At 35.7% G+C, this 282302-nt stretch overlaps 35 protein-coding genes and 1 pseudogene across 52 annotated transcripts in view; 15 read left to right on the plus strand and 21 right to left on the minus strand.

Moving 5' to 3' along the window:
- LOC113772189 (tyrosine aminotransferase-like) overlaps positions 1 to 3099 on the plus strand; it is a 5442-nt gene extending 2343 nt beyond the window's left edge. Inside the window, exons 2-7 of the mRNA XM_027316765.1 lie at positions 1 to 124; positions 223 to 441; positions 768 to 827; positions 1256 to 1411; positions 1492 to 1585; positions 2546 to 3099. The exon at positions 1 to 124 is cut by the window's left edge and continues 216 nt beyond it. Of these exons, the coding sequence (XP_027172566.1) occupies positions 1 to 124; positions 223 to 441; positions 768 to 827; positions 1256 to 1411; positions 1492 to 1585; positions 2546 to 2664 (772 nt within the window). The 3' untranslated portion in view covers positions 2665 to 3099. The remainder of the gene's footprint in view (positions 125 to 222; positions 442 to 767; positions 828 to 1255; positions 1412 to 1491; positions 1586 to 2545) is intronic.
- Positions 3100 to 5796: 2697 nt separating this feature from the next.
- LOC113772566 (tyrosine aminotransferase-like) lies at positions 5797 to 11097 on the plus strand. The gene is made up of 7 exons (XM_027317191.1): positions 5797 to 6187; positions 7891 to 8230; positions 8311 to 8529; positions 9252 to 9311; positions 9796 to 9951; positions 10038 to 10131; positions 10732 to 11097. The coding sequence occupies exons 1-7, from the start codon at positions 5916 to 5918 to the stop codon at positions 10848 to 10850; spliced, it is 1260 nt and encodes a 419-aa protein (XP_027172992.1). The 5' UTR covers positions 5797 to 5915; the 3' UTR covers positions 10851 to 11097.
- Positions 11098 to 14289: 3192 nt separating this feature from the next.
- Positions 14290 to 16772, plus strand: LOC113770477 (reticulon-like protein B17). Of its 2 annotated transcripts, none has more exons than XM_027314945.1 (8): positions 14290 to 14827; positions 15012 to 15165; positions 15259 to 15333; positions 15419 to 15560; positions 15653 to 15722; positions 15832 to 15897; positions 15984 to 16106; positions 16350 to 16772. In XM_027314945.1, exons 1-8 carry the CDS (start codon positions 14302 to 14304, stop codon positions 16499 to 16501), a joined length of 1308 nt encoding a protein of 435 aa, XP_027170746.1. In that variant the 5' UTR covers positions 14290 to 14301; the 3' UTR covers positions 16502 to 16772. The 2 variants fall into 2 exon arrangements, with proteins under 2 accessions (XP_027170746.1, XP_027170745.1); XM_027314944.1 differs by having other exon boundaries at positions 14292 to 14881.
- Positions 16773 to 18330: 1558 nt separating this feature from the next.
- Positions 18331 to 20283, plus strand: LOC113770532 (uncharacterized protein At4g28440-like; the record flags this gene model as incomplete). The annotated part of the gene is made up of 2 exons (XM_027315013.1): positions 18331 to 18493; positions 19882 to 20283. Coding segments are annotated over 2 exons (354 nt in total), but the record flags the coding sequence as incomplete, so codon positions are not given.
- A 1358-nt stretch (positions 20284 to 21641) lies between these two features.
- On the minus strand, positions 21642 to 25315 carry LOC113772193 (protein NUCLEAR FUSION DEFECTIVE 6, chloroplastic/mitochondrial). 8 transcript variants are annotated; one of them, XR_003468500.1, is made up of 4 exons: positions 25058 to 25315; positions 24820 to 24941; positions 23570 to 23630; positions 22483 to 22845 (listed from the first exon to the last, which is right to left on the minus strand). XR_003468500.1 is itself a non-coding variant. In XM_027316777.1 (3 exons), the coding sequence occupies exons 1-3, from the start codon at positions 25210 to 25212 to the stop codon at positions 21808 to 21810; spliced, it is 285 nt and encodes a 94-aa protein (XP_027172578.1). In that variant the 5' UTR covers positions 25213 to 25314; the 3' UTR covers positions 21642 to 21807. The 8 variants fall into 8 exon arrangements, 5 of the variants coding, with proteins under 5 accessions (XP_027172578.1, XP_027172577.1, XP_027172576.1 ...); XR_003468498.1 differs by lacking the exon at positions 22483 to 22845 and adding an exon at positions 23010 to 23274; XR_003468499.1 differs by lacking the exon at positions 22483 to 22845 and adding an exon at positions 23010 to 23300.
- A 1649-nt stretch (positions 25316 to 26964) lies between these two features.
- On the minus strand, positions 26965 to 30772 carry LOC113772192 (protein NUCLEAR FUSION DEFECTIVE 6, chloroplastic/mitochondrial-like). 8 transcript variants are annotated; one of them, XR_003468496.1, is made up of 4 exons: positions 30499 to 30771; positions 30259 to 30380; positions 29254 to 29313; positions 26965 to 27322 (listed from the first exon to the last, which is right to left on the minus strand). XR_003468496.1 is itself a non-coding variant. In XM_027316769.1 (4 exons), exons 1-3 carry the CDS (start codon positions 30648 to 30650, stop codon positions 27416 to 27418), a joined length of 315 nt encoding a protein of 104 aa, XP_027172570.1. In that variant the 5' UTR covers positions 30651 to 30770; the 3' UTR covers positions 26965 to 27322; positions 27398 to 27415. The 8 variants fall into 8 exon arrangements, 5 of the variants coding, with proteins under 5 accessions (XP_027172570.1, XP_027172574.1, XP_027172572.1 ...); XM_027316769.1 differs by lacking the exon at positions 29254 to 29313 and adding an exon at positions 27398 to 27456 and having other exon boundaries at positions 30499 to 30770; XR_003468497.1 differs by lacking the exon at positions 26965 to 27322 and adding an exon at positions 28005 to 28361 and having other exon boundaries at positions 30499 to 30772.
- A 1427-nt stretch (positions 30773 to 32199) lies between these two features.
- Positions 32200 to 38215, minus strand: LOC113770729 (DDB1- and CUL4-associated factor 13). The gene is made up of 17 exons (XM_027315294.1): positions 38083 to 38215; positions 37886 to 37975; positions 37642 to 37753; positions 37379 to 37406; positions 36666 to 36764; positions 36504 to 36573; positions 36368 to 36402; positions 36199 to 36273; positions 36028 to 36123; positions 35128 to 35191; positions 34628 to 34681; positions 34117 to 34202; positions 33965 to 34025; positions 33790 to 33854; positions 33505 to 33610; positions 32753 to 32841; positions 32200 to 32377 (listed from the first exon to the last, which is right to left on the minus strand). The coding sequence occupies exons 1-17, from the start codon at positions 38146 to 38148 to the stop codon at positions 32215 to 32217; spliced, it is 1359 nt and encodes a 452-aa protein (XP_027171095.1). The 5' UTR covers positions 38149 to 38215; the 3' UTR covers positions 32200 to 32214.
- A 7715-nt stretch (positions 38216 to 45930) lies between these two features.
- LOC113770141 (GATA zinc finger domain-containing protein 14-like) lies at positions 45931 to 47384 on the minus strand. Its single transcript, XM_027314522.1, has one exon. The coding sequence runs from the start codon at positions 47324 to 47326 to the stop codon at positions 46313 to 46315; it is 1014 nt and encodes a 337-aa protein (XP_027170323.1). The 5' UTR covers positions 47327 to 47384; the 3' UTR covers positions 45931 to 46312.
- Positions 47385 to 48254: 870 nt separating this feature from the next.
- LOC113769958 (26S proteasome non-ATPase regulatory subunit 2 homolog A) lies at positions 48255 to 56129 on the minus strand. The gene is made up of 24 exons (XM_027314306.1): positions 55855 to 56129; positions 55346 to 55446; positions 54817 to 54937; positions 54669 to 54728; positions 54373 to 54440; positions 53711 to 53753; positions 52954 to 53019; positions 52753 to 52791; positions 52559 to 52641; positions 52265 to 52379; positions 52091 to 52165; positions 51479 to 51745; positions 51293 to 51397; positions 51070 to 51210; positions 50863 to 50967; positions 50452 to 50673; positions 50155 to 50268; positions 49847 to 50062; positions 49665 to 49724; positions 49447 to 49560; positions 49282 to 49367; positions 49079 to 49187; positions 48760 to 48938; positions 48255 to 48682 (listed from the first exon to the last, which is right to left on the minus strand). The coding sequence occupies exons 1-24, from the start codon at positions 55978 to 55980 to the stop codon at positions 48607 to 48609; spliced, it is 2691 nt and encodes an 896-aa protein (XP_027170107.1). The 5' UTR covers positions 55981 to 56129; the 3' UTR covers positions 48255 to 48606.
- Positions 56130 to 58008: 1879 nt separating this feature from the next.
- LOC113770628 (putative mediator of RNA polymerase II transcription subunit 26) lies at positions 58009 to 59071 on the minus strand. Its single transcript, XM_027315150.1, has one exon. It carries the CDS (start codon positions 59044 to 59046, stop codon positions 58300 to 58302), a length of 747 nt encoding a protein of 248 aa, XP_027170951.1. The 5' UTR covers positions 59047 to 59071; the 3' UTR covers positions 58009 to 58299.
- A 17310-nt stretch (positions 59072 to 76381) lies between these two features.
- On the minus strand, positions 76382 to 81436 carry LOC113770470 (transcription activator GLK1-like). The gene is made up of 6 exons (XM_027314936.1): positions 80629 to 81436; positions 80136 to 80276; positions 78828 to 79181; positions 78006 to 78062; positions 77581 to 77706; positions 76382 to 76762 (listed from the first exon to the last, which is right to left on the minus strand). Exons 1-6 carry the CDS (start codon positions 81100 to 81102, stop codon positions 76610 to 76612), a joined length of 1305 nt encoding a protein of 434 aa, XP_027170737.1. The 5' UTR covers positions 81103 to 81436; the 3' UTR covers positions 76382 to 76609.
- A 13742-nt stretch (positions 81437 to 95178) lies between these two features.
- On the plus strand, positions 95179 to 99106 carry LOC113770178 (dnaJ homolog subfamily B member 1-like). The gene is made up of 3 exons (XM_027314570.1): positions 95179 to 95690; positions 96272 to 96708; positions 98420 to 99106. The coding sequence occupies exons 1-3, from the start codon at positions 95526 to 95528 to the stop codon at positions 98856 to 98858; spliced, it is 1041 nt and encodes a 346-aa protein (XP_027170371.1). The 5' UTR covers positions 95179 to 95525; the 3' UTR covers positions 98859 to 99106.
- A 691-nt stretch (positions 99107 to 99797) lies between these two features.
- On the minus strand, positions 99798 to 102167 carry LOC113772105 (pentatricopeptide repeat-containing protein At5g66631). The gene has a single exon (XM_027316656.1). It carries the CDS (start codon positions 101902 to 101904, stop codon positions 99937 to 99939), a length of 1968 nt encoding a protein of 655 aa, XP_027172457.1. The 5' UTR covers positions 101905 to 102167; the 3' UTR covers positions 99798 to 99936.
- An 804-nt stretch (positions 102168 to 102971) lies between these two features.
- LOC113770552 (homeobox-DDT domain protein RLT2) lies at positions 102972 to 116817 on the minus strand. Of its 2 annotated transcripts, XM_027315048.1 has the most exons (19): positions 116008 to 116817; positions 115369 to 115860; positions 113719 to 113789; positions 111859 to 112054; positions 111629 to 111780; positions 111218 to 111307; positions 110929 to 111093; positions 110624 to 110846; positions 109879 to 109979; positions 109218 to 109304; positions 108966 to 109115; positions 108708 to 108863; positions 107791 to 108000; positions 107002 to 107700; positions 106327 to 106881; positions 105355 to 105942; positions 105140 to 105244; positions 103996 to 104259; positions 102972 to 103895 (listed from the first exon to the last, which is right to left on the minus strand). In XM_027315048.1, the coding sequence occupies exons 1-19, from the start codon at positions 116219 to 116221 to the stop codon at positions 103131 to 103133; spliced, it is 5283 nt and encodes a 1760-aa protein (XP_027170849.1). In that variant the 5' UTR covers positions 116222 to 116817; the 3' UTR covers positions 102972 to 103130. The 2 variants fall into 2 exon arrangements, with proteins under 2 accessions (XP_027170849.1, XP_027170848.1); XM_027315047.1 differs by having other exon boundaries at positions 111629 to 112054.
- Positions 116818 to 118699: 1882 nt separating this feature from the next.
- Positions 118700 to 119344, minus strand: LOC113771783 (protein DMP7-like). Its single transcript, XM_027316344.1, has 2 exons — positions 119173 to 119344; positions 118700 to 119037 (listed from the first exon to the last, which is right to left on the minus strand). The coding sequence occupies exons 1-2, from the start codon at positions 119342 to 119344 to the stop codon at positions 118700 to 118702; spliced, it is 510 nt and encodes a 169-aa protein (XP_027172145.1).
- An 8513-nt stretch (positions 119345 to 127857) lies between these two features.
- Positions 127858 to 132577, minus strand: LOC113772143 (annotated as a pseudogene).
- Positions 132578 to 133635: 1058 nt separating this feature from the next.
- LOC113772434 (receptor-like protein kinase HSL1) lies at positions 133636 to 138282 on the plus strand. Its single transcript, XM_027317027.1, has 3 exons — positions 133636 to 134151; positions 134297 to 136461; positions 136926 to 138282. Exons 1-3 carry the CDS (start codon positions 133679 to 133681, stop codon positions 137315 to 137317), a joined length of 3030 nt encoding a protein of 1009 aa, XP_027172828.1. The 5' UTR covers positions 133636 to 133678; the 3' UTR covers positions 137318 to 138282.
- Positions 138283 to 142637: 4355 nt separating this feature from the next.
- LOC113772177 (NAC domain-containing protein 73-like) lies at positions 142638 to 144628 on the plus strand. Its single transcript, XM_027316748.1, has 4 exons — positions 142638 to 143013; positions 143136 to 143325; positions 143952 to 144404; positions 144562 to 144628. Coding segments are annotated over exons 1-4 (804 nt in total). The 5' UTR covers positions 142638 to 142854; the 3' UTR covers positions 144564 to 144628.
- A 3179-nt stretch (positions 144629 to 147807) lies between these two features.
- On the minus strand, positions 147808 to 148824 carry LOC113772035 (EEF1A lysine methyltransferase 3-like). Its single transcript, XM_027316573.1, has one exon. The coding sequence runs from the start codon at positions 148731 to 148733 to the stop codon at positions 148035 to 148037; it is 699 nt and encodes a 232-aa protein (XP_027172374.1). The 5' UTR covers positions 148734 to 148824; the 3' UTR covers positions 147808 to 148034.
- A 2360-nt stretch (positions 148825 to 151184) lies between these two features.
- LOC113772175 (zinc finger protein MAGPIE-like) lies at positions 151185 to 154291 on the minus strand. The gene is made up of 4 exons (XM_027316746.1): positions 154180 to 154291; positions 153943 to 154083; positions 153381 to 153777; positions 151185 to 152569 (listed from the first exon to the last, which is right to left on the minus strand). The coding sequence occupies exons 2-4, from the start codon at positions 154040 to 154042 to the stop codon at positions 151654 to 151656; spliced, it is 1413 nt and encodes a 470-aa protein (XP_027172547.1). The 5' UTR covers positions 154043 to 154083; positions 154180 to 154291; the 3' UTR covers positions 151185 to 151653.
- A 9101-nt stretch (positions 154292 to 163392) lies between these two features.
- Positions 163393 to 169696, plus strand: LOC113770895. 2 transcript variants are annotated; one of them, XM_027315516.1, is made up of 5 exons: positions 163393 to 163473; positions 164613 to 165038; positions 166261 to 166370; positions 167240 to 167344; positions 168789 to 169696. In XM_027315516.1, the coding sequence occupies exons 2-5, from the start codon at positions 164657 to 164659 to the stop codon at positions 169464 to 169466; spliced, it is 1275 nt and encodes a 424-aa protein (XP_027171317.1). In that variant the 5' UTR covers positions 163393 to 163473; positions 164613 to 164656; the 3' UTR covers positions 169467 to 169696. The 2 variants fall into 2 exon arrangements, with proteins under 2 accessions (XP_027171317.1, XP_027171318.1); XM_027315517.1 differs by lacking the exon at positions 163393 to 163473 and adding an exon at positions 163883 to 163937.
- A 2251-nt stretch (positions 169697 to 171947) lies between these two features.
- LOC113770340 (glutaredoxin-C9-like) lies at positions 171948 to 172706 on the minus strand. Its single transcript, XM_027314760.1, has one exon. It carries the CDS (start codon positions 172559 to 172561, stop codon positions 172100 to 172102), a length of 462 nt encoding a protein of 153 aa, XP_027170561.1. The 5' UTR covers positions 172562 to 172706; the 3' UTR covers positions 171948 to 172099.
- Positions 172707 to 179220: 6514 nt separating this feature from the next.
- Positions 179221 to 184479, minus strand: LOC113770888 (prohibitin-1, mitochondrial-like). The gene is made up of 6 exons (XM_027315507.1): positions 184374 to 184479; positions 183224 to 183411; positions 181276 to 181392; positions 180419 to 180589; positions 179943 to 180155; positions 179221 to 179751 (listed from the first exon to the last, which is right to left on the minus strand). The coding sequence occupies exons 2-6, from the start codon at positions 183398 to 183400 to the stop codon at positions 179560 to 179562; spliced, it is 870 nt and encodes a 289-aa protein (XP_027171308.1). The 5' UTR covers positions 183401 to 183411; positions 184374 to 184479; the 3' UTR covers positions 179221 to 179559.
- Positions 184480 to 190681: 6202 nt separating this feature from the next.
- On the plus strand, positions 190682 to 191725 carry LOC113770502 (fasciclin-like arabinogalactan protein 13). The gene has a single exon (XM_027314973.1). It carries the CDS (start codon positions 190745 to 190747, stop codon positions 191492 to 191494), a length of 750 nt encoding a protein of 249 aa, XP_027170774.1. The 5' UTR covers positions 190682 to 190744; the 3' UTR covers positions 191495 to 191725.
- A 1678-nt stretch (positions 191726 to 193403) lies between these two features.
- On the plus strand, positions 193404 to 198193 carry LOC113770764 (basic salivary proline-rich protein 4). Its single transcript, XM_027315341.1, has 2 exons — positions 193404 to 194221; positions 197686 to 198193. The coding sequence occupies exon 1, from the start codon at positions 193536 to 193538 to the stop codon at positions 194217 to 194219; it is 684 nt and encodes a 227-aa protein (XP_027171142.1). The 5' UTR covers positions 193404 to 193535; the 3' UTR covers positions 194220 to 194221; positions 197686 to 198193.
- A 1867-nt stretch (positions 198194 to 200060) lies between these two features.
- On the minus strand, positions 200061 to 201457 carry LOC113771784 (tabersonine 16-O-methyltransferase-like). Its single transcript, XM_027316345.1, has 2 exons — positions 200714 to 201457; positions 200061 to 200345 (listed from the first exon to the last, which is right to left on the minus strand). Exons 1-2 carry the CDS (start codon positions 201455 to 201457, stop codon positions 200061 to 200063), a joined length of 1029 nt encoding a protein of 342 aa, XP_027172146.1.
- A 4204-nt stretch (positions 201458 to 205661) lies between these two features.
- Positions 205662 to 207143, plus strand: LOC113771785 (trans-resveratrol di-O-methyltransferase-like). The gene is made up of 2 exons (XM_027316346.1): positions 205662 to 206513; positions 206841 to 207143. The coding sequence occupies exons 1-2, from the start codon at positions 205662 to 205664 to the stop codon at positions 207141 to 207143; spliced, it is 1155 nt and encodes a 384-aa protein (XP_027172147.1).
- A 21221-nt stretch (positions 207144 to 228364) lies between these two features.
- On the minus strand, positions 228365 to 230460 carry LOC113771786 (trans-resveratrol di-O-methyltransferase-like). Its single transcript, XM_027316347.1, has 2 exons — positions 229717 to 230460; positions 228365 to 228676 (listed from the first exon to the last, which is right to left on the minus strand). The coding sequence occupies exons 1-2, from the start codon at positions 230458 to 230460 to the stop codon at positions 228365 to 228367; spliced, it is 1056 nt and encodes a 351-aa protein (XP_027172148.1).
- A 2137-nt stretch (positions 230461 to 232597) lies between these two features.
- LOC113771787 (myricetin O-methyltransferase-like) lies at positions 232598 to 237392 on the minus strand. The gene is made up of 4 exons (XM_027316348.1): positions 237312 to 237392; positions 234065 to 234277; positions 232768 to 232941; positions 232598 to 232729 (listed from the first exon to the last, which is right to left on the minus strand). Exons 1-4 carry the CDS (start codon positions 237390 to 237392, stop codon positions 232598 to 232600), a joined length of 600 nt encoding a protein of 199 aa, XP_027172149.1.
- Positions 237393 to 242085: 4693 nt separating this feature from the next.
- On the plus strand, positions 242086 to 248397 carry LOC113771789 (tabersonine 16-O-methyltransferase-like). Its single transcript, XM_027316349.1, has 4 exons — positions 242086 to 242829; positions 243200 to 243490; positions 244138 to 244220; positions 248334 to 248397. The coding sequence occupies exons 1-4, from the start codon at positions 242086 to 242088 to the stop codon at positions 248395 to 248397; spliced, it is 1182 nt and encodes a 393-aa protein (XP_027172150.1).
- Positions 248398 to 250834: 2437 nt separating this feature from the next.
- On the minus strand, positions 250835 to 252936 carry LOC113771790 (trans-resveratrol di-O-methyltransferase-like). The gene is made up of 2 exons (XM_027316350.1): positions 252193 to 252936; positions 250835 to 251146 (listed from the first exon to the last, which is right to left on the minus strand). The coding sequence occupies exons 1-2, from the start codon at positions 252934 to 252936 to the stop codon at positions 250835 to 250837; spliced, it is 1056 nt and encodes a 351-aa protein (XP_027172151.1).
- Positions 252937 to 256524: 3588 nt separating this feature from the next.
- LOC113771791 (tabersonine 16-O-methyltransferase-like) lies at positions 256525 to 261041 on the plus strand. The gene is made up of 4 exons (XM_027316351.1): positions 256525 to 257353; positions 257687 to 257977; positions 259532 to 259631; positions 260749 to 261041. The coding sequence occupies exons 1-4, from the start codon at positions 256610 to 256612 to the stop codon at positions 261039 to 261041; spliced, it is 1428 nt and encodes a 475-aa protein (XP_027172152.1). The 5' UTR covers positions 256525 to 256609.
- Positions 261042 to 261379: 338 nt separating this feature from the next.
- On the plus strand, positions 261380 to 261817 carry LOC113771792. The gene has a single exon (XM_027316353.1). The coding sequence runs from the start codon at positions 261380 to 261382 to the stop codon at positions 261815 to 261817; it is 438 nt and encodes a 145-aa protein (XP_027172154.1).
- A 492-nt stretch (positions 261818 to 262309) lies between these two features.
- On the minus strand, positions 262310 to 264639 carry LOC113771793 (myricetin O-methyltransferase-like). The gene is made up of 3 exons (XM_027316354.1): positions 264379 to 264639; positions 264115 to 264204; positions 262310 to 262456 (listed from the first exon to the last, which is right to left on the minus strand). Exons 1-3 carry the CDS (start codon positions 264637 to 264639, stop codon positions 262310 to 262312), a joined length of 498 nt encoding a protein of 165 aa, XP_027172155.1.
- A 2208-nt stretch (positions 264640 to 266847) lies between these two features.
- LOC113770847 (probable O-methyltransferase 3) lies at positions 266848 to 268466 on the plus strand. The gene is made up of 2 exons (XM_027315455.1): positions 266848 to 267591; positions 267861 to 268466. The coding sequence occupies exons 1-2, from the start codon at positions 266848 to 266850 to the stop codon at positions 268161 to 268163; spliced, it is 1047 nt and encodes a 348-aa protein (XP_027171256.1). The 3' UTR covers positions 268164 to 268466.
- Positions 268467 to 281238: 12772 nt separating this feature from the next.
- Positions 281239 to 282302, minus strand: part of LOC113771794 (trans-resveratrol di-O-methyltransferase-like) — a 1229-nt gene continuing 165 nt past the window's right edge. Inside the window, exons 1-2 of the mRNA XM_027316355.1 lie at positions 281724 to 282302; positions 281239 to 281544 (exon numbers count right to left, since the gene is read on the minus strand). The exon at positions 281724 to 282302 is cut by the window's right edge and continues 165 nt beyond it. Of these exons, the coding sequence (XP_027172156.1) occupies positions 281239 to 281544; positions 281724 to 282302 (885 nt within the window). The remainder of the gene's footprint in view (positions 281545 to 281723) is intronic.

Genomic DNA, 282302 nt, shown 5'->3' on the forward strand with positions numbered 1-282302 from the left:
GAAAGATTGGGAAGTCAATCTTCACACTGTCGAATTGCTTGCAGATGAAAATACAGTTGCCATAGTCATCATTAATCCTGGAAATCCTTGTGGAAATGTGTATAAATACGAACATTTAAAGAAGGTGTCTAAATTTTTTCTACCAGGATGAGAATGCTGCTTTTCATAATGGTTTAATTTACAATATCCATTATTCATGATTTGAAGTGCATGCTTTTCTAGGTTGCTGAAACTGCCAGAAAGCTTGGGATCTTAGTGATTTCTGATGAAGTTTATTATCATCTTGCATTTGGAAAGAATCCTTTCGTGCCAATGGGAGTCTTTGGATCAATTGCTCCTGTGATAACAGTCGGATCCATATCAAAAAGGTGGATTGTTCCTGGTTGGCGAATTGGGTGGCTTGTCACTAACGATCCCAACGGCATTCTCAAGAAACATGGGGTACTTTCATTCTGCATTATGGTTCCTTCCCCATTATACATGCTACCCTTCTTTGGAATATGGTTTCCTTCTACATTATACATGATGCACAGCTTGCACTTCGATGTGAAAATGATGAAATAAACTCACCAGCTGGAGTTGAAGGATGATAGACTTTCCAACTGCCCCAGAAGCATTATTTTACTGCTTGTGGATCAGAAAACTTGAATGCATGAATTCTATAAATAAAATCCATCTGCTTGATTATAGTTTCAGTAATCCAATAGCCATAACTATGTGCACAATCACCTTCTAATGTATCCAAAATCTGCCTTTTTTACTTACAGGTTGTTGATTCCATCATTGCATTTCTCAACATTTCCTCTGATCCTGCAACTATTGTTCAGGTTTGGGATTTTACGATTAATTCTTCCAACATGATAAAAGTTACTTTTCTTTTGGGGTCTTCTTGCTTTTTGACACCTCTTGGTAGACTAGTTTTTGAGCATTACCCATTGAATAGTATGTTCTGAGGTGAATAGACAGATGCGCTGAAGATTTTTAATCTTTTTATGCTGCACTAATACATATCAGTATTTTGCTTCTATAAATGTGGATTATAAAGCTACAATACCAGATTGTTCACCCAAGAGAAAAAATTTTTGAAGGTTGTACTGCAATTCTGAGGATATGGGGTGTTAATCTTACCAACTTGTATGTGCAGTCTAATTTTGTCTCTGGAATCAATTTTTCTACTTAAGTTCCTAAAAGCTTAATCATAATGAATGTGAAGCTGACTCCGTTTTTTCTTTCCTGACATTTTACTTTTCACCAGGGAGCAATAATTCAAGTCCTTGAGAAGACTAAAGAGGAATTCTTCTTGAAAATACTCAATCAACTTAGAGAAGCTGCAGAAACATGTTGCAGCAAAATAAAGGAAATCCCTTGCTTTGCTTGCCCAAGCAAGCCCGAAGGAGCTATGTTTGCCTTGGTAAAATGCTGATAAGTATAAATTTGTTTCGTTCTCTGCTGTATATTGGTTAAGAATCAAACAAAAGCTTTTGCTTCCAGGTAAAACTAGATTTGTCCCTCCTGGAAGAAATTGAAGATGATTTGGACTTCTGTCTCAAGCTTTCTAAGGAGGAATCTGTGATAGTTTTACCAGGTAAAAGGTCAAATGTGAAATTGAAGCAAGTTATCTCAGCATTCTACCATTTCGTTAGCATCATTTTTCTATTGACTCTTCCTTTTCCTTGCATCAGATCCTTCCTACTGTTAACTGTGATATCCAGCTGTTAATCTTATTTCTGTATAAATCTTTCATTGCAGCTATTTGATCTGCTGCAGTGCCACTACATCTAAATGGGGGATGTTTATGCCAATTTTGTATACTGTTTGTGAATGACATGGTGCTAACTGCTAGATATAAAGAACATAACTAACCTTATATTGTCTTGGTAATTGACTTCAAAAAACAGAGTAAGTAATGGACCCAAAACGTTTTAACTTAAATGGTGGTGCATATGAATTGGCTACCTTTGTGTTTGAAGCAGCATAACATCGTTTAATCTAACATATCTCTGTTCTTCTGAGTTCACCTTTCGATGGGCTATCTTAGATGAGTCTGAAGGATGATGTATCTATATATTTAGCAGGTTGGATATCTAATTGATTCTAAGTGGATTGAATCAGTAAGATGATGTGTCCATAGGCTAAGCACAAGTAGTAGATATAATAGTGTGAAAAATACTTACATATAGTGATATGATCTGGGGATGGAAATACCTTCATTTAGGCAGAACAGGAGATATATCACTGAGATGTGCAAGTCGTTCATCCCAAACCAAAAGTAGAATGCAAAAACAGACCATTTGTGTGCCGATTAGATATTCACTCAGGCAACATCAGCTCTTACTCAATTTGTTTGTTTTGACTCAAAATTTTATGAATACAGACAGTAATATATTTCCCCTTTTGTCCTGCTGCTGTTATTGCACTTCCAAGAAGTATTTTTTTTTTTCTTGTATAGTTGCTTAATCAATGAAGGCAAGAACAAGAAGTGGCATTCAGCTTCATCCTTGTGGATCACTAATGCCAGATTTTTTTTGTGGTATATTTCTTGTAGGGCTTGCTGTAGGACTCAAGAATTGGCTTCGCATAACTTACTCCGTTGAGCCATCAGCACTCGATGATGGACTCAACCGGATAAAAGCTTTCTGCCTGAGGCATGCAAAGAAACAATAGAAGTTGTTTCTCATGCCTTGAAACAATTAAATCATGATCCTAGCCTGGAACATGCGACAAGTAGCACTTCAGCGCAAGGTTTTCATTGGTGTGATCTTCAACTGCTCGTTGGATATCTTGCTACAGTTAGAGTTTTAATAAAAATGCCTAGTTTTCAGTAATTTCCTTCACCTGAAAGGAAAAGAATATGTTACTATGAACTTTTATTATGTCTTGTTTGTGAGTGCTGTTTGAAGGGTTGGCAGCTTTACTGTGGTTGTCTTCGATCCCCTTTTCTGTCTGTGTACAATGCCTTGAAGCTTAGTTAAATGTGTCAGATGTTGCATTGCTCTTTGCCCCCTCTTTTCTATGGTTGGAGGAGAGTGAACAAGGGAAGTCCCATGGCAGGACAAAGAAAGTTCCTACCTGAATTGAAGTGAAAGCTAAGCTTGAAGTAGCCAATGCAGGGTTAATCAGTGAAAGCTAACCTTAATTGGCTGTAATCTTGGTTTACCAGTATATATATATATATATATATAGGTCTTTCTTTACACTAAAACTATTTGGTCAAGAAATTTGGTCATACACGTACCTTCTAGCTTTTCTTTGCTGCCTTCTATGGATACTTTGGCCACCTCGGCTAGGAAATTGCATCGGTTAACCCGGCCTATTGGATACTTCGGCCTAACTGCCCTCGTCAAAGAGTTCATCTTGGAATGATCATCTAGTCGAGATATCAAAAGTCTCGACTCGTCATTATAATATGACTGGTGATTAATATAATTGATGTGACAGTCATCTATTCTATAAGTCAGGCCTATTACTAATACCGTCGCCATGTCTTATACTACGAGATTGAATTATCAATAGAACTCATCATTTAACTCCTTATCTTGCACCTTATTCATTTGAAAGGCATGCAACACAACCTACTTAATATAACTTTCCGACAACTTTTGATTTAAGCACCGGAATGAAATCGAGGAATTTAGTCCAGACCACTTTTTATTTTGCAAGTGAGCTTGTCCTGCGTTCGCTTGTCCTGCGTTTGGCCTTCGCTTGTCCTCACCCGTACACCTTCAAAATGGGGAAACAATTTGGCTATTGAAACTTATTTTGTCACGAGATGCAATACTCGTGACTAGTAAGAAAACCCATTCTGGAAGATCTTTCTTGAAAACTCAACTGGATGGTGATTTTTCTTGAAAACTAAACAGTAGTGAATATTTGGGAGTTTCCATTTCTGTAAAAGAAGTAAGAGGCAAGTAGTACGCTGGCCTTTATGATTCCGGCCTGGTCTTCGGCGCCTTTTGCGTCGCGTTCCGCTCTATGACCACCAATAACATGCTAAATTTTGAAACACGTGAAAACGGCTTGGCCTTGGGCCCCGTTACATCGGGTTCCGCTCTTTGACCACCAATAACACGCTAAATTTTGAAACGCGGGAAAAAGTATTCATAACTCGTACTCCTCCGTCCCACTTTGATAGTCCTGTTTCTTTTTTCATACAATTTAAGAAAAAATAGTTAATTTTGTTGGAAAAGTAAATTTAGATTGCTATTTTCTTAAAATACCCTCACATTAAATATGGTACAACTTTATGGGAACTTAAATTGATGGTAAAAAAAGAATCAACTCTCATTAAATGGGGTAGGTTTATAGTAACAACTACTTACATTGAATAAGGGTATTTTAGGAAAATTAAAATACAACTACATTCTTCAATTGGAAAGTAAACTACAAATTGAGACAGATGAAAAAAGAATACAGGACTATCAAAGTGGGACGGAGGGTCCGGAGGGAGTAGCACTTTTTAATTTTTTTTTTATTTTACGGCAATGACAATAATCTAATCTACTCTAATATAGGACTATCTTGTATAAGGGAGCCTATGAAACTGTGTATAAGAAAAATCTATCTTAATCTGTAAGAAGGAAAGTCTAAGAAGAGGGGAATTAAGAGGCTCTCAAGAAGAGAATGCGTATAGGAAAATTTATCTTAATTTAGAGGAAGGGAAACCTAAGAGGACTAGTAGGTATAAGAATTGGGATGCTCTGATATTTTTTTTGAATTTTTTTATTATGATTAAAATTCGAACCTCCAGCTCACAATTCAAAAAAGAGGACTAAATCTGTTTTTGATGACGCGGTTCATTGCTCATAGTACTTGGTCAAAAAGGACTCGGAGTCCATACGGTATCATTTTCACTTGTGAGAAAAGCCATCAGTCCCTGTTTTGGTTTTGCTACTAAAAATGTTTGTATAGTTACGACATTATTACACAGCAAGACAGAGAGGAGGACAAACAAATTTAATTAAGTTGATGGCGACAATAATATTCAAACTTATTTGTTTAGTTGGACGAGTATGGAATTGTATTCTACCTTGACTTGTGATGTGTATATTGAGTCAGAATTCAAATAAGATTTTGACGAATAGTTAGAAATTTTTATATGTAAGTTTTAATTGACTAAATTGTCTAGCCGCCCCTAAACTATTACTACTATTATACTATGATCCACTTTTGACCCCTTAATAATACATGTAACTTACTTTTTTTCCCTCAAATAATTTAGTGCATAATTTTTTGGCCCTTATTATGTCAATTTCTATAGTTTGAACTAACGAAACAGAGACAATAATAATTTGTCCAAAACAGAAAACAAATGAAGGAAGTAAACAAATTTGTCCCTCAAATAATAATGCTCTATTGAAATCTATGTAATATTATTGTTAATGGGTCAAAATTGGACCATGCTAATAGTTTGGAGGTTGACCGGACAATTGACTCATTCTAATTCTTTCCTAAACTGGAGTGGAATTTGAAAATCTGAATACAAAATGTTGTTCAAATTTTGAGTTGATGAACTAAACTCAAATGCGCTCTTATCAAATTGAATTTGATTCAAGTATGGAGGAGTTTGATTCGAGTTTGATTTGTATTTCACGTCTATATCGAATTTGATTTAAATACTAAGGAGTTTGATTCTTATTCCATGTCCAAAGAGAGACTCCAAAAATCCACAAGTCAGCATACAGTCACGGCAGCATGATAAATGCAGCAGGCAACTTACGCATCATTTACCGACTCCACACCTCCTTCATTTCGACATCGTTACGACATACTCAGAAAGGTCCACAATCAAGATATATTCCAGGTATCATCCGACATCGTTACGACATACTCAGAAAAGTCCACGACCAAGATATATTCCAGGATTTATCCGAGTTCCAAATTCCAGCCAGTGTTCCTACTAAGAAAAGAAGGAGAAAATGGAAAACGGGAAGACTGCAAATTGGAACTTCAAAGGGGACGAAACAGTGAAGAAAGCATCAGCCTGGACTATAAAGTTCGCTCTCAAGACTCTCAGGGAAAATCTGAATGCAAATGACAAGAGGGCTGTTATCCCTCTTGGATATGGTGATCCCAGTCAATTCCCAAGCTTCAAGCCTAGTAAAGTTGCAGAAGAAGCCGTTATTGATGCAATCCAATCTGGTAAATTCCATTGTTACGCCCCAGGTGATGGAACTCCTGAAGCAAAACGGTACAGTGAACTAACTGCAATTGCATAACCCCTTCTTTCTTCTGCTGCTTCTTTTTTAGAGGATGAGCAAGTAATGGTTATGTTCTCTTTTCCATGATTTTCTTGTTTTGAACCAATTTTCTTACCATACAAGCACAAGAAGGAAATAAGATTTATACAAGGACTGTCTTGCTAATCAGCAGTCAAATTAATCTGCTCAAACATTGGCACGACAGTATAAAATCAAATCAAATATGTATGTACTAGCATTGTAAGAAAATAAATTTATGCTAGCACTAAGAATATTGTAGTCTGCATTCTTTGCATCAAAAGGATTAGTGGGGTTTCTTCTTCTGTGGATAAATTTCACAAATCTTTCTTCATCTCGATTGAAAAGCCGGCCGTTTGTTTGCCCACTAATGTTTGCTATTATTTGCTTTTGCTTTCATTTGGCTGAAAAAAAATCAATGTCCCTCTTATCTTTTTTTTTTTTCTCTTCCTTAATATCACCGTTAGTTGAAAGCTACGTTTTGTTATCCCAAACAAAATGTTGGCGAGTATTACACTACCACGTATTCTGATTGGATGATTTGGATTAGGTAACATAGTAGTTGGAGTTTCAGAAATTATTTATCCTCGTCTGCCTTTGGAGTTTTGTGAGTGTGGGACATAGACACATAGTACACCATCAATGTCAGCCAAAGGGATTAAAGTATAAAGTGTTCTTCTTCCAAAATATTTTCGTAACGTACAACTCTACCATGCATATTTTATTAACCCTGTTTGGCCATTTCGGGTTCAATGATTATACTTCCGAGTCTTCTTCTTAAACTCTGAGGAAAAAATATCAAGATGGCATGATAATTGAATGGTAGTTTAACCCTTCAATTATGCTGTTTTTCTCATTGATATTGAGAAACGTAGGATTCTAACCAAAAAAAGAAAAATAGGACAAAGGGATAGTGATCCATGGACCATGTCTTCTGGTACCGCCTGGACCATGGTCCATGGCTTCCATTACTAATTTCTGATTTCTATGTACGGAGGCTATAAGAGCAGGACCAGGGCTGGGACTGGTACGGTAATGCCATTCAATATCCACGATGGTGTTCCTTGTCATTTGTCAAGTTAGTGCGGTAATAGTCATTTGTCATTGAATGTTGTCAGGACACCCTTAAACATGAAACCAGCTGTCCTTTTGTTTTTTTCTCGTGAAACGTTCTAAATGGGTGTAGTATATATGATTTTCCAGATATCTTCTCTAAACACTGAAGAGTTCTTGAGATGAAGGAGTAGTTGGAAATTGTTTTTAATATAACAGTGCATTGGTTTTCATGATGCGATATATGTGAAGTTTAAAAAGCTGTTAAAAGGATAAAAAGATTATTGGAAAAATATGTTGATAATGCTACCAACACTTTCTGTAAAGGGATACTAAAATTACTTAGCTTTTGATTTAGATTCTCTAAGGCGTAGAAAATGAATATGTGTAGGAGGAGATTGGACTTGGCCACTTTGAAGTTTCGAGTAATTGTCTTCCACTGTTTAGAAATGATTAGTGGGGATTGGAAGTTTGGAAAGAATTTTGGAATTCTGGAAGGACTTGCAGGTGTTCTAGTGTCTACATTTATTGTGTAGTTTCTATGTTGTCCAGTGCAATTGGAAGCTTAATCGTTGAGGGAATGATATAAGAACAAATGTCCAAACTTTTATTCCTGTACCAGGGCTATTGCTGATCATCTCTCTCGTGACCATGGGATGGAAATATCTCCAAAAGATGTTTTTTTAACTCTTGGTGGAAGACAAGCAATTGATATCATGTTAACAGTCCTTGCTCGACCTGGTGCCAACATACTGCTTCCTAAACCAGGATATTCGTTCTATGAAGCACGTTCCACTTTTAGCCAGCTTGAAATTCGTCATTATGATCTTTTACCAGAGCAGGGATGGGAGGTCGACTTGAGTCATGTAGAAGCACTTGCTGATGATAAAACAGTTGCTATTGCTATTATCAACCCTGGTAATCCATGTGGAAATGTGTATACATATGAGCATTTACAGAAGGTAAAAATAGAGTGCACCTATTTTCCATGATTTACATTTTGATCAAATGTTGGTGACTGACGAGGCTTTGCTTTACACAGGTGGCAGAGACTGCGAAAAAGCTTGGATTTCTTGTAATTGCTGATGAAGCTTATGCTCATCTTACTTTTGGGAAGAATCCATCTGTGCCAATGCGAGTTTTTAGTTCAATTGTACCAGTTCTTACACTTGGCTCTTTATCAAAGAGATGGATGCTTCCTGGTTGGCGACTTGGTTGGCTTGTGACGAGTGATCAAAATGGCATCCTCCAAAGACATGGGGTTCCTTCTCTCCCTCTCTCCTTTACTTTCTTTTTCTTTAGTAGTAAGATATCAGTCACTTTGTTGTTCTCAGAAAAAGTTACACGAAATTTGCTGAAAGATGACATTTGGTTGATAAGAATGTTTTCACTGACGTTCTGATAGAATAAAAGAGAATCTGGGGATTGCAGCCTACTCCCTATTTAAGAAGCAAATCTGGTAGATTACTTTTCTGTAAGGTTTCATTGTCAGGACTACTTCATTAGTCGTTCACTGAGAGGTTTCAAATTTTTTAAGATAGAAAAGTTGCAACCGTGAACTGCTAATTTGATCCTCACAGGAATTAGATTGTGTGTAAGCTTGAAACGCTAAAGAAGGTGAAGATTTCTAGTCCATGGTCTTGGTTTAGAGAACAACATGAATGAATGGTCCCCAATAATACTTGACGGAAGATGAAAATTTTTGTTCCAAAGTTCTTGAGTTGAATAGACATGAATGGTTTTGTTGGAGGAATCTGTTGATTAAATGTTGATGTCAGTAGACATGAATGGGAACACATAATCAAACAACATATGCACTGAGCAACAACATGGACTTCGTGCATATACAGAGTCTAGCTTTTTTGACTTGCAGTTATTTTCTCCATGCCAAACTTGATTTGTATTTACAGAATCAAGTATCTCAAGTTTGTGTAGAATGAAGGCACTGATGTATTAATTGTTGTATTCATCTTATGATGTCAGATTATTGATAGCATCAAGAGCTGTCTAGACATCACGCCAGAGCCAGTAAATTTCATTCAGGTATTTGATCCCAGATGCTCATCTTTTCTTGAAAGGATTTCTTTTGTAAGACCAGGTCCAGAAGTATCATCAGTTGAATACCACTTACATGGTTGTTTATTTTGAAATCAAGCAAATTAGCCATCTACATGATTTATTACTCTTTTTCGGTTTAAGAGCAATGAGAAGACTAGAAGGGTGACATAGAAATTGAACAAATTCTACAATTTTCTAATGTTATAGTCAACAGGAGTTCATGTACGTGCGAGGATCTTCAAGATGCATGCAATCTGCTTCTATTCATCTCTTTAGGTTATTGCTCTGTTTCATTTAGTTAAATACATCAATGTTCAAATGACAGCTGCTGCCCTACCAAGTTTTTGTTGCTGGTGTCTTACGTTGTCTATTAAACATCTAGCGTACCTCAATACGTAGTAGAAATAAAGGTTTCTTCGATCATCATCTTGGTTTATTGGGTATAAGAGCACCATTGTTTATTCTTCAGGCAGCTCTTCCAAAAATGCTGAAAGAAATACCAGAGGACTACCACTTAAGGACTCTAAATTTGCTAAGGGAAACAGCAGATGTTTGCTATGATAGACTCAAAGACATCCCGTGCTTTATATGCCCATACAAGCCTGAAGGATCCATGTTTGTTATGGTAAGATTAATACTGAAAATTTGGTGAACCTAATCATGCTTCAAGTTTGTGGACTCAATACTTTAACAGATGATGTTCCGTTCCAGGTGAAACTAAACTTATCACTACTGGAAGGCATAAACAATGATATGGAGTTCTGCCTCAAACTTGCCAATGAGGAATCTGTAGTTGTCCTGCCTGGTATGATTTTATAGAATAAGGAATCCTGACTTTTCCTGGATTCTTGATCTCATGAAGTATGCCTAGAGAGACTTTTAAGTTGGACATTTGGTGTTTATTCTCTGTATCATATGCCATATTACTCGGTCTATTGGTTATGCTAAAGTTTCTAATGTCTGTTCAAGAGTGTCACTAGCAGTAACAACACAGTATATCTCAAGGCTCAAAAGCATGATGCCTGAAATAGTTTTTCTCTAGCATCAACAGGGCTGTTTACAGTAAGCCCTTTTCAGGTCCTGAATGTTGGGATGGCACGTGGAGCGTTCTCTGCTGAAACTAGACTATCTGATACTTTCCATGCAGTTCCTTTTAACCATGAAACCTGAAACCTCAGCTTACTCCTGCTCCTGCTAAACAATTTTCTGATTTCTGAACTATGTAAATATCTGAGGTCGAAACTTTACATGCGTCTGAAATCCATCATCGCTTGCTGAGCGGTCCACCTGAATAAACTTTTTGATGCAAAAAATATCTCAAAGTAGCTCGTAATTGTTGCATCTATACATTTGAGGATGAAATTATTGTATTATCAGTTAATGTTGGTTTAGCATCTTTTTCCAGGGCATCCCATGGGGCTGAAGAACTGGCTGCGTGTAACTTTTGCTGTCGAATTATCTTTGCTTGAGGATGGTCTTGAGAGAATCCGAGCTTTCTGCGCAAGACATGCTAAAAAGCAGTGAAATAAACATCATGTTGATCAAACTACTGTGATCGACAGGTTAGCATTCAGCCTACTATGTCCACTTCCCTGAAGCTCGAAGTTGTTTTAGCTGCCTCTGTCCTCCCTGCAACTCAAAAACAGTTTGAAGATTGTTTCTTCCTTTCAATGACAATGGTTCAGTGTATAAACTATCAATCCTGTACTTCTTCTTTGCTTTTGACTCTTCTATCCAAATTTAGTTAAAATTTGGGTACTATTTGTAACGATCTCATCTCTCCCTAGGGTGTACCTAAGAGCTTGGCAGACAACCTGCCTAACTCTCGTCAGGATTCACTACATTCACTACAACAAATTTTCAAAATAATTGTTCACACCTCCAAATTAACATCAGAATTCAACAATTCAACCAATAATTCAAATTTAATTACAATTCAAAAGTGAAATATAAGATACACTATCAAAGATAAAAAATACAATATGTCTACCAAAAGTACATGTGCAAGAGGATCAATACACGTTAGTTCAATCTTATCTGCTCCGAACCTCAACTCTTGTAAGGAAAACAAACTAATGAGATGAACTTATACCCAATGAGGTTCCAAACAAGCATTCAAACAAAATACCAGTCAAATCACAAAAATATTGCATTTAATAATTTAACACACTTTGTACAATAATAAATAGTAATAAATAGTCTCAAGCCATTTAAGAAGCAATCATTCAATCATTTAAAAGATACGAGCTCACTTGGAACTATTCATGCATTCAATTATTCAGTCTCCTTCCATTTCTTCCTTATAACTTCTGATATTTGAAAACAAAAATCCCAACATTGATCATTTCATTCAGTCATTCAGTTAGTCATTTAGTTATTCATTCATTGCAATTCATTCACTAACTCGTACTCCACTTGACTTCATGGTTATATTCGAGTATACCAAAACAGTGGTTAGGGTTACTAACCTACTCGATCGATTCCGCTTCTAACTCGAATAGGCAAGTGATGAAGGGCAAATGCCCAATTCGACCAATGACTTACATTCATGCACAAGTAACATTCAATCATGTAATCATTGAAAATTCATATTTACTTAAGTTGAGTGCGATAAAGTACACACTCGCATGTCAATAGTAAAGTGATTTTTAAAATACATTTAATAGTCAAATAATAACCATACAATCAAGGCATTCAATTCATAAACACAAGGAACACTCACCACTTGATCTCAATGTTTCCACTTCAAACCCTGATTTGTCTTTTCAAGTCCTGTAGTCATATAAACTGTCAAGAGTCTATCCATTTAAAACCAAGATAAATGAGAAAATATGAGTTTGAAGTTTCACTTAATAAACACAAAATTATAGGTTTAACCCTAATATAACTTCTGAAAGAGCCATAATTTCTTATTCAAATCAAGTTCAAAGCAAGAAAAAATCACATGTCTGATAGATCCATGTTTCAAGTATAATATGGAGCAAAAACATGTCGATTATAGCCAAGAATTTGAAGACAACAGGACAAGGTTTTCGAGACACAAAACTGAAAATTTCGAGCAAGAAAAACATGTTGGAGAAAACTCATTTTCCTTCTCTTGTCCTCTTTGTTTTGACTCAAATCCAACATACAGGTGAAGATTTAGGTTTAATAAAGTATCTTGAGCACAACCTTGCCAAAATCACCACAAAATTCTGGAAATCAAAATTGGAAATGGCCATTTTCTAGCCAGTCAACTCTAATAAAAATTATAGCTTTCCAACAAAAATTCTAACTATCAACCTTATTTTCTTGGCGAAGTTACTATCAATCAAGATATCATGTCATGACATATATGAACCATCTTCTTAATAAACAAACCCATCAAAATTTCACATATTCAAAATTCTAAATTAAACTAACTAGATTGTGCAGCAAATTTGGAAATTGCACATAATTTTGACAAATCATGAAATCACATAATTTTGACAAATCATGAAATCTTTTATAAAATCATGCCTTTTATCTTATAGAGTATCATTCATCAAATAGACAAGTGAAGAAAAATAAGTTTGCTATTAACTTTACCTCTTAAATCCCACAAAACAAATTTGGAAATCCACAACATAATCTGAAAATCATGAAATCCACTATACAAGTCCTTCATTTAACTTCTATAACATCATATATCAAATAAATTCAAAGATAAGAGAAGATTTCTAACAAAATTCACCTCTTTAACTCCAAAACCTTAGATAGACAGTCAAGCAAGAAGTACCCAAGGGTTTCTTCTTTTAAAACTTCTCCAATAGCTTCCTTCCAAGTTTGATTCAAAATTTGTCGGAGTAGACTAGGGTTTTCTCTTGTTTTCACTAATCAGGCAAGAAATCAATACTTGAATTTAGAGTTGATTTTTCCCACTTTTCCCTTCAAGAATTTCGGCCAAGACAAGATAAAGAAGGAAGAAAGAGTGAAGAAAAAAAAGCTTATCTTGATCAAGGTCTTGGTCAAGTTTGGTTGGTTACTTGACAAATGGCAAGAAAAGAAGAGATATCTATCTCTTTGTCTCTCTATTTGTTTCTAATTCAGCCAAATATCTAGAGTTTTTTTAATTAACTCTTAACACCTCATATCACATAGTCCCTTTTGCGCAAAACTCCTTATAATCCTCCAAATTTATTATACGCACTTCACTAGTTGATCACACTAGTATACTGTACTATGAAACTTAACATGCACTAAGGTAAATAATAAAACAGGGGGAAAATCATGATACAACCATTAAAACAACTAAGAATTTAAGACAGATAAATTCAAATTAGAGCTATAAAAACAAGTAATATTTCAGGGTCTCACACCATTTATCTAAGGGGCACAAGAAATTAACTTTAATATTCAGACTTCGGCTGTTGACTATTCATGAAAATCCCATCTAAAGATTACAAATGCCCACTCTGGAAGGAAAATTTGTGGCCACTTATATTTGGGGCTGAAAAGATTCAAGAATAGGAATTGTCATACAAAATACAAGAAATTGGATTGCCGGTTTCCGTCGAAAAATTATTTCGTTTTCCGTGATCACATTTCCCTATTATCTTTTTCCCTCACATACATCAAATCGCTACAGTAAATTTTCCATAAAAAATTACGGAAAATGCAATCCAAACACAACTGTACATATTCTGCTAGAATCTCAAGTGTCAGTTTTAAAGTAACAAAAAAAAAACTACTTAAAGTACAAGAAAGTCCCAATGCTCAGTTGCTTTCTGAACCCCCGTTGGCATTGCCCATGCAGCCCATAAAAGTCAAGAACAATAACGGACTTGTCTCCGTTTTCTAATCGTTACAAAAGTAAAACCCCACAAACCCACTGCCGCCGTTAAATTTCAAATTATTGAAAAGATGTTGTCTCCCTAACGGCTATTCTTTCTTTCTTTTTTTTCCTTTTTTTTTTGCCCTTTTCTCTTTCTCCTCCTCACCTATTTCAGAATCAAGAATGCCATACTCAAAAAACCCATCAAAATTTCCAAAATCTTTGCCAAGGAATCCGAAATCCATGGATCCAACACCTCCTTATCATCGATCTGACCCCAAAAGCAGAACCAAATCGGCCTCAAGACTCTCAAAACTCCGCTACTACAACGAGCAAAACGAAGTAACAACCCCAAATCTTTCTCTTGAAATTGTCCCTTCTTCACCAACTATGGCCTCTCCTTCACCTTCAAAGTCTCCTTACGGGCTTCCTCTTCACGAACTCCTACTTCTTTCGCCTTCTCCTCTAAGAAGATCGAAAACCCGTCTCGCGGATAGGCTTGAAATGGCTGATGATGCAGCAGCTGCCGAGGGAAATGGGGCTCGGAAGAGATTCAAGAATAGGAATGCTTCTCTCGGATTGCTGGCTCATGCTTCTCCGAGGAATAATAGGCGGTCAAGGAGACGGTTGGAGCAAGATATGAGGGAAGAGAAGGATTTTGGTGGTGGAGAAGATATGGTGGTGAAGCCAAGGAAGAAAAGGCATAGTGGTGGTAGGTCTAAGAAGGATAAGCTCAGTTTGGTCCCTTCAATTCCGTCACCAAGTATGTTCAGATTGTGTTGAAAATCTTGATATTTTTAAGTTATTTGTTGCTTTATGAATTATTCCTGCTTTTAAAAATTTTTGTTGGTTTATTGATTTTGTGCTTGTTTGATGTTTGATTTTATGATTAGAAACAAATGATGAGTATGAGTGTAATCTGGATGGGGTTAGGCAAGTGATAAGTGACTTGATTATGTGGAAAGATGTTGCAAAATCGAGCCTTTGGTTTGGTTTTGGTTCACTTTGCTTCGTCTCTTCTTGCTTTACAAGTGGCATCAACGTTAGGTACGTTCAACTTCTGCTCCAATAGTCAGATTTGATTAAAGATATATTAATTTTAACATTAATATGTGACAAGTTTACACGGTATTGTTTCAGCATTTTCTCAGTCATGTCTCAGCTGGGGCTTTTGTTTTTGGGATTGTCATTCTTCACAAACTCAGTCCGTCAAAGGTAGGTGATTTTCGTCTTTAATGCCTTGAAGACTCGGATCAATTTCTTCTCCTTTTTGTTTTCTTAGTTTTTGGTAACTTCATAGGGATGGTATTGGAAATAACCGTGAATTTAAGCTAAAGGATGAAGACATCTTAAGAGTAGGGAGATTGATACTTCCAGCTGCGAATCTAGCAATTTCAAAGACAAGGGAGCTGTTTTCAGGCGAGCCAGCAATGACCCTAAAGGTATCTGTGTGGTCTCGAGGCCATTTTGATAGTTTCAGCAGTTTAGCATTGTTCAGAAGTGTTAAACAGCTACGTGTCATGCGCTGCATTAGGTAGTACCATTCCTACTTCTTGGAGCTGAGTACGGCCATCTTTTAACTCTACGGAGACTATGTGCACTTGGTAAGATCACTCCTTAATGATAATATTAGCATTATAGAATTCATCTGATTACAAATTATGAGAGATTTGTTGCCTGGAAATGTGATTACCATTTTTATGATTTTGACAGGCTTCTTTATCAGCTTTACTTGTCCGAAGCTATACTCCTCTTACTCGGTTCAGATATGCAGAAAAGGTAGTACAAGTTACCCAAATTCCTACCTTCAGTAACTATATTATTCCTTATTGATCACAGAGGATATTGTTCATTCGTAAAAACAGTTAATTATCTACAATCTTGGATGTTGGAGAGATGGAGAGCTTGCTCTCATAAGAAGGTTGTGGCAGCATCAGCGGTGACAGCTTTTTGGAATCTGACAAGCATCAGAATCCGAATCTTTGCAGGTAATCCTTTAACAGTTAACAAACTTCACCTCTCTAGGAGACTGAATGTTGTTATGTAGAATACTTCGTGGTTGCCCTGCTTACAAAATTGCTAAAGTGGCAATTAAATACTACAAATCATCTAACCTTTTTGTGGGAGGATGTTGGGGCATGCGTTGGTAATATGTACATAGAAGTGTCAGGAAAGCTTAAGCTGTAAAATTTGCACGTTGTTTTTAACATGTTTGTGATGATCTGTTGCAGCATTCATATGTCTAGTAATAGTTAGATACTCTAGGCAACATCAACATTTAGAAGCAAAGGTTGAAGAAGAGGTCGAAGCAGCCAAGGAACCTGAGCAGGAGGAGGAGCTACAGCGGGCGATGATTGTTGTAGAAAATGAGCCAAAGAAGTAATGGCTAAATCTGAGTACCTAAAGTCTTTGACTCTTTTCTACCCTTACTTTGCTTTCGAGCTGACCTGAAACTCTCTCCACCAGTCCCCTCTTGTCCAGAAAGCTGACTTGTGTAGCATTGCAGTAGAGATGCCAACAAGTATTTGTAAACTTGATCGTATAAATAAGATAGTCTTGGCACTTCTGTTGTGTTCTATTTACACAATTAGCAACATTGTAGCATCTTTTATTTCTGCAATATACATCTAGCTATAATCCTTAGTATTTTGAAATTCCACCTAGAGCAGTCTTTACTTTTAAATGTTATGGATTGCAATGAGATTTTTAAATGGTTCAAATAGGTTGCTTAAAAATTGAAGTGAAGTTATTACCCCTTGATACTTGGAACTTATCTTCCCTCTTCAAAGCAAACTTTATAGTTTAGATGCTTTCAATTGCTAAATGAAATTAGAGAAAATTTTGCATGGAATTTATTCAGGTGTGAAATGGTAATAGTTCTTCCAATAATCGACAATGTGCATTCATCCCCTTAATAATTTCTAGCTATGTTTATGAATGGTCATTAATACTAATTCCATCCAAAATCTGCAATAAATTACTAAGCATTTTGGCACATGACACATTGTATGAGCAAGGTAAGTTTGATAAATTTTAAATGTACTTTAAAAGGATATTAAACCATATCAAATGAGACAAGATGATGAGATTCAAAATGTGAGTTGAGACATAATATATTTTTGGGCCCTAAATTCAAAAGTTTTCAAAAGTGTTAAGGAACAAAATTTTGTAGAAGTTTGAAGGACTACAATAGCAATTATTCTGTCAAAGGGAGGCCCACCCTAAAACCCTACGATAAAGATTACTATTTTGGGATAATTTCAAAAATCTTTAACAATTTCACCTAATTCTCTTAAAGTTTCAAAGATTACACATACTTCCATGAGTTTACCATTTTGGTAACAAAAACCATTCAATGGTAAAAATTTTGAATGAATAATCCAAATATTCTCATGAAATTGTAAAGTTCATTTTACCTTCTTATAAAAATTCTTAAAAAAAAAAAAATCAAACATGCATAAAATTTTAGACCTACTTTCAACCATCATCTTTACTATTTTAAACATTTCATATTTCCACATCTCAAATTAGTACCATTATAATCATGATCACCACCACCTATCAGTCTTTAAATTCTAAAACCTTAATCTAAGTTAAAAAAGAAAAAAACAAATCAATATTATTAAACTCAAAACATTCTATAATATCTTATCCTTCAAATATTGGAATACCAACACTAACTCCATCCTTTTTAAAACTTCAGCTTATATCTTTTTCTATTCATCTCTAAATTTTTCAAGTAAAGCTAAAACTAATTTGTAATATATTAAAATTGTGTTTAGAACGGTTTTTTCATGAGTGAATCTTGTTTTTATTCCCATTAAATGTCTAATTGTGTGATACATTCATATGCACAAGATTAGGAGTGGGTTGTTTAATTGCATGAAAAATATTAACATATTAAGGTTATTATGGTCATTTTATAGGGTTAAGGGAGGTAAGTGTAATATTCAAAATATTAAGGGTATTTGGTAAAATTGTTAGAAATCTGGGAGAGGTTTCTGAAATTATCCCTACTATTTTTTCCCATTTTCTTATTTATTTATCCAAATCACCTTATATATCAATTGACCAATTGTGTCAAATTAGGGTTAGGGTTTTATCGTTTACATAATGGCTACGGCGGCGAAACCAAATTCAACGGGGCAACGACGACAAGAGGAAACCCGTATTTGTTAAGTGGAAGATCTCAAACCTGGGGGCACACCGTAAAGGTTGTTTAGCGCCCAGGCCATCGTGAACAAGGGCCCTAACGCAGGCGGAGGCGGCAGATCGTCGTCGGCGCCGCTCAGCTCTCGTCCCCGCCCACGCATAGCTGAATGCCTTGTTGGTGATGAGACCGGAACCATTATTTTCACTGCCCGTAATGAGCAAAGTATAAAATCTGTTCCCTCTTTCTTTCCCTTTTTTTTCCATTTTCATTTGTTTTTTGGGTATTAAAAAAAATGAAGAAAACTTGGATAAAAGATGGTCTTTTGGTTGTTTTTCGAAAGTAGAGGAAAAGCGTTAGCAGTCAGGCACTTTAGGAAGAAAAATATTGAGATAAGGATTCAAACTAGGAACCTGAATGTTAAAAAAATTGAATTGCGAAATTGGGCATGCTTTTGTTTGCTGCTTTGATATTTGAGATTAAAGAGTTTTGAGTTTGTTTTAGGACAACTAAGCTTTTGTTCTTCTCCTAAAAAAAGAGGCTGTTTGAATGTGCATAGAGCAAGTAAAAACTGGGACAGAAGCACATTTGGTTGTGCATCAGTTGTATACTAACGAAGCATGCCAATGTGATCTGATGTAAAATTGTGCTCGTAGCAATTGAGAAGAGCGAATGAGCTGTTTCATTGGCTATTCTGGTGGTAAAAATTGTAGTTAGGTCAACTGTGTCTACCTTTTTCATTTGCTGGAATTTATGGTAAACTTTTCTTATGCTTGTGCAACCTAATCGCATTTTTCTCCATCTTGAAGTCTTGAGAAGGTTATGTGTTGTAGTGTTCATCAAGGATCCATGATTTATGTGGACCTCATAGTAGCACTTTATGTAACTTGTGAAATGGTTTTGACACTTCTGTATCTACTATTGTTATAAAAAGTCTAGTTTGAAATTTTCTCCCTTGTTGTGACACTTAAAATAGGTGTGCTGAAGTTTTAAGACATTCGATCCCTGAAGAAGCTTGTGGACTAATCCATAGAAAGGAAACTTTGTGCTGATACATGCTGAAACTCCATCTTCAAGGAGGGCTAGCATCATTAACAATGTGGCTAGTTGTATATTAGATTCACGAAACCCTAATAATCCATGCCTTTCACATTGGACGCATGGTCTTATGCCCATTGTAGCAGGTGATGTGTATATGTATGGGCTAAAAGCATAACATTGTCTGTGGAGCACGAACTCTACTTAGCTTGTGCAATTCCAGGAGATACAGATCGGAAAACTTCCAGTTCTCTTCATAATAAGCAACTGATGCCCTCTTTTAAACATGGATGCATTGGTTTCTTAAGTGTTTAGGATATTACATTCTAAAAATTTGTCAGCATGTTCAGCCTGTGCTTCTGTTTCAGATTGATGTGTTTGTGTTTGCAAATCTCAAACTCTTGGTGACTCCACGATTCGTCAGAATGATTTTATGTTGGTTGTGTACTCAACTTGGAAGTAGGGGATGGGATGTTTGCAAGGCTTTGTTCTGTTATATGCACTGGCACATTTGTCTTGCCATTCTCATTTAGCTTCTAAATATTGATTTTTCCTATTTCACTTCTTGGGTGCAGTTGATATAATGATACCAGGCACCACTTTGATTCTTCGTAATGCAAAGATTGACATGTTCAAGGGGTCCATGCGGCTAGCAGTTGACAAATGGGGTCGTGTTGAAGTCACTGAACCAGCTAATTTTGTTGCCAAAGAAGACAACAATCTGTCTTTAGTTGAGTATGAATTAGTAAATGTTGTGGAAGAATAAGTTGTTTTCCGTGGAAGTGAATTGATTGAGGTAACTAGGAGGTTTTTGTCTTTTTCTTCATGTGAATTATGATCAGGGTGAACTATGAAAATTGTTTGCAAATTCAAATGTCTGTAATTTTTCGTTTAAATGGAATTATTTTGCATCATCACATGTGCCAGTACTTTGACTTCCTTCAAGGAGAAGTGAAGAGACTTTTCTTGTTGATATATCTTCCTGTTAACTCTCTGTCCTCATCTGTCTGGAAACTTTGGCATGTTGCTTAGTGTTTGGGGTGTACAAGTGATGGTCGTTCCTATCATGGCTTACGAAATCATAAGCCTTATTTGCTGATATCCTTGCCTGCATGAAGTGAAATTCCGTCTGAGCTCTGGATGGCTTTGGTTTTAGCTTCTTACAAGTAAACATTAAAAAAAAAAAAAGTTTGTAGAGTTCCTTGTTTTAAATTTGGGCATTTTAAGGATCCTGGTCCTTTGCTGAACGTCAAACCAAAGTTTCCATTGTGGCAGTTCTTTTCTGTACAGAGGTTCTTTTCTATCGGTAGAAACTAGGACTTCAATAACAATTGCGGGAAGCTCATGTATGTCTTCCAGAAATATTTAGCTGCTGAAAAGCGTTGGAATGAAAGAGAAAGTACACTACTTTCAACTCCATATTCTCCTAGACCCCTGCCCACCAGTTGACCCTGGGTAGCTGTGCTTCATACACATTGAGGTTTATTGCATTTCAGGATATACAATCATCTGCCTCTGGCCAGCTATGCTTCATAAATATAAGGGCCAATCACCTTGATCAGGGATCTGCAATCAGAGAGAATAGCAGCAAGTTCGGGAGAATCACATGCATCTTAGTTTTGTTGAGGCGACACATTGAAATAAAGCTAAGAATTTCGCGGTCAATAGTGCCACAAACATACTGAAACAAAACTAGCGCCATAATAACCGTCCGTCGTTGCCCTGGGAAGCAGCAAATCAAGCTGACAGTTTTTATATAATTTGTAAGATGAAATTTATGAAACAAAAATCTTCACAAATTCCAAAGAAGGGTCCTCAAGAAAAGTTATTGGATGTGGTAGCACGATGTCCGTATTTTGAGCTTTTTTTTTCTTTTTTTTTTAAATACATTTGTATAACCTATTCTATCCTAATCTAGGGGGAGGGGGAGCCTAAGGAGGCTGTGATAGGGGCTAGTGGGTATACAGACCCAACTAGACCAAAAGAGTACTATGACACAACCCTTAGATTTTTTTCGCTGCTGATGAGGTTTTGAACCCTCACCAACAGCCCAAGGAGGGACTTAAGTCCCTCTCTGGTGGCCACTGAGCCATTGAGCTTGGTTGAACGTTGAACCAGATCAGATGTTATTTCGCAGAATCTCCCATCCAAAAGTTTTTAGTTTTAAAAAGGTTATGCCAACTAATTAGGCTTAATTTGCCTTCCTAACCCTTCCACTCCTTTGGAACAGAAAACAATTAACTCACCTTTACTTTGCAAAGCCAAACTAAAATGTGAGATTCATCATCTAGATTAAACAGGGTAGACCTAATATTAGGTGATAGAATAAAATCAGACGGAACCTCACAATCGGTCTGCCAGAGCGTTTCCAATCGATGAATAATATTTAACAAATGCAGTCAGAGAGCCAAAGAAGAGTTCAAGGAACTCAAGAAAATCCATTCTAAAGTTTGTCATTTGATCCCTCAGAGTCTTGATATCATCCGAAGCTCCAAATCTGCCTAGTTATCTGAAATAATTGAAATATGAGTGAGCGACGACCCCGGTTATCAAAAGGAATATACTACTATATGCACATTTCTTGGTTGGGGGTGAACAGGCAGTAGACGACTGGAACGTCACCCCACAGAGCACTCAGTTCTGGATGCAAATTAAGAGGGACTATCTATTTCAAACGCCATATAGACATCAAAATTGACACCTATCAATCAAAACAAAGATTGTAGATTTTAGCATACTGATAATGATCTAAATCAACATATTATTGTGTCACTAGCCCAACAGTAGTCTATTTACCATCAAGACACTTAAAATTGTCCTGTCAGAGGTCAATAAAGCCTTCATATCAGACAAAAAGTGACCAAATTTTTTTACCATCACATAGCGGTACATAGTTAAAAACAATATGAACATGAGGCACCAATAGTGGAAAGCTTATTATATTAGTAAATCTTATAATGCAATCAAATACGCAATAATTAACCAAAAACCAGCGATGACTCCTCTTACTCCACCATCACTCCTACATTCTAAATGGAATAAGACCAGTATACTGAAGGGAAAGCACTGCAAGGAAAATGGCATATAGTTGGCATCTCATGGGGTCAATTACTCATATCACCCATTCACAAACCAAAGTCTGCAATGAAACAAAGCGGGCTTTAGTATCTTTGGAGGATGGTAGAAAATTGATCATACATTATAACTGCAAGCTGCTTGATACATGAGAAATCAGCATATTGCCTTGATAACTTCATACAATGATGATGCTTGAAATGAATTAGAAAAGATAGAACAATAAATACATCTCACATCCATGTCAATTGGTGACATTTAGCATCTAATGGCAGAAATTGGAAGTCTAATCTAGAAGTCACCAAAAAGAAGCAATCTGTAGTTTTGGAAGGAATGACATCCAAAACAACTTTTCCGCAGCTCGTTGAAACCTCTACTTAGTGCCATTGAATGAGAATGTTGAGACTTGTTCATTACAATTTGCTTGAGCACTCCAAATACTCATCACACATCATCATTGCAAGCTGATTGCATAAGAATTACTTGTAAGTTCCAAAGCAACCCCATTTCTACTTAGATTATCTCACATCTACTAATGACGCTTTCATCTAACAAAAGTGCACAAAAAAGACAATAAATCTGGTGTTTAAAACATCTGCAAATAGCTGCCATCTCAGACAAAAAGACATCAAAAACCAGCTATATTGAATTTCAGACCATAATATAGAAATATTACATCATTAAGCTTCTCAGGGGATACCACATGTAAGCAGGTAAACTACCATTGTCAATCTACACAATCAAAAACTATGGTTATTTTATTCCACAAGGAAGCCCAAAGGTCTAGTCTATTGAAGGAATGTTTTCTAATTGAACTGAACTGATGGCTTTCAACGTAGACATATCCAAGTAATCTTCTTTGCTTTGCCATCTTCATTTAGTCTCGTCACAGCCTACAAGAGGAAAATGGAAGAATACACTTCTATATCAAATTACAAAATTAGGTAAAACGACATTTTGACTAACCTTTAACAGACGACAAAAGGAACAAAATTATGGATTGAGTAGCATTCTATAGTACGAAAAATAGTCAATTCAATCAACTAGCCTATGACAAGGATTTCTTCTCTCTCTGAATGAAACTCATATCTTAAAATTTGAATAGTCTGATGTTTTCCCAGTTTCTGCATGATGAGTTTTTATGCGTTAGATAACTTCTAGACAGCATCCTGGAACACGCTAACTTACCACAGGCAGAAATGGAGGGAAAGGACATTGAAGGAGGTTCCTAGAAGATGTTGCTAGATACCTATATCAAGGAGAAAAAGCTGATGGTTAGGGAACCTATTCAAGCAGAGATTGAAATGACTAAAAATATAAAATTCATCTTTCTTATTAGGTGGAAGTCCTTTATAGGAAACGATGATTTGCTAAACAGAAGATCCTACTAAATAATATGGAATCATAATCCAGATAACAAGGCACCCTCCAGTGCTAATTGATCTTGGTTTTGCAAGAACAACAGCATAAACTAGTCCAATACACTTTAGGAGTAGAATGGAGAGTAATGAAGAATGAGTCCATCAACAGAATTAACCAAATTTTAATATATCAAAATCCTTTTTTGGGCGAGCAAGCTTTCACACTCATCAAAAGAATCTCAAGTTCAATTTTGTGCTTTCGAGATATTGAAGATTCCTTTCGGCATCAAAACAACGTGCAAGGTCTTTGAAGTTACAGAAAGTGATACCCACTAAAATGTTTTTAAAGATCCTTATTCCAAGATTCCCTAAGTTCATCACAAATGTGCTAGAGTGAGCATTTGATTAGTTTCCAATACAACTTGTAAGCCTATTTCCACTGAAGAAAACATAAGAAATATCAACCCAAAATTTTCAAAAGCAATTGCACTCGTCTCTCTTTCTTCCATCCTTCCCCTTGACAAGGAGGGAAAAAAAAGGAAATCCAGATCTATTTTTAAAAAATAAAAAATAAAGAATCCTAAAATCCCTTCAAGATTGTCCTTGCATTAAAAATGCGTTTACACCACATATCTTCCAAATCTACAAATTTACTCATAACATATACCTTGTGTATTGCTTATTATCCGCAAGAGCTTAGAGGTCAACCTTTAAACAAATAGATAAATACTGAAAGTTAAATTAATCGTCAACAGCAATACCATGTTAGTCATACAGAACACAGCACAATTAGAAAACTTACTCACTAGAACACCAAATAAACAAAACCATGGCGAATATATATGTGACAAAATCCAAACTAAATCTTCCACAAGAGCCCAAAAAAAAAATTCATACTTTGTCTAAGGCACGATAACAAAAAAAAATTTTGTACATGAACTTCTTAAACACAAACCTAGTATGCTTACCAACAAAAAAATCGATACATTCGCCAGAATAATGACAAAACACATAAAAATAAGAAAATTATTCGACGAAAGTAAAACTCAAGAATTGTAATATACATATAGTTTCTACCTTCGGGAAGCCAACCGTAACCACAGCGAGAGACAGTCAGGAGGGAGGTCATCAAAGCCGAGGCTGTGGCGGTGTGGTACGGCTGAATCGACTCTATGCAAGCGCTCATTTCCACCGGAGACCTTTAAAAAATTTAATTAATTAAGTAAGTGATTAATTAACAAAACATTGATAGACATATGCAGATTAAGATTGCAATTTTCCGACTGAAATCTGTATATATCTGAAGGTATAATACCTGGAAATGCGATTAGAGAGGATGTTGGCTCGTGAAGGAAAGGTGAAGGCGGAACGAGAGGGCTTGGCTTGGGAAGCAAGTCGGGCGGCGGCAGTGCGGCCAGGGGATGCTCGGAAAATGGATCTGGCTGCGGCACAAGTGGCGGAAATGGCCATTTTCTTTGTTTTTGCAAGTTTTTAGTGAGCAAGAGAAGTGACGAAGAATGGGGAGGAAGGCAAAGGGTTCAAGACTGTAGAGATGGCTTAAAACCCTATGGTATCTTTGGCTGTAGCGAAAATTATCGACCAATGCTAGATATTCTCCAATATTTGAGTTGGGATAATATATGGTAAGGAAAATGGTGTTTACATTTCATTTTTTATTATTTACACTCTTACTGTTTGTTTTGTTACACAGTTTAATAAATAATAACTATCTAATTAAAATGATAGTAAGAATGTAATTAATAAAAATGAGAGTACAAATAACTTTTTCCTATAACAAAGGTAAACTATAATATAATTACGAGTGTGCAAAATTGAAAAATTTTAATTTATCAATCAAATTCGAATTGAATTTGAAATTTTCGAAATCGGTAATTCGGGAATTCGAATGGAAATTGATTTTTTCCGATTTTGAATTATGCAAAATCAATTCAAATTCGGTAATGAAGTTTTTGAAATCAGAAATCAAAATTGGTATTCGATTTCCAATTCGTTTTATAATATTTATATATATAATATATTTTTTTAATAATATATGTAATATAAAATTTATATTATATAACATAATAACAATACATCTAACAAAACAGAACTCCAAAAAGGATAAAAAGAGCAAAACCTAATTCTGTCTGAATTCGGTGAGAAGTTGTTTTACCAAAAATAGTAAATTATGAGAAGTTGTTTTAAAAAAAAGGGAAAAAAAGAAAAAAAAGGCTTCCGAATTTGGTGAAATTGGAATTTACCAAATTCCAAATTTAATTCGAAATCAGAATTGGTGAATTTGAAATTGAATTCGGTTGGTAAATCTAATGCCAAAATTTCAAAAAATTCCAAATTCAAACTTCCGATTTACCGATTTCGAATTCGTTGCACACCCCTAAACATAACAACAACAACAACAAATAGTCAAATATTGATAATACTGATAATGATAATCGGCGTAGTTGAATATAATCTAGATTAAAGTTTGCTCAGTTTGCTCTAACACCTCAAAAACTCTTTTAATTTTTTCTTTGGTTGAAAAAACTCATTTAAGAATATTTTTCAAGTAAAATAGATTGAAATATTACGATTCTCTATATCCAACTAGTTAAAAACTCATTTTTTGTTTAGCTTAACAAATATTTAAGTCAAGTTTCACAGGGGAGGGGGGAAGGAATACAATTGTGTAAATGAAAAATTTTAATTTTAAATTCTCTCACTTACACTGAAAAAAAAAGGTTAGGTTTCTCAAGCAAAATTGATTAAAACTTTAAAAGTATTCATGGAAAGTGAAAAAAAAAAAAAAAAGAAAGAAAGAAAAGAGAAGGGAGGATTGGGGAAGGGAGCGGGTTTGGGGAAATTTTTTGTACGCAACTCATTAGAAACTCATGATAATAATCAGGTCAAATTGATCCATCACGATTAAAAGCTCATTGGCTCCTATAAGGCGAAGCTGTGATGATTGGAATTTTACTACTTGTATGTTTTGACCTAACTGAAAATCTCAAAATATGAATATTTCACCAATTGGTGTGATATAATCTAGTGTTATTGGATTTTGAAGACCAGATCTACCCAAGTTTTGACCTATTTCATTTGCTACAGGTAGAACTCAAATTACATTAGTAGCTCTATTTTGTTTTGATAGTCGCATTTTGAATATTGAATTACAATCATCTGTTTTGAGCACATTGTTACAATCTTCGATTGAGAAGTACAATGTAAGACCAACAAATTCAACATATAATTAGATATCGGAAAAAGTAAAAATTGAGCCGGTAGGAAGAACTACAACAACGAAAGAAGTTTGCAAGTCATATGCCACATTGCAACTGATAATTTTTAAGTTCAAAAACAGTCAATCATTCCTCTTAAATATGTAGCAACTTCGTGAACTGATGAATTCTAGCTGAGGAAATGCACAAGCACAGATCCAAGATGCTGCTTGGAAGAGAGATCACTCAACATCTTGAAAAATAGTGTTACAAAGTCAACAGGAATTCGAGGAAATTCATGCGACAGCTGGCCAAATGATCCCTCCAAGTCTTGTTTCATCAAAGCACCAAAACAGCCTACTTATCTGTAATAATCAACAATAAGTAAGACAAAAATCCCTGTTCCTGAAAGCATGTCTAATGGGATGTTTTGTGTGTACCAGATGAAGTACACTGTGCTAGGAGTTAACAGGAGAGTATGCAGCTACACAGAGCACCACTGCCATTGCAAAATAGTCAAGGCAGTAAGAAACCCCACCTCACCACAAGATGAAAACAGATGCGGAATTCGACCACCATTGGGGGGGGGGGGGGCACTAGGGAAGAATCAAGATTTCACCACATAGATTGTCATTTAATACCAAAACCAACCAAACTATATAAGAGACACTATTTATCATCATGAAACTTCTAATTGTCAATCCAAATGTCAATATATCCTCTGCCAGTCACATATGTAACAGCCACCTTGACCCTTGACCAATTTAAGGCATAACTCGTCAATAATCTATCGTAAAGCTCGCGTATGTTTAATACATGCTTATGTGCAAGAAACATATAATTACTCCTTTAACCAATGCTGCATCTAAATGGATAAAGGCCAGTAGAAGCAGAGGGAAAAAACACTAGATAACATATAACTGGCATCTCTCATTAGGTGATTTGCCATCACCCATCCAGAAGCCAGAGATTGTGATGAAGAAGCTTTTCTTGAATGCCTTGCAGGATAGAAGAACACTGATCATACATCATCGTTGCAAGCTGGTTGATACATGAAAATCAGTATATTGTCTTGATGAACTTGTTACAAAGATGACTACAGGAAAAAGCACTTATTAAAAAGCTGTTAAAGGAAAAAGTAATCGATATTAGCTGTCAAAACAATTTGTATTAGTGCCAATAGGAAGTGCTCATCTAGAAAGTCAGGAAATCAGACATATATCTCAAGTCACCATAGAAGAGTAGGAACTAGTAAGGTAATTGGAAGAAATAGGCATCAAGTGTGTCTCTTCAGCAGCTCAGCCCAACCTCTTTAACTTAATGCCATTGAAGGAGGATGCTGAAATTTGTTCATTACAATTTGCTCGACCTCTCCACTTATTTATCACATATCATCAGTGCAAGCTGATTGAATGAAAATTATTGTAAGTTCCAGGGCTAATTGATTTTCACTTTGATTATCTCACATCAATCACTATTACATCCATATAATAAAACTCTGAAAGCAACCTCCACAAGACATAAAAGAGAGAGACAAATAAATCATGGTATTGTGCAACACCCGCAAAATTTACGAGCTTGACAGAAGGGGATCAGCAGATCAGATATACATGAGTTTCACACTCAAGATCAAGCAACGCTATGATAAAATAGATAATTATGTTTTCCAATAAATCTCAAACTATCAATTAACACCCGTCAAAAGTATTGATGTTATTTCAATCCCTGAAAGGAAACCTAAAGGACTAGCATATTTAAGCAACTTGTTTTGTTGAAAACAAAATGTTGGCTTTTGAAATGTAAACCAAAATCCAAGTCATCCTCTTTGCTTCTCCATCTTCATCTAGTCTTGTCATAGCCTACAACAGGAAAAATGAAGGATGCACTTCTTTGTCAACTTACTAAAATTAGGTAAAGCTGATAACCGACTAACCTAGCATGCAACAAAAAGGAGCAGAAAACTGCAATTGGGAGCAAAACTACACAATGAATTGTTTAAGGGCATACTGGACAAGGAAGAGCTTTCAAGGCATTGGATCAATTATTGGCATCCATTTTTCTCTCTCACACACACAGGGATGGAGGAGGTGAAGTTGGACCGTTGATTGGTTAAACGTTGTCAAGTAGATAGGATATTCTAAACAAGTGTGATCAACCAAGAACCCCAGAATTTAAGTTACATGTGATTTCAAAAACCTTAGGTTCCCAAATCTTCAGGTGTATATATAACAAGGTCTAAATTATGCATAGGATATATTAAAGAAGAAAAAAGGGATCCAGCACCAAGCGAACTTACCAGAAATCAAAATCAAGGAAAAAGACATAAAGGAGGATCCTAGAAGATGTTGCTAGAAACCTAAATCAAGAAAGACAACCCGTTTGTTAGGAAATTTATGTAGAGATGATGAACTGAAGGAAAATGTAAATTTTAAATAGAAGGGAAACCAATCTCTAGGTGCACATCAGTGATGGGAAAAGAAGAATAGGTAAGCAGAAGAAAGAAATGACTAAGATGGAAAAAGAAATGGTATCGGTATGCGAAAGCAACAGGAAAACAGCTCTTAGAACCAGATTTAGGTATAGAATAGAGTATTACGATGATACACAGTTCATAGAAGGACACTGAACAAAAATATTCCAAATGCTTTTCAGGTGTATCCTAATAAAACATCTCTATAGTTATTCATGACACCATTGTCCAAATTCAACTCAAAGGGTTAAAGATATGGTCTAAAGATATTAGAGAGAGCCCTCTCACGACAAACCAACATCCAACATTGTAAGTTTTAGCACTTACAGAAAGGAGAATATTCTTAAGAGGCTTGTACCATCAAAGGTAGAAGCCTAATGTGAAACAAAATTCATACAAACAAAAACTAACTGATTAAACAGAAAAGTCGTCAGTAAGGGAGTATCTATTATCATTGCAGATATCATTCTTCTACCCACAAGCCAAAAGAAAAACAGTGGATCAGAACACAAAGGTGAGTCCTGAATTCAGAGTACACGCAGCCACTCACACCAAACACAAGTTTATCCCGCATATCTGTCAGATGCTATCGAAATTACTTAACTTACAATCACATACACCTTCTTGTACCAAAAATTATTCCACATTTTCACTCAAAAGCAGAAATCCACCTTGGTGTGAAGAACATATAATGATACATATCACAATTCAGCAATTATTTCACCAGAATAAACCAAGCAAAAATCGAAACTTGTTCTAAGATTGAAGTAATGCGAAAATCACATAAAATTAGCACAAACAGGAAATATAACAAAATGCATAAATATAGACCTTCAGGAAGCCAAGCGTAGCTGCAACGAGAGACGGTGAGCAGCGAAGTCATCAAAGCCGATGCAGTGGCGGTGTGGTATGGCTGAATCGACTCTACACAAGCACTCATTTCCACCGGTGACCTTCAATTTATTCAATTAAATCAATTAACTACGAACAAAACACACAAAAGCAAATTTAAAAATAAAAATAAAAGAAGCTTTTCCAACTGAAAATTGTGCATGTACTGAAAAGCAGTACCTGAAAACTCGATGAGACAGGGGGGTACGTGAAGGCGAAGAGAAGGGGGAACGAGATGGCTTGGCTTTGGAGGTAACACGAGCGGCGGCATTGCGGACTGAAGATGATCGGAAAATGGATCTGGCCGCTGCAGATGCGGCAGAGATTGCCATTTGTTCTTGGTCGGTTGAGAGTAAAATTTCAGAGAAGAAATGGAAAGCGGAGGGGGGTTTATCCTGCCGAGAGGGTTTCAGTGAATAATAGTTAAAGCCCGATAGGGTTTATCCGGGTCGTTAATGAGGTTTAGCAACAAACTACTAGGTCAACATTATTCTTATGTTTGCCAAACACTCCACAATGGTGAATTTTATGGAATACTTTCTCCGTCCCATTATTAATCTCATGCTTTTCACATATCTCATGATAAGAGTCATTTCAAATTTAATACTACATGTCTTTCAATCTCGTCATTTGAAAAAAAAACTTTTAAAATTTCAGTGCATATTTAATAAGAAAATATTTTTAATTCGAAATATATATATATATATATATGTAAACTTATTAATGTCACCTAGTTAAAAAAAAATTGATTTCTAAATCAAAACTCTAATGTTGAGGCAGAGGAAGTATGAGTTTATATTTTCATGTAGTTTTGAGTTGTAGCAAATAATATAGGTTACTGTTAATTCTAAATAAACAGTTCGATCATGTACAATAAATATCAACTTCTTGATTTAGATTTCAATCTTTTAGCTGTTAAATTGTATTACTTTCTTTTGAGCAATTTTAAAATGTATTAATCTTAAAGTTAAAATGTTATTCCTTACTATATTATGCAAATTGAAAAGGCAATACTCAAATGATAGTCAAAATGAAAAGGGTAAATACCCAATGGTTTGTTTAGATAGCGGCTTATTTGCAAAATTTTATTTACTTACATCATCAACACATTTTTTAACCACTTTTTTTCATATATATCATATTAAAAAAGTGCTCCAATATTTTTTTCAAAAAATCATCTCAAATAATTTACTATCCAACAGTATTTGCCATCCAAACACACTCGATTCGATTCATGCACATAATATAACGCAAGAGATGGATAATCTGAAGGCTAGAGATAACTAATAGTTTAACTGATGTGAAGACTGCCACATAGCCTTGTTCTTGCTTGGTTTAGATTTTACAAAATCTGATCATGAAAACTGATTATAAACAATCAGAATCAACAAAAGCTACTTTTTGGATAATTATGAATTTTAACATATTTTTATCATTAAAAAATCTATAATTAAAATACAAATCGAGAACATTACAAAAACTATCTATAATCAATTAAAATAATGAACTAAGTCCTATGTCTCACAGCTTTTTCCATTAAAATTATATTCAACTATCCTTGTACCATGCACAAAATGCATGATGCATAGTCAATTAGACAAATTACCAATGATGGTTAAGCTACAACCAATATTCCCTAAATTTGTTCTCATTCAAACAATAAAAAAATGTTTCCACAATTGTTAATACGAAAGGGCAATTAGACCAATGAAGGTGAATACACTGCAGACTACCAAAATTGGGGCGGCCACAAAACAGCCATTGCTTTGCCTTTGATGCGAATGACAAAAACAGTTGTAACATCAAAATCCTATTTCAATGCTTGACATTCAACTTATAAAGATAAACTTGAGACTCATAAATTCCGGCCGAGAGAGCACATGCATCAGATTGGGCTCATTCAACTTCCTGAAGAATTCTTTTCTTGCGGAAGGCCTCTTTGGGCCTGCTTCCGGGTGCACTGTGAGCTCTCCTCCTGTCTTCTTTCCTTCTTGCAGCGTCAGCCATAATACGTCTGAGAGAGGCTGCCTTATATATTGGTTTTGGCAAGTGCCTGTGCCTGTGATACCGTAACCAAGAAGAGCTGATTAATCATCTCCTGCCTTTTCGGAGTCTCGTCATTTTCTCGGAAAATAAGATTTAAACAAAGAAATGACTGGGTAAGAAACTAGGACATTTTGATTAGAGTATATTCGGTGAACGCTCTTTAGGAATGTTAGGCAACATAAAAAAGGACCTCAGCAGCATTAGTGTCCTCATTTTCAGAGATGGGGCATTTTCAGTTAAAGGATAGGACAAGAATACAAGAGTTATTTCAGAACCTTTTTGTGTTTAAAAGCCGGTTTTAGATTGTGCCCATAAGCTTTTAATGAAAGAAACCAGCAAAAGCACAATCAAGGGTAAATATCCTATTTCTAGTGTGTCTCTGACATACCTGACAATACGTTTAACTTCAGGAAGGTGCTTGTAACGATTCTTGACAGCCTCCAGATACTCGTGTTTCTTACGTTCTCTCGGTAAAAGCTGCATAACATGGAAGGATCTTCTCAGCATGAAGTCATAATTTTATAAAGATATATAAATTCGTTTGCACATAATGGATAGCACTGACAAACCAACAAAACCATCGAACTAGCATAGTGTAGATTTTAAGCAGAGAATGCATTTGTACAACCACCCTTTACATGATACGACAAGAAGAAGATAATAAAGCATACTTTTCCTTCTATTCATTCATTCCATGCTTTCCCCAGTTCCCCTTTGCTTCTCCAAGTACAATAAAAGGCCAACACTAAAATGACACTCGACCCAAATTATAATGAAGGTCGCCAAAATATCCGCCATCAGCAAAAGAAGTAGAGATCACAAGCTAACTTGACCGCTACCTTCTGTTGTGAGAGATAATTTCTTAAACGTTCATTAGTTATCCAGTTACACTAATTTTCATTTAAAACTCCAAAAACTTCTCCGGCAATAAAGAAACAGGACTGAGCAAGCAAAGAGTATGAGACAACAGAACGAAAGGTAGCTATGATCTTTCAGTCTGGAAATACTAGGGAAAAAGTCAAGGCCCTCAACACCACTAATGACTAGATGAAAAGCTACTTTCCAACGCAAAAGCATCTTTCAACAAATGAAATTATCAGCACAAAGTAAAAGATATTCATAGAAGAAGGAGGTTCATACAACTCCCAATTGCTCGGATGCCTTAGCTTTCCAAAGTCGAAGGTTGGTGTCATCACTGCCTGAAATAACATAGCTTGCATCACAACTGAACTTGACGCAAAATACCCTACATCATTGAGAGATTCAAGTTAGTAATGATTGAATCATCATCGAATACAACTCAAACAATATATAACTCCAACAGAAAACAGATAAGAGGTAAAAGGCACATTGATATGGACTCTCAGGTTAGATTAATCGAAAAAGCGAAAGAGAAATAGAGGGCCAAACGGGGAAGACAAAGACCTTTGCATTCTTTTAGTATGATAGATTTCCCTGCTGTGGCCACCATTATACTGGAATATTCTCACCTATAAAGTGAAACACAACTAAAACATCATACCTTGATCCACATTGGAATTATCACATATTCAAAATGATTAAGTGGAGCGTTTAATTCAATCAATGACGGACAACTCACTGTTCTATCATAAGATCCAGTAACAAATTCCCGACCAGTTGGTGAGTAATCAATATCCATACTGCAAAGAAGTCAAGAGGCACTCAGATAAAAGCCTCAGGCTAGATAATGTCATGTACCATTGTTTCTAGAATGACAAACTGCATTCTTACACTGCAGAAACATGATCTTGATGCACACACTTGGCCTCATCCAATTTTCTAGCATCATAGCTGTAGCAGTTGCAATCTTCATTTGCCTGAATCGGTGTCAGAAGTCAATCACAATATAACAATGCAAAAGGCAGAAAACATGTATCTGTGGAAAGACCCGGATATTAAAAAATGGTGCTACACTATAATTAAAAATCAGACTGTTTAACCACTGAACAAGTTTTGAAGCTCATCAAACCAGAAAAGTTTTTAATAACTCCAAAATCTGAATTACAATATATGTCTCAGGTTGGGTATTCTTTTTTTTTTTTTTCTACTCAGGGGGTATTCAAAGAGTCAAGTTTCTAACTTAAGTAGATTCAGACCACAAAATCAAAACAAGATTCACTGTCCACACTAGATAATCAATTGAAAATGCTATGTCGAGATACCACTAACCAGACAACTTGCATGTTGTAACAATAAATTAGAAACCAAATAAGAAAGGAACAGCTTAATTGCTTGTCCTTACAGCTGTGAAATTCATTGGCTCCATGGGATTCCATGATATAGAATTAGTTTTTGTCTGTAGCAACAACAAAAAACAAATGAGCCTTTAGAAAGAAGTCACAAGATTTCAATAAGGATAAACAGAAACTTTGAAAAATAATCATAATAAAATCTAAAGAAGCAAAACTCTAGTTCAACACTCCAGAGAGATGTTGGCAAATTAGTGCAAGGGCAAGAGGGTAGTAATTCACCCACAGCATCAACAGTTCAACAACAGTAAATATTGAGGCAGAATTTCTTTTACCAGGATATGATCCACCTAGCCAAACCACAATAGGATAACCAATAAAACCGAAAAGGCATGAAATGTTGGGGAGTCATCTTAATATTTAGAGTTTGGATGGCTGAGGAATGACCAATTAATGGTTCCGAAAGGGAATAATAATTAGGAAAGACAGCTATAAAATGGTTCTTCTGTACATTATAAATCTCAAAGCACTGAAATTTAATAGAATACTTTACCCTCATTACAACCCTTCTTGCCGGGGATGACATCCGTAGATCGTATATTGTTATGCTTCGGTCACTGCAGATCAAGTAAACAGATTTCTTTTCTTTCAAGAAGGTAGTTCCAAATAAAGAGCTAAATGCAGCAAACAATCTGAATCAATTATAACAACCATCAAATTCAAAATGGTTATCAAAATAAGACAAAAAAATGGTAGTGCTACAAGCTCCCATGGAAGTATAAGCTATTCAGTGGTAGACTTTAGCGCCTAAACAATTTCAAAGTATAATCTTCTTCGGTTTTACCAGGAAGGCTGTGAATCTTCACATAATAATCAATTACTGGGGAAACAAAGTAATAATAGACAGGACAGGTTTTTCTTGCAGCAGCCCATCAAAACCAAACCTTTCAGAATTATTTTTCACTTAGAAGATGACACTTCATCTGATTGAACTAAAATTTCAAAACTGGCAGGGTGCTAGTGCAAATTTCAACTATCAAGACAACATGACAAGTTTACCAACAGTCAGCATGAACGCACTCCAACACGACAAGAAAACTATATCAGAATGGGCAGGATATGAACAAGAATTGGCACCATCTTTTCTGATAAACAACTTTAATTCTAGAATTGCATCAAAAGAAAAGGACTCACTAACATAACAAAAGAAAAAGAAAAATGACACAAGAAGTTTTACAGCAGTCAGCATGAAAAAATTTCCACACCAAAAAGGATACAACAGTGGAAGGGGCAGGTGCTACGATGAACAAGAATCAGTATCGTATATGCTAATAAACAACCTTAATTCTACAACTCAACCAAAAGAAAAAAACTGACAAACATAAGAGAAAAATTATATAGTAATACAATTCCTTAAAACTAAATATGATTCAACAGTAATTTTAGTGCAAACCTGGCTGATGTTGCAAGTACATTAGGTTCTCCAGGATTAAACCGAGCAGATACAACTGTATCTTTTCCCCATTCAAAACTGTTCACTGGCTGGGACCTGTTTGAACGTACTCATGAATTTAGCTTTCATTAAATAGAGTGGGCAAACAGAAGAATGAATTTCACAGCTTGCCTGTCATGGTCCCAAATATCAACCTGAGCACCAGCTGTGGCAAAGAGGTTACCATCCCATTGATGATCAACAGCCCTGAAATGTGGCACCAATAACAAAGTTCTACTAAATCATCATAGGACGAGAAATGTCAGAATGCATCTGTAAGGCAGTAACAAAGCAAATTTACCAGAATGCATTCTTCCACACGTAAACTGCTAGAGGCTGGAAAGAACGAAAAGGGCCACTTGTTAAGATTTAAAACCAAACACAACAACATCAAATAGTAGTGAGGCACAGAAAAACAAGAATTGAGAAGCACTGACCTCGGATGAGTTATGAGATGATTCTTCTGACTCCATAACAGTAGCAACAGGCACTCTCCAAAGCCGCACCCTGAAGAAAAGTTTAAACCAGAAATAATATGTTAATTAACCTATTGTACAATCAGATTTTGAATATAACTCGTACAAAGAACAATGTCTTACGTGCAATCAGTTCCACATGATACCAGAACACGACCATCAGTAGATGCTGTTAAACCACGTACTGCCCCTTGGTGTCCAGAAAATTGGGAAACAGTTCGTCTGTTACCCCATGAAAGAGAACAAAAATGCTAAGTAATATTTCAATAGACATTCTGCAGGTCATGAAGAAGAAAAATTCCAACAGACACCCAGAGAGACCTCCACACCAATATGGAAAACTTGAGAACAAGCGAGGACAACATAATTATTTCCAGGAAAAATGAAAAGAGCTGCTCAATGAAGCTCTTAATTCAGCCAACATAATTGTACAATTGACAGATGGCTGACAACTATGGGAATAATACATGCAGAATGAGCAAAAGAAAGCAAGTTAACATTTCCCTTTCCCCATATAAGCCCCAAAATCGCCACACACTGTATGAAGTCTAGATAACTATATTAAGCCTGTTGTAATAAACCATGATAGATAATAGCTGGAAACAATAGAGGTGGTAAATGAAAGAAAGAACACGCTGTAAAGCCAAAACTAGCTCCTCTTGCACAAACCCAACAGACATGCATGCATACATCAACAAACATTAATGTAAAAAATGCAAGAAAAGACGAGACATGCTTCTCGAGTTGTAAAGCGTCAACAGAACTAAAGTAAGAACAGAGAATCATCCTAAATAACAAAAGCAACCTTACCCAGTCTAGTCAGTCAGAAATATTACCTCGTAGCCAAATCCCAAAGGCGTATATCTGCAGAGGCATAACAAAGAACCATATATCAACAATCACTCAATCCAACAGCTTATCAGCTAACTTAATTTTTGTTTCCCTCAACAAAATCTTTTGTTAATTAACAATTACACCCCATCCAGGAAAACACTTCTGCACCAATGGCACATCCCATTTTGTATTTAATGCATTTTAATTGCCACGATATTTGAAATGAAGAAAAGGGGTGGCCACGAGAAAAACTACATAATTATACCTCCATCCATAGAACCCGAAAAAATCCCTTTTAAGTGATTCGGGTTTTTCGCCATACATGACACTGTATCAATATGCCCATCCATTGCTCCAATAAAGGGCCTCGCAAATATCTTTCAACGGAAAATGATCAGCCAAAAACAAAAAATGAAATTGAGAAAGCCAACAAACTAGCTGAAAAAATCAAATTTGAAAAAAAAACACAAACTTGAAACCAAAAACCAGAAAATTGAGCTACTTTATACCTTTTCAAGTTTAGCTGCATTGAGGGCACGGACATACTCAGTTGCTTTCTCTTGGGTTCGAAGATTGGGATCAAAATTCCGGAAAACCCTCTAATCAGAATCAATACATACACAAATTTAAGAAAACCAGCTGAAACAGCATCCTCATTCTCTCCAGTGAGATAAATAAAGTTTGGGATTGGGATCCTGGTGATTACCTGGAGGTCCTGGCTTCTTTCGCGGGTGAATTCATCTGTGGAACGCGATATCACTTTCACCTTCATTGTAGAATTATTCCAATCCAATAATTGATGAATGGATTGAACAGAGAAACCGCGGGACTATAGCAGCTTAAACCCTACACCCAACTTGAAAGTCTCAACCTGGGAATTTAAGGTCGCCCAGTATCGGTCCACATAGGGAGTTAATTTCACTTTGAGCCCTCAAAAATAAAAAACTTCAATTTTGGCTCTCCAAATGAGAAAATTGTATTACAACCCGAAAATATTTTATCTCAGGTACATTACTAATTTTTAGTAACAATCACTAATTCCATATCTAACAAAGAAGTGAAAAAGTATAATAGTTCATGTCTAATTCCTTTCTTAATTGTGGAACTTGTCATTATAATTATTGTTACAATTTTGTTAATTCATGTTTAGTTCCCTTGTCAAACACGAAATTTTCATTACATTTTAATGATTGCATTACTAGATACAAATCCATATTTTGTACTACTCATTTTACTAATTTGTTTTTGTTGGTATCTCTCAAAAGTTTCTATTTTATTTTCCAATGTCCTCCACCTCTCTAAGGTTTTTTTTTTCTATGTTATGTCTTACAAAATCCTCCCTACCATTTGCCAATAAAAGTGAAAACAATGCGTTGGTTTGCCAAAAAATAGAGAAATAAAAAAAGAAATAGATTATGAGTTGTTTCCTTCAAATACTTCAAAATTTTATTAGATACCTAATGTGTTCCCTTCACATTTTAAGTTGCCAAACTTATTTCATTTACCACCAATTTTCATTTCAATTTTTTAAATGTGAGTTCGACGTGACTCGTGATTTTTGTCCAGATTTTTTAATCTGATATTAAATCTTAATTCTTGGGACATCAACTCTAATGTTGATTTCTAATTTCCATTTATAACCTAAACAAGAAAAACAACATAATTAAAAAGAAGAACAAATTGCATGTATACATGTACACAACAACTAATGGCATCAATCACGCTTTTTTCTTAGGCTCTCGTGACGTTTCCCAAAAATCTAGTAGAATGTTATTCTCCTAATACTCCTCCAAAATTTCTCAAAATTTTTCATTTGCATATTTAACAAATTTTTTTCCAAATAACATGTTTCTTGCATTACAAACGCATTTTTAAATATTTTTTTATTTTTAGACCATCTTTTTATCTCGCATATATCACATTAAAAAAGTATTATAATAATTATTTTAAATAATACTTTATCCAAACACACTCAAACAAGGTGTAGTGATTTTTTAGGCCAATTTTTTGTGGTAGCAACTGCAAACCTCCAAAGCAACTGCAAAATACTCCACACACAAAACTTCGGTCCTCCCAATACACCATGATATAGAGTAAGTAACAGCATGCAATCTCATTTTCCTTAAGAATACTCTTTAAAACAAAAATCTCATTTTTTTTTTCAGAAGAAAAACAACAATTGACAAGTACAAACAACCAAACATAGAATCTTGAGAATTATTTGGGGAAACTTTTTCTTTATCTATTGTAGTACTTTTTTTTTTTTGGTGCGGTGGGAATTGGGAAAATGGTTTAGTAATTTGGTCTGTTGATTTTAAGAGAATGATGATTTTTTTTTTATTGGTACAGAAATTAATGTTCGATAATTTTCATGTTCTTGATTTATGTGTAATAGTATTATATCCCTTAAATATTTTTTTTAACTTTAATTACTAATTCCCCATCTACAAACAAGCTACATAAAAGAACATGGACTGAAGTGCCATGAAGAAAAAAAAAATATAGGAGTACTTAATTGTAATTTACAATTACAAGCATTCCAGTGAGGTTTAGTATGTTATAGTAATTTATTTCGATTAGGCCCTCTTTGAGGTTCTTCTTTTATGGTATATTTTTTACTGTGATAATTTGTCAAGAAAAAACCCAAAAAAAAAAAGTAAATTCCAAATAGAAAACTATCTGTCTCACCAAAAACTAATCCCTTTAGCAACATAAGTAGTATTGTCTATCTCTGTAAAGATCAAACATGTTTGGTATAACGCAGAAGAATTAATTACACTTAATCCCCTTTTCTTCTTCTTTTATGTTTCTAATCATCAACAAAATTAAAATCCACAAATCTTTTCTCTTCTATCATGTGACATGAAGATGGATGATAAAATTGACATCGACATGTACGAGTACAAGATGAATCTGTCGTATGGCGGATTTTCAGTAAATATGGAATATGGGAAATCAAATCCAATGCAAACCCGGCTCTTCTTTATCTTGATGGCTGGCTGCTACAATTTCATCAAAATTTCTCCCTCTCCTTTCTGTACCAAGCATCTTCGTCTCCAACGTAGAAGAAGCAGTGAAGCTTCTGCTCTTCCTAGCAGGCAGTTTTATTGTTGGAGATTTTGTTCTGAACTTTTTGAAGTTTTTGGCCTTCACAACTTTGTCTTTGTTTGTTATAGCAACAGCATATGGTATCCTCTTCATGATCAAATTAATACGTGCATTAGGGGAGACAATCGATCAGTTGAGGGACGAGAAGGATGGGAGAAGGTTGCAACAATTGAGAAAGTTGATGAAACAGAATCCATTTCATCTGGTTGGTCCTCAAATAAAGACCAATTCTAAAGAAGATACTTATTTGTAATAAGAGAAAGCAAAGAAAACTCTCACAAGAAAAATTTGCTGGGCTTGTTCGAAATCTGTGAGAACCCGTATTTCCCCTAATATTTGTTTTAGGGTTTTTCCCCTTTAATTGCATGTTTTCTGCATTTTCTGGTTTAGGAATATTTTCTTGGTGGATTTTATGAGTAATTATAGTTTTTAGATGATTTTTCTAGCACTGGGTAGTTTTTGGAAAATTAAGGATACATTATGGACGTGGGACCACTAGTGCGATAAGTTCGGAAAAATTCGGCCAATAAGGTTAAGTTTCGGATACTGTGTAAAAATTATCGGGTGTTCAGAGATAATTAGAGGAGTGTGAGGTGATTGATGTGAGAGGTGACCAAAGGATAGAATTGCATTTAAAGAGGTGCCAAGTGTCACAATTTCATTGGGTGAACTTTATGGAACAGTATTCATGTTTTTGACTTTTGACCCATTGGTTAAATATCTTAAAATTTCCACCAAAAATCACCATTTCTTGCTCCTTGGTGGCCGGCCCTCTCTATCAAAGAAGAAAGAAAAACTCTTCCAAGTTTAGCTACCATTTAGTGCCAATCATCCAACTCAAGTGCTTAAACTAGTTTCTACTCCATCAAATTCCTTCATTTGGTGCTAGTGAGTGTTTTGGTGAAGTTTTTTTGAGAAGCTAAGGTGTCTACAACTTCCTCTCTCTTGTTTACTTGGTAAGTGGTGCTTACACTTCCTCCTACATCTAATGATGCTTAATTTGTGTCTAATGGTGGCTATAGTGTTGAAAATTGTGGTTTATTTCTTGGTTTGGAATGAATTGGTGAAGTTTTTATTTTTTTGAGGAATTTTCTGGTTTAATGTGATCATGATGTTGTGGTTGTTTATGATGGTTGGTAATAAGGGGTTATGACTCTAGTAGGTGTGAATGATTGATAATTGTAACCAATTTTGGGTTTGGATTGAATTGTGAAAAGTTAGGGTTTCATAACCCCCTTTTCTGTCCGGTTTTGGATCACATGGTTAGAGGCCGAATTGGCCTTTGCTTAAAACATGAAAGTTGTAGGTATTGATGTGTTTGAGGTGCCTGTAAAATTTCAGGGCATTTGAAGTAGTGTAGGGTGAGTTATGTCGTTTTTACTGTTGCTGTTCTGGGTGATCAAAATGTGCGAACTGTGATTGTAATCGCTTTTGGATAGCTCTTCGAATGGAACCCTAATGTGTATTGGGTTCACTTTCTTTTGATTGGCAAACCGAACATGTATACTCGTAATGAATAGTTTTGATATGCCGCTTTGGCTTGAAAATGTTACATTTCAATGCATGTTTGGTTGATATTTGGTTGAATTTCGGATCAACTCGTGTTTCAAACGGTAAAAGAAAAATTTTGGCTACTTTCGGCCTAGTATCTGGATTCTGACGTGGCCGGTACTATTCATCATCGGCTTCGATTTTTTTAAAATTTGTGATTTTGACTTGTTTACGCGCGTGGGTATGTTCCGGAACTTATTAGATCGACGTGAACTGATCCGTAGTCCTGGCGAGAGTTGGGCAGGCAGCCCGCTAACCCCTTTGGTTCGCCTTAGGGGAAAGTGGGGCTGTTACAAAATCTATCTATATTTAAAGAAGCAATTACTCAGTAGGAGCTATATTTAATCATTTACGTTGTAATTCTTCAACTACTGTAAATGTGAAGATTGGAGGCCAATTTTGGGCAGCTAAAATATAGAAGCCTTCATTCAGTTGGAGAAGTTCCAAAACACGGCAACAACAGTCGAAATTAAGTAGTCCTACTGGTAAGCTTCTTGAAGCTCTTATACTCATTTCCTGAAAGAAAATATGTCAATTTCAGAGCATCATCATCTCTAAAAGGTGTCCATGAATGCATAAACATGGCAAAGCCCGTAAGCCTTTTCTGAGCTGACATCTGCATTTCCTATTCATCCTTCTAAATCTCCCTACATTATTTATCGCTTGATGCCAAGACTAAGTTTAGTGTTTATTTTATTTTAGTGTATTTGAGATTGTGTGTTCTTAAAGTTGTTTTTGGAGTTATTTTTGAAATTTGTCAATGTAGATCCCACAAACAAATATTGTTTGTGGAAAAAATAGTAAATCCAAATAAAGCCTATATAAAACATAATTCACCAACAATACACTAGGTAAAAATTATTTCGGATTTTCAATTTTAACGTGTTTATCAAACGTGAGAAGACACTGAGTGTGTATTGACTAGATTGGAGATCATGTGAAATATTTACTGTAGCTTGTATTATGATGTGATACACGTGAGATAAAAAAGTAGTTGGGAAGATAAAAGAATTGATTGAAAAATGTGTTTGTGATGCAAGCAAATAATTTTTTGCAAATAATGTGATATCCAAAGTTTAGATAGGAGATAATTTGAAAAAAATATTTAAAATAATATTGTGGTACTTTTGTGGTTTGAGATATGTGAATAAAAATATGGTTGAAAATATAAAAAGTTAGTTGAAAAATGTGATTATAATACAAGTCAAATAATATTGGGAATAAATGTTTCATATCCAAATAGACCCAGTTGATCTTGATTGGGAAAAAAAATGTACATTTCAGATGACAAGCTGTAAATCTATTTTAAGAACACGTGTAGGGCTTATAAAAAAATATACTAAGTTGATATTATGTTCAAGTTTGATTTACATTTTGAACGTGAATATATTTTGTTAAAATGCACGAAATCATTCCCAGACCATTACACTAGTAATCATCCCTGTCTTATGTCTATTTTTTACTACATAAAAGCACATATTCACATTTACTTTTCCTTGCATCTAGACTCTTTTTCAAGTTAATCTCCCTTTCGTTAAAAAAAAAAATACTATTTTAGCTCTGGCACCTGTTAGCTAAACTCTTTTATCAATTGAAAGTATTCAACATAGCACAGAGATGAAACCCAAAGAATTAGGGATAATTTCAGAAACCTCCCTGAGGTTTCTGATAATTTCACTGAACTCCTCTAAGGTTTGAAAAATTACACTTACCTCCCTTGATTTGATAGTTTTAGTAACAAAATCTTAAAATAATATTGACTTGGTCAATTTTTTAAATGAATACCCAAAAATGCCCTTGTGTAATGAGTTTTAATTTATTTTCTTATACAATTATAAGATTATCTAGTATAATTATAAGGAAAATGTGCCAAATTTTTTATGTCCATACCTACTATTTGATAAACAACTATAATAATAAATTTATCACTATGATAGGATACTTGTGATGGTACTTTATTATGGATTTAGATTTATAAGATAGAAAAAAAATGTTGAAATAATTCATTTAGAGTTTACGAATTTTTCGGGTAGTGGGATTATCATAATTTGGTAGTGATTTTGGGCCATTTCTTTTTGATTTATTGTTCATTTTAGTACCAACAAATAGAAAATAAAGATCAACAAAAACATTGAATTACATATAAAATTAACTCTTCAAAAAAATCACTAGTTCGACATTTGGTTACAATAGAAACTAGAAGCAATAGCGGCAGTTCTAAGGTTTTATTCGAAAAAATTTTGAAAAGGAATAAGAAGGAATAAGAATGAAAAAATAATTTTAAAACTCATTCTAAGTATAAGCATACCAAATAAGGGAATTTCATTAAAATATTTAAGGGTAAAATTATCATTTTAAATGACAAGGGAGGTATGTGTAATTTTTCAAATATCAAGGAAGCTCAGTGAAATTGTTAGGAACCTTAAGGAAGGTTTTTGAAATTATCCCAAAGAATTAATACCTCAAATATTTCTTAACACAGAGAAAACCTTTTATGAATTGAATGTATTTAGACATAGAAAAGAGATCAGATCCATCAAAAGTTTGCAATTGAAGTCAAAGCATTATAACAATAATAACTATTGATCTAAAACTAGACGAGGGATCGAGAAGTTTGTCATTTCCTTCCGATTTGTAACAGGAAATTAAGGACTATGAGGTGAACTGATGAAGATTTGTACGTTTAGCAATTTCAGACTGGATGTGTTATATTGGATGTGTACGTTTAGCAATTTCAGACTGAATGTGTCATAGGACTATAATCGCGTTGTTTGGAAGAGGGATTTGCATTTGTTTTGGGGTAGGGGTCCTAGAGGAAGAAGAGTAAAGAGGTGCTATCTGATATTGGAATTCGGGAAAAGAATTGATAAGGTTGCTAAGCAAAGGGCCAGGAGTACAATTTTGCTTTGAAATGGAATGTTGTTTTCCAAAAAGACTTCATTTAAATTGTGGTGTCATGGATCAAATGTACTTTTGTCACTACTACATGGGGTCAGAATGAGTGAATTTGTAAGTTAAATTGAGCTAATTTACTTTCTTCTCTAGTAAACTTTCTCCAAGAAATGCACAGGAAAGGATTAATGGTCATAGTAGGCTTTGAGTTTTGTGATTAGAATTGAAAAAGCAAAGTAGATTTGACGGTATAACTAATAAATGTGTACTACTTTTGTTGAATACTTCCAAGTTCACATTTTTGGCTGAATCTTTTGTAAAGATTTGCTGACCATTTTTTTTTTCAACTTAATAGCTTAAAAAAAAAAAAGCTTTTTTCCAACTTAGTAATGCTCATTTGGTACTTCCAAAAAGTTCATATGGTAGTGCTGCATGTTGATACATAACGATTAATCTTTTTTATACTTAATAATATATACAATATATACATTATCAACGTTGAAAGAATAATAATTATATATAATTTAAATTTAAAATTCAATTTTTATACATATGTCATGGATCCAATGGTAATAATATATGCACTGTTAGTGTATATTAGATTTACTCAACACTACATAATATTGGCCAAACTGTTATAAGCTACGACACTAATCAAAGCAAAATATCAGCTCCTAAAATTAAACATATAGTTTGAAAGTTAATAAATGTGGTGGAGGAATTCTTTGGATTGCAGATTTCTAAAGAAAAATTGTTATGTTTTTCGTAAACACATTTTTCAATCACTTTTTTGCCTCTTATATATCAAATCGTTATAGTAATTTTTCTATAAAAAGTCCAAAAAAATATAATCCAAACACAACCGTTGCCATACCCATACAATTGTGACTTGACACATAAATGGAAGTCTCAAGCAACCCTATGAAATCGAATCTTAATTCAAGAACCCACACTGCATATATTGAGACTTGAAAGATCTTGGCCATATCATGGAACCTGCTGCTCTCGCAATCTAGTTGCTGGATTTTTCATTTGTTTAGTACATCAATTGAAATCGCTTTATTGGCTACAAGCAGGAAAATTCTGCTAAGAGAATAGTGAATATACCGCCGTAGCTTTAAATAATCTAACAGAACCAGCCACAAAGGAACAATTGTAAGATGACTCCAATTCAATTCACAAGGACTTGTAAAAAAGTTCCACTGGTTTACTTTGCAGAGCAAAAAAGTTGTGCAAACACAAATGGAACTACGGTTTGAGTGAAGAAGGCAAATCAAGAAAGAAAAAAAAAATTACATCCCATTATAATTTAGCTTGAATTCTGTTGTAAAATATGTTAAATGCGTATCTTCTCCTTTGCATTCCTTTTTGGCTGATTTCCAAGTTCAAGGATTATAGTACTTTTCTGTGCCTGGATATCCCTGTTGCTTCTCATATTCTCCCATGGAATCAAACTCATACTTGGACTTTTCACCGTTACCGTAGTAACCTTCAGCATTGCTATTTTCCTTCACTGATTCATACCCATTTTGATTCAGATTCTCATTGTTAACATCATAATGGTACTTACCATTCTCCAAGAACCTTGTGTCACTCATCCCTTGTTTCTCATTCCTGTAGCTATTGCTATATCCATTGTTGTTATTGTAGACTGAATTCGAATAGCCATTGCTGTTGTAATTGTTGGAGTAGCCATTATTGTTGTAGTTGTTGGAGTAGCCATTGCTGTTGTAGTTGTTGGAGTAGCCATTGCTGTTGTAGTTGTTGGAGTAGCCATTGCTGTTGTAGTTGTTGGAGTAGCCATTGCTGTTGTAGTTGTTGGAGTAGCCATTGCTGTTGTAATTGTTGGAGTAGCCATTATTGTTGTAGTTGTTGGAGTAGCCATTGCTGTTGTACCTGTTGGAGTATCCATTATTGTTGTACCTGTTGGAGTATCCATTATTGTTGTACCTGTTGGAGTATCCATTATTGTTGTACCTGTTGGAGTATCCATTGTTGTTGTAGTTGTTGGGGTAACCATTGGAGTATTGATTCCCGGCATTGTTTTCCGCGAGCCTTTCGTTGTTGATTTCCTCAACCGGAATTTCATCTTCCTCATTGCCAAGGGCCGTGGTCGTGGTCTTTTTTGTAGGAGAAACAGTAGAAACACCGCCATAGAGGCCATAGGGATGGTCAGTACTCTGAATTGGTGCTGGTGCTGGTGCCGGAACTTCTAGATATGTTGGTGCAAAGCTAATCTCACTAGTTATAGGTGCTGGTGCTGGTGCTGGAGAAATTGATGGTGCTAGCACTGGTGCTGCCACTATAGGGACATGCTTGCTTACTCTAGCCTCAGTATGAACAGAGGAAAGAAGGAGAACAAGCAAGAGAATGGAGACATTTTTAGCCAAGGGAGCCATAATGGAGAAGGACGGGAAATGGTTGAATTTGTTGTTTGGCTCTGAAATTTCAAGATCCCAAATGCATCCTTTTATAAATAGACAAAGTGGGGTACTCTTCTCTCTTTTTCAGCCGTGATGATTTGCGGGGATTGAGGGATGCGAAGAATGTGGGCATAAGAAATTATAGCTTTTGGGACATGCTGCATGTGGAATCCTTGAGAATGTCTTTCACAATTGAGGCGCCTAATCTTCGGCCAGGAAAAAAGTGTCATTAATTAGTCAAAAGCTGGCATTTTCTCATGGGATGCTTAAAGAGAAAGTGAAGTTGCTCAAGCTTGCAACATCATAAAATAAAGAGGAGGGCCCCTGCCGCCAATTTTGCAGTTGAGTTAGTTGAAAGGGCTTATAGCCTCGTACCATATTTGAAGGGGAAATTCTTCTATATGTGCCATTGAGCATACAGTAGTCATGCACCGGAAGACTTTTAAGATTCTTGATCATCTAATCCAGCAAGAACAGGCGGAGGAGATACAGGTTGTATAGCTGGATAGAAACACATCAGATGGCTCCATAAAACCTTTCGACAACATTGCATGGTTATCCACTATTTCAAAATGCAGTATGTGGTGGTTTTCAGTTCAGTAGAGAAACTGGAGCCATCACGAGGAAAGACCTGCATTAAGCTGGTAGGGGGAATTTTGATGTTATGAAAATACAGGGTATGATGAATTCATGTTTTGGCAGAGAACTAGAGATATTACGAGGAAAGACCAGCATTGGCCGGTGGCGAAATTTTGAGATAATTTTGATGTTAAGATTGATTTACAAGTCTTTCAAGTTTTATTGTTGACTAAACATCTCATCTTCTTTTGATCATGTCCTCGTTTCGTTAAGAAGGGATGACAGAACGATTTTTTCCCCGTTCGAACTCTTTTTAAGGACCAAGTGCAACAAACTTAAGTTCCTAACAAGCAACGGCGATTTCACCTACGGTTACATTCCATCAAGAAGTTATACAAAGGCCAAGTAATTTGCGAAATCGTCTAAAAGATTCTATTTCAAAGAGAAATAAATCGATAATCGTACACATTAGATGTACAAAAACTTTTTCTCTTGAAGGTACAGAAGAACAGTTTAACAAGAGTGCTTTTCTGCTCGTAACTTTGTAATTAACCCCCCAAAGCTGAGGAATAATTTGTGGCAGTCTCCCACTCCCACCTCCGTAATGAATCAAAACTTGATGCATTGCAAAAACTTGGGAGAAGAGAAGGCAGATAAAGTGGTCTACCTGAGATCTACTACTGATCATCTCTATACTCCGGATTCTCTTTTAAGATGACAAAACCCTCGAGAATGGGTGACAGCGGAATGTATCTGCACCAAAATTTGATATCAGCACAACCAAATGTATGTATACCAGAATAATGAGTTGCATAGGGAAAAGAATTTACTTTTCAGTTGCAAGCTCTGCTCTATCCCCAGCAGAGAGGAGGACGGGGGTTGTGTGCGTCTGGAAACCTGTTATGGTCTTAGGCCTGCCTGCTTGGCCAACAACATCTACTGCTTGACCCACTCGGACAGGTACAGGCAAAGCCTTCAGATTTTCATCAACCGTCATCAACATCCTTGGCTGTCAATGGCAGAATAGAGGAAGTAAGAACATAGGATCGCTCAGGAAAAGGAATAAATATCACCGTTCAAACAATCAATTTTTTTTTTTGTTGGGTGGGGAAGGAAGGAACAATCAGATATACGAAAGAGATTTAATACCTGCATGGCTAAAACAAGGAAGTATAGAATGTAGTGGTATTTTCCGAGGATGACAGCTTTCATATCAAGACATGCATGTAATAAAGTCACTAGTCCAGCCAGCGCAGTACTATAGACAGGATGCAAATAAGAAATTAGAAGACTTCACAAAACTGGAGCAACTATCTACATCTGAAAGAGCAAAAGGGGAGTAATAGACTTACGGAGACAACAAGAACCGTTCCGAGTGATATGGGGAGAGTGTCAACAACCCCTTTCCTAAGTGGACAAGACCTTGAGCAATCCTCACCTGCCAATGGGCCAAAAGAATCATTAGGTTGTCAGGAATATGCTAGTCAGCATGCACTTATCTAGGAAATGAAGCATACACAGAAGAGAAGACTCGGTTCTTTATAGTAGTAGCTTGACAAATTGCGAAGCATGCCAGCTATTCTAGCATTGTTGGTTCCTGCACCTATCAAACCCAGAGAAACGATAGCAGCCTACATAGTTCAAAAAAGAGTTCTAAGATAAGGAATCATATACTGAAGCAAAGATGAAAACTTCATAAGATGATTGAAAAACATAACAAGCTTGTCTAAACTACCATAGCAACTTCAGTGTCAGAATCATGACTGAGTCTGCTTAAAGTGTCCATGACATTGACCTATTGACACGAGCCAAAGTCAGCAAGGAAAATATAGATAAAAGGAGGAATCTGAAAGACAAAGTAGCCTCTTGGTATCTTGATAATTACTATGACTAGCATAAGTCATGAGATTAAAGTACCTTTGGATTTGATATACATAGAAGACCCAAAGCTAGAGGAACTGCCTTTCTAATATTCTGCTCACCATACTGTAAAAGATGCTCTAAGGACCGGATTGCCATTTCAAGGCCCAGCTCTTCAGCCATTGCTACCATAGCTATTCCAAGTACAGCGGGACCCTGGAAGGTCTCACCCTTCTCAAGATGTTGAGCACATTGACCGAGGAAGTGTTGGACCTATATAGCAAGGATAAAAATGCCATTACATAGTGTAACAAACAACCACTAGCTAACCATGAAATTGCAAATCAGGGATTTTAGTTCAAAACCTTTAGGACATTCCCAGTTCCAGCATAAGCACAAGAAAGCAGTGTCATGTCACAATGCTTCCGGATTTTTTCATTAAAGGTCTTTGAAACCTCAGCTGTAGCCTCCACACTTTCCTGTTAACAACAAAAATTTGGATCCCAAAAACTGTTTAAACAATATAGTAGGACTTATGCAAATGACCGATCTCAATCAAATGGAACAGCCCTATAAAGCAGTAGATAAGACGTGCATACTAATAGGTGATTCAAGAAACTTATCTATTTCAAACAAGCTGAATATAACAACAATTTCCTTGCCTGTTTCCCAAGGTAGAGGAGCCCAAGCCCAAGAGGCAATAGGCGTGTGAGTGGTTCACCTAATTCTGATTCGCTTCGGTCCATCAACGCAAATATAATTGCCTGGGCAATATCTTCATTACAAGAGCCCACATATACCAAGCCCAATGAGATTGCAGTAAATGCAATCACATCAAGGGATGCCTTTGCATCATTCAGTATAGGAATTAGTTTACTCCGGATCTGCAAGAAGATACAAAAGATTCAAATTCAAGTAGTCATGTCTTGCCAGCAAAAGATACAAATAAGACAGCACATCCAACTCCACGAACTTTACCATGGCTGTTAAAAAACAAAAGAATAGATTTCCATCTTGGAAGGTCCCAATCTAAAAGTCCATTAATCCAATATAAGAAGACAAAGGAAGCTCACCTGCTCGCTTTGAGCACCTGCATATGCAAGTCCTAGGCCCATTATAGCACCAATTCTAGTAGCAGGATCCTCTCTGTCAACATATTCAGCTAGAAGTGCCAAAGCCTTAGATTAATAGTTAATGCAACATGTTAGAAGCAGCCTTTAATGAAAGAATACTCCACACCACCAGGGTAAAGAGGAGGGCATGCGGTGAAGAAAACTTACAGGATCGCAGTCATTCTTGACACCACAATTTACAATGCCAACTCCTAACAATGCACCCGCGATGACTGGTGTGTCGGTGCTATGGAAGTACTTGTCAATTTGAGCCAATCCAGAATCAACGTCCCAAAGAAGGATCATACCCTAAAAGTCAGGGAAGAATAACATTCATATTGTAACTGAGTGATAACCAGAGAAGAGCTAAGATGAAAGTAAACTGGCATACCAGACTTGCTGCAGCGCTAGTCTTTCCATGTTCCTTATTTTTGTAAAGCCAGTTTGTGGAAGAGCTACCACTTGAAGCTTCAGATGGTACGGTCATCAACTTATCCTGCATGTGAAAGCATTGAAATTTATTCGACATAAATACAAGCAGTTATCCATTTTACATATTGACAAAGCATGCTCTTACCTGACCAAAGCCAGCATTGACGAATGCATTTACAAATGTTGCAGCAAGATTCTGTCTTGCTGAATCCATGCTTGCCCCAGCACTGGCCCGACCATCAAGTAAATGAGCCTTGTAAATGTCTTCAGGAGATTTTGGCTCCATGACCTCTATATCACGAGCAAGTGTAAGATAGCCTTCACTTAACTTAGAGTTATTGATAATTTCTTGTAGTCCCTCCCTCTCTTCATCGTCTGCACACATCTCTTCATCAAGCTCAAAAGTTATGCCCTGCAATCAAAGCCAACAGAAGCACATCTAAGGCAAGAACCTTCCACATATTTTTTGTACAAAAATAATCAATATGACACAGCTACTCAGAATAGTTCATTATCTTAAAACAATCAATTGCTAAAAAAATTTCATCAACCCCAATAAAAATGGTCAATGGGCCAATGGCATGATATCTCTTGGACAAGCAAGAGAAACCCCCGGTACAGAGACAGGTCATCCATTAGACAATTGAATAACTTCTCATACAGAGCCAGATATGTTAAAACCAAAAAGCATCCAATACACTCAAACTCCATTGATGTAACAATCTTTCACTACAAAAGAAACATCTTATGGGCTTACATGGCGAGCAAGAATGTAGCAAAATTGCTTTTTCTGCAGAAGGTCATGGCAAGTCGTAAAGATCTGCTTGACATACTGCAATGGCAATGTCAAAACATAAGATCAAAATCAAACCATAAAGTAAAGATTAGAACATTAACCATAACAAAGAGCATAATATCGTGATAAGCAAACCTGCATGTTATCTAGATACAAAGCTATCTGAAGTGCTCGAGGAAATTCTTCAAATTTCATATAAATCATGTAGGCGATATCCAAAACTAAGGTGTCATCCGGTCCAGGAAGGTATCTGCCAAAATCAGATCAACAACGTACCCCATTTTCAGTTAAGAGGAAAAAAAAATGGCTTTCTCGTTGGTTGGATTTCTTGTTTTCCCCTTTCTTTTTTTTTGGGAGAAGGGGAGGGCAGGTTATACTAGAATTGCAAAAAAAAGAAATTCAACTAACAGCTTTTCTAAATATACTTACTTAGCTGAACTATTGAGGTACAAGCAGGTTCTTTTAAAATTTGTTTTGTCCGTATGCTCAACCAAGAGATCAAGGTCTTCAACCTAAAGCAATTTACAGAGACTTCAGATAGAATATTTCGCTTCACACCCACAAAAGAAAAAATGTAACCTTAGTTACAACACCTATAGTAATAACATTGAAAGCTATTATACCTCCATCAAGAGATCCACAGCCTCAGGTTCAGCATTGTGCTGCAAACACGAGTTAAATGCATTAAACAAATGAAGAAATGCCAAAATATAGGTGATGCTTGCATATCACAGAGTTAAAACAGGGAACTGACAGACCATATATCTTTGTAACAATGTAATGCAGGTATCTTACAAAAATATAAATGCTTAAAAACATCTTACCTGCATATGAAAAGCCACAATCTGCTGAACAAGCTCCATTAACTCATCAAATGGGGCATCCTCACTCTGAAATCATATGATAAATCACGTTAGTTAGGATCACACGAACTCCTGAACATAGATGATGTAGTATAAGGTAGGACTTGACTAAAACAGAGACCTTCCTTGCAATAACTCTTAGATGACCAAAAAGGATCCAGGCCAGAGCTACAAGGGATCGATGTATCTTACATATCCGAGAGAGAGAGTTTCCGCTCATACTCTATAACAGATGTGATACCTAATTACCATTTCACTAGGAAAGCTGCACCGTAAATGCTATTGCTTGCCCTACTTTTACTATATTGGCAAAATTTTTCAAGAACATATAAACTTGACCTATTTACATGAGACAATATGAAAAAGACCACATTCTTGAACATAACGTAAGGGACCCCAGATGCAAAATGAAAAACTTCAATTATGCCAATTGTCCTAATGAATAAACCTGCATTAATAAGTCAACTAGAATAGAAGCTCTAACCTGCCGTTTGGCATATTCCTGTGCAAATGCTATTGCTTGCCCTACTTTTACCATATAGGCAAAATTTTTCAAGAACGTATAAACTTGATCTATGTACATGAGACAACACAAAAAAGACAACATTCTTGAACATAATGTAAGGGACCCCAGATGCAAAATGAAAAACTTCAATTATGCCAATTGTCCTAATGAATAAACCTGCATTAATAAGTCAACTAGAATAGAAGCTCTAACCTGCCGTTTGGCATATTCCTGTGCAATTTCTCCAGCCAGATTCCTACAAGAAGTATATGATCATCCATTAACCAAATTACTTTAAAAGAATTGTAACTACAACATTCTGTAAGCAACATCAACTACAGAAAATCAGAAGAAATCAGCACAAAATGCAAGATAAGTATCTACCATAAAAGTTCTTTTACTGTTTCTTTTTTCTTTTGCTGGTATGCAGGGTTGTGATCAAAAAATTTGTAAATAATACAGGCATCCTTTTAGTCGTTGAGTTAGTATAAAACATCATGATCCAGTCTAATGCTCGATAGAAGGCTACATGAAAAGCTTTTCAAATGAAAATATAAAAGTACAGAACCATTTTACCCTACCTGAAGCATATTGTCTGTATGCTTGCACATCCAGACATAAACAAGCACTTAAATATTATTAAAAGCTCAAGACTCAATCAATGTAATTAAAATACCACCTAAAAAAGAGAGTAACTAAACAAAACAAAGCGAGCAAGGAACCTATTCAAAACTAAAATCACAATTAGAGTTACACATGAGTCAGATCTCTCTTCAATCATACAGCAGTAGCAAGAGATGTTTCAGAAGGCCACACAGAAACTAACTTTACTATAATGCATTTGCTATAACCAATAAACAGACATACGTGCTCACCTAACATACTCATGTCCCCATGAACCAATATCACCATCGGAACCCAACAGTCTATACTTCAGGCTCTCCTGGAACAACATTAACCAATTTGTTATGATAATAAAATGGTTAAATAAGAAAAATCTGCAATCCGTGCAGATAGACAAAAAGAGACCAACACAAGGATACCCATGTGCTCCATCAGAAAATACACAGGATTTAGACATATTCCCTTGATACACAGTAAAATTCATTAAAAAGGCACAAGTCAAAGGTATGGATGGTCTGCCCATGGATTGTAAAGAAACAAAACATACCCTTTCTCCTTCAGCAGACATTGTCAAGGCTAAAACAGAAAGGATATCTGCTAAAAGTTTCTGGAAGAGGAAAAGATGTAAATGAAATGAGTTAGTTTTGCAAGGATAAAAACTAACACAATTTCCCCGCTAAAAGCATAATACCCACCTTCAAATCTGAATCCACCATGCTTTCATAATATGCTTTTAATGTTCCATAATGAGGACGCAAGAACTTTAGTGGCTTTGGGACTGATGTCATAGAGCTTGTTGCATTCCGAATTTCTTGCCTACCATGAATAGAAATGTATAACTTGGTTAGAAAACGCTAGACAGCTCAATCACCAGAAGGAAGGTTATCTGCATCAACAGGCTAACAGCTGGAAAATTCAGCAACCCAGAAAAGTCCACTCGAGTTAGCAGGATAAGAAATAAAGTTCAGGCATTTCAAGCAATCAACGAGACAATCTGCAATAGGCGACCCTTTACCATTAGTTGTGCAAAAATTCAAAAAACCCTGAGTTTCATCCATCCTGACAATACTACCAATGCACCAATCTTTGCTAGGTTCGAATTTCAGGAAAAAGGCACTAAGAAGCACTATGCATCCACAAGAATACAAGTAAGCTAGGGAAAAAAACTATTGTTATGAAACAAATATCATTGTGCATACAGAAAACCTACATAAACCCGTGTACCTCATGCTCTCGAGGGCAACTTTCTGCAACCCCGGGTCTGAATCCTGTACCCTCTCCACATACAACTCTAGCTGCAGCTTCAGTGCCAAATCTTCCTCGGACTTGATGAATCAAAAGCATAAACAGATAAGCATATGCACCAATAAAAGCCATCCAATTATAAAAACTCTCTTCAGAGAGCACAATGCTCCCATCGTTTGCACAAGCTTTTCACCAATAACGGCAAAGCAAGCTGAATCTAAATGCCACGAAACAATTAATACTACTCACTTATCCAAAAAAATAAATAAACAAATTAAACCACCCATAAACGTATCGCACTTGAAAAAGATTACAAGAATCACTCAATATCAAGCTCAGCATACTTACTATCCCCCATTTTGAGTTTAAAAATAAAAATAAAAAGACTCGTAATTTTTCAATAAACCGCAAAAATAAACTTTGTCCGATAACTGGACATCATAATTCCTAGTTCAAACAATTCAGCACTAATTATACAAATTACTCACAAGATCTTCGTCTTTCTTGTCATCCTTCTTCTTCAAGTCTTTTGAAGGAACCTTGAGTGACGCTTCATCCTTAGTGGCGCCGGCGCTGCTGCCGCCGGTACTATTCGGATCTTGAGCCGGAGCCATAGATTATCCGGTTCAGTAAAACCCTAGAACAATTTTATTAATTCTCAACAAATAAATACAATCTTCTGGCGAAAATTTTCTCTTTATTTTGAAGAACAAAGAAGTTAAACCCGGAATATTATAAGTAGAACGGAGTTTTTGGGAATTAGTAGATTTCCTTTTCTACAAGCAAAGTCTAATCATCTTTTCTCTCATGTTTTTTTTTTTAATTTTAAAAGCCCGGTTTTTACAAAGCTGTTTGTGGAATCTGTGATTTTGAGTGGCCCAGTACCGTATTGGATTAGGCTGCGACTAATCGAACATCTGGGTTTCTGGCCCATGTACAAAAAGTTAACGGACGAAATTCTGGGCCTCTGGATGACCTCAGATTTCAACATTTTTTATGTGCCTGATGGCCTCGTCATAATTTATGGAAGTAAGTTTAGTGTTTATTTTATTTTATTTTATTTTAGTGTATTCGAGATTGTGTGTTCTTAAAGTTGTTTTTGGAGTTATTTTTTGAATTTGTTAATGTAGATCCCATGACCAAAAATAGTTTGTGGAAAAAAAATTAAATCCAAATAATGCCTATATAAAATATAATTCACCAACAATACACTGGATAAAAATTATTTCGAACTTTCAATTTTAACATATTTATCAAACGTGAGAAGATACGGAGTGTGTATCTACTATATTGGAGATCATGTGAAATATGTAGTGAAGCATTTATTATAATGTGATACACGCAAGATAAAAATGTAGTTTGGAAGATTAAAAAGTTGGTTGAAAAATGCGTTTGTACTGTAAGCAAATATTTTTTTTTTTTTTGTAAATAATGTGATATCCAAAGTTTAGATAGGAGATCATTTGAAAAAAAAAATTATTTAAAATAATATTGTGGCACTTTTTGTGATTCGATATATGTGAATAAAAAGATGGCTGAATATATAAAAAATTAGTTGAAAAATATGTTTATGATACAAGTCAAATAATATTGGAAATAAAGGTTCATATCCAAACAGACCTAGTCGATCCTGATTGGGAAAAAAAATGTACATTTCATATGACAAGCCTTAAATCTATTTTAACAACACGTGTAGGGCTTATAAAAAAATATACTAAGTTGATATTATGTTCAAGTTGATTTACATTCTGAACGTGAATATATTTTGTTAAAATGCACGAAATCATTCCCAGACCATTACACTAGTAATCATCCCTGTCTTATGTCTATTTTTTACTACATAAAAGCACATATTCACATTTACTTTTCCTTGCATCTAGACTCTTTTTCAAGTTAATCTCCCTTTTGTTAAAAAAAAAAACTATTTTAGATCGGGCACCTATTATTTTTTTTTCTTTTTTTTTTCGATTGGGAGGTATCCTGGTCAATTGACCAGACTAATTCCCCAGGCTGGAAGAGCCCGCCCCAAGGATTCTAGCGCGGTACGAGGAGAGAGTCGAACACGGGACCTTGCTCCTGAAGAGAAGGCTAAACTCTTTTATCAATTGAAAGTATTCAGACATAGCACTGAGATTAAACCCAAAGAATTAACACCTCAAATATTTCTTAACGCGGAGAAAACCTTTTTATTAATTGAATGTATTTAGACATAGAAAAGAGATCAGATCCATCAAAAGTTTGCAATTGAAGTCAAAGCATTATAATAAGAATAACTATTAATCTAAAACTAGACGGGGGATCGATAAGTTTGTTATTTCCTTCCGGTTTGTAACAGGAAATTAAGGACTATGAGGTGAACTGATAAAGATTTGTACGTTTAGCTGTTTCATACTTAGACATGTCATAGGAATATTTTGCCATATCCATACAATTGTGACTTGACACATAAATGGAGGTCTCAAGCAGCCCTATGAAATCGAATCTTAATTCAAGAACCCACCGCATATATTGAGACTTGAAAGATCTTGGCCATATCATGGAACCTGCTGCTGTCACAATCTAGTTGCTGCATTTTTCATTTGTTTAGTACATTAATTGAAATCGATTTATTGGCTACGAGCAGGAAAATTCTGCTAAGAGAATAGTGAATATACCGCCATAGCTTTAAATAATCTAATTGAACCAGCCACAAAGGAACAACTGTAAGATGGAGCTGATGTCCACCGTCCACTCCAATTCAATTCACAAGGACTTGTCAAAAAGTTCCACTGGTTTACTTTGCAGAGCAAAACAGTTGTGCAAACACAATGGAAAAAGCAAATCAAGAAGGAAAAAAAAAATTACATCCCATTATAATTTAGCTTGAATTCTGTTGTAAAATATGTTAAATGCGTATCTTCTCCTTTGCATTCCTTTTTGGCTGATTTCCAAGTTCAAGGATTATAGTACTTTTCTGTGCCTGGATTATATCCCTGTTGCTTCTCATATTCTTCCATGGAATCAAACTCATACTTGGACTTTTCACCGTTACCGTAGTAACCTTCAGCATTGCTATTTTCCTTCACTGATTCATACCCATTTTGATTCAGATTCTCATTGTTAACACCATAATAGTACTTACCATTATCCAAGAACCCTGTGTCACTCATTCCTTGTTTCTCATTCCTGTGGCTATTGCTATGTCCATTGTTGTTATTGTAGACTGAATTCAAATAGCCATTGTTGTTGTGATTGTTGGAGTATCCATTATTGTTGTAGTTGTTGGAGTAGCCATTGTTGTTGTAATTGTTGGGGTAACCATTGGAGTATTGATACCTGGCATTGTTTTCCGCGAGCCTTTTGTTGTTGATTTCCTCAACCGGAATTTCATCTTCCTCATTGCCAAGGGTGGTGGTCGTGGTTGCGGTCATGGTCTTTTTTGTAGGAGAAACAGTAGAAACACCGCCATAAAGGCCATAGGGATAGTCAGTACTCTCAATCGGTGCTGGTACTGGAACTTCTAGATATGTTGGTGCAGTGCTAATCTCACTAGTTAGAGGTGCTGGTGCTGGAGAAATTGATGGTGGTTGTACTGGTGCTTCCATTATAGGGACATGCTTGCTTACTCTAGCCTCAGCATGAACAGAGGAAAGAAGGAGAACAAGCAAGAGAATGGAGACATTTTTAGCCAGGGGAGCCATAATGGAAAGATGGGAAATGGTTGAATTTGTTGTTTGGCTCTGAAATTTCAAGATCCCAAATGCATCCTTTTATAAATAGACAAAGTGGGGTATTCTTCCCTCTTTTTGGGCCGTCGAATGTGAGGAATATGGGATAGCTTTTGGGACATGCTGCATGGGGAATCCTTGAGAATATCTTTCACAATTGAGGCACCTAATCTTTGGCCAGGAAAAAAGTGTCATTAATTAGTCAAAAGCTGGCATTTTCTCATGGGATGCTTAAAGAGAAAGTGATCTTGCTCAAGCTTGCAACATCATAAAATAAAGAAAATGGCCCCTGTAGCCTATTTTGCAGTTGAGTTAGTTGAAAGGGCTTATAGCCTTGTACCATATGAAATATGCTTATATTAGCTTCCTTTTTCTAGAGAAAATTCCCCTGAAGCTACAAGACCTGAGAAGTAGCAAATCAATACATTAATTTTCACATGCACTTCCGGTGGCTCCATAAATTGGTCTGTTTAAGGGTGACTATCCAGTAATCTACCACATGAGAAGCCAAAGAAAATGGGACATGGCTAATGCACGAGAACGACTAGAGATAATGACCAAATTCATCATATGCAAATGCAACTGTAAAAGGTGAAAGTATTCTCCATCACCATGAAGGGCAATATAACATTTTTACTGCATTGGTATCACCAACTCTTTGGATTTAATCTGATAGTTGCTGCACTCATGAAAGTCTCATTTCCTTCTTTATTATTGGCAGAGGGAAATATTTTTCTTTCTCGAAAAACTATGCTGTAATAATAGTAGTGATCTTTCAGTTATCATTTGATTTTGATTTTTTTGGGGTAAGAATTTATATTGCTTGGTAAATTTAGTAGTTGTAATTAAATTTAGGTAAATCTTATGTACATTGACAATTTATATATTATCATAGTTGGATGCATGACACATGAGCAAATTTTGAATTGCAAATTTAAATTTAAATGAGTTGCCGTACATGCAGTAGTGATAGTTATACACTGTCAATGTATAAAAGATTAATCCATAAAGTTTTGGTGACAGAAATACTTACAATTTTTTCGAGAATCATTTGGTTAAAGACACCACTTGAAACTTTTTGTTTGTAAAGGCGAAGAAAGGACCATGGAGATCTTTGGACAAAAGCAAATTGGTTTTAGTAAGTACGTTAATACATGAATTTTCTTCTCGCTAAAATTAGCTCAGATTGTAGTTTCTATCTCAATTTAGCATTTCTCTTATCCTTCATGTTCGATTAAAACACACATGCTCATTTTTGCTTCTTTAACAAGATCGAAGCCAAGTTTGGAGTCAGATTCAATTTCTAAATTCATATTTTATTTTTATTAATATGTCAATGACTTCAATTTTCAAAAACAATAAAAACAAATGAAAACAAAGTGTGTGAAAAGATAATTAAATCCCATGTTTTTTGGGCAATTGCTGGGCCCAATACGACACAAAATCAGGAAGACCAATTCTTAATGTTCGTACCCAAAGTCCATCTGGTTTTCAACGAACCAAAAGAACGGAAATTGCGCTATTAAATATTCTTCGGGAGCTCCCGCGATGGTCGGAGTTGCTTTGTGAAGTGGGTGTGCACTCTGGACTCTGGAGTCAAATCTACAATTTAATTAAAGTGTATGGGCTTCCTTCCTGGAATGGGCCGCTATCCATGCAGAATTTGGATATTACAGGTTCTACAAGAATCAAGATTGTAATCATGTAAATAAAATTTACTCCCTCCGTCTCAATTTGATAATCCTGATTTTGTTTTCACACAATTTAAGAAAAAATAGTTAACTTTATTGGGACAATCAATTTAGGTAACTATTTTTCTAAAATACCCTCACATTAATTAGAATACAACTTTATGGGAACTTGAATTGATTGTAAAAAAAGAATCAACTCTCATTAAATAGGGTAGGTTTATAGTCACAATAACTTACATTGAATAAGAGTATTTTAGAAAAATTAAAATACAACTGCATTTTTCAATTGGAAAGTGGACTACAATTTGAGACAGATAAAAAAGGAAAACAGGACTATCAAAGTCGGACAGGAGGGAGTATCTTCGAACTTACCCAAAAGTTAAGAAAATACATATTTTTGTGTGTTAATCCTATGGTAGATATGTCTCATAGCATACCAAGAAATGCCATGCGATAGTGTTTTTGTCGTGTAATGCACTTTAAAGTTTCACAGCTCTTTCAAACGCCCTCCGAGAGACGGAGAGAGGGCACAAGTCCCTATTTCCATGAGTGAAGAACATCTGACTTCGTCTATTCTCACTCAAGAATCTAATAACACCAATTAGAAAGTAAAATTCACATGTGATATTAGGCTCATAAATACTAAGAATTGTTTATTCTGTATTGATTTGAAAGAGAAAGAATGAGTGCTTAATATACAAATAAGACTCGAAAACTGCTAGTTTAAACTTTTAAGTCAAAATTACACTCTTTAACTTATGTTGGACTTGTTTGATGAGCTCTCTCACATTTTTCTCTTCACTAGTGTCATCAGAGTTTTTTAGTTACGAATCTAGATTACTTATCTTCTTGGCATTAGTTTGATGAATTGGTCTCTTCTTGGTATTTATTGGAGTACTTCTAGTTAGGAGTCTAGACTACTTATTGATAAATGGTTTCTTCTTGATGAGGTGAATTGTTCTCTTATTGGTATTGGACTAAGATGCCAAATGTTTGGTGGGAGATCCTATTGATGTTAGACTGAGAAGTTAGGGGCTTCTTGATGTTAGACTAAGAAATTAAGGGCTTGGCAGGAGTTTGATATCCAATTTGGATGTTAAAAAAGAGGGGGTTTATGACTATGAGTTTGAGAAGTAATCTTGAATGTCAAGGAAGAGTTTGTGAATTTTGGTTCAAGGTAATGGACTATTCATGAAGAGAGAAATTGTTAGCTTCGTGATAAGGATAATTTGTCTCACATTGTTTTGAAAGAGTAACACAAAATGCTTAGTACATATGTAAGGGATTGAGACTTATTCATTTAAATATTTGAGTTAAAATTGAGCCTCTTTGCGAGCACTCTCAGGTTTTTTCTCTCCAATATATAGTTACTGAATTATTATTTTTTGAAAAAATGTATACCGCCTACATTTGCATCCTAAATGATCATATCTCAAATTTCAACAAAAGAACATTTGTTTCCCTAAAAAAGATGTCTCGTTTGAAAAAACACGAACGTTGAAAATTAGTTCTCATTAAATTCCTGCAAAATAAAATTTTACCTATGAATAATTGAAGTTTGTTCTAATTCGTAACCTATTGGCTCCAACACCAACTACATAACCACACAACCAAGTGATTAGAGAAAAAAAAAATCCTTGATCTCCTCCTCAATTAACAAATCAAACGACAAATTCCAGCTTAATCATTTAAAAAAAACAAAAGAAAAAAAAGAATACACCAGTATATTCCAGATAACCATTAAAAGCATTCAAGAATCTAAATCTACTAGTGTGAATACCTGTGCTACGCACGGTGCTGACATTATTAAAAAAAAATAAAAATAAAATGGTGAACAAATAAAGGTGAAAAAATTGAACCAACAAAATTAAAATGTAATATCTGATTACCAATAGTTTGAAATATAATAGAATGTGTATATCATTCAAGAACTGTCTTTTTTTGGAAGATGGATCTTGAAAAAAAATAAAAATTTATATTAAAAAAGGGAATGATATATTTCTACAAATGAATGTAATTGAATGTTGTTAAAATGAAATACTTACAAAGACTAAGCATTCGATTCGATAATTTTGTTTGAAGGTGTGAACACTCTTCACACCAATCCACTTTTAGTAAGAAAGCCAAAATTGGTGATTTAATTAACTCTGTTGAATTTTGTGAAATGCGTACTACAAATGAAAATGCACAATCTTTGCATGAATTAATTCGTTGGCTGAACAACCTATCACCATTTTCCTGATAATTAAGAACGTACGAAATTAGTGTATTTTTTTACATAGTTTATAAATAGTACTATAAAAAATATATATATATTAAGAAATTATACCTTCCTTTGTAATTCTCTAAGATAAAAAACATCATAATCAAATACAAATCATGCATATCTGTCTTGTAGATTAAGATGCATGTTACCACTGAAATTTCTGATTTATATATTAACATTGCACCTGTTTGACAAATAAAATACTATATGTAATACAGAAAAATATATTGAAATTAAATATACATGAAATTAATTACCTAATAACAGTGTCAACAATATCATTACAGTGCATACACACTGTCTTTGAAAAATGACCTTCACATAGTTGTTCACAATTTTTGCATAACTCGTAGAATATATTTTATATGTTAATGTTTTGAATGTAAGCAAGTATTCGAAAATATTTAACCTAATAAGAATGAAATAAGATATAGGTTATGATTATAACTTAAAAAAATTCGTTCAGTAATTAATTAAAATTGAGTAAGCTTACTGTAGGCATGATTGTATATTCAGATATCCATATTTTCTTTGAATTTGCTATCAACAGTACTTGTGGTGTTGTGAAATTGCTTGATCTCAGTCACGTAACTAACTTGCGGGCACATGTATTATTTTCAAACCTGTAATTTTTTTGAAATACATGTCAATAAGAGTACGAAACAATATTAATAGTTTGATATAGCGTTACTGAGGAACTCACCAACTGCACAGGTATCAAGCAAAATCTAAATTGTGATTAATATATAATTTGCCAACTCCAATTGTACACAGTGATGGTCCTGCATAGTATGGTTATGTTCGCTCAAAAGCTATTCAAAATATATAGAATATAACTAAAATCAATTGATTTACCTCTGAAATTTCGTACGCAAATACCAAATGCTAGTAAAATATTATTTTTTGTAGTAAACTGATATGACCGTTCACCATCATCATTAGCAAAATTATCCCCCAATATGAATCGAGCTACTATCAAACTGTGTTGACAAAATTTTGATAAGTGCAAACGTAGGGGGAAATGTGGGATGATGATTAGAGAATTTGTAAGAGTGGTTGTAGGATGAATTAAGAGATAGTTGGAGTGGACTCTTAATTGAAGTGGGAAACATGGGAGGAAATATAGGGGGAAACGTGAATGATGATTAGAGAATTTGTAGGAGTGGTTGTAGGATGAGTTAAGAGATAGTGGGAATATTTTAAATTTAAATTTGATTGGTGATAAGGTGGGTTATAACTAGAGGTGTCAAAATGGGTGATTTGGGCGGGTTTGGGTTGGATAAAATGGGTAATGGGTATAAGTGAGTCAACTCATTTATACCCATTTAATTAGATGTGTATAAATGGGTAAGTCAAAAAATGAATTGGGTAACCCAATTACCCATTTATAACCCATTTATTTTAATTTTTTGTAAACTCATTTAAATTCATTTTTGCAAACTAAGTTATCAATTTATACCACTCTTTGTACCCATCATTAGTTTTAAATATTTATTTATAATGTTCAATAAACTTAATTACCAATTTTTTTTCATTTATACTCTATGTCACAAAATTACCTATTTTTTAATAATTGAATAATAAGAATATAAAAATTTGAACTAAGTACTATAAAAATTAATATAAAAACTTAATCCAAAAATTTTGAACCCCTAACATTTTTTTCATATATAAATTTAAAATTTCATTTTAAAAAGATAAGAAAATAGGCTAAAATTTATCATAAATGAGTAATGCTGAAAAATGAGCAAGTTAACAAACTAAGAGAAAATAAAATAATAAGATAAAACCAACAAATAATAATAATAATAATAATAATAATAATAATAATGAAAAAAAGGTAGTTAACATCATGACAAAATGAAAAATTTGAAAAAAAAAATGAGTGAGGGAAAAGAAGAGACTTGGGGGGAAGAGAATTCTAAATGGGTTAATTGGGTTTGATGGGTTACCCAATAATACCCATTTAATAAATGAGTATTATTGGGTAACCCATTTATACTCATATACAAAAATTTAAGATACCCATACCCATCTATTCATGGGCGGGTATGGGTAAATTTAATTAAGTGGGTTGATTTGCCACCTCTAGTTATAACTCACTACTATCTATATCTATATGTATTCAAGAAGGGATTTTTAGTAGAAACCCTCTCAATGGCCGCAGCGGATCTTCTGTCCCACACTCTGTGTCACTCTCTGTCCCATTTTTTATTATATTGCTATTTCTCTTACATAAACATCATATTTTAGTTCTTTTTTGTTTCCTTAAGATCTAATAACTATTAATTCAGTAAAAAATAAATACAACAGTTTCAAAAAAGTAATATATAATAGAAAATTAAAAAATACAGTAGAAAATTTATAAAAAATCTCATTTTTTATGCATTTTGATTTTTTGAGTTTGATAAATTTTGTGTATTACTGAATTAATAGTTATTGGATTTTAAGGAAACAAAAAAGAACTAAAACATGATGTTTATGTAAGAGAAATAACAATATAATAAAAAGTGGGACAGAGAATGACACAGAGTGTGGGACAGAAGATCCGTTGTGCTCAATGGCTTCTAAACTTCTCATTTTTTTTTCTAGATTTTTGTATTTATTTTAATACATAAAAAGTAGTGTGTTATAACCCACCTTATCACCAATCAAATTTAAATTTAAAATATTCCCACTATCTCTTAACTCATCCGACAACCACTCCTATAAATTCTCTAATCATCATTCCACGTTTCCCCCTACATTTCCTCCCATGTTTCCCACTCCAATTAAGAGTCCACTCCAATTTAAGAATTTCACCCCAATTAAAACTCCTCCAAACATAGCATCCTCCTTCAATTTTCTTGCATGCTCATTCGTACTTTTTGGTTAACCAAAACAAGAATCTATTATCTCTTTCATCTTTTTGTGGTGTCAATCTTAGTTTTTAACTTAATTTCACCATGAAATATGCCCGCCTACAATCATTTCAATAACAACTAAATTTCAAACTCGCAAGATTGCAAAGGAAGAAACATTTGCTTAGAAAACGAAACGTACACCGCAACGATTTCACACACCAGTTGAAAAAGTTTCAACAATTTTGCGCTGACGAAAGAGAAATCTCGAATCAAATTCGAAGGACAAAATCCAGGCTACACCGATTAAAACGTCGTTCGCATCAAATTAAAAATTTCGGTACTGTGTATTCTTTAAATATTGGCATTTCCATTGTAATTTCAAATATTATTCCCAATACTGTTATATTTTTTATTAGTTTCGATTATTTCCAATACTATAATATGTCTATGATTTTTTTAACCCTTTTAGTGATCGAGTTAATTAACTGATCGAGTTAATTCCTCCACCCTCGCTCTCAGTTTCTTCTTTGTTTTTGGTTCTCTATTGATTTTGTAAATGTATTGATTTTGTTTTTTTTGTGAGCAGTTATGGAAGAGATTATGTGCAGAGACTTCAACGGAAATCAACCTTCTTGCGAAGAACTGGAAGTATATTCTTGCCGGCTTAATTTTTCAGGTCAGTCCCCTCTGCCCCTCCTTTTTGTCATGTTTTGCTTTTCTTTTAAGGTGATTTGGTCTTTTACTTTCTTTATTTTTTCTCTTTTTATTTTCTGGGTTGGTGGATGGTTTGGATCGCATACATGATCAATGCTTTAAAGAGGCCATGTGAACAGCTACGTGATGTATATAATATTGTATATAATATTTTATTTGTTAAACAGGTATAATGTTAACATACAAATCAGAAATTTCAGTGATAACATGCATCTTAATCTACAAGACAGATATGCACGATTCGTATTTGGTTGTGATGCTTTTTATCTCAAAAAATTACAAAGGAAGGTAGAATTTCTTAATATATATTTATTTTTTATAGTACTATTTATAAACTATGTAAAAAAATACACTAATTTCGTACGTTCTTAATTATCAGGAAAATTGTGATAGGTTGTTCAGCCAACGAATTAATTCATGCAAAGATCATGTATTTTCATTTGTAGTATGCACTCCACAAAATTCAACAGAGTTAATTAAATCACCAATTTTGACTTTCGTACTAAAAGTGGATTGGTGTGAAAAGTGTTCGCACCTTCAAACAAGATTATCAAATCGAATGCTTAGTATTTGTAAGTATTTCATTTTAATAACAATCAATTACATTCATTTGTAGAAAAATATCATTCCTTTTTTAATATAAATTTATATTATTTTTTCAGGATCCATCTTCCGAAAAAGACAATTCTTGAATGATATACACATTCTATCATATTTTAAGCTATTGTTGAATAGATATTACATTTTAATTTTATTGGTACAATTTTTTCACCTTTATTTGTTCACCCTTTTATTTTTATTTTTTTCAATAATGTCAGCACCGTACGTAGCACAGATATTCCCACTAGTTAAAAAAGTATTATTGGTAGATATTTCTCAAAAGCACCATCCATGACTTCTCAATTCTCATTTATTGTGGAGATCATGATGCTTGTATTTATCATGTTATTTTGGTAGGTATACCGTATAGTGCATAAAATACAGAGTACAAATGTACCTAATGGACTAAATTCTCCAAAAGTGGAAGTTTTTAATCTAACTTCCCAAAAGGTGGTGATTTTTGAACCTCTTCCCAAAGGAAGAAAAATGCATCCATGGAATGCGTTGTTTCAAATAAAAATGCAATTTGTAAATACGTTGTTCTAATTTTCATAAATTTATTGAAATAGGAAAAAATGGTTAAAAATGCTATTTTATAAAAAGTCTCATATAATGAATGCATTTTTTGGCCTAAAAACACATTTTCGAAATGCGTTCATTAATTAAAAAAAAACTCATCTAACAAATGAGCTTTTTAGAACAGACATAAGTACTAAAAGAATGTATTTGCCCTCAATCACTCTTAATCTCTTTCTACCCTTTAACTTCTTCAGAGGCCAAACGAAACAAACCACCCATTCAAATTTTTCGTATATCTTATCCCACAACCACCTTCATCTCATAGATAATATATTATTATTCGCAACCAACATAAAAGCAATTTTGATTAGGAGACTGCTAAGTTTCAAATTAAGGCATATTGTCAGGTAATACTTAAAATTTTGAATTTATGGTTTATGAAATAAATGCATTTAATTATTTTAAAAAGCAAAAAGCAAACTTGAGATGATTCTTTGGTGTTTATTGACAGAGGAAGACACCCCACAAATGGCATTTTTGTCTAGAGTATTGGATAATGAAGAAGGTTTCTTTTCCCTTAATTGCAAGTTGGAACAAACACTTGGTATGTGTACTGAAGTGTATCTTCATTTTTCTTTTTATTTTTGTTGTCTTTGGTGCTAAAATTGAAAATATGCATGGGTAGAAAGGATGGATGTAATTGGGGTGGTAAGGATTGATGCTTAAGTGCCCAAATTTTGTTTATGTTATTTGTTCATATGCTAAAAATAGTTTCACGAATATTAGTAATATGTTGCGGTGCAAAATGTAGCTGCGTATGACATTCAAGACTTTAGATACATGCATGTCTACTCTTTTTCAGTCATTGCTAGGTAGTTCTTGAAATTTTTTCTTATTCTTTACTGGTTGTTGGCGAATATAAATGTTGGATTTATAGATACTAATCTAAATTCATGTATGGTCATGTCAAAATTAAAAGAAATTAGAGACCGCTATAGACTTTATTTTTGAAAATTCTTTTACAGCATAGAACGTAATAACTGTGGGCAGCCTAGAAGTTTAGGAGTTACCTACATTTACAAGATATGATTCGTTTTAAAATATACTTCTTATTTATGGTATTTTTCATCATTCGAGATGAATTGATTGCAGTTTACATTGCATTTGAAGGCTTGTTAGCATATGTTTTAATGGATTTTTAAAATCCATCGAAGCTTACTTTATATTGGGATGGTCATATCCAATATTATCTTGAATTAGTTTTCATAACCCCAATTGGCAAGGTTGTTACAATCAACCAAGGATAAGATTTGGAGACTTACTAATATATACTCATATATTAGAGTGGATAAATTAACTGTAGATTTGAACCTCATCTACAAATATCCTGATCATGGACCATGGGGTTTCAAGTTTGCCTATTGCTAATAATGGATGAAAAGGAAATGGATATGATATTTTGTTTAGCAGCTCAGCATCCAAATACTATGGTTCATATATACGTTGTCCGAGAACCAATTCTCAATTGTAGGGATGGCAATAACATCTTCACCAATAAGGAAATGGCTCCATACATAAATGTTGAATCCCTTGGTATTACTTACACCTACAATTTCATGCACTCAATCTTTTCTTAAAGATAAGCATGGTGCACAATGGTTTGCATCTTCAAATAATGATATTATTTTTCCTACTATGAGTAGCATGTCACCGTCATTGAAGCCCATCCAACCATCATTTTCTACTCCTTTAGCGTCACAAAATCCAGTCGAATATACAAAACATGATGAAAGTGCATGTGCTAACCAATAAGGATAGATGCATTTGCTAGAAGATGTTGTTGACTGTCCTAGTTCATTTTAACTGGAACATAATCTATAAGAAATTGAAAATATGAGAACCATTTTAGCACCTGAAGAACCTATTGTTAGGGCTGAAACTGGAAATGCACTTGGAATAACTGATGTGATTCATAATTTGGTATGGAATGAAGCATCTTTGCCGTCTAGAGATGATGCTTTTTATTGACATTGAACAAGGGCGGTCTGATGAAGATAGTGATTCCAATGTAGAGGTTGAAAATGGACAATGCATTTTTTAGGATGATAATGGTATTGATAATGGTCGTACTGGCGACAATGTTACTTTTAATCCTGATGAATTACCTCCTTACGATCCATCCAGAATGCCTTTTTATTTAGATATTAGAGATCTTGATAAATTTGTTATCACTAGTAGGGAATCTCCAACAAGGATAGACTTTTGAAGTGAAAATAGTGTTGCAATTTGCAAGCATATGCGATTCAGTGATAAAGACCAATTAATAATGGCAGTCCATCTTTGGTCTATGGAGCAATGCCATGAGTTTCAAGTTCAAGAGAGCCGAAAGCATAACATGAAAATTTGGGTTTGTTCATTGTATTCCGAAACCATGTGACACGGATTGGGGTTTGTATCAAGTGAATCATCGAGACAGGTGAAATATAAATTGGACCCTTAAGCACCAACGTCACGCCCAAATATGAATGGATTGAACTTCAAATGTACAAGAAGGTGAACTTGAGGAGGTTCTTGGTTAGGCTAGCTTAGAGTATATGACTTGGTATAAACAGTGCACAAGATGGCTTATTGGCAACCCATCATTGAGACCACTACTACTAGCTGGTTATTAGGGAATTGCACCAGCTAATAAGATGATGGTAACAACTATTTAGATATTTTTAATTGACTACTTTGTTTAAAGTTGTATATTAGCAACATTAGAATTTAAATTGATAAAATTTCAGGTAGATACGTTGCATCATGTCTATTATAGAGCACTTAAAGCATTACCACATGCTGAGGCCATCTCTATTCTCGTTCTCACTGATATTCAAGATATGTGCCAGTCAACTATGTGTGCCATTGTATATGAGATGAGATTGAAACTCCCACCATTGAATCCAATAATGTCACTCTCAATGGATGAAGATGATGGTAACAACTATTTAGATATTTTTAATTGACTACTTTGTTTAAAGTTGTATATTAGCAACATTAGAATTTAAATTGATAAAATTTCAGGTAGATACGTTGCATCATGTCTATTATAGAGCACTTAAAGCATTACCACATGCTGAGGCCATCTCTATTCTCGTTCTCACTGATATTCAAGATATGTGCCAGTCAACTATGTGTGCCATTGTATATGAGATGAGATTGAAACTCCCACCATTGAATCCAATAATGTCACTCTCAATGGATGAAGAGTTGCAACATGTAGTCCCACAGGCACGTGTTTGAAGAGCCACACAAGAAGGGTCACAAAGAGTCCATAGAAGGGAAAGAAGATGAAGACATGCCAAAATTGATCAAAATATGGTACGAAATCAGATTTTAAGTCAGGATAAGTTTGTAGGAGACCATACGGTGAATCAGGAGACTAGAGGCATGAAAAATGAGCAAACAGCTAATGAGTTCAATCAGACATATAACCAAACTTCTGAAATCAATCTTGATCAAGGTCAAGGGGATGAACATGCAGAAGGTGATACCACACATGTATAAGCTGATGAACATGACCTGACACATACACAAGGTGATAACTGATAAGCATGATCAGGCACATGTGGAGTTTGATTTGCAACATCAAACACATGAACACGTAGATTGAGATAAACATGACACTTGTAGAAGTCGAGGTAAAAATCAACATCTACCCTTGCAGTCACTATCTAAAAGAATCAGGAGGCAAAAATTGTGTTACTCTTAGGGCATTCTCAAATGATTTATTGTACTTGTCTTGTTATAAGAATTCTTATTGTATATAAGAATTTGGATTGAAAACCAAGTAAAGTTAGTATATGAAATTAGATGTGAGATTATATCCCCTTATGACATATTTGAATATGCAAGTGTTTGCTTAACAGGTGATATAAACAGTTGAAAATGAGGGAAAATTTTGTCCATTTATTTTTTTTATTAAATGTGATTTAATACACAAATAATTGTATTACTAAAACAAATCAAATTACCTTTTCATAATACAATTGGTAACACTTTTGCTTAAACATGATGCCTTTCTATTGACATATAGAATTTTCACATAATTATGTTTTAACTTATTATATCACTTTGTACCTTCATCCAATATCTACAGTTTAGTGTATATTCACCTAAATATTTTGTTTAAAGTTTTCAGGATATGTGATTATTCTAGCTCTTTTTAGGCCATCATATTTTTACTTTAAACATTTAGGATTAATTTTTTATGAAACCATAAAATTTTCTTTATAAAAAGTGTTACGATTTTTTAAGACATAAATTACCAACATTCGAGATACTAAATATGTATGTGCATATGTCAAATTCAAAGTTAAAAAACCTTTAAGCCTTTTGCAAACTTGAAATGAAATCTATACCAATAAATTAATAACAACTATGAAATAACTTTTTTTTTTGGATCTTGACTTGTGTTAGTGAGTTAAATTAATAATAACTCTGATAAAATAATAAGACAATATTTTTTTTAAAAAACCTCGCATAACCGAAGTCAATATCAAAGAAATGAAAAAAAAGTAGTACAGATTGATAAACAAAAAATGCATTTACTAAATGAGTTTTTTTTTGACAAAATAGCACATTTTGGAAATGGAATTTTTGGTGACATAAAAAAGCGCATTCATCTAATGCATTCTTTAGCCAATTTTTTCCCATCTCAACAAATTTGCAAAAATTCAAACAACGTATTTGCAAATTACATTTTAGTTTAAAATAACGCATTTGGTACATGTGTTTTTCTCCCTTAGGAAAGAAATTAAAAAATTGTCACTTGGGAAGTTAGTTTAAAAACTCCCACTATTTGGGAATTTACTCCTACCCAGTGTCTGTACTTCTACACTAGTGTTTTAGCTGGGCAGACCCCATCACCCACGTTCGCTAGATACTGCAGCAGCTCGCCACGTCATTTTCGATAGTCTTTAAACGTTGGAATTGTCGATACATCCAAGTGTGTCAGGTGGTCCACGGTCAGAAAAAGTCAACAGATCATGTGGCTGTGATGTATTTCTGTATTTGGAAACTTCATGTAATGTCGAGGTGTACATCTAAGGGCCCCGCAGATTCCACTTCTCCGCCGTACAAGGCCAGGCGTCCGCTACGGAGGTCCGCATCGTGGTAGCTTTAGATTCGGTGCCAGTTTGGCTGCTGTTTGTGGAGTTCTACGGATCTACACTTTCTTGCTACGTAGACCAGCTGAGTTACCTTACGCATATATTCTCCAGGCTCCAATAAATGGAATAGGAAAAACATGGCCTTGTTTGGATTGCCGGTTTCTGTTGAAAAATTACGTTATTTTTTGTGATCACATTTTTCTATTATCTTTTTCTCTCACATACATCAAATCGCTACAGTAATTTTTCTATGAAAAATCACCGAAAATGCAATTCAAATACAATCATAAATATTTTCCCATAATTGCATATATTTTATGTAAATATGCTATTCAAAAATGCAATATTGTGAAATCATTCTCAGTAGCGGACATACTTTTAAAATCATTCTCATGCTTTTTTTTTTTTTTTTTTAGTTTTAGTGTAATTGAAAAGTTTTGAATCCGAAACCTCTCGTTTATACTCTCTCTCCCTTATTATCTAACCTATCTCTCCTCCCGATTATTTCCTTGTTAAAATGTAACACTGGTAAAATTAACTCCCCACATGTTTTGTTTTAACTTGGGACCAAGTTAGTTGTTTGCCGATAAATTGACTTTTGTTTAATGTCCTAAACTTTTCGTAAACCAAAAAAAACAACTAGAAACAAAACTTGGATGCTATAGTCCCTTTCTAGGTATCTTATTCTTAAGGTCAATTTCGCCGTTAGATAACAGAAAAAAAAAAGAGTGAATGGTCAAAAATGTTATTAAACTATTAAATATGGCATGGGTCAGTCATTAAACTTTTTCGCAGCTACAAAGGTTACTAAACTGGCAAAAATGGGTCACGGAGGTCATTTTATCAAATTCTATCATTAAAACAACCGGTAAATTATTGAAATTCAACGATCTTTTTAGCAAAATGACCTTTGGCAACTAATTGTTTTACCGGTAAAATTTGACAAAATGACCTCACTGGCCTGTGCTTGCTAGTTTAGTGACCTTTGTGGTCACAAAAGAAGTTTGGTGACTGACCTGTGCCACATTGAATAATTTAGTGACATTTTTGGCTATTCAATAAAAAAAAAGGAACACTTTTTAGATATCTTATTCTTAAGATTAATCTCGCCGTGAGATACTAGAATAAATGTTACTTGACCCTTAAATTGTCACAATTATAATTATTTACACATATAAGCCATCATTGAATGATGTATCAATTAATCGTTGGATATAAATTCAAGGAATGGTTCTCTAGAGGAGCCATAAAATTTTCTACAATGTATATATATATATATATATATAGTTGCTAAGCTGACTTATCTGCACCTCAATTTAGGATTCAGAAATCTTTCAGAAGCAAATTTTTTAATTTCCTTTTATGCTTACAGAAATAAGGTGCTTACTGCTCTAGTTTTTCCTTTTAATTTTCCTTTTATTTAGAGGTAAGTAGTACGGTTTATTATGAATATATATATATATATATGACTGTTCATAGTTTGGCATATATCATCCCATTAGTACAAACGGATGGTCACTAATTCAGTACTAGAAATTAGCAAAAACGTAGTTAATTTATAGCTAAATCCTTGTTCTCTTTACTTCCAGGAAAACCCTCCGACTAGCAACTGGATTTTTAACATTTCCATCGCTACCCATTGCACAACCTTTTCTATAATAGCAAAGCAGCAGGTTCACATTGAAGCATATTCCTGTTTCTAATCCATTTCATGCAATTACTTATCAACGAAAATTTTACTCTACGATGGACAATAATTGCTATGTTTTCGAAACGATAAAACTAGTTGTCAGTCATATTCCTTACCTTAACCCCATAAAATGCTTGTCAATGTTGTAAAATGTTAGGTGCTAGCATCTTGAATAATCAAGAGGAGAGCAAGCAAAAGTTCAAAGGAGAAGTAGAGAAAGATAAATAAATTGGTGACTAACAGAGAAAGAGAAACAGAGAATGCCAAAAAAAAATAACGTCATTTTTCACCTAGAAAAGTATTGCTCGAGACTCAATTTTTACTTGTCATTTAGTTTATTTTGTCATTTTTAACAATTGGTAAGTCATTATTGAGCTGTGGGAGCATATTTCGATCCAAGACAACTGAAGTACTTACCTGACCGTTAAAATAGCACGTGAAAACAATAAAAATAGTCACAGTACTAGGTATATTCTTGGGGATAATTGCAGAAACCTTCTCTAAGGTTTCTGACAGTTGCACTCACCTCTCTTGAGATTTTAAAAATGCCACTAACCTCTCCTAGCATGAATTTGGGGCACACAGCTGACGTAAGATAGGGTGAATTTACTTATATACGCTTAGAGTTTAAGGTTGTTAGTAAATAAATTTGGGTCAAAAAAAGGGCAATAAATAAGTTCAGGATAACTAATTAAACAAAATTAATAGTTATTTCTTACCTGATTAAACACTGGAAGTGCACTTACAAAATGTTACCACAAAATGACGCCAATTGATACTCTAATATGACGTTATTTTGTGATTGATAACATTTGAAAGAACAATCCAAATTGTATATTATCTGCATAGAAGATAAGTAGAAACAAGAAAAATGTAAGGGAAAGAAGCCTCCAAACAAGACTCCATAAGAGAATAAGTTCTAGTGGTTTAGGTTGATCTCACTTTATCTAAAGCATTTGTGAAACGGAAGGAGAAAGAAAGCAGAAATCAAAGCAAAATTTAAGGATTTTTTGGCAAAAAACTTGCGGCGATCAAAAGATAATAGGTAAGCAATCATTTATTATCTCAACTTAATACAAAAAGTTCTCTTTAGTGAAGGAGAGTTTTTGGAGTTGACTGTACACTTTATACGTTTTAGAACCTCATATTCTTGGACGTATATTTGTTGCTTCTTCTAGTTGTTGCTACTGTACTTGTTTTCTTTATCCTTATATCCTCTTCAGTTTCTTTAATTGGCTCTAAATACAATTTCACAAGAAACAAAAAGGGTACGAATGGAACAAAATTATTATCTCACTTCTCAAAAGATTTTTTTAATGACATTTTCTCTGACATCGGCTGAATCTACTATCAAAACCTTAAGTTCAAGGGAGGTTAGTGGTATTTTTAAAACCTTAGGGAAGGTGAGTGCAACTACTAGAAGCCTCAAGGGAGGTTTCTGCAATTATCCCATATTCCTTATTCAACGTCCTTGACATGCAATGATCAGACGTGACTAATTTTGTTAAAGAAATGCAAATTGATTGTAGTAATATTATTTCTACTTGTTCACACTTCAGAAATTTTACTTTAGAGTGCAAATTAAATATGAAAATGTTAGTTAAGTGGAAAAGTGACGAGAAAAGACACTAGATGCATGCACTAATATTTAAGCTGTTAAAATTGAAATTTAGGTGCAAAGGAGAAAAAGAAATCCTCTTAAAAGTAGTCTGTCTCGTGGAAAATCTGAATATATAAACTACAACATAAATCAAGACATCTTGATTTTGATATATGAAGCAAGAACTGCAGACGAAAAAGGGGAAAAAAAAAGAGAGGAAGAAATAAAGAAGAAATTGTAGTTAAGCCCTGAAGACGGACACAAAAGCTCTTGATATTAGTTCACATTAAGACCATTACAGAAACTAGTTGTCACTGTCCAGTGTTAAACATTGATCTTGCATAAGCAAGACAATGCAAAAACATTTTTTGAAAGAAAAAAAAAAGGCGAGAAACTTTTGCTTATTAGATATTCTGATCTAATTATAATAGCAGGAAATGTCGTCGAATTTTTGGGGATCCTTTTAAACACAAGCCGTCGGCGGTATTCTTGATATTCCTTGGCGATGCAGCTCCACCAGCACACTGTCAACAGACGGTGGTTTCAGCCCAAGTGGAAGCGGCTGCCACGGCTTCGATAAAACGTCTCCTATAGCTGCATCTATGCTCTCCTTGGACTTCATTTTTCACATAAAACCAAGGATCGAAAATGTCAAAGATAATCCAAGGTTAGTTGCTGCAAGCAATAGCCAGATGAAATGCTGTATTTTAGTACGAAATTTCTCATCCATGGATTTTCTTTACATCATCACAATTATGTGTGTTGGTCAAACAAAATACACGGACAACCGTACGAAATAAAACCAGCTGTCCTTGAAAAATCTGAGCTTTATGCCGATTAATTGACTGGGGTTCCGGTCCAGATTGGATAGTGAATTTGGAATTTGATTGGTCAAACTGTTTTGTACACATTCTTGAATGCATTGTACAGATTAAGAGTTGATTATTGATCACAACTCATAGTCTTAATTGTACAAATGACCCTTGAAATCACAAATCTTAGTGCTCATTTGAATTGAAGCTTTTGGGAGTTTATGTATAATAAAAAAAAATACATCGTAGCAATGTGATATATATAAAATAAAAAAAATAAAAAATACATAAAAAATGATGATATTTCAACAACTTCTCCGTGAAAACTAGGGTTCTTAGTAATTCTAATTTATAATTTTTTTTTCTAGAAAATCAACCATGGTTTCCCACCGACTCACGATGATTTCAACCTATAGCCTATCGGCAACGGGTGAAATATCTTATCAATTAGGCCATGTACGTTGTCTTCTAATTTATTATGACGTAAAACAACAAATTGTTCCTTGTCTGCCTTTCATCTGATCCTCGTGAGAGTTTCAGTAAGCTTAGACAAGATATGGTACAACCAGTAGACACGGGTAACTATTACCACAGATGAGTGCGAAAAGAAGAGAATTCCTACCGGGTGAAAATCAATGGGAGGTTGAGGTACGGGCTGTCCAGCAGGGGCTGTTGGGACAGCAATGCCGGGGTCTACTTTGTACAGTGCTGGTGGTGGGATGCCAGGTACAGGTGGAGTCGGAAATCTCTGCATGAAAACGTGAATACGTAAGTACTATAAAGTTCTTTAGGACTGAAAAGTATTTGTCACCACAGTTGGAAATGATTGGGATTTTTCTTTTTTCAGATGGGATATTCTTCAGAAATCAGAATTCTGCCTAAAAGACACTACTATGGCCTATTACTAGTTCAATCAAGGCTCGTGCACTAGGGTAGTCCAACTTATGTTGCATGCGCCTTTAAATTTAAAATTCAATCAATAAATTTACCCAACTAATTAATTTGGTGTATTTACAGCTACAAAAAGAGCGAAAATTCCCCGCTTACTGTTAGTGCAAGATGTGGTGGAAAGCAAGGTGTGGCTGGAGTTAGAGAGTTTGGAACCTGCATATCAAAGAAAAGTCACATATTTAATAATTGAGAAAATTACCTTTTACCCTCCTGATTTGGTGCTTCATTATTACATAACTCTCTATGGTTTAAAAATTTATACATAGTCCCCTCAGAATTTGGGTTAAAATATCACCATTAGTTTTTTTTCATTAAAATTAACGATCAATATTAAAAAGTCAAAGTTAAATTAATAAATTGAGAAATTTACCCTTTGATTGCTTCTTTTTTTTTCAAATACAAAATAGAAGAAAGGAAAATAAAAAAAGATAATAAGAAATGGAAAATACCAAAGTCTTTATGATTGCAAATGTCATTATAGGTTTTTAAACTAAATCTTTAATGGTATTTCCATTTCTTATTTATCTATTTTTTTATTTCCCTCTCTTCTTTTTTAATATAAGGAAAAATGAAATTTAATTAAGATCTATTAGGTCAAATTTTAGTTGTTTTTAAATCACCTCTTCTCTTCCCAAAGGAAAAAGGAAAAGAGAAAGAAAAGAGAAAAACAAATATTGACAGTTAATGTTAATGAAAAACTAATAGTGACACTTTAATTCAAAACATGAGAGTTTTGTGTATAGATTTTTAAATCCGGGGGGGATTATGTTTATATTTTTAAATCATAAGGGGATTTTGTGATAAAGCACCAAACTACACGAGTATAAAAGGTAATTTATCCTTAATAGTTCACAATTTCAATAGAATTATTTTTTTCTGAAGAAAATAAAACATCAAAATGAGAAGGGATTTTCTTACACGAGCATGGTGTGAATGCCAAAAGGAAGGGTCTGGCGGTGGTGTTGGAGGGTGGGCCGGCGCGGCAGGTGCCCAAGTAGCTGGTGGAGGTGGAGGTGATGGTCCCAAATGTTTAGGCCAAACGGGCATTAGAGATTGGTCGACGGATGGATGACCCCAGACATGTAAGGGTCTAAAATGAGGCATAGGTGCCATGGGAGGAAATCCCATAGTAGGGGCAATCCAATGGTTCATTTCTCTCTTTCCTCCTGCAGCAGCGGGCGCGGCGGCGCCGCCATACATTTGCCGTCTTTGGCTCCAGTTTGCTGCCTCAGCTTCTCGAGCTAGCAGATGCTTCCTGTGGGATCTGTACTTCTGCACATATATCAAACTTTGGTATCAAACGTTTGCACTTGTATCAAACTTGAGTATCAAGTTCAAGCCATAAAAAATGATTCTTTTTGGTCCAAATGTTCAGTTAATTATATATGTACAAACATGAGGAAGAAAGATAAGGTTTAGTGCTTGAATTATTCTTGACAGAATCACTAAGAATAAATTTCAGGGAAAAGTCTCCAAAATGAGCGCAACAAAAATTGTACCAACTTCATGGCGGAATTTTCTTTTCTAAGTTAAGAATTTACCGACTTGGTGATTGTAACGGAGAAAGAAAATGCCGGGCCTTGAAGGAAGAGGAAAAATAACTTTCTTTTAAAGTGCTATTGGCTTGGTTCGAAACTCAGTATGCTCCATAGAGTAAGAGACAAAAGGCTAAGGAAAAGAAACAAAAGTTGAAATGTCAAGCTTTCGATCTGTCTTCTGTCTCAGACTGAAGACTCTGAATGCATGTAATGTGCATACATTAAAGTGAATGACAAAAACCATATATATGGACTAGTACTACTGCAATTTTTCTACCATCCTACTGCAATTTTATGCAACTTAAGAAAAGTTTGAACTGTTTTTAGATTGTTCTTCCAATCTTTTTCTTGCACATAAGGAGGAATAAAAAGGAAAAGAAAAATACTCATACTGCATGGTGACCTTGATTTAAACAAGGGTTTGGAAAATAGGAGGATATATGAGAGCAAACAACAGCCTTGCACCTGTATGTATCTAGTTGAGAGGATGAAGTTTATTATTGTTTTGGGGACAAGAAAAGAAGTGAAAAGGAACAAGATAAGCTGAACCTAAGGACAAGAAATAATTTTACTTCAGGCTAAAAAAAGAAAACAAAGGCTGATTCCAAACAAATCTGTGGAACTTAGGAGAACTAGATAGAAGAAAAGGAAAGAAAAAGAGAGGAAAATGAAGAAAAAAATTGCATACTTGAAGATGGCTGGCTATATTGTGCCGAGTGAGACAATCAATTCCCATAATCTCAAGAATTCTTGAAGGGACTGCCTTGTCCACACCCAGCTGCTCCACTGCTTGTACAAACCGCCTGTGCAGCTCTGGCGTCCAGTCCACCTTCACACAGCTCAAGAAATCATTTCCCATCTTTAAATACATATTACAACTAAGTACTAACTAAAAATAAATATTCAAAAAATGTTCTCTTTCTCTCACACACAAGCGCGCAAGAAAACATGTTCAGACAATCGCTTTCATATGAAGCTTTAAAACCCTATCAAGATTCTCGTGAAGTTTGCTTCTCAGTAAGTTTGTGAACAACTAACTGAGTAGCCATTAGCCTATTATATAAATATGTTAAAAAAATTTAGTATATAAGTTTTAGTTATAATAGTAGTGCATATAAAACAAGCTTGCAGACTAAACCCTAGAAACTAAGATTAGCTTAAAACCTAATTATCTTAATTACCTTAACTTTCCTCTTCCCTTGGGGATTAGCTTTTGACTGTGTAGATGATTTTCTTGCTTTATCAGCTTCTTTGGCAGAAGGGTTCGCGGCTACAGATTCATCTCTTTTACTCATGACCATATCGTCAGTCTGAGTCAAGGTAGACCCCGAGCTAGCATCCGGGCCTGAATAATTAGCCTTATCCACCTCTTCTTTTGCTGAATTTTCCTCCATTTTCTCATTGGATGTTGATGTGGTTGTAATCTCTGATTCCTCACCGCCACTGAGTGAAAATTCAGCAAGCATCTCAGGGTCCATCTCCAAATCTGGTAATACATCTTCATCATTGATACCAACAAATAGGTCATCGAAATCAATACTATCAAGCAAATTCCCGCATGAAAAGTCCGAAAAGTCGTCTCCTCCATTCTCAAAACTCTCCATTTCGTCCTGTCTTTCATCTTTGGTAGTCCTCAAAGGAGACACAGCAAGCATTCCAAACACTATAATCAAGCTCTTTGCTAAAAAAAAAAAAAAAAAAGGCTCCCTCTTATGTAGGTTAATCTCTAAGTATATGCACTAGGTGGTGCAATTCTAAAGTTTTTCGATATTTCATGCAACCACCACCGCTGAAGGGGTGAATACTAGTATAAGGTGAGTTCTTGATTTTCCGGCAAGTCTTTTCCCGGCGGAGGAAGGAGGGACAACCAGTGCAAATGGGGTGGTCTAAGTTTTGTTGTATTTGGCAGTGTAAGTGGGAGTGTGTAAAGCTCAGATCTCCACCACAACTTGTATGGAGGGTTCTCAGATTTGTATTTATGCGTTTGTTTTGGATTGTTTTATATTTGGTAATATATGTATATGTATATAATATATATTGCGCAAAGTTTATGTGTTTTGTGGATGTCCTTTTTTTGAAGTTTCAAAAAATCTATTGAAGTGCCCCGCGAGCTGTTTTAAATTAATTTGTCTACAGACTTTAGGGGTGAGAGAAAGGTCCAAGTTGATATCATAGGCTTCAAGGAATTTAATAATGACGTATTTAATCATTTTGTTGGATTGAAAAAGATTACACCATTATTTTTGTTTCCTTTTCATGAGTTAAGATAACATATAGATACATTTCCAGTTTCACATATCCATATGAAGTATATTTAATGACAACAACCTAAGGAAAGCGCCAAGACCCATTAAATGTTTACCACTTTTTGGCTAGTTTTTCGAGCAAGTGGTTGATTAATGTACAAAGAGGTGCACAGATTTCCTTTTTTTTTTATTCTACTTTTTTAAAATTAAAAATGAGTATTTAATTGCTCATAGAGAGCTTAATCACCATCACCCGGATGTAACTTTTACCATCCAGCACCCAAAGAACAAGATACAAACATAATTTCTAACACATTTTTTTTTAATTTTCCAATCATTTTTTATAATTCATATGCATCACATTGCAAAAATTGTCATAGTAATTATTTCAAATAATCTCCAATCCAAACACATTTTGCGCAAGAAACTGAGTCCTGACAATTTTTTGATCTTTATAGCCCCGATAATCTTTGCATGCTTTCGACTGCCATGTCTAATATAAATCTCTGGACCCAAAAAAAGAAGAGTTTAAATTTGACATATGCAAATAATATAAGATATTGCTAAGCGAGATTGGGTTAGTTCAAGCAAAAGAGATTCGACAAGTTATAAAAGAATGGAGAAGAAAGAACAAAATTTGCTAAGAGGGACATGTTATAACTTGCACGAGAAAATGCTAAGAGAGAACACTAGAAAATCTTGAAACTCTAGAAGAGGAAAAACTCTCGTTAAAAGAAGAAAAGTCTAATTAAGAACGAGAAGAGAGAAAAATTGTATTAGGAGGAAACAACATCCATTAGAAGAGAGACTTAAAGGCTTCTTAATTATCCATAGTAGAGAAGAACTTTGTGTTAGAACAACAATAAAGAAAATACTTTAAAATGGTTGCAAAACTAACAAGAAAAAGGTTTCAAATCGTAATTAAAACTATGCATTTGGAAAATGTTTTGTATTACATTGACAGGCTATCATATTCCTCTGCTCATATTATGCAATTATTGTTGGAAAGTAAGAAAGTTTTCTTCAAAAAAATTTAAGCAACAACTAAAATTTACAAATTCAACATATTAATTAAAAGACTTTTTCCATCTTGCATTATCACTTTTCAAGTTGGAGGCGTCTATGCAAGTAGAAGTTTGTACATGACATGACAACGTACAAGTAGACGTGTAGCGTGATGATCTTGACCATTAGACAGGTCATTTTATCGACCCAAAACTTGTACAGGCTTGAGTCATGGTCAACTAGTCAAGCCGTTGTTTAGCCATTCGATATGATTTAGTTCAATTTTCTGTAATATTTGGACTGTATCTCTAGTGTTACAAAAATGGTTTTATGAACTTGACTTAGTTTGTCAGATCAACTGAACATGTAAGCTGCGGTACATGTACCTGTGGAGATGCAGTCCTTTCCTTCACCTATAATTGCACTACTTCCATTAATTCTCTGTTTCCTGCCTACTTCTTCCCTGTTGCATCTTGAACGTGAGGCTTATTCAATTTTATTTACCAAATATCCAGAATTTGGTTGACTCTTATTAGGCTATATAAAACATTGCAGTCTAGCTCCAGACGGGTCAAGGGTTTAAATCCTTGCAGTTACCTTTAAATTCAAAGGATGCGCAATGTTATACCCCTTTAATTTAATAGTGGTGAGTTTAATTATCTCCCTCTAACTTTCGCGGCTTAGTGGGACGCTCCTTTAGAATAAATTAGAGTAGGAGTACTAGTATATAAATGTTACTGATTAATAAAAAAAAAAGTGAAACTTATTCAATTTAATTTAAATGTACCAATATATGATTGATTCTAAATAATGGCAGCCTAGCTCCAGATTCTGTGCCCGAGAAAAGGGGGGTGTGGGGGAAGAAAGAGCTGTGTTTTAGCGAAAGAATGAAAAGTCAAGTGGCGTATCAAAGTAGAAAATTGGAATGGGATTTAAGTATGCATTAATTAGCTCAATGCATGATCTCCAAGAACGTACTAATTAAGAAAATGCGAAACTCAACTGTATTAACTGAGAAAAAATCTAGACATAATATAAAACCACAGATCTATAGATTAATGAATTTCCTTGAAATTTGGAATGTGTAGCTAAAATAAAAAAGGAATGTGTAAGTTCAATGATGAAACATTCAATATTACTTTAAAAAAAAAACACGAAAAGTAAACGAATATTAACCATTGACAAGACTACTTAGTTTATGCTTTACTGATCATTAAAAAGTAAACCTGAATAAAAGATTATGCACATTAGCAATCTTTAATGGTCATAATTCATTAGCTTGTGCCATATATTTTACAGTGTTTGGGTAAATGAAGATCATTAACGGCTATAAATTGTAATTTTTGCTGGCAAAGTATTTATGGGTTTTACTTGAAAAGTGGTCCTTTTAGACCATAGCTCCGGTGCCAGAACATAATCGCACTAAATCATTTCCTGTCCTAATTCTAAGTCAGCTTCTTCCGCAGCTTGTTTTGAAAAAAAAGGCTTGACTTCAATCTTATCTGTTTGCATCTCATAACGTTGAAAATTGACTATCCTGGTTTACAAACAGACTAGTATCGATTAAATAGATTAGGAAAATTCATCTTCTATGTGCAAAAAGAATGGTCTACAGCCTCTAAACCTTTTGTTTCTTTGTATTAATAGTAGTCTTCCGCTCACTCTGCTTGATGACTCAAATCCGTAATCTCTCGATTACAGGTGAAACATTTCAATGCTTCATCAAATTTATGGCTCAAACCATGCCATCCGTGTATGCTTGCTTCTTTCTGCATTGCATGATCTTACACAGTGGAATATGTTACTGAAGCTCGATCAAAGGTGCTCTTCACCACCCGAGATAAGATAAGCTTATAGAAAAAGTTCAAAGGTCTTGTGTACTAATTCCTTGGCATTTTCCTATGGACTCAAGTCAACCGTTCTTGTCTCCTATGGTTATATTCCATGGCTTACTATTGCAAGAACACGGGCATGATCTTTTTCTTTTTTCTTTTTCAATAAATACATCAGATTGTGGCTGGGCAAATCCAAGCCTCAGCAATTGCCATTCTAATAATTCAAGATTGAACATAATTAAAATAATACATGCAGACACTGACGTACGTTTTTACTGTCTATCAAAACGTCTTATTATATGTTCAAAATTTTCTCAACTTTTAACCATGCATCATCTAGTTTAATTGAACCTTGGTGTGATTAAACTAGCCTTGTCTTAGTGTGATTTGTGATTGCTCTAGGCAATTTGCATTGAATTTGACTTATGTTTGATGTGAATTGGTTTTTGACAATAGACTCAAAGTACTGAATTCAAATTATCTCTCAAGCTATGATTATCTCATGCTGTTGCAGGACAGATTGCTTCTGCAACCACCAAGAAACTCAACCCATTTGCATCACACAACCCTTAAACATCAAACCATTTTGATGTTCTTACCCTCCATACAAGCAAACAACATATGTTGGGCTCTAAAATTATTGTTTTCTTTTTTAAGAGAAACATTTCCCATCTAGTAAAACCGACCCTTTGTTCAACCCTCTATCTCCTTTGGCAAGCTTCACTTTGAATTTTTGGAGATTTATTGTGATTTTGAATTTCAATTTTACTATGTTGCTCTTTATAAGTATTGCACGTAATCTCTGTTTAGGGCCACAAAAAAAAATTACTTAGCTATAGATTATACCTTTCTATGGTTACCAAACGGTTCAACTTGAACGAAAGGTCAAATATCAGAAGAAGATAAGTGAAATTTTTGAGAAATGCACAAGAACAAGAAGACCTTAAGCTTTCCTTGTTGAGCAAAAACCTAAGACGGCTTTTCGTTGTCAAACAAAAAAGAAAAAACACTAATGCTAGTCTCTTCCACTCTTCCTACTCAATTGTGATTGTTACTAAGAGAACATACAAATTGAGTATTTTAACATTTTTTCTGTTGCTTAATTATGCTTCTTTTTATATATAAAAAAAAAAAAAACTCTTTTACACTTGACTAATCAATTAATGGACTTGTTTCGGGAACTTCAGTTTCCACCCTAAAAAGTCTGATCTGCTCCTTTTCCTATTCAAAAACCAATCCCTAATCTCTATGTTTTCAGATGGAGAATTATTTGCCAATGAAGAGATGTCAAAGGGCTTCTTACTTCCCAAATAATCAGAAGGTCTTGGCTCCTGAATATTTAGACAACAGAGAGGAAAAAATGAAAAAAAATTAAACTAAAAATTGAATGGAGAGATCTTGGCGGAATTGCCAAGTTTGAAATTTAGCACAAATCTGCAAGGAAATAGCCCACAAGTGACTTATTTATCTCATGCTCATTCTCTATTTTCACATTTTCACCTTAATTATTGATAGCAAGCACAATTAAGACGCATTGGATAAAAGTACAGGTTAAGTATTCAACTATGAAAAATATGGACAAGGGGCCGAACAGTTATCTAGAAAACTGATTGGAGCGGTTTTGTACAAAATTCACGTTGCGTAAGTTTATCTGCACACGATGTAACTCACTTTCAACAACGTGTAACTATTGTTTGATTTGGGTTTTATTCCACCAATCTAAATCCAACAAAATAAACGGTTGGTGAGACAAAACCCAAACCTAATAAAATAAAGGATTGGTAGGATAAAATTCAAACCCAACAACTATAGAACAAAATTTTTTGGATCCCACACATGATGTAAAAAACAAATACAAGATGAAATTTGGACTTTACTTTTTTGTTTGTCAAATCTTAACTATGAACTTTCAGGAACGGTTGCTTACTGTAACCGTTCTTGTCCCTCTTCCGAGAAATAGATATCCAAATAGACCAACGTAAAATTGTAGCTGTCGGCCTCTATACAGAACCGGATATTGAGACCAACGGAAAATTCTGCTCAACAGTATACTTTCAAGGATAAACATGTTGTTGTCAAGGCAAACCAAATGAGGAAAAAAAAGGGGGTTTAAGATCAGTCTTTCCATGTTCTCTCATAAGACGAAACAAACAAGGCAACAGAAATAAATAGCTCTTAATTTGTCAAATTTCTGAAACCACGTTATTTAAAGAGAAAAAGGGAAAAAAAAAGAGAAGAAGAAGAAAATATACCCAGTGTTGCATAGGGTAGGTACTATATCCAGTTTATTGTGATTGGATTCGAAGTGAAATTCTTTTTGTTAAGATGTGTTTTTTGAAAACATGTTTTATAAAAAATTTCAAAAACGGATGCATACAGAGAAGTATCTCCTAGTTCCCACCTACGCCAAGCAATTTTAAGTAAATAAAAAGGAAAAAGGGTTGTATTTCAAAAAAAAAAAAAAAGAAATGCAGAAAAGAGTTACTTAGAAAAAAAAAAAAAAAAGAAGTGCAAAAAGGCAACCAAAATTCTTCTCGAGGAATTGACAAACCAGATTGAATGAATGAAAACGTTTTCACCTTTTTCCATCTTCAACTGTTAAACGGTCTGTCCTCTATGGCATCTAACTCTAAATTTAGACGGTGCATTCAGTCCAAAATGAAGAATAGAAAATACTGTGGAGAGTGGAAACCATGGAATTGAAATAATTTCTCACCCACACATATATTAGATTTTATTCAATAATTTGTCTGACACTTTAACAGACATATATATATCAATGCACAGGAACATTTTGGCTTTTGTATTTTCATTTTTGCAATTATCTAGTCAGATGCTGCAGGGATTAGCCTATGAATTGAGATATTCCTCGAGATTGTCTACATCATATGCTGAATATCGTTTTCAAAGCTTTTTTCTTAATTAAATACATGTTCATTCACCTGCAACCTTCAGCTTAGGTTAATTGCCAAACTGTAAGAAGCTAAGCAATAATAATGACCAAGATCCAGAATTTCTATTAATTAGTCCCTGTTCAGAATGTACCTACCAAGTCAATAATTAGTCACACCCCCGGATAAGCAATTTATGAAGATATCATTTTTAATTTTAAAGGCAAATTATTAATATTTTTTTTATTATTCCATGCCTGTACTTGAGTACTCAGACTACAAATCCATCAGGGGAAGAGCCAAAAAAAAATGCTAATCCATCTATATATATATATAATACAGCTGAGTATTACAACTATACATCAGAAAAACAAAGTAAAACTGACAAATTAGCAGGTAGGTAAAATTTCAGCAAAAGATTAATGAGATTTATGTCTTTAATGTAAAAGAAACCGTTGTAATTACGGTCGAACCACAATCAATTCAATCAATTGAAATATTTAATCTAAACGTGCTTCTTTTTTTTTGTAGTTTTCCCCCTTGTATTTATATTTGTAGGGGAGGAATTCAAAAGGAAGAAGCTAGGATGGAACGGGATAAACGTCAAGCTCTATTTTAGAACCCGTAATCGTGGAGATCAACTACTTTCATAACTTAACATTGGTACAGTTTGAGTTTAGTCCTTCTTAATATTCCAGTTATGCAAAGCTCATTTGATGTCAAGTCACCATTTTACATGGAAGAAATTTGACGGGGCAAAAAATTTATCCAAGAAAATGGTGGGTCTTTTATGTCATATGGATCTTGGGACCATAGAGGAAACAATTTGCAAACAGGAGCTGCGTCTAGGTGACTCATCTGTTAGTACTTCTAAAAAAAGACATGGATGTCTTTATTGTTGGTGACGATGGACAATGAAATGCGTGCTACAGAATGGGGGCCTCAAACTAGCAATAATTGTTGGTGAGGCTGATTGTATGTTGTTTCGTATAGGATTCTAAATTTCCCTTTCATTTGATTATTCTGTCAAGAAGGTCCCCTCTTCTACCCACCAAAATCCAAAAATGCTAGTTTTGACCCCACTTACCAGCTCAATAATTCATACCCCATTGGCAAGATCTCAAGTTCAATTTTTCCAATACAAACTGTAAACCGAAATTCAATTTGTGTGGTCAAGATCCTTTGCTAGCTTATTCTTGTTTGTATCAAGCACGAGTACTTATCAGTTTTTGTATTTAAAAGTGTTTTGCAATATCTATTCGCTACATTCATGTATCGACTGCCGGTAGAGATACAAGCTGCAGAATAGACTCAGAACTCGACTCTTCTATCTAGAATGGAGTTGGCTAGGTATGGTCTAGATACCTCCTACGAGTTCTGCTATGTGGTCTTTTTTTAACTTTTACTCTTGCTTATCAGGCCAGGCACTCGTGTTGGAAGCAGTAGTGTTATTAGACTCAGACCAGATCGGCCAATTTGACCGGTCCGATCATGAATGACTTCCTTTTTAAACTGGTTTGTAGTATAAAATCGCTTTGGTAAAAAATCAATTAAAATCATAAAGAACTAGCTAAACCAATGACCGGATTCGACTAATTGACTTGGTTCTCAAAATTTTTTTTTCTTTATTTCCCCAAACATAATTTGATTTACATTTATTATTAGGAATAAGAAAATGTCACCCATTTAGTGTAAATATCAAAATCACTCGCTTTCCTAAATGATCTCTAAATCAAGATGTTTTCATTCCTATAATCTCATTAATTTAGCATCACCAATTTCAACTTGCATTAATTTGTTTTAATTTAGTTTTTCAAGTAATTTTGGAGAATGGACATATTTTATCCATGAATTTACATTCTTAGATATAATTAGTAGGTGTACATTTGATTGCAAATCTAATATTTTTGGAACATTTTTCATGATTGGCCAAATATAACCAAGAACTTAATTTCAATATTTTTGAAACTTGTAAAAATATAAAATAATTATAACATCATGCTGAAGTCAGCGGATTTTTGAGAACGGTCCTACCGATCTAACCAATTGACCCCTAATCCAATAATTTAACCGAGTCGCTATCCGGTCCGAATTTAACACATTGGTTGGAAGCACAGGAGAATCAATTTGTGAAAGACCGCAATATTGAGGCTAGTCCAAGTTATCCATTAGAGCATATATTACCGCTTAATTGCATCTCATTGATCTTCTTGACCTTGTATAGACGGAGGTATAAATGTTAAATTCATACCCTTGATCTTAAATTCACTTGAATTCTAACGATGCAAGTTATAAATGCATCAAAAGTGTTACTAATACACCTAAATTACACTTAATTTACCACATGAATGCAGACACTCATATTTAATGTACCTCCCATATTTAGACACTTTCTAAGATTAGTTTCACTTTTATCAAATTAGTGTCTTCAAAATTGTCCGAGGGCCTAGGTTTTTCCTTTTTTCTCTTTCTAGTGACAAGGACGCTTTACCAAGTGTCTTTAAGTTTTCAGCAAAATGTTAAGACATATCCATCAAGTTACCCAGATATGACCTTATATAGGGACAAAAGTGATTCATATGCGAAAATTGTGTGCCACTCTCTAATTTTACCTATGCATTATGCGTAATAGTAGTATTACAATTTTTCTTACCAAACCCTCTGATCAGTGACATGTGATGCAGATGAAAGCAAGTTACTGTTTCAGTTGATGGGAAATTCTTCAAGGACTAAGGCACATGGGAGATTCCAGAGGATATCAAATCCAATTAACTAGGAGGACAACTAATGATTTCCGTGCACGAGGGTTGAGGATTTAACGTTTGAGGTGGTCTCCCTTCGTGGCAGTTAACAATGTACTGGGAAGGGCTTCTCTTCCGGTGCAGACTGTGCAGTACAACATGAAATGATGTACATGAAAAGTGGAAGACATACGGCATAGAAAGGTTCAAAGGACCATTAATTATATGTTCCATGCCTTCCAATTTCCACTTCTAGCCCCATATCTTATAGTTACTTGTCATTTCAACCCCTAACCAATATTCTTAACTGGAAAAAAATTATGATCTATTCGTTTCAATTTCATTTAGTGGCATATTCTAAAAGGAAAAAGTGCAACTGAGGTGATCCAAACAATCAAGCAAGTTCTAGTTTTCTCCCCCTAGCTTAAGGGTCCTTTTCAGATTGGTCCCTAATATTTTCGCAGCGAATATATTCTAAGCCTTACATTAGAATTACTATAAGTGCACAATATGATCGAGATTGAAGTTTTGCCCTGATAGCTGGTCGATAGGATCAAGAGATTACTACTTCTAGTCCTTGTCCTTCTTTTGTAATTTGGTCCCTATTTTTCCTTTCTTGGGGAGATTAATGCTAATTTTAACCATTTTTGTTTCGAGGTAAGCTACAAGAGCTAGGAAGATGTGCTGTCTGCTGCTGGTCCATGCATTCATAATTCTAACTATAACAGGTACACAAAAGATACAAAATTTTAAAGGTATATAAAGTAGGGTTACTTGAGTAACCTTCGTAGATTGTACCAAGGAAAAAAAAAATTAGCAAGTTGCTATAAATTTGTGATAATTACGTCTCAACGTACTTCAATCTCAATAATTAGCAAGTGTGTTTTTCCTTCTGATTTGACGATACTTTTGTTCTGATTAGTGCTCAAACAGAGCCAAGCAAAGCAAATAACGAATGGGGTTTAAGCATGATACATCTAACCATGGAAATGCATATGTAATGCCAAAAAAAATTCAGTGCAATATTTCAAGTCGTCCTTGATCTAAACAAGGACCAGCGTATTATATCCACACAATATTTTGCAAACTCTTTTGCCACCACTCTCTAGCCTATACATGGACCAAGAATAAGGTCGAATAATTTGAAATGTGCCCACAAAGACAGGAGCTATGAGTAATCCTTTTCAACAACATTATGAGGTAGTTATTTTGTTTTCATTATAAAAGTTGATGGGATTTTTCCTTCTTCACAGACTTGGGCAAAGAAAGGGTCCTCGGAAAGAAAAGTTGCCCTAGCCACCTAGTAGCCATGGCGGACATGGTGATTCGCCGCATCACCCTCTTTTGTTTTAATTTTAGGTATCTAAATGAAAATGAAAAGAGGCACTTGCTAGTCTTTGAGATTTTTTTTTTATTTTTTATAAAGATCTCAAGTTTATAATTGGATTTTGCAATATAAACTTCTCTATAAATTAGATTTCCCTCGTTATCATATGAATTCATACATTAACAATTATTATCCTATCTTATATTTATATATTTTCTCTAATTAACATTACTTATTCGAAATATGAACTCCTGAATCCCATCTTAACGAATGTCTATTGGGTACTCGTTAGATAGACCCATTAACTAATTTGATGGTGAAATTTCTTTTTCTTTTTTTTTTGAAATTTCTTTTTTTCTTGTTAACTCAACTTTTTGCAAATAAAATTATTTTTTTTCATGAAACATCTTCGTTTCAATAAATCTACACTAATGGCAGAAACTACATCAATCATACATAGATGGAAATAAAATTCAATACTAGATACTTAGATGTAAAGAACAGATGCTTAGATCAGAAAATAAAATTCTAAATGCATAGTAGGTAAAAGTTTTAGAGGTTACATGCATGGAACACTGTTGTGGATGCGGTTCTAACACGGTTTGCTAAAATTGAAGGTAACTTCAACTTGTACGTGGAGTAATATGTACGCTGGAATTTTGAGCTTGGAATCTAATCCAAGGTTGTTTCAAAGGCTGATTGAAGATACAAATGACTTTACACTTGGGAGTGATTAAAGTTTAGTTTAGGCCAATTAAAAAGATACTTGAATTCCTACATGAGCATGGGATGAGATCCAAGTATGAGTTTAAGTGCCTCTATCTTACCTTCCCTTTGATTCGGGTTGAAATAAGTCTATATTAAAGGTACTCTTTTTTTTTTTTTGTGTCCTTTTATTAGTCAAGAAAAAAACTCATAAAAACGAGACATTCATTGAGGAGACTAAAGTCTAAAACTGTTTTCTTTCTTCATTAACGGATCACCAATCACAGTAGAACATGCATCAAAAAGATGATATTGTTGACTACAAAATCTCAACTGTATTAACAAAAAATCAAAGACAATTTGAACTAATCAAAAACAAAAAAATTTAGAATTACTCTCAATCGTTAAAATAAGCAATTGACTTATTTAATTAGTAACTAAATTTATCTTGGAACTAAAATTCTAGATGAAAGTTTTTATTTTTTATTTTTATAAATAAAAAATTCTGAATCCAATATCTCTCATTTACAATCCCTCCGTCTTACCGTCCAAAATCCTCCCCACGGAAGTTGCATAACTCAACAACTTCATTAACATTCGACATGCATTCAGCTATGGGCCTAGTACTTCAATTACACATGACTTTTGTACTAGTCCTCCAACCATTGTTACAAGTACAGTTTTGGACCATTGGTATCTGACTTTCGCCTGTCAAGATGAATGAAAGTTCCCGCAGATGGTCAATATTACTGCTGGCAACTAATTATAAGGCTTGCGTCGAAGCAAATGCAGGGCCTGCATTTCTTGACCCAAATGTAAGCCCTTTCAGAAAAAGCTGTTGTGTTACACAGCTCTTGTAGTCTTGCTAGGTTTCTGTTGCCCATCTACACTAGAGATGGGGATGGCAACGGGGCGGGGGACGGGGGAGCCTACAAATTCCCATGTTCCTGCCTCGCCCCGCTTCTCCTGCGGGTGCCCTTACGGGACTAATAAAAATTTATTATATAATTTTATTATAGTTAAATTTTAACAAATAATCAAGTACTAAAATATCAACACATCACCAAATTATTATTCATTGTAATTTCACAATTGAAACTTATAAAAGCAATCAAACAAAAGTTATTTGAATACAATCCAACATGATGAAATAAATACAATTAAAGTAGTCAAGTTTTCACTTTTGACACAAATACAATTACTAATTCATTATTATACTTGTGCATTTTTTTAAGGAAAAAATGCTATTGTATTAAGTGTAATTAGAGATTTAATATAAATGTATTAGTAAATTTAGTATAACAATTAATAATTTGTATTAGTACACATATATAATTATTAGTATAATTGATAATATCAATTATATTACATATACTAATATACGTTATATAATACATATAACTAATAATATCATTATCATAAGTTTGTAACTAATTAAATTATATATTATATATATAATTATATACATATATATATTATATATTTATTTTTTTAAAGCGGGTGGCGGGGCGGGGGTACACTTCCCCCCCCCCGTCCCCTTTCTAAGCCCCGCCCCCTTTCTAAGCAGGGAGAAAAAATTCCCCCCGCCCCTGCCCCATTAGCCCCCGCGGGGGTGGGTCCATTGCCATCCTTAACTAGAAACCTGGAAACCAATATTGGATGTTTTTTGAGTTAAATTTTAAGAATTTAAAGAATATTTCATGTCTTTTATAAACTTTGGTAAGGAGTGCATATAAAAGAAAGGATTCCTCTAACCTGCATTCAATGAGTATGGACTAAAAGCTACTTAAGGGTTTAGTTTTTGAAATAAAAGATAATGAGGAAAGTTCTTAAAGATTAATTAGCACAATAAATATGAGTGTGCAAGTTTAGATAGCAATTAAAAGAGAACATTGGATAATAATTAGGAAAATCTTAGAGATAATGTTCATACTCGAACATTAATCTCCTAGATTTAGTCATGCTAAGATATATAGTATAGTGTACAAAGGGTTTAGTTTTTGAAATAAATGACAATGAATAAAGTTCTTTGGGATTAATTAGCACAATAGATATGACTCTGTAAATTTAGATAGTAATTAAAAGAGGACGTTGGATAATAATTAGGAAAACCTTAGAGATAATATTCATACTCAAACATTAATCTCCTAGATTTAGTCATTCTAAGGTATTCAAAACTTACCAAAACATAATACGACTACTAACAAATAGAAATAAATAAAAGAAGAATAGAACGAGGGTTTGTCTATTGTTCTCAATTAACATCTCTTAAGAGAAGTCTGTAATCTAGTACAATATCATATGGCTTTTTACATATCATAATTTTAATTTAAATCCATCGTTGCACAGTAAAATCATATTTGTTTTTTTATCATTATATTGTAAGAATCTTAATTTTTTTTAAAGTTTAAATTATTATCCTAATTGAGATATACATATTGAAAGAATGATACAGCTCTAAAGACATTTGTAACATTTTTCTATCATATAAAAGGACTTCACTATGTACACTTTTTATATAATAAATCATGTGTGCCAACCTGATACCACCATTTTACAAAAGAAATTCATAAACTAACTCGTTATTAAATTTAGGATTCGAATCATAATAGTATGCCTGATAGTGGAGAGTAAAAAGGGCATGGGAAAAGATGAAAGAGTAAAACAAAAAAAAATTGACTCAAGTAATAAATTCAAGGAATACTTGTTGTTCGATTTAGAATTCGAATCGTAATTATGTATTTCACCGTTGAGAGTAAGAAGGACGGATGGAAGAGTTCATAAAATTTGAATTTAACTATTTATATATCTCACAAGTTGCCTAAAGTAAATTACAGCCTTCTTTTTTTTTTTCTTTTTCTTTTTTTCCCTTGAAAAGAATATTTATAACACAACCTTAATTGGTTGTTCAAGCCGCACCCTAATTATTCTGGTCGGCGAACGAACAGAAATTACCACTATTTAACCCTGTGACGTAGGAGGCTGAAACCAAAGCTACAGCTTCTGGAACTTTCCACAGGGTTCTGGGCTTCCAGACGACTCTCCCCGCTTCGACGTTTCCCAATTCCTTTTCTGCATATCCTGAGGATTTTGTTTCCAATTTAGAATCCTCCAACCAACGATTTCTACTTAATAAACCATCATCACCAGCCCCAAAAGAACTCACTTTACCTACCACATTCTTCTTTATTATCATCAAGACAAGAAAAAGATTTTTTTCATTCGTTTTCTTACTGGGTTTCTTGCCGAAAGTTGTATTGCTGGTTCTAGAAAACAAGCAAAAATTGGTAAGGTGAATAACAAGAGAAAGAGAGGGGAGGAGGGGAAGATGGGGCTGGATTACTACAAAATATTGGGAGTTGATAAAAAAGCCACCGATGATGATATGAAGAAGGCTTATCGAAAGCTTGCGATGAAGTGGCATCCGGATAAAAATCCCAATAATAAAAAGGATGCTGAGGCCAAGTTCAAGCAGATCTCTGAAGCTTATGATGTATGTATATTTTTCTTTATCCCGATTATCCTGCATGTGTTTTTTTATCTATGATGTCGTGGATAGCATTTTTTTTTTTTAAAGTTTGGGAGGCATTTAAATTTGCAAAATTGAGATGGGTTTTCGAAATAATTTTTTCTGGAATTTAATTAGAAAGCGTCTGGGTTTTTCTTTTTATCTGTAAAGCTCCAATCTTTATAACAGGTGAATGTTTAGTTTAGTAAGTTTTGAATTTTTTTAGAGGAATTTGATCATGAGATTTTCTGGGTTTTTCTCCTTACGAGTAAAGATTCGATCTTTTTGTCTGAAGATGATTATCTACTTTAAGAAGTTCGGAGTTTATTAGCGGAATTCAATTGAAAAGATTTTCAGAGGGTTTCTGCTTATTTGTCTAGCTTAATCTTCCTGTATGTAGATGATGCTTAGTTTGAGAAGTTCTGACATTTTTTTTTGGTCAAAAAGTTTGAATCTTGTGTTTTTCCATATATCTGTAATGCTTTGCATGTGAATTAGTTACATTCAACCAGCTCCAAAAGTTTATATTAAAGTTGATCTTTTTGCTGTTTTTCTTTATCTTTCAGGTTCTAAGTGATCCTCAGAAAAGAGCAGTTTATGATCAGTATGGTGAGGAGGGGTTAAAAGCTGGGGTGCCGCCGCCAGATACTGCTGGTGGCCCTGGTGGCACTACTTTCTTCTCCACTGGTGGAGGGCCAACTTCATTTAGGTTTAATCCTAGGAGTCCAGATGATATTTTTTCTGAGATCTTTGGGTTTTCTGGCTTTGGAGGAATGGGGGGTGGCAGTGGCATGAGGGGTTCAAGGTTTGGTGGTATGTTTGATGATAGCATGTTTTCTTCATTTGAAGGAGGCGGTAGTGGGCCTGGTGGATCAATGCATCAACAAGCAATTAGAAAAGCACCTGCAATTGAGCAAAACTTGCCTTGTACACTAGAAGAGCTATATAAGGGGACTACCAAGAAAATGAAGATCTCCAGAGAAGTTCTTGATACCAACAGTGGGTGAGTATTGGACCTTAGTATTTCGCTTATGTGTGTTGACGAGATGTGACATAATTCTTTTGTTTATTCATTCTGGTTGTGTTTGTTGACAATCTTCACCTGTCAAAATATAACTTTTCTTCCCTTTCGTACTTGTGTGCAACTGTGATAAGATATTAAATTGAACCTATCTAAGCGAGTAATTTTGAACAACCATTTCATAGTTTCTGTCCTCGGTAATTTAGTCATTTGAGCAGTAGTATTAGAACCATTGGACCCAGATCATGTATGAAAACTTGTACATCGTCCTCTACCTTCCTCTTGTTTTCACTTGTGCTCAGTAGGAGACAGAGGAATTGGGATATAAGGATGAAGCATTTTCTTCTCTTTTGGCAGTGTACATAAAGTGTTAGGAAGTTGTACGACTTAAACTATCATCTACATTGTACACATGCGAATTTAACAGTTATTTGGTGTTAAATAAGTACTCTGGTGATTTTATGTATTGGCTGGTTTGTCATTTTTCTGGTTGGTGATTGATTTATCCAATGGAATGCGTTTATGGTGGAGTTGTGAGATTACAACTATCAAAATGCGGAAAATGATATAAAGATATCCTGCATGCAAATTGACATGTCTAAGTTTTCTTTCATATTTGGAAAGCATTTTGTTTGCAGTTTTTAGATGCAATAGGAGACCGTGTAGCAGATCACTGCTGTATTCCCTTGTGATTCACTTGCAGTAATTGTAGCATGATAGTAGTTTGAGAATATAGTCAGCAGCTAATTGCGAGCCTTCCAGCGGTTTGGATGAGCTTTGTGAAATTAGGGTTGTAATGAATGAGAGTCACTGTGTGTAATGAACACGTAGATCTCAAAGTAGTAATCTGGGGGGGGGGGGATTATTAATTATTAGTATATTTCAAATCACAAACCCCGCCAGTCATTAATATTAATGTCTACTATTCCCTTGCAGTTGTTTTTCAAAGATCTAAAGAAATGGCACATTTTACAAAATTTACTTTCCGCAAATGCTATGATCTGCTGAGTTTCTCTCTACTTTCTCTGATTGAACTAGCAATACATTTGAAGCTTCTGGTGTGAAGTTTAATGTGGCTGCTAGTTGCCCTCCTACTATGAATCTTGTTTGACTTATGCATAGAATAAGTGGGGTACAAGACCTCTCCTTGGTTTTGAGGAGTAAATGTTTGACTTACGCCGGGACCTGATTTTTTTTTCCAATTTAAGCAATTTCATAAAAAGTCCTCTTTTTGGGATTAACTATTGGTCATTTTTATCCCTGTAAAATAGGAAAGTAGGAATCTTTTACTTAGGTCTATTTGATTGTTTGTGATCTTTTCTGTCACTTTTGTTATGAATGTGAAACTCTTGTTAGAAGTTATGAGATGACTATGCAATTTGTGTTTGTTTTAGTTTTTGTATGTTTTGAAGTTTTATTGTTGTGGGAACGGGGTCCTATATCTCAGTAGGGACTTTCAGAGTTTATATTACTGTTTGCGAGTTAAATGCATGGAGTAGAATATGTAGTTGCAGAAAAGTGTCTTGCTCACTGATGGGTTTTAGTATTTCTACATGCATTGTTTCTGCATTACATTAATATTATTATTCAAAGTAATCAAAAGCTTTTTGAAAAGACTTGTAAGCATCCTGGGGTTTTGGGTTTATATCAATCATTTATATTATGCTGATTCAGTTTGCTTGCTTTGATACAGCAAGATAATGCCTGTAGAAGAGATTCTTACCATTAACATCAAACCTGGCTGGAAGAAAGGAACGAAAATCACCTTCCCAGACAAAGGAAATGAGCTGCCAGGTGTAGCACCTGCAGATCTTGTGTTCATCATAGATGAGAAACCTCACAGGGTGTTTACGCGTGAGGGGAATGACTTGATTGTTACCCAAAAGGTCTCTCTCACCGAAGCATTGACAGGTTATACAGCCCATCTTACTACTCTGGATGGTAGGAATCTAACAATTCCCGTCACCAGTGTGATTCACCCAACTTATGAAGAAGTAGTTCGAGGTGAAGGCATGCCGCTTCCAAAAGATCCATCAAAGAAGGGAAACTTGAGAATTAAGTTTGACATCAAGTTCCCTGCTAGGCTGACTGCGAGTCAGAAGGCTGGTATAAAGGAACTTTTGGGTTCTTGAGGTTGTAACCTGGGTTTTTTTGCTGTTGTTTGGAGTAGTACTTTGTGTATATTTTTCAGAGCCTTCACATCTTTGGTGAAGATCGGGGTAGCAAGAACATTTATTTTCATTTAGTGCATTTGTGTTCTCTAGGAGAATAATACTGCTCGGCACAAAGCTTTAATTTATACATCTCTACTGGTTGTTTGAAAGTGTTAACAGGTAATATATGCAAAAGATGAAAACACAAGGTTTTTGCAGCGTCTGAAGGGGCAGTTCAAGATTTTGGTGCTTGCGATTTACTTCTGTTTGCTTATTGAATATTGCAATGGGTAGAGTATAATCTTCTTGAATATGCTGTTCTGAATGTGTACAGCTATGGAATAAATAACACTGAACAAGGTGCAGGACTCATTTTGCATAAAAAAAAAATACCAATATACTAGTATTAGTATTTGAGCAGCATTGGCCGAACAAATCTGTGTAATCACCTTGATCCCTGTCTTCTTGGGGCTTAAAACTTGCCCTTGGATTAAACAGGCGGGCTACAAGCTAAGGGTTGCATGGACAAGGAACAAAGAAGAAAACGTGAGAGTAGGCACTTAATAATGACCGAGATTCATTGATCGCCTCGCCGGCTTGGAAATTGGAATTATTTAGCGTTCCTCATAGCTTGTGCTTGTAGACGAAAGTCGTTCAGCTTTGCTATTTGTTTTGGTTTTTCATTTTTTGCCCTTTTCAGTTGACTCTCATGTTATCTAAATTGCTAAACTAAGTTGAGGACCAACATTTACTATGGCCTGCCAATCAGCATCCCGTGTTGAAGGGTACTCTCACTGTCTTGCCTGCTTGAAAAGTTATATGGAGTTGCTACAAAGTAAAAAGGGTATGCCAATAATGTCACCCTATTGCAGTATCTGTTGTTTTTTCTCTCTTTTTTAAAAGGTCTCCTGGTCTTGGCAAAAGAATCTATATAACGTTTGGTCTTTGCTGGTTCTTTCACAATGGAACTTCAACATCGATCCTTCAGCTTTTCCTATGAAGAAGGCTGATTAATTACAAAATCCATGTAAGCATTGACAAACATTAGACATCCACTTTATTCCTTATCAGTAGTTGCAGTGAATTTACCGGAATATATTTCATAAATTCTCATAAGATCCACAGAGCTCAAAGTGTATAAATTTCCTGGTAAAGCACTTGGAAGGACGTTGCTTATCTCCTCAGTTCTTTCTTCCACAGCAGCAGCTTCTCTGAGCTTTCCTTCCTTCCACAGACTCCTGACAAGCAACTCCTTTGTGATAGCATCAGGAATTAAGCTTGAGTTCATCATATCCTCAAATATCCTCATTGCGAGCGCAGCTCTTTCACATTTGCAATATGCACGAATAAGAACTGTGTACATATGAGCATCCGGCTCCAGACCACTTTGCCTCACCATCCCAAAAAGTCTCTGAACTGTTTTAACATCTCCATGAAGTGCAAAATGATGCATCAATCCAGAAAATGTCTGGATTCCTGGAAATATCCCAACTAAAATCATCTCTTCAAGTATGTCCGAGGCTTCATTATTCATCTTACACTTGGTCAAGGTCCTTAACATAGATGTATACAAAATTAACATGCTGCTCTTGGATATGGGACCACAAATTGTTTTAACACCTTGAAGAATCTTAAGAGCGGCATCACCATTTCCAGAAATTCCATAAAAATTTATAATCAATTTGACTGTGCCGAATGACAACCTGATGCCCTCCCTATCTAATTTAGACAACAGCTGATCAACCAATTTGACACATCCTTGGCGGGCTAATTTGGCAACCATCCTTGATGTTGTATAAATATCATGTCTAAATCCTGGTTGATAAGCTACCCAGCAGAAGAACTGCCATGCTGTTTCAGCTGACTTGAAATTTCTGATCATTTTGCAAACTAGCCGTGTTGTCCATATAATGTTTGCATCCTCTAAAGTTGACACCTCTTCAGGTCTCCACTGCTGCAAGGCACTAGCCAAAGCTGCAGGATCTAACCATGGTTTCAACTGCATTTGATCAACAGCACGACCATCAACATGGTTAGCATCTTCATCCTCATCCTCCATGTCATCCTCACTGCCATCCAAAGCATAAGCTACAGTTTTAATCCTCTCGTCCGGTAACATTTCCCTCAATAATTCTTTTGTCTCCTCGACGTAGCCTGCCTCCTGCAGTTGCTGCAACGAGTTCTGCATAGCTCGACCAGGCAATATACCATCAATTCGCATCTCATCAAGCAAAGTCTTCACCAAGTCTATTTGATCATTTTGACATAATGCTGCAACCAAAACGGAATACTGCTTCAAACTGCGTTTAATACTCATCTGTGGCAACATTTGGAAAACCTGAAATGCTGAATCCAAGTTCCCTGAACCGAGAAGATGCTCAATGATAACTGTGTACGTTCTACAATTAGGAAGCGCCCCTTCATCAATCATCCTACGGAATACTGTCACCGCCTCAGTATCGCTGCCATTCTTAGCAAAAAGGCCCATCACAATGTTGTAAGACTCAGAACAAGGACGCTTCTGTGAGGCCCGCCACTCATCCCACACGCTAGCAACCTCGTCAAGATCTCCAGCAAGAGCAAACCAACGCATCCGGTCCATAAAGCTGACACGCGCAACATTTGTAAACTTGCCAGCATTGATGGCATTGATCAGGGTTCTGAGTTTACCAGTTTGGCCAGATTTTGCAAGTATTTTGGCTAATGTATGAAGTGTTTGCTGATTATGCGAGAAATTTGGAACAGTCTTAAGTACTTCAACCAAGGAAAGAGCAGATTCAGGGGAAGGAGCTGATCTTAGTGCATTGTTGACTACAAAAGAGTCTAGAGCAGGACTATGCAAAATGGAAACAAGGGACGATTCTGGTGAACTTGACCGAAGACTAAGCCTTATCGAATCAATGAGCCTGGCCCTTTGGAGGTACAAGCTGACCTTATCCACATTTGGGCTACTTGAAAAATGGCAAACTTGCAGAGCTAAATTTCTTAATAGGCATGTGATATGGTTAAAACGGGAGAGTTTCATGGGAACCCACTAGCCAAAATCAATTCTTTATTCAAGACCAACCTAGAAATCCAGAGTTGCTAAAGTTATGGCAATTACTTTCTGCGGCAAATGATCAAACATGTGGACTGCATGGGCAACCAATTTTCTACCTTTGTCTAAGGTATAGGTACGACCAGCATACCCTGCAGTAAATGGTCAAAGTGGTCCTTTCATAGTGTCGCTGCTTGGCTTTGGCTTCAAATGAAAAGATGGGAACTAAATGACGCAGCCTTGCCTTTGCGAGCGTTGAGACTTCATATGAGATATTACCGAGTTATGAGCCTAATCGAGCCAGTACTCTAGGGGTCAAGACTAGTCTGATGTTAAAATTTTTTAGTACCATAGGGTCAAACCTCTCCTTGAATTGAAAACAAGTTAACTTAGACCCCTTTTTTTTCCATAGTAAAACTTGAACTCTTTTCTTGAAAGAAAAACTCATATCCAACTTTGTTCATTTTGTCCAAGTTTGATTTGATTTGTTGACAAAAGAACGCATGTTAAGTTATCTAATGACTTTGTTCGTCATTAATTACTTTAATAAATTACAAATGGAACGTGATATTCTTATAATCGATTGAAATTAAGCACTTACTAAAAGTTCTAAAATTTCTTGCTATTCAATTTTCTGAGCATAAAGAAGTTATCTTGAACCTCATAAAATAGTATCATTTGGTTGGACTTGCCAAGTTTTAGGCCCTGTTTGATAATTCAATTCATTACTTAAACTTAATAGATTCAAATCTTAATATACTCAGACCGTTTGATAACAAAAAATTGAACATCTGAATTAATTAAATAACACTGAATTTTCTAAGCAAAACTTGCACCCAAAATTAAGTTATCAGTTATTCACTTATCACTGAATGTGATATGTACTCAAATGTATTAGATTTAATATTTAACAATTTAATAATTTAATAAATTCAGACTTCAGATTTTAGATTCTAGACTTCAGTTTTCAGACATCTTTTATCAAATGCACCCTTAGTTTTTAACCAAAAAAAAAGAAAGAAAAATAATAGTAAGATGGAAAGGACACGGTAGAAAGGGTAAGTTTCATTTCTAAAATTCTTTAAAATTAGATAAAGAAGTCTGACATAGTTACTCATGAGGCTATTATGGTTCCTCAGAACAGTAACCACTTTTGGTGGAAGCTTCCCTGTATTCATCTCTAATCTTGGTACTATGTTAAGCAGCTAAGTATCCTAATCACTATAGTCAGAAGAAGAAAATTCTGAGCCTTTATTCAGATTTCCCATCTTCTCTCCGCTAACAGATATGTTTGCATCCTCTTCAGAATCACTATCAAAATATTCTTCCACAACCTGCTCTCCCGGTCTCTCATCAGCCTCCTCCTCATCATCCTCTTCATCATCATCAAGCTCATCATTTCCATTTTCCACACCCATACCATAATCAATACCCTTCGCTAAGTTCTCAGATTTCGTGCCGAAACAACCTGAATAGTCCTCCACCATTAGGTCATTATCATCATCGAATCCTGACCTTTCTGAACTGCTCTCATTTCCAGCTACTTCAGCTTGGATTTGCGTTGTCCCTTCCTCGTCCCATTCATGCTGATACGAGCTAGGTGTTTTATCATAAATGTCCGCCCCGGCACTCGCTCTTTTACTGGCAATATCTGTTCTCTTTTTGGTTGGGTTTTGCCTACTTCTAACTGTTCGTCGACCTCGCTTACGTCCACCACGTCCATTTGGTCGACCTTTCCACCCAAGCAAAGGCCCAAATTTGTCCCTCTTTGCGGCACTTGTTCCTTGACCAGATCCGTTTCTTGATTCACTTACCCTTCTCTGAGGTCTCGCGACTTGTCGGTGGGCTCGTCGTGAGCTATTGAGCTTAGCGCCTGGACCATCCCATGTATCTTCAGGCACAGTCCCAGCATCCTGTGGACGTTCCGTTCTTACATTCTCTGCAGCATTGGTTGCACCAGTATTTCTTGTTGGAATTCTCTGAGCAAACGAAACACACTATTATTCAAGAAGTAATCCGAACAAAAATTTGGCTTCAGAAAAACAACTTACATTATAGTATGGGACAAGAAATGCTTACAATGATATGTCTGGCTCCCTTAACCTTTTCGGAATCATCCTTCTGCTGCAGGGTGTAGCAAATTGATGTATCAAGATCCATAAGCCTAAGAGCCACGGCAGACGTTGTTTGAGGTATCCAAGGAAGTACTGCAGTCATCTCAAGGGTGGGGGTGTTATCAACCATGCCTCCTTTTAGATTTTCGAAACCCAACAATTCATTGGCGGTCTCATAATCTGGCACCAGGAAATCTCTCTTTACGGCATTCTCCAATAAAGACAGGATCTGAATTTTCAGAACCAGATTATCAGGGGAACAAGTAAAGAAAATACAAAATAGAAAGATGACGAAGATGATACAAGGAATCTATAAAAAAATGTTCTCTAATGAGCATAGGGAATGCTTTGAAAAGAAATATACATCCACGTAACTCCTCGTCATTAAGAAAGGGGTTTGGTAAATAGAGTTCATGGATTTGTATTGTAGCTATCGTTCATAATGCATTCCATGTGGCATTCCATTAGGACTAAACAGAGAGACTGCATCACAATTCAAAAAATTACATTGAATATAGATACCTCTCATCTGAAAAAGGGGCAAGTGAGCAGATCTGTTGGCTAAGGTCTCTGTAAATGACCGTACATACGACCTATGTGCTCCAGCTTAAGGCTCTAGGAGTGCTAATATAATAAGGGCATTCATGTCCTTTTGCATATATCAGATTTTTTAAGTATAAACTTTGAGTGAGTGGCTGTTGATGATGTCACAGATAAAAAAAAAGTCTTCTCTTACCTTTTCTGCCAGTTAGAGTGTCTCAGTCATGAATATGTCTTGTGAGACAAGCTGCTTAACCCATATTTCAGAACCAATTAAGATGGGTTCTCTGAACCACAAATATGTATCTGGGCATAGCCACATTATCATTCAGGATGAAGAATAGGAATTTGATCAGGTGGTACAACTTGCCATTAGAAAAACACTCTAGTCACAGTATTAGGAAACAAAACCACAGGTAATAATCAGGCGACTGGAATCATCCCAAGTAGCACCCAACTTTCTCTGATTGAAACCACAAACTGAAAAGGGCAACGGACTATGACATGCACATGCAGATCAAATTGCATTTTTCAGGAACCTGAAGGGGGAAGAGAGAGAGAGAGAGAACCTGAAGAAGGTCTTCAGCAGATGATGCAATTTCCAGCTTCATACCCCAGGATCTTCGATAGTCTTCTGACCAAAATGCTTTGACAGCTTCCGGTAGAAGAGAGGCCTTTAAAGTAAGCAAAGTAACAAATCAATTAAGTTCATTACGATTATCACCTTAACTGAGTTTGGAGATATACCATTAGTTCTTAAAGGAGGACGCATTAAATGTATTACCTCCAGAGAAGCTAATTGTGCTTTTAACAATCTAATCCTCAAGGGAGATGAAGGCTCCAATTTCACCAATGTCCTGTTCTGCACTTCCTCTTGCTTCTCTTTGCAATAAGAAACGTGTTCTCCGAAGTTGAATGTTCCGACTAAAATGCTGCAGTTCTTATGGCAAAAGGGACAGTGCTGGTTCTCAAAAAAGTACAGATCATGGCAGTGGCTACAAATGCTCAGCAGCCGAGTCCTTAGTGTCTTCCCATACTTCAAAGCACGCAATTTCATGATACTAAAGCACTCATCCCACATCCATTTCTCAAAATCTCGATATCTCTCCAAGGTCACATTTTTGTCCAATCCATAGCTCTCACATTTGATACGAATAGATGCCAATGGTTCCATCATATCAGATACCATGCTATTAGGGCTCTCTTCAGAAACTTCCTCTTTCACATCATCAGCATCTTGGCTTGTAGAGCGTGAACACAAGTTCTTCTTAGCCGTTTCCTTGAAAGAAACTTCAATTCTTTGCAGCATTGAATGCAAATGAGATTCTCTTGTTCCACGCACATCCAAAGATGCAAGAAGACCATCAAAACCCTACATTTAGAGGAAAGATGAATGATATGATAGCCAACAAATACTGAAAAGCTATAAAAAAAGAACTTGTTCAGGCAAACATTGCATGCATGAGCCAAATCTTTTAACAAGTCATTCGATGACTTAGCAAGTGATTATTCATAGTACAAAATGAAAAATGTTCCTTCAAGATAAAACAAAGGACAGCTATCAAATGGCAATCTATCAGATTCAAATTTCTGCCCCTTATCCATTTAATACTTCTAACAGTAAAAGAAAAGGGACATGTAGAAGGTGGTTAGAGAAGAAAAATCATATTTTTGACACTCGAAGAACAAGCCATGCCAATTATCGCTGAAGAATTATCTAGCAAATAAGACAAACATACGGAAGAGAGATATCAACCTCTGCAGAATCAATGAGCCTCCATCGACCATCATGTAACTCAACAAAGATCCTGCCAGAGCCAGGGTCATTTTGAGAAGGAGATGCAATGAACTGCCAATATCTATTGCGTCTTCGATCTTGTCCTAGGGGCACCGACTTGTACACATATATTTCCTCTGCCTTTTGGCCAATATAAGCTTTCATCTCCAACCGAGATTTCTCAGCAGCATATGCAGATTGCTGAAGCAGGACATCAGGGCCAGAAAATTCTTGCAACATCATGTTTCTTTCAGCTGTAGTACTGGCAGAAGAATTTGGGATTCTAGATGAATCACCCAAATCCATCTGGTGATTTTTGGGGTTTGTCGAGAGCGATTCATTTCTCCCATCAATATTAAGAAAAGTATTTTGCCTACCATCTGAAGAAGTAATTGAAGAGTTTTGCTCAGATCTGCTCCCTGCAAATGATGAACTCTGCACCTTCAGTGCGTACTCCTCTTTAACACGACGCTTATCAAGCTGTGCCTCTGCCCACATCTGCTTCTTCAATGCATTTGCAGCTTCCAAGCGCTCCTGAAAAGTAATCTCATTTAGATCATTCCCAGATGGTGAATCCAAAGGGATTAAAATGCTATTCACACACATGCATGTGCATACACGTGTATGTGCATATATATAAGACAAAACGAGTACCTCCAATACAACACGAATAGAATTTCCTTCATTTGCAACACCAATTAAAGCAACAAGGGCATCAAGGCGCTCTTCAACACTTAGATCGGAATAATCACCCTCTGTTAGTCCTTGAACCCATAATTCAACAGTGCTGCTCTCATCAATCACATTATCTTCATTGTTAGCTGCCTCTATATGAATTCCAACAGTAGCAGCAGACTGACTACCAGATGCTCCCTCCATGCCTTCAGGTTGAACAATATCAAAACTTCCATTTGTATTTGCAATGCTACTTCCTGAACTTTCTGTAAACTGAACGTGCGATTTTTCTTTTATGTTACCAGAGTGATGTTTGACACCAGAAGTGCTTGGTTCAAAAGAATGAAGAGATTCCTTGTTTAGATTTCTTTCAGTATCTAAATCATTAATATCAGGATCATCAGCCATATCACTTTCAGAGTCTTCATCTCTTTCAGCATCCTCCTTTTCAGCTTCGTCTGGTTCTTCTGCATCCAAAAATTCATTTTTGTACGCAAATATTCTTTCCCGAGCTGTAGCAAGTATAGCCTCAGCATCAGCAGGGTCCTTTCTGTAAGGGGCACGTACACAATAAGTTGAAGGAGCAGTTCTCTCAAAAAGCTTTGTGTCCCTTGATAATGCAGCAGCAACTGATGCTTCTGGAGTCTTGCTTGTTGTTAGGTCCCGAAGACCGGAATTCTTCATTAGAGAGAGAGAGAGATAAAGATAAAAATTAGTCAGTTGAAACAAAGGGAAGCAAGATTTGTACAGTCATGAACCTAGATTAACCTGAATCTTGTCTACGGCTTCCAGTATAGTAAGGCCCTTGCTTCCCTCAAGTGAAAGAACATGAAATGCTGCATATTTAACCGTTCCAGGAGTCAATCGATGCCTAGATCTCCCGAGATTTGATATGCCCCTTTGTCGCATTTTGGCAACAGCATTTTCAGCGGCAGCTCCATTTCGTAAGCCAGCAATGATATCTATACCATCCTTACCCTGCATATGTTATCAAAATCAAGACAGAGACAGAAAATCTACAAAATGTTAGTGACACGATAGTTTCTAACATCGTCTTACTATTGTCCATTGATGAGGACATTCAATGGCTTTTCCTTCACTGAAATGAATTTGAAGTGCTCAGACTGAAGAGATATCAAAACTACAAAGTCTAAGCATCACTGGACCAGAAAGATGAAAGTAAAAATCCATATCATGAACTCATGGTTTCTCTACCCAGTTACAATTAGCTAAAAAAAAAAGACTTCTCCAAAGATATGTGCCTAACACAGAACTTACAAGAATCCACTGCAATTTTCCAAATGCAAAATCAACAGCACATCATGTAACTACTTGTGCGCTTGAAAGTCGTAAATTCAGGATACAAAGTAAATGTTAACCGTATTTTTGTATACGAATGTTGTTAGCACCAATTGAGAACAAAAAACTTAAGGCTCTGTAACAAAGACAGCAGTCCCATTAAGCATTTGCTAATACATACTGTATTTGCTACTTTCCCAACTAATATTTCTACCACAATAGTGCTGGGGAAAGGGAACCACAATGTTTCTTGAGTACTGTCTAATGTGTGATGCATGCTTCAAAATCATTTGCACTGGATCATATTTTTTTGGGGCCCTGGGTTCTTTGGGAGAGAAACGAAACATACAAGAAATGTCATTCTTTAGCAAGAAAATGAATCTTGCCTCATTTTCATCATGGGGATGTGATTGTTCAACATTTCTCCTTTTCAATTTCGGACCAAAACCTGCAGCTAAAGCAAATTGCCGCAGAATTTCAGGCCATGTCAATGGATTCAAGTGCTGATGCCAACTTAGTATATCAAAACCCCAAGAATAAGCCTGCTAAAACAACAAAATGGAAATGCTTGTCATACGTGATAAAAAGCAAGTCATTACTACACAATCATCCATGTTAAAGAATACAACTTTGACAGAGCGTACCCCTTCAACAATCTGTGGATGGCCACCTCCAGGGATAGCAGCATTTTGATTGGCTCCAACTGCAGTAGCAGGAGTTCTGGCAATATCTTCAATATCTCTTATTATAATTCTCAGAAGAGCTATATGTATCTCTCCCAGTAACCTTGAATCCTAAAAGTTGGTTTGAGGACAGTATTTTAACATGAATGGGGGAAGAAAAAAGGTAATGTTAACTGCAGATTCATATAAGAGAAAATAGCACCAAGCACTTACATAATCATGGAATGCTTGAACAATTTCGTCCAAAGTGAAAGGCCAGAGACCAAGCACATCAGCAAAAGTAATTAAGAATCTCCAAATCTAATCAATCACAGGGGAAAAAAAACCCTTTAGAATGATAGATTATTTCACCCCGAGGAAAAATTTTCCACAAAAAAAAAAAGAATGAAAGAGGAATTAAAGCATAGAAGTATGTAAATCGTTTGAACAAGGTTATGCTGACAAAACATGAATGTAAATTGTAAACATTATTGTGTAGCAATACATGGACGTAATTGTAACAATAACTGGCACTAAGATTTAGCCAAAAAAGCAAATAAAATATTCATTTAAGTCCAAAAGCCAATAAACTTAAATAAAAAGGATATTCAGTATCATCGATGACTTTGAACAAAACCAAAATGCAAACTACATCAATCTTTTTACGTCAGGATTTAAGTGTTCCTCGCAAGCTATATCATCTAGAAAAGGATGCAAAAACCAATATTGTCTACATGAGTCAAGGAACAAAAATCAAAAGGCGTTCCTTTGATCCTCTCCTTTTCTAACATTTCCCAGTGATACTAAAGACAGAAAGTCCCATAAAACCTTCCATCCAACCACAGTGAGTAGCGCAAAAAATACACAATTTAAAGGAAAAGACAAGTCTCGTCACCATTAGAATGCTGCCCACACTCTCCTCAGACTCGACCCATGGCTGCATTCCAAATGGCCTTTTCAAGCAAACAGTCTTGGGAGGGAATTCGGTGAGGCTATCTGAAGCATCAAATTCATCCATCAGTTCAGAAATTCACAAATACCCAAACAACAAAAAATCCAGGCGGAATCTGTTAGTAGCTGTTACACAATATCATACAAAGCCACAAAGGAAATTAACTGCAAACCAGTATGGAGCACAACACAGGTAAAGTGTCAGCTCAATAAGTAAACCATTTTCTTCCATAACTAAATATATCTAAAGAGAAATGGAAAAAAGAAAAGATGCATTATGAAGAACAGTAAATGGTGTAACACATGAACCTGATACTCTCATCACACATGAAAAGAAACTGCTCAAAACATAACAATGAGGAAACATTGAGCAAAGCAAACCAAATTTTCTTTGTATATATACATTTATAAACATTACTCTGTACCTGTACATTTATAAACATTACTTGAAAGATTTAATCCCAAATGAAGGAAGACCATTAGCTCAATCAAAAAGTTAACCATGGCACATCAATAACCTGGTAAGTTCTTTGACATTGTTAGGAGCATTACTAAGAAAGGTAACCACAAGCAGGCATGGTTAAAAACTAAGAAAGGTTATTCAGCCATTCAGACAGAAAACCAATAGATGTCCTTAAAAGTTTGACCAACAAATTAATGTGCATGTCATGTGTCTTAAATGCAGTTACCTCTATGTGACTCAAGATTCTGTAGAGCTTCATTGTCAAGAGCCAACGTTGATGGCAAACCCTGACTAGAGGCGGCTAACTCCAGAAGTTCCAAACGTTCATCATCAATTAGTTCCACCGACTCCTTAGCAATCCGGCGAGCAGTAGCCCTTTCAGTAGCAGCTTTCAGTCTTGCAGCCTCTTTCTCTCTTCGCATTTCTAGTTTAAGCCTCATTTTCTCTGCCTGGTGTGTTCATATGAGAAATCTTTGATTAGGATCGTGGAGCAAAAAACATCAAGCTAAGTTAACAGTTTTCAGGAATTACTCTTATAGATTCTTTCTGTAGAAATTTCTCCCTCCTTTCCATTTCACGTCTTTGCTCCCTCTGGTATCTTTCTTCCTCACGCTGCTTTTCACGCAATAGCCTTTCTTCTTCCTTCCTCCTTTCCTTGTCTTGCCTCTCCATCTCTTTCCTCAATTGTTCATCTCTCTATATAGAAAAGGATAGACTACACCTGTTAAATCCACATTGCATCCCACCGCCAAAAACACTTGGAAAAACAATGATAAACAAAAATCAAAAATCAAAATTATAACTAATATTATAATTCAACCTTTCGCCTTAATAAATCTTGCTTCTCAAGTTCTTTCCTAATTCTCTTCTCATGAGCTTCAACATCTCTCGCAATTCTTGCCTCTTCACTCTGCAAGAGGTAAGTAACAATCACTTATTTGCATGTAACAAAGACCATTTCTTAGGCAGGGTGATGTCCAAGTGCATTAAAGGCATATTTAGTGTAACATGCAAAAACAAGAAGAAGCAACTTTAAAACATCATAAAACATTCTCAGCAACATCATGTCTCTCATAGATATGGACGTGTTGAAAACTTGATACAGGAGAAAAATAAACAAAAACAATAAAAACATCTTGTCTCATCCACAAAACATGATATTTGTGATAGTCTAAAGAATTAGGGAAAAAATTAGCAAACATGAAAAGAAGCAAAATCATAAACTACAAACCTTGCGTTTCCTCTCCAACCGCTCCTCATCATGAATGACCCGTTTTTCAGTTGGTATCAATGGGGTTTCGAGCCCTCTTGTCAAATGAGCACCAGGTCTATCAATATCGATGTTCAACACACTGTTCCTTTGGGGGAAAATATCCACCTCTCCTGAAGGTGGAGACAAGTGATGGCCCTGATTTCCAAGCTGAGGCAGTAAACTTAGGCATGGGCCGCCTGATAATTTACCTTGAAAACTATATCCTGGTGTCAGCTGCTCAGTGCCATGCATAAAAGACCTCCCAGCAGATAATGTTGTCCTGGAACTTTGAGCATCAGTGGAGGAACCATAATATTGAAATGGCAGAGCTCTTTCACGTATATCATCTCGAATAGATGGCTGCTCGGGAAGAAATTGGTATTCATGTATAGTCCTCTTGGCACCCTGACAAGTACAGAGTAACCTTTCTATTTTTATGCATCAACGTAAACAGAACTTAATATGAAATGGCAAGAAAGCCAAAAAGAAACACTTAAACAAGCAAATAAGTATCCAGTCCACAAAAAATAAAAAATGGAATATTTTAATAGGTTCAGGATGTTCGAACATGATACATTAAGTACTACAATACAGTATAAAGGGAAACCGATCTCCTCATAGTGTGAAAGTTAAAATCCTTAAACTAGTAGTAGAACTGCTTATTTAAATTGCACATTTAAACAGCTAAATATGAATAAGAGAGACAACTTTCACAAGAGCCTTCTTAGTATGAGATACTGATCACTTAAGTACATTTCTCCGATCAGTTCTTAGCACATTTTGACACAAGTCATCCAATATAAAGTGTACCCTAAAATCAATAGCATGACGTAAACAGGAGGCCCTTAGAAACTGAGAATATAGCCAAATGACCAAAGACATCAATACATAGCAATTACACTGCAAAGCCACCCATACAAGATCACGTTACAGATAAAGGCAGGAGAGGGGAAAAAAAGGCATAGAATTTAGAAAACTCAGCTGGTAAATATTAGTTTTTTTCCCCCATCCTGATGTTAACTGGGCAAAACATAAACTGATCATATCCACCATCATTAGTTACCCCTCCCCCCCCCCCAAAAAACTCAGGGCCCTTTCTCATTGAGCAATCTTGCCAGTAAACTACCATGATAAGCAATAAAAGTCCAGAAGCGCTATTTTTATGATCTTTTCTTTTATCTTCTTCATTTACCAGGCGCCAAACAGGATCCTAACACGCTGATTGAGAAGCATTACCACTGTTGCCCTACTTGAATAGAAGCCGCTCAATATGCACAACACAGATTTGTGTGAAGTTTTGCAAAGTTATTTAAAAAGCTAGGAAAAAAATAAAGAAGATGCTGATTATGATCACATTCCATTCAAAAGGTGCTCAAAAAGAAACCAGAAGAAAATCAAATTTCTTTGTTAGTAGAGTATAAATAGTTCCAATTTTGACATATTTGATAGAGCATCAAGCTCTTCTTTATTGTTTTGCTTCTCAACATAAAAGTATGGACCGAATCTGGCTCTTAAAATTTATGTATGATTTCTTTTTTTTTTCCCTTATTCTGCAAAGAGATTCCCATCAGCTTAAAGGATATTTGATGGATGAAGCAATCACTTACAGAGTAATCTACAGGATTAAATATTGCCAGAAACACATATCCTTTAGCTGTTGACTTTCTTTCTCAAATGAAAGTACAAAATGCAAATGCTACAGTAACAAACTTACAAAGATAAGATAAAAAGAAGCTTCTAAAAATTACCATGCTCCAGAAGTTTGGAACATCAGAATATCAGATCAGCCGCTGGTGTCAAATCACAGAGAAATACTAAGTCCATAATCTCATATTCACATATATCAAGTTGATACATTACCTCAACTCAAAAATGTAAATTTGCACCAGTAAATGAACAGATTGCATCATGTAACCAGAAATTCTGCAGTTTCATATTAAACCCAAAATGCACTACTATTATGACAGCCATATGTGAGAAGTCACAAGAACCAGAAAATCACATTTCAGGTAATCAACGGCAATGTGCATTAGCTATGGATTTCCTTAGAGCAAAAAGGCCTAGCTAACCTGGATTACTTTAGCATCTGGAGTCTCATATACTTGTGCCTCGTAAAGCCCCACACCTGGTTTCTGCAGGCCTGAGCCAAGGTTAGTGCAAAACCAATCAGTCTCCTTCAGTTGAAGCAATAAGCTTAGTGCAAAACCAATCAGACTCCTCCACTCAAAGCAATAAGCTTGGTGCAAAATCAGTCAGTCTCCTCCAATCAAAGCAATTGCATGAAATAGAAAGGCATGACTATGAAACTTTAAAAAATAATAAAAAATAATTTTTAAAAAAGAAAAGAAAAAAACTGTGTGCATTTATGTGCTAAGAGTCTAAATGATTTTACCACCCCAGATACAAAGGTGAAAAGGAAGTGCAGACAATTCATGAAATAGCTTAGATATCCAAAAGGAAAATATGCATGTAGCAAGAGAAAAACATGTGTACACAATATCTTCCCTTGTGACTAAGAACTCCTAGTGCATTTATATTTCAATGCAGACCCAAATGACTAAGTTACAAGGATGAAAAATAATACAATGATTTGATGGTTAACTAGAGAGATATGTATGAATATAAATCACAAACCATTCAAGCAAATATTAAAGATATGAGGTTAGATGCACAATGATTTTCAAAAAATATCACATATAATAGCATCCACATGGATTTTCTATTCATGAATCCTTAAAAGTGCAAATATTCTAGTCCACAAAGTACCTTGTAAATTTAGATAGAAAGCAAAAGGGAAAAAAAAGTCCTTGTTAATGCTGGGAAGTGAAAGAAAAGTGCAACAAAATGAACGTTCCTAGTCTAATTAGTTCACAGGATACCCATGGTCTCCAACAACCTCATAGTAAAAGTGATTGTTCATAGTAAAACTGCTTGCTCACATTATCTGACACGCTGCTGTAAACCTGCAGCAAACTCTGAGTACCCATATCCTCTCACAGTTATCCGTTCAATACTTTCAATTTGCCAAACAATAACAGGAACTCCTCACTTTGATTAATCGCATAAAAAAAGAATGCTTTGCTTGTCCTTCTTTTTACTAAATTTCCCAGATAGCTTTACTAAATGACTGATTCTGTTCAAAATGAAGCCTAACTGGTTAGTGGTTTGTCCATAAAATCACTTGAGTAATTCAGTATACCTCATCTGTGAAATAAAAATGTCCTATGTCCACCTTTTCCTGGATATGTCAAAGTAAACACTGTGTCAAGATCATCCTTGCAGGAAACCAGCTCATAGTCCAGCATGATTTCAAGATACTTTAGAGACAGATTCTCCTAAATTTCATCTTTCTATGAGAAAATGTGTCCGTTAATCTTTCTTCTAATCGACCAGCAAGTTATTTTAGGCTGTCAGCAGATAGACCATTAATGTCCACTGGCAAAGGTTGGCCAGCGATTTTGCTCTAGACTGGTTGTGCAAAGTTTTGAAGTCACTTTTCAAACTGAAATTAGTGCTTTAACTTACTTCTTTTATAGCCAAAAAAATTTACGCAATATAAGACTTATCTCAACCATACGTTACTGCAACAATGAAGAAAATTTAGCATTATTAGTTCCTATGAAATTCACGCAATATAACCATACTACAATCAACAGAAAAAAGAAACAAACCAAATTGCAAGGTTCACACCAAACTTAAATATTTAGGCAATGCTTTACCAATTGGAGAACCAAATGCACCAGGTGGCAGCGGATCAAACTCCATTCCAAGGACAGGCCCATCCTCCCTTAATCGCTCCCCTAATTGTGCTTCCACAAAGGCAATCGCTCGCAACTCAGACAATGCCTGGGGAGGCTCATAATACCTCTTTACAGCAGGCATTTCAGTTCCAATCCTTGCTAGAGCTGTTCCACTGCGATGAACAACTCTATGCTGCTGTAAAATCTCCGTAGGCCCCAATGCAGTTCGAACCAAACCAAGACTCTGGTCATTCTTCATGCCCCCACCATACCCCCCCACCAGCTCCTTCCCTACTCCATTAGACAACGCTCCAACCATTCCGGGAGACGCCTCCTTCTTCACCCGCTTCTCTCCTGGTGGTTTCCGGTCCTTCAACCTCCTGTGGCAGAACCACATTTGTAACTGCCTATCAGTGAGCCCCAACTTCATTGCCAACTCTGCTCTCATTGCCTCAGATGGATACGTGTCCACTATACAAATGCAACCCAAAAAAAAAAACTTCATTTTATTCCAGCTATAAGCGAGTAATATTGAAGCACAAAACCTCACAATCAAAATTAAGCAAGTAAATTAGCCAACAGAACTCAGACAAACACAATAATGAGAAATGAACTAACCAGAATAAGCTTTTTCTAGAACCTCCAACTGAGAAGGAGTCTTCATTTTCCTCTTAACTCTAGGCTCCCCTTCTGGAGTACTGTTCTTCTTCACCACATCATAACCACCACCTTCTGCTCCAGCATCCGCCGCAGCAGCAACAGCAGAACCACCACTTCCACCACCATCAACCTCCACTTTTTCCATCAAAATCAAATCTTTCCCAAAAAACATAAAAAACCCAATACCTCCAAAGATCAAAAAAATCAGCACCAACCCACCATTTCCAACAAGATTCTAAGCATCCCTCTTTAAGATTAAGACTGGGGCTTGAGAAATTGGGGCTTTTTTGAGATTGAAGAAAAAGAAAGAAAGAAAGAAAGACTAAAGACTTGCTCCTCTTCTTATCCCAGAAGTTAATAATAAGACTAATAGTGATAGCAAACCCCAAAAATGTGAATGATGATGATGGAGATGTGCGGTGAGATTTGAAGAATACCCACCAATCAATAAATAAAGTACTCCTACTAATACTGCTATTTCTTTTGGTCTTCTACTTCTACTCTTCAATGCCCACAAGATTTTAACTTTATCTATTCTCCTTACTATCACTTGCTCAAAAGTAATTGAAACCATCACAAGTAAAAGATAATATTGAGGGAATCTATGTTGTTCATTAATTACTAGTAAAATCAATAGAGAAGACAAATTTTGAGCTTCACAAGAACCAATAACAGCAGCAGCAGAAAATAGTACAAGTACTACTAATTCTTCACCAAAAACTCCACTCATGATGACTTTTTTCAAACTTCTCGTTTGCAACCCCTTTTTCTGTTTTTGGATTTTGTTTAATGGGTTTTGTTTTGTGTGGAAAAAAATATACTGTGATATGGTTGTTGTTGTTGCGGTTGTGGTGTAAAAAGAAAAGAAAATTTTCGTGCAGTGTGTGTATTGAGGGTGTGATGTTGCGTGTGAGAGAGAATGAGCGGATTATTTCGAAAAGATTTATTAAACAAAGGGAGGGAGAGGATTGAGAATTGTCAGAAATGGGAAGGCTTTGATTGATTCATTCATCAATTGAAGGATGCTTTATTGTGTTTTTTTTTCAGAGTTTCTTTCCTTTTTTTTTTCTTTTTTGGTGGACTTTTTTTTAATTGTTTCTCTCTCTCTCTAAAGACTCCAAGTTTCTCTCTCTAAAATTAGACTTGACTCCTCTCTCTGTCCTTGGAATTCTTTCTTGTTTACTTCTTGTCTAATTTTAGTACGATGATCGGTTTGAGGATTCTGAGGGGTTTTAGCAGAGTATAACATTGCCTAGGCGGATTTGTAGCGCGTGTTTGCAGTCTCCTTTGGTTTCTGGTCGGGAGCAGTGATTGAAACGCGCTTGGTGGAGCGTCTAGGAGCAAGATATGTTATTAGTACTTGCTCTCCTACAAGAACTGCGCGACTTTTTTCCTGTCTTCTGTTGGAAGGAAATTATGGGCCCCATATTAAAACATGGCTGCAGCAATTTATCACATTTAGCTCTTTTCTCAGAAATGTTATTTGCACTGTATATTTTATTATTTGCACTTCCTTCCGCATGCTTATTTTATCGTATAGTTTAATAAATAAAAATTATATAATTAAAATGAAAAAATTAGAGTGCAAATAACATTTTCTTTTTGCTACTGCTGGTGTCCAAAATCCAGGTGAAACTAATTTTTGTTAATCTCATTATTTCTCACCCTGATTAAAGATTGTTGATGTTCAAAAAGGTAGTTTTTGGGAGCTGTGAATGGAAAAGAAATAGTAGAAAAGAAACGGAGAGAAAATGAGGGCTTTCCTTACTTTTGGCTGAAATTTTTGCAGTGAAGTAGAGAAACGAATAAGTTTGGTTTTTTATCTACTTAATTTGTTCAAGTATAGAATCAAATACCACCCTCGTGAAGCTAATAGGATAGTTTATATGCATCAGTCCCTAGTACGATTTCTTACCCATCAGACTCATCAGAGGCAACCCCAATAGAGCGATTCTCCAACTTGTAAAGATCATTTGGTTGGGTAAACAACCATTAGTTACTCCAAATCCACCTCTATATCTTTTGATCCAAAAGAGATTTTAAATCTTATAAGATGGGGGAAAAGGGAGAAATTGAGAAGAAACATTTTATGATTACCTGATTAATAACAGGTCAAGTTGATAGATTTAGGATTCTATTTTGGGGTCAAAATTTTATGGGGTTAATTTTGGAGCATTTTAAATTCCAGTCCTTGAATGATCCTTAAAGCTTAAGCTTAAACGTAGGTACATTAATGAAATTCAAAGATGTTACGTTTCACCAGAAGGCTTCTTCAATCTTGTCAACTTGTCATAATTCTTCAAGTGAAGATAAAATCAGAATAATTTATTCTTAGGGAGTATGTCTTTGATATTTAGAGGTCAAAAAACAAGTCAATTCTTTTGTGCACAGGAATGAAGTTTCCAAGAAAGAGGTCTGTGTATGGCCCCAGAAGTGAAAAGAACGTCCATGGCTTGCAATTACCTAAAAATTGCTATGGAACTAACAAGAATCTAACGAGCCAAATTTGCACCAACTGAGAACTAGCAGATCCTGCAAAGTGGGAAATAACTATAGATTCAATGACCAACTTTAGCAATGCATTAAACCCAGAAGAATGAATTTTGAACATTGGCAATGGATTTCAAGAAAAAGGAGGATGAAGTTTGCATCAAGCGCGAGAGAGGGGAAAGCCAATTCCATGTCTCTTGGTTGGGAATACAACGAATATTATACTACAAACAATACCAACGAAAACAGGCAGTGCAGTCAGAAACTCCTGAGCTTCTTCTGATCTTGATGGATAGAAACAGTTAATCACATTTTGATCAAACATTGCCACAGCACCAAAAACCAGTACTGACATGAATGCATGAAAAAAATCAATGAACTTTATCCTGTATTTTGGAGCATCCTCGGGAGAAACCGTGATTGAACCATCAATAATCCACAATCCACGAAATGTCGCCATGCCATACCGAACTTTCCCTCGCTCATCCCTGATGCTATCTGTGAAGCAAAGCACGAAACAGGAGATCCCACAAAGGCCAAGAAGGCCTAAAGTCAAGGATTTGCTGATGATGGATTGACATCTTCCTTCATGAGTCAAAGCTGGTGACAAAATCCGGAATGCAAGAACTGAACCTGTGGGGAGAAGATTGGCCAAATGGGCTGTTCCCTTGAAGGTTTTCCTGATTGCCTTTTGTCCAGGTGGTTTTTGAGGTTTTAAACCAGGTTGATCTCCAAGGAGGGGTGCTTGCAATTGTTCTTCTAGCGTGGCAAATGCTTGGTTGGCTGTAATATTTTGTGCACTCATGTTTAATTTTCTTGGTTCAAATTCTTGATCTCCGTTTCTTTTTTTAATCCCTTTCAATCTTTATTCCCAGGATGTTTTGAACAAATTATATTTGTTCTAGGGGTCTATTCAGAAAACATAGGAGAAAGATTGAATTGGCTGAAGTTTATGTTCTGATTGAATTATCAGATCAATATGGAATTATGATCAGATGAAGGTTTCCAAGAAAGTTTGATGAGGAGAGGCTTCATGGCTCAAGAAACTCTCAACATCTATATGTTGAAAATCCTTCAAATGAATGAGGGTTTTTCATGGCAGGCTAATTTCCATGTTAAAAAGTGGTAACATTTATAGGCTGTAAAGCCATCATGAACTGTTAACTAAAATTTATTTTTGCCATGGTGTAAATAGGGTGGAGGTTTCATTTGAGTGCTTTAATTTGTTGGTATTTTCTTCGTTGGAAGGCTGGAAGGCTATTCAATCTTAAGCGCAATTGCAGGGCTATGTTTGTTATCTAATTTTCAGTTATGGTTGTAAAATATGCCAACATTGTGCCTTATCATGTTTTGACTATACAAGAGTATAAAGGTAATGCCTCTAAACAATTTTATGTTTCTAAAAATTTAAGAGTAAATCTTATATACACTATCAGTGTATACACTATCACCGTTAAATTCGTGACATATGTGTAAAAGTTGAATTTCAAATTCAAATTTTGTATAGTTGTCATTATATACACTATCAGTATAAAAAAGATTAATCCCAAATTTAACGCATAAACACTTCTTAACGAGTGCCACTCGTTAAACGGACCATTAGTTTAATGACTTGCTTGTATAACTTTCTTATACTTTTATAAGTTGAAGTAAACATCTCAAAATTGCTCATAAATTTTACATCCACGTAGCCTTCTTATAAAATACAATCATCACAATTACTGAGAAATTTCATTTTTACCTTGGTCATACTCATAGATGCATGGCTTTAAGTAGCATTAATTACTTTGAAGTACAATTTTGGAGTTCTCCAAATAATTTCTCACAAAAGCATCGATGGCAGACATAGGAGAGGTACTTGTGAAAGAAAACAGATTTGGTTCCATAAACTTCTTGGTTCGTCTTTGTAACTTTTTATGAAGTATCAGATATTGGTTACGATGGCCTCCAATTAGGAGCTTAGAGATTCTGACACAGTAGTTAACTTATGCATAATTGATGATGAACAGAAAGGAAGAATCAATTAAAAGCAATTTTGATGCACCAACACCAAGGAATACATTTTAGAACATTAGAGCAAAACACATATTACTTCCTCAAAAAAAAGAAAAAAAAAACACATAGTACTTCTTAAAAGTCAAGGACTGGAGTGCATTTAACCCTCCCCACCCCACCCCCACCCCCCCCCCTCCCTGGCGCCCAAAAATATATAGAAGAGAAAAATCTTTTTTGGGGTAAAATAAGGCATCTCAACTTTTTCAAGACTCAAACCACTTGCAGGTTACATCCATACATTTGTGGCACTATTTAAAGATTCTACTAATAACAAGCCTTAGAAATGATAAGACACGCCAATTCAAGATCAAACTCACTCTCACATGGATGGAACCTCTTCTTCTTCTTTTTTTTTATCAACAATGCGAATTACCTAACCTACTCTTACTCCTACTCCTACTCTATAGGGAAGGGGAAAATCTAAGGAAGCTTGTACTGAGGTTAGGAGGTGAACCATCAAAATAGACAAGTACATTTTCTGCATTTTTTGAATTGTTTAAAAACAAAAAATACCATACTTTTTGTGTAATGTACTAGGCGAGGACCGCGAGGTTTAACCCCCGATCTAGTGTATGAAAGAATTTTAGAAGGGTCTTCTTGACCATTGAACCAAGGCCCAATGAAACCTCTTAGGAACACCTTTCCTGTGGATTCACTGAGATATGAATATTATTGAAGTAATTGAGTAACACTTTACGTAATTGCATTGTACAATGAAAAGGGAAAAAAATAGTATTTGATTAAGGTCATAAGCATATTATTCTGATATACATATATTAGTTCAAGATCTACATTGACATCAAATCTACTAACATGTTTAGCCATGTTTGAACTTGCAATAGTTTATAAAGAACACTTCTGACACAAATAATTTTAACAAAAGTGCTTTTAAATTATCAAAAATTGGTTTCCTTTAGTTACAAGGTTGTGTTTGGATTGTAATTTTCTAGAATTTTTGTAGAAAACGTACTGTAGCGATTTGATGTATGTAAGGTAAAATGGTGATTGAAAAATATATTCACGAAAAATATAGAGAGATTTTTTGATAGAAAATCCCTTTCCAAACAAACCAAACAGTACTTTTAGAATTTAAAATTTTTTTAATAAACACGTCACAACTCCAAGTCCAAATGGGACTTTAACAACATAAATGCCTACTGAATTTGGACCAATGCTTGGTGAAGATATGGGTTTTGATATTATAGGCCACACTCTTAGAGGTCGTTCCTTTAATAAGGGCCTGGAGCCAGGATGACAGGACCCGATATTTAGACCTACAAAATGGACTCGAGGCCCAGTTATCACTTGCGTGAAGTTGGGTGATTACGGTTTTGCTGAAGTTAACAATCGCTTTTCAGATCCATTGTTTGGATTTGAATTAAAATGTATGGTAAGCAAGAACGGTGCCCATATGTGCTTTTGAAACTATTTCAAAATATCTAATAATATGTTTCTTTTTTCTTAACAATGTTTTCTTGATAATCCCGTCCGTCGTATTTAATTATTTGACATGGATGAAAGAAAGGGGAATATGCCTTTATAATATTTACTAAAAAATTACCTATCCAGGAAAAATAATAGAGAGAAACATTTGTAAATTAGGTGCCTATTAACCGATCGAGAGAATACTTTATCATTAATTTCCCAACTCAATTTATACTTTCACCGTATTAAATTCTCAAGTTTGATTTTTTTTTGATAAATTCTACAATTATCTTATCTATAAATGTAATTTCACAAAAAATAATTAAAATTTTTATTATAAGTGCACTTCTCGATAAGGCTTAACAAGTATTCAAGTTTTGATTTTTCTTACTCAAACTTAACTCGATAACCTTGTCAAGTAATTCGAACTCGATTTGAACTCTACTTAAATTCGATCAATGTCAAGTTTGAACTGAACCTTTTGATTGACTTACTCGCAAGTTTGAGTCGATTAACTTGGTTAATTTACACTTCTATTTATCTGTACCTCAAGTCCATACCAATTTTGGGCTCTAGAGCCGAATTAATAAGATCTTGGACTTTGACACTTGGCAAAAAAATAAAGAAAAATGTAGTCCACAGTTTATATTTTCTTCTCTTTTTTCTACATTATCAATTTGACCGCTCTTATTTGAATGTTGAGCAAGTAAACTTGCCAAAGGAACAAATGGAAAAACTTAGTTTAAATTCTTTCATTTTGTTAATTACCTGGAAGATCAAAATAAAGATACTGAACCAGATCCAGTTTACTGTGATATATTTATCAGTTAGTACACACATTTGGCATCCATTTTGGAAAAGGTGAAAAGATTTAAATTTTTGTGTCAGGCTATGCATTTTGTACCTTTCCCATATACAGTGAAGTAGCCAACAACAGAGTCAATTTTGCATTTCTTAGCCGGCAAAGCGTCTTTGGCAATGTGAAACAGCCATAAAAGCCACCCAATTAATTCTCCAAGATGTTCTGTCACTTTCGGCTGCGTTGTTGTTTCTTCCGGGATTGATGCTTGTCTTGCCGAGAGGATTAAATGCATGACCAAACAAGTCCCCTTGATATGAAAGTACGAGAGGGAATTCATGTTGTACCCTACTACTATTTGTTCTTATTGAATAATTAACAAACAAACAAAAATTTTAATGTTTGTTAGTCCATGAGATAGAATTCAAGATTCAAAATTTTTGCGGAATTGCTTGATATGATTTGATGATGGACATGGTGGTGGTGCTTTTTTTGGATGAGGGTCCAACAAAGGCCTCTATTATCTTCATTGACGGTGGTATGGGGCCAATCTTCTTCTAAAGTCGTGTTCATTCCTAACTAATGGCCTACATGAGATTTATTGCAAAATGACGTAATTCCAAGTTGATAGACAAGTTCTACACTTAATACAAATGATCAGATCTACCTTAAACTATTGACATGGAGCAAATTGTTCTTTTTTGTATTTTCAGCAGCTAGTCAAAATCCCTCTTTTATCTTGCTCAATGACCTGATCAATAGCAAGACTTTGGATCGAAGTTTTTCAAAGAATTTTTTTTTTTTTTTTTTGCATATTAAGTTGTTATAGTATATTATTAATTTTTTTTTTTTTTTACAGAAACTTCAGAAAATAGTAATCTGAATAAAAAAAAAACTTTTATTTTTCTCTTCTTCAATCATTGCAAGTACCAACCAACTAAGCAAAAAGAAAAATCTCCCAAACATAGGCCAATAAGTCAATGTTTGCTCATTTGAGGATCATCATATGATGCCCTCGCAAACTAAATCGATTCCTAGACTCTGCCACAATTTTCATGTTGTTGACTTGTGATACCCCTCAAAATTTTAAATTTTCTGTTGTTATATAAAGTCTTTGTTTTTATAGCTAGACATTTGCAAATCAGGCGTTGGGTTGTATCCCAACTTGGTTTCATCATTTAAGCTACCCACTCGTTGAAAAATTCTCTGTCCGTTTATATATTAAGTTATTATGTGGGTCAAAAAGGACTAAAATTATTTTCTTGACTTTTATCTTCTCCTTCTCCATCTGCATAGAACTAAAAGTTTGCGCACTATACCAAGAACAGTTAATTATAAATGCAAATTGTAACACGCTTTTGACTAGAAAACAAAGGTCAAATCACAATCGAGCTTTACTTTTATTTTTTCTTTTATAAGCATACGATTTCTTGATAAGTATTTATTTAGCATCACTTGTTCCATAAGGAATTGCTTTACCGTGCAAAATTAATAGAAGTGGTCTCTCAATGTGAAGCTTTGATTTATATATATATATAATTAATTTTCTATACATTGATAGTGTATACATTTTCACCATTAGATGCATGACACATAATCTGAATTTGAATTTGAAACTCAAATTTTGCATATGTGTCATATATCCAACCATAATAGTGTATATACCGTCAGTGTATATAAGATTTACTCATATATATATATATATATAAAAGAGACCTTTTATTTACTCTTCACACTATTGCCTTTTTTTTTTCTTTTTGCCGTCCTATCCTCAAATGTTAGCCATAAAATTCAAACACTAAACTTGATAGCAGAAAATTCTTAAAAGTTCTCCCGCCAAATTGCCACTATATGTGGCTGCCTTCAATGGCTCTTTCCGATGGAGTTTCTACTCCCATCGGCTCTCTCCTTCCTTAGATTAGGATAGATTAGAATATAAAAATGTTATCATTACGATAAAAAAAATATTAAAAAGAATGCAATATGTGTACTTATGTATTTCTACTGACTATTAGTATTATCTTTTGCGTCGAAATGATGTCCACTAAGATCTGTTCAAACTGTTTAGATACATGGTCGATCTACAATCAGGCAGCGTTTACACTTTACACAGAGAATTAAGGACGTTAAGATATCAGAATATTGTCGCCATTTTAACGTTTAAGATTAAGAAGCACAAGAATTTTTGGGTTTCTCCAACGTACTAGTATTCAAATCACGAAGGTAATAAAACCAGGCATGCATTCCTTCGCAAATTTTTATGAAAACTTAAGATGTTCTTCTTATAAGGATTATATATAACATTATCAAATTCATAGTTAGGAAGGGCTAGAATTACACTACTCATCCTAAATTCACACATTTGGATACATTTGTGATTTTTTTATTGGTTCGGAGTAATTTTTAGGTAAAAAATTTCTTGTGAATATATAACATAAGAAGCCCGCTTGCTAATTCGTATGTTAAGTGAATTCCACTTGACATGTTTAATAAAATCAAGTGAAACCTTTATATACATTCAATGGTTGAAAAACAACTAGTAGACATACTTAGCAGGTGGTCTACATCGTTGTCACGATATTGTTCTATGGAAGCGGGTGGCAAGTGGCTCCCAATTGAGCGAGAGGAGATAGGGATTCATCCCAGCACTGCACTCTCGGGCCATGGGACTCTTCGACCAAGAAGGCATTCTGGTAGGAAAGCCGACCACGATTCCACATATTGAGGTCGGAATGGGATCGGGTGTTTTCACGTCTCATTGTAGTCTCATCGTAGTGCTCAGTTTGTCTTGTTTTCCGATCGATGATCCCGCTAAAGATCAAGTTGGGAAGCCTGTGATGGGAAACCTTCCCGCATTGGACGGACACAAAATTTTCGTAATTTATACTACTACTAACATTAGAACGGCTAATTCCTTATATTATAGCTGAAAAAAATCGATGAATTGTTGCTCTGACAAAGTTGTTTTCCTATACTATACTTGCCGTGCTGACAAATACGGTAGGAGAGCCATACTTTTTTTTATATATAAAAATGGCAAAGTCTGCCGTGTAGCCAATAATTTGCAGCACTTGATGACGCACTAAATAATAGTACATGATTGATAACAATCCAATTATCAGACTGATATAGTGCGTGTAGAAGAAGAAGAAGAAACATAGATTAGTGAAGGAAGAAGAAGAAGAAACGTAATCTAGAAACAACTTTAAAGTTTTTTGATGCTCTGTTTGGATTAGCTGTTTTTGGAGGTGTTTTTCAAAAACTTTATTGTAGTTGTGTATATGAAAAACTTTTATTATAGAATTTTTTGAATTGTTTTTAAAGATATTTTTAAAATATATTTTTGAGTATTTTTATAATTTACAATTTTTTTGGGATATTTTTTTAAAATTTTACACGATCCACCACTATCCCCTCCCTTTTCCTCCCCCACTTTGCTTTCTCTTCCTCTCCTACTCCCCTTCTTCCTCCTCATCCTCCTCCCTCTTTCCTCTCCCTTCTCCCTTTTCCCCCTCCCCTCCTTCCCCCCAACTCCAAATCCCTCTCCTGCTCGCGGGTGGTGGCTACGACTTTAGCCACCACTCCAACCATGACTGTCTTGGTCGCGGCTTCTGGTCGCGATCAGATTTGATCGAGACTAGGAAGGTTGCGGTCAATCAAGGGGAAGGAAAGTGGGGGCCGGGGAAAGGGAAAGAAGAAAGGAGGAAAGAGAAGGAGAGAGAGGAGGAGGAAAAAAGGAGGATGAAGAGAAGGAGAACAGAGGGGGAAAAGATGGGCGGAGAGAAAGAGGAGAGAGGGTCGTGGGTGTGGGGGTGGTAGCGGTAAGGTGGTGGCCGTGGTGGTGGAGAGTAATAAGTAGTTGTGTATTTTTTTGTATATTTGGAATTGTTTTTGATATATTGTATGGATATGGTGTTTTTGGAGTTGTTTTTGTTTGTGTATTAGTGTTGTATTGTAGATGAAAAAATTGTTTTTCAAAAAAGTCTGAATCCAAACAGAGCTAGACTAGATTTCCAGGATATCAACTTCTATGAACATTTATTTTCTCTTTCAATATTTACTATGAAAATGTCAATAATTCCGTAACAACTCATCCCTGATCAAAAGATTGTCTTTTTATCTATTCTTTTTGCCAAAATAAGGTAAATAAACATTTTACCAATATCCGAACAGTGTTTAAGTTCATCAAAAGGAAGCAAAAATTGCGGGAAAACATTTAAAATTCCATGTAAGTGAATGCACCAAAAATTTATTGCTAAGCACTATCAAAATAAATTCAACTAATTTAAAAATAAAAAATACAAGATTTGGTACATTTTAAAAGTTCACATTTCGGAGACTAAATTTTTTTTCTTTTCTAAATAAAAGACATCTTCCACCTTTTTTTCTTCTTTTCTATTTTTCATTTTTATTTTTTGATCTCAATTAAAACAATTTTATATCTTTCTAAATACAAACAATATAATTAATTATGTTAACAATTTTAATTACTTAAACCCTAAACCCTATTAATTGATTAAACAAAAAAAAGAATATTAGCACGTCAGCCCTTTGCAATCAAATCATTGGCTGTCATGCTAACTAAAAAAAAAATGGTTCCCCTGCCGTGCTTCATTAGCACAGCAGCCTTTGCTGTTTTAAAAAAGAAAATGATTCCCCTATTGTGCTTCGTCAGCAAGGCAGGTATAGTATGACTAGGAGGGGATCACCGCGCGATGCACGGTGTTAATTTCATGTTGCCCAGAAAATGCCCAGATTTTCAAGTGGAGATATCATATATCGTATGCATTGCATTTAAGTTATTTGGTTATAAAATGATTAAGCTTTTAAATAAGCAATGTTGTAAGAAAATGCGAGTAAATAAAGGTTTGCATCTAACATGGTGTCGAGAAAAAGATCAAAAAGAAAATAATTGAGGCGAATAAAATTGAAACTCAACAGTATGATTTTGCTTCATGTAGAGATGGGATGAAGTGTTGGGAGAAGTAAATGGGAGATTCAAAAATATTAAACAATGAGTAAACACTACTAATTTTTTCTATTATTCTGTGGAGGATTGATTATCTGTGGTGTTCTTAAATTTACAACGAGCATTAATTTTGATGTTGTTCAATCGTTTCTATATTGTTCATCCAATTCTTTGCATGTAACATTTTAGGGATGTAACAAGCATTTAATGCCTTTCTAAGAGCTGCCTTTCTTCATTGGCAGCACACTCCTACATTGAAGGAAGAAACCAAAACAGAATCAAACTTAAAGCAAGACCACAACTTAGAGCAGAAAATAGGTTCAAGTGGAAAAAAAGTCAAATCACCTTAAACTTCTTTTCTAGATCAGATAATTGTTTATCATTGACTGTCTGTGATTCTTCTACAATTCGGCCTAATTGTGAAACATGCGCATCCAAAGTTTTGAAAAAGTTGGCAGTTATTTCAGCAATTGACCTTGTTGTCGTGACAGCTCTTTGATGAGCCTGCAGAAGATGTCAATGTGAGTAACATTAGCTGGTTCTCTCAAATTAGATCAGAGAATGGAAAGTTATCAGGCCAAGCATGTTTCTTTAGTTTCTTAAGCAAATGCCAACCTCACGTTGCTGCTGTGCAAATGCAATTAGTTTGCTCTCCTGACCGTGAAGACTATTTTGAAGATCATTCAGCAGTTTATCAACCTCTGAAGCAATACTATTGAAAAGCTGCATTTTTTTGAACATTGATCAAGCAAAAGATACAGAGGCAAATCATGGTTGTAGCATTCAATGTCAAGAGATACTCACCTTAGTCAGGAAGATGAATGCCCAGAGACCTGAGAATTTAGATGTCCAAAAGTTGACTGTGAATTCCCATCAAGTTCCCCAGCTAAACTGTCAAGAGATTCTATACCAGAACCATACATGGTTTTCAACTACTCGAGGCGGCTTCGAAGCTCTTCAGTAGCCTAGCACACAAGAGAGACGTGAATGTATTGACAAACAATCTATGCAGATACAAGTTTATGCTATTTCATGTATACAATACCTGTGTCTTTGTGGATACAAAAGACTGCATATCTTCTTCCATATCCTTTAATTGTTGCTCTTGTTGTGTTGCTGAAGCTGTCACAGTTTTATGCAAGATGCGAAGCTGTTGCGTTAGCTGTGATTGGAACTTCTGGACAAGAATTCTGTTTCCATCTTCTATTTTGTCCTTGTGCTCTGGATAAGCAATTATGCATGAATAACAACATTAAACTGCATGGTTTTGGGCATAATACATCCTTATTCTGTTTAGATCACTAAGCTTAGCATACAAACCAATCTTAGCAAACAAATTGGAGACATCTGATGCAGCATTCTCCAGTTCTGTTCGAAGATCAAATGCCCGCTCCATAAGTGCTTTCTCTGGTAGAAGAAGACCACATGATGTCAGAAAACTGTTCTAATAATGTCTTGATGGATTATAGAAAGATTTCTTTTACATGATGGATAGTTGTTATTAGTACATAAGGTGAGAAAAAGCAAGCAGAGAAATTCAAAAACTTAATTGTGTCTAGCAAAAAAAATTCAGCTCATTGTGGGCCTCTGTCACTCTTTTGCGTTTCCTATTTAACCAAAGGCAAGTTGCACAAGTAAACAGACTAAAATATTGAAAGTAAAGGGACCTCATATCACCAGTCAAACTGGAAAAACTTAATTATGTCTATCAAAAAAAATATTCAGCTCATTGTGGCCCTTTATCACTCCTTTCTGTTTCCCATTTACCAAGGCAAGTTACACAAGCAAAAATTATGAAATGGCCCATGTATATAACATCACAGATCTCACCTAGATATTACTGAATATTAGAGTCAAAAAAGAAGGAAAATTGCTTAGGAGACAGGAAAGCATTGCAGGCTAGCAGATCAGATGCAACAAAAAATCATAAATTGAAAAAAGTTATTAGAATGACTTGGTAGCCTAAGTAACAGGAAAATAATAATAGATGCATTATTTATGCAGCAACATTAGCATTTAGGACTATATGTGAACAACTTTAAACTGTGGTGAACATTGGCCTCACCAGACTTCAGAAGATTGGCCATCAGATACTTCTTTTCTTTTATTGTGGCATTAGCTTGTCTAAACCGTTCCTCCATATCAGCCAAAGCATGCTCAGTTTCCTGCAGCATTTTCTAGAGCACAACAAAAATATAGTTGTGACATCATGAGCAAAAGAGGGGAAAACACGGCGTACTATTATGAGGGCAACAAAATAAATTAATTTTATCTCAGTTTTGTCAAGTTTGTCACTTAACTCTGCTGTCAATAGCTGTTGAGATTTGTAAAGTTCCTGAAGCACCACAAATTGCTGCTCAAAAAGCATAACGTGTAATCAATCAAGTGTTGCAAGTGGCAACAAGAAAAGACAAGCTTAAAGATTCATTTCTCAAGCATACCTTGTCCCTGGATTCCACATCAAGCTCCATGCGTTCTATCTTCTCAACCATTGCCTGAAATTAGAAACAAAATTACTAATTTTTAGGGGAAATTTTCAGGTAATACATGTCATCATCAGACCAAATGACCAGATTGGGACCTTTTTCTCGGCTTCATCCTGCAGATAACGATATTTTGGTATATAAATCCTATTTTTTTCTCTAGCAGCATACACCTCTGATGAACATAAGATTGTTAAATAGATTCAATGCAATATTGTCACGGCATGTGCAAAATTATCTAATGTGCTTAACCAGTCTGTAAACCAAAGATTTCTGTATTTATGGAAGTGTACACAACGCACTTGCATGAACAGACATAGACAGAGCAATCAACAAACCTTGCTTCAGTCTGTCAATTTCAGAGTATAGATCTTTAATCATTGCAGATTTCATCATCTTTTGATTAATCTGAAATCGCAAGCAAACCAACATTTTTTAGCAGGATATAAATGAAGACAGTCACAAACCCTATGAAGGAACACAATAGGAGAAACATAGAAGGAAATCAATACATGTAATGATGAAAGAGCTTTAAGAGCTCTTAGAAAGGCATGTAACATTTTAGGGATTAAATGCTTCTAGAAAGCTTTAAGAAACCACCATAACTCATACTTTCTGTCAAACAGCACTAGAAAAAATGTTTACAGAGGAAAACATTGATGTTCATGCCTATTTTTAGCTAAAACCTAATAAATTCATCTTCCTTTCTATAAAAATAATAGTATGATCCAATAAAATAAAGGACAAAATAAAAACTTCAAGTGATTTGAGAGTAGAGACCGAAATAAAAAGGACAAAGTTTTTATCGGCAAAAAATAAATAAACAAATAAATCAATAGATAAATAAAGCAGAACAGACCTTTGGAGGACAAAAAAGGATGGAATATATCCACAAGTACTTGCATTTGCATCCCATAAAAGTTGTCATCTTTTTCCTGCAAAGATAATACTATAAAAATTAGGAAATCGGATAAATAACACATAAAATAAAATAAAAAATCTTAAGATATAAAGATTAGAAGATCAAAGTTCTTATCGCTAAGAAAATAATTGAGTAACACAGATATTAAACCGAGCTTTATTAATTTTTAAGCAAATAAAGACCATTGGAAGAACAGAGAAAAGTTGAGTAAATCTACAAGTTATTTGCATCTCATCTAAAAAGACCAGAAACAAAAGCCTGAAAATTGAAGGTCATTTGTGGCTGTTGTTGACCTTAATTTTTTTTTAAAGAAACTTTAAATGGGGATTTGATAAGGAATCAAGAAAAAGCATTAGTACATCCGTTAGGAGAGGGTGTTAGCAAAACACCCTGACAAATAGTTGATGGCAATAAATAGAACGGGAAGTTGATGACAAATAGTTGAGCAAGCCAAAGGGAGATCACCTCTGACAGAGCAGGGACAGAAGGAATGGGGTGAATGGTTTTCCGATGAAAGGAAAGTGAATGTGAAGATGAATAACCAAAGTTGGCATGCTTGTTCAGGTATCCAAGAAAACGAATTTCTGGTCTACTCCGGGCAGCAGCAGCTCTTGTTGTCGGAGCTTGGCACCAAAAAACCGGTACTGGTATGCTTGTCTCTCGGATTCTGATTCTCCACATATACCAGTAGCTTGGCGGATGAAACTGCCAGAGTTTCCATCACCACTGAGGAAACAAAGGCTATCGCGCTAGGTAGCAGGGATACTACCACTAAAGTATTTCCCAAATAGGGGGTGAGGGGTGATAATTCGAGAAACAAACTGGTAGATCAGTTTCTGGCGCGGGGCTTTTTGTCAACCAGTGCCAGAGGAACATATATATGTGGGGACTGGAGGAGAGCGGTTGGCTACTATTGAATGGGTTTTGTGGTGTGGGGCACTGGAAGCTGCCGGCAGACTTCCGACCTTAATTTTTAGAGAAAACAATACAGAGAAAATCGGAGAGGTATGGAAGAAATGTTGGTCCGCCGGTGAGTTTGAAAAGAGAAGAAAGTAAGTGATAGGACGAAGAGTGTTTACCAAGCCCTAGTCCCAATCGTATAGAAATCAGAGGAGGAGAAAGATAAGAATTTGATGGTAGTAATCCTTGAGCCACTAACCAACCTTCAATTGATGTGATTTTCTCTGCTACTGCACGTCTTAGATTGGATCCAGTGGATAAAGAACAAACACATATAGAGAAGAAAGTTCGTGTAAATGAAGAATCGGAGGGGTAAACCAAGGGACTAAAAGTCTAAAACCCAATCAGACGAGAGAGAGAGAGAGAGGAGAACAGCTATGAACAAGGGAGAAAGAGAACCCTTCTAATGTATCGAGCCATGCGCTAGTCCCATCCTCGGCAGAACACATCAGAAAGAAAGAAAACCCTCCAATATATCTCTAGCTGGGCACGTGATTTTGGCGTGAGGAGGACGACCACATTTTAACCAATGAGAGCTTGACAAATAAGCAGACGACCACTCTTTTGCCAAAACTCATTCGCGCTTTTACTATATAGGTAGAAAACACAATTTTGTCGGAGCAACAATTCATCGACTTTTTTTTTTTTTTTTTTCAGTTATAATCTAAGGAATTAGCCCATTAAAACTTATGTGCCAATTTAGGATGGACGGATATAGATTCAGCCACTCTTGAAAGTCATAAGTTGTAGACGCAACAAATTAATCCTAAATTTTACTTATGCAATAAATAAAAAAGGAAACCGATGAAAGGGCATATTTTGAGGCAAACGTGCTCTATTCCAAAAACAAAATTATGACAAATTGTCGATTACGAGCTAATTTTTTTATTTTTATTTTTTTCACAGCCTAATATCATTCCTTCAAAAAGACCTATGACGTCCATGACAAATTACTAAACTTGGCATTTGGCAAATATACTTTGTTTGGATTGTGATTTTTCATAGAAAATTTTTACATTTTTCATGAAAATATTTTTTAATTATTTTTTATCTCACATATATTAAATTACTACAGTACATAAAAATTCATAAAAATAGCAATTCAAACGAGAACACCAAGTATTTTCCTTTTAGGTTTAAGAGTTTGCCTTTGAGTTAATCAAGCCTTAATCCTACTCAAACCACACTCTAGTGGACCCTCTACCCACCTTAAAACCACCACTACTAGGACCATTCCCATTGGAAAAGAATCACATTAATCATCCCTCCCTCCTTCAAAATCCTTCCACTTCCCCGTAAACCCCACACATTTTTCATCCCTTCCCTCCCAATAAACTTACAAAAATAACACACACTCACACTGTCACACAAGTACACATGTCTTCAATCCCCCCCCAACCAAACCACAACACCCCATAACGCCCAAAACAAAAATGAAAAAGCACCATATATCCCCCCCCCACCTTTCCCTCCCAACTCAGAACACCATAAAAAAAACAAATAAAGACTGCAAAAACCAAGATTCCATGCAAATGGAGCAGCCCTCCATCATCAGCAGTATGCCTCTAATGCTCTCCATTCTTTCCCTCTTATCTCTCCATTCTTTGTGGTCCATCCATGCTCTTAATCAAGAAGGACTCTTCCTCCAACAAGTTAAGCAATCTTTATTCGACCCGGCGGGTTCATTGTCATCCTGGTTCGACCGTGATGCCACCCCATGCAACTGGACCGGGATCACATGTGCTCGTCGTGGTAATGGACGTTCGCCTTCTCCCGCCGTCGTGTCTGTCAATCTTGCTGGTGCAGCTCTTGCTGGGCCATTTCCGATCTTCCTTTGCCGTCTCCGTTATCTTTCCGTTGTTTCTATGTCTAACAACTCCATTAACTCCTCCCTTCCTCTCTCTATTTCCCTGTGCAAAAGTCTCACCTACCTTGATCTCTCCGAGAACTTACTAGAAGGCCCCATTCCTGACACCCTCTCTCAGCTTCCTCACCTCAGGTAAAACTAATTTTGTATAGTGTTCCCCCCCCCCCCCCTTTTTTCTTTTGGAACAATGTGCAGGATTCAACAAAAAAAAAAGTTCAGCGAAAACCCCATTTTGATTTTGACTTTTGCTAATTTTTTGATGGTTTTTTGACTGCAGGTGTCTTAATCTTGATGCTAACTACTTATCTGGGGATATTCCGGCGAGTTTTGGCGAATTCAGGAGACTTGAAAGTCTTATTCTCACTAGCAATCTCCTGAATGGAACAATCCCTGCTTCTTTGGGTAATATAACGAGTCTCAAACGTCTACAACTGGCGTACAACCCGTTCAGGCCGAGTCAACTCGCTCCGGAACTCGGTAACTTGACGAACCTGGAGGACTTCTGGCTGACTAACTGTGGCTTAATTGGTTCAATTCCCGAAAGTTTTGCTAAACTGAGTCGACTCGCTAATTTCGACGTGGCGGAAAATGGACTCACTGGGCCGATACCTACATTGTTTTTCCAGCTGAAAAATATTGTACAATTGGAACTGTACAACAACTCGTTCACCGGAAAGTTACCTTCGGGATGGGCTAATTTAACAGAGTTAAGACGGTTTGATGCGTCGATGAACAGGTTAACCGGGAGGATTCCGGACGAGTTGTGTCAGTTGCCACTCGAGTCACTCCATTTGTATGAAAACAAGCTAATGGGTGCACTTCCAGAGAGTATGGCCAAGTCTCCAAATTTATACGGGCTGAGATTATTTTCAAACCGACTCAACGGGTCATTACCGAGTGAACTCGGGAAGAACTCGCCTTTACAAACTCTAGATGTTTCAGGGAATCAATTTTCGGGAAAAATCCCGGAAAGTTTGTGTGCCAAGGGGAAATTGGAGGAGCTTCTTTTGATTTTTAATTTATTTTCAGGGAATATTCCGGCAAGTTTGGCAAAATGCCGGAGTTTAGGTCGGGTCCGGTTACGGTTCAACCAGCTAACTGGAGAGGTCCCGGCTGAGTTTTGGGGTTTACCTCATGTGTATTTGCTAGACCTTGGTAATAATGTGCTATCAGGCCACATATCACACATGATACAAGGTGCAAAAAATTTGTCAACCCTTGTAATTTCGAATAATAAATTTTCGGGGAATTTGCCGGATGAAATTGGAATGCTAGACAATTTGATTGACCTTGAAGCTAGGCATAACAAATTTAGTGGGAAAATTCCAAGTTCATTGGTTAAATTGGAGCAATTAAGTAGGCTTGATCTCTATGACAATGTTCTTTCTGGGGAAATTCCAGAGGGAATTCGGGCTCTGAAGCAGCTGAGCGAACTCAATTTGGCTAGAAATAAGTTGTCTGGTGAAATCCCTGATGAAATTGGTTATTTGCCAGGGCTTAATTACCTTGATCTTTCCTGGAATAATTTCTCAGGAGAAATCCCACTTGCATTGGAGAATTTGAAGCTAAATGAGTTAAATTTATCATGTAATCATCTTTCAGGGACGATACCTCCACTTTTTGACAAGGATGTTTACAAGGACAGCTTTTTGGAGAATCCAGGTTTATGTGGTGGTTTTGCCGGCTTATGTCCCAGAAAAAGAAGAGGCAGGGATACAATTTATGGGTTGGTCCTAAGATCAGTTTCTGTGATTGGTGCATGTCTTTTGATTGTTGGACTCGTTTTCCTCATCTGGAAGCACAAGAATATCAAGAAAGTTAAGAAAGGAGTCATCATGAACAAGTGGACATCGTTTCAAAAGTTGGGATTCTCTGAAACTGAAATCATCACTTGCATTGATGAAAATAATGTCATTGGAAGTGGAGCCTCAGGAAAAGTATACAAGGCTGTTCTCAGTGATGGTGAGGTGGTTGCAGTGAAGAAGCTCTGGGAAAGATCAAACAAAGACGACTCCAGTTTTTCGAGTGTCGATTCTGAGAAAGACGAGTTTGAAGTGGAAGTTCAGACATTGGGAAATATCAGGCATAAGAACATTGTGAGATTATTGTGTTGTTGCAGTAGCGGGAGTTGTAAGCTTTTGGTGTATGAATACATGCCAAACGGGAGCTTGGGTGATCTGTTGCACAGTAGTAAGGGTGGATTGCTAGATTGGCCGACTAGGCTCAGAATAGCATTGGATGCTGCAGAGGGGCTTTCTTATCTACATCACGATTGTGTTCCTCCAATTGTGCACAGGGATGTCAAGTCAAATAACATATTGTTGGATGAACATTTGGGAGCAAAAATATCGGATTTTGGGGTCGCCAAAATTGTCAAAGTAGCTAACAAGGGTGTTGAGTGCATGTCTGCGATTGCTGGTTCTTGTGGTTATATTGCACCAGGTACGGCATCTGATTACATAACCATTCATTTCTCTGTTTGTTATCAATTTTTCTTGACAACATTATTGCCATTCACAAAGAGCTCCTTCAAATACGTTATCTTAACATTCTTGGGCTTTACAGCTGTTTATAATGCTAGCTATCACCTTGTCTTCTACTTCAGGTTGTTACTTCAATGACGCGCAACTTTGTTGCTTTCTGTCTATACTACTTTCCAATCCTTTGGATTTGCTTAATACACAGTCATCAGTTACAGAAAACTCTCTGCTTTAGCTTGCTTTAGCTTGTTTTATCAATCCGTAAATTCAGGTTGATGCAAATGCAACTTTTGTCCTCAACTTGCAGAACTTCTTCTAATTTTTGTACTTCAAATAGTCAATTAAATCTACATTTTAGAAGTCGAATTTGCATGCTGTTTTTCTGATGAATTAAGCTAATAAAGGTTTCATCTTGCCTTACTGCAGAATATGCATATACTCTGAGGGTGAATGAAAAGAGTGACATATATAGCTTTGGTATTGTCCTCCTGGAATTATTGACTGGCAGAAGACCTGTTGATCCAGATCTTGGGGACAAAGATTTGGCTACATGGGTCTGCACAAAGTTGAACCAGAAAGGAATTGATCATGTGATTGATCCCAATCTTGCTTCCACTTACAAAGAAGAAATTTGCAAGGTTCTTAACATTAGTTTACTTTGTACTAGCCCTCTTCCAGTCAATCGACCCTCGATGCGCAGAGTGGTGAAAATGCTGCAAGAGTCGAGTACACATTGCAAGACTAAGACTGCAGAAAAAGAGTGTAAGCTATCAACTTATTCTTATCAAGATAATTCCAAAGAGAGTAGCATTGTTTGAGAGAAGTAGAGAGATGCTCTTAAGTTAGGGCCTATCAACATGAAGAACAAATTGTAGTAGTATTATTATAGTTTCAGTGCCTCTTGGAGCATGGGACAGATGGCCCTTAGTTTTGAAAAAGGAAAGGGCTGGGGTATTTCTCTTCTTATATTAGAAATCAGAATTTCGAACATTATAGGTTAGAGTATTGATTAGTGCAGTTGGAATTGGGAAGTGTTACTTCTCCAGTAGTTGTGAATATGCCATGATATGTATATGTTAGTCTCAATGCACCTTTCTATTGGCCATCTGCTCATCCATGGATATACACAAAAGGCACTTAGGCCAATTCAGCAGAGATCACAACAAACATTTCTGCTCACTCGGGCCTAATTTAGGCTGTTGCTTTATGTGATATAAGTAGTTGTCTTCCTCTGCCGGCCAATATTTAGTGAACTGGGGTCCTAAGCTGTAAATGAGTCCAGAAATCAGTTTTTCTCAAGAAAATGACTAGAGCACATACATATGGACCCCCAATTCAATTGACCACACTAGTTGAGGACTCAATAATCGGTGCCAGTGGCTACATGCAATCCTTCCTGTCCACAATGAAAGTTAGATCCTCGTGCAGCCACGAGTCAATCCCAGTTGAGATAATGTAGTATGCAAAATTGAACTGTTTCAAAAAAGAGTTTCTATTAAAGAAATGCTAAGAGATGCAATCAAGTTGTGGTTGGCAAATGCAGTGCTTGGGGAGTGAAGAGCGGTTGCTCTTGTTTTACCTCTTCATAGTATACGAGTCTTACAGCATCTTGGCCTGCAGCTTTTGCACTGGATTTTCCTTTGTGCTAGAATATTTCTTTAAACCTTTCTGCTTTTGGTAGTTTTTGTATTGGCTGCTACTTGTAATCGGTGTTGGTAAGTTTTGTAATAGGCTTGTTGGCAAGAACAAGAAAGGTGCCTGTCTCCAGCACTGGCAGTACTGATTTTACTGGTGCATTTGATAAAATTAAAGTCTAAAAATTGAAATCTGAAGTCTAAATCTATTAAGTTATTAAATTGTTAAATATTAAATCAAATATATTTGAGCGTATATCACATTCATGATAAGTAAATAGCTTATCACTTATTTTTTAGAGCAAGTTTTGCCTAGGAAATTGAATGCCGCTTAATTAATTGAGATGTTCAATTTTTCGTTATTAAACACGTCTAAACATATTAAACTCTAAATCTATTAAATTTAAGTGTTGAACTGGATTATCAAACAAAACTTCTTTTGCTGTGCTTCCTATAGAATGTGATACTGTACATACAAAAACAGGGAGCTGAGAATTAAATCAAGTTTAGATTGAATTTTGGTGTACCATATAATACATATATCGAGATCTTTTCTATGATCATAGTGAATTTACTATTCTCAAAGCCATAGAGCAAAATCATATACCTACCACACACTTTTTGGCGAGTTGGTTGCTTTGCCCAGGAAAAGAATTTCAAAAGTTCTCGTATTTGCTTTTCCGGGAAAAGAAATTGTATTTCATGAAGCTCACATCTCGGAGCCCCTGCCCTCAAAGGCGTGAGATCTTCAACCTATGCAAAACCACGACTTAAGATAAAGACATCTAAAACTGTACATATATATCTCGTGGTAACAAAAATGGATTGTTCCGAGGGATATCAAGGTTCAATCTTCCGTTCATATTTTGTCGACCAATCCGTCCTAATTCACATCTTTGTAGAAAGAATTTTTTTTTTTTTTGTAATTTCTTACATAAGGATTTAGAAAATACCGAATCTCCGCCTCCACAAGCGAATTGTTTATAAACTCTAAACTGGCATTTTCTTTTGACCTAATTTTTTTCTCTCCTTCTCATTCAGAAAAGACAAAAAAATTTCAGGATAGCAAATATTCTCTAGAATTTCTCTTAGATTCAAACCCATAGTTGATGATAAAATTAGAATAGATATTTTTTGTTTCCTACTCACATGAGCCCATATCCTTGCTTTTCTATCAATCTTTAATTCCGATCTTACTCCCCAATATGATATTATGGTACCGTTATGGTCCAATTCTAACCTGTAATAATACCAGGACTTTACAATATTTGATTGATCAAAATTCTATATACTCCATTCACTATAAAAGTTCCTATGAAATTCATTAGAGGAATGTTGCCAATAAAAATTGTTTATTCTTGCATATCTCTGCCGGTTTAGGAATGTTGCCAACAATAACTATCGAGTACAGATTAGGACGGTCAATGGTTTGGGTTTGAACCCAGATCCGACCCGCACTCAATAGTTTTTTTCGGGTATGGGTTAAGAAATAATTCGTTATTTGGACCCGGACCTAGATCCGTACTCATTTACTCTCACAAAAAGCGGGTTAGATATAGATATAGGATTCTGACCCGTATCTAACCCGGAACCGAATAATACATTAATAATTATAAAATATAAAGATTTCAAAATACAATAATAATTCTTTTATCAAATTACCAAACCCTAATCTTGTTGGGGCTTTATTTCTAACTACAATAATATTTCTAAACACAATAATATTTCTAAATACATTATTTCTAAGTACAATAATATAAATATTTCTAAATACATTATTTATGTTGGGCTTTATTTTTTTCGGGTAGACCTGGACCCGTTGGATCCAATTCCAGGACCCTAAGCACAAGACCGTCGGGTTTGGAATTGGTACATTATGACGAGTTTAGGTCCAAAATTTTTAATTTCAACCCGAACTAGACCCGTTGATAGATCTAACGCAGATACATATAATTACAAAGAATATGTGAATAATTCATACATAGCATAAGGGTAAATTACTTATTGTCTTGCTGTAATTTTACAAAATTCCAGATGACCTCTCTAAAATTTTAAAATATTCATATAACCTCTATGTGGTTTTTTGTAAAGTGAAAAGTGGATGGAATGCACAATTAGTTACAGCATTTATATCAAATATTCTTTAAAAAACACGTGTGATAAAATCTTAATATCCATATAATCCCCTTATTAGTTGTATAAGTATTTACTTTACACCCTTATGATTTTTGCTTTTATTCACGTAATCTCTATATACTTTTATACAAGGTGGTTAAATCGTCGATTAATTTAGCATTTAAGTAACAACACTATTGGTATTTCAACTAACAATATTAGTTATTTTCCGTCAAGTTTCCTCTTTATATAAAACCATATGGGGTGAAGTGGACATTTTGAAATGTTAGGAGAGTCATGTGTCAACAAATGAAACCGCAAGGGGTTACATGTAATCTACCCTCTTTTTTGAGCAAAATAGAAAGAACTTCATTAATGATTTGCAAAGTGACACATGCACGAGGAAATCCTCAAACTACATCAGCAAAATGGCACTAAGCATTATAAACTAACAAAATTGCTTAAAATCTAAGCCCCACTCAACAGTTAGAATCCAATTTTCATGAGTTCGAGGAATTTTTCCCCAACTAAGAACAATGTTTTGAGCCTCTCGAACAATAGCAGCTAGAATAATTGCTGAAGCACACTTAAGTTGGAAAATTACACGGAGTTTTTTAGCCATGATTGTTCTGTGAAACGAAAACTAGACAAAGATAAACAAATGAATAAATCACACAAACGCTTCAAGCATTTACACTTTCCATTCGTGCCTTGTTTTTTCTTCTTCCATAGGGCCTAACTTCAATTATATATTATGCTAATGTATCGAAAAGTTCTCCTCGACCAGGATCATTGTCGAAATCACCTAATAAAAAACCTTCTTAGCCGCACATATGCGATCAAATGCCTCTCAAGAATCTTTGAAATAAGCTTGCAGAAGTACTCCTCCAAATTTGCGAACAAAAAAGTTTGGTTGTTGTGCGTCTAATTGCATATTTGTAGGTGTGATGACATGCCCTTAAGGACATAATTGATTCAATAATTTGCTATGATTTTTCTCTGAAGAGTCATCCATGTGATCTTCCAAAACTCCATTTCATTTGTCATATTAGTAGAATTTGGTGATTGGATGCCCGGGATGTCTTACGCAAACTAGAATTGTCCTTCTCATTCTATAGCAGATTTGTGTTACACAAATTCACCGATTGCTGCTATTCCCTTTTAGATTTCTTGTTTACTTTCCTGATGTTGCTTTTTGTACATTAGCCATCATTTGTTTAGGCATCTCCATAGGTACACACCCCAAGCACATAAGACAAATATGTAATGTATAAGCTTCCCAATCACCAACTCAACAGAATTAGAACTTTCATCCTGGGGCAGCTTACTTTATGTATCTTTTTCGATTTCAGCTCCTGAATTCACAAATAATCACTAATATGTTAGAAGAAGATTATTCTTTTTATTTTTTAATTTTTTTTATTGCACAAATTTGGAAAGCAATTTCTCATCCTTTCTCCCATGAAAATGTTGGATGTAACAGGCCTTCTGGTGAGGATGATCACTGATGTTTTCCAGGCCACCAGCAATCAAGAAATAGGGTGTGTACATATATAGAGACGTAGAAATACAGTAACACTAATTTTTTGCTTAAGCTAAGAATACTTTAATGACTAGGCAACAGACATGGCCATGATAAATACACTCAACTACTTTGCTATAAATCCCTTTGAAGTTAGAACTAAATATTTTACTTGTAACACCAAAAAAAATGGAAATTAATTAAAAAAAAAAGACTGATATTTACTTATACAAACATATATAGAAAGTTTATGGCTTCACAATTACTGTTCTTGGTGAGTATGTCCATACGGGAGGGGAGGGGGGGAGGAGGAGGGAGGGAAGAAAATAGTTTCAGTTCCAATGTCGCCCTAGAGTGCAAATGAAGCCATGAAATATGAGAGAAACAGTAAAGAGAAGTATAAGTAGAAATTGACAACGAACTATATTTTTATTCCTTTGCTTATACTCCTCATGCAATGCAAGAAAAGAAATCTGTCTCTCACAGTCGGTTGTCCGATCTACACTCAATACTTCTATTTTGTCTTTTCTTTCTTGGTTATGATTTTTAATTTCTCTTATCGAGCAGTAAGTATCTTAGTATCTATTCAAACTTCCCTTTAGGTATCGTTTAAAGAACCCTTAAGTACATTTCTTGCTGATGAGGCTTTCCTAAAACAATGAGTTTACCTAAACGTGAGCTCCAAGCGATCTCTTTTTCTCTGTTTGGAACCAATGAAATCCCTAAAGAATTCCTACCAAAATAACACACACACACACACCCCACCAAAAACATCATATTCACACACGGGCACAATAATTTGTAGTTAGATATAAGAGAGTGAAAAGGATTACTCTCTATAATTGTACAATGGCCTAAAAAGTAGAACGTTCCAGGAGAATTCAATACTTTCCCTACCCTGAAGAACATAGGCATGATGCACATGCAATCCAAGAGACAAGTTACTTTTTCTTTTTCCTTTTAACCCTTTATTCATCTCTGTCTTTCTTCTAGGAATTTTGCTTATGTTAGAATTGTCTGAGAAGAATTCTTAAAGTAGACATTGGAATGATCTTCATAAGAGGAATCAAGGAAATAAATCATCATGACTTGTTGTAGTGACTGTAGTAACGAGCGAACGGCTTCAAGAAGGCTGCCAACTTCTCCGGATCATCATGACAATGCTAACAATCATGAAAGCCCTAAAAGTAAACAAATGATGGCTTGTCCCTCCTGTGGTCTTACACTCCAGTCTCCAGAAAAGGTTTAGAAAATTGATTTTTTTACCGTATCCAGGTTTAGATAGGTGGCCTTGTTCTTCTTTTTCCTTCTCTTGGTTTGTTTAATCACTTGCTTCATTTTTGCTTGGGCTCCTTATATCTTTAGGCTGGAATTCATGACCTTCCAGGATTACCTGCTGGGGTGAAATTTGATCCTAGTGATCAGGAAATACTTGAACATTTGGAGGCAAAGGTGAGATCAGATGTTCATAAGCTTCATCCTCTGATCGATGAGTTCATCCACACACTTGAGGGAGAAAATGGAATTTGCTGTACGCATCCAGAGAAATTACCAGGTAATAATAAAGCCATATTGCCCAAATCCTAAAGTTTAGGCTTTCCAACTTAGCATCTACCATGTAGTTATGACATAAAAATGCAGCAGGGAGAAAATCTATCATCAGAGTTCATTGGCTTCTTCTGATCACAATACTAAAATATGGTAAAGGTGGTGCATCTGTTACACAATGCAAAGTTTCTGACTAACTACGCAATAGGTCTTTCATTATCATGAATGGATTGGTAGCACCCCTGTTTTCTCCCCCTTTCTGTACTCATATTAATTATGGTTATGTTATATATGAAATTAAGAACATCTTTGTTTTAATGATAGATTGATACACGTTTCTAAAACTTCTTTGCATTGTCTGGGCGGCACAGTTGCATGAAATATAGATTTTAACATGGGAAGAAATATTTGCTTATAAGAAATTCATGTTATTCCGTACGTGGAGGTTGCAGGTTGCTATTGATTATGAACTCTTTTCCCTCGCTATCTAGGAGCCACCTTTTATTTTTCAAGGTTTAAATTCATGTAAAAACGTATTTACTTTGATATTATATATTGGCCAATGACAATAGCCAATATTTTATTGGGACCGGAAAATGGCTGAACAAACCTGCCTTTTTCTTCATACTGCAGGAGTAAGCAAAGATGGTTTAGTCAGGCATTTCTTTCATCGCCCTTCAAAAGCATACACCACTGGGACTAGGAAAAGAAGAAAAGTACACACGGACATAGATGGCTGCGAAACCCGGTGGCACAAAACAGGCAAGACTAGGCCAGTTGCTGTTAAAGGAAAAGTGAAAGGGTTCAAGAAGATACTTGTGCTCTACACTAACTATGGGAGGCAAAGAAAACCTGAGAAAACAAATTGGGTGATGCATCAGTATCACCTAGGCAATAATGAAGATGAAAAGGAAGGTGAATTAGTGGTTTCCAAGGTTTTCTACCAAACTCAACCTAGGCAATGTGGTTCCTTGATCAAAGACTCTCCTGTGAAAGGAAATGGGCGAATTGGACATGAGGGTTCTCATCTCAACAACTCTACCTTTGTCGAATACTACAATTCAGCTCTCATTTCCTTTGATCAATGTGAGGAAGTCTAGCTCAACACCTAATTGGAATTAGAGATAAAGATGGTTCCCTTTTTTTTTTTTTTTTTTTTGGTCTATTGTCGATGTGAAGAAAAAAATGGCTTAAACTTCTAAGCTTTTTTTCTGGGCTAACATTCTTTAATGTTTATGCGCAGGATCCAGTTGGAGTAATCTAATTCTACCAGAGGGGGAATAAATTATATGCTGATTTAGGAGAAGCTGGAAAATAAGACAAGTTCCATAGCTGAAGGCCAAGGGACACATCATACAAACCCTTTAATATGGAGGATATATAGCTCATGCTTAAGTTTTTAACAGGAAACTGGAGTATTTATAATTTCTGAAATTTTCGATTACTTTGTACAGGAGAGGCTAACGTAACTTCTTGATTCATCATCCTTCTAACATTCTCGGAATGATCAGAAATAAAAGTTCAACTGTACAAAGATAAAATTTTCATTTAGAATTCAATGTTGAAGACTCCTTTCCATTTTCTTTTATGTTATTTATGGAAATGGAATCAAGTTATGTTATTAATCCTGCGAAAATGTTTGCTTCATATTACATAAATAAGGTTATTGCTTTTTGTCTAGCATTATACAAGTTTTGTTCTTCCAAGTCTAATGATAATAAGTCAGATTGCTTTTTTTTTTTTTTTTAGGATTAACATCACTTTGCTTCCCCAAGCTTATATCCTATTTTCACTTAATTTTGGATAAATTGCACTCTAATCTCTATTACTTGTCTCACGTAAGTCCAATCAATAACACCATTATCAAAATTGACAAAATAAAAGACCATGCAGACAATTCGATTTTTTATATGTCTGACAATTCCTGCAAGAGTAGTTATACTGGGTTTCGTGGGGGGTCGTCACTTCTTAGTAGCAGCGGGCCTACTGGCTTGCCCTTGTGGGGTTGCCATCCCACATCGATTCTTGGGGGGTTTGGGGTTGGGTTTATAAGTCCCTGGGAGGATCTCAAAAGTTGCCGGCTTTTGAGGTTTCTTCTGATATTAGGTTTATATATCTAACTTTCGTCAAAAAAAAGATAAGGATTGTGAAATGATGGTAATGCACTACCACCTAGTAGAGTGACTGAAATATATGTTATGTGCATAGTCATGTATCTCGTGAACAGAGTGGCTATGATAACGTTCTGTGCACAATATTGGTTTTGCTAAAAACGTTATCAAATAGAGCTAAATAGGACCAATCTGAAAAGCAAAAATGTAAAATATTTAAAATTAAAATTTAAGGTGCAAAATGTGAATTAGGTACAAATTTGGGGTACCAAATGAAACTAATCTTAAGTTTAGATCTCATACTTCACTCAAACAAAAAAAATTTATATTCTCAAATTAAATTGATAAAGTTGTTGTCTTCGACAACTATCTAATGTGAACACTATTTCAGAACCAAAGAGTAAGTTTAGATTTTGACAAAATTTATTTTGAGAATTTTCTAGATCTGAGAAAACACATCTAAGAAATCTCACATATAGCAAGAAGTATAACAAAAAGTAAAGAAAAACTCTTACCAAGAAATCCTATGAGGAGAAAGTACTAAAAGAGGAGAAAATTTTCACTAGAAAAGATCTAGGAGAAAACTCTTACTGCAACAATTATGGTTGCATTGATTCATGTATTAGTGGAAGATTTTTGGAGCTTCATAGTTATATTTTTTATGATATTTTAGATCTGATTTATCTATATATATATATATATATATATTGCATATTTGATGTATTCTCTATCATTAGTGCAGATTGATGACAATGAAATTGCTTTGTTTATCCAAAAAAGAAAAAATGATGAAGTCTTTGATAAGTGTTGTAGGGTTATTAATACCCAAAGAAGTATAATGGACCCTGGTACATACAACAGGTCTGTGCTCATGTCCCCATCATTAAGAATTCTTCAAATGAAACTCCAAGAGCCTTTGCTCGAGGAGTGCATAAGCTCCAAGAACCTTTGCTCTAGGGGTGCATTCAAATTGAGTCGTACTATACTCGAAAACGAACTCGTTCATTGATAGTACTAGGGCTGCAAACGAATCGAGCCGCTTGCAAGCGGCTCGAGTCAAACTCGAGTCGAGCTCGAGCTCAGAATATTAAGCTCGTTAGGCTCGTGAGCTTGAGTATATATATATATATATATATATATATTTTTTTTTTTTATTTTTATTTAATAATAAAAATACGTATATTATATTTTTTTTTTATTTTCATAGTAAATTACGTATATATCCTTAATATTTTATTATTTATTTAAATAATATTATTTTATTTATTTTTTAAAAATAAAATAATTATTTTTTATTTTTTTCGAGCTCGAGCTCGACTCGACTTGATTCGAGTCGAGCTCGAGCTTGAAAATTGCCGGCTCGTCGGGCTCGAGCTTGGTAAAATTCAGTCGAGGCTCGACTCGATTAGCTCAAAGTTCGACTCGGGCTCGGCTCGTTTGCGGCCCTAAATTAGTACTACTCGAACTTACCTTGAACTAGCCTCGAGCAAGTAGTATATGAGTTCAAGCTCGCCTTGAATGAGCTTGAAGATCCTTGTGAGCCATATCGAGTTTGTGTAGAGTTCGGATTTTTAGTGATAAATTTCACAATTTCCATACTTACAAATGTAATTTTACATATATATTATTTTTAATTAAGACAACCTAATTACTCCAATAAACCCGTCAAGCACTCGAGCTTCCTTCTCTAAAACTCGTGCTCGACTTGAATTCACAAACGAATTGTTCGAGCTCAATTCGACTTCGATTTTGACCAAATTCGAGTCGAATTGTTGACCAAATTGCCCAAAGCTCGCTTAGCCAAACGCTCGCGTGCCTCCCTAAGCTGAGCGCAGAGGTCATCCGAGGAGCTTTTTATCTCTTGCGGCCTTACTTTGCTCCATCATCAAGTATGCCTAAGATCTACCTGTTTCATTTCAATAAACAAATTCACAGTTACATACGTCCCTAGATGTCGGAACATTGAGAAAACCATACTACAGTCACCTAGCAACCTCTGTTCTGCGGTTCAACTTAAATTGCAAACATAACAAAAATGACAGAAACCATACACAAATCCATTGAATCCCTTCCATGCTTCATAGGTTCATCACTCTCAATATACATCTACAAGTAAAACTTTATCTTATGATTAAGAGCAATTCAATTGTTATAGCAACTATCCTTTGTACTGATGCTATATAAACATAAGACCTTCTTTCTGTGCAAGACACATTTTGCATTATCATTAGTTACATCCAATTATAGACCAAAAAAAGAAGCTTTTTGCCTAAACAATATATTTCAATTTTCAGTAATAGCTTAACCCAAATAAAAAAACACATCACTGCATAGCTGAATTCACACTTCAAACTTAAAATTCACTGCAACTTCACACATGAATTCAACATATCTGAACTCTACTGTTCATAAACAAAGTATGTTTTTCTTGTACATTTTTTTCCCAAATAGTACATTATTAAATTGATATTACTACATTTACTGTATTACTCAATACAAATTTCAAACTCAAATTCTCACCAGAAACATAATTCACTAACCAAAAACTACCAAAAAAGGACAAAAATAAAAATAGAAAATTAAAAAAAAAATACACGGGGTCCCACTACAAAACCTTCTTATTTTCCACGGAATTCTGCTTCTTCTTCCTCAAAACATCAGTTTCCTCGTACGCATACTCGGGATGCAGATGCTCGTGTGGGATTTTCTCAATCTCAAAAACCTCCCCACATTTTTCCCAAAACAACAAGTGGGCTTCGGGGGACCTCACCTGGTACCCCAGCAAAACGACGCCGTCCTCCGCGACCAGCTCCACCATCGTCTCCACCAACGGCCCAACCGACTCCTCGATGTAAACCACGTCAGCAGCCACAACAACATCAAAAGGATGTGGGCCTAAGGCCTTCATCTGGGCCTCGTTGGCCCAATACAAATGGGCCGTTTTCAAAGCCTTTTTCAAAACTGGCTTGTTCCGTTTCAAGTTGTGTTTTAAAGCCGGCATTACCGGAGCTATATCAGTAACAACGATGTCGTTTAAACCGAGTAGAAATAAACCCATTGAACCGACCCCGCATCCTGCTCCGAGCTCTATGCCGCGTTTGCCCGTGAAGTTTAGGAGGTCGGCGTAGGGGTTGTTGTTCCCCGCCGCCGCCGTTGAAGGGTGCCAGCGCTCGGCGAATTTGACGAGGACTAAAGAGCAAGACCAGACGGAGGTTCCGACGTGCATGGAGCCGTTGTCTTGGTGGAAAGAGAGGTGGCTATTGAGGACTTGGAGATCGATAACAGGGGAATCTGTGAACTTCATCCTTTTTTTCCCGATTTTTCTAGAATTTCCTGTTGATTTTTTTTTGGTGAAGGGAAGAGAAGAGTGGCTTTAATATCTAAGGAGATAGGTTGCTGTTGTTTATATTCTGTAATTGGACCAAATGGATTCATGGGTTGGACCGGGACGTGCCACGGTTGAGAAAGATGGTTAGTTGCGAAAGATGGAGGCCAGGGTTGAGAAAGATGGAGATTTTATGGTTTGTTGGACTGGAATGCTGTTGGGCCACGATATATCGAATGGTTTCTCAGTAAACACTTCCAACATTTTTTTTTTGGTTAACTTGTATTTCTATCCCTGTATCGGGAAAAAATCCAAGCCCAACACCTATCTTACACAAGAACGGAAAATTTTAATGCAAAGTTAATAGGGTGCCTTGTGAGTTTGTTCGGTCAAAATTCGAGTTCGAACTCACATTGATCGACTTCAAGCTCAAGTTCAAGCAACTCGAACTACCTAACAAATCAAGTTTGAGTTTAATATGCGAAACTCGAAAGTTCATCGAGTTTAAATCAAGTTCAATCAAACTTTATAATATATATATATATATATATTAATTTATTAGTATGAAATTTTTATCCCTTGTTTAAAATTATACAAAATATACATTTTATATCTTCTAAACTCGATTAGATTCGATTAAGTTCGATTGAGCTCAAATTAATGCAAAACAAAATCTTGAACTTGACGAACTCAAATTCAAGTTAAATTCCAAGTTTTCTAAGTGGAGTGAAACTTGAATAATATACTACTCGATCTCAACTCGACTCAATTGCACCCCTTATCATAAACCTAGTCTAAAGTCCTACTTGTGAATGAAAATAGGCACAAATTTTCTCACATCACTTTTTTGATTTATAGCATCGGCATTGGTGAAATCATACCTCAGATTTATAGCGGCATTGGTGAAATCATAGCTTAGATCTACCTACGAAATTTTCAATAATAAGACACATTCACCAACGTCGTTTGTGATATTCTTTTATCAATTTTTTAAAAGTCATAAATGCATGCTGCCAAGAGTTGAACTTTCCTAAAATTATGTAGATCTATAGTAACTCAGAAATACTTTCATTTCAAATGTGAAAATTACATGCCCTTCGTGGTTCGGTTCCGTGGTTGTAGTCCCAGTTGGGGGAGAGCCACGTCCAGGGATCGAGTCACGTCCAGGGATCGAGTCCCCGGGTTTACCTGGTCGGTGATGTTGGGCAGCCTCTCCCGGCTACGCAGTGGAATTAGTTGGGTCGTACGGTAACCAATCCACGGATCCAGATACCCACTACGTTGACAAAAAAAAAAAAATGTGAAAATTACATGCTGGCACGTTGAAGAATTTTGTGTTAAAAGTCTTGAAAAAGTGATAACTTTTACTAAAGAGGGAAAAGACATTGACAGAGAAGAATATTGCTCCCTCCTTTTGGGCAAGTTTTGTGAGAAAAGAAATGTGAGATCATTTTGTTATTTCTATTGCATGTTAGTTTGACGTATCTTTTGCTATTAGTGAAAATTTATGAGATTGAATTATGAAATTTAATTGATATAAGAACATAATACAAAGCTCGGCCCTGTTTGGATTGTCATTTTCTGTCGGAAAATTGCGTCGTTTTTCGTGATCACATTTCCCTATTACCTTTTTCTTTTACATACGTCAAATCGCTACAGTAATTTTTTCATAAAAAATAATGGAATATGCAATCCAAACGGAGGTAGAAGGTTATTTCATAGTCATCAGTATTCAGTAGCAAACTTAGTTTCACTCGGTCACTTGGACGTTAGTAAATTGCTAAATGTTCTTTTGTAGATAGTATACACATGAACAACATGCAAAATGTCCTAACTTTATTTTTAAAAAAGTGAAACCACTCAACTATATAACTAAATCCTAGCTAGAATATGTAGTACTTTAAACTTTTAAGAACACAAAATATTTTTAAGTTCAATATTTTGAGAATTCCTTGACTATCTGGTGCAAGCACATGATGTTTGTACGAACAGATTTGAAAAGTTAAATGACTCTCACCTTGCAAGTTTATTTGTTTTAGATAATAGTTTTACCTTTCATTTGTGCCTTTTAGTCTTTCTCTTCTGGACCTCAGTAACTAATTTGGTACCACAAAAGTGGCAAGTAAAACTTTTTATGCACTTCAAGTAATAAAAGTCACTTTTATAAAATAATAATAATAATAAAACTCACAGACACACAAAAGTTTTGTGGGTTGTCAAAGAATTTTTAGATGGTTAAAATCTCATCCACCAATAATTTAAGTTGTAATGAGCCAAAAAGATAGCAAGAAAAGGTTTTATAATCTTTTATCAGGAACACTCAACCGAACTAAGGAAGAAGTCAGAGAAGTAAACAGCTCTATGAATGATGCTAGATCCATAGCGATAGTCATTATGTACAAATTTGCACAAATTTTATCTTAACCCGGATAGGCTAGGCCTACAAGAACTTGATTAGACCTTTTTTTCCCACTATAGTTATCTTTTCAATTTAAGCTTGACAAGATAATAACCAGAAGAAACAGATTTTAAACATATAGCAATAATGGAGCTGAAAAGGCCCTCTTTGCTTTGTCCCCACTAATCAAACTCCCTTTTATCAAAATAATAGGCACCATTTTAAAGAGAATAGCTTTGAGGATCCAACAGAATGTGCATGGCTAGCTAGCCAGCTCCCCTTAAGGATTTACATATTTTTCTTTTCACCGCCTTTTAGTTCTCATCAACCACTCAATGCCACCTTTTCCTCTCTGCAAAGCTTTGCAAATTCTAAAATCCTTTCCCTTCACAACCCCCGCCCTCCCCCCAAGAAAACTTGGACCCCACTTTATTACCATCTTTTCACAACCCTTTTTGGGATACTAATTTCTACGAAAATCCCATATCATTAGGATCATCATCATATCCATCCATTGATGGATGATGGATGGCAAATGGACTGTATCCCAACTCCAAGAAAATCCCTAGTTTGACCTCCTCCTGTAGTTGGTGTTGAATCTTGATCAACCTGTATGTGGCGGCGCTTTGAGGGGTACATTTGCAACTCATTTAAAGTTGAGAGATGATCAGTTACTGAACTCTGCAGAGCTGTAGCTACTGAAGTTGCAGTACCACCATACGGACTACAATATCTGTTCCCATCTTGAATTTGGCTATCATTGCACTTCAATCCAAAGCTTCCAAGGAATGAAGGGTCAGTTGTGGTAGCTCCCATTTGGGCAGCTTTCTGCAGTAAAGCTGTGGCAGACATGTTTGCAGTAGAATGTGTTTGATGAGATTGATGTTGGGTACTGAACAAAGATGGTACACTAATGACCTGACTTCCACCATCTTTAGCAACATTGCTTAAAGGAAGAGATGAACTATTATTTGTTAATTCTTCTGAACTGTTGGAGGAGGGTTTATTTCCAAAATCCCAGTTGAGTGGATAATTTATTGGTGGAGGATTAGAGCATGGAACACTAACAAATGGATCAGTGGTGAAAACTAGCCCTGATGAACTCACAGCTGGATTAAGCTGATGATGGATTTCTTGAAGATTGTTATTGCCGATTGATTCTTGAGTTTGGGATAATCCATGGGCCCCCATCCACAGTGAAAGACCTTGTCTTATTGGATTCGCCGGTGTCTCGTTGTTGGTTGAGATCGGTTTGAACATGGAAGCAAAATGTTGCCCCATGCCAGGCCCTAGTGATGCTCCCACAAAATGATAATTGATGCTATTGGCTGCTACAACATTGGATGCTGCAGTCACCCTTGCTGTTTCTTCCGCTAAGGCATCACAGAAGGCCCTATGGGTGATAAAGCTATCTCGCCTGAACATATATGTGCAAAAACAATCCATTAGTTCAAAGAGAATAAAAACTAAATTAGCAGAGATTGAGGATAGCAGAAGACCTTAGCACAAAAAGTTTGCATGAACAAATGGAAGAAGATCAGTGTGCAACAGTACAAGTTAGAATTAGGAATTCCTTAACAAGTAGCTAGGATATGGTCTATGGTGATAGGCATGGTAAATGCAATAATTGACAAGGCTATGAACCTTCAAATACAACATTATTCTGTGAAAGAGTAGAAGAAGAAACTAGTCTCATTTTAGAACTGGATCATAAAGTAAAGAAGAAATAAAAAGCTTCAAATGACCCTCAATTTTTGAATATACGAGAAGAACAAAATTTTTAAGGATTTATTTCTTGTTTTAGAACTAGAGTTGCATTATGCCTGTCCTTATTGTTCGTTCGTTTCTCCTTTCCTTTTCCTTCTTAAAAAAACAACTATTTGTCTTCTATGCAACCCCATGGCTCATTCATTTTGTCCTAAGGCCACATATCCAAATACAAGAGGAGAAAAGGAGTTGTGGAAAGGGAGAAAATGCATACACTGCTAATTACAAACTAACACCAAGACAAACACATCACCATCTGTAGATAAACATTCTAACTAATCAACAAAAAAAATTCTAACTCATAGTTTCTTCTTTATTAGGGGTTCTCGAATATGATAGTTCATCTTTTGCATGAAACATTTTAATGAAACACTACTACTCTAGAGTCTCGACTCTATTAAAGTCAATATATGATATTCAAAGTGCATACTGCATAGTCTAAGTAATAATTTTCCTACTACCTTGAAAAAATAGTCCCGCAGTCACATTTGTATTCCCTAGTGCCACAAGTCTTTGAGTGGGCTTTCCAATCTGACTGCACAGCATACCGTTTAGAGCATTTCTCACACTTCCACTTCTTCTCCCCATGCTTTCTACAAAAGTGCTTCTTTATACCGGTTAAGTCCCCAAGTGCCCTAGAAGGGTGGTGGTGGACGCAGGACTTTTCAGGGCATACGTAAACTCGCTTTCGAACTTCCTTACTAGTTCTTTGCTTAAGTTTCCATGGCAAATTATGCCCTCTTCGATGAAGTTGCAAGTTTTGATCCCTCTGAAAACCTTTTCCACATATCTCACATAAAAATCTGTTGGTGGCCATCAGAGTCTTTGGAGACAAGGCAATAACTTCAGCTTCAGGATCTGCATAAAAGAAGAAGTTGATAATCAGAAAATATATCAATTTGGTCAGGAAATTATCAGATTAGTAATGAATATCCATGAATATTCCTTTATGCTACGAAAGCTAGCTAGACACCGAAAAAGAAGGTAAAAAGGAAAGGAATATAAAAAGGCAGAATTCTTTGCCTGGTGTTCCTGGAAGGTTTCTCTTCTTCTTTAGAGGAGGAGGATTCGCTTCGCCGATTGGAGTTTGGATGAAACCACTTGAGATTACTTCCTCTGTCATCTTCTGAAGAATCTTTTGCTTTTTGCAGAGCTTGATTCAATCTACACAAGAATTAAGCAAAGTGAGTAAGCTCATGTATATGCAAGAGATGAAGAGATGGGCACAACTACGGTGAAAAGAAGCAGAACGACACATACCTTTTTGCTATGATGTCAACCTTAACCAAAGAAGCTGAAAAATGAAGAATTCTCTGTGTTTTTATGTGTTTGTGACATCCAGTGATGGGAATAAGTAGAAGTGTGAAGGAGGTGAGAATTGAGAGTAGTACAAAAGTAGTACCTAAGTTTACAATCTTATATTAGAGAGAAAGGAAGAGGGGGGTTAGGGCGTGGGGGGAATAAGATTTCTTTCTCTGGCTGGTTTGTTGTTGCAGTCTTTTATTAACTGCTTTCTGTCCAAATAGAACGCAATTCTTTCATGGGAGGCGGTGAAAAGTGAAAGTTGGAGCCTGCAAGAGAGTTTCCCTTTGCTCTTTTCTTTTCTTGTTTTCTGAGGGAGGGGAGTTGGTTTATCAGAATTGACATAACATCCAGCACTCATATATAGGTGCATTATGACACATATGATGAGGTCTGGAGAAAGGCAGACTGGGAGCCTTTCTCCTTGGAATGATTATGCCATAATTGTTTGCTTTTTGTTTCTTACAATAATATTATCTAACTATTCTCCTTCCAATGAGAACACTTGGATATACTTGTTTCACCATAAAGCAAGGGCATAATAATTTGCAAAAAACCCCACATATCAATATAAAACACAACTATTGTTTTTGCTTTTCTTCTTCTTTTTTTTTTTGTTTTTAATTTGCGAAACACATATACCTATTGTTATCTTAATGATTTAAACCCGTTTTATGTGATAGTCAATATATATATATATTTACCGTACTACATCTGTAATTTTCTTTGTCACCGCATTGGTATAGATTTTTGAGAGGAGCATTAAATTTACCTTGTATATACATATATAATTTTCCCCTTAAATTCAAAAGGCCTGGCATTTTATTTTTTGGCTAATATAATAAAATAAGGGAACATATTTGTGACTGTAACCTGCCATCTTAATTTAACTTGCACGAGTACCAAGTCTTAAATTTGTTTCCTGCATTTTGATGTATTCAATGTACTCTTTGGCCCTCGATCTAGTGAATAAATTTTATAATTGAATTGGAAAAAGTAATGCAAAACTACTTCACTATATATTATTCTGTTACTAGCAATTTCATAAGCTGACGGAACATCAATTTACTAATAACACAGGACTGGCTACCTCGTAGTAATTATAAGTTCAAGATGTGAGATAACCAACCAACACGCTAGCTGTCCTATTAATACAATTGATGGGAAAAAGGGTTGGTCCAATAATATAGGCATGTTTTCGGTTAATTGATTGATGTTTTTCAGTTGTTTTTTGTATTCTCATTATATATATTTTTTAATGATAAAAAAAAGTTAAAATCTATAATCAATCAAAAAGTAGCTTTTACTTATCCTAATTACTCTCTATATATAATCATTTTTATAATCTAATTTTGTAAAATCTAAAACAATAAAAAAACAAGGCATATATCATATCAATAAGAGTTGAGGAAAAGTAAAAGACCTCACAAATTCTTCCCTTTTTTTTCACTTTAATAACATATTTATTACCCATTTTTCCTCTCTCTCTCTCTATCTCCCTTTCTGTTATATATTCACTTGACTATGATATATTCTCAACCAGATGGAATAGTAAAACTTTTTTTTACAAAGGCATAAAGAAATATATTACCCCTCTCTGTTTGTGTGTGTGTGTGTGTGTTTTGCTTGTATTCTTTGCGACATATAAAAGCCATGCATGTGCCCAACTGTCAAATTGCAAGATAAATCCAAAGAAAACGACGAGAAATCTCTCACAAAAGGGAATAATCGTCCATAGGATACTAAAACCATTGCAGTCCCACATATCATCCGAACACTGCAAAATGTGCACATTCTAATGTAGATCTTAATTTGAAGACGTTTAGATGGCTTGTTATTTTCACAACTTTATTTGATTGTATTATTATAAATACGCTTTTCAATCTTTTAGTAAAATTTCATATATGCATCGCATCAAAAAAAGTATTATAATATTTTTTTATTAAAAATTATCTCAAATAATTTGTTTATGTTATACATTCGCTTGACTATTACATATTCTCAACGAGAGGGAAAGTAAAACTTTTTTACAAAGGCATAAAGAAGAGCATACATGTTAGATGCAATGATAACGCAGGACACGAAGGACTTTGATTGTTGGATGATTTCTTGAATGGTAGATAATGATCTTTCAGACTTATTCTTCGGGTACCACTTTATTGCTTTTCTTCCTTTCCTTAAAGCAATCTAGGGATGCGTGTTTAGAGTTACTACAGTATTGAAATTTGCTTCTTCTTTTTTTTTCTCTTTTGAGTTAGTAAAACATATCGGCTTTTATTTGATCAGAAGAAAGTTACATGGGAAAATGAAATGAAGAAAGTAAAGTAAATGAAAGAACATCAATAGTTAGTGATAATTTTCGAGAGTATTGTATGGAGTTAGTACTTTCTTTCTAAACTTTGCAAATGTTGCAGAGCAAAAAAATTTGGTGATTCAAATCTTTCCCAAATCAATAATATCTATCAATGTACCACCTTTCACATTGACTTATAAAAAGCGAATTAATAGAAGAAGGGAAAAACTCAATCATCCCATGATTGTTGCTCATTTTCTGTATGATATTGATATCCATGCATTTATATATCCTAGGGCTTTTTTTTTTTTTTGGCCAAAGCTATAATTTAAATTTCGAAATCTCTAGGATCGTGAACAAAGACTTAACAACACGTGACATGATGTTCAAGGTATTATGCCTCGAATAAGTAGCTGAGTTGGAATGCTGGTTAAGAAGAATAGTAAAATTGAAAGGCAAACATTTCTTCTTAGCAGTAGCACCACGTATTTTGTAATACTAATACTAGAAGTAGTACTCACAATCAGAAGTAATATTTAAGGAATTAATTAAAAGACAGAGAACTGACAAAGGCAGTGAATTTTTAGTAATGTGAGCGGTCGTCTCCTTGTGGGCTGACTTTTCCTGGAAAGCATTAATCATAATCTAATGATGTTTTTGCTTTCTAACTTTGTTTAGCATAAAAACTTTGGAGTTTTGCTGTTGAACTTTGGTGGCCCCAGAATATTCTTCCCCTCCCCAACACTTCCCCAAAGGCTTCAACTTTCAAGGTCCAGCTCTTCTTACCCCTCCAACTAATATTAGTATTAGATTCCTGTCTCTTACAAATCTCTCTCTCAGTGTGTGTTTGTGTGTGTGTGTGGATCTCTTGGTTTCATGCTAACTAAGTATATAGTAATATATTGTAGCATACTTGACTAAAGTTAGAAAGTAGCACATACAGGGCATTTGAAATTTTGAAGAGGGGTTTGGGAAAAGTATAGTGTTGTCACCAAGGGTATGTTTGTTTCTTTCTTTGTCTTCTACTTTGTTGTTGGTGGAAACTAGTAGTAATTCTTTTATTAGTTCTATACTTAAAAGGGTGTATTCCTATTCCTAATCTTAATCCTAGTAATGTTTTAGGAGCATTTCCTCATTCCAAGAACTAAATGTCTTTAATTAATTGATTGATTCCTCGAAAACCAAGCCAAATTTCTTGTGGGATTTTGTTGCACTTGCTAATTCTCATGATCCATAGGTTTTATAGCCAAGAATTTGGAATGGAATATATGTCTTACAGCATAACCATGGTAAAAAAAAATGTAGAGATATGTTATTGACTTATTATGTGGGACTCTTACAAAGACAAAGAATCAAACTTGCCAAATTATTGCATGCATGGGATGGTTTTGATTGAGTTGCGGCTGAGGGAATTGAATTCCTTGTATCCTTGTCAATTTTTGCTTTTCTTTTCTTCTTTTGCCCTTTATCAGAGGCTGGGAATTTGGCAAAATTTGTAGAATTGGATGGTCTTACCTTCAGTCAAGGCTTGAGATCCATGGTTAGTTCTAGATTTGGATCTGGGAATCCTAAATGAGCCCACTTGCAACTGTTCATGAAAAGCTGGAGAAGACTGTAGAGTATCTTTCTTTTTGTAAACCCTAAAGAGTATTAGTTCTTATATCTTCACTTTTCATGTTGCCACAAAAGAAGGAAAAAAAAAACACACAAATTTGTTCTACTGTATAATTTCTTTGCTTGTTCTAGTACTAGCTTTCCTGGGATCTCCTTTAGAACCGACGACCAAGAAATATTTTCATTTTAAGGATGCATTATAAGTGTCTAATTTCTGAACTTCTTTTTCCTCAAATTAAAAAAAATGATAAATTACTCTAAAGCCACTTGAACCTTTTCTAAAGGTTCTTTAATCTCCACAAAGCATTTAAAAAGTCATTTATTAAGTCCTCAAATGTTATTAAACAAATCAATATGATCTGTTATCTTGTCTAACTCCCTATCCTTCATCGTATTACATGACTCCCTTTAAAAAAAAAAAATTAACTACACTTCAAAGCAAGAGCCTAGGATGCAAAAGATTCAACCACTTATAAGTTTCAAGCTCAACCACTATTACCTGAATATGATTTTCATGCAACATTTGTACATACTGAACTGAGCAATAAATTGTCGACTAAATGATACCCTTTTAACAGTTACAAGACTTCAATGCTAATTTACTCAAAAAGAAGTTTTACTTAAAAAAATTTTTATTTTAGACATGTAACTCATTCTTAAATTAAATTAAATCTTATATATACTGACGGTTTATACACTATCACGGTTAAATATACGACACATATACAAAATTTGAGTTTCAAATTCAAATTCGAATTATATGTCATAAATCTAATGATAAAAGTGTGTACACTGTTGACAGTATAAAAAATTAATCCTCGAATTATCAGAAAAGTAGGAATGGATTGGTTCTAGAAATCTAGTACTAGTCCCTTTGGTACTGGAAGAGATTTGGTAGCATATATTAAAACGCCTTGCTTATGTTCCACCATCGTCCCTATCAACTGCACTTTAGCACTTTGCTATAGTATTCCTCTGTAGTTGAAATCAAATCGTTTCCGGTTTCAGTATTATCACCATATAAGGCAATTGCATCTGTTAACATGAAAATTATCAATCCACACTCCAATAATTAGACTCTGCTTCCATGTCCATATGGCTCTGTAAGCATGTGGGGCTGCCATGTTTTCATGTTTCATTTTTATACAATACATCAAAGCATTCATGGTGCTCACTTTTTCTAGGATAATCCTCAAAAAAAAAAAAAGTAAAGGAGAGAGTTTTTTATTCCAACCCCCCCCCCCCCCTCTTCTCCTTTCGGAGCCAGAGGCTGTTGTTAGTCAAATCAATTAAGAAGATGAAGTTCCTTTCTCAAAATTTATCACCAGCTAGTGCCTAACCTCTTTTCTTGCCGGGACTAGGATTCAATGTTTGGCCCCTTAATTGCTGCTACAAGAAATTTGCTATCTTGACTTTATAAAAAGGAGTCTCTATACATGATTTTTATAAAGGCTGTTTTTGTGTAATTCTACGTACATAGGGCCTGTTTGGAACCTCAAGTTTTTAGCAAGTTTGTATAATACTAGTTTTTTAACAACTTTTGCTACAGGAACCCCAAAAAACTTATCAAAATTTTTAACCTACACACTTCAAAATAATACACAAAAAACTTTCCCTTCAACTTTTTTTCTTTTTCCTCCCCCACCCACCCCACCACGTCCTCCGTCGCCGGCCACCACCTCCACCACCACTTCCGGCGCCGGTCACTATTCCGTTGTTATTGCCGGCCTTCCTCTTTTTTTTTTTCTCTCCCTCTCCCTCACCCCTTCTCCTCTCCTCTCCCCGTTTGACTGATCTGTTGGTGTATGTCTCTTTTTTCCTTTGTTTTTCTTTCTCCCTCCCCCGCCACCTTCCCCCTCCCGCTAGCTGCGATCTGGTCGCCCGACCAGATCGTAGCTAGGGAAGAGGGAAGGTGGCGGGGGAGGGAAGGAGAGAGGGAGAGACAAAGCTAAAATAAAAAATAAAAAAAAAATCCATGGCTGCAACAACTCTGATGTCGGAGGGCGAGGGGGAGGGGAGAGGAGAGGAGAGGGAAAGGGAGGCGAAGAGGGCAGAGGTGCCAGGGGAGAGAAAAAGAGGGGCAGAGAGGGAGAGCGAGGAAGGGGCAGAGGTGCCGGGGGAGGGGGAAGGGAGAGGTGCCGGGGGAGAGAAAAAGAGGGGCAGAGGGGCAACTGATGCAGCGGGAGGAAGGAAGAAAGGTGCCGGGGGAGAGGGAAGGGAGAAGAAGAAGAAAGAAAAGAAAAGAAAAAAGTTTTTCAACCTAAAAATTTTTCTTACAACTTCTACAGTAATCTACAGTAAAGTTTTAGACAAACACTTAAAAAACTCACCTTCCAAACGGGACCATAATTTTGATCAGTACACGTTCTTTCATTTTTTTTCCTCCTTACATGCCGAATATTTCAATAATGTTAGGATTAGCTTTAGACACCTTCGCCACATGTCCTATGGGTTTTTTTTTTTTAATAAAAAGTTTGTTCAATTTCGATTTCATTTATCACTATTGGACAAGACAGTTTTTCAGAACCACAAAACACTTGTGGAAGTACTTATAAATATATATATTATACATCAGTACAGCTCTTATATTGACAATAAAATTCAAACACGCGACTTTATGTAAATAAATGATCAGTTCTTATCAGCTAAATCAATACGCGTCCGCTGCAGTAGAAAGGAGTGCTAGAAATGGTTTAAGACTTTTTTAAACTCTTGAAAGTGTGGTATGATCATTATAATAAAGTAGAAAAGGTAGATTCAAGAGTCAGTTGAAACCTTTTATTGGAATTAAAGGTTTGATAGAGGTGAGATGTGAATAGGTACGTGGTCATGTCCTCTAGTGGGACGATAATGGATTCCTAGTTTTCTCACCTTGACCACTATAGTAAACCAGGCTCTCGACCTCCCTCCCTCGTTAGCTTGGTCAAAATGCCCAAACATTATTTGGTTTGAAAATTAGTTTAGAATGATGGTGTCACTGTCATTGGTTGAGCATGACTGTAAAGTAAAATAATTTCAACAAAAAAGGCAGATCTTTTGATCAAATTTGAGTGCTGGAAACTAACTAACTATTCAGATGAAAATTTGTGTGCGTGCCCTCGAAAGATCTTCCATTGTGGAGCACATCAATATTGGTTACTATGGCCAAAGATGCACAAATTCATTAATTTGGCACTAGTTCACCACGTTCTTTATCAAGATTGTGAAGTAGTATATTTTATAAAACAGGAAAAAAAAAAAAGAAAGAAATTGGACCGCACTCTTTCTTGATGTGCTAATGGCAGTGCGCATGGGTGCGGCAACCAAGCAAGAAGCAAAATCTTTCTTGAACATTTAGGAGGAAGATGATAATGCCATGAGCTTATTCAGCAATGCCCCCATGCAATGTAATGCCATGTATAAGAAGATTAAGATTCCCTTTTGGCTTTAGAAAACAAAGTCAATAAAAAAACACCGCCTCCCTAACTTTCCTCTTCCCAGATAGATTGGATGGTCCCTATTGATTCCCTAGTAGTCTATGAATCACCTTTATACGTGAGAGAGTGAAAGAGAGATAGTGATTGATTAAGAAATGCAGAGAAAATTAACAATGGAAATTGCTAACCTAAAAGTAACGTATCATTGCATTCGAGTATACAGGATCAATTCCACTTGCTAAACATCTAATTGGTGGTTAGGTTCAAAATACATGATAGGCATTAGTCATTCGAATGATTGATTGAGGAAATGGATGGAAGAAAAATGGAATTGAGATTAGTTTGGAACCCTGATGGGAGTTTTCAACGTTCAAATATTAAGTAAGGTCCACTTTACACTCCCCACTTTGGTTTGCCACTGAAATAGCTATTAAAACAAAGATTGAGATATGAGCTTTTTGGAATTTTTTTAAGCCATATATGGCCAGCACTATTCGATGGTGGCCTAAAGTGCAAATAGGTTTATGTTACTAGTGACATTAAACAATTAGGCGAAGATATTTGCTCGACGTGTTTGCTCAATGGAAAGAGCAGAAATTTTGCTGTACTTTTTTAGCTTAATTTCCTTGACGTTAATCGTAGCCAGGTATTGCATGAGAGGGACAGAGCCATCTTTATTTGAGGGTTTGAGGGGGTTGCAACTGCACCTCCTCAATTTTTTGATAACTATAAAATGGCCTGCAAGAAATATTTAATTTTCAATATTACTTCACTTTTGTCCCTTGAATTTTGAAAATCTGCCATTTAAATCCACAATTGCACCCCAAAAGTGCTAAAATTATTTATAATTTTCTCCATCATTTCTACGGTAGAACCTTGAGTGTTATACTGCTTCTACTAAGTTTTGTTTTCTTAATATTAAATTTTTTTTTATGCGTCCAACCACAAAATAAATTGGAAGTGAACCAAATATTCTTGTGAAAATTTGGCCATGTAATCACTATGTGAATCTTGTGTGTGTGTATATATATATATATATATATATATAAAAGAATATACATCTTGTAACCTTATGTATTCTTTTGAGTGCTTCGTGATTTTATTCTATTGCATGGCATGATAACGGCCACACTTTATAAACCACAAGTTGTATCAGCTTGTTATTTTTATAATTTTTGTAATATTGAAGAAATTGGTTCGTGCCTATTAAAGTTGTAACAAATACCTAGTTGTCACAAAATTTCACAAATCATGCATTGTAAATTGAAATTAGAATTATTGCACCACTTGAACAAAAGTCATATTTTTGCCACCGCCGCATCAACTATTGCAAACTATAATTAGTTTATTGAATGTAAAAGTAGCTCATTTACCCCCTAAGCTAGTACTACATATCTTTAACTCTCCGAAAATGAATATTCCCAATTTTGTCATGAGCAGTGGATTTTTGGCACTCTTAATATAAATCCAAAAAATGGGTACAATTTTTGTAATGTACTTTAAATGAGGCTTTTACCTTCTTTTTTTTTTTTTGTCAAAAGTCTTTAAATGAGGCTTTTACGCATAATCTCATAGATGGTCTAAAATCATGCTAATTTTGTCTCGAAAATGGTAGAAAATAAAATAGATCAGAAGATGCCCTTTTGGATTGAACACAAATTAGGCTAAATAACCGAATCCTCCATTGGTACAAACCTCACCCTTTGGGCCTTGAGAAAGCCCATACAGATAACTATTTTTGGCAAAACCGCTGTTAGCGTCCAGTCCAAACACCAAACACCAAATCCAAACTCACAGCCCAATCTTGTTCCAGTCAGGGCTATGCCGTACAGTACTTGAGGAAGAACAAGGAAAGAATTGAGAACAAAACTGATTCTTGATTTATGTATTACACTTGTTCCTTTGATTGATTATTGAAGCTTATTCCAGGTATAAACCTTAATCTCTTTACCCCTTCTATTTGTTTCTCGAATACTTTGTATATCGAGTGAAGATATCAACTCTGGTGCTTATTCCGATTGTACTTGGATGAAAAAGATAGTTTTGACAGTTGTTGATGGTTTATATCTTGTGATAGGATTAAATGGGGCTGAACCCAGATGAAAATATATTGTAGTTTGTCCCTTTTTTAGTTGGAGTTAGGATTAATGCATGTCTGGGCAGCCAAGAACGAGCCCCTTGTTCGCTGATTTGAGGGCCATTAGGAAATTTTTTAAACCTGTTTTGGGTAGTTTGGAGAAGCGTGACTCTTGATTTTCGTAGTTTTATTTCATATTTGGGGAATTTAAGTTGATGGTGGGATAAAATGGATGGGAAAGAAATCCGAGAAAGTTTGGTACTTGGACTACTACACGACTGGAGGACAGCTGAGACGTGTCTGTGTTTTCCTTGTTGTATGATTACTTTCAAGACTTTTTTTATGTTTTATTTTTTTTGAAAATGTGGATGCATTTGTTGGCCAGCAAAGATATGCACAAGGTAGTTGAGAAAATTAGACATAATTTGTTTGCAACTGGTGATTATGTGCATTATGACTGCTGTCCGAGTACTTTTATGCTGTTACTTTGGTGTTCCGAACGAACAATATTTAGGTTTATCTTCATGGAGCTTTTGAGATATTATTTGTTTTTGCATACTTTGGATTGCTTCTTGTGACCTTTTGAACCTAGTGCTGGCATAAAAATTGACGTGCAACTGAAGAGAAAAGCTTTCCTTGAAGAAATACGAAATACATACTTCGGAACTTTTATCAGTAAAAGAGATAGGATGATGACTGATGAGTAAGCTGAACCATAAAAGAACATTGAGATAGTAACTTCTGTGGCTTTAGTCCACTTGGAACTGTCAATTTGGATACAAGATAATGACATGGAATTCTATCCTATCTTTTTATTTTTTACTATATGATGATTATTATGTCTTCTCTCTGTCTGCATATATACTTGCTATAGTCTTGTCACCAAGTGACATCTATTCTGATTCTCAAAAAGTGGTAGAGAAGAGACATTTGGTCTCTGTGGTTTGTGCATTGAATTTGCAGTCTGATTCAGTCAGATTTTTCAATTTAGTACTGCAGGAATTGTTGGCAACTGACTAAAATTTCAGTTCAATCATGGATGCAAAAGCTTTGGCAAAATCTAAAAGGGCTCATTCATTACATCACAGTAAGAAGCATCACTCAAGTCCTACATCCAAAGCAACTCCTAGCTCAGCTACATCCTCCAGTGGTAAGAAGCCAACCAACAAACAAGCAAGAGATAAACCCTATCAGTCTCAGAGCTCTAAAGCACTCCCCACAAATTGGGATCGGTATGAAGAAGAATATGGTTCTGGCTCTGAAGACTCACCGCAAGTTAGTACCGGTCAGGCATCTGATGTTGTTGTACCAAAAAGTAAAGGCGCGGACTATGCTTACTTAATTTCTGAGGCCAAGGCTCAATCCCAAGCAAATTCTTCTTCCGAAAGCTTTGGCTTGTTTGATGATTTTCTGGATGGTATGTTCCTTACCTTTCCCTTTTTTTTTCTTTTTTTTTTTGGCGCATTTCAACATTAAAGGGCTATAGACTAATTTAACATCCATAACATTCAGAAGGTTAGTTGCTATGGGGGTATGATTTTTCATGAACTTCTTTTGTACTCAAAACTGTCATAATCGTATTTTGCATGCTGAAGGTAGGATGTAAGCTGGTATTTAAGCCTTTTTGTTTGAGCTCTATATCAGGGTCATTGAGGACATCTAATGAATATAGGGCATATATTTATTTGACTGTTTCAACTGAATAACTCTCGCATTTAAACCAAACTGAATCTTCAGTTTTGTATATGACTTGGCAGTTTGATGATGTAATTGAGGTTTTAGTGACATGAGGGGTGCTGGAGGACTATTTATGTTCCCCTTCTTTTATCATTACTCTGTTACCCATTGTTTTTTAATAGTGATGCTCGTATATCTCTAATTTTGTGTTTCATAATAAAGATTCTTTTTTTTTGGTATTTTTAGGCTTAATGCCTTATATTTTACTACTCTCTTGAACTTTCAGCAATGTAGAAGCTTTAGGATCTGTAGCAGCTTTGTTGTTGATAAATCTCTATCCTTCAGGACGTTAGAATTTTTAATTCCCTTTTCAACCTGTGTTTCATGGGGCATAATTAGGAACAACATTTCCTTTAGTTCAAGTTTTGTCTTTTTTCTTCTTGCTGTAAATAGTGCCTTTTGTGCACTATTTTCCCCAGAGCCCACTATCTAATTGTCTCAAATCTACTACTAGTCGTATCTAATCTCCTTGGAAGCAAGTGACATGCCCCATGAATAAGTATTAAGTGACCTCATAACATGTAGTCATTGATGTTTATACAAAGATTTTTGGGAGATCTGAATTTTGTATGTGTGAAAAGATTGAGCTGATAAGTTTACCACCTGCACCACTTACTCGTCCATTTATAAAACTTATTATGTGGGAAAAATTTATTCATTAGTTCAATCTTCAGCCCACGGTGCATTTTGGTGTTTATCTATGCCTGTCAATAATGAATGTTGGTAGTTTGGCATCAGATTTATAGTATCTATGAGGTATAGGTATGCATATGCCTGCTTATATGTATAGCTGCATATGCTTATTTCATTTGTATGACTTTTTAACTTGATTATTTAGCTATTTCCAAGCTATTATAGTTTTCATGGTTAAGAGGAGTGGTGTTGACTTTGAACTTTCTTAGGATTCAATCAAGGATTAGGTCCATTGCTTTCTGTCAGAGGGGAACACCTACTGTCAAGGATATCAAATGACGTTTTCCCATTTGATGATAAGGGAACTAGTAGCCATGAGGTAATTTTTTATCTGTATTAGTTCCAGTCCATTGCAACTTTTTTTTTTTTGGTTGCATTTGTTTTCTTTGTTCTCATTGTATATTTATTTGATGTCTAAAGACCTTGTGCATATGAAAGTTTGCTCTCCCACTTATAGGGCAATCATGTGCAAATTCTCTTTTGGGTGTCATTTCTAAATAAACTCTTTCCTTTTTCCCCCCGTTTAACTTTGGAAAAGTACAACAGTAGTTCTGAAGTTGTGTTAGCCATGGTGGGGAGATACTTCAGTCAGTACTTAAGTAATCACAGGACTAATTCTGGTGATAGCGTTTGAAATTCAAATAGAATCATAAATTGTGGTTGAGGACAAAGGATCGTCATGGAAAGTAAACCAGGTTATGAGATGGTTGTATTATGCTGACCAGGTGATAGCATGTGCTTCATAATAATCATATATAATGAAGATGGAAACTAGTTGCCTCCAGTTATACTGACTGTTTCCAAGCACCGGTTAATCAGTTTTTGTATAGTTGATCAGCACATATTGTTTTTAAGTTTCACCAAATCTATCTTCTATTAACTATTTCGTTTTTGGTACTAATTTACATTAATCTTAGTAGATGGTCATTGCATCAATTTTTCATATGAAAGTGGCTTATATAGTCAAATTGGCTAAGAGAAAAACATGGGGTTGCATAAGCTACTTATTTAAAGAAGATCCAGATTGCACTTATAAGGGGAGAGGGGAATGAGGAATGAGGTCAAAATTGCTCTTGGAAAAATGGAATTTGGAACAAGATTGCCTTTGAGAGTACTCATTTTATTATTTGCATTGGGCTAAAAGATAATGCCTAATTTCTATGTTCTTTTACCTTCTCATGCTTGCAGGCATCATTTCTCTCGCTCAATCTGCACTCTCTTGCAGAACAACTTTCAAAAGCAAACTTAGCTGAAAGGCTTTTCATAGAACCAGATCTATTGCCTCCAGAAATGGTATACTTAATTCTTTTTGTTTCCTTCATCAGTTTATTTGCCAAGAATATTCTTGTTGGTAGTCTTGGTAACAGATTAATATGTAAATATAAAAGTTTGAAAAGATGAGTTCAGTGCATTTTGCATACAATCCAACCGTCTTTTCTTCTGCTTGTTTACTTCTTGTTGCTATATCCTGTCTCATCAGTGGAACTGGAAATAAATGGGTTGGACAAATGACGAGTGCTTTTCTTCTTCTTCTTCTTTTCTTGGTGAGGGAGGGTCTATCAATGGAAAAGCTTAGAATCTGTAAGTGACTCATGTGCACATAAACTAACACGTCTGTAGATATGTCTAAGAGGACAAGAAAATGCTTTAACATCATGAAGAGGCAGGGGGTGTAAGTATTATAGTACGTGTATTGCTACTTTGATCCACTTTCTCAGTTAAACTGAGCACAAAGAAAATCATGTAAAGCATCCAAGGTGCAATTCAACATATGAAGAAGTAAATCAGTTAATAGCAAAGATTTAATAGCCAGAGACAGTAATTTGCTTCGTGCAGTTATTTCCTTATTGTCCATTTAGGTCATGTTTGCTGGACTTTCGATTCTGCTTCCTTCTTAACTCACTTTCCAGGGTTCCCTCCACATTTCTTTCTGGGCTCTTAAAAGCTTCTACATTGTTCTTTTATGTGTCCAAAAGTTGTTGGCTTGTTTACTTCCCTGATATATTAGTTGAATTAGCTTATTTGTGCATTACATTTATAACAGATTAATGCCAATGCTTTGTGTATCTTTGGTTGTAATTTACATTTTAACCATATTCTTCCATATAAAACGTTCTCACTTATTTGATTGAAGATATTATTACTGATCATCCCTTAAACTTGAAGTGTTTTTTTCTGAAAACCACAGCAAATTGTTAAAAATTGCTTTTGTTTCAGGTCAAATAACAAAGTAGAGAATGGTTGGTAGAAAAGAACAGGAAAAAATGGCCTTTTTTTTCCCCAATTTAAGTAACAAGATGAAGATGATTGTTGGAAAAGCAATTTGATCCCAACTTAATTGGAATATCTTTTCTTTTTTCTGTTTCTGCACAAGGTAGTTATCTTCAAGTATTGGAGGAAATTCTTTGGTCCTCGGATATTTTAAGAAGCACCTTTCCTCTATTAACTTCTTAGCAGATCTGCTGCTTTTGCTATTGTGGTTGATTATCTTGGTTTACATTGCTTTGGTGTTTAGTGTTTTCAGTTTCCATGTAACAAACAAGTTAATATTCCCATCTCAATCAAATTTATCCGAAGAAAAGCAATTCTGAAATATATGCTACGATAAACTTGACTATTGACTCAATGTACAGCTGCTATGAGCATGAGATCTTTCCTCTATCTGTTTTTTTTATTTTCAAAATCTTTTTAACTTAAAGTGTACATTCTGTTGCTTACAAAAAATCATATGTGGCAGTGCACCGAGTTATATGCCAACAATGAGAAAAATCCTGATGAGCTTCAGGCTACAGGTAGTACTAAAGCTACAGAAAGCGAATTTGCTGGACAACCTTCCAGTATTATCTCTAAAGAAAATAGGAACATCCTTCTGTCTCAAGAATACATGTCATCTAACTCCAGCAGAGTCAGTCAGTTTTCTGTGCCAACTTCTATAGACCACCGAGTAGATGACCTCAAAGAAATCAGTGGAAGCACGTCAGTAAAGTTGACTTCAGGTGTTTCTATAGATTCCAGCTCTAAAAAACCATCAAGATTTGAGGCTGCAAAAGCAGAAGCAGAGCTTGATATGCTTCTTGACTCGTTTGGGGAAACAAAGTTCTTCGACTCCAGTTGGATGGCAGGGGAGTCCAGTCAGAGATCGGGTCAAGAAGAAGGTTCAACCTTTCAGTCAGTCTCAGTGGCTGCGCAACATGTGAGGGAAGGGCCTGATGCGACCTACTCTGGAAGGATGGATGCCGCCCTTGATGATAGTCTTGATGACATACTAAAAGATACATCACATCTCATAAATACGAAAGCAGTATCACCATTAAATGAGGTAAAGGCTGCTTCCAATGAAGCCCCCACTGCCTCTCAACCTCATTCCAAGTCTAAAATTTTGGATGACTTTGATTCCTGGTTAGATACAATCTAGTCATTTTTGGAAAGAAAGTTGGCTTCCTGTAAACTTCTTTGTTGCATTTAGTTTGTAGAATGATGTAAAAACTGTGTGTCTAGTGTCGTATTCAATTCAAAATTTGCTTGATAAACAGTGTCAATAGCTCACGGTTACCAGTTTCAACTATTTTTGTAGAGGGACTACATAATAGCACCTTTCCAATAGGAAAAGGACAATTTTGTGACTTTATCTAATTCCTCACCTCATATCCCATTGCCACTGTATGATAATTTAATTAGTGGGCTCATGGTCAATAGTATTTGTGCAGAAATTTTTTCTGCCTGGTAGAATATCATCTGCTGACAACCAGAAATGAAATTGGTTCTTTTTGTTTTTTCCCCCAGCTCTAATGCTTGCTTGCTGTTTGCAGATCAAGAGGTGCTTGATAGATCTCATATGTGAATTTTCTGTGCACTGATTACACCTTTCATGTGATTGATACTTAACAACAGCAGTTTGCTATTTGTTTGATGTCTATGTATATGTCCACAAAGAAAGTTTGAGTAATATGATGTGCTTGATTTTGAAGATTTGGTCTGTTCAAGTTGGCCAATAGACGCAGGATCTGGATGAGATATGGATGCCAATGGTGAACAAATAAATACATCCCACAACTCATAAGTTGAGGCCATCATAGTAGTTAGCATTTATTTGGATAACATGTTTGACCTACCTCAGCCCAGATGTTTTGTCAGATTGCATCTTAATCTGTTCTTGCTTTCTCTTTCCTCTTTTTTCTTTTTTCGTGGACAACTAGATAGGATATGAAACTCCTATCCCATTTTGATCTCTCTCTTTCCACCAGGGAATGGGGGTCCAATTGGCATTTTATCTCCAGATTGATTGTAAATACGTATTAAAGACAATAACGGATAGCCGAAACTTTTTAATGTGTTGTTGTCAGTGGACTTGAAAGTTGATTCCTCCACCCGCAATCATCCTGAAGTAGAAAGAAATTTGGAGTTCTTTGTGTCTAAGACTAGTTATCTGTCCAATTTTGGATGCTATTTAATCCTGAAGTAGAAAGAAAATTGGAGTTCTTTGAGCCTAAGACAAGTTATCCATCCAATTCTGGATGCTGAGTGGTGTCAAAGCCTGATTTCTTATCCTTGTAAAAGTCTATCAACTTAACAAAAATAAAAAAATCATTTCAATATTTAGCACTTATCTAGATGCAATATATATAAAGATAAAAATATATTTAAGAAAATGAAAAGATAATTGAAAAAAAAGTGTCTGTAGACAATATTTCAAATGAAAAATAAATAAATCAATAACCCCTATCCAAAAGGACTAGGGAGGGGATGATTGGTGAATTGGGATCCTTCATCCGTTCTAGATTATGATAGCTTTTTTACATAGTTTTTTCACTCTAAGATCAACACTTAGAGGGGAAACTAATATTCTTCTTTTTTTTCCCCCTCCTACCCTTTCATCCCTTCTCACACCCTTCATATTTTTATCTGTTCCATCTATAATTTGAACACCGAATTTGATAGTAAAGAGAACTACAATAGTCCTCTCTTGGCCACCGAATCACGAGAAACTAATTTTTTGTTCCTTACATGTGTTAAATTGCTTGATTTGACTTGTTCGTTTTTTTTGAAAGTATCTACCTAGTTATTTTGGTGCTTTGTGTTAGGGAATCAAGATGAATCATGGCTGGTTCTAGAACTCGAAGGTGATAGGCTTGAAAGGGCAATTGCCTGTTCTATAATGCAGTCGTGACTCTAAATAATGCAGACAAGAAAACTCAATAGATATGAAATGATCTTGTGACTATGTCAGCAAATAATACCGCAGAATAGAAACCGGCAAAACCATGAGGCTCTCCTGGTGGTCGTGGCCAGTGGCCACCAGCCCTGTGAGTTGCCGGTTTACTTCTTTTTCTACAAATTAGTTAATTGAACAAGATTAGTGGAGTGGATGCACTTTATATTTTTCTATGTTGAAAATTATTTCCTTTTTGCTTCAATCAAATCAACAAAGATTGTCCTACCTATACTTTTATATCAATTGATAATCAACAAATATTAGCTTTTTTTTTTTTATAACTCGAAACATATCCGACGCGAAACCTTTGGACCGAGCCGGCACACCAAACTGGAGAGGGAACGTCGCAGTCCACGCAACGTTTTTCCGGGCGAGTCACAAATATATTAGTTTTTCCAAGTGAGATTTGTTGTAACTAGGCAATATTAAAAGCCGCCGTGCTCTCGTCACTTTGTCAAATGTCCAAACCAAAAACAATACTAAGTTAGCAATTTGCAAGTAATTAATCAAGTATCCCGAAAGCAAATTTAGTGTTATAAATTAGTCATTTTAATTACGGAATCTAAGCAAATCAAATCCAGTTCGGTGGACTTTGTATTACTGGTATTGCTCAATATCCCAAAAAGTATGAAAATAGAGAAAAATCCATTAAAATTTCTATTTTCTGAATCTCAAAACTATATAGTCCAAGTCAAGCTGATCTAAACTTTCCATCTCCTCCATTCAATTGATGAAGAAAGGTGGAAATTTGCCAGAATTTGAAGAAAAAGAAAGAGAGAGGACAATTGTTAAAAGTATGAATAAACATCAATTACAAGCAATCAAAACATCACGAATTAAAGCCACAAAGCCCCAGCCTTTTTCAAAATAGGGGTCAGCTCCCCAGTAATATGAGTAGCCATAATCCGATCCAAACCTCCGAACAACTGACCACCGATAAACACCGCCGGAAACTGCACCCGGCCACGATCTTTATCATCTCCGCCGCCGCCGTTGATCCTCTCCAGCTCCTTGATCACCTCATTTTCGTCCTCATCATCAACCTCGTACACCGGAGGATTCACACCAAGGCCTTGTAACAAACGTTTAACGACATGGCTCATGCAACAGCCGCGCTTCCCAAACACGATCACAGCGTTTTCTTTGATCGTATCCTTCAACTCCGCCTTCGAACTCTTGAGATAATGAAATGATGAAGCAGAATTACCATTGCTGGTGGCTTTACCGATTGAAAGGCTTAAAAGGCTTTCTTTTCTTGGCATTGGTAGCCATGTTTTGTATGGAAGTGCTTCTTGCATGGCTTTTTCTCGGTAGTGTGCGTACCTGAGCGTGCGGTGGTGTGTGTTTTGGAAGAAATCTATGATAGTACTATATAGGATTGTGAGAATGCTTGTGTTTAAGGAATAGATGGAAGTTCTTGCTTTATATATACATCAGGAAATGGAGATGCCCGGAATCGGATCGGGTTTGGTTTTTTAGTTTCTCTTGGGTGGGTGTTTGGAGTGGGGAGGGGTGCTTTGTGGTTGGCTCGGCTGGGGTGGGGTATGTGAGTGCTGAGGTGGGGGGAGGTGACTTGAAAGAGTCCAACGTCAACGGCAGTTACGCTTTCTTACGCGTTACATAGGTTGTGGCTTACGTTTCATTATCTCACAAGCAATTTTTTTTCTTTTTTTTTCTTTTATTGGGTAAATTATACAAACGGTCTTGAAGGTTTCCGAAATTATGAAAGAATCCCTAAGGTTCTAAGAACTATTAAGGTCTTACCATGTAAACATTCATCGACTCGTTTTTGTTTTTGTTTATCATTACATATTACTTTAACTCCGAGTGATCATGGGCTACACTTTCCATTAAGGTACAAGAAGGGCATTAAGTAGTCTATTAGCAAACATTTTATGTTGACATCCAAAGTAATGGAAGATTATATAGCGTAATGACTTCGTTTAAAAAAAACTGTGAAATCCCATTTCTAACTCTATGAGATTCATCAAAAATTGTACTTAGTACATGCAAAAGTTATGGTTAGCTGAAACATCGTGTAATTCTATCAATAATACGGTCAAATTATCACTCTCTTAAACTAACTACTTTCATCAATTTTTCGTAAGTGTTTCTTATTTCGACTTTCAAACCATCAGTTTGAAAGGTATTACCAAATGGAGTAACTGGAATTGGTAAGAAGCATTAAGATTGTGACTTTAAGAAGTTAAATAGGAGGTGATTGCAATTGTAGGAAAGCTTAGGAAGGTTAGTATAATTTGCATGTTTCCTTGTCTAGCGTATCAATCCATCATTGGTTATCCCATGAGCAACGTCCCACTGATTAGGATATTCCAGCCTCACCACCTCATCTAAAATGGGATTTTGTATTAAATGTAGACTTTATTTGTACATTGCAATGGAGTCGGGCCAAAGCCGAACTGCTTGGGTATAGAAAAATCTTAAAGCAGTCGTGATTTCAGACACACATTCGTCACCAAATACAAGAAAACGAAGCCTAATAAGTAGGCATGAATCATCATGCTTAAGTGGGCAAAAGATTATCTCCTCAATTTCAGAAAGCCACCCCATCAACCAGATATTTTTATTGGCAATTATTCCTTTCTTTCTACGTTAATTACAATGCTTGTCTGTAGAGTAAGAATTGACCCATGCTCTGTTTCCAGCTCTCATATATCTTTACTAATATAACGTAATAAGAAGTTCCGCAGTCAATTTTCCAAGGGTTCCACTCAATTGTTTCCTTTGGTGGTCCAATGCTTGTATATATATCAAAGTTTCTTATTTGTTCTTCAAATTGCATTCAGAAGCAAAATATCAATGATTTGCCTATAAGTAAACTAAAAAACAAAGAGAGAGTGAAAAGAAGTGAACCACAAATTTTCAACAAAGTGACTTTCTATAAGGTGAAAGCAAGAATAAGGATTCAATTCATGCACACAAACATGATATGACTGCTTAACTTGGCATACTCTTGTTTATTTTTTTTTTTTTTAAAACTAGGGATTGAGGTTTAAGAAGCAGAGAAGAGAAATAAGAGAATTGAATCGAATCACTTATAATTTTTAATTTTTGAAATTTCAATCTTAACCATTAGACTGAAATCTTCCACGTAGACTGTTATGTAACTCGTTGGTTATTTATTGACCGAGATCGATTTGATTTTCATATCTAATTTTTTGAACGTAAATAAAGTACAAAAATTGTAACTAAAATTTTACTTGATTTTGAACCGGGCAAATTAGATGACAAAGTGAGATTATTATTTTTTTCACCTTACTTATGGAAATAAACAACCATCTTCACCATTTTCTTTCCTTCTAATGGTGTAACAATAAAATAACAGTCAAGCAAGAATCACGCATAATATTAAAAAATTCCATTCCTCATGAGCAACTCTGAACTAAGCAAAAAAAATTTTCAAAAAGGCCCAAAAACTTTGATTAAATTAAGAAAAGGACACATGCGGTGATGTAATGTAAACGGACGAGAGCAGACAAAAGAGCCGCTCGCGGACGGTGCGCAATGACGACGTCAGCTAAAGGACAACGTTGGAATCAAAAAGACGTCACCAACCCCTACAACTGACGTCCCGATAAGTGTAAAAGCGGGTCCCAGCAGAGTTTCGGGGGCGGGCATTGTAATGACGTCATTCCGAAGAACTAATAGTGTGCGTGTTTTCATCTTCCACGTGGAGAATGACGTCTGCGTGACAAAAGACAAAGAGCTTTGAGCCACAGGATTGCCGGAGGACGTGTTTGTTTGAGGTCAATTTTCTCATGTCTCCGTCTATAGATGTGAAAGTATTTAAGATTAGATTCGGCGTTGTCTCGTTTCTTTCACAGCTAACTTGGCATTTCCCCAAACGGCCAAACCACTCCATTTCTCTAATACCCCTTCTTGAGGTTTCTTTTGATAGTATTGAAATGTATGTCCAAATTTTCCAACTTTACCAATTGATAATTTACTATGAACAATATCAACTTTATCATTAGAGCGTAACGAATTTGCATTTTTTGAAGTTTTTATTTTTTAAATTTTTAGTACTATTTAACACTTCTGAAAACACACTACTATTTTCAACACTAAAAAAATTTAGCTTACTACAACTTTTTCCACTAATTTTTGCTTAAGTATATTGATTAGGGTTCATTCACAATTTTTCAAAGCCATATAGAATTAATTTGTTGTAAGAATGTTTAAAACTAAACGCATTTCGTTATATAAAATTGTACATTTTCTCAAAAAACTAGAGAAAAGGAGATTTGCAGGTCCTAAATTCGTGCTGAATGATTAGTGTAAAACCAAAAGTGGCTGAAATCTTTTTTTTTTCCTCTAATTTTTTCTTATTGGTTTTTTTAAAATGGGATTTTTTTTCTTATTGGTTATTTGTTCTTATCTCGATGGATTTTTTTTTGCATTATGCTCAATGTAAAATCTATTTTATGTCATGTCAAATGCACAATTGCGTGGAAGATTTGCGGGTTAATCCATGGAATAGAGAAATCCATAATGTTAATAATGGCAAATCTTTCTTGTCAATCACATCTAATGAAAACTTCAACTTTCTCACGGAGTCTGCGATATCAATTGATTAAAGTGGATCGTAAAGTCCTTAGCTGATTTTTCCTGTTTTAGTGCTACATTTTCGTCACCAAAATGTTTTAATAGCCTGTAATCGTTTGTTGGTAAATAATAAAGCATTAATGTTTCTAGAACCTTTAACAATCTAGCTTGTTAGGTGCTTGTTTAGAGCTAATTTTATTCAATCTTCATGCTTAACCAACCATAATTTTTTTCAAATGAATAGAATAAAAAAAAAAAAGATAGGGGATTACAATTTCTTGATCTTCTTGAGTAATCTGTCTGAAATGTCCCATTCCGTGACACATGAAAAAAATTACTTGTAGACAAGAAAAATGTTATGAGGGAAACTTGAGTGGTTAATCATTTATGCCTGCAAACGAACATAGACATGAAATCTCCTTGTTGGCCCTTGCAAAATTAAAGGGGTTTTGAGAATTTTAAGCTTAATTGCTAGAAGACTAAAAATTTATGACAGGTGTATCAAACGAAAGCAGCCACAATCATTAACTTCCCATCGTGTTTCTCGTGCCAACTTTAGCAGCCTCAGTCTTCTGAGATTTGTGTACCACAAAATATGTTAGTGATGTTCAATCTCTTCGTTTTGTTGTTTAGTGGAAATCAGTGGAAAATGTCTGAACCTATGCGACTTTGATTTGATGAATATTTCTGGAATGTTGATTTTTGGGGAGTAGATATAGACAAAATTAGTAATTGACGTTTGATTTACGATTTTCATGCTTAATTTGTTTCGATCTTCGAAAGGAGTGAATTATTGAAAATCAAGATGTTTAGGGTTAACATTAAATCAAGATAAAGAGTTGAAACATACGATTCTCGACGAGTATGAAATTAACAAGAAATAAAATACAAATCCCTTCAATTATCTTTTCTCAAAAATTTCTCATCTCATACTATATACAATTGCCTTTCCCCAAGTAACTTTTTGTGGGAAATGATGGTGATGCATAATACAAATTCTCATTAAGAAGAGAGGAAAAAATTCTCACTAGAAAAACTCTACAAGAAAAGAAAATTTTCATTAGGAAATTGAAATTTCTTTTTTTTTTTTTGGAGAAGACAATATTCTCACTGAAAATTTTAGAAGAGTCTTTATTACCTACAAATGCACAAAAAAAAAATATTGAGAGGAGTGGGAAGAGGAGAGCCTCCAAAGAAAACTAAAAATGGCTTTTTTGTTGGAAGATCAATTTTGATTTGTGTCACACACATCCTGTTGAAAGTGCGGCCGAGGAAAAACAGGAGGAATATAAATCCAGGACACCTTTCAAAAAGACAAAGAGAAAAGAAAAAAAATATCCACGACAGGCTTTACCTACAATGCAATGGAGGACCATAACTAATCATGGACCTCAAGGGTCCAGGCCTTCAGCCACAGATTCCAATAGTGACTTTGACTTTGGATATTTGCTTGTGACACGCTAAAACCACCCACCGACGGACCTCTTTTCTTTTTTTTTTTTTTTTGGGTAATAACCTATTATTATCCCTCGCCGATCGCTTGAGGAGATTTTTTTTCCTTAAATTATTTTCCGTTCCTTTGAAACTGAGGGAGCTTCCTCAAGACATATTTATGGTGTATGATTAACCACGTAATTAATAACCTTAACCACGTTTCTGCCTATTATCATCTTTTTCATTAGAGGCTTAATTATCTTAGTGCACTGCAGATGTTGAATGTGATTGTACATTCGTCCCAAAAACTTTCCTTGTTTGGACAGTAAAAAGAAATTGTTACGTTTTTCGTGAACACATTTTCTAATCACCTTTTTATCTCACATATATCAAATCGTTATAGTAATTTTTCTACAAAAAATTCAAAAAAATGCAAACAAGTTATTTGCACTTAAAATTGTGTATTGGTGGATAATATTCTCCTTTTTATGCCTTTTCTTTTGAGCAGTGAAATGATGTACTCGAAAAAAGGCAAACGATATTTAAATTTTTATTTTGATGACAATTCTTGTTAAAATGATGATGAAATTATCCCTTTTAAAATCCAAATTGCATTTATATGTGGAAGGACAATTTTGGCATTTAACTCAATAATGGCTGCAGAAGTAAAATTCAAACAGTCGAATTAACATCACCCTTGAGAACAGGATAAAAAGAAAAAATAATTTTCTCCTAGGGATGGCTCGAAAAGTTAAATGTTATGCAAATTCTATACTTGAGCCGTTCAAATTATTCGCATTTGTCTCATTCGCTTGAGGTCAAGGGAGCAATCATTCAGGCCTCTAGTCCCATCTTTGCCTTTGCATCAGTGGCAATTCACAGAAAAACATGCGCATTTTTATCCCTAAACTTACGATTTTCATTTTTCTTGAAAAATAATCAAAAGTAGAACCAGAATAATTGTTGGAAAGGGATCTGTCCATCTCTTTACTTTTGCCTTCAGTTCAATTCAAAGCTTGAAACAGCTAAATGAAATAAAATATCTAGTTCCTATCCCTTGGACCAGTCGATATTCGTTGGCATCTCAATGGGTAGGATTTGAATTTGATGCTTTAAAGTTTAAATTTGATTCCTTTGATTGAAATTCAAATCCATTAAATTTTATTAGATCCAAACCTTTATGAGTCTGAATAAGTAAATCCAGACTCGAACTCTGATGAATTTAAATATCTCATGAGTATTCTTTTTTAACATACAGTGAAGAACTAAAGTAAAATATTTTAAAAATATATAGGATTCAAAAATAATATAAATACCATCTAATTTTTATTTTCAAATAATAAAATTAACATCGAAGAAGTTGAATGTGAAATACGATGAATTCAAAGAAATAACTATTATCAACTACTTTTTATTTATTTTCAAAACTTCATCGGCATCCACATTCAATCAATCTAAGTTATTTTACAAATGTACTGAATAAAATCCGACCCAATGATATTCCTAGACACCGCAAGTACACAGTCAAAGGCCATGCGCTGTTTCCTCAGAAGGAAAAAAATGAAAAGAAAAATGTGGACTCGGGCGGTCCACGCTCCCAAGATTGGAAAACATTTAACATGCGCGCATGTTTATCCTTCATGGAGACAGCGTTCGTTCCAAGGTCGGAAAAAGCTCTGATTGATCATCACTACCGTATGATGAAAGGCATGCAAATTCCGCCACATACTCGGGCTTCCTGTCCCAGCCAGCCACCGTCCAAACACGTATACTCGGGCATTCTATCCCAGCCAGCCACCGCCCAAACACACACGTAAACAAACACACACGTAAACAAACACTTGCTCAAGAGAAAAGTGCGCAGGAGGACCAACATGAGAAATGGATCTTTCTCAGTTTAGCAGGGACCAAGTGCTTTGGCTCGCAAGAAAGAACGATTCAAGAGACAACTTGCATCAACTCTCAAGGGAGAAATGGACATAGTTTTCTTTTATTTTGGTCATATGCTCTTGACAGAAACAATTCAAGCCAAAAAAAAAGGGAAGGAAGATTTGCAAAATGTATAGCAAACTACTGAAATTGACTTGATCACTTCACATCATCTCAAAAGAGTTCCCTTTTGCCTCTGCCACCGCAAGTAACTACTCAAACGTTAAATGATTTACCAATTTCTGAAAGTTTCAAGAAGAGTAGGTACCACTCATATGTCACAGTGAAAACCCTGTTGTCTTTCACATAATTTCAGAATGGGTGCTTCGCTCTAAATTGGATCCCAAAACACGTTAAATTTTAAGGCTTACTTCTTCCCTGTGTTCAACTTCATGTCGTGCAGATTTAGCAAGAGATCGTCTGAGCTCAGATAGACCTTGTTGTTAGAATGAGAGAGGATGCTTGCAATTTCTCTTGCTGCTTCAATTCTCCTCAGTGAGATGAAGGCTGGATTGTTTGAGATTGCTTCACCGATCAGCTGAGCACTCTTAGCCTCACCCTGGAAGTCAAAAGAGTGATAATGTTCTTCAGCAACTTTAACAATGGGCATGTATTTTTTTTAACATAAGGCCAATAAATGTGTATGTTGATACTAACATAAGGCCAATGTGTATATTGATACTAAACAATCTCCCCAACACCCACCTCCCAAAAGAGAGAAACAAGAAAAGAAGCCAAAGCACCGCTTACCTGTGCTCTGATAATTGCGCTTCGCTTGTCTTGCTCAGCCTTTTCCACAACAAACTTGGCCCTCTCGGCTTCTTGTGCAGCAACCTGTTTAGCTTCAATTGCAGCTGTGAATTCTTTCCCAAAAGTCAGGCTTGTGATCGACACATCATCCAGAGCAATGTTGAACTGGGCTGCTCTTTCTGTCAAAACTTTCCGTATCTCCCTACTGACAGCCTATGGAATTTACGAAACTAAATTTGAGCTCAAAATTTTAGATGACTCCTAGTCTCCTTGCATGCAAGTGCGGTGGTACCAAAAAATAAATAAATGTTTATCAAATAATACACATTGACATGATAAATCAGTGTACTAAACTAGAGCAAAAACTCAGAAGGAAACATTTGGATCTATAGAAGCTTTAAAGTTGTTCTGTAACTAGCCAGATATCAAATCTGGCAAATGTCAAGCATTTAAACAGATGAGACCCAACTATGTACCTCTCTCTGGGTGATGAGCTGGCTAGCATTGTATTGGGCAACCACAGCTTTCAATGTTTCATGAATTATAGAAGGTAGGACTCTTTCGTTAAAATTCTCACCAAGGGTTCGATAAATAGTAGGCAACTGATCTGGCTCTGGACGAGTGAGCACTCGAAGACCAATCTTCACCTGTACAACAAAATCCAAGATTTTTCAGCAAAACCACAATATGCTCCAACGAAATTCAATAAAGAGCCCGAGAACAGACAGCATAGACTGCAAAAGCTCCAACTTTAGGTGTTAACTGTATGTGAAACTCCCAAAGAATTATTTCAACTGTTTGGTTTTGGCCAATACTGTTCTCAACTGGTTGGACTTGGTTTTCCACGCCAAAAAAAAAAAAAGGCACTGGAAAAAAGTATCCACCAATGCTGACTTAACTCACAACAAACTTAAATTTAGGCAATGAACAAATAAACATAGAAAAGAAACTGAATACAAATCAAAAGTCCTAATACATGATCTGATCCATCCAACAGCATTCAGCTATCCAAAATGATCTCAAATTGCAGCATTTGGCATTGACAAAATCAAGTTCTATGTACTGCAGTTGTATTCAATATAAATGGATCTTCTAATAATACCCAAATCTTTCCAAGAGCTTGAAGGAAAAAACAAGGATCTCTATACTGCCCATTCAAGAGAAAAAGGGATAGAAGCAATAAAGCATCACAGCTTGGTCTCAAAAGCCATGGACAGTTGATCCAAGTATTCACCAAAATGTTACAAGTTATACAATCTGGCAGTTTACAACCACATTATGCTCTTCTTTTGCTTGAGAAACATGCACATACATGTAGTAGGCGAGGACTTACCATTTGCAGGTCACGGCTACCTGATGTACTCTCAACTAAATTAGGTCGTGCACGAACATCATAGATGGTTGGCCTCTCAAACCATGGGATCATCAAATGTGTGCCTTCAGGATAGACCTACACAAAAAGTAAAAAAGCAGCATATCAGCACATATAAACGTGAATTCATACCTAGAAGGTACAGATGAAGCTTGAGACACAAATAAAAAGCTACAATAGACCATTCAAACCACACCAGAAATAGCACAGACATAAAATGGAGCTAAAGAGATCCATTGCTGCACACAATAAATATTATGCTCCCCACTGGTAAATTTAATGCCCTCTTATTGACATAGCATGAGCAGATGTTTAGAGAAGTCAGCATATGCCATAGTGCTATATCATATAACAACAAACCCAAGAGGCTATGTATGTTAGCCTGACACCTACAAAGCGCCCACCATTTTTGTCCTTTAGCACTTCAAATTAGTGATTAGTGCTACAAGGATCGAGAAAACCTACTAAACCATACTCAAAGGCACCAAAGTATCTGCCATTAGATCGCCCAGCTGCCACTCTCAAATCAATTTTCAATCTGTAGAACACAGAACCGGTTGAGGATCTCAGTAGTCAAATTGGGGCAATTTAAAAAAGCTCACCACTGAATCCTTTACACATTTTGAACATACGCTTATCGAAGCAAAGAGCACCCATAATATGAATTTCCCTCAATAACTTAAGCCAATTGCTCCACACCTTTTTATACAATCAACCATCACCGATCCTCTTCTCAGAACAGATGTTTAAATGAACTTATACAGTATCCTAGCATATACACCACATTATTGCTGAAGATTAATAACAGCATTTGGATCACCCAAAAATTCTCGCCTGTTATAACATTAGTAGAAGCTCTGAAGAACAAATTGACAGGCTACAGTACCCAACTTTATGTTTTCATCAACATGGACACGTCCATTTACTGAAACACTTAGTAAGAGAAGAATTTTGTTCTTCATTGTCCGGAACATTCACAGACAAACATGAGCCCAAGTTAGCGTATCACTTCAAGGGTAAAGCAATAAGCTCATAAAGAACCACAACAAGCTTTAACTCCTTTGAATCCCCTGAAACCATAATCCAGATAGGCAGAAATATACAACAGCAAGGTAATCATGAGCATCAGAATTGGCAAGTTTTACAGCCACTCAAGAGAGACTGTAGTCTAAAAACCATTTGATCAAGACACTGATGGCAATACCATACCACATATATTATTCATAAAGGAAATAGTAGCACTACTTATAGCAATACTACACCCATATGTTACAAAGGATATCATAGTCTTCAACTGTGAATTTCACACAAACATGTGGCAAAAAGAAATTCAATGTTCAAGAACAAGTCTAAGATACCCTTCGGCCATGCTTGATTCAGCATAAAAAAGATCACACATTTAAACAATGAGAACTGTCAATGACAATAACATTCTTTTCAGAAATATCTGAAAAGGCTGCTACATGAATGTTGCACAAACATACCAAGTACCTAGCTTTGCAGAGTAATTACCAATAGCTATACCTAGGAATAGAATTCCTTATCATTTTCAGAACAGGATACAAAAGTATGCCATGTGCAATTCTAAACTGCTTCAGTTATATTGCAAATTAATGATACAGCAAACTCATCCTCCTACCATTGTGTAATAAGCAGATAACGCAGCATTGGGGGGAGTGAGGGGTAGGGGAAGGAATTAATGGAGGCACCAAAGAGTCAAATGATTAAGTGGGAGGAGGAGAAAATTTGTACAGTAATAAGGAGGATTATATATTACACTAGATCTATACAACATTTACAAGATAAACCAGACTCCATCCAAATGAGATTGATATGAATAGTGAATAAGTAACTACACAAAATGCACTAAAGCATTGAAATGGAATAAAAAACATCACATCTGCCCAACCTTATCCTTAACACCAACTACACGATTGAAGACGATGGCCCTGTGCCCTCCCTCAACATTGTAGAGGCTGTTAGCAACTCCATACACGCCAAGCCCAGCAACAAGTCCTAACTTAATCAAGGCAGAAGCTGCACCACCACCAGGAACCTTGGGGACCTTCATGTTGTTGAAATTCATCTTTGCAAATTCTGACAACAAGTAATTTAAGAAATCATCAATGATATCCAGACCGAGCAGAACCATGGAAAATGATTATTAAAGCATTACAAATTGATCATTCTCGGATGGATTTCAGCTGTACAAATGACACTAAACTTATCTACTACCATTTTCATGATCAAGAACCGATTCACAACTCATAAAGCAGTATCTTTTTACATCAAATCAGGAAATGACAATTAGCTTACCAGCATCCAATAACAGAGAAGTGGCAATAAACTACATAGAGAAGTAGAGAATCATAAAACCACAGCTCATACAGCCCAAGGGCTGTGACAAGGCGGCCCTAAAACCCAAATCTAATTGACAACAAAGATGAGAAGATTGCATTTTCCTTAAACCATGCTTGCAACTCTTAGTCAGTAAAAGATTAATTAAGCAAGAACACACAGAATAGTTTAATTAACTCCGGCACAAATGTACTATACCAATTTTGTCGACTATGTTTCTCATGTTACAGAATTATTCGAGCACAACCCATGAACAAAAAAATTTATCTAACTCCCAGGAGAACCAGCACCTCTGCTTCAGCATAAAAAGGGGTTCATACAAACTAGGAATTACAATGAGCCTCCAAAAATTCACCAAAAATAACTGTAACAAGATAAAAGAACATGAGCCCACAACTTATGATTTTTTTCTAAAGCAAAATCACAAGAAAATGAGCCCATCTGCAAATACACTATAGCCATTATTCAGTAAAAATCATAAAAATTGACAGGAGAACAGCCTCAAATGACGATAACAGAATGAAAGCATACAGCCCCAGAAAACAACAGAAAAATCAAAACTTTTCACCCTTTTCTCATTTTTGCAAGAACCCCAACATAGAAAATCATTTAAGTCTCCGATAGTTCCTAATAGAAGCAGTATATTATACCCAACAATCGAGGTAAATGTTAGAAACGGGGTAAATAAATGGTGGAATTACCTGCTGGAGACGGTGCAGAAAAGAAGGGTTTTTGGAGAAGACGAAGACTGAGGGAAAAGAAGGAATACTTAATAGAAGAGGGTTTATGGAGAGAACTTGGAGAAGGGTATAGGACTATCCGAGTGAGGGGTTTAGTAGGGATAAATTCACATACCCCCCTGAGGTTTTTAATAATTTCAAAAAATTTCCCTCAAGTTATAAAAATTACATCTACAGCCCCTATTTTCATTGTTTAGGCAACATTCTAGGCCCAAAAGGCTAAAATTTTCTCAATAATCCTCTAATGCCTTGGGTTATAATTCACAACAAAGTTAAAAAGAAAAAATATAGTTCACTGTCTCTATTTCATTTATCCTTATTTGTTATCACCATTGCATATCCCCGTCAACATCCAAATCACCATTAAGTAAATACTTACTTTTGTTCTAATGTTCCTTTTTTATCTTAAAATTTTCTATGCATACAATTGTATCAACTACAAATGCCATATCAGATATTCAAAAGTTTACCTACAATATCAAATTTTGCTTAATACACAACAATATTCTTAAATTTCAATCCATGATTGTCACTTTTCAAATACAAAATAGTTGAAGTCATCACCTACAAAATAGTTTAAGTCAAATACAAAATAGTTCAAATACAATATTCTTAATACCATTGTATCAACTACAAATGCCATATCAGATATTCAAAAGTTTACCTACAATATCAAATTTTGCTTAATACACAACAATATTCTTAAATTTCAATCCATGATTGTCACTTTTCAAATACAAAATAGTTTAAGTCATCACTACTAATATCAACATCCAATATACTCCATCCACACAAAGTTCAAAATCAATCAAATTCTCTCTATAGGAATAACATCATTAATAATTACAAATAAAAAATAAAGGAAAAATGATCGGTTTCATCCTTCACATTTCACAAAAATATTCTTTTCGTCCCTCACTTTTAAAATGAATCAATTTCGTCCTTGACATTTAAAAACTAAAATTATTACATCCCTAAACCCAAATTTCAATCTGAATCAATCCACCAATCAACCTGATTACAAATTTCGGGGGTGTAATTGGTAGATCACTTGGTTAACTCAACTTGATATTCGTGTGAAATTTAATTAACCTAAAAATAAAAAATTATAACATAAAAAAGAAAGATTAATTTTTTCTACATTATCATTGTATACACTGACGGTTTTATGTACCGCCATATCATTTTAATTTAAATTTAAACATCAAATTTTATATGTATGATACACATCTAGATTCGCAAGCAAGCATACTAACGGTGCATGAAAAGATTTACCAAAAAAAAAAAAACTCTACTATTCCAAGATAAAGAATGACCTTTTCTGTTATAATTTTTATTTTTTTGGTTTAATAAATGTCATGTGAATATGATGAAGTTGACCGAATGATCTATCAATTCTATTTTCGAAATTTATTACTAGGTTGTTGGGTGGTTTGATTCAGATTGAAAATTAGGTTCAGGGATGTAATAGCTTTAATTTTTAAATGTTAGGGATAAATTTGCTTCATTTTAAAAGTGAGGGTACGAAAAGAATATTTTTGCGAAATGTGAGGGATGAAACAGGTCATTTTCCCAATAATAAAAACAAAATGCAATTATAAATTTATCAAAAACACTTTTTTTTTCATAAGAACCACAACAGTATAATATTTATTTAGTCCATATTCCACTTCCTATCCTTAATTTTTTTAATTTTTTTTCACTGTCACTGTTTTCACCTCCATCTAATTTGATAATGAAATCATTACTTAACTTATCAATTAACAAATTCAATTTGCTAATGCCTATCAAAAATTGGAAATAAAAATGGACACAAAGAAACTATTTAATAATAATAAAAAGAGAGAATCGGAAATTGACACCAAAATAGGTAAGCACTGGTGGTTGGTATGTATGACGGTTTTGTTAGTGGTAGCAGTACACATTTGATTGATAAGAATAAATAAATGAGTTTGGAACGAAAATAAGCGTGGGAGAAAGAGGATACACAGATAAATAGGAAAAGACTGTAATTTGAATTATTGGTTGACAATAGACGAGAGAGTTTTAATTTTCATAGAGTTTTTCAATGAGTTAACAATTAAAGAAGGACATTGTTGTCTTTTTATCACATCAAGGAAGGTTTTTATAATTATGCAAACCTCAGGAGAGTTGAGCGAAATTGTAAAAAATCTCAAGGGAAGTTTTTGAAATTATCCCGATTTTAGTATGAAGAGTCATCGATTTAGGGTTTTTGGGAGAGTTTTTAGAATTTTAATATTTCTAACCCCTTTCACTTATTTTCTTGGATCAGGCTCCCTTCTTCTTTTTTTTGGGGTAACATTTCGATTAAGTCCAAATAAAAAATTCCAATAAGTTAAAAAAATTTCTAATTTATTTAATGCTTTAATTTTCTATTCCAAAAAAAGTGCTGGATAATATTTTTTCATGTTGGAGATTTTTTATTCTAGACGCCAAATGCATGTGTTGGACACAAACTTTTGTGGGTCCAAAAGTTTTGAAGAGTTAGCCCATGGTTATTTGTGAAGACTGAGCCCAAGATTTTATTTGCTTGATATGTTGAAGCCCTAGTTTTGACTTGTATTGAAAGAATTTTTATTAGGACAATTTGCATTTATTAACTACTCTTATAAAGCTATAATCCATAAGTCAGTCCAAAGTAGCGGTTCCTGCATTATTCAACAGGATTCTTGTTCTCTAGTGATTTTGTAATACTTAAAAAATTTGCTATGAAAAAATTCAGCAATATTTTATATAAAGTATTTTCACGTTTTCGTCAATTTATGAACATAATCCATACGTCTCGACCAAAAAAAAAAAAGAAAAAGACTAGGAATTAATCGAGAGATGTATTAAAACAAATGAAAAGTCAATTATGGTCAAAAGAATACAAAATTATTCTCAAGGGTAAACGGGATTAATTACACGTAGAAATAGAAAACTTGATCCTAAATTCATGCATGGCCAGTTCATATTCATGGTGGTGAAGACTCTTAGAAAGCTATGATCCGGAGGTGAGTCCGGAGTAGTTGATCTTGCTTTGCCTTATTCTGTTGAACGGTAAATGGTCTTCTTGTCTAAGTAGTTATTCAGGTTCTGTGATGATTCTGAAATACTTGAAAAATTTATTATCAGATGATGCTGCAACATCTTCACCCGAATTTTTTTTAATTGAAACTAATTAATTCGGTGAATTTTGGACGAATCAATATTTGCTGCATGTTTTTTTGTAAATATTTGTATTCATAGTTGACAATTTATATATGATCCCACCAATACACCAATTAATATACAACAACATGGCTAGGAAAGCCATAATAACTTGTATGCCTCTACTTAGTCAATATATACACACAAATTATGCATTTTTTTTTATAAGTGGAAGGTCTTGAACGCAGAATCTCCTACTTAATATTCTCAAATTATGTGTTACATTAATTCGCTTATTATATATCCTGAGCTAATTACCCCCACCCTGGCCATTTGCTGCAATAATATCCAAGCATGTAATGTGTTACATTAGTTGTCCCTATAGCTAGTTAGCAGATGGTTAGGAAGGCCTTTCATAAAATTAAGAGGCAGATGTTAGGTGATATATCAAGTGTTGATACATTTAAGTCCAATAATAGCTTTGTTGTGTCTTCTGGTATAATATCATTGGATAAAGTTTCTTTATTGTGCATGTCATAGGAATATTATTAAGAACTTTAATTTGCATGGTGGTCTTAGGTACTTTTCCCCTTTACTCCCATTACCTTAATATAGTGGAGAGAATTGGAAAAAGAAAAAACATTAAATCATGATTGTATTTAAGTGGAGAATGCGTTACATCGGAAATGGGACAAAGAAATTGACAGATGAAGAATGAAAAGAACTCATTGTAGCTATAGCTTTTCCGAAGCTACATTATTTGTTCTTTGAATTATTCGAACGCTTAGGTGGAAGCTTTTATTAGACATGAAAGAGACACTTGAGCTGATGAACATATGAACAAGACGATATTTTCCTGTTTAGTCATCCACTTTCGGCAATGAATTAGACCTCTTTCTTTTCTATTATTTTCTTTACTTTTTATCCTGTTAAAGTTAATTACAAAACGAACAAGGTGATGATTGAGAACTTAAGAGGATATTTGCATTGTCTTTTTTGAAAGAGTTTTTGGTAAAAAAGATAAAAAAGAAAATTATTGTAGTATTTTTTGAGACGTGATGTACGTAACATAAAAATGTAAATGAAAAATGAATTAAGGAAATATTCAAAAAAAAAAAAAACTCAAAAAATTTCCCCCATTAAAAATTCATCTCTTAAAAATGAGGTGTTTTTGATGTTGTAATTAAGATGATGGAAATCCATCATGTCCTCTACTTGCTTGTATAATAGTGGAATTATTGATAGTCTATACTGTAGAGGCATCATTGGAGTCTTTCAATTGCATTCATTTCAAGACTGATCATCATACATAAGATCATGAACAGAAGACTAGTGTATGAATTCAATTTGTGACTTCATTAGTGTGTACCAGCCCCTAGTTCTTGATCTCTAATTTTAGGTCTCAATTACACCACAAAATATGTACAATATAAAAATTAATGTATGTCATTACATGACACATCCATAGTAACATACAAAATTCAAATCGGACAATCTTTGTCACCAACCCTATTCTGGGCTTGTTCTCGGTTGATTGTTTTAACTGATTATAGATTTTGATTTTGTACCATCAGTTTTTTGTGATTCTTCGAATATTTTTGTATTCTGGTTATAGATTTTTTTAATGATAAAAAAGTTGAATTTTATAATCACCTAAAAAATAGCTTTCACTGATTCTGATTATTCTTTATAATCAGTTTCTGTAATCAAATTTTGTAAAGTCTAAAACAGCTGAAAACAAGGCCTCCGTAACTGGTTCTAAAAAATTGTAGTGTGCATGGGTTCTAATTTTTTGTACAGTGCATCGGTCATGATGTTTGAAGTTTAGAAAAAGGCTAAATGAGCACTAGCAAGTTTACAGTAATTCTTACATATTATTACTAATGAAGAAGACTCAAGACAAGAGTGCTCCTAACTCAAGGCTCAAATCTTTACCAGTTGAGCAATAAGACATTGGCCACTAGCAAGATGGCTGATAGGGAATGAATATAATAGCAGAGGATGTATGACACCAGTGGACCAATGCTCAAAATAGAATAAATCAGAAAGCAAGTAGACAGATCAATCAACCACCAGCTCTTGGGCTGGTGGCCACCACCAAGCCCTTAAGGCTTTGGTGGGGAAACCTTGCCTCCCACCAAAAATACCACTCTTGTGGCTCTGCTTCAAATCCAGACGGGTGCGTAGTGCACCCGTCTGATCTGGTGGTGGTTCTGTCCCCATCGGTCTCCATAGGTTCAGTTGAGCCTCCCCGTAGATAGAGTAGGAGTAGGAGTAGAGATGACAATCGAAAAAAAAAAAAAGTAGACAAATCAATCATAAGCATTATAAAACTGAAAATTTTCTAAGTGGTTGAAGCCATGCCTTTTGAAGATAGCCATAGCCCATATGCCATGTTTAAGGCCAGTCTGTCAAAAGTTCTACATTGCATATTCTTTTCTTGATTAAATCCCATGTTCTATCCCCTGATGTCTGAACTAGAGTTGGTAAAGCTGTTGGGTCCAGATCATGTACAGTTTATCGCCAGCCTCAAATTTATACAACTCTGATGTGCAATCATTGACCAGCAGCTTGAGGATAATATGCAGTAGAATTATGGAACATGCGCCCCTTGATGAATATAAATATTAATCCCTGTGGCTGTGGGTTTTGTGTACTGAACATGGGCATTTGCACGTTCGACGTCTGCCAAGGCTTCCAAATGCGCATTTGAGAAGAAAAAAAAAAAATACTACTAGCATCATTCAACAGTTAGATGATCAGAAACTTGTGTTGAAGCATTCTCAAGTTAAATTGTTTGTAACTTTTTATCTGTTATAGCAATACGACTGAAGTGTTTGATGTATCCAACTTCAACGAATGCAGTCACCATCAAAAGTATTATTCAATCAACGATCCATAGTTGTGCTAATTTAGACCTCTTAATAGTGCTCTGGACGTGGTTGTGCGTTGAAATTTGCATGATCACTAGTTGATGGACTATTACAAGTGGTGTTGATCCAATCTTGAGCTGATATTTCTACCATATTATATATTTTTTTTAGATGTCCATTTCTCTCTTTCTAACAAGGATTTGTCTTGATTCAAATCCATAGCCAGCTCATTCCAGCCAAACTTCTACATCTTATCCCATAAAACCCCATCTCCTATCAATCCGTTTCTTGCCCATCACCACAACCACAATGGCTCAAACAGCTCTCTCTCAACTCCTGGCACTCGCTCCATTTCTCTTCCTCCTCCTCCTCCGCATCAATGCTCAATCCTCCACAGCTCCAGCCCCAGCCCCAGAAGGGCCAATCAACACAACCGGCATTCTTGACAAAGCTGGCGGATTCAGCACTTTAATTCGCCTCCTGGATGAGACACAAGGAGGCAATCAAATCGACAACCAACTCAACAATTCCCACGACGGGATGACTCTCTTGGCACCCACAGACAATGCATTCCAAAACCTCCCAGCAGGTGCACTCAACAAGCTTTCAGAGCAACAAAAAGTTCAACTTATTCAGTACCACGTTATACCTAAATACTATACCTTAACGAGTCTTCAGACAGTCAGCAACCCTGTCAGAACCGAAGCTTCCGGCCAAGATGGGGGCGTTTTCGGCCTGAATTTCACCGGCCAAACCAACCAAAACCAAGTCAATGTATCATCTGGGACGGTTAATACTCCAATCTATAATGTTGTGAGGGGAAAATTTCCTTTGGCTATTTATCAATTAGATAAGGTTATGTGGCCAATGGAATTCAATGAATCCAAGGCTTCTGCTCCTGTCTCATCTCCACCAACTTTGAACTCAACCAGGAGTGGTTCTGGTGATGGAAATACTACTGCAGAAACGCCTTCTACTAAAAGTGATGCCAAAAGTACGACTGTTGGCTTGAGTCTGATTTCAGGGCTTTGGTTGCTTTGCATGGGGGTGCTGTTTTGAGGAGGAGAGATACGAAAATATATACTTCTGAGGTCTGATTGGCTACAAGGATTCGTGGTATAAGTTGCTTGAGCTGGGCATTTAGACCTTATATATCTCTGCATATTTTCAATCTGTATTCCATTGTTTCTTTTCTTCGGCAATTACCTCTGTTTTCATTGTTTTGTACATTGTATCTATCTGATTTTGCAAAGATTTTTTTTACTTTATTGGTGTACTTACAATGATCAATATTTGTTTCAGATGCTTGTAATCAATGCAATTCCACAAATTCTTGAAGCAAATTGCGTCGTAGAAATTAGATCCACTTAATCCCAAGATCATACACTACATCTTTAAGTGGCTTTGGAAGTGAGTGCACTAGTTTAGCTTTGACTGAAACACCAATTGTATGCGGATCTCTTATTTTTGTTAGCATATTATGACTCAAAACAAGCTTCGTGAAGCACCGATTTATTCAGGGAAAAAAAAATGGAATGAAGAAGCATCTAAATTTATTTCCACATTAGCTACTAATTTTTGCCATTAAGCTTGACTTTCACCAAGACATTTTCTCTAAATTAACCTTTGTGTCATTAACTTGGTTAATCACCATTATCTAATTTGTCATTGTAGGGGAAGTCTTACTGTAACTGTAGTTTGCTAGAGGCTATGGTGAATGGCTTACTCTTTTTTTTTTTTTTTTTTACAATTAGAAGTGTTTGGATAGCAGATTTCTCCAACATTTTCCAACTCACATTTTCATATTTCCAACCACCTTTTTATCTCACATACGTCACATCACAAAAAATTCTACAATAATTATTCCAAATAACACTCTATCCAAACAATTCAAACCGGAGATTTTGAACACCTTGAAATCCAATTTGTAGTTTTTTTGAAAGGAAATTAACTACATTAATCATAATTTTTTAAACCTTTTAACTTATAAAGATGATGATAAAAGTATAATGTACTCAAGAATAATCTACTAAAATTGGTATGCATTAGCATATGAAAGGATTTTTTTTTTTTTTTTTATAAATATTTTGTGAAAGGATTCGTTTGGAATCTTAATTCATAAAGAGGCATAATTTCAGTTATACACTAGGAAAGTTATTTGCACTTTATATTTGATTTTTTTAAAATAAAGGAGTGGTGGAATTTAGAAAGTATGAGAGGGAAAAGGCGATTAGAACCTAAAATCTCCCATTATTTGCAGTTATTTTTGTTAAAACGTACAACTTTCTTTGCACACTTAAATAAGATATTGTATACAAGTGACTATCCATCCATGCTTGTAGTATATAGTCCAAAATTGTGGCATCTCCACTAATCCACCTTTCCAATGCACCCTTTGCAGAATTATTCCTAATCACACTTCATTCTTTCCTATTTCTTATCTCTCTTGTAATTTTTCTAGAAAAAGTAAATATGAGGCACGTATGAAACTTTTATCTTCTTTTAACTATTTATTTCTTACCAATTTAACCAATTTTTCATTTTACAGATGACAGTTCAGATATTCACTTCTATAAATTTTAGATCAGAAATCTAAACCGTGAAAGAAAATTAGCTTTAATTAGTATAAAAGAAACCTCTATCCTTAATTATATAAAACCTCTAGATGAAATGGACAGATAATAATAGATGGCTCAAATTGCTTAATCTAAAAATTGCTAACTCACTATACTCTTATTAGGTGAAATTTGGACATTATATCACTTTTTTGGGCCAAATACCTCCCAATTTTTGGGACAACATGACACAATTAATACTAGGTTTTGTTAATCATTATGGAATGGAACCTTGCTTAAAAGTGGTTAATTAATTAGATAATCCATTTACGATCAGAACCACTTTTAACTTTAGTTAAATATTAATAATTACTATTTTTCTCAAAACCAGCTGACAATAAAACAGCAACTTACTACACGTTGTCCTAGACCTCTTACGTTACCATTTTTTCTTCTTCATTTTCTCTCCCATTGTATAACTATAACACCTCTGCACCTCCTCCATACACGGTGGCTTTAGGCGGTGGCAACGGCGGAGTTGGTGGATGGCAAGAACCAATAAATATTCCTCTATTAACTTCAATGACATCTATGAGAAAAAAGTAGGCAATAACAGCTCTTCTTCATCATCGTTTCCTTCTCCGTCATCTTCTCTTTCATCGTCAGCCTCATCTTTGACAAGTCCCAATAAAACCATAATCTCAAATTCAAGAATCCATGGCCATATGCTTGTTTTGAGCAAACCCGCTACTCCAAAACCGAAACCCATCGTTGTTCCGCAGAACCCAGCTCCGAAAACTCCAGCTTTGACGAAACCGGATAAAGTTCCAGATCAAACCGGATCTGAACCGGATAACATCTCGCTGCGTCCGCAGGGTCGAACCGGATCCGGTTCACCCGTCACTTTGTCTCCTTTGCCGTCTCCCGGGAAACCCGCTTCTCCTTTGACCGCGCCGTTGTTGAAATCGGACCGGTTTGTGCCGCCACATCTTAGACCGGGTTTTGCGGGCCGGGAGGCGAAGCTACCTGGACCCGAGGCTGTGAAGGGTGGACTAGGCAGTGGAAGAGGAAAAGGGCAGTTTGGAGCTCCGAATCATTACGGTGAGGAAGGGAGACCGAAATCTGGAGGCGGCTATGAGAGGATGAGAAGGATTGGTGCTGAACCTGAGGCAATGAATTTCACGACCCGACCCGGTTCAAGTGGGGCTCGCCCGAGTTCCAGTGGGTGAAGGTATTGTCCAGATCATTTATCACTTTTTTGTTCTTTTTTCTTTTGGGGTGTTTGACAATGGATAAAATGGTTGTTCTTATTTAAATATGTTCCAATGATATGTTAGAGTTTGTTCTTGAATGTGTGAATCATTATATTTATTTATAGCTGCTTTTGTTTATATGTTCGGCCTATGGGTTAGGAAGTTGGTTGTTTAAGGAAGACAATTCTTTAAAATTTATGTGCTTTCTCTTTATGAGCTTTCGCTTGTATTATTTCCTGAATACATGTAAAAGTAAATGGGAAAAAATACGTCCAGTTCTTGGTGTATATGGTGATTTGTTTTCACCTGTTAATGTGGTACTTGTGTATAAATTTCTGATTGGACTTTTCTTGTTTTATAGTGATTGCTACTGAATTAGCCTCTGTCCTCACAATTTGTGAGGAGAGTCAGTCACCAGAAAAACATTTGTGCATTCTTCTTTCCTTCAGAGATATTAGAATCGTCGTTGACATGTTTGTGTTTTTGCGGAGTGGTTGTTTGTAAATATGCAGCGTTTAATTTTCTTATTGGTATATGTGCATGGATTTTTTTTTTTAATGTAAGACTTGCCAAAGAAGCCGTAGCACGTGCACATTTATATTGGTCCAGAGATGGCAGGGTCTAAAAAAATTTGAGTGGTTGAACAATAGCCTTGGGGGAAGATTTTTTGCTTTATGACAAGTGGTGTCCATTATATGGGCAACATATCTTTTGCCGCAAATATGGTTGCGTGTTTCATTAGGGAAGTAGGCGGCATGGTTTCATAACCAGTCTCTTTATATTCATTTGTCTGTCATTTTTAGGTTTCTCTCCAAATTTTGTGTTTAAAGTACAGTTAGACCATGCAAGAAGATTAAGTGTAGTTCAGCTGGGTGAATTTGTTATTGGCTCAAGGGAAAGTAAATTTTTTGGAGATTTGCTTTTGTTTGGTGATGATTGCTTTTGTCGTTATGTGTAGTGTACAATTCAAATCTTGAAAGAGCAACTAACTCGTTTGTAATTTTTTTCCAATTAATTAATCTCATAGTAAACAAGTTATGTGCAATTTTGCATGCTTGAGTTGTCAAGCATTGGTGATCTTTTCTTCTCTATTTTATTCTTTGGCATAAAAGATCTAGAGAAAATTCATGAGGGGAGAAGGGAAGTGAACCGATTAAGATCTTTGTGTGGGTCTTTGTGTCTTTCTCTTGATTCCTTTTAGGGCTTGGCACAAGAAGTCAAGATTTTTTGATGTTGACGTTGCTGTATCAAGTGGATGGTGTTCAATTGCTTCGAATATTTTCTTTTCAAAAAATTATAACTGGAGAATTTAATGGAAGAGTAATTTTCTGATTTAGTTTGACAACAATAATTTCTGCTTAATCGTTGATGTCTTTGATCTGACTCTGCTCAGCATTTTCTTTCGATGTACTTCTGAGGAATCAGATGGGGACCATAATGTGCTTTTCTTTAGCCTAGGTTGGACACTTCTAAGTGATTGGTTTGTGCAGTTAGCATTCACAAAGCTTTGCATAAGGTTGGCATGACTTCTTGAACTGGCAAATGGCATCTGTAAAACTGAACACCAGTTGTAGAATTGAGAGATTTCAAAAATTTCTTGAGACAGTATTGGCTTTTATTCAACATCTCCTTGTGTCTGCACTGGCAACAATTGTTGACATGACTGGTATTCAAGACTATAAATTCTGGAATTTAATACTACTGTTGATTGTAGAAGTCAGAAGTTGAGCCCATAATCGTGAGAGTTTTTCGTTCAAAATAGGGGCGAAGATGCACTTCCTTTCTTGCAATGTGCCAAGTGAACCTTGGTGTTTGTTGTTGAGCATTTTTTGCTCGAGCAGTTAATGGTTCTAGAGGCCCTTCAATCTGCTGGAGAAGTTGCCAGATGAGTAAAGGCAAAGCATGGACATGGTACCAATGGGGCTACAAGGTTTCAATATGGGGAGAACATGAATAGAAAAGCCCTACAGTTATCGAACAAAGTGAGAAACGAGGGTGACTATTTTGTTTGTAGCTTCTCCCAGAGAAAAAAGGTTTTTCAAACTTCTGTACATGCTTGGATGGGCTCTTAGGTTGCCTGTACATACTTGTTTGACCTTTTCCTATACAGGGTTAGTTCTCAACAGCTTATTGTATGAGCCACAAGCAGCTTCTTTTCCAAATTAGTAAAAGCTGATTCTGAAAACAGGCCTTGGCTTATAGCTTCTCAAAACATTTACTCAATTTTTTAAAAATGTGATGGCAAAAACATTTACTCAATGTCATCATCAAATTTCCAAGGTTAAAAGATTCAATTTCAAATAAGCTGCATGTAGCTTATCTACAGCTGTTGAGAACAAGCCCACAGTTTGTTTGAGGGTTGAATGGCATATATTTGATGAAGCATCTGGAAGGATATAATCTCTCTCGCATCAACTGAGCAAAATTATGGTAAGGCCTTTTGTTAAAAAGGGCAGAATCGCAGAATTTGCTATGTTTCTTCCTACTGCCATGCCTGTCGGACAACTAGTGGAGCACTGCTAAAGAAAGATTCCATCGGGGGTTGTATAGAATTACATGGTTGCTGTTGAATGCTTGAATAAAATTTTTCTTCCTCAATACCATTTATATCTAATTGTCTAAGGTATTGTGACATTCTAAAAGCAATCCAAAAAAGTGACTTTCTAAATAAATGTAATATTGGTAAAGGTCAGCCTACAGCTATATTCTCTTTCCCTTAGAAAGTAGAGTATTTTTATAAATTAGTCGGGGTCTCTGATGCTTATGTCAGAGCAGATGGGGAGGATGATATTTTTAGCTCAAGTTATTTACAAGAGATGATAATTTGATTTAATGGTCAAACTAAGATGCAACCTGACTCTTGTGGGTTTACTGCTAGATGATCAACTTGTTGCTGATTCAAGCTAGTGCCACTTCAGGCTCTTGAACTGAACTCCTGTTCTCTCTTCACATAGGCTAAGGTGCATTGTAGAAGGCTAGTTGTATTATGGCTTGCAGTGAGGCGTTTGGCCATAAAATGATTCTTGGTGCAAGGAATGCACCAAGGTTTCGTGAAGACTCACAGAGTTGCCATCTCAACCATTGGAACAGTTTGTGTGTCATATACTCACAAAATTGTTTTTTCTATATAATTGAGATATCATTATCAAAATATATGCTGCCTCAGGACGGTCACTGTTTTTACTGATGAATTTTGTGTCTGGATACGTACTCATTACCCCTATCAACCTTCACAATGGTTGAGGGTTCAATTGTAAGGGCTCTTGATAGCTTTGTTTGATCTACTAATAACTGAAAAGACAGCCACTATTATTGGTTGGTAAAAGCATTGAAAATGAGATGATGATGTGCCTGCACATATTTTCCCATCTATCCCTTTTCCTTTTCATAGCTAAGTGATGGCGTGCATCAAACTATTCTCACTCAAACTTGACTTGTACAGAATTCTGTGAAGCTGAGATCGTCTTTCCTGGGGCAAGGATGAATGAAGTCTTGAGAACTGGGTCTTTGCCAATGGATGATCTTTAAAATTGGATCTCACAGTTGTTTTAGATGCTCAGTGGATGCTTGTGTCATGGATGTTGATTTTGACCAGGTAGCTCCTCTCCGCAATAACACCGGGTGACAGGAAGGTTTCTTGAACTGGTGCCATTTCTTAGAGGCTCAAGGATCAAAGCCTTACTTTCTTACTGTTGACCTTGTTGCATTATTTTCCACTTAAATCAGGAAAGAAAAAAACGAAGATGACAAAGGAATGTAGAATCTGTTTGTATGATTTTCTTCTTTTGTTTACTTTGTGCTCCTCCTGTCTTAGAGGAGCATGTTATGGCGGATTCCTGAATTTCTTCGATTTACTTATCATGGCTGTACTGCTCTGCAGCATCTCACTCTGTTACAATTACAACTCTTTACTTTTTTCTTTTGATATTATCCTTCGTTTTTTTCACTTCTGGGCTCGGGGGATTATCCATGTCATATATTTCTCTTGTGCCACGAGCAGGTTTCTGCAATTTTTTTTCCTCATCTTCTCCTGTTTCCTTCATTCATTTGCTGATACATACATCTGCTTGTGACAATTATATGAGATATGGACGTGGGGGAATATGTGGAGAAACTCCAACATTCCGTTGCCAAAATAGAACTGGCAAAAGTTTTGGTTTGTTGTAGTAGTAGACCAGTAGTTGATTTTAGATTTGGAGATGTTTGTCCCAAAACCAGATGGGAATAGCCGAACAGGACAATATGACAAAAGCATCATCCATCAAGTGAATGGCTTCCCTCTCCATCTACATTACTCGCCTGTCTTCTTTGAAGGAAACCAGAGTCAACTTGCACATCAATACTCGGTGCTTGCATTATCGGAGGTTAGTTGGCTATTGAATCTCAATCCAATTAATTAAGTTTAACTAATACTTAAAAAAGGTAAATTCACAGTTACAGCTGTTTGAATGACAATTTTTTTTCCTTTTACGTCATTGTTTACAAATTTCGGCTGGTTAAACCATTTTTTTAACCAAATTTTTATTGCATTGTTCGGTGCCTTCTGGATCCAATTTAGCTTTGGGACCGGGAGTTAATTGGCCAACCAGCTAGGGAGTTAATAGTTAACACCACCAACTCGAGTTAAAGAGTGTGTAGTTTATTTTCTACTAGTGTTTAAGGCACATTCTCTGTATGCAGGGGCGAAACTAATACCCTATAGTAAGTGAGGTCAAATTTTAGTACGGTAAAACTTATTTTTTTAACAGTACATTATAACTTTACAACGCAAAAAAAAAAAGTAAAAATTACTAACATTCATACAAATTATAGTTGTATCATATGAATACTCATTTTCTGAAAATGTTGCAAAATTTATTCATTATCAATTTGGTTAAATACATTTTTTCAATCTAAGCAACTGAAGCACTTGAATTTTTTCAAAAAAATTTTGCGAATTACTGTCAACTTGATCTTTTTTGGGTTTCTTTTAAGAAATTTTTCTATAGATTATTATAAATAAAAATCATAATAACTTAATTTCATATTATAAATAAAAAAAATTTAGCATCCACTTGAAAAATTCTTGGTTTTGGAAACTTTGAAAAAATTGGTTTGAAGAATTCATTTTTCCACTCCATTCAAGAAAGCTCATCCCTTTTTTTTTTTTTTTTTTGTTGCAAATTTAGGAATAATTTATTCTTGAAATAACTTCCATAAATAACTTAAAATAAATTCAAAATTCGTGATGGTAACAATTATGAATTTTCAATTGTATAGGCTTTGACAATAGCACTATACAATTATGAAAAGTGATTATTATTATAGAATACCATGCAGTGGTGCTCCCAATTTATACATCGTGCTCCCACTTTATGTATTGTACAGATGTATAGATACTAGAAATGACTCTTGTTGATTAGTCTAATCCAACTTAGTTGTAGACATTGATAGGCGAGTTTCTCTGATACAGGTTTACAGATGTAAATCATCTAGTTGTATTGCATGGTTCCTGATGTTTGGCTTTAAGTTAGTCTCAACTTAGATGTAAATCATCTAGTTACACATGTCAAGCAATGAACAAAAGACAGACACAGAGCCTGAGGATAGAACTTCATCCCTCAGTAATCAGTTAATCATACTGACAATTTTGAACAATGATGATCACACTCCACAAATTGCAAGATGCACAGAAAACAGAATAGTTCTATTGCCAAAGTGGCGATTACTGGCAGAGCAAAGGATATTCCAACCGTGGGAGACAAAGATTGAGGGTAAAACTGAAACCTCAATTATTGTAGCAGTACAAATTCTGAACTTTTAGTCTAAGGATAGACCTCAATGAGACACACACAACAATGGAAGTACTTTGTAGTCACTGAAACCAGCATCTTGGAAAAGCTTTGCCCATTCTTTCTCACTTCTTTCTTTAGCACCGTAACCCATCAACATCTGCATGTTCACACCAACTTGTGTTTCAACTGACTCGTCATCTTTCATCTGGCTTTCCATAATCATGTCGATAATAATGACTTTTCCCCCTTTGTCTCTCCCTGGAATAGCCTCTTTGCAGTTCTTGAGAATCTTCACACAATCTTCATCGCTCCAGTCATGGAGAATCCACTGTTTTCCAGCGAAATCACAAAATTTAGAATACAGAAATTAGCTGTGTTGCGTCCCAATTAAGCTTATCACACTCCATCACTGCCTCACGCATCGATTAATGAGCGCCAAGAACTCCAGTTTCTTTAGCAAACATTCTAGCCTCCCAAGCAAAAATTTTGCATATGATTATTACTGTTATTCTTCCATACAACCGGCGTCTATGTCAGCGATCTTCCAAATCAACTGTTAAAGCTGGACGTTCAATTGTTTATATTTCAGTTTATTGAAATCGTTGTAGACTTGTCTATCAACATTATCTCAATTGTTTCTTAATTATTCGAGTGGCCAAGGAAAAAAGGGATTTCATGGAAAATATCCTTAATTACCTTGAGCAAGATTGCATCAGCAGCAGGTACCTTCTCTAGCATATCTCCTGCAACGAAGTCCAAGTTCTCAGTTCCCTCTTGGTCGGCAATCACGTGTGGGAGATCACAGACAACACACTTCAAGTTGGGGAAATTTTGGGCAATGGCCCTAGCAACTGCCCCTGTGCCACCCCCAACATCCGCTAAAGATGTCAAGCCGTCAAACACAAACTTGCATTGGGTCATCATCACCTGAACGATTAAAGTAGAATCATTGGCCATGGCTTCATTGAAGAGGTTTGCAAAATTAGGCTCTTCAGCAGCATAAGCCCAGAAGTTTTTCCCATGCGCCGTATCAAATGGAAAGGGATCATCGTTGCTGAACCACTCAGTCAAGGAATTCCAGGGCTTCACTACAGCAGGGTCGCTCATATAAAAGATAAATGCCCTTAAATTGAAAGGCTCCTCTTTTAAAAGAAGACGGCCTGCAGCTGTGAGCGCATAGCCTTGATCTTGTAGAATAAAGAAGCCGGCATTTGATAAGAATCGCATCAAGCGATAGATGTGGTTAGCCTTCGAAGGGTTAATTGGAAGGGCAGAAACCAGCTCACAGAGTGTGATAGGCTTCCCATGTTGATTGATGGCATCTGGGATTCCCAGTTCAATTGCACATTTCAGAGATGCAGACTTTCTGAAGTTGAGCATTTGGTTGCCTACATGATGTTGAGCTGCAAGAAGCTCAGTAAGATCCTCCACTCTTTCCATTCCTGCAACTTTTCGAATCAATGATTTAGGCTGCTTGATTATTGCTTTACAAGTTGGGCAAAAATGGTTTCCAGTTTTATAGCGGGTGAGTACAGAGACCAACGGCATTTGCCTGCACTTAATATAAGTCTTTCATTTTTTTTTTTTTGGCTGATTAGTAACAATTAAAAACATTTGAACAAGTTCCGACTTGTCTGTTTTTGGCTTGTAAAGTTGAAAAATCAAAGGTCTTTTCAACAGGTAGTGTTGGGCTGTTTCATAGGTTCAGCCGGCTTCAAATCTTCAGTTACCGAAGTTTTCGATTCCAATTCAGTCAGTCGCTCAAATGACACACTGCAATGTGGATTCCACTAAATCAGGTCACATGTAAAATTAAAAAAAAATTGTCACGTGACGAGATTAGTGAATTTAACATGAAATGGTCCTTTACATCCACAACTAGATTGCGACCGAATGTTCGCGATCGAGGATTTGATGCCTGGTTTAGCCTTTTCAACTTAATAACGTTGATGTTGTACTAAGAAACGAATAAAATGAGCCAAAAAAAAGGGCTCTCGATTGTCTTTTTAGTTGTCGAATCACGAAATTACGAGCAAATGAGAACGCATTTGTGCTCTGTTCATTGTTGATAACCTTCTGAGCCAATAATTATCCTGTAAGCCAATTGCAATATACGACTTGCATCAGTGCTATAATCTTGGAAGCGGTTGCATTATCAAAAAAATTAAAAAGAAATAAAAGCCAACAACATCAAAGTTTTTTTTTTTTTTTTTATATATATAAATATTTTTAAAATAACAGCAAAAAGTTTTTTTTTTTAGGTAAAATTGGGCTTTTATTGAATGGAAAGTTTTAAAGTTTTCTTTTTAATGTTTATCATGTTTTATTCTACAACTGTCTGAAAGGTTTTTATCCTCATTATAACAAGACATATCCTTCCCTTCCCATTTGATGCCCATCGTGTATGTTAAATAATCCTCATCCTCATCTGATATCAATTTACTTTTTTTTTTGGGGGGGGGGGGTACGCATCTTCAACAACTATTATTTTCTTATGCCTACGATTAAGCCACTTCGCATTGCCAAATTTTCTAATAATCCAAATTAATCAACGTAAATAAGTGTTTTGGAATTCCACACTAAATGGAAAAGGAAAAAAAAATCTCAAAAAAATTTAAAAATGTTATATTACTAATCACGTCCACGTTTTCTAGGACAATTACAAAGAGCTCTCCTCAAGTTTTATAAATTACACCTAGCTCCCTTGTTTTTACTATTCATGTAATAATATAGACCCAATAAGTTAGATTTTTTCCTCAAGAATCCTAAACTACCTTTTTTATACCTTTTTTATACAAGTACTTTATAAATCACCTTCATTTACATTTGCACCAAACCAATAATACTATCAAGCCAAGCAATTCTGTCAACATTGTCATAAAAATCGTTTCTTGCAACCCACATGTTAAACTAGATCCGACACTGAAAAATTCATTCACTCCTTCAATAAAATTCTATAGGTCCCATGGAATGGTCAAACTCACAATCAGTTACCTATGTTTTTATAATCGTCAGCTTAGGATGTTAAGGTCTGGTTCCACACAAATTCTTGTACATGAGCCATATTATGGCCATAAAGGGAATCCTCAGGGAGTTTTCTGGGTTTGGATGGAATTAATTAGGTTTAAAAGAATAAAGTCATCCCTATGACTATTTAGATCTTTAACAAATTCATTTTGCCAAATCAAAATTTCATTCACGACGAATCATACCTCAAACTTCAAATCCATGGAAATTAAATCAGAGAACATACGAATATCAGTAAATAAAAAAAATAAAAATAATCAATTCGATCTCATAATTTTAAATGAACCAAATCCTTCGTTATTCCTTGACTAGAAAAGAAGTGTTTAGTTCTGTCTCCATGAAAAAAGCCATGCGCGAGATATTGGAGTTTATTGCCGCGGCCAATCTCCAAAGAGTGCGATGAAAAGTATCGAATTGCCTAGAAAAGCAAAACGTCTCTTTGTTTCTCGTGAAAAGAAGAAAAACTGCCTACTACTACTACTACTACTGCTACTAGTCTCTTATTCGGAGAAGGGAAAAGATAAAGAAACCGGCTCCTCCTACTGTTCCGCTCCCTAATACTACTAAACTACTTCTACTTAGCAAAAAAATTCAATTTCCAATCGGCTTTAGCTCTTTTCAAAAAGTGAAGACAGTAAGAATGGACTAGTGTCCTGTTACAAACGAAAGACTATTCATTCGGCCAAATCCGATCCTCACGACTTTGATTCAGAGTTGAAAATCTTCTTACGTGTCAAATCCTGTGTTTCTGGACTTACAGAATTAGACCTTAACACGCCCATGTTGATTAACATAAAAATTCAATGAAAATCACGTTTTTAATCTCTTTTTGCTTCAAATTCCTACAACGAACACAAATTACCAAATATAAGTAGAATCCATCAATTAATACAATATTTGGTAAAATAAAAAGAGGAAATAATCACCAAATTAATGACAAAAATGTAACCTATCAATAGTAGTAGTTTAATTTCTTTTTATATAATCTTCAATCCAAATAGACCCATTGTGTTTTCTTTTGTGTTTTCTAGATGCAATATTGTTGGCCCAGATTCACTAAAATTTAGACTATATGAACAACAAATGAACTTTTGAGACTGATTAATATCCTTGTGTTATATGAAATATTATACTTAAGTTTGCCTGTATCAGATGCAAATGGCAGCCGAGAGAAGATCATTTCTTGCCTAAAAAGCATGCAAGGGAGCAGTCGAGTACATTTTTCAACTAGACCTCTTAATTGAATAGATCGTGTTACAAATTAACGTCATCAGTTGAAAGAAAGAAAGAAAAAAAAAATCAAATCATTATCATGAACAACCCAAAACAAGGAAATCTTCAACAAGAATCTTAAAGTAAGTATATCAGCTGTTTACAATTACATTTTGGCTATATTCGGATTGAGGGATTTGACGAAAATTTTAAAATTCTCTCAAATCTCTGTACATTGTTTGGATTATTTGAAAGATATTTAAGTTTACAATCTACCAATTAGTAAGTACGTAATGGACAAAACATTAACTTGATCATTTCCGTTTCTTAATGGACGGCATAACATTTTATTGACTTCTATTATTGAAAGCCGCCCCAGAGTTTCAAACAGTATATCAGCCTGCTGATTCGCTTCGACAGTCGAAACAGACAAATTTCATTTTCGTATGATCATTGACAATAGGACTAAATAATAATCACTGTGCAAAAGGACATATACAACATTAACAACGTCAGTAAATTTAAAATTTTTAATTCTAGACATAAACAAGTACTAATCATTGTTCAATAGTAAATTCGAGAGCCCTTTTTTTTTGGCTCATTTTGTTCGTTGCTGACATAGTATAACATCAAGGTAATTAAGTTGAAAAGGCTGAACTGGGCATCAAATCCTCAGTTACAGACATTCCGTCACAACCCAATCGCGGACGTAAAAGATCATTTCATGTTAAATTCACTAATCTCATCATGTGACAGTTTTTTAATTTTATATGTGAGCTGAGTCAGTGAAATTCATGTTACAGTGTGTCATTTGAGTGACCGAATTGGGATGCGTGACTAGGGGTGCAAACGAGTCGAGTTTTGGTCTAATTAAGTCGAGTCTCAACTTAATTTTATAAAACTCGAATTCGACGAGTTTAAAATGTTAAATTCGAGCTTGAGTTTAAAAATATAAAAAATAATTATTTTATTTTTAAAAATAAATAAAATAATAATTTTTTAATAAATAATAAAATATTAGGGATATATATATATATATGTAATTTTACTATTAAAATAAAAAATAATATATATATATGTAATCGAGTTCGCAAGCTAACGAGTTTAGTATTTTTGAACTCCAGTTCGAGTTCGAATCCGATGTTGATCGAGCTCGAGTCAAGCTCGTACTCGAGTCACGCTCGTACTTGAGCTGCTCGCGATCAATTCATTTGCAGCCCTATGCGTGACTAAGGATTTGAAGCCGGCTGAACCTAGGAAACAGCCCAACACTACTCGTTGAAAAGACCTTGATTTTTTAACTTTACAAGCCCAAAACAGACAAGTCGGAACTTGTTCAAATGTTTTTAATTGTCACTAATCAGCCAAAAAAAAAAAATGAAAGACTTATATTAAGTGCTGGCAAATGCCGTTGGTCTCTGTGCTCACCTGCTATAAAACTGGAAACCATTTTTGCCCAACTTGTAAAGCAATAATCAAGCAGCCCAAATCATTGATTCGAAAAGTTGCAGGAATGAACAGAGCGGAGAATCTTACTGAGCTTCTTGAAGCTCAAAATCATGTAGGCAACCAAATGCTCAACTTCAGAAAGTCTGCATCTCTAAAATGTGCAATTGAACTGGGAATCCCAGATGCCATCAATCAACATGGGAAGCCTATCACACTTTCTGAGCTGGTTTCTGCCCTTCCAATTAACCCTTCGAAGGCTAACCACATCTATCGCTTGATGCGATTCTTATCAAATGCCGGCTTCTTTGTTCTACAAGATCATGGCTATGCCCTCACAGCTGCAGGCCGTCTTCTTTTAAAAGAGGAGCCTTTCAATTTAAGGGCATTTATCTTTTATATGAGCGATCCTGTTTTAGTGAAGCCCTGGAATTCCTTGACTGAGTGGTTCAGGAATGATGATCCCTCTCCATTTCATACGGCGCATGGGAAAAACTTCTGGGCTTATGCTGCTGAAGAACCTAATTTTGCAAACCTCTTCAATGAATCCATGGCCAATGATTCTACTTTAATCGTTCAGGTGATGATGACCGAATGCAAGTTTGTGTTTGACGGCTTGACATCTTTAGTGGATGTTGGGGGTGGCACAGGGGCAGTTGCTAGGGCCATTGCCCAAAATTTCCCCAACATGGAGTGTGTTGTGTGTGATCTCCCACACGTGATTGCCGGCCAAGAGGGAACTGAGAACTTGGACTTTGTTGCGGGAGATATGCTAGAGAAGGTACCTGCTGCTGATGCAATCTTGCTCAAGGTAATTAAGGATATTTTCTATGAAATCCGTTGTTGATATACATGTCTACAACGATTTCAATAAACTAAAATATAAACAATTGAACGTCCAGCTTTAATAGTTGATTTGTATGATCGCTAACATAGACGCCTGTTGTATGAAAGAATAACAGTAATAATCATATGCAAACTTTTTGCTTGAGAGGCTAGAATATTTGCTATAGAAACTGGAGTTCTTGGCGCTCGTTAATCGATGCGTGAGGCAGTGATGGAGTGTGATAATCTTAATTTAGGACGCCAACACAGCTAATTTCTGTATTCTAAATTTTGTGATTTTACTGGAAAACAGTGGATTCTTCATGACTGGAGTGATGAAGATTGTGTGAAGATTCTCAAGAACTGCAAAGAGGCTATTCCAGGGAGAGACAAAGGGGGAAAAGTCATTATTATCGACATGATTATGGAAAGCCAGATGAAAGATGGCGAGTCAGTTGAAACACAAGTTGGTGTGGACATGCAGATGTTGATGTGTTACGGTGCTAAAGAAAGAACTGAGAAAGAATGGGCAAAGCTTTTCCAAGATGCCGGTTTCAGTGACTACAAAGTACTTCCAGTGTTGGGTGTGTGCTGTCTCATTGAGGTTTATCCTTAGACTAAAAGTTCAGTTCAAAATTGTCTCATTCAGGTTTACCCTTAGACTAAAAGTTCAGTTCAAGATTGGTACTGCTACAATAATTGAGGTTTCAGTTTTACCCTCAACCTTTGTCTCCCTCTGTTGGAATTTGCTTTGTTCCGCTTGTAATCGCCATTTTGGCAATAGAACTATTCTGTTTTCTTTGTATCTTGCAATTTGTGTAGTGTGATCTAGATCACATCATTTTTCTCCTGTCGGAATATGTAGTGGCAAAAGATTCACGCATTGAAAAAACTTTCCTGCTATAGTGCTATTTTCCTAGTAAAGCCAGCAATGATGTGATAGTACTTTCAACTAGTACAAATGCCTATTTTGTACACTAATTATAAAGATGTGATAGTATGCCTATTTTGTACACTAATTATAAAGATGTGATAGTATGCCTACTTTATTTTTAAGGCATTTAATGTGGGATAGCCAATAAGTACACATTTCTTACAAAAATCAGGTTGGCATGGAAACATGAGGAATTTATTAATACCCATTTAATTGAAGTTTGGCTCACGCACTGGTTTGTTTGAATAAATTATTGGGCCTGAATTTGTTTCCTTTGTGGATTTCATGTTTTTGAGGCTTATTTTATGTAAACTAATTATTCAGCACTCGATGTATGTATGTGCAACTAATAAAATTACAACATTTGTAAAAATATTTTTCTCTAAATTTGGATAATTAAGAGGAAGAAAGTTGAATTGGTTGGGGTGATTTAAAAATTGGAAGAAATGAAGAAGGTAAAGAGAAAAGAAATATGGCTAATATTTTGTTTTACATTTTAGTATCTTTATCATATAAGTTCAGATTGAAATGTTAATACTTTCAATTTAATGTGTAATTTTGAAAAGGATAAATATGGAAAAATTGTGGATAAACATTTTGTTTTACATTTTTACATTTTTCTCCTGTTTTGTGGTAGTGGGGTAAGAGGATAGTAACAAAATGTGTTTAGGGAATGTCTCAAAATTTAAAAAAAAGTGAATTGAAAAAAACTTTAGAGGTTCACTATCACTGGCAATTTCACCATCAGCCTGAATATATGATGAGAAAATTCTTAAATTGTGATGAAAAAAAAGTTATTCTACAAAAGGGGTAATTTTTGAAGTTGATTCTAGACTTGTGATCTTCGCATTTGTGAAATGCGAGGTAAGTGTTTCCAGAAAAAAAAGAAAAACAAGACCGCATTTGGAAAATGCGAGCTTATATTAAGCTCGCATTTGGAGAATGCGAGATTGAGTACCTCGCATTTCTTGAATGCGAGGTACTCAATCTGAAAACAATCAAAATTCCCAATTTCATCGTTGGTGTCTGTCTCACTCTCCCTTCACTCTCTCTCCGTGCAGCCAAAACTCCTCACTCTCAAAATTATCTTGGTCACCGCTTTGTCATTGGAAATCTTGGTCACAGCTTTGTCGTCGGAATCTCTCAGCCTTCTCCTCAGAAGCTCTTCAAATTTGTAGAGCCGCAGCATTTCTCCTCAGGCGAAATCAAAAAGGCGGCACTTTCTTGTCCGAAGCTCTCATCGAAAGCAGCGGAGGCTCTCGGCCATTGCAGAGCTTCCCCTTTGGGAACCCATCTCTGCTAGCTAGCTGCCCCTCTCTCCCTCCTCCCAATTTGCCATTTTTACAACCTCAACAGGATACCCCCTCACTTTTGAGTCCCATTTGCACTGCACATTTTATTTTCTCTTGGCATCCGACTTTCTCCATTTGAGTCCTTTCACCAGAAACAACATAAGAGGTAAGAATTAAATTTTTTTCTGAGTTTAAATTTTTTTCTGGGATTTTTTGTTTTCCGACTTGAAGTGGCTTTTCTGATATGGCAATTTATTGGACATTGTTGTTGTTTCGGTTGGTCTCTTATTTGGTAGTATAACAGCATCAGAAAAATTAGATTTGCTAGATGTTTTGTTGATTTCTTGAAATTTCTGTTTGGCATACATAGTCACATACATGCTGCCTTATTGACTTACGAAACAAACCTTAATAATTCCAAGTTTCCATACTTTATTGACTTATAGAAAAAAAATTGGTGCAAAGTCTCTGTCATAATTAGAGATAACGATGAAGTACACATGGGATGGGTTACATCTATACCCATATAACCTAAATCCAGCCCTCTAATGCATTAATAACTTGTACTAAGAGCATGATAATTTGTAATAGGAGCATTAAAAGTTATATCAGATTTGAATTTAGACCGCAGTGGTGAACCAACATAATAATACCCAAAAGGCCTTTGTTTGGAAAGCCGTTTTCCTAGAAACTACCAAGTTTTAACCCATGCACAACATCGGGGAGTATAGTCAGTACATTCCATTTGAGGAGAGAAAATGTAATTAGCCCAGTTAAGATTTGATTGGTTAATTAAGAGAGAGAATTCCTGAGGTGATTTTTTATTTACCACGATGCATTAGTATCTTTGATTGCGTAAAAGGTATCCCGCTTTCATTTGAATATAGCTTTAGTGGTGGTCACATTTTCTTATCTTTATGTCAGAGGGCCAAATTGGTAGTGCAAGGGAGAAACCGAATGCAATAAACTCAACATTCTTTAAAATCAGCAAGTATAACAGGAATTGCAACCTCACAAAAACTCTGCAGAGAATTCCAATAATAACGAAGCAGCCCGTACTTCTTCTATTGATTTACCGATGATACCCCAAGAACACGCCTAATTTTGAGTAATAGAGTGCGACAGACCCTACCTCAGGAAAGCAAAAATGTTATTAACTCTTAAATATACTAAGGTAATTTGGTTTTCACTTTTTCTTTTAGTGAGTTCACAGGTATGACAGAAATAAAAAAAATGTCATATCTGTATGTACCTTAGTCACATAACCGTGGTTGATTTGTTAATTGTTCTTTTGTGTGAAATTGGCTATATTATTTCTATTATCAAGTTGTGTTGAAGAGTCTACTGGACCAAAGCCAGCTAATTAAAGCAAATTTGAAGATATATAAAAATGTGAAACAAGTAGCTTGCTTTTCTAAGGCTTCCTGCTTTTTCTATCCTTTTCCTATAAGTTAAAACCTAGGATACTTTTCAACATTCAACAGTCTTTTCTATCCTTTTCATTTTTTCCCCTGTTGCTGTCTTTACTTTGGAAAATAAATGGAGTACGAATTTGTTTACGCAAGCATTTGATGCAGGCCAAAGTACCCAAGCACTTGATGCTAGACTTGAGTCACAGATTACTCAAGTCGATATAGTGATGCCAGCCCAGCCACGTCGAACACAAAGAGTACACAAACCCAGAGGATGTGGCACTCATGGAAAACTTGGACATCATTGATATTCAAAACTCTAATTGTGTGCTCGTGTTATGAATATTATTCTAAGTGTAGGGGAGGAAATGTGTGGGACTTTTAGTAGTTTTATGTTTAATATTTGGACAAGTTGTTGGAAATATTGTTTAGATTAAATGTTGTCTATTTTGGATTTGCTGGCAGGGAGTTTAGTCCACTTTTAAGGGGAGATTCTGTCAAAATTTTTTCAAAAAAAAAGTAAATGTATATATATATTTATTAATCATAATAAATTACAATAAACAAATAAAATTTGGAAATGATTATTATGTTGGATCTTTATTTTTGCATTTATAGCAAAGTATATCTTGTACTCTATAAGATAAATAATCACGTAATAATCATTTGATAAAGGGTTAATGCAAAAAACCCCTATAAACTATATACCCAGTTGCAGTTTATCCCCTAAACTATAATAATAGGCATTTTGCCCTCTTGAATGATATGTTGGGTTATCGCACTTTATCCCCTTTAAGTATAGGCCGTTTCTCACTTTACCCCCAACATTTGTTTTTCCTCAGTCTACCCCAAAAACTAACAGTCAACTCTAATGGACATAAACGGAATATTGAAAAGACAATAATATTCTTATGAAAATACTGAACAACCCAAAATACCCATATATGCTGGTTTATGAAATGCAAGTTTCCAAAATTACCCTGGAATAATAGAGGGAAATTTCCCTCCATCTGGCATGGGACAAAAAAAAAAAAAAGACCAGCTCTTTATATACCCATTGTTGAATAAAAGACCAGTTCTTTATGACTTTCATCCATTATATTTACAGAGTACCCATTTTCCTTAAATACTAATTTATTTGTCGGATAACATAAAAATAAACCCGTTGTTGAATAAAAGAGCCCCACTTTTCAAAGCCTTTGTTCATTATAAGAACAGAGTATCCATTTTTCTTAAACAAAAATTTAGTTATCGGATATAATAAAAATTAACTCGTTGTTGAATAAAAAATCAACTCTTTATGGTTTTCCTCCATTACAACAGTATAGTACCCAAGGTGCCATAAATAGAAATTTATTTATCGGATAAAATAAAAATAAATCCATTATTAAATAAAAGACCAGCTCTTTATGCCTTTCGTCCATTATACTCACAGAATACCCAAGGTGCCTTAAATAGAAATTTATTTATCGGATAAAATAAATTTAAACCCATTATTGAATAAAAGACCAGCTCTTTATGACTTTCGTCCATTATACTCACAGAGTACCCATTTTTCTTAAATACTAATTTATTTGTCGGATAACATAAAAATAAACCCGTTGTTGAATAAAAGAGCCCCACTTTTCAAAGTTTTTGTCCATTATAAGAATAGAGTACCCATTTTTCTTAAACAAAAATTTAGTTATCGGATATAATAAAAATTAACTCGTTGTTGAATAAAAAACCAACTCTTTATAACTTTCCTCCATTACAACAGCATAGTACCCAAGGTGCCATAAATAGAAATTTATTTATCGGATAAAATAAAAATAAATTCATTATTGAATAAAAGACTAGCTATTTATGCCTTTCATCCATTATACTCACAGAATACCCAAGGTGCCTTAAATAGAAATTTATTTATCGGATAAAATAAATTTAAACCCATTATTGAATAAAAAACTAGCTCTTTATGACTTTCGTCCATTATACTCACAGAGTACCCATTTTTCTTAAATACTAATTTATTTGTCGGATAACATAAAAATAATGATGGGAAACTGAGGTACATACCTCGCATTTGTTAAATGCGAGGTCCATGACCTCGCATTGAAGAAATGTGAGATACATGACCTCGCATTTAAGAAATGCGAGGTCATGTTTTCTTTTTCTTTTTTTTTTTTTGGATTTCGGTGGCTGGAAAATGGGGGACAATTCGCATTTAGCAATGAACTCGCATTTGACAAATGCGATCTCAATGAACTCGCATTTGACAAATGCGAACATCCCTTTTACAGAACATGACACCCTAAACGTCCCCTTTGTAGAATTTTTTTAAAAACCATCACCACATTAGAAATTTCTCAATGTATGATCCATGAAGAATTCGCTCTGGGCAGGCCTCAAACCTCAATAGGCAGAAAACTGAAATCCACTGTCACCCAAAAAAAAAGTTAAAAAATGAATGAATCTTACTAAACCAAAGTCAAAAAATCCTTTGAATCTAATTTGAATTTAAATATCAAATTTTGTATATGTGGCATGTTTCTAGACCCGCTAGTGCATATACTGTCAATGTATAAAAGATTTACCTTTGTCATTAAAATCTTTTCCTACACTATCAGTGTGTACACTGACAAGGTTGGATGGATGCCGCATCATCTAAATTTGAATTTAAATATCAAATTTTGTTTATGTGGCATATATCTAGATCTGCTGGTATATACACTATCAGTGTATAAAAGATTTACCCTTTTTATATGGTATATAGAATTCCTTTGATTGGATTCTTTTTTATGTTTATTATTATTTTGGTAGACATTTTTTTTATATCAGTATGCAATTCCAACTACTCAAGCAACTTGCAGGTTGAGTATTGCTATGAAAATGGCGAAATAGCTGTCAAGGATGGAGCTCTAATTGCTGCTGATGCCATTCTCCATGCTACCGGGTATCAACCTACACATGGTTTTTCATTTTTCCTTTTAATCTGGTGACCACCGGTAATTAAGGCCTACATTTCATATGCCGAATCCTAAAAATTGGTGGAGACCCTTCTAAGTTTTAAGGGGCAATAGCCTAGAGCTGGACAGTGACATACAATAATATCGGGGTTTACAATCTGGTATGGACAGGAAATACACAATTGTACGTTTCAAGAATAATAAACCACCAGTCTCTAGGCTGGTGACCATCACCAAGCCTAGGCTGGTGGCCATCACCATCTTCAAAAAATCCAGATAGGTGCATAGTGCACCCGTTTGGTCCGGTGATGATTCTGTTCCAATCGGTCCCTCGTAGGTCTACTTGGACCTCTCCCTTAGTTAGATTAAGATGGAGTATGATATAGATAAAAAGTGACGATTGACAAAAAAAAGAATAATAGAATGATTTCGTTAACGGGTGCTTGATGGTTACCTAGTTAAAAGAGTTTTAAGTGTTATAATTTTTTTAAAAAAGTATTATCAACTCCGCAAAGTGTTGAAATGTGGTGGATGCATTAATTGTGACTATGCGTATTATTATAGTAAGATAGATATGATTTAGGTATGTTAACACTACCGAATGAGTATTTGTTAAAAAAATTCATAATAAAATTGACTACAATTAAGATGATATGGTTGATATTGTTCTATGGAAAGAGGACATGAGTGTTTACAAAGGGGAATAATATGATATGATTGCTAATTTTTTAAGGGAAGAGGATATAACTATTTGTAAAAGGGATTAATGCTTACTAATTGTTTTACATCCTCCCAAGGCTGTGTTTGTAAGGACAGGTAGCATTTGTAATGCATTTTTGTGGGATCAGAATGTTGATAATAAGCGGGTTCATTGGACATCTTGGGATAATCTTTGTTTTCCTTTGGAAGAGGGAAGTCTGGGATTCTGTTCTTTTGAAGATACTTGTCAGGCTTTTTCTTGCAAACTTTGGTGGCGGCTCTATTTGAATAACTCGGTTTGTTCTGCCTGCATCATCAAAAGTATATCAAGGGGGTGCATCCGTCTCTAATCAGAGTTCATCGTCCTTCTGCGGCTTGGAGAAGACTCGATAAGATCCATTTAAGGGGATTGTGAATTTTTGGCATGATCGTTGGCTACTTTCGGCTCCAATAACTAAAGTGGTAGCAGTGCATAACCCCTCTCATATGCTGGTTGTGGATTTTTTATACGTCGGGTGGATGGATCATATCAAAATTGCAGCAATGGCTTTCAGCCCATTTGGTTCACCATGTTTCTTAGCTTTCTCTTTATGCTGACCTAGATGACGTGATAGGATGGTTGCCATTGGCTGCAGGGTGTTTCTTGATCAAGTCAGCATGGGAAGGTTTGCGCTCCAGCAGGAATACAACGTTGGTTAACAGGTTACTTTGGTGTAACATTCTGCCTTTAAAGGTCTCCTTTTTTACTTGGTGTGCTTTGAGGAACTTATTGCCTCTAGATCTGACTTCGAGAAAGCGCGGCATCTTCTTAGCATCTAGATGTCATTGCTGCCTGTAGGAGGAGGAGGCGGTGAGTAATTTGCTACTTCATGGGCCAAGTGCTACAATTGTCTGGGACCATTTTACAAGATGACTTGGTATTCTTGATGTCATGAAGTCCTTGTTGCGGAAGCCCTACCAAAGTTAAGGTATAACGAGTAAATTATTGTACCTAAAATTGCAAAATGGTAATTCCCAGGAAATATTTGGTGAGGCACACTGGCCTGCTTAAGTACCAATTTCCTAGACAGAATCACCTATATATGCACTTAATTGCACAATAACTCACTACAAATATACCTACAAATATAGCTACTAAATAGACAATAAAATAGAACACCAGAATTTAACGAGGTTCGGCTAATTTGCCTACGTCCTCGGACACTACCGACAATTTAATATTTCACTAGAAGAAATATTACAAAGAGAGAGAAGAAAGCAAGTTATTGGCTCTTGCTTGGTGTACTTGAATTGGTTTGTTTGAGAGCTATTTATAGTTCTCAAACAACCTCTCAAATGTTAAACTTAACCGATGTGGGATTTAGAAACTTAGGCCAAAGAATTCAAAGTCCTCAATTTTGGCTTGAAAAAGTCATCAATTGAGGCTTGGCTTTGAATTCAACAAATCTCCACCTTGGCATAATTTCTAATCCCACCAAAAATACAAATTTTTTTTCCCTCAAATTCGGTGGTGTCTTCAAATGCGTTGTCAAGCGCCAATCTTCAAGTCGTGCACAACATTTATCAAATTCAAACAATGTTGGAATTTGATAGTTGTCACAACCTTCGTAAGCATATCAGCAGGATTCTCCTTGGTCTGAATCTTTTGAAGTAGTATCGTACTATCTTCCAAAATCTTCCTCACAAAATGATACCGTACGTCGATATGCTTCGTCCTTGCATGATAAACTTGGTTCTTTGCTAAATGAATAGCACTCTGACTATCACAATGAACTTTGATAGACTTCTGTCCAATTTCCAATTCATCAAGCAATCCATGAAGCCAAATTGCTTCCTTAACAGCTTCCGTAACTGCCATATACTCCGCCTCTGTAGTAGACAAAGCAACTGTTGACTGTAAGGTAGACCTCCAACTGACTGGTGCCTTAGCAAGTGTAAAAACATACCCAGTCGTTGATCGACGTGTATCTTGATCTCCTGCGTAGTCGGAATCACAATATCCAACTACGCCTTGACCAATCTTCTCATCCCGCTCAAATACTAATCCAACATCTACGGTGTTCAAAATATACCGTAAAATCCATTTCACAGCTTGCCAATGCTCCTTGCCAGGATCATGCATGTACCTGCTCACAACTCCAACTGCTTGTGAAATGTCGGGCCTTGTACACACCATAGCATACATCAAGCTACCCACCGCATTTGCATACGGTACCTTTGCCATATATTCTCGTTCTGCATCATTCTTTGGAGATAACGATGCACTAAACTTGAAATGAGGAGCAAGTGGAGTACTAACAGGTTTAGTCTTTTCATTCATACCAAACCTCTTTAATACTTTACTAAGATACTCTTTCTGTGTCAAATAAAGCCTCCCCAATCTTCTATCTCTACTTATCTCCATGCCGAGAATTTTCTTGGCTTCGCCGAGATCCTTCATTTCAAACTCCCGACTCAAATGAGATTTCAATTTTTCAATCTCACCTTGATCCTTGGAAGCTATCAACATATCATCAACATAAAGAAGAAGATATATGTAGGATCCATCTCGTAGCTTGCGCAAATATACACAATCATCATATTTGCTTCTTGTGTACCTTTGCCCCATCATAAACTTGTCAAATCGCTTATACCACTGTCTTGGAGACTGCTTCAATCCATACAACGATTTGTCAAGCTTGCATACCATCTTTTCTTTACCAGCAACTTTGAATCCTTCTGGCTGAGTCATGTAGATTTCCTCTTCCAAGTCACCATGTAAAAACGCAGTTTTTACATCTAATTGGACAAGTTCCAGATCCAATTGTGCTACCAAAGCCAATAAAATTCTGATGGAGGAATGTTTCACGACTGGAGAAAACACTTCGTTGTAATCAATTCCCTCCTTCTGAGCGTAGCCTTTAGCCACCAATCTTGCTTTGTAGCGAACACCAGACTTGTCAGGAAATCCTTCCTTCTTTGCATATACCCACTTGCATCCGATTGCCTTCTTTCCCTTTGGAAGACTGGTTAGCCTCCATGTTTGATTCTTATGAAGGGAATGTACTTCTTCATCCATTGCAATCCTCCACTTTTCTTTATCCGAACTTTGAGCTGCTTCATTGAAAGTGGCAGGAATATCAACATTTATGGTTGGGGATGCATAGGCCACTATATCAGCAAAACGAGCAGGTTTTCTGATTGTCCTCTTTGGCCTACTGGTTGCAATTGATTCATGTTGCTGTGAAAGTTCTTCAACTGGAACATTTTCTTCAGTTGATTCTTCTTCTACCATAGGAGTCCTTTCATCTACTCCGATATCCACTGCTGGTCTGATAATGCTTCTTTCAAACTCCATCTGCTTAGGAGTGCTCTCCACCTGTTGGGGAGTACTATCATTCTGCTGTACATCTACCTTTGTTAACATGGTAGATTCATCAAAGGTGACATCCCTGCTGAAAACTATCTTTTTCGTTTCGGGACACCAAAGGCGATAACCTTTAATGCCTGTTGTGATCCCCATAAAGAGCGCCTTCTTCGCCCTTGGATCCAACTTTGATTCTTTAACATGATAATATGCAGTAGAACCAAACACATGTAAGGAATCATAATCTGTAGCAGGTTTTCCCGACCATTTCTCTAATGGCGTTTTGCCGCCAATAGCAGTTGATGGTAAGCGATTAACGAGGTGATTTGCATATGCTAAAGCCTCAGCCCAAAATTGTCTGCCCAACTCAGCATTGGACAACATACACCGAACTTTCTCCACCAATGTCCGATTCATACGCTCTGCCACCCCGTTTTGCTGTGGTGTATCTCTGACTGTGAAGTGCCGAACAATGCCTTCATTTTCACAGACCTCCATGAACGGATCACTAGTGTATTCACCTCCGTTGTCTGTTCGAAGGCGTTTGATCTTTCTTTCTGTTTGAGTTTCCACCATCTTTTTCCACTTGATGAAAATTCCCAATACTTCACTTTTCGCCTTCATAGTATACACCCATACTCTTCGAGAAAAGTTATCGACAAAGGTAACAAAATAATTCTTGCCTCCCAAAGAAGTTGTTTTGGAAGGTCCCCACACATCAGAGTGCACATAATCCAAAATACCCTTGGTATCGTGAATTGCAGTGCCAAATTTTACCCTTGTCTGCTTTCCTTTGACACAATGCTCGCAAAAATCTAACTTGCAAACACTGGCTCCTTTTAATAGTCCTTGATTCATCAGAAGATTCAAAGATTTTTCTCCGGCATGCCCTAAGCGCATATGCCATAATCTGGTTACTTTCAATTCTCGATCATCACTGGAAGCCACGGCCGCTACTCCAACAACTGCATTACCTTGATAGTAATACAAGTTATTATTTTTCCGGATTCCTTTCACCAGCACCAATGCACCTGAAATGATTTTCATCACTCCATTATATGCCGACACCTTGTAGCCCATTGATTCTAGTACTCCCACAGAAATGAGGTTCTTTTTCAATTCTGGCACATATCGGACATCAGTTAGAATCTTAATTGATCCATCCTGATTCCTCAGCCGAATTGAACCAACCCCATTTGTTGCTAATGTGGTCTCATCTGCCGTGTAGACGACTCCACCTTCTTTTTCCTTGAAATCAAAGAACCATTCTCTATTGGACGTCATATGATGGCTACAACCTGAGTCCAATAGCCATGTACTAGAATGACCAGTAGGCATGACAGCTAATGAAAAATCTGAGTTTTGATCAATGCACTCAGATACATTTGAATCCGCAACAGCTTTTTCTTTGTCAGGTCTACCCTTCAGTTTTGGACAGTCCTTCTTCCAGTGCCCTTTCTCTCTGCAAAAGGCACACTCATCTTTACTTAGTCTGGCTCTTGACTTGGATCTTCTTCTCGTCCCCTTTCTCTGGTTTTGTGAGCGTCCTCTAGTTACCAGAGCTTCTGCTGCTCCATCTCTGCTATTTTGCTTGTCTTTTCTTCTGAGCTCATAGCTGTACAGGGCAGAGCTAACTTCACTGAGGGACACCTCAGCTTTCCCATGGAGTAGAGTTGTTTCAAGATGCTCAAACTCCTCAGGAAGAGATCCCAACAACATGAGAGCCAAATCTTCGTCTTCAAATGTCACATCTAAATTCATCAGATCAGTGATTAACTGATTGAAATTAGTGATGTGATCACTTAGAGTTGTGCCAGGAACATAAGTGAAGCGAAATAAACGCTTCTTCATGTTGAGCCTGTTCTGACAATTTTTCTTCAAGAACTTCTCCTCCAATCCAGTCCATAATTTATTTGCAGAGGTTTCTTTTGAGAACACATATTTTTGTTCCCTTGAAAGACACGATCGAATTGTACCACACGCTAAACGATTTAGCGTCCTCCATTCCTTCTCTTCAATCTCTTCTGGTTTCTCTTTTTCGATGGCAATGTCTAGACCTTGATTAAAGAGCGCGTCTAGAATCTCACTTTGCCACATGCCGAAATGACCGGTACCATCAAATGTCTCCACATTTAATTTTGTATTCGTCATAACATTTCTCGCCATAATAGATAATGACGAGCTTGTTGATGCTTGCATTGTAGATGAAGATCTACTTTCGGCCATCTCTACAAATTATATTTAGTAGCTCCTAAATGTAGAGTAACAATAGCCCAAGAAATCTTTTCTGATGTGGAAGATCAGACCATGCTGCAACCACAGAGCATACTAAGAAACCTCGAGCTCTGATACCAATTGTTGCGGAAGCCCTACCAAAGTTAAGGTATAACGAGTAAATTATTGTACCTAAAATTGCAAAATGGTAATTCCCAGGAAATATTTGGTGAGGCACACTGGCCTGCTTAAGTACCAATTTCCTAGACAGAATCACCTATATATGCACTTAATTGCACAATAACTCACTACAAATATACCTACAAATATAGCTACTAAATAGACAATAAAATAGAACACCAGAATTTAACGAGGTTCGGCTAATTTGCCTACGTCCTCGGACACTACCGACAATTTAATATTTCACTAGAAGAAATATTACAAAGAGAGAGAAGAAAGCAAGTTATTGGCTCTTGCTTGGTGTACTTGAATTGGTTTGTTTGAGAGCTATTTATAGTTCTCAAACAACCTCTCAAATGTTAAACTTAACCGATGTGGGATTTAGAAACTTAGGCCAAAGAATTCAAAGTCCTCAATTTTGGCTTGAAAAAGTCATCAATTGAGGCTTGGCTTTGAATTCAACAGTCCTTACTTTCGGCAATGTGGGTTTCTTGATTTTATTCATCTTTAGAAACTTTGAAGGATCACATTTGTAGTGCCATGCCCTCTATTATTATTTGGTTTATATGAAAAACGCGCAATCGAGCGAGATTTGAGGGAGCTAGGTTTAATGTTCAGGAGGTGATTGCCAGGGTTAATCATTTTATTGAACAACTGGAGAGTTGTAGGATTTTCTTTGCAAATCATTTTTGTGGGGACATGGATGATCTTTGGGCTGGCTTTGCCTCCTCTCGACGTTGTCATCACTCAGTTATGATGATGAAATGGTTTCGTTCCCCTCAATTTCACGTCAAACCGAACACGGATGCCACTGTAGCAGTTGGAAAAGAAGTGGGGGGCGGAATTCTATGGGATTATTACGGCGAGCTCATCTTTGCTTTATATAAAGAATTTGGAGACGTTGATGTGTTGACAGATGAAGGTCTCTCGCTGATGCATGGCTTGTTGCTTTGCCAGGAAAGGGATTGTAATCATCTATTGGTGGAGGTGGACTCTCAAGCGCTGGTTCGCATGGTTTGTTCAGGAGCGCTAGCCAAATGGCCATTATGTAATGTTCTGCGAAGGATTAAGGGGTTCTTGCAAGAGTTGGCTGCCTCAGTTGTTTATGTTTATCGAGAGGCAAATGCTACTGCGAATAAGCTAGCGGGCTTGCAACTCAATGAAGATGTTTTTTACAATTCCCCTCACCAGCTGCCGTTTTGAGTCAGGGCATCTTTAGTTTTAAATAGGGACGAATTCCCTTGTATTTGTCGTCAGATTGTAAGGGAATAGATTCTTTAGCTTCTTTTACGCATGTTGTCTTGTTGACACTCTTATTTTGTTTTTTTTTTTGCTCCAATAAAATAGGTGTTGACACCTCTTTCCCGAGTTTGGGGATTTTTGCCAAAAAAAAAAAAAGTTTCAAATATGATTTCCGTTTCTGAAACGCAAAGGGGATTGTTACTATTGATGACAACCAAGTTCATCCATTTTACAAGCACGTCTTTCCTCCACAACTTGCTCCAACTCTTTCTTTTATGGGAAAATTTCACTTTACCTCCCTGTAATTTAATATTTTTTTCATAACCCCCCTATGGTTTCAAAAGTTATACATAACCTCTCATGGTTTGGATTAAAGTGTCAAAGTGACGAAAATGGTCATTCGTAACGAAACTTTTAAAAATGTCGAAATTACCCTTATAAATACATGATACACTAATCTTGTATGGTTTTATGTTTTACTATATAATCCTCTTATAGTTTTCAAAATATACACATAACTCCCCTTGATTAATAAATAATTTTCAACTTTACATAAAGATATTTTTGGCATTTTAGATGACTCCGTTACGAATGATCATTTCCGTCATTTTGACACTTTAATCCAAACCATGTGAGAGTTATGTATAGTTTTTAAAACTATAGGGGGTTGTGTAAAAAAACACTAAACCACAAGGGGGTAAAGTGTAATTTGCCATTCTTTTATTGGAATACCAAACCGGGTTAGTCTTAATATTGTTATTGTAATTAAGAGAGAAAATGTTTTTACTTAATTAATACTGTAGAGTCAATTTTGATCAGCTAATTTTTGACATTTTTGTTTTTGACAAATGGACAATAAATTTTCTCAAGATGGAGCAACAAGCCAGGTGGGCAGCTGGCGTTTTATCTGGAAAAGTGAATTTGCTGCCCATAGACAAGATGCTGGCCGATGTTGAAAAGCATTTACCAGTTTCTGGATGAAATCGGAATGCACAAGAGCCAAACGCATGGTCTCCTCCTGCGCCATGAAAATAATGGGTTGAGCTCTTTCTGATTGGGTAGCATTATTATATAAGAAAAATATTTTAAAAATAGTTTTGCAACAGCTAGGCTTAATTTATCTTGTAAATGCAAACTTCTTTTTTTTTTTTTTTTTGGTTAGATAGGAGGGCTTTAGACCTATTATAAGGTAACTAATTTAAGCGTAGTAACACCCACTACATCATATGCTAACCACTTCCTCAACTCCTCAGGTAGGGACACAATCTCCTGAACTCCCGGCTCCAAACTCAAGCTTCTCTTGGCTAACCAATCCCACACAGATTGCCCACTGGTGCACACTTCACTTGTAGTTAGATACTATACTAATATTTGGCATTGCAAATATTTTTTTTTGAAATCCCTCAAAAATAGGATTCTCCATGTAGTATTATATTCTGAATTAAATTACATGAAGACATGGTTACTCGTCTATTTTGAATTATTTGCAATACTTTTGAGGATATAATAGGATGTTATTTTCATTAACAATGAAATAATTGTTTGATATAAAAGCTTAAAGTACCTTTAGAAATTTATATATCTACACAGACAAAACTTAGGGATAAATGCAAAAATCCCCCATGAATACCTTATTGCAGTTTACCCTCAAAACTATGTTTATAGGCACTTTGCCTCCTTTCATGATATTATTAGACAAATCTACCCCTTCTTTAGCTTAAGCATTGTTATTTTTCTTTTTTCCCCATCATTTTCTATTTAGATTCTTCCTTTTTTTTTCTTTAAACATTGTTTAAATCAATGTACTTTTTTTTTGTCGAAACGATAGGATTGTATTGATTGAAACAAAAGTATATATAGGCGAGCGTATGTATATACTTGAATCTCTGTTTAATTGTGTTTTTCATTTTTGTTACATTTCATATAGTAAAGCGCTAACGTAATCAGAGGTTAATATTTTGGGAGAGAAGAGGGGAAGGGGTGAAGAGAGGACAATATTAGGAAACTTGTGCATTTAAGAAGGTACCCTCGTATATCTTGAGAACTTGGGGGGGGGGTGAACTCTAATATTTACATACAATAATACAATATTATCAAGTTTTTAAGGGATGTTGAATGATCAATAAAATCTTGAAGGCCAAATTCTAATTTCTACTAGGCACCCTTGTACATCTTGAAAACTTTGGGCGGCGGACTCTAATATTCACCTCCAAAAAAAAAAAAACTCCATTTTGCGCGATAATTTTAATTGAGGGGGTTCCGTTCCAAGTCTAAAATTACTTTATCTTTGAAATGGATAATATAGAAATGGAGTTATCTGAAAGGCTAGCTAATTTATATAGTCTGTAGCAGTATTATTGTGGGTGAGAACAAGGACAAAGCTCCCCGCATGTAAAGAAAAATTTCAATCGTTATCTCACCACATCAGCTGCAAAGATTTGTTACTGAAAACTTTTTTAAATTTATCGAGTGTTTTCTCGCAGACGTGAAATAAATAAATAAATAAATAAATGGACTGCTGATTTCTGGTAAAAAGTCGAGTAGTTAATGTGCTAAATGCCTACTCACTTTTTTTTACTATTGGATGACAACCCATCACTAAGCAGAAATTAATCCTTCACAATAAATCTAGCAGCGCTTTTACGGTGCACCCTCCACGATTCTAAGAATCGTATTAACCTTTTTCCTCATTTCTGACCAAAATTCGCGTACAAATTCTAATGGATTCTACAATCAATGGAAGAGACTGTGGATAGGTTTAATTGGCATAATGGAAGACTTTTTGCCCCTAAAGAGTAATTTAGCTATAAATGAACGTTTGCACCTTTAACTGTTGGTTCAATTTAAGAGAATACAAGAAAACTCTCAATGTATTCAGTGTTTAGCCACCTATACATAAAAAATACTACTGTCCGATTCTTTTGCCTTTTACTGGTAAAAGAAGCAAAAGAAAATATTAAATTTTTCTAGTTAAGCAATGAACTGGATATTTATATTGAATGCGATGATTTACATGAGAGACAATGATGGAGCCAAGGGGGGGCAGAGGGAGGCCATGGCCCCCCCTAAGTTTTGAAAATTTTAATTCATAATATGTAAATATATGTATAAGTTAAAGTTGGCCCCCCCTAATTTTTTACAATTTTAGTTTATATTATGAGAGTTTATATATATATATATATCTGTGTGTATATGAATTAGCCACCTTTTGATTTAATTTTTTCTTCAAAAAAAAGTTATTTATTTTTTATTGTACTAATTATTTAACATTCAAAAAATTAAACATATAATTTGATAATTCATAGTAAATTGACCCAATTTGATGTATTATAATGAAAGACTCAATTCATAATTATCAATGGGCTAAAATAAAAATAATTACTTTATTGGTCCATATACAAATATACACCTTAGCCTAATTGATAAAAAATTTAAAATTAGTGATCTATCCTCTTGTTGACTCATATACAAATATACAAATAATTACTTGAAAGGTTGGTGAAAACAAAAATTGAGTGACACATCCTGTTATTGGCAGATTGATTATATTTGTTCTCACTCTTTCTGTATTAACTGCAACTATAGAACGTACATTTTCAATTGTGAATATAATCAAAACAAGATAAAAGATAATTTCTTGAATGATTGTCTAACAATGTACATAAAAAAAAGGATGATCAAAATTTAACACCGATTCAACTATGAAAGAACGTAAATCTCAATTTTATCTTTTTTTTTAATTGAAAATAATTATATTTATATTACATAGTTATATTTTTGTTTTGCACAGGTGACATATTGGAGCATCTTCTCATAATGTACAACTTAAGTGGTTTATGATATTATAAGATATTTAATCAAATTTTATTTCTTATCTTAATTTTAGTTCTTACTATGCTACATATTTATGAAATAGACATACCTTTATAATTAAAATTAAAATTTGATATGTTAAGATGTGATATATTTAAATAAATGAAAATTAGTTTGAACATAACATATTAAGATAATTTTGATCGAAAAAATTTTGGCCCCCCCAAGGAAAAAATCCTGGCTCCGTCACTGATTGAGAGACACACACTCTTGTTACTACAGGATAACAAGTTCAACACAACGAAATGCAGCAGAGAGGGGGAAATATGATGGGATTTGTATCTCAGGGAAAAAGAAAAAAAATCCAAAGCCAAACACTTTCCATCTTTTTCCATGGAGGGGGAAATATGATGGGATTTTAGACATGCAGATTTCTTGAAGTGGAACATTGCATTCCACACATGAGTTTGAGCTTCAATAAGCTCACCTAAATTCTCAGCTTTTTCCATCTTTTGTTCAAATCAATGGCATTAATTCAGTTGCCTAATTAAACAACAAATGGTCTCGCAGGACTGCATTTATATGCTAGTAAATTATGGGTAGCAGTGCATATCTGCTACTAAATTATGGCCTCCTGTGCCTCCTATGAGGCTATATTTGATTGGTTTCTGCGATTTCAAAGTATCTAAATAGGTTTGGCAGATCTAGAGGTGTCAAACTTCACCAAACCAAATAAATACACCCAAGTAATTCGATTAAAATATCTAATCGCTGACGCAATTGCAATTATTAATTAGTATCTGAGAAAATTCAATACGAATGAACCGCGAGCAAGACTGAGAGTAAATTGAAGCAGCCACCATTGATGGTGACATAAAAGTTGAAACAAATGGTTATGGGGGCTTGACTAGCTTTTCGAGGATCGCCGGGGTAGCATTTGTTTTGCCGTATTCTTGATGGTAGACCTCTTCCATGTTACAAGCATTTACAGAAAAGGAAATCCAAAAAAAGGATGTCATCTTCCTTGTTCACTACAATTGCTGGAACTTTATATTAGAAAATCTCATATTAGTGTCGGGTGCTTTTTAATCTTGTATGGGCTCACAAAAGGTCGATTCTTTAATTTTGACTCGTCAAGGAAATTTTGTTTAATGTGGCCTCTCACATAAAATAGCAGAAGGCTAAAGCCTAAAAGTTGTATCTCGTGTATAGTATAGGTTTTCTTATGCGTACTTGAGGGCTTTTTCTCTTGAAAAAATGTTGTTGCAAATATTAACTTAAGTTTTACAGTTTGGCGTAAAAATAAATTATTGATTAATCTGGGCCCAAATGCATTAAATTTGAATTTTGCGAGTTGGGCAATTAGGCATGCAGATTTTGCAATCTGGGACGTGGAGACCCTAAGAGTGGTTCTAGGCATAGTTATTAAAACTAACCCGGGCATCAACCCAATAGGAGGACTAGGTTGGCGGATTAGTGGTTTAACCGATGGATCATACTATATAATAAAAAAATAATATAATTAAATAAACATATAAATTATAATATAAGTACAGAAATTCTTAAATGTTAACAAGTCATAATCTATTCATATTTCTTAATTTATACACACAAGCTATACCCATACATATTCTTTAGTTCATGAATTCATATTGATATTATATACAAACATAAATAATAAATCTAAATGTCAAAGAAAGAAAGAAACCCTAATTCCCAAATTCCTTTTCAATTTTTCTCATCTAATTGTCAAAAGACGACAATGCCAATGCTGGTGTGGCTAGTCAAATTTAAAAAAATGAGTAAAAAGGTAATTTCAAAAAAAATTTTCAAAACCAGCTGGATTCATAAAAAACTGCCAGATTTAACGGGTCATAGGTTGACTATCTGGATCAAACGTATCAAAACGAGTCATCTGCAACTCCAATTCAATTTGCTAAATCGATCCTATTTCATGGCCGGTCCACCGATTTGACCGATTCAACATCGGGTCGGGCCGAGTTTAATAACTATGGTTTTAGGCCAAGAAAGTGTGGCATGGATCTTCAGAAATTAATTCATTTACAGAAAGAGCTCTCTTTTTCTTTATTTCTGTTTTTTTTTTCAGAGCTTCACTAGTCAATAGTTAGTGACACCCTATTTTATTCATCTTCAGTTTTCATGCACAATACGGCAAAGTGGAACGGAGTATAACCGAACATGTAAGCACATTGACGGTTAGCAACATTGCAACAAGGAATAAAGATTACGAGCAAACCATGAGTTTCAATCCTGGTCATGTATATCTATCTATGAATAAAAAACTGAATTTAGAAATCTTCAACTTTGCCCCGTGAACTTACAAAACTACTCGTACATCATCAAGTCTCCCGGTGTTAAAAGCAATATATATAAATACAGTGAGAGTAATCCAACTAGAAACGATTGTCCATCTCTTTTTAAAGTAAAAATTCACGTTGAATATATGTTAAGAGTTTGACATGAGCTCCTACACGTGATGTTTTCAAATTGGATGAAGGGAAGCTGCAAAACTAGTTAGGTAATACTAGTGCGAGTGATGTTTGCTTGAGCTCCAAAAGCTTTCCTTTGAAGAAAATTAAGAGGTTGTTTGAATTGCATTTTGAGGAAGAGATTTTGGGAAAGAAATTACTATTATACTTTTTGGATGTAATTTTCAAGAAATAAAATGCAATTTTGAAATTACACTGTTATGTTTTTTTATCACTGTCCTACATTTTCAATCAGTACAATCTTGAACATCAACCTATTTGGTTGCACCTACAACTTTGGGTATTTGTCCAGCTACTCTATTGATTTTTCCCCCGTCCAATTTCTGAATTAATTGGGTTGTGTAAAATGTTTTCTTTATGTGCTGTTTCTTTGCTTATTTGAAAAAAAAAAGTGAAAGGAAAAAGTAACAAAAAGGTTAGACGTGTTGTAATTTCATTATTGAGTCGTGTAAAAGCTATTTTGATAATTGAACATACATATAAAATTTATAATACCTTACTCTTGAAATTCTTGCCTGCTCGTGTGAAGGTGAAAAGAAATTAGTGCATAGTTATATTTTGATAAATTGTATAAAACAATAAAAAAAGAAACAAGAATAAGGTTTTGATGAGGAAAATTCAGAAATTGAAACCATACGATTAGGGTTGAATGATGAACTAATCTATTCGATACTTGAACTAAATTTAAGAGCTCGTTCGAGTTTGATTCGCCGATTAGTCAAACCAAATTTGAATAGCATTTTATATTCGATAACATTCAAATTCGATAAAAACTCGTTCAAGTTCGATTGAATAAATAAATAAATCAAACTTAAATAAAATTTTAAATTCGTTAAAATAATCAAACAAGTTTAAACATCAGAGTGTTCATTTTGATTTAACTCATTTACATTCCCATGCACAATGGGCTAAATGTTGGGTCTCAGTTTTGGGCTAAGTTATCTACCCTGTTGTCTGTCTCTTGTGGTTAACGAATGATTCCTCAAATTCTTTCCTGGGACGGGCCATGAAAAGAAATGAATACTGAAGATCATCCTAGGAGCTGAGCATGTAACTTGCATGTCCGCCCGACAGAATTGCCCTGCAGAAAATTCTTGCACAGCTATTTTCACCTCCCAAAAAAATATTGATTTATTGAAAATGAAAAGAAAATGCCACAAAAGATTACAATCGTAAAAGAAGAAAAGATAAACATGTTGACCTCATACACATGTCTAACAAAAATAGTCCAAAAAAACTATCCACTACTCCTAATAATAAACTTCGATGAGGGATCTCAAGCCCAGTACTGGAGTTATCTTATAATCATTGAATCCTGCCTCAGAAAAGAGTTTTGCCCACTCTCTCTCATTTCTTTGTTTCCCTCTGAGAAGGACCATCATCATCATATCAAAGAAAAGTTGAGTTTCAATTGCCTCATGGTCATCAGCTTCTTTTTGTTGGTCACTCAGTACCATGTCTATGATTATCACCTTCCCTCCATTTTCCTTGCTAGGAATTGCTTCTTTGCATTTCCTAAGTATTTGTACACATTCCTCATCATTCCAATTGTGCAATATCCACTGTTTAAATTAACATTCATATCACAAAGAATTCAAATAAGTCAGGAACACTGTTAAAGTTATTAAAGAAAATTGAAATTGATAAGAAGTACAGAAGCCTCCCCCCCTCCAAAAGATTTGCTAATGCCCTATTTGTGAATAAACTTCCATGACTGATCCAATGCTTTACTGTAATATAGACATGGTTGTAATGAATCAGAAGCATGTATAGATGTGTTCAGAATCAGTGCTAAGAATGACTTTAACAACAAAAAGGTGAATATGGATCCGTTGCATCATCTTGGAAAGGTGAACTTACCTTCATTATAACAGCATCTGCAGGAGAAATAGTGATAGACGATTTCCTGCAAGCGCATAGGGTCGATCGTAGTACTAATTAACGTGGAGTATTCCAGGGTTGAACCCATAGGAACAAATCAAATTTCTCCACTTTAATTATTTTCACAAAAGAGTGAACGAGAAGAGATTTTATATTATCATGGAAGAATTAACAACTAATTTGATTAAATTGATAAGAAGCGAGGGAACAATAGTTAAGCAAGCCTAGGGTTGAGGTTTTAATCCAGAGGTTGAATTGATTCTCCAATTACTTTTCTTGTCAAGTTATGAACGTCTCACACAATTGTATTTTAAATTATCTTTTGATACATCTGAAGTGTGCTTAATCAAATTCTACGCATCTCTTGAGACTGTAAATGTTCAATTAAGCCCCTTTGGAACCTTGGTAACATAAGTGCATCATGTAAATCCTAACTTACTCTCATGATTAGGCTAAGTGTGTTTATCTATTTAGTGCATGGTTGTATATTCCTTCTCAATTCCATACAAACCCTAAAAGCATGCCTATAGTGGCCAATCACAAACACGTAATTAAACCAAGATAGATAAATCATAGCAAAATGCAAGAATTTTAATTGAAAAAATTAATTAATTCTCCTTCATAAGTTTCAAATCATGCAAACCAATTCCAAGCAAGAGAAAAAAAAATCGAAAAGTTAATAAGAAAATCAGAGATTCAGTGACAAGATGGCTTTAGTTACCTTCAGCAAGATTGCATTAGTACGGGGTACACTTTGAAACATATCTCCAGCTAAAAATTCCAAGTTCTCAGCTCCTCCTTGATTAGCAACGACGTGTGGGAGATCATATACAGTACATTTTATGCCAGGAAAGTTTTGGGCAATGGCCCTAGCAACTTTGCCTGTGCCACCCCCAACATCAGCAAGAGTTGTCATGCCTTCAAACACAGACTTGCATTTGGTCATCAGCACTTCTACCGACAACTGATTATCACTAGCCATGGCCTCATTAAACATGTTTCCAATTCGAACTTCTTGAGCATTGTAATGCCACAAATTATTCCCATATGCGGTATCAAATGGAGAGGGATCATCATTCTGGAACCACTCGGTCAAGAAATTCCAGGGCTTCAACAAGGCAGGATCACATGATAGAAAAATAAATGCCCGAACATTGAATGGCTCATCTTTCAAAAGAAGCCGGCCTGCAGAGGTGAGTGTATAGCCTTGAGGGTCTTCAACAAAGAATCCAGAGTTAGCCAAGAATCGCATTAAGCGAAAAATGTGGGCAGATTTAGAAGGGTGGATTGGGAGGACAGAAATCAGGTCAGAAAGTGTGATGGGCTTCCCATGATTACTGATCACATCTGGGATTCCCAACTCAACTGCGCATTTTACACATGCAGATTTCTTGAAATGGAACATTGCATTCCACACATGAGTTTGAGCTTCAAGAAGCTCACCTAAATTGTCAGCTTTTTCCATCTTTTTGGGAACTTTATTTTCAAATTCAATGGCTGTAATTCAGTTGTAAATAACAAATGGTCAAGCAGGACTCCATTTATATGCTAGTAAGTAGATTTCTCCTGTGCCTCCTATAAGGCTATATTTGATTGGTTTCCAGGCTTTCAAAGCATCTAAATAGGTTTGGCGCATCTAGAGGTGCCAAACTTCACCAAACCAAATAAATACGCCCAAGTAATTTGATTAAAATATCTAATTGCTGACGCAATTACAATTATTAATTAGCAACTGAGAAAATTCAGAACGAATGAACCACGGGCAAGACTGAGAGTAAATTGAAGCAACCACCATTGATGGTGACATAAAAGTTGAAACAAATGGTTATGGGGGCTTGACTAGCTCTTTGAGGATCGACGGGGTAGCATTTGTTTTGCCGTATTCTTAATGGTAGACCTCTTCCATGTTACAAGCATTTACAGAAAAGGAAATCCAAAAAAAGGATGTCATCATCCTTGTTCACTACAATTGCTGGAACTTTTTATTAGAAAATCTCATATTAGTGTCGGGGTGCTTTTTAATCTTGTATGGGCTCACAAAAGGTCGATTCTTTAATTTTGACTCGTCAAGGAAATTTTGTTTAATGTGGCCTCTCACATAAAATAGCAGAAGGCTAAAGCCTAAAAGTTGTATCTCGTGTATAGTATAGGTTTTCTTATGCGTACTTGAGGGCTTTTTCTCTTGAAAAAATGTTGTTGCAAATATTAACTTAAGTTTTACAGTTTGGCGTAAAAATAAATTATTGATTAATCTGGGCCCAAATGCATTAAATTTGAATTTTGCGAGTTGGGCAATTAGGCATGCAGGTTTTGCAATCTGGGACGTGGAGACCCTAAGAGTGGTTTTAGGCAAGAAAGTGTGGCATGAATCTTCAAAAATTAATTCATTTACAGAAGGAGCTCTCTTTTTCTTTATTTCTGTTTTTTTTTTATTCTTCACTAATTCAATGCTTAGCGAAGCCCTATTTCATTCATCTTCAGTTCCCATGTACAATACGCAAAGTGCAACTGAGTACAGGCGACATGTAAGCACATTTGACGGTTAGCAACAAGGAATAAAGATTACGAGCAAGCCATGAGTTTCAATCTTGGTCATATATATCTATCTATGAATTAAAAAATGAATTTAGAAATCTTCAACTTTGGCCCGTGAATTTAGAAAACTACTCCTACATCATCAAGTCTCCAGGTGTTAAAAGCAAAATATATAAATGTAGTGAGAATAATCCAACTAGAAACGATTGTCCATCTCTTTTTAAAGTAAAAATTTACCTTGAATATATGGTAAGAGTTTGACATGAGCTCCTACACGTGATGTTTTCATATTGGATGAAGGGAAGCTGCAATACTGGTTAGGTGATACTAGTGCGAGTGATGTTTGCTTGAGCTCTAAAAGCTTTCCTTTGTAGAAAATTAAGAGGTTGTTTGAATTGCATTTTGAGGAAGAGATTTTGGGAAAGAAATTGCCATTATAATTTTTGGATGTAATGTTCATAAAATAAAAAGATGTTTGAAAAATGTATTAAGTGAATATTCGATAAAAACGCAAAGTTTCCACAAAAGGTGGCAATGCAAAGTGTCATTGGACTTGTTTTCGAGAGAAGATGCTGTGTCAGACGAAGGGTCAATTCCAACTTGCACCAATAATACCTTTTTATCTTGAAGACCAATATGATTGTAATGTCGCCTTCAAGGAGGGATCAGATAAGAGTTCTCGGATAATTATTGGTCAAAGCAATTCAATAAGCAATAATACTCCAGTGTATTTGGTTGTTTAAGTCACACAGAAAATTGAACTAACAATCTATTAATTGTATTCCTGAATCGTCTTCTATCTTTTTTTTTTTTTTTTTTTTTTCAATTAGTGAGTCGTCTTCTATTCTGATTGCATGATACTTAGTTTAGCTGATTGGTGAAGACCGAGCAGAGATTGTGCAAATTTTGGCACATATCAAATCTTTGGTGCATGTAACACTGTGTTTCATTACCACAAATTAAGCACCAGAAAAAAACACTTGCAGGAAGTAATCTTTGTTGTTTGTATACACCAAGACCCATAAATATGTATATGTTTATGTTGTAATGGTATTAACGTTCCTTTATTAGGGATTAACCTCAATGAGACCCCTTGTACCCAACACTGGAAAGACTTTATAGCTGTTGAAACCAGCATCCCAGAAGAGTATTGCCCAGTCTTTCTCAGTTCTTTCTTTGGCACCATAAAGAACCAACATCTGCATCACCGTGTCTATGCATCACCCTTCTTCCGTACCATCTGCATGTCCAAACATATCTGGGCTTCAACTGACTCATGATTTTCTAACTGGCTCTTCATCACCATGTCTATGATAATCACTTTTCCCCCTTTGTCTCTTCCTGGAATGGCCTTTTTGCAGTTCTTGAGTATCTTCACACAGTCTTCATCGCTCCAGTCATGGAGAATCCACTGTTACAAATAAAATCACACATTAAAATGAAGTACAGATAGAATTTTTGAAGCTCAAAATTTAGCCTTGGGTGGATTACTATAAACTGCATTTGAAGAACTCGTGCATTTATCTTTGACTTTTCATGAGAACTAGGGTTGCAAACGAACCAAACCGCTCGCGAGCGGCTCGAGTCAAAATTCGACTCGAACTTGATCAATATCAAACTCGAGTCGCATTCGAGCTAGCCAAATCGAACTCGAGATCAAAATATTAAACTCGGGATTGCGAGCCCGAGTATGTATATATATATATATATATTTATTTATTATTTTAATAGTAAAATTACATATATCCCTAATATTTTATAATTTATTAAGAAAAAATGATTATTTGTTGTTTTTATTAGATTAATTTTCAGAAACTCGAGCTCACGAGCTGCTCATGAGTCAGAAATTCGAGCTACATTACAATCTGACAATTCCAGCTGCTCGCGAGCCAGAAATCGAGCTACAGCTCACGAGCCTTGTCGACTTGAGCTCAAGCCTGGCTTTTCCTTGGTCAAATCGAGCTCGAACTCAATTTTCTTGGCTCGTCAAGCTCGAGCTTGAGCTCGAACTCAAGTCTACCTATTATTAAGTCGAACTCGGCTCGATAAGTCCAAAACTCGACTCAATTCGGTTCATTTGCAACTCTAATGAGAACAGATGTGGATATGATTACTTTGCTGTTTTTATAATGATAAATGACCCAAAATTTCTGAAGTCTTACATAATTACGCATTTTAGCCAAAATGTGAAAAGCAAAAGACAAAGTAAACGTTGCATTAGTTTTTTTAAGGTGTGATGCTTGTTATTTTTGCATGTCTCTAAATGTTATCCACTAAAAGGTGAAATCATCATTATTACTCTTTCCCACTTATTTGTTGTAAATGACATGGACCACACTTTCCAGACTTAAATTAAGTTTTGGATGGTTAGAATTAGAATTTTTTTAAATGACTATATTAAAAAAAAAAGTTGAGTTCACACAAAATGGCAAAAGAATATGGGACACAGGAAATATAAAAATTGATGAACCCTTAGGGGGCAACACAAGGAAAAGGTTAAAAATGGATAAGGATATTTTGTTTGACACCTTTACCTTGAGTAAGATTGCATTGGCTGGTGGTACCTCCTCTAACATATCTGCTGCAGCGAAGTCCGAGTTCTGAGTTTGCTCTTGGTTGGCAACCACATGTGGGAGATCAAGAACAGTGCACTTTAAGTTGGGGAAGGCTTTGGCAATGGACCTAGCAACCGTGCCGGTGCCACCCCCAACGTCCACCAAAGATGGCAGGCCTTCAAACACATATTTCTTAGAGGCTCATTTGTGACGGCATAACATTTTATATTGACTTCTATTATTGAAAGCCGAGCCAGAGTTTGAAACAGTAGATCAGCATACTTAATCGCTTCGACAGTCGAAACCGACAAATTTCATTTTCGTATGATCATTGACAATAGGACCAAATAATAATTACTGTGCAAAAGGATATATTCAACATTAACAACGTCAGCAATTTAACTTTTTTTAATTCTTGGATATCTTTTCCCTTTTAGTGTGCAATCCAAAACACTTGTTTATCAATTATTTTAAGGCTTAATCTCCTAGACATAAACAAGTACTAATCATTGTTCAATAGTACATACGTATGTTCGGAATCTCGAAAACATGGACGTGATTAGTAATCTAGTAACATTTTTAAATATTTTTGAGATTTTTTTCCTTTTACATTTAGTGTGAAATTCCAAAACACTTATTTACGTTGATTAATTTGGATTATTAGAAAATTTGGCAATGCGAAGTGGCTTAATCGTAGCCATAAGAAAGTAATAGTTGTTGAAGACGCGGACCAAAAAAGGAAGAAAAAAAGAGTTGTTGAAGATTAAAATTGACATCAGATGAGGATTATAAAAAAATACATATGGGTATCAAATGGGAAGGGAAGGATATGACTGTTATAACGGGGATAAAAACCTTTCAGACAGTTGTAGAATAAAACATGATAAACATTAAAAAGAAAACTTTAAAACTTTTCTTTGAATAAAAATTCAATTTTACATTAAAATTTTTTTTTGGCTGTTATTTAAAAAATATTTTATAAAAAACTTTGCTGTTGTTGGCTTTTTATTTTTTTTAATTTTTTTTTTGATAATGCAACCGCTTCCAAGATTATAGTACTGATGCATGTCACAAATAGTTTAAGTCGTACATTGCAATTGGCTTATAGGATAATTGTTGCTTCAGAAGGTTATCAACAATAAACAGAGCACAAATGCGCTCTCAGTTGCTCGTAATTTCGTGATTAGAGTACTAAAAAAAACATTCGAGAGCCCCTTTTTTTGGCTCATTTTGTTCGATGCTGATTTAGTACAACATCAAGGTTTTTAAGTTGAAAAGTGATAGGTTGCATTTGTGTCATTAATTTTATGGTTATTTCCCTCTTTTATTTTACCAAATATTACGTTAATTAGTGGAATATACTTATATTTGGTAATTGTGTTGATTGTAGGGATTTGGACCGAAAAAGAGTTAAGAGCATGAATTTTAACTAATTTATGTGCAATTCGGCGTGGGCGTGTCAAGGTTCACTTCGCATGTCCGGAAATTCGGAATTTGGCGCGCGATTTTCAACCTTGAATTGGAGTTGGTTTAAAGTCATGGAAGTCAGGCTTTGCACCGCAAGACTAGTCTCTCATTCCTATTAGGACACTAGTACAGTCAGCTATCATGACTTTTTGAGACAATCTTTTTTATCTAATAGAAAGTTTATTTTATTTAAAAATCTACAAAATAGGAGTGATTGGCTAGTTTCTTGGGTGATTAGCACTTCCGAAAAGGCAACAATTGCCGTGACTATTCTGGGGCCAATTGGAACTTGCTTTCATTTGGGTAGTAGTAGTTTAGTAGTAGTAGGAGTCTAGTCAGAAGCATTTTCTTTTAGTCGTTTCCTTATTTCTTGGCTATGATGAAGGAGCCGCTTGGCTTTTCTCTTCGGCGGGTCATCTTCTCCGTTTTTTTTCTTTTGTTGAACGTTGATGCAATTTCCTTAAATAGAATTGCGTGAGTTACTCTCAATGGAGAATAACTAATTTTATTTTCTAGTCGAAGGTCAACTTGAAGACTCGGTTTCAAACATCTGTGAGATCGAATTATTTTACTTATTTCTTTTATTCATTGGTATTCGTATGTTTTCTGGTTTAACTTCTTATGATTGTTTTGTTATTTGAATGTCAAGGGCCCGATATTTGAATTAATCTAAAAATCTACTGCCAAATTAATCGATTAAATCTGTAATTATTTAATCGATTAATACCAGTGACGACTAGTGTGATTGGTCCCATGTTAAGAAAACGTATAATCTAATTTAAACAAACTCTTGTAGCGTGTTTGTTGGTGAAGGTTGGGTTTTCTAATTCTTAATGCAATTGAGGAATTGACTTCTACGATTGTACCTAGGGTTATTTCTTGGTTAGAGAAATAATTAATGGTCGTACCTTGACTATCGAAAAAGTAAGGAAAAGTTGGTTGTCTATCGCGTGTATGGCAACTATAACCAATCTATTAATGAGTATTGAATTATCTTTGCATCAATGATCAGTTGAATGGACCGTGTCTGAAAAGTTACACCTTTGGCTAGAGTCGTATCTCTTATTGATTAATTATTGTTTATTTTCATGAGTTGTTTTTATTTAGTTAATTAGTTATTTTTATAAAACCCCCTATCTCTGGACTCTAAAAAAAATAAATTATCTTCAGTCCCTGCAAATTTGACCCTAATCACCACTGTATATAAAATTTGTATTTTTCTTGAGTAGATAATTATTATTGTACAGACTCGACAACCTATCAATTTTTGGCGCCGTTACTGGGGACTGGTGCCTGATTAATTTGTTTCTTTTTTAAGTTCATCTGGTTTTCATTTTTCATTTTTCTCTTATTATTATTATTATTATTTTATATATAGTTTATGGCTGTTAACACTCCGTATTTTGGTGATAGATTGGATTTTATATCTAGAAGGGGTTTTAAGACTCGTGCTTTTTCTAATGATCAATTGGCTGTTATAAATTGTGAAACTTATTTTGTTTCAGATCACTCAACCGACATATGCTCTGCATTTCAAGATGGCCTAAATGCTCCAATTGATACTTTTAGAGATTTTTCACCTCAATATCAAACGTGGTATAATCCTTATTCAAATGGGTATGATCAAAGATGGTGGGATAATTCCAATCTTAATTATGAAAAAGGGCCAATAGGTTTTCAATAGCAAGAGTCTCAACAACCATCATCCATGTCAGGTATGTCTTTTGAAAAATGATAAAATCACTAGCTGCTAACACACATTAACTTCAACAAGAGACAATGGATTATCAACAGCAAAAGGCTCAAGAATTATCATCCATGTCAGGTGTATCTCATTCATGTCAGGTATGTCTCTTGAAGAAATGATACGTAATTTCAACATGAGACAAAAAAGTCGATTAAAAGGATGGAAGATGGAGGGCGTGAATTGGCATCTATACTGAGCAAATTGATTTCTCCAATGTGTGAAGAATTGCCCTCACAGACCAACATCGACCTTAAAGAAGATGAGAGTGCAATTATTCGAACAAATGACATGGAACTGCAAGAGTCTCAAGAAGAAGAATCTAAAGATTTAGTTGAAAAGGGAATTGTAGTGCAAGAAATGAGACCCCAACATCAAATCGTTCAAGTGAATGAATCTAGTGACCAATCTCCAAATGCGGTGACATCTCCTCCATTCTTTAATCAATATTCTCCTGACTCTTATTCTTTAATTCCTGTTAGTGAGATTGACTTTATTATACCAGAAGATTTTGAATATCATGACAGCAATAAGGTCGTATTTATGTCATTAATTTTATGGTTATTTTCCTCTTTTATTTTACCAAATATTGCGTTAATTAGTGGATTATACTTATATTTGGTAATTGTGTTGATTGTAGGGATTTAGAGCGAAAAAGTGTTAAGAACGTGAATTTTAACTAACTTATGTGCAATTCGGCGTGGGCGTGTCAAGATCCACTTCGCATGTCCGAAAATTTGTAATTTGGCGTGTGATTTTCAACCTTGAATTGGAGTTGGTTTGAAGTCATGGAAGTCAGGTTTTGCACCGCAAGATTAGTCTCATATTCTTATTAGGACACTAGTATAGTCAACTATCTTGACTTTTTGAGACAATCTTTTTTATCTAATAGGAAGTTTATTTTATTTAGAAATCTACAAAATAGGAGTGATTGGCTAGTTTCTTGGGTGATTAGCACTTCCGAAAAGGCAACAATTGCCGTGACTATTCTAGGGCCAATTGGAACATGCTTTCATTTGGGTAGTAGTAGTTTAGTAGTAGTAGGAGTCTAGTCAGTAGCATTTTCTTTTAGTCGTTTCCTTATTTCTTGGCTATGATGAAGAAGCCGCTTGGTTTTTCTCTTCGGCGAGTCATCTTCTCCGTTTTTCTTCTTTTGTTGAACGTTGATGCAATTTCCTTAAATGGAATTGCGTGAGTTACTCTCAATGGAGAGTAACTAATTTTATTTTCTAGTCGAAGGTCAACTTGAAGACCCGGTTCCAAACATCTGTAAGATCGAATTATTTTACTTATTTCTTTTATTCATTGGTATTCATACGTTTTCTACCTTAATTTCTTATGATTGTTTTGTTATTTGAATATCAAGAGTCCGATATTTGAATTAACCTAATAATCTATTGCCAAATTAACCGATTAAATCCGTAATTATTTAATCGATTAATACCAGTGGCGACTAGCGTGATTGGTCTCATGTTAGGGAAACGTATAATCTAATTTAAACAAACCCTCGTAGTGTGTTTGTTGGTGAGGGTTGGGTTTTTCTAATTCTTAATACAATTGAGGAATTGAATTCTACAGTCGTACTTAGGGTTATTTCTTGGTTAGAAAAATAGTTAATGGTCGTACCTTGGCCATCGAAAAAATAAAGAAAAGTTGGTTGTTTATCGCTTGTATGACAACTATAACCAATCTATTAATGAGTATTGAATTATCTTTGTATCAATGATCAGTTGAATGGACCGTATCTGAAAAGTTGCACCTTTGGCTAGAGTCATATCTCTTATTGATTAATTCTTATTTGTTTTCGTGAGTTGTTTTTATTTAGTTAATTAGTTATTTTTATAAAAACCCCCCATCTCTAGACTCTAAAAGAAATAAATTATCCCCAATTCCTGTGGATTAGACCCTACTCACCACTATATACAAAATTTATATTTTTCTTGAGTAGGTAATTATTATTACACAGGCTCGACAACCTGTCAAAAAGGCTGAACTGGGTATCAAATCCTCAGTTATAGACACTCGATTACAATCCAATCACGGACATAAAAGATCATTTCATGTTAAATTCACTAATCTCGTCACGTAACTGTTCTTTTAATTTTACATGTGAGTTGAGTTAGTGGAATCCACGTTGCAATGTGTCATTTGAGCGACGGAATTGGGATGCGTAACTAAGGATTTGATGCCGGCTGGACCAATTAAACAGCCCAACACTTCCTGTTGAAAAGGCCTTTGGTATTTTAACTTTACAAGCCCAAACACAGACAAGTCGGAACTTGTTCAAATGTTTTTAATTGGGGTTATTATCACTTTACCCTCTTAACGTTTGGTGTCACTATCAATTTCCCCCTTAACATTATCTTTTAGTCACTTTACCCCTAAGACTAACTGACAGGTGCCGAACCTGTGCAATAATAATTACCTACTCAAGAAAAATACAGATTTTGTATATAGCGGCGAGCAGGGTCGAATCCACAGGGACTGGGGATAATTCGTTTCTTCTAGAGTCCAGAGTATGGGAGGTTCTTGGATTAAATGCTAACTAAATAAATCAAGTGCAGAAAATAATTGATTAAAAGAAATAATTAAGAGAAACTCTAGCCAAGGGTACACTTCAGAAATGGTTCAGGCACTGATCATTGATGCAGAAATAATTCCAACATTTAGCAATAGATTAGTTATAGTTGTCATGCACGCGATAAACAACCAACCCTTCCTTAATTTCTCGATAGCTAAGATACGACCGTTAGCTATTTTTCTAACCCAAAAATAACCCTAGGTACGACCGTAGGATTTAATTTCTAGATTGCATTAATAATTAGAAAGGCCTAATCCTAACCAACAAACACGCTACGAGGGTTTGTTTAAATTAGATCATATGCTCCCCTGACATAAACCCAATTACGCCAGTTGCTACTGAGGTAGAGATAACGAACAATTACGGATTCAATTACCCCTATTTAGCAAAAATATCCTATATGAATAATTAATTATTGCGCACTAATCAATCATACACAAGGCCATAGCAATTAAAATCAAGGAACATATAAATACCAATAAATGAAGAAAATAATTAAAACAGATTCGATCTCACAGTAATTGTCGAACCAAATCGTCAGTTGTCCCCTTGACTAGAAAAGCTTAACCACGCCTCATGAGAAAATCTCCCCGTTGGGGAATATTGTCGAATACCTGGCGTGTGTCAGAGGCCAGTCCAAAGAAAGAAAACTAGAACTAAACTAAAAACTAAAACTAAAGCCCTAGATATCTTTTGCTTCTGTACGTTGTCCCCTTTTAAAGCAACAAAAGAAAGATGACTAAAAGCTATCTAGGTGGTCCCCACACATGTGGACAAAGCCTCCCAAGTACTTCTTGTTCCAAGTCTCTCTACGTTGCTTTCTTTGAAGCCCAAATGACCAAATGCCTTTCACTAGCTTGTGGTCCCCCACCAATTCAAGGGCCCAAGGATTGAAACCCTTAGAAGTCTCCATATTTTTCACAAAGTCCCTCCTTTTTGGTAGTTTTCTGCTTCATTCCTGAAATTGATTCCAAATACCAAATATGAGTAAATATCAGCAATTAACACAATATTTGTCAGGGATAGAAGGGAAAATTAATAATAAAAATACTAACAAATTATACCCTATCACTAACGATCAAACTTAACGGAGTTTGTTAATTAAAGTGAAAAGACATGTTTAACCCTTAAAATTATTATCACTTTACCTCCATAAACTATAGTCTTATTATCAATTTACCTCCTAGAGTTATTTTTTAGGCAATTTATCCTATCATTAAACCAACTTAGCAAGTTAAAAAATTTTAGAAAAAAATACCCTCTTCTCTGCATAATAAAAATAATAAAAAATTTAGACTGATTCTTCTTCTTTTTAGTATCAAGAAAAAAATTCAAAATATTAATTTCTTTCTTCTTGGCAATCTTATTAATATTGAAAAAATAGAAAAATGGAGAGGGGAAGGGGGAGAGGGAGAGAGAGTGTTCAATTCTTTTTTAAAAAAATACAAATAAGAAAGAATTAAATACTTTTATTATTTTAAAATTATTTCACCTTTCTGTTCACCACCAAATTCCAATTCTAATCCCGACAACCTTAAAGTAATACGATAACGTTAGACTTTTCTTTATTTTCTTTCTTTGCAAAATCTAATTTTCTATCTCCGTCTTTCCTATCTCTTTTTCTTTTCCTAGTATTAATAAGTGTGAAAAAGAAATTTGAGAAAATCCTTTTATTTTTATGTTTTTTGATCTCTTAAAGTGAAAAAAAAGAAGAATAACAATTCCAACTTTTATTTTAATTATATATAAAAAATGGTAAATATATTTAAATTTCTTTTACCATACTAGTTAGATTAACGATGAGGTAAAATGTCTAGAAAATAAAGTTAGGAACTAAAGTGATTGTATCACTATAATCTAAATGAATAAAATGATAACAACAATGCACTAATGCTATAAAATAAAAGGGTATTTTTGTTCAAAATTTTTTAACATGTTGAGTTAAATTACTTTTGGGGGTAACGTGACAAAAAGATAACGTTAGGGGGTAAACTGATAGTAATGACATAGTTCAAGGGGGTAAAGTGATAATAACCCTTTTTAATTGTCGCTAATCAGCCAAAAAAAATAAAATGAAAGACTTATATTAAGTGCAGGCAAATGCCGTTCGTCTCTGTGCTCACCTGCTACAAAACTGGAGACCATTTTTGTCCAACTTCTAAAGCAATAACCAAGCAGCCTAAATCGTTGATTCGAAAAGTTGCAGGAATGGAAAGAGTGGAGAATCTTACTGAGCTTCTTGCAGCTCAAAATCATGTAGGCAACCAAATGCTCAACTTCAGAAAGTCCGCGTCTCTAAAATGTGTAATTGAACTGGGAATCCCAGATGCCATCAATCAACATGGGAAGCCTATCACACTTTCTCAGTTGGTTTCTGCCCTTCCAATTAACCCTTCCAAAGCTAGCCACATCTATCGCTTGATGCGATTCTTATCAAAGGCCGGCTTCTTTGTTCTACAAGATCAAGGCTATGCGCTCACAGCTGCAGGCCGTCTTCTTTTAAAAGACGAGCCTTTCAATTTAAGGGCACTTATCTTTTTTATGAGCGACCCTGTTTTAGTGAAGCCCTGGAATTCTTTGACTGAGTGGTTCAGGAATGATGATCCCTCTCCATTTGATACGGCGCATGGGAAAAACTTCGGGGCTTATGCTGCTGAAGAGCCAAATTTTGCAAACCTCTTCAATGAAGCCATGGCCAATGGTTCTACTTTAATCGGTCAGGTGATGATGACCCACTGCAAGTTTGTGTTTGATGGCTTGACATCTTTAGTGGATGTTGGGGGTGGCACAGGGGCAGTTGCTAGGGCCATTGCCCAAAATTTCCCCAACATGGAGTGTGTTGTGTGTGATCTCCCACACGTGATTGCCGGCCAAGAGGGAACTGAGAACTTGGACTTTGTTGCAGGAGATATGCTAGAGAAGGTACCTGCTGCTGATGCAATCTTGCTCAAGGTAATTAAGGACATTTTCCATGAAATCCGTTTTTTCCCTAGCCACTCGAATAATTAAGAAACAATTGAGACAATGTTGATATAGAACTCTACAACGATTTCAATAAACTGAAATATAAGCAATTGAACGTCCAGCTTTAACAGTTGATTTGCAAGATCGCTAACATAGACGCCTGTTGTATGAAAGAATAACAATAATAATCATATGCAAAATTTTTGCTCTAGAGGTTTGAATGTTTGCTAAAGAAACTGGAGTTCTTGGCGCTCATTAATCGATGCGTGAGGCAGTGATGGAGTGTGATAAGCTTAATTTAGGATGCCAACACAGCAAATTTCTTTAATCTAAATTTTGTGATTTTACTGGAAAACAGGGGATTCTCCATGACTGGAGTGATGAAGATTGTGCGAAGATTCTCAAGAACTGCAAAGAGGCTATTCCAGGGAGAGACAAAGGGGGAAAAGTCATTATTATCGACATGATTTTGGAAAGCCAGATGAAAGACGAGGAGTCAGTAGAAACACAAGTTGGTATGGACATGCTGATGTTGATGTGTTACGGTGCTAAAGAAAGAACTGAGAAAGAATGGGCAAAGCTTTTCGAAGATGCTGGTTTCAGTGACTACAAAGTACTTCCAGTGTTGGGTGTGCGCTGTCTCATTGAGGTTTATCATTAGACTAAAAGTTCAGTTCAAAATTGGTATTGCTACAATAATTGAGGTTTCAGTTTTACTCTCAACCTTTGTCTCCCTCTATTGGAATTTGCTTTGTTCCGCTTGTAATCGCCATTTTGGCAATGGAATTATTCTGTTTTCTGTGTATCTTGCAATTTGTGTAGTGTGATCTTACTGTTAAAGTTAAAAAATGAAATCCACTGCCACCCAAAAAAAAAGTTAAAAAATGAATGAATCTTACTAAACCAAAGTAAAAAATCCTTTGAATCTTATTAAATTTGAATTTAAATATCAAATTTTGTATATGTGACATGTATCTAGACCTGCTAGTCCATACACTGTTAGTGTATAAAAGATTTACCTTTGACATTAAAATCCTTTCCTACACTGTCAGTGTGTACACTGACAAGATTGGATGGATGCCGCATCATCTAAATTTGAATTTCAATATCAAATTTTGTATATGTGGCATATATCTAGAACTGCTGGTATATACACTGTCAGTGTATAAAAGATTTACCCTTTTATATGGTATATAAAATTCCTTTGATTGGATTCTTTTTTTATGATTATTATTATTTTGGTAGACATTTTTTTTTATATCAGTATGCAATTCCAACTACTCAAGCAACTTGCAGGTTGAGTATGGCTATGAAAATGGCGAAATAGCTTTCAAGGATGGAGCTCTAATTGCTGCTGATGCCATTCGCCATGCTACTGGGTATCAACCTACACATGGTTTTTCTTTTTTCCTTTTAATCTGGTGACCACCAGTAATTAAGGCCCACATTTCATATGCCGAATCCTAATAATTGGTGGAGACCCTTCTAAGTTTTAAGTGGCAATAGCCTAGAGCTGGACAGTGACATACAATAATATCGAGGTTTACAATCTGGTATGGACAGGAAATTCACAATTGTACGTTTCAAGAATAATAAACCACCAGCCTCTAGGCTGGTGGCCATCACCATGTTCAAAAAGTCCAGACGGGTACGTAGTACACTCCTTTGGTCCGGTGGTGATTCTGTCCCAATCGGTCCGCCGTAGGTCTAGTTGGACCTCTCCCTTAGTTAGATTAGGATAGAGTATGATATAGATAAAAAGTGACGATTGACAAAAAAAAAGAATAATAAAATGATTTCGTTAACGGGTGCTTGATGGTTACCTAGTTAAAAGGGTTTTAAGTGTTATAATTTTTTTAAAAAAGTATTATCAACTCGGGAAAGTGTCGAAATGTAGTGGATGCATTAATTGTAACTATGCGTATTATTATAGTAAGATAGATATGATTTAGGTATGTTAACACTATCGAATGAGTATTTGTTAAAAAAATTCATAATAAAATTGACTACAATTAAGATGATATGGTTGATATTGTTCTATGAAAAGAGGACAGGAGTGTTTACAAAGGGGATTAATATGATATGATTGCTAATTTTTTAAGGGAAGAGGATATAACTATTTGTCAAAGGGATTAATGCTTACTAACTGTTTTACATCCTTCCAAGGCTGTGTTTATAAGGACAGGTAGCATTTGTAATGCATTTTTGTGGGATCAGAATGTTGATAATAAGCGGGTTCATTGGACATCTTGGGATAATCTTTGTTTTTCTTTGGAAGAGGGAAGTCTGGTATTCCGTTCTTTTGAAGATACTTGTTTGGCTTTTCTTGCAAACTTTGGTGGCGGCTTCATTTGAATAACTCGGTTTGGTCTGCCTTCATGCATCCAAAATATATCAAGGGGGTGCATTCGTCTCTAGTCAGAGTTCATTGTCCTTCTGTGGCTTGGAGAAGACTTGATCAGATCCATTTATTTGTTGAGGAGAATATCAAATAGTGCTTATGTGACAGCCCCACCTCCCCCTAAGGCGAACCAAAGGGTTCGACGGACCGTCTGTCCAACTCTCGTCAGGGCTACAGAGGCAAACCGCATAAAATCCTACGTAATGCGTGATAGAACCAAAAGAAAACAAACAATTGGAGACTACAAAGCCAAAAAAAACATGATTACCAAACCATACGATGAAATGGAACTTCGATAAACACTTCAATGAAAATGAAACGAAAACGATAAAATGGAACGAAACAAAGCCACGTCACAATCCGGCCAAGATCTGGCTGGATTCGAGGCAATGGCGAAACCCTAAATTTTTTCAACTTCCCCTGCAAATCCGGCCAGGTATCCGGCCAAGATTCAGCCGGATATTCGGCCGGATTCTACCACAGTGTTTCCCGCCAGAAATTTTTCTTTCCTTTTCAAATGTCGCGCTCGTTCGATCGTCCAATGGTTACATGAAACGTTCATCAAAGCCGTAGAAGCGTAACATCTCAAATGAATACACTTAATAGACAAGATTAAACACTTATATATATATTTACATCGGAGTCTTGAACAAATTAACTAAAGTACAAGCCAAAGTATTCATACTGTTCAAAATATAATTAGGGTTTCGGTTACAAAAGATCTTAACAAAATAACATATACACTAGCTCGACCCTTTCTTCCAAAACTATGATTTCAAAGTTTGTCCCCTGTAAGCAAAACAAAAATAACGGGAGGGGGTGAACTTACGCTTAATGAGGTACAAAAAATAATAGTAGTCAAGAATCATGGAATTTCATGTTCAATTAGTCACATATGCATATCAAATTAGGAAATGAACAAACACCTTAGATAGAAAGGATACAGGTGGCTCTCAAGAGCCCAAAATTTCCATTGCAGTACTTGATCCAAACCCGTTGACTCTCCGTCAACGTATAAAGAACAACCATATCCGTAGACCCCACTTTACACCAAATTCCGTCCACCAAACATACCCTTTACCGGGCCCGAACACCTCAACAGAAATAGAAGTGGTAATACTCGAGTATACAGGAAATCTAGAGTCTCCAATACCCAAAGATTTCCTCAGAAACAAACTACCGTGGTTCGTTATCTAATCGACTAGGCCCTTGCTGGTTCGACTCGAGTAACTAGCTACAGGTTTTGAGCTCAGAGGTCACAGAAAGGTCGTTGGATACAAGTCTCCAACCGACGTCAGATTAAGTATAGATAACAGAGTCAAATGTACACAGTAAATAGGCATACAGACAAGAGAACGAGTATAATAAAGTACACCCTCGTCTCATACAGAATAAACAGAAGTCACAGTTAATCAAGTCACAAACTGCAAATACAGATTAACCAGTTAAGCCAACAAATCATGGGAGTGGTACACTCACCAGTTCAAGTAAAACAAATTCAAACGTTTCCTCTCGAAGCACTTCCTGGATCATCGGCACGTCCTATAAATGATCAAAGTAAAACAATTATAGTTCCTACGGAAACGACACTCACAAATGGGACTCAACTACGAGTCGTATGCCTATCCAAATGAACTACGAATGCAAGGGTACAAAAGCGTGATTTTGGAACGAAAAGGTAACGGGAGGACCTAGGGGCTTGAACGACCCAAAAGCCCTTCATTTATACCCCAAATCAAACCAAACTCGAAGAAATCCAATATCCCAAAAAATTGGACAGCATATCCCCTAAATTTTCTTCCTTTTCCATCCTACAAGCAATACCAATACCATCTCAATTCAATCACAATTGCACATACCAATCATAGGCTATAAAACACACCTAATTAGGGCCACAATACCCTTCAATTTGAGCCAATTGATAGCTCTAAAACCAATCACATTAAAGCCCCAAATTGAAAACCCTAAAACTGAAATTTATGCACCCTAGCTGAAATTTCTTTAGGCAACCAAAACTAGCATACCAAAGCTTCATTTTACACAATATAAAGCTATCATTCCATGGCCAACCATTACTCATCACATGAGGGCAGAAAAAATCACCATAAAAACTGAAATTTTCATAATACTACTTCAAATTATGAAATATGCTCAGAAAACTACCAAAACTATAACTTTAAATCACTAATTTGCAACTATTAAAAGCAAAGAGAAATTTTCTTAGCAAGTTACCTTGGAACCTCAAGAAAATGGTAGCTTAGTATCTTTCCTCCCAAATTGACTCCACTAAAACCTTTAAACTTCCTTAGTTAGCACTTTGTATGGAGAAATCTACAATTTTGATGGTTGGAAATCAAGATTGAAGCAAGGGATTGAAGTGCAAGATGAAGTATTTCCTCTCTTTTCTCCTCTCCAAGAGTCTGCCAAGCAAGGTGGAAAATGAAGAAAAATTTGGTCAAAATTGATGTTTAGTAAAGGTAAGAAAAGTTGGTCAAAGTCTAACTCCAATCGAGTCGCGACATTTGGCACTTTTTAGGGTTTAAACTTATCTTTTTTCTCCCAATGGTTAATCTACCTAGCTAACCTCTAATCATCTCCTAACACCTTATAAAATAATATTCCTTTACAAAATTTCAACTAATTGTCAAAATATTTCGCATTTACCACACTAGCGGGTCCCACGTCCATAATACGCTCCAAACTTAATATGAACTAATTTAAACTAGAAAAAATGATTTAAAAACTCTACTCACTTATAAAATCTCTGAAAAATCAAAATAATAGGGTATAGTGAAGAAAAATGCATGCGAGGAAATAAAATAAAATAAGAAAAATTTACGGGTCCTCACAGCTTAGGTAAGGGGATTGTGGATTTTTGGTATGATCGTTGGCTACTTTTGGCTCCAATAACTGAAGTAGTAGCAGTGCATAATCCACCTTATATGCTGGTCGTGGAGTTTTTATACGTCAGGTGGATGGATCATATCGAAATTGTAGCAATGGCTTTCAGCCCATTTGGTTCAACATGTTTCTTAGCTTTCTCTTTATCCTGACCTAGATGACGTGATAGGATGGTTGCCATCGGCTGCAGGGTGTTTCTTGATCAAGTCAGCGTGGGAATGCTTGCGCTCCAGCAGGAATACAATGTTGGTTAACAGGTTATTTTGGTGTAACATTCTGCCTTTAAAGGTCTCCTTTTTTACTTGGTCTGCTTTGAGGAACTTATTGACTCTAGATCCGAATTTGAGAAAGCGCGGCATCTTCTTAGCATCTAGATGTCATTGCTGCCTGTAGGAGAAGGAATCGGTGAGTAATTTGTTGCTTCATGGGCCAAGTGCTACAGTTGTCTGGGACCATTTTGCAAGATGACTTGGTATTCTTGATTTCATGAAGTCCTTACTTTCGGCAATGTGGGTTTCTTGATTTTATTCATCTTCAGAAACTTTGAAGGATCACATTTGTAGTGCCATGCCCTCTATTATTATTTGGTTTATATGAAAACGAGCAATCGAGCGATATTTGAGGGAGCTAGGTTTAATGTTCAGGAGGTGATTGCCAGGGTTAATCATTTTATTGAACAACTAGAGAGCTGTAGGATTTTCTTTGCAAGTCATTTTCGTGGGGACATGGATGATCTTTGGGCTGGCTTTGCCTCCTCTCGACGTCGTCATCACTCAGTTATGGTGATGAAATGGTTTCATTCCCCTCAATTTCACGTCAAACTGAACATGGACGCAACTGTAGCAGTTGGAAAAGAAACAGGGGGTGGTATTCTACGGGATTATTACAGCGAGCTCATCTTTGCTTTCTATAAAAAATTTGGAGACGTTGATGTGTTGACAGATGAAAGTCTCTCGCTGATGCATGGCCCGTTGCTTTGCCGGGAAAGGGATTGTAATCATCTATTGGTGGAGGTGGACTCTCAAGCCCAGGTTCGCATGGTTTGTTCAGGAGCGCTAGCCAAATGGCCATTATGTAATGTTTTGAGAAGGATTAGGGGGCTCTTGCAAGAGTTGGTTGCCTCAGTTGTTTATGTTTATCGAGAGGCAAATGCTACTGCGAATAAGCTAGCGGGCTTGCAACTCAATGAAGATGTTTTTTACAATTCCCCTCACCAGCTGCCGTTTGGAGTCAGGGCAACTTTAGTTTTAAATAGGTACGAATTCCCTTGTATTTGTCGCCAGATTGTAAGGGAATAGATTCTTTAGTTTCTTTTATGCATGTTGTCTTGTTGACACTCTTATTTTGTTTTTTTTGCTCCAATAAAATAGGTGTTGACACCCCTCCGAGTTTGGGGATTTTTGCCAAAAAAAAAAGTTTCAAATATGATTTCCATTTCTGAAACACAAAGGGGATTGTTACTATTGATGACAACCAAGTTCATCCATTTTACAAGCACGTCTTTCCTCCACAACTTGCTCCAACTCTTTCTTTTATGGGCAAATTTCACTTTACCCCCTGTGATTTAGTATTTTTCTACATAACCCCCATATGGTTTCAAAAACTATACATAACTCCCTCACTCTCTTTTCTCTTTTGCTCTGCCTCCCGCCTCTGCTAGTGACCACTGACCAGTCCGCTCTTCCATCTCCATTCTCCAGCTCCATCTCTCCATCTCCATTCTCCTGTGGTGGCTGAGATTTTTTCTCTTATGTCGTCACGAGTGCTGATGATTTTGTCGGCATTTGGTTGAACTTCTTGTGCAGGTTCTTGAATAAGGGTTTATCGGATTTCAATTTGGCACTGGACTTGGGATTCCTTAGAAAACCCAAAAAATACACATTTTTCAAGCCTAAATTCATTTTCTATGCCACTTACTTGTCCGAGAAAATTGGGTACTGGAGATACATAACCAATTACAGGCATCTTAAGGCCAACCCCGAGTATCAATGTTACCCCATCTTCAAATACTTCGAGAACTGGTGCCAGGATGAGAACCGCCATGGAGATTTCTTCTCTGCATTGATGAAGGCGCAGCCTCAGTTCCTTAATGATTGGAAAGCAAAGTTGTGGGCACGCTTCTTCGGCCTTTTGGTAATAACAATACTCCACTTGCTTTGTTATACGTTGATTGTTCTCCACAAAACAACAACTGGGTTCTTGCTCGTCCGGATTGTCTCCTCTCACATCGTTTGAATTACCATTTGTAATTTTCGTGTAGCAAAGTTCCTTTCTGATGATGTATCAAAATCAGGCTTTTTGACTGGTCTTATCCGGGTAGACCCAACCCGGACCAGGGTCCCGTCGGGTGCGGTTCCGGGATAAAGATTAAGAGACCCGTCGTGTATTCGGTCCGAGTCCGGAATTAATACAGTATAACGGATCCGGGTCCGGATATATTAATTCTGGCCCGTTGATAGGCCTAGTCCTAGGAGCTGTTGAGCATGTAAGTTACATGTCCGCCTGACAGAATTGCCTTGTAGAAAATTCTTGGACCGCTATTTTCACCTCCCAAAAGAAAATATTGATTTATTAAAAATGAAAAGAAAATCACACAAAAGATTACAATCGTAAAAGAAGGAAAGATAAACATGTTGACTTCATACACATGTCTAACAAAAATAGTCCAAAAAAACTATCCACTACTCCTAGCTAATAATAAACCTCGATAAGGGATCTCAAGCCCGGTACTGGAGTTATCTTATAATCATTGAATCCTGCCTCAGAAAAGAGTTTTGCCCACTCTCTCTCATTTCTTTCTTTCCCTGTGACAAGGACCATCATCAGCATATCAAGGAAAAGTTGAGTTTCAATTGCCTCATGATCATCAGCTCCTTTTTGCTGGTCACTCAGTACCATGTCTATGATTATCACCTTCCCTCCATTTTCCTTGCTAGGAATTGTTTCTTTGCATTTCCTAAGTATTTGTATACATTCCTCATCATTCCAATCGTGCAATATCCACTGTTTAAATTAACATTCATATCACAAAGAATTCAAATCAGTCAGGAACACTATGTTAAAGTTATTAAAGAAAATTGAAATTGATAAGAGGTACAGAAGCCTCCCCCCACCCACAAAAAAGATTTGCTAATGCCCTATTTGTGAATAAACTTCCATGACTGATCCAATGCTTTACTGTAATATAGACATGGTTGTAATGAATCAGAAGCATGTATAGATGTGTTCAGAATCAGTGCTAAGAATGACTTTAACAACAAAAAGGTGAATATGGATCCGTTGCATCATCTTGGAAAGGTGAACTTACCTTCATTATAACAGCATCTGCAGGAGAAATAGTGATAGACGATTTCCTGCAAGCGCATAGGGTCGATCGTAGTACTAATTAACGTGGAGTATTCCAGGGTTGAACCCATAGGAACAAATCAAATTTCTCCACTTTAATTATTTTCACAAAAGAGTGAACGAGAAGAGATTTTATATTATCATGGAAGAATTAACAACTAATTTGATTAAATTGATAAGAAGCGAGGGAACAATAGTTAAGCAAGCCTAGGGTTGAGGTTTTAATCCAGAGGTTGAATTGATTCTCCAATTACTTTTCTTGTCAAGTTATGAACGTCTCACACAATTGTATTTTAAATTATCTTTTGATACATCTGAAGTGTGCTTAATCAAATTCTACGCATCTCTTGAGACTGTAAATGTTCAATTAAGCCCCTTTGGAACCTTGGTAACATAAGTGCATCATGTAAATCCTAACTTACTCTCATGATTAGGCTAAGTGTGTTTATCTATTTAGTGCATGGTTGTATATTCCTTCTCAATTCCATACAAACCCTAAAAGCATGCCTATAGTGGCCAATCACAAACACGTAATTAAACCAAGATAGATAAATCATAGCAAAATGCAAGAATTTTAATTGAAAAAATTAATTAATTCTCCTTCATAAGTTTCAAATCATGCAAACCAATTCCAAGCAAGAGAAAAAAAAATCGAAAAGTTAATAAGAAAATCAGAGATTCAGTGACAAGATGGCTTTAGTTACCTTCAGCAAGATTGCATTAGTACGGGGTACACTTTGAAACATATCTCCAGCTAAAAATTCCAAGTTCTCAGCTCCTCCTTGATTAGCAACGACGTGTGGGAGATCATATACAGTACATTTTATGCCAGGAAAGTTTTGGGCAATGGCCCTAGCAACTTTGCCTGTGCCACCCCCAACATCAGCAAGAGTTGTCATGCCTTCAAACACAGACTTGCATTTGGTCATCAGCACTTCTACCGACAACTGATTATCACTAGCCATGGCCTCATTAAACATGTTTCCAATTCGAACTTCTTGAGCATTGTAATGCCACAAATTATTCCCATATGCGGTATCAAATGGAGAGGGATCATCATTCTGGAACCACTCGGTCAAGAAATTCCAGGGCTTCAACAAGGCAGGATCACATGATAGAAAAATAAATGCCCGAACATTGAATGGCTCATCTTTCAAAAGAAGCCGGCCTGCAGAGGTGAGTGTATAGCCTTGAGGGTCTTCAACAAAGAATCCAGAGTTAGCCAAGAATCGCATTAAGCGAAAAATGTGGGCAGATTTAGAAGGGTGGATTGGGAGGACAGAAATCAGGTCAGAAAGTGTGATGGGCTTCCCATGATTACTGATCACATCTGGGATTCCCAACTCAACTGCGCATTTTACACATGCAGATTTCTTGAAATGGAACATTGCATTCCACACATGAGTTTGAGCTTCAAGAAGCTCACCTAAATTGTCAGCTTTTTCCATCTTTTTGGGAACTTTATTTTCAAATTCAATGGCTGTAATTCAGTTGTAAATAACAAATGGTCAAGCAGGACTCCATTTATATGCTAGTAAGTAGATTTCTCTTGTGCCTCCTATAAGGCTATATTTGATTGGTTTCCAGGCTTTCAAAGTATCTATATAGGTTTGGCGGATCTAGAGGTGCCAAACTGCCAAAATTCACCAAACCAAATAAATACGCCCAAGTAATTTGATTAAAATATCTAATTGCTGATGCAATTACAATTACTAATTCGCAACTGAGAAAATTCAGAACGAATGAACCATGGGCAAGACTAAGAGTAAATTGAAGCAACCACCATTGATGGTGACATAAAAGTTGAAACAAATGGTTATGGGGGCTTGACTAGCTCTTTGAGGATCGACCGGGTAGCATTTGTTTTGCAGTGTTCTTCCACGTTACAAGCATTTACCGAAAAGGTAATCCGAAAGAAAGATATCATCTTCCTTGTTCACTACAAAGGTCTGGAAATTTATTAGGAAATCTCATATTAGTGTCGGGGTGCTTTTTAATCTTGTATGGGCTCACAAAAGATCGATTCTTTAATTTTGACTCGTCAAGGAAATTTTGTTTAATGTGGCCTCTCACATAGAATAGCAGAGGGCTTTTTCTCTTGAAAAATTGTTGTTGCAACTATTAACTTAAGTTTTACAGTTTGGCGTAAAAATAAATTATTGATTAATTTGGGCCCAAATTCATTAAATTTGAATTTTTTGAGTTGGGCAAATAGGCATGCAGGTTTTGCAATCTGGGACGTGGAGACCCTAAGAGTGGTTTTAGGCAAGAAAGTGTGGCATGGATCTTCAGAAATTAATTCATTTACAGAAGGAACTCTCTTTTTCTTTATTTCTGTTTTTTTTTATTCTTCACTAATTCAATGCTTAGCGAAGCCCTATTTCATTCATCTTCAGTTTCCATGTACAATACGCTAAGTGCAACTGAGTACAGGCGACATGTAAGCACATTTGACGATTGGCAACAAGGAATAAAGGTTACGAGCAAGCCAAGAGTTTCAATTCTGGTCATGGTCATGATCATGTATATCTATCTATGAAATAAAAACTAAATTTAGAAATCTTCAACTTTGGCCCGTGAATTTAGAAAACTACTCGTACTTCATCAAGTCTCGTGGTGTACTAAAAGCAAAATATATAAATGTAGTGAGAATAATCCAATAAGAAACGATTGTCCATCTCTTTTTAAAGTAAAAATTCACCTTGAATATATGGTAAGAGTTTGACATGAGCTCCTACACGTGATGTTTGCATATTGGATGAAGGGAAGCTGCAGAACTGGTTAGGTGATACTAGTGCGAGTGATGTTTGCTTGAGCTCTAAAAGCTTTCCTTTGTAGAAAATTAAGAGGATGTTTGAATTGCATTTTGAGGAAGAGATTTTGGGAAAGAAATTGCGGTTATAATTTTTGGATGTAATGTTCATGAAATAAAAAAACGTTTGGAAAATGTATTAAGCGAATATTCGATAAAAATGCAAAGTGTCATTGGACTTGTTTTCGAGAGAAGATGCTGTGTCAGACGAAGGGTCAATTCCGATTTGCACCAATAATACCTTTTTGTCTTGAAGACCAATATGCTTGTGATGTCGCCTTCAAGGAGGGATCAGGTAAGAGTTCTCGGATAATCATTGGTCAAAGCAATTCAATAAGCAATAGTACTCGAGTATATTTCGTGATTTAATTCACACAGAAAATTGAACAAACAATCTGTTAATTGTATTCCTGAATCGTCTTCTATCTCTCTCTCTTTTTTCTTTTTCTTTTTTTTTTTTCAATTAGTGAGTCGTCTTCTATTCTGATTGCATGATACTTAGTTTAGCTGATTGGTGTAGACCGAGCAGAGATTGTGCAAATTTTGGCACTTATCGAATCTTTGGTGCATGTAACGCTGTGTTTCATTACCACAATTAAGCACCAGAAAAAACACTTGCAGGAAGTAATCTTTGTTATTTGTATACATAAAGCATATGCATTGAATTCAAGGGCAGAGATTATTCTGGGAAACAAACAAAGTGCAGTCTCTTACCAACATGGTTATAGCAAGATCAACAGATTATAAAATATTCCAGCAAACAAACACAAATGCAGAGGTTCACTACCTCAGTGAGATACATCAAGACGCATAAATATAGCAAGGTCAACAGATTTTTATGGTATTAATGTTCCTTTATTAGGGATTAACCTCAATGAGACCCCTTGTACCGAACACTGGAAAGACTTTATAGCTGCTGAAGCCAGCATCCCAAAAGAGTATAAAGAACCAACATCTGCATGTAAAAACAAATCTGGGCTTCAACAGACTCATGATTTTCTAACTGGCTCTCCATCACCATGTCTATGATAATCACTTTTCCCCCTTTGTCTCTTCCTGGAATGGCCTTTTTGCAGTTCTTGAGTATGTTCACACAGTCTTCATCGCTCCAGTCATGGAGAATCCACCCCACCGTTACATATAAAATCACACATTAAAATAAAAGTGGGGATAGAATTTTTGAAGCTCAAAATTTAGCCTTGGGTGGATTACTATAAACTGCATTTGAAGAACTCGTGCATTTATCTTTGACTTCTCATGAGAACAGATGTGGATATGATTTCTTTACTGTTTTAATAATGATAAATGACCCAAAATTTCTGAATTCTTACATAATTACGCATTTTAGCCAAAATGCAATAGGACTAAATAATAATCACTGTGCAAAAGGACATATTCAACATTAACAACGCCAGCGATTTAACTTTTTTAATTCTTGGAAATCTTTTCCCTTTTAGTGTGCAATCCAAAACACTTGTTTATCAACTATTTTAAGGCTTAATCCTAGACAAAAACAAGTACTAATCATTGTTCAATAGTACATACATATGTTCGCAATCTCGGAAACATGGACGTGATTAGTAATCTAGTAACATTTTGAAATATTTTTGCGATTTTTTTTTCCTTTTACATTTAGTGTGAAATTCCAAAATACTTATTTACTTTGCTTAATTTGGATTATTGGAAAATTTGGCAATGCGAAGTGGCTTAATCATAGCCGTAAGAAAGTAATAGTTGTTGAAGATGCATACCAAAAAGGGAAGAAAAAAAATGCGATCTCAGTTGCTCGTAATTTCGTGATTAGGGTACTAAAAAAACATTCGAGAGCCCCTTCTTTTGGTCTCATTTTGTTCGCTGCTGACTGAGTACAACATCAAGGTTATTATTAAGTTGAAAAGACTGAACTGGACATCAAATCCTCAGTTACAGACATTCGGTCACAATCCAATCGCCTACGTAAAAGATTATTCCATGTTAAATTCACTAATCCCATCACGTGACAGTTCTTTAATTTTACGTGTGAGTTGAGTTTGGAGAATCTACATTGGGATGCGTGACTAAGGATTTAAAGCTGGCTGGACCAATTAAACAGCCCAACACTACCTGTTGAAAAGGTCTTTGGTTTTTAACTTTACAAGCCCAAAACAGACGAGTCGGAACTTGTTCGAATGTTTTTAATTGTCACTAATCAGCAAAAAAAAAAAGATGAAAGACTTATATTAAGTGCAGCCAAATGCCGTTCGTCTCTGTGCTCAACTGCTATAAAACTGGAAACCATTTTTGCCGTTGGTCTCTGTACTATTGCAGGAATGGAAAGAGCGGAGAATCTTACTGAGCTTCTTGCAGCTCAAAATCATGTACGCAACCAAATGCTCAACTTCAGAAAGTCTGCATCTCTAAAATGTGCAATTGAACTGGGAATCCCTGAAGCCATCAATCAACATGGGAAGCCTATCACACTTTCTGAGCTGGTTTCTGCCCTTCCGGTTAACCCTTCAAAAGCTAGCCACATCTATCGCCTGATGCGATTCTTATCAAAGGCCGGCTTCTTTGTTCTACAAGATCAAGGCTATGCGCTCACAGCTGCAGGCCGTCTTCTTTTAAAAGACGATCCTTTCAATTTAAGGGCACTTATTTTTTTTATGAGCGACCCAGTTTTAGTGAAGCCCTGGAATTCCTTGACTGAGTGGTTCAGGAATGATGATCCCGCTCCATTTGATACAGCGCATGGGAAAAACTTCTGGGCTTATGCTGCTGAAGAGCCTAATTTTGCAAACCGCTTCAATCAAGCCATGGCCAATGATTCTACTTTCATCGTTCAGGTGATGATGACCCGGTGCAAGTTTGTGTTTGACGGCTTGACATCTTTAGTGGATGTTGGGGGCGGCACAGGGGCAGTTGCTAGGGCCATTGCCCAAAATTTCCCCAACTTGGAATGTGTTGTGTGTGATCTCCCACACGTGATTGCCGGCCAAGAGGGAACTGAGAACGTGGACTTTGTCGCAGGAGATATGCTAGAGAAGGTACCTACTGCTGATGCAATCTTGCTCAAGGTAATTAAGGATACTTTCGATGAAATCCGTTTTTTCCTTATCCACTCGAATAATTAAGAAACAATTGAGACAATGTTGATATATAAGTCTACAACGATTTCAATAAACAGAAATATAAACAATTAAACGTCCAGCTTTAACAGTTGATTTGCAAGATCGCTAACATAGACGCCTGTTGTATGAAAGAATAACAGTAATAATCATATGCAAAATATTTGCTTGAGAGGCTAGAATGTTTGCTAAAGAAACTGGAGTTCTTGGCTCTCATTAATTGATGCGTGAGGCAGTGATGGAGTGTGATAAGCTTAATTTTGTGATTTTACTGGAAAACAGGGGATTCTCCATGACTGGAGTGATGAAGATTGTGTGAAGATTCTCAAGAACTGCAAAGAGGCTATTCCAGGGAGAAACAAAGGGGGAAGAGTCATTATTATCGACATGATTTTGGAAAGCCAGATTAAAGACGACGAGTCAGTTGAAACACAAGTTGGTATGGACATGCTGATGTTGATGTGTCACGCTGCTAAAGAAAGAACTGAGAAAGAATGGGCAAAGCTTTTCCGAGATGCTGGTTTCAGTGACTACAAAATACTTCCAGTGTTCGGTGTGCGCTGTCTCATTGAGGTTTATCATTAGACTTAAAGTTCAGTTCAAAATTCTCATTGAGATTTATCCTTAGACTAAAAGTTCAGTTCAAGATTGGTACTGCTACAATAATTGAGGTTTCAGTTTTATCCTCAGCCTTTGTCTCCCACTGTTGGAATTTGCTTTGCTCTGCTTGTAATCGCCACTTTGGCAATAGAACTATTCTGTTTTCTGTGTGTCTTGCAATTTGTGGAGTGTGATCTAGATCACATCATTTTTCTCCTGTAGGGATATGTAGTGGCAATAGATTCACGCATTGAAAAAACTTTCCTGCCATTGTAAAGCCAGCAATGATGTTATAGTACAAAGAAAGATGTGATGGCAGTTATGCCGTTGTGCTAGTACTTTATTTTTAAGGCATTTAATGTGGGATAGCCAATAAGTACACATTTCTTACAAAAATCAGGTTGGCATAGAAACATGGGGAATTTGTTAATGCCCATTTAATTGAAAATTGGCTCACGCACTGGTTTGTTTGAATAAATTATTGGGCTGAATTTGTTTCTTTTTGTGGATTTCATGTAAACTAATGATTCAAGCACACTCGATGTTTGTGCAACTAATAAAATTACAACATATTTAAAAATATTTTTCTTTAAATTTGGATAATTGAGAGGCAGAAAGTTGGATAATTGGTTGGGGTGATTTAAAAATTGGAGGAAATGAAGAAGGTAAAGAGAAAAGAAATATGGCTAATATTTTGTTTTACATTTTAGTATCTTTATCATATAAGTTCGGACTGAAATGTTAATACTTTCAATTTAATGTGTAATTTTGAAAAGGATAAATATGGAAAAATTGTGGATAAACATTTTGTTTTACATTTAGCATTTTTCTCCTGCTTTGTGGTAGGGGGATAAGAGGATGGTAACAAAATGTGTTTAGGGAATGTCTCAAAAAAAAATTTTTTTAAAAAAATCAAATAACTCTTGTCCAAACAATCCTTTAACTCCTTTGTTCCCTAAGTTACTTGAAATGAACTTGCAGAGGTTCACTATCACTGGCTAATTCACCATCAGCCTGAATGCATGATCTATGAAGAATTTGCTTTGGGCAGGCCTCAAATTTCAATAGGGAGAAAACTGAAATCCACTGCCACCCAAAAAAAAAGTTAAAAAATGAATGAATCTTACTAAACCAAAGTAAAAAAATCCTTCGAATCTTACTAAATTTGGATTTAAATACCAAATTTTATATATGTGGCATGTATCTAGACTCGCTAATGCATACACTGTCAATATATAATATATTTACCCTTGCCATTAAAATCCTTTCCTACACTGTCAGTGTATGCACTGATAGGGTTGGATGGATACCGCATCATTTAAATTTGAATTTAAATATCAAATTTTGTATATGTAGCATATATCTAGACCTGCTGGTATATATACAGTCAGTGTATAAAAGATTTATCTTTTTTTATATGGTATCTAAAATTCCTTTGTTTGGATTTTTTTTTTGTGATTATTATTATTTTGGTAGACATGTTTTTTTATATCAGTATGCAATTCCAACTACTCAAGCAACTTGCAGGTCAAGTATTGCTATGAAAATGGCGAAATAGCTTTCAAGGATGGAGCTCTAATTGCTGCTGATGCCATTCTCCATGCTACCGGGTATCAACCTACACATGGTTTTTCTTTTTTCCTTTTAATCTGGTGACCACCAGTAATTAAAGCCCACATTTCATTTGCCGAATCCTAATAATAGGTGGAGACCTTCTAAGTTTTAAGTGGCAGTAGCCTAGAGCTGGACAGTGACATACAATAATATCGGGGTTTACAATCTGGTATGGACTGGAAATATACAATTGTACATTTCAAGAATAATAAAATGATTTCCTTAACGGGTGCTTGATGGTTACCTAGTTAAAAGAGTTTTAAGTGTTATAATTTAAAAAAAAAAAAAACTATTATCAACTCGGCAAAATGTCGAAATGCAGTGGATGCATTAATTGTGACCATGCGTATTATTATAGTAAGATAGACGTGATTTAGGTATGTTAAGAGTACCGAATGAGTATTCGTTAAAAAAATTCATAATAAAATTGACGACAATTAAGATGACATGGTTGATATTGTTCTATGGAAAGAGGACAGGAGTGTTTACAAAGGGGATTAATATGATATGATTGCTAATTTTTTAAGGGAAGAGGATATAACTATTTGTAAAAGGGATTAATGCTTACTAACTGTTTTACATCCTCCCAAGGCAGTGTTTGTAAGGCCAGGCAGCATTTGTAATGCATTTTTGTAGGATCAGAATGTTGATAATAAGCGGGTTCATTGGACATCTTGGGATAATCTTTGTTTTTCTTTGAAAGAGGAAAGTTTGGGATTCCGTTCTTTTGAAGATACTTATCAGGCTTTTTCTTGCAAACTTTTGTGGCGGCTCCATTTGAATAACTCGGTTTGGTCTGCCTTCATGCGTCCAAAATATATCAAGGGGGTGCATTCGTCTCTAGTCAGAGTTCATCGTCCTTCTGCGGCTTGGAGAAGACTCGATGAGATCCATTTATTTGTTGAGGAGAATATCAGATGGTGCTTAGGTAAGGGGATTGTGGATTTTTGGTATGTTCGTTGGCTAATTTCGGCTCCAATAACTGAAGTGGTAGCAGTGCATAATCCCCCTTATATGCTGGTTGTGGAGTTTTTATACGTCGGGTGGATGGATCATATCGAAATTGCAGTAATGGCTTTCAGCCCATTTGGTTCAACATGTCTCTTAGCTTTTTCTTTATCCTGACCTAGATGACGTGATGGGATGGTTGCCATCGGCTGCAGCGTGTTTGTCGATCAAGTCAGCGTGGGAAGGTTTGCGCTCCAGCAGGAATGCAACGTTGGTTAAAAGGTTACTTTGGTGTAACATTCTGCCTTTAAAGGTCTCCCTTTTTACTTGGTGTGCTTTGAGGAACTTATTGCCTCTAGATCTGACTTTGAGAAAGCGCGGCATCTCCTTAGTGTCTAGATGTGATTGCTGCCTACAGGAGGAGGAGTCGGTGAGTAATTTGCTGCTTCACGGGCCAAGTGCTACAATTGTCTAGGACCATTTTACAAGATGATTTGGTATTCTTGATGTCATGAAGTCCTTACTTTCGGCTGTGGGTTTCTTGATTTTATTCATCTTCAAAAACTTTGAAGGATCACATTCATAGTGCCATGCCCTCTATTATTATTTGGTTTATATGAAAAATGCGCGATCGGGCAAGATTTGAGGGAGCTAGGTTTAATGTTCAAGAGGTGATTGTCAAGATTAATCATTTTATTGAACCGTTGGGAGCCGTAGGATTTCCTTTGCAAGTCATTTTCGTGGGGACATGGATGATCTTTGGGCTGGCTTTGCCTCCTCTCGACTTCGTCGTCCCTCAGTTATGGTGATGAAATGGTTTCGTCCCCTCAATTTCACGTCAAACTGAACACGGACGCTAGTGTTGCAGTTGGAAAAGAAGTAGGGGGCGGTATTCTACTGGATCATTACGGTGAGCTCATCTTTGCTTTCTATAAAGAATTTGGAGATGTTGATGTGTTGGCAGCTGAAAGTTTCTCGCTGATGCATGGCCTGTTGCTTTCCCAGGAAAGGGATTGTAATCATCTATTGGTGGAGGTGGACTCTAAAGTCCTGGTTCACATGGTTTGTTCAGGAGCGCTAGCCAAATGGCCATTATGTAATGTTCTACGATGGATTAGGGGGCTCTCCCAGGAGTTGGCTGCCTCAGTTGTTTATGTTTATCGAGGGGCAAATGCTACTGCAGATAAGCTAGCGGCCTTGCAACTCAATGAAAATGTTTTTTACAATTCCCCTTACCAGTTACCATTTTGAGTCAGGGCATCTTTAGTTTTAGATAGGGACGAATGCCTTCGTATTCGTCGTCAGATTGTAAGGGAATAGATTTCTTAGTTTCTTTGACGCATGCTATCTTGTTGACACTCTTATTTTGTTTTTTTTTTCTCCAATAAAAATAGGAGTTGGCACCTCCTCCCCGGGTTTGGGGATTTTTGCCAAAAAAAAAAAAGGTTCAAATATGATTTTCATTTTTGAAACACAAAGGGGATTGTTACTATTGATGACAACCAAGTTCGTCCGTTTTACAAGCACGTCTTTCCTCCACAACTTGCTCCAATTCTTTTTTTTATTGGAATATCGAACCGGGTTAGTCTTAATATTGTTCTTGTAATTAAGAGAGAAAATGATTTTACTTAATTAATACTTTAGAGTCAATTTTGATCAGCTAATTTTGACATTTTTGTTTTTGACAAATTGACAATAATTTTTCTCATGATGGAGCTACAAGCCAGGTGGGTAGCTGGCGTTTCATCTGGAAAAGTGAATTTGCCGTCCATAGACAAGATGCTGGCCGATGTTGAAAAGCATTACCAGTTTCTGGATGAAATCGGAATGCACAAGAGCCAAACGCATAGTCTCCTCCTGCGCCATGGAAAATAATGGGTTCAGCTCTTCCTGATTGGGTAGCGTTATTATATAAGAAAAATATTTTAAAAATAGTTTTGCAACAGCTAGGCTGAATTTATCTTGTAAATGCACACTCCACTTGTACTGAGATACTATACTAACATTTAACATTGCAAAATTTTTTTTTTTTTTTAAATCCCTCAAAAATAGGATTCTCCAAGTAGTATTATATTCTGAATTAATTTACATGAGGACATGGTTACTCGTCTATTTTGAATTATTTGCAACACTTTTGAGGATATAATAGGATGTTATTTTCATTAACAATGAAATCATTTTTTGATATAAAAGCTTAAAGTACCTTTAGAAATTTATATATCCACGCAGATAAAACTTAGGGAAAAATGCAAAAATCCCAAATGAATACCTTATTGCAGTTTACCCCCAAAACTATGTTTGTAGGTACTTTGCCCCCTTTCATGATATTATTAGACAAATCTACCCCTTTTTTATCTTAAGCATTGTTATTTTTCCTTTTTCCCCATCATTTTTTTTTAGATTCTTCCTTTTTTTTCTTTAAACATTGTTTAAATCAGTGTACTAGATTAGTCAAAGCTTGTTTATTTCTTAATTTTATATGTCAATATTTTATAAAAGAATTCTATGGAATGCAAAAAATTTTTTCCAAATGTTGAAGTCAATGTCATTTAAGAAATTAAACTATTCAAATATATAATAACAAAATAGAGATATTGATTAATCCATTATTAGTAGTATCAATAACAAATAAAAAATGAACTACTGTTGTTGTTTCTTCTTATCTTTTTATTTCACTACAAATAACAATTGTTAACTTTTCTTTTTTATGTGATATATAATATGTTACTTTTGTTATAAGTAGTTGAGTAACTGTGAACTCTTAATTGATTTATAGGTACTTAAATTGTTTAATTACTAGATTAATACACTTTACGATATAAGTTACATAGATTTTGTAATAACAAAGAGTTTATGATAAATTATTAAGAATGAATTTAACAAATAAACAAATTAAAAAAGTGGTTTTAAAATATTAAAAATTTTGATGTAAGTCTTTTTGCACTAGAGGGAAACATTGGCTAGTTCCATGAGAGAAAGGGAAAAAGAAGAAAATGAAAGGGAAAAAAGGGAGAAAAGGAAAAAATGAAAAAGCGAATAGAGAAAATAGAAAAAAAAGTAAGATAGTAGGGGTAGTGTTGTCCAAACATATCATTCAAGGGGGCAAAATTTCTATTATTATAATTTATGGGGTAAACTGCAATTGGGTATATAGTTCGTGGGGAGTTTTTTGGCATTTAACCCTAAAATTTAATAATCAAATTGTACTACTAGAACTACTCGTGTCATTCTTTTGAACAATAATAGAGATAAATTGAATCTCTGTTTAACTGTGCTTTTCATTTTTGTTACATTTCACACAGTAGAGTGGTAACATAATCAGAGGTTAAGATTTTAGGAGAGAAGAGAGGAAGTGGTGAAGAGAGGACAATATTAGGAAACTTGTGCATTTAAGAAGGTACCCTCGTATATCTTGAGAACTTTGGGGGGGGGGGGGGGGGGTGTTGAACTCTAATATTTACATACAATATTATCAAGTTTTTAAGGGATGTTTCACATGATGTCTTATCTTGTATCTGGCTTCCCATTACACTGTCTATAATGATCACCTTCCCCCCATTTTCTTTCTCTGGAATGGCCTTTTTGCAGTTCTTGAGAATTTTCAAACGGTCTTCATCACTCCAGTCATGAAGGATCCGCTGTTTAATTGCCGATATAATCACAAATTATTATGAGAGATTCGATATAAGTTTCAAATCGTGCAAATCATTCCAAATGAGAGCAAAAAACAGAAAACTTAATAAGAAAATCATAAATTTTTTCTGCTATTAAAAAAACAATCAGAAATTCAGTGACAAGGTGGCTTTAGTTACCTTCAGCAAGATTGCATTAGCACGGGGTACACTTTGAAACATATCTCCAGCTAAAAATTCCAAGTTCTCAGCTCCTCCTTGATTAGCAACGACGTGTGGGAGATCATACACAGTACATTTTATGTTAGGAAAGTTTTGGGCAATGGCCCTAGCAACTTTGCCTGTGCCACCCCCAACATCAGCCAAAGTTGTCAAGCCTTCAAACACAGATTTGCATTTGGTCATCAGCACTTCTACAGACAAATGATTATCACTAGCCATGGCCTCATTGAACATTTTTCCAAATCGAACTTCTTGAGCGTTGTAATGCCAGAAATTATTCCCATATGCATTATCAATTGGAGAGGGATCATCATTCTGGAACCACTCGGTCAAGAAATTCCAGGGCTTCACTAACAATCTGTTAATTGTATTCCTGATCTTCTTCTATCTTTTTTTTTTTTTTTAATTCGTGAGTCGTCTTCTATTCTGATTGCATGATACTTAGTTTAGCTGATTGGTGAGGACCGAGCAGAGATTGTGCAAATTTTGCTACTTATCAAATCTTTGGTGCATGTAACACTGTGTTTCATTATCAACAATGAACAGAGCACAAATGCGTTCTCAGTTGCTCGTTGATAGGGTGTTAATTGTTAGTTATTTTATTATTAATCTCCCTTTTTATCCTTGCCAAATATTGCTTAATTGTTAATATTTACTCATATTTGGTATCTGGACTTAATTTCAGGAATGAAGCAGAAAACCATAAAAAAGGAAGGACTTTATGGAAATTAGGGAGACTTCTAAGGGTTTCAATTCTTGGGCCCTTGAATTGGTGGGGGACCACAAGCTAGTGGAAAGCATCTAGTCATTTGGGCTCTTAAAAGAAAGCTACGGGAAAGAGATTTGGAACAAGAAGTACTTGGAGGGCTTTGTCCACATGTGTGGGGACCACCTAGATAGCCTTTAGTCATCTTCCTCTTGTTGCTTAAATAGGGATAACGTAGAGTAGCAGGGACATCTCAAGTTTTAGTCTTTTAGTTTAGTTTTAGTTTCTTTTCTTTCTTTCCTGAGACTGGCCTCTGACACACGCCAGGTGTTCGACAATATTCCCCAACGGGGAGAGTTTCTCATGAGGCGTGGTTAAGTGTTTCTAGTCAAGGGGACAACTGAAGATTTGGTTCAATAATTACTGTGAGATCTAATTTATTTTAATTGCCTCCTTCATTTATTGGTATTCATATGTTTCCTGCTTTTAACCGTTATAGTGCGTGTGGATGATTGATTAGTGCGCAATAATTAATTATTCATACAGGCTATTTTGCTATATAGGGGTAATTGAATCCGTAATTGTTCGTTATCTCTATCCCAGTAGCAACTGGCATAATTGGAATTGTGTCAGGGGAATATTTGATCTGGCTTAAATAAACCCTCGTAGCGTGTTTGTTAGTCAGGATTGGGCCTTTCTAATTATTAATGCAACCTAGAAATTAAATCCTACGGTCGTACCTGGGGTTGTTTTTGGGTTAGGGAAATAGCTAACGGTCGTACCTTAGCTATCAATAAATTAAGGAAGGGTTGGTTGTTTATCGCGTGCATGACAACTATAACTAATCTGTTAATAAATGTTGGGATAATTTTTGCATCAATGATCAGTGCATGAACCATTTCTGAAGTACACCCTTGGCTAGAGTTTCCCCAATCATTTCTTTTAATTAATTATTTTCTGCAGTTAAGTTATTTAGTTAGCATTTAATCCAAAACCCCCCCATACTTTGGACTCTAGAAGAAACGAATTATCCCCAGTCCCTGTGGATTCGACCCTGCTCACCGCTATATACAAAATCTGTATTTTTCTCGAGTAGGTATTTATTATTGCACATGTTCGGCACCTGTCACTCGTAATTTCTTGCTTAGAGTACTAAAAAAACATTTGAGAGCCCTTTTTTTTGGCTTATTTTGTTCGTTGTTGACTTAGTACAACATCAAGGTTATTAAGTTGAAAAGGCATCAAATCCTCAGTTACAGACATTCGGTCACAATCCAATTGCGGATGTAAAAAATCATTCCATGTTAAATTCACTAATTCCGTCACGTGACAGTTCTTTTAATTTTATATGTGAGTTGAGTTACAAGAATTTACGTTGTTGCAATGCGTCTTGCAATGTGTCATTTGAGCAACGGAATTGGGATGCGCGACCAAGGATTTGAAGCCGGCTGGACCAATTAAACAGCCCACACCACCTGTTGACAAGGCCTTTGGTTTTTTAACTTTACAAGCCCAAAAGAGACGAGTCGGAACTCGTTCGAATGTTTTTAATTCACACTAATCAGCAAAAAAATAAATAAAAAAATGAAAGACTTATATTAAGTGCAGGCAAATGCCGTCGGTCTCTGTGCTCACCTGCTATAAAAACTGGAAACCATTTTTGCCCAACTTGTAAAGCAATAATCAAGCAGCCTAAATCATTGATTCGAAAAGTTGCAGGAATGGAAAGAGTGGAGAATCTTACTGAGCTTCTTGCAGCTCAAAATCATGTAGGCAACCAAATACTCAACTTCAGAAAGTCTGCATCTCTAAAATGTGCAATTGAACTGGGAATCCCGGATGCCATCAATCAACATGGGAAGCCTATCACACTTTCTGAGCTGGTTTCTGCCCTTCCAATTAACCCTTCGAAGGCTAACCACATCTATCGCTTGATGCGATTCTTATCAAATGCCGGCTTCTTTGTTCTACAAGATCAAGGCTATGCCCTCACAGCTGCAGGCCGTCTTCTTTTAAAAGAGGAGCCTTTCAATTTAAGAGCATTTATCTTTTATACGGGCGATCCTGTTTTAGTGAAGCCCTGGAATTCCTTGACTGAGTGGTTCAGGAATGATGATCCCTCTCCATTTCATACGGCGCACGGGAAAAACTTCTGGGCTTATGCTGCTGAAGAGCCTAATTTTGCAAACCTCTTCAACGAAGCCATGGCCAATGATTCTACTTTAACCGTTCAGGTGATGATGACCCAATGCAAGTTTGTGTTTGACGGCTTGACATCTTTAGTGGATGTTGGGGGTGGCACAGGGGCAGTTGCTAGGGCCATTGTCCAAAATTTCCCCAACTTGGAGTGTGTTGTGTGTGATCTCCCACACGTGATTGCCGACCAAGAGGGAACTGAGAACTTGGACTTTGTTGCGGGAGATATGCTAGAGAAGGTACCTGCTGCTGATGCAATCTTGCTCAAGGTAATTAAGGATATTTTCTATGAAATCCGTTGTTGATATACAAGTCTACAACGATTTCAATGAACTAAAATATAAACAATTGAACGTCCAGCTTTAATAATCATATGCAAAATTTTTGCTTGAGAGGCTAGAATATTTGCTATAGAAACTGGAGTTCTTGGCGCTCATTAATCGATGCGTGAGGCAGTGATGGAGTGTGATAATCTTAATTTAGGACGCCAACACAGCTAATTCTGTATTCTAAATTTTGTGATTTTACTGGAAAACAGTGGATTCTCCATGACTGGAGTGATGATGATTGTGTGAAGATTCTCAAGAACTGCAAAGAGGCTATTCCAGGGAGAGACAAAGGGGGGAAAGTCATTATTATCGACATGATTTTGGAAAGCCACATGAAAGACGACGAGTCAGTTGAAACACAATTTGTTGTGGACATGCAGATGTTGATGTGTTTCGGTGCTAAAGAAAGAACTGAGAAAGAATGGGCAAAGCTTTTCCAAGATGCTGGTTTCAGTGACTACAAAGTACTTCCAGTGTTGGGTGTGCGCTGTCTCATTGAGGTTTATCCTTAGACTAAAAGTTCAGTTCAAAATTGTCTCATTGAGGTTTATCCTTAGACTAAAAGTTCAGTTCAAGATTGGTACTGCTACAATAATTGAGGTTTCAGTTTTACCCTCAGCCTTTGTCTCCCTCTGCTAGAACTTGCTTTGTTCCGCTTGTAATCGCCATTTTGGCAATACAACTATTCTGTTTTCTGTATATCTTGCAATTTGTGGAGTGTGATCTAGATCACATCATTTTTCTCCTGTAGGGACATGTAGTGGCAATAAATTCACGCATTGAAAAAACTTTCCTGCTATGGTGCTATTTTCCTAGTAAAGCCAGCAATAATGTTATAGTACTTTCAACTAGTACAAAGAAAGATGTGATGGCAGTTATGCCTACTTTGTACACTAATTATAAAAAAGCAGTTATGCAGTTGTGATAGTACTTTATTTTCGAGGCATTTAATGTGGGATGGCCAGTAAGTACACATTTTTTACAAAAATAAGAGGTTGGTATAGAAACATGAGGAATTTATTAATGCCCATTTAATTGAAGTTTGGCTCACTCATTGTTATTGAAGATTGGCTCACGCACTGGTTTCTTTGAATAAATTATTGGGCCTTGATTTGTTTCCTTCGTGGATTTCATGTTTTTGAGGCTTATTTTACATAAACTAATGATTCGCGCAGACTCGATGTTTGTGCAACTAATAAAATTACAACATTTGTAAAAATATTTTTCTTTAAATTTGGATAATTAAAAGGCAGAAAGTTGGATTGGGTGGGGTGATTTAAAAATTGGAAGAAATGAAGAAGGTATAGAGAAAAGAAATATGGCTAATATTTTTTTTTACATTTTAGTATCTTTATCATAGAAGTTTAGACTAAAACGTTAATACTTTCGATTTAATATGTAATTTTGAAAAGGATAAATATGGAAAAATTGTGGATAAACATTTTGTTTTACATTTTAGCATTTTCTCCTGTTTTATGGTAGTGGGGTAAGAGGATAGAAACAAAATGTGTTTAGGGAATGTCTCAAAATTAAAAAAAAAAAATCAAATAACTCTTGTCCAAACAATTTTTTAACTCCTTTGTTCCCTTAAGTTACTTGAAATGAACTTGCAGAGGTTCACTATCACCGGCAAATTCACTATCAGCCTGAATGTATGATCTATGAAGAATTCGCTTTGGGCGGGCCTCAAACCTCAACAGGAAGAAAACTGAAATCCACTGCCAGCTAAACAAAAAAAGTTAAAAAATGTATGAATCTTACTAAACCAAAGTTAAAAAATCCTTTAAATCTTACTAAATTTGAATTTAAATATCAAAATTTGTATATATGACATGTATCTAGACCCGCTAGTGTATATACTATTAATGTATAAAAGATTTACCTTTGCCATTAAAAGCCTTTCCTACATTGTTAGTATATACATTGACGGGGTTGGATGAATGCCATATGTTGGGATATCAAGTGTGAATCAATATCCCATATCGAAAAGAGATGAGTATAATGAGGAACATATAAGTGGAAATGATCCATAGACCCAATGCCTTAAGGTTTTGGGTTGGATGTGGTGTCAAACCCATGGTTGTGGTTCCCATTCTAGCTCATGGTTAAATTCTCTCCAAGTTTGGCTCTCTCAAAACCCAACAAGTAGTATTAGAGCCGATGGTTCGGCTGGGCAGTGACTCCAGGGTAAAAAGCCAGTGGGAGTGGTAAGACGTGGCTTGGTGGGCTCTTGAGCAAGAATCGTTCACAATTGAGGGGGAGATTGTTGGGATATCAAGTGTGAATCAATATCCCACATCGGAAAGAGATGAGTAGAATGAGGAACATATAAGTGGAAATGATCCATAGACCCAATGCCTTAAGGTTTTGGGTTGGATGTGGTGTCAAATCCATGGTTGTGGTTCCCATTCTAGCTCATGGTTAAATTCTCCCCAAGTTTGGCTCTCTCAGAGCCCAACACCATATCATCTAAATTTGAATTTAGATATCAAATTTTGTATATGTAGCATACATCTAGACCTGCTAGTATATACACTATCAGTATATAAAAGATTTACCCTTTTTTATATGGTATATAAAATTCCTTTGATTGGATTCTTTTTTTATGATTATTATTATTTTGGTAGACATGTTTTTTTATATCAGTATGCAATTCCAACTACTCAAGCAACTTGCAGGTCGAGTATTGCTATGAAAAGGCGAAATAGCTTTCAAGGATGGAGCTCTAATTGCTGTTGATGCCATTCTCCATGCTACTGAGCACCAACCTACACATGGTTTTTCTTTTTTCCTTTTAATCTGGTGATCACAAGTAACTAAAGCCACATTTCATATGCCGAATCCTAATAGTAGGTGGAGACCCTTCTAAGTTTTAAGTGGCAATAGCCCAGAGCTGGACAGTGATATACAATAATATCGGGGTTTACAATTTGATATGGACAGGAACTGCACAATTGTACGTTTCAAGAATAATAAAATGAATTCCTGGAAGGCAAATTCTTGATAATATTATGATCTCCCATGAGTTCCTTCATTATCTTAAAAACAAAAGGCTAGGAAAAGATGGTTTTATGGCTATGAAATTAGACATGTCAAAAGCTTATGACAGGGTTGATGGAGATATTTGGAAGCTGTGATGCAAAAAATGGGATTCAATGACATATGGAGGAGGTGGATCATGGAGTGCATGTCAACAGTCACTTATTCCTTCACAATCAATGGTAAAGTAAGAGAATATGTGGTTCCTCAGAGAGTAATTAAGTAGGGTGATCCATTATCACCATACCTATTCCTCTTATGTTCAGAAGGACTTTCTAATCTACTTCACACAGCTACTGAGGAGAAAAGAATTGTGGGTCTGAAAATCAGCAGACAGGGTCCTAATGTGTCTCATTTATTTTTTGCTGATGACTCTCTGATATTCTGTAAGGCTGATCCCCAGAATGCAACTGAGTTGAGAAGGATTCTTCAAGTATATGAGAAAGGTACAGGACCGACGATTAATATAGAAAAGTCCTCAGTTTTCTTTGGTAGAAATGTGAGACAGGAGATAAAACTGGATACTTGTAAAGCTCTGGGAGACATTCAGCTAGTTAATAAAGGAAGATATCTGGGGCTTTCAATGGTGGTTACTCGATCCAAGCAACAGCTATTTGGGTACATCAAAGATAACATCCAACAGAGGTTACAAAGGTGGAAAAATAAGTTGCTGAGTGCGGCTGGAAAAGAGGTTATGCTTAAAGCTGTAGCTATGGCAATGCCAACATATACTATGTCATGCTTTAAGATTCCCAAAAGGCTCTGTAAGGATATTAACTCCACAATGGCAAATTATTGGTTGGGAGAGGCAAATGGAAGAAACAAATTGCACTGGAGCTCCTGGAGCAATATCTCTTTGGATAGGAAATCTGGAGGACTGGGCTTTAAAGAATTAGAGGCTTTTAACACAGCTTTACTAGGCAAGCAGGTGTGGAGATTACTCACAGAACCAAATTTGCTTGTTAGTAAGGTGCTTAAGGCTAGGTACTATTCAAAGGATTCGATCTTCAAGTGTAAGGTACCAACAAATGCTTCGTAGATCTGGAAAGGATTGATAGGGGCGAGGAAGCCAGTGGAAAAAGGACTTAGAATGAGGATAGGGAATAGGAAGAGCACCAATATATGGGAGAATTGTTGGATTCCAGATGATTATCAAGGTAAAGTGGCTTCAAAAAAACCTCAAGGATGCACTCTACAAAAGGATGAGGAACTGATACATCAAAGAAGATGGAGGAGACAACTAATATTCAGGATCTTCAACAGTAAGGAGACAGAAAGAATTTTGAGCATCCCCATCAGTTTAGCTGATAGAGAGGATAGCAAATATTGGATCCATGGAACAAATGGTAGTTACTCAGTTGGTTCAGCATACAGGAAATTAACTCAAGAAAAGCTGGAACAGAAGAGGAAAGGAAAGGAGGATGCTAGCACAAGCTGGAGCAATCAAATTCAAAGAAATTGGAAACACTTGTGGAAGCTCAATGTCAAACATAAAGTGAAGATCTTCTTGTGGAAATGTTTGAACCAAGCCCTCCCAATAAGACAACTAATTACCAGCAGGACAAAGCAAAGTGATCCAATATGTAGAGTGTGTGGAGAGGATAGTGAGACAATAGAACATGTATTGCTTAACTGCAGCTACGCCAAACCAGTGTGGAGGTTAGCACCAATCCAGTGGGATGGAATTTTGAACCAACAAGGATGCTTCAGGAGGTGGTGGACCAATGTTGCAGAAGCAAAATCTAGAAGAGAAGGAAATGAACACCTGTCCTTAACTGCCAACATTCTCTGGCAAATCTGGAAAAGCAAAAATGATAGAGAATTCAATAGGAAGCAACAACACTCAATGAAAACTATTAAGAAAGCTCAGGAGGGAGTGGTTGGAATTCAAGGATGCTACTAAAAAGTCATCAAGAATGAGTACAGAAGAAACAGGAACTCAGCAGACAATCGCACAGCTATATGAACAAAGTGAGATCTCAATGAGACTGAGGCTAGCAACAAAGACAAAGAAGGACAGTCCCCACCTAGGAATAGGGATCACAGGCTCTGGGGTCAGACAAGAACAAGTTCATAGTTGGGCATTGCATGACAGAAGCTTAGGAATTCAGCTCAATGATCAACTAGCAGCTGTCAAAATCTTACTAAGTCAAGCTGTTGCACAGGAGTTGGAAAATATTGAGGTGCAGCTGGATAACAAACAAGTTTTTCATCTCATTCGGCATAGCAAAACTCAGGACATGCGATTAATAACGCTGCTGGCGGATTATAGTTTGAAATCCTTGTTTTGCATGTGCTCCTTTTATTTAGTTAGTAAAGATTGTTATCATGTTAGCAATAGGATTAGCGCTTATGTGCTAAACATCATTCAAGACGAGGAATTTTGGATTCCTCAGTGCCACTGTGCAGTGGTTGTATAGTGTTTATCGAGCTTTTGCTTGATCTTGTAAAGTTTAAGTTAATTTATAAAATCACTTATCGTTTCGGAAAAAAAAAGAATAATAAAATGAATTGGTTAACGGGTGCTTGATGGTTACCTAGTTAAAAGAGTTTTAAATGTTAATTTTTAAAAAAAAAGGATTATCAACTCGGCAAACTGTTGAAATGCAGTGGATGCATTAATTGTGACTATGTGTATTATTATAGCAAGATAGATATGATTTTGGTATGTTAACAGTACTGAATGAGTATTCGTTAAAAAAAATTCATAATACAATTGACTACAATTAAGATGATATGGTTGATATTGTTCTATGGAAAGAGGACAGGAGTGTTTACAAAGGAAATTAATATGATATGATTGCTAATTTTTTAGAGGAAGAGGATATAACTATTTGTAAAAGGGATTAATGCTTACTAACTGTTTTACATTCTTCCAAGGCTATGTTTGTAAGACCAAGCAGGATTTGCAATGCATTTTTGTGGGATCAGAATATTGATAATAAGTGGTTTTATTGGACATCATGGGATAATCTTCGGTTTCCTTTGGAAGAGGAAGGTCTAGGATTCCATTCTTTTGAAGATACTTGTCAGGCTTTTTCTTGGAAACTTTGGTGCCAGCTCCGTTTGAATAACTCAGTTTGGTCCGTCTTCATGCATCAAAAGTATATCAAGAGGGTGTATCCGTCTCTAGTCAGAGTTCATCGTCCTTCTGCAGCTTGGAGAAGACTGGACGAGATCTATTTATTTGTTGAGGATACTATCAGATGGTGCTTAGGTAAGGGGATTGTGGATTTTTGGCATGATTGTTGGCTACTTTCGGCTCCAATAACTGAAAAGGTAGCAGTGCAGAATCCCCCTCATATGCTGGTTGTGGAATTTTATAAGTTGGGTGGATGGATCATATCGAAATTGCAGCAATGGCTTCCAGCCCATTTGGTTCAATATGTCTATCAGCTTTCTCTTTATCCTGACCTAGATGACATGATGGTATGGTTGCCATCGGCTGCAGGGTGTTTCTCGATCAAGTTAGCGTAGGAAGGATTGCGTTCCAGCAGGAATACAACGTTAGTTAACAGGTTACTGTGGTGTAACATTCTGCCTTTAAAGGTCTCCTTTTTTACTTGGCATGTTTTGAGGAACTTATTGCCTCTAGATCTGACTTTGAGAAAGTACGGCATCTCCTTAGCGTCTAGATTTTATTCATCTTTAGAAACTTTGAAGGATCATATTCGTAGCGCCATGCCCTCTATTATTATTTGGTTTCTATAAAAAAAAATGCGCAATCGGGTGAGATTTGGGGAAGCTAGGTTTAATGTTCAAGTGGTGATTGTTAGTGTTAATCATTTTATTGAACAATTGGGGGCTGTCAGGATTTTCTCTGCAAGTCATTTTACATGGATGATCCATGGGCTGGCTTTGGCTCCTCTCGACATCGTCATCTCTCAGTTATGGTGATGAAATGGTTTCGTCCCCCTTAATTTCACGTCAAACTGAACACAGATGCCATTGTACCAGTTGGAAGAGGAACGGGGGGCAGAATTCTACGGGATTATAATGTCGAGCTCATCTTTGCTTTCTATAAAGAATTTGGAGATGTTGATGTATTGACAGCTGAAAGTCTCTCGCTGACATATGGTCTATTGCTTTGCCAGGAAAGGGATTGTGATCATCTATTGGTAGAGATGGACTTTCAAGTCCTAGTTCGCATGGTTTGTTTAGGAGCACTAGCCGAATGGCCATTATGTAATATTCTGTGAAGGATTAGAGGGCTCTTGCAAGAGTTGGCTGCCTCAGTTGTTTATGATTATTGAGAGGCAAATGCTACTGCAGATAAGCTAGCGAGCTTGCAACTCAATGAAGATGTTTTTTACAATTCCCCTCACCAGTTGTTACTTTCAGTCAGGACATCTTTAGTTTTAGATGGGGGTGAATTCCCTTGTATTCGTCGTCAGATTGTAAGGGAATAGGTCTTTTAGTTTTTTTTATGCAAGTTGTTTTGGTGACACTATTATTTTGTTTTTTTTCTCCAATAAAATAGGGATTCACACCTCCTCCCTGGGTTTGGGCATTTTTGCCAAAAAAAAAAAGAAGGTTCAAATATGATTTCCCTTTCTTAACACAAAGGGGATTGTTGCTATTGATGACAACCGAGTTCATCTGTTTTACAAGCACGTCTTTCCTCCACAACTTGCTCCAACTCTTTCTTTTATTGGAATACCAAATCGGGTTAGTCTTAATATTGATCTTGTAATTAAGAGAGAAAATGTTGTTACTTAATTAATACTCTAGAGTCAATTTTGATCAGCTAATTTCGAACCGAATATCTCATATTTGAGCTTTGCTCGTTAAGCGATTCGAACAAAGCTCTTGTTCATTCGTTACCTTTCGAACTCCAAACCTGTGTTCGCGTTCCACTCATTAAGCAAAGTTCATGTTCGAGTTCGTGCTCGACTGGTTTAACATAACCGAGCCGTTCGCGAACACACTTGAAAAGCTCGAATCCAGATTATTTTAAGTTTTAAATATGCCATACAAATCATTAATCATCCTAAAAAATAATTAAAGTATTAAGTGACTAAATTCTATAATTCATTAACTACATAACCAACATTAACATAAAAATAATAAATAAAACAAAGCAATTTATCCTCCAAATATAAAAGTCTAGCCATAAAATTAATCCTAAAATTTTTCAAATGACAATTATATTCATGTTTGCGAACGCTCGTCAAAACTCACGAACTTTCTCTGTTCGTTCAACTATTAATCGAACAAAAAAATTTGCTCGAACTCGATTTATTTAAAATTTGAAACGAGCCTTTCACGAACATGAATAAACTGAAAGGAACCGAGCTACCGAACAGTTCGTTTTGTTTAACAGCTCTAATGACAACTGAGTTCATCCGTTTTAGAAGCACGTCCTTCCTCCACAACTTGCTCCAACTCTTTCTTTTATTGGAATACCAAACCGGGTTAGTCTTAATATTGTTGTTGTAATTAAGAGAGAAAATGTTTTACTTAATTAATACTCTAGATTCAATTTTGATCAGCTAATTTTGACATTTTTCTTGACAAATGGACAATAAATTTTCTCATGATGGAGCAACAAGCCACGTGGGTAGCTGGCGTTTTATCTGGAAAAGTGACTTTGCCGTCCATAGACAAGATGCTCTTCCTTGGAATGCACAAGAGCCAAACGCATAGCCTCCTCCTTGGCCATGGCCACGGCCATGATATGGTGCGTTTACCCATATAACTTGAAAATAATGGGTTGAGCTCTTCCTGATTGGATAGCGTTATTATATAAGAAAAATATTTTTAAAATAGTTTTGCAACAGCTACGCTTAATTTATCTTGTAAATGCAGTCTCCACCTGTACTTAGATACTATACTAATATTTGACATTGCAAAAAAAAAAAAAAACTTGAAATCCCTCAAAACTAGGATTCTCCATGTAGTATTATATTCTGAATTAATTTAGATGAAGACATGGTTACTCGTCTATTTTGAATTATTTGAAATACTTTTGAGGATATAATAGGATGTTATTTTCATTAACAATAAAATAATTGTTTATATAAAAGCTTAAAGTACCTTTAGAAATTTATATGTCTACACAGAAAAAACTTAATTGTCAAATCGACTATTAGAATTACTTATGTCATTCTTTTGAACAATAATAGAGATAAGTTGAAACTTTATTTAACTAAGTCTTTCATTTTTGTTACATTTCACATGGTAAAGCACTTAACGTAATCAGAGGTTAAGATTTTGAGGGGAAGGGGTGTAGAGAGGATAATGTTAGGAAACTTGTGCATTTAAGAAGGTACCCTCATATATCTTGAGAGGACAGAAATCAGGTCAGAAAGTGTGATGGGCTTCCCATGATTCCTGATCACATCTGGGATTCCCAATTCAACTGCACATTTTAGACATGCAGATTTCTTGAAGTGGAACATTGCATTCCACACATGAGTTTGAGCTTCAATAATAAGCTCACCTAAATTCTCAACTTTTTCCATCTTTTGTTCAAATTCAATGGCATTAATTCAGTTGCCCGATTAAACAACAAATGGTCAAGCAGGACTGCATTTATATGCTAGTAAATTATGGGTAGCAGTGCATATCTGCTACTAAATTATGGCAGTAGATTCCTCCTATGCCTCCTATGAGGCTATATTTGATTGGTTTCCACGGTTTCAAATTATCTAAGTACGTTTGGCAGATCTAGAGGTGTCAAACTTCACCAAACCAAATAAATACGCCCAAGTAATTCGATTAAAAAATCTAATTGCTGATGCAATTGCAATTATTAATTAGTATCCGAGAAAATTCAATACGAATGAACCACGAGCAAGACTGAGAGTAAATTGAAGCAGCCACCTTGATGGTGACATAAAAGTTGAAACAAATTAATTAATGGTTATGGGGGCTTGACTAGCTCTTCGAGGATCGACCGGGTAGCATTTGTTTTACCGCATTCTTGATGGCAGACCTCTTCCATGTTACAAGCATTTACAGAAAACGTAATCCAAAACAAATGTTACCACCTTCCTTGTTCGATACAATGGTCTAGAAATTTTTAATTAGAAAACCTCAAATTAGTGTTGGGTGGTTTTTAATTTTGTATGGGCTCACAAAAGGTCAATTCTCTAATTTCGACTCGTCAGGGAAATTTTGTTTAATGTGACCTCTCACATAAAATAGTAGAAGGCTACAGCCTAAAAGTTGCATCGAAAAGATGATACTGTATTACTGAAGTAATTTTTTGTTCTGATCACTAGATTATTGTAGAGGGATAACGGCAAAACAACTTCTAGAATTCTAAATAAAAAGGAAAAATCTATAATTCTAACAGGTGGTTTGAAAGATTCAACTTTATACTGCTGAATTAAGACATTCTAGTAGTTAGAGCGCAAAATGAGATAGGATTTGCCTAATGAAGTTCTAAGCTATTGACTAAGTGGTAGATAGCTTTGGACAGGTGATTGTCTTTTGAATGTTTCCAAGTTGATTTTGTTTGTATCTCGTGTATAGCATACGTTTTCTTATGTGCACTTGAGGGCTTTTTCTATTGAAAAAAATGTTGTTGCAAATATTAACTACTCGAGCTTTAACTTGTGCCGTATTGCAGCTGAACTGTTGGGTCAATTTCAATATCAAATTGGGAAGATATTAGGCTTGACGGATAATACTGTATCAAATGGAACTATCTTTAATAGTAATAATGTATCAACTATTACCTTTCGGGTTAATTATTCTTATCTTGAAGGGAAAGAAAGTGAGTAAATGCAAGACTTTGCATATATATTTGATGTCATTTGGCAAAAAATTAATCGTTTTGACTTTGCTGATGGCTGAAATTCTAATGTGTGTACTAATTAAATATCAATACATTTAGGAAGCAAAATTCAGGTCAAATTACAGTGGACGGTGGCTCGGACCGGATGCCTGATCGGTTCCTCTATTCAACTGGTCGAACTGGTCAGTATCCAAATTTAAAAACATAGCCTAGTCCTAGTGGCTAAAGGGAGCAGCTAGTCTGTACATTCAATTCCATCGAGGCGACCAGTACTGACCATCGAGTTAATTGATCAGATTCAGACCAATAGGTATGTTTGGATGCCCTGTTTGGCTGTTTCTTGCGAGGGTTTAGTAGAGAGAGTCTTTTTCAACTTTGTCTAAAGTAATATCTAAAAACACCATAAAGTTTTTAAAATACATATCCTAAAACAATCAAAATTACACACTTGTTTATTTTTCTATCACTATCCTCCCAACTCAGCCTACTATCATCACTGCCACCTTCCACCTTTTTTTTCCTCTCTCCTCCTCCTTTTACTTTTCCCATGTATCCCTTCTCCTCTATCATGCTGCCAGATTGTGGGAGAGGGGGAGGGGGCGGGATGAGGGAGAAGGGCAAGAAGGGGTGGCAGGAAAAGTGGGAAAGGAGGAGGAAGGGAGGGAGAGGGGGAGAAGGAGACGGCGCTGATAGAGGTGCCTGTCAGCCTAGTGAAAGTGCTGATCGAGGTGACGGCACTATTGATTTTCAAAAATAATTTTTGAATGAATTTTATGCTGCTGCATTGGAGAGAAATACCCTCCAATTCAATAGAGAGGAGAGCTTTCTCAATTATAAAGGAGTTGATAAACATGATATTTACAAATAATTAATATTTTTATATGAATGAATCATCAGAAGCCTCTACGCATAAGATGTAAATTTCGAACACTATTTTTATGGGCATGCTGCCAATCAAGTACCCAAATAAGTAATCACTGTCCTACATTTTTCAATCCGCATAATCTTGAACATCAACCTATTTGGTTGCACCTACAACTTTGGGTATTTGTCCAGCTACTCTATTGATTTTTCTCCCTTCCAATTTCTGAATCAAATGGGTCGTATAAAAAGTTTTGTTTATGTACTATTTCTTTGCTTATTTGGAAAAAAAAAAAGTGAAAGGAAAAAGGAACAAAAAGGTCGGACGTGCTGTAATTTCATTATTAAGTTGCGTAAAAGCTGTTTAATTTTGACAATTGAACGTACATATAGAATTTAAAAACTTAAAGTACCTTTAGAAATTTATATATCTACACAGATAAAACTTAATTGTCAAATCGACTATTAGAACTACTTGTGTCATTCTTTTGAACAATAATAGAGATAAGTTTAACTATATCTTTCATTTTTGTTACATTTCGCATAGTAAAGCACTAATTTAATCAGAGGTTAAGATTTTGGGAGAGAAGAGGGGAAAGGGTGTAGAGACGACAATATTAGGAAACTTGTGTATTTAAGAAGGTACCCTCATACCCCGCAGGGGGGGGGGGGGGTCTAACATTCACATAGAATATGATCAAGTTCTTAAGGGATGTTGAAGGATCATTAATTAAAATCTTGACGGCCAAAATCTAATTTCTATTAGGATGTAGGGAGAAAAATAATATTATTTTAAAGGGTTTCTGAAATCTTGGGATAATAAAGGACCAAAGTAGTATTTTTTGTTACTGAATTTGTACCCCAGCCGAATTTAGTAACTATGATCATCAATCATCAATTGCAACTCATAGAAATAGTTATAGTGAAACATGTGGATGGGTTCTTTGTAGTGAAACATTAATGTTGGCATTTTAGATGTGCCTCCAGTTTATATACTTGGACTGGCCAGCAGCTGCTCAAGCAGGGTTACCACCCACAGATGAGCAACTGAAGAAGTTGATGATTACAAGTTTGGAATTGATGCTCATCACATGGGTTCGATTTAGAGAACGGCTCGTCCAAAGTTGGCATTCTTGAAGAACTGGATTTTGGCAAATTTATTTTGTCAATTTTTCTTAGCATTGAAACTTGCAATATCTGTGAAAAATCCAGCACAAGGCTGTCAAAAATGGCAGTCTTGATTGAATAACTTTGTCTGAATTCTTTAAAAAAAAAAAAAAAAAAAAAAACAAACTTTGCTTGATTTTTTGTTCCCTGAATTTCTCGAACGAAGATTATTTTGATGCACGCTGGTCTTTACTCTTTATGGTAGAGTAATTTCATCATCAAACTTCGAATGTGCAAGAACTTGTACGATTATTTGGTATATTGACATGATCATAGATGGTCTACTACCATTCTATGCTTCTTGAGATTATTCAGAATAATCAGATTTTTCCCACTGGTGGACAATATTACGGTAGACATATTTTGGCATATAGTCAAAAAAAAATTAAATTTGGAAGACTTTTTGCCCCTAAAGAGTAGTTTAGCTATAAATGAACGTTTGCACCTTAACTGTTGGTCCAATTTAAGAGAATAAATGAAGATTCTCAATGTATTCAGTGTTAAGCCACCTATACGTACAGAATACTACTGTCTGATTCTTTTGCCTTTTACGGGCAAAAGAAGCAAAAGAAAATATTAAAGATGTACTAAAATTTTTCTAGTTAAGCAATGAACTGGATATTTATATAGAATGCGATAACTTACATGAGAGACACACACTCTTGTTACTACGGGATAACAAGTTCAACATGATGGGATAAAAAAGGGAGAAAAAAAAAATCCAAAACCAAACACTTAGTAATTTTTATGTTACAAGAAACAAAATGTTCCTTAACTCAAGGATAAACCTCAATGAGACACCTCATGCCCAAGACTGGATAGACTTTATAGGTACTAAATCCAGCATCTGAAAACAATTTTGACCATTCCTTCTCAGTTCTTTCTTTGGCAGGGCCAAGCATAACCAACATCTGCATGTCCATGCTATATTCTGCTTCAAATGATGTCTTATCCTGTATCTGGCTTCCCATTACACCGTCTATAATGATCACCTTCCCCCCATTGTCTTTCTCAGGAATGGCCTTTTTGCAGTTCTTGAGAATTTTCAAGCAGTCTTCATCACTCCAGTCATGAAGGATCCGCTGTTTAATTACCGATATAATCACAAATTACTATGAGAGATTCGATATGAGTTTCAAATCGTGCAAATCAATTCCAAATAAGAGAAAAAAAAAAAGAAAATTTAATAAGAAAATCATAAATTTTTTCTTCTATTAAAAAAAAAAAATCAGAAATTCAGTGACAAGATGGCTTTAGTTACCTTCAGCAAGATTGCATTGGCACGGGGTACACTTTGAAACATATCTCCAGCTAAAAATTCCAAGTTCTCAGCTCCTCCTTGATTAGCAACGACGTGTGGGAGATCATACACAGTACATTTTATGTTAGGAAAGTTTTGGGCAATGGCCCTAGCAACTTTGCCTGTGCCACCCCCAACATCAGCCAAAGTTGTCAAGCCTTCAAGCACAAACTTGCATTTGGTCATCAGCACTTCTACAGACAACTGATTATCACTAGCCATGGCCTCATTAAACATTTTTCCAAATCGAACTTCTTGAGCGTTGTAATGCCAGAAATTATTCCCATACGCAGTATCAAATGGAGAGGGATCATCATTCTGGAACCACTTGGTCAAGAAATTCCAGGGCTTCAACATGGCAGGATCACATGATAGAAAAATGTGTGCCCGTACATTGAATGGCTCATCTTTCAAAAGAAGCCGGCCTGCAGAGGTGAGTGCATAGCCTTGAGGGTTTTCAACAAAGAATCCAGAGTTAGCCAAGAATCGCATTAAGCGAAAAATGTGGGCAGATTTAGAAGGGTGGATTGGGAGGACAGA

Source organism: Coffea eugenioides, chromosome 5 (assembly GCF_003713205.1).
Source record: "Coffea eugenioides isolate CCC68of chromosome 5, Ceug_1.0, whole genome shotgun sequence".
NCBI lineage: Eukaryota > Viridiplantae > Streptophyta > Magnoliopsida > Gentianales > Rubiaceae > Coffea > Coffea eugenioides.

Excerpts from the sequence above, each read along its gene's own strand:
- LOC113772566 (XM_027317191.1), top strand. The coding sequence starts at position 5,916 with ATGGAAAACGGGAAGACTGCAAATTGGAACTTCAAAGGGGACGAAACA. Across the intron at positions 6,188-7,890 it reads GGAACTCCTGAAGCAAAACG|GGCTATTGCTGATCATCTCT; the intron begins GTACAGTGAACT and ends TTCCTGTACCAG. Across the intron at positions 9,312-9,795 it reads AGCCAGTAAATTTCATTCAG|GCAGCTCTTCCAAAAATGCT; the intron begins GTATTTGATCCC and ends TTTATTCTTCAG.
- LOC113770477 (XM_027314944.1), top strand. The coding sequence starts at position 14,302 with ATGCCATACTCAAAAAACCCATCAAAATTTCCAAAATCTTTGCCAAGG. Across the intron at positions 15,898-15,983 it reads GGTTCAGATATGCAGAAAAG|TTAATTATCTACAATCTTGG; the intron begins GTAGTACAAGTT and ends TCGTAAAAACAG. Across the intron at positions 16,107-16,349 it reads CAGAATCCGAATCTTTGCAG|CATTCATATGTCTAGTAATA; the intron begins GTAATCCTTTAA and ends GATCTGTTGCAG.
- LOC113772193 (XM_027316775.1), bottom strand. The coding sequence starts at position 25,212 with ATGGCCATTTCCGCCACTTGTGCCGCAGCCAGATCCATTTTCCGAGCA. Across the intron at positions 24,942-25,057 it reads CTCTCTAATCGCATTTCCAG|GTCTCCGGTGGAAATGAGCG; the intron begins GTATTATACCTT and ends AATTTTTTAAAG. Across the intron at positions 22,846-24,819 it reads TTACGGTTGGCTTCCCGAAG|CTTGCAATGATGATGTGTGA; the intron begins GTAGAAACTATA and ends TTATGCAATCAG.
- LOC113772192 (XM_027316769.1), bottom strand. The coding sequence starts at position 30,650 with ATGGCAATCTCTGCCGCATCTGCAGCGGCCAGATCCATTTTCCGATCA. Across the intron at positions 30,381-30,498 it reads CTGTCTCATCGAGTTTTCAG|GTCACCGGTGGAAATGAGTG; the intron begins GTACTGCTTTTC and ends AATAAATTGAAG. Across the intron at positions 27,457-30,258 it reads CTACGCTTGGCTTCCTGAAG|TGGTGCTCTGTGTAGCTGCA; the intron begins GTCTATATTTAT and ends TTGCAATGGCAG.
- LOC113770729 (XM_027315294.1), bottom strand. The coding sequence starts at position 38,148 with ATGAAGGTGAAAGTGATATCGCGTTCCACAGATGAATTCACCCGCGAA. Across the intron at positions 35,192-36,027 it reads GTACTTGCAACATCAGCCAG|TGACCGAAGCATAACAATAT; the intron begins GTTTGCACTAAA and ends CTTGATCTGCAG. Across the intron at positions 34,203-34,627 it reads AGCCAATGAATTTCACAGCT|GCAAATGAAGATTGCAACTG; the intron begins GTAAGGACAAGC and ends ACACCGATTCAG.
- LOC113770141 (XM_027314522.1), bottom strand. The coding sequence starts at position 47,326 with ATGGCTCCCTTGGCTAAAAATGTCTCCATTCTCTTGCTTGTTCTCCTT.
- LOC113769958 (XM_027314306.1), bottom strand. The coding sequence starts at position 55,980 with ATGGCTCCGGCTCAAGATCCGAATAGTACCGGCGGCAGCAGCGCCGGC. Across the intron at positions 54,938-55,345 it reads GTTGCCCTCGAGAGCATGAG|GCAAGAAATTCGGAATGCAA; the intron begins GTACACGGGTTT and ends TATTCATGGTAG. Across the intron at positions 54,441-54,668 it reads TGTCTGCTGAAGGAGAAAGG|GAGAGCCTGAAGTATAGACT; the intron begins GTATGTTTTGTT and ends ATGTTGTTCCAG.
- LOC113770628 (XM_027315150.1), bottom strand. The coding sequence starts at position 59,046 with ATGGCTCCCCTGGCTAAAAATGTCTCCATTCTCTTGCTTGTTCTCCTT.
- LOC113770470 (XM_027314936.1), bottom strand. The coding sequence starts at position 81,102 with ATGCTTGCTGTGTCTCCTTTGAGGACTACCAAAGATGAAAGACAGGAC. Across the intron at positions 80,277-80,628 it reads AAGGGAAGAGGAAAGTTAAG|GTGGACTGGACGCCAGAGCT; the intron begins GTAATTAAGATA and ends AGCTGTGTGAAG. Across the intron at positions 76,763-77,580 it reads CTCCCATTGATTTTCACCCG|TCCAAGGAGAGCATAGATGC; the intron begins GTAGGAATTCTC and ends TGAAAAATGAAG.
- LOC113770178 (XM_027314570.1), top strand. The coding sequence starts at position 95,526 with ATGGGGCTGGATTACTACAAAATATTGGGAGTTGATAAAAAAGCCACC. Across the intron at positions 95,691-96,271 it reads AGATCTCTGAAGCTTATGAT|GTTCTAAGTGATCCTCAGAA; the intron begins GTATGTATATTT and ends TTTATCTTTCAG. Across the intron at positions 96,709-98,419 it reads GTTCTTGATACCAACAGTGG|CAAGATAATGCCTGTAGAAG; the intron begins GTGAGTATTGGA and ends GCTTTGATACAG.
- LOC113772105 (XM_027316656.1), bottom strand. The coding sequence starts at position 101,904 with ATGAAACTCTCCCGTTTTAACCATATCACATGCCTATTAAGAAATTTA.
- LOC113770552 (XM_027315047.1), bottom strand. The coding sequence starts at position 116,221 with ATGTTTTTTGGGAAAGATTTGATTTTGATGGAAAAAGTGGAGGTTGAT. Across the intron at positions 111,094-111,217 it reads AAGATTTATTAAGGCGAAAG|AGAGATGAACAATTGAGGAA; the intron begins GTTGAATTATAA and ends TTTTCTATATAG. Across the intron at positions 106,882-107,001 it reads CTATTCGTGTTGTATTGGAG|GAGCGCTTGGAAGCTGCAAA; the intron begins GTACTCGTTTTG and ends ATTACTTTTCAG.
- LOC113771783 (XM_027316344.1), bottom strand. The coding sequence starts at position 119,344 with ATGAGTGCACAAAATATTACAGCCAACCAAGCATTTGCCACGCTAGAA. Across the intron at positions 119,038-119,172 it reads GGCCAATCTTCTCCCCACAG|ATAGCATCAGGGATGAGCGA; the intron begins GTTCAGTTCTTG and ends TTTGCTTCACAG.
- LOC113772434 (XM_027317027.1), top strand. The coding sequence starts at position 133,679 with ATGCAAATGGAGCAGCCCTCCATCATCAGCAGTATGCCTCTAATGCTC. Across the intron at positions 134,152-134,296 it reads TCTCAGCTTCCTCACCTCAG|GTGTCTTAATCTTGATGCTA; the intron begins GTAAAACTAATT and ends TTTTGACTGCAG. Across the intron at positions 136,462-136,925 it reads TTGTGGTTATATTGCACCAG|AATATGCATATACTCTGAGG; the intron begins GTACGGCATCTG and ends GCCTTACTGCAG.
- LOC113772177 (XM_027316748.1), top strand. The coding sequence starts at position 142,855 with ATGACTTGTTGTAGTGACTGTAGTAACGAGCGAACGGCTTCAAGAAGG. Across the intron at positions 143,014-143,135 it reads CACTCCAGTCTCCAGAAAAG|GCTGGAATTCATGACCTTCC; the intron begins GTTTAGAAAATT and ends TTATATCTTTAG. Across the intron at positions 143,326-143,951 it reads GCATCCAGAGAAATTACCAG|GAGTAAGCAAAGATGGTTTA; the intron begins GTAATAATAAAG and ends TTCATACTGCAG.
- LOC113772035 (XM_027316573.1), bottom strand. The coding sequence starts at position 148,733 with ATGAAGTTCACAGATTCCCCTGTTATCGATCTCCAAGTCCTCAATAGC.
- LOC113772175 (XM_027316746.1), bottom strand. The coding sequence starts at position 154,042 with ATGACAGAGGAAGTAATCTCAAGTGGTTTCATCCAAACTCCAATCGGC. Across the intron at positions 153,778-153,942 it reads AAACCTTCCAGGAACACCAG|ATCCTGAAGCTGAAGTTATT; the intron begins GCAAAGAATTCT and ends TCTTTTATGCAG. Across the intron at positions 152,570-153,380 it reads TGCGGGACTATTTTTTCAAG|GCGAGATAGCTTTATCACCC; the intron begins GTAGTAGGAAAA and ends ATATATGTTCAG.
- LOC113770895 (XM_027315516.1), top strand. The coding sequence starts at position 164,657 with ATGGATGCAAAAGCTTTGGCAAAATCTAAAAGGGCTCATTCATTACAT. Across the intron at positions 166,371-167,239 it reads AGGGAACTAGTAGCCATGAG|GCATCATTTCTCTCGCTCAA; the intron begins GTAATTTTTTAT and ends TCATGCTTGCAG. Across the intron at positions 167,345-168,788 it reads ATCTATTGCCTCCAGAAATG|TGCACCGAGTTATATGCCAA; the intron begins GTATACTTAATT and ends CATATGTGGCAG.
- LOC113770340 (XM_027314760.1), bottom strand. The coding sequence starts at position 172,561 with ATGCAAGAAGCACTTCCATACAAAACATGGCTACCAATGCCAAGAAAA.
- LOC113770888 (XM_027315507.1), bottom strand. The coding sequence starts at position 183,400 with ATGAATTTCAACAACATGAAGGTCCCCAAGGTTCCTGGTGGTGGTGCA. Across the intron at positions 180,156-180,418 it reads AGCTCATCACCCAGAGAGAG|GCTGTCAGTAGGGAGATACG; the intron begins GTACATAGTTGG and ends TAAATTCCATAG. Across the intron at positions 179,752-179,942 it reads GCGCAATTATCAGAGCACAG|GGTGAGGCTAAGAGTGCTCA; the intron begins GTAAGCGGTGCT and ends TTTGACTTCCAG.
- LOC113770502 (XM_027314973.1), top strand. The coding sequence starts at position 190,745 with ATGGCTCAAACAGCTCTCTCTCAACTCCTGGCACTCGCTCCATTTCTC.
- LOC113770764 (XM_027315341.1), top strand. The coding sequence starts at position 193,536 with ATGGCAAGAACCAATAAATATTCCTCTATTAACTTCAATGACATCTAT.
- LOC113771784 (XM_027316345.1), bottom strand. The coding sequence starts at position 201,457 with ATGGAAAGAGTGGAGGATCTTACTGAGCTTCTTGCAGCTCAACATCAT. Across the intron at positions 200,346-200,713 it reads CTGATGCAATCTTGCTCAAG|TGGATTCTCCATGACTGGAG; the intron begins GTAATTAAGGAT and ends GCTGGAAAACAG.
- LOC113771785 (XM_027316346.1), top strand. The coding sequence starts at position 205,662 with ATGCCGTTGGTCTCTGTGCTCACCTGCTATAAAACTGGAAACCATTTT. Across the intron at positions 206,514-206,840 it reads CTGATGCAATCTTGCTCAAG|TGGATTCTTCATGACTGGAG; the intron begins GTAATTAAGGAT and ends ACTGGAAAACAG.
- LOC113771786 (XM_027316347.1), bottom strand. The coding sequence starts at position 230,460 with ATGGAAAAAGCTGACAATTTAGGTGAGCTTCTTGAAGCTCAAACTCAT. Across the intron at positions 228,677-229,716 it reads CTAATGCAATCTTGCTGAAG|TGGATATTGCACAATTGGAA; the intron begins GTAACTAAAGCC and ends TAATTTAAACAG.
- LOC113771787 (XM_027316348.1), bottom strand. The coding sequence starts at position 237,392 with ATGAATGAGATACACCTGACATGGATGATAATTCTTGAGCCTTTTGCT. Across the intron at positions 234,278-237,311 it reads TGTCTCTTGTTGAAGTTAAT|AAATATGTGTTTGAAGGCCT; the intron begins GTGTGTTAGCAG and ends TGAGCCTCTAAG. Across the intron at positions 232,730-232,767 it reads TATGTTTGGACATGCAGATG|ATGTTGGTTCTTTATGGTGC; the intron begins GTACGGAAGAAG and ends ACGGTGATGCAG.
- LOC113771789 (XM_027316349.1), top strand. The coding sequence starts at position 242,086 with ATGGAAAGAGTGGAGAATCTTACTGAGCTTCTTGCAGCTCAAAATCAT. Across the intron at positions 243,491-244,137 it reads GTGTGCGCTGTCTCATTGAG|GTTGAGTATGGCTATGAAAA; the intron begins GTTTATCATTAG and ends AGCAACTTGCAG. Across the intron at positions 244,221-248,333 it reads GCCATTCGCCATGCTACTGG|GGTGTTTCTTGATCAAGTCA; the intron begins GTATCAACCTAC and ends CATCGGCTGCAG.
- LOC113771790 (XM_027316350.1), bottom strand. The coding sequence starts at position 252,936 with ATGGAAAAAGCTGACAATTTAGGTGAGCTTCTTGAAGCTCAAACTCAT. Across the intron at positions 251,147-252,192 it reads CTAATGCAATCTTGCTGAAG|TGGATATTGCACGATTGGAA; the intron begins GTAACTAAAGCC and ends TAATTTAAACAG.
- LOC113771791 (XM_027316351.1), top strand. The coding sequence starts at position 256,610 with ATGGAAAGAGCGGAGAATCTTACTGAGCTTCTTGCAGCTCAAAATCAT. Across the intron at positions 257,354-257,686 it reads CTGATGCAATCTTGCTCAAG|GGGATTCTCCATGACTGGAG; the intron begins GTAATTAAGGAT and ends ACTGGAAAACAG. Across the intron at positions 257,978-259,531 it reads GTGTGCGCTGTCTCATTGAG|GTCAAGTATTGCTATGAAAA; the intron begins GTTTATCATTAG and ends AGCAACTTGCAG.
- LOC113771792 (XM_027316353.1), top strand. The coding sequence starts at position 261,380 with ATGGTTTCGTCCCCTCAATTTCACGTCAAACTGAACACGGACGCTAGT.
- LOC113771793 (XM_027316354.1), bottom strand. The coding sequence starts at position 264,639 with ATGGCTAGTGATAATCATTTGTCTGTAGAAGTGCTGATGACCAAATGC. Across the intron at positions 264,205-264,378 it reads CTAATGCAATCTTGCTGAAG|CGGATCCTTCATGACTGGAG; the intron begins GTAACTAAAGCC and ends GCAATTAAACAG. Across the intron at positions 262,457-264,114 it reads AGAAAGAAAATGGGGGGAAG|GAAGAGCTGAACCCATTATT; the intron begins GTGATCATTATA and ends CTACCCAATCAG.
- LOC113770847 (XM_027315455.1), top strand. The coding sequence starts at position 266,848 with ATGGAAAGAGTGGAGAATCTTACTGAGCTTCTTGCAGCTCAAAATCAT. Across the intron at positions 267,592-267,860 it reads CTGATGCAATCTTGCTCAAG|TGGATTCTCCATGACTGGAG; the intron begins GTAATTAAGGAT and ends ACTGGAAAACAG.